At 42.3% G+C, this 245801-nt stretch overlaps 7 protein-coding genes across 23 annotated transcripts; 4 read left to right on the top strand and 3 right to left on the bottom strand.

The window, feature by feature from the left end:
- Positions 1–2941: 2941 nt before the first annotated feature.
- Positions 2942–10876, bottom strand: dhps (deoxyhypusine synthase). Of its 2 annotated transcripts, none has more exons than XM_072693462.1 (10): positions 10858–10876; positions 9684–9887; positions 8246–8407; positions 7994–8115; positions 6836–6932; positions 5917–6003; positions 5712–5817; positions 5513–5616; positions 5267–5392; positions 2942–3590 (listed from the first exon to the last, which is right to left on the bottom strand). In XM_072693462.1, the coding sequence occupies exons 2-10, from the start codon at positions 9876–9878 to the stop codon at positions 3495–3497; spliced, it is 1095 nt and encodes a 364-aa protein (XP_072549563.1). In that variant the 5' UTR covers positions 9879–9887; positions 10858–10876; the 3' UTR covers positions 2942–3494. The 2 variants fall into 2 exon arrangements, with proteins under 2 accessions (XP_072549563.1, XP_072549562.1); XM_072693461.1 differs by having other exon boundaries at positions 10781–10865.
- A 2191-nt stretch (positions 10877–13067) lies between these two features.
- Positions 13068–14334, top strand: gng14 (G protein subunit gamma 14). The gene is made up of 2 exons (XM_072693817.1): positions 13068–13163; positions 14209–14334. Exons 1-2 carry the CDS (start codon positions 13068–13070, stop codon positions 14332–14334), a joined length of 222 nt encoding a protein of 73 aa, XP_072549918.1.
- A 1475-nt stretch (positions 14335–15809) lies between these two features.
- Positions 15810–27300, bottom strand: fbxw9 (F-box and WD repeat domain containing 9). The gene is made up of 9 exons (XM_072693997.1): positions 26890–27300; positions 26433–26562; positions 26041–26176; positions 24138–24663; positions 21241–21696; positions 20382–20530; positions 18682–18885; positions 18142–18207; positions 15810–16775 (listed from the first exon to the last, which is right to left on the bottom strand). The coding sequence occupies exons 2-9, from the start codon at positions 26552–26554 to the stop codon at positions 16701–16703; spliced, it is 1734 nt and encodes a 577-aa protein (XP_072550098.1). The 5' UTR covers positions 26555–26562; positions 26890–27300; the 3' UTR covers positions 15810–16700.
- antkmt (adenine nucleotide translocase lysine methyltransferase) lies at positions 26435–31457 on the top strand. Of its 3 annotated transcripts, none has more exons than XM_072694017.1 (6): positions 26435–26588; positions 29044–29207; positions 29314–29418; positions 29928–30068; positions 30163–30213; positions 30823–31457. In XM_072694017.1, exons 2-6 carry the CDS (start codon positions 29046–29048, stop codon positions 31018–31020), a joined length of 657 nt encoding a protein of 218 aa, XP_072550118.1. In that variant the 5' UTR covers positions 26435–26588; positions 29044–29045; the 3' UTR covers positions 31021–31457. The 3 variants fall into 3 exon arrangements, with proteins under 3 accessions (XP_072550118.1, XP_072550119.1, XP_072550120.1); XM_072694018.1 differs by lacking the exon at positions 26435–26588 and adding an exon at positions 27527–27585; XM_072694019.1 differs by lacking the exon at positions 26435–26588 and adding an exon at positions 28448–28744.
- A 2175-nt stretch (positions 31458–33632) lies between these two features.
- Positions 33633–55505, top strand: xpo6 (exportin 6). Its single transcript, XM_072693994.1, has 25 exons — positions 33633–34210; positions 35758–35848; positions 38062–38174; positions 38313–38510; positions 38832–38991; positions 39098–39175; positions 40189–40669; positions 40820–40946; positions 41054–41163; positions 43114–43222; positions 43368–43460; positions 43880–43949; positions 44922–45081; positions 46220–46312; positions 46471–46618; positions 47893–48039; positions 48139–48310; positions 49638–49793; positions 50114–50228; positions 51128–51206; positions 51310–51402; positions 51911–52072; positions 52728–52826; positions 52986–53216; positions 54699–55505. Exons 1-25 carry the CDS (start codon positions 34208–34210, stop codon positions 54798–54800), a joined length of 3390 nt encoding a protein of 1129 aa, XP_072550095.1. The 5' UTR covers positions 33633–34207; the 3' UTR covers positions 54801–55505.
- A 3937-nt stretch (positions 55506–59442) lies between these two features.
- On the top strand, positions 59443–66851 carry nme4 (NME/NM23 nucleoside diphosphate kinase 4). 2 transcript variants are annotated; one of them, XM_072694020.1, is made up of 5 exons: positions 59443–59560; positions 63541–63671; positions 63828–63929; positions 65742–65854; positions 66647–66851. In XM_072694020.1, the coding sequence occupies exons 1-5, from the start codon at positions 59443–59445 to the stop codon at positions 66765–66767; spliced, it is 585 nt and encodes a 194-aa protein (XP_072550121.1). In that variant the 3' UTR covers positions 66768–66851. The 2 variants fall into 2 exon arrangements, with proteins under 2 accessions (XP_072550121.1, XP_072550123.1); XM_072694022.1 differs by lacking the exon at positions 59443–59560 and adding an exon at positions 60735–60749 and having other exon boundaries at positions 63561–63671.
- A 3968-nt stretch (positions 66852–70819) lies between these two features.
- On the bottom strand, positions 70820–224513 carry nfixb (nuclear factor I/Xb). 13 transcript variants are annotated; one of them, XM_072694000.1, is made up of 14 exons: positions 223538–224513; positions 215468–215551; positions 178216–178747; positions 99171–99233; positions 96367–96441; positions 95546–95657; positions 95172–95207; positions 93136–93263; positions 89649–89723; positions 84395–84523; positions 81475–81650; positions 79705–79852; positions 77638–77729; positions 70820–75779 (listed from the first exon to the last, which is right to left on the bottom strand). In XM_072694000.1, the coding sequence occupies exons 1-14, from the start codon at positions 223538–223540 to the stop codon at positions 75765–75767; spliced, it is 1668 nt and encodes a 555-aa protein (XP_072550101.1). In that variant the 5' UTR covers positions 223541–224513; the 3' UTR covers positions 70820–75764. The 13 variants fall into 13 exon arrangements, with proteins under 13 accessions (XP_072550101.1, XP_072550106.1, XP_072550102.1 ...); XM_072694005.1 differs by lacking the exon at positions 215468–215551; XM_072694001.1 differs by lacking the exon at positions 95172–95207.
- Between the last annotated feature and the right edge of the window lie 21288 nt (positions 224514–245801).

The following is a 245801-nucleotide window of genomic DNA, read 5'->3' on the forward strand; positions in this document are numbered from 1 at the left end:
TCATGGGCACCTGATGTGATCCATCAAGGCCCCATCTCACAACTTACAGGACCTGCAGGATCTGCTGATCACTTCTAGGGCCAGATACCACAGGACACCTTCAGAGGCCTTGTGAAGTCCAAGCTTCGAATGGTCAGATCTGTGGTGGCGGCACAAGCGGGACCTACTCAGTATTAGGCTGATCAGTATGTGTATTTTTCAAATGATTTAATTGTGATTCGTTAGTACAGCACAATGTAACATGCTTCCTACACAACCTTTCAAGCTGATTCAGTTGTAGTGTGTTGTGCTGGATAACAGCTGCAATGGTGGTAGTAGTAGCCTAACACCCCTCAAAAAGTCCCTTGGATGATCTAATAGTTCATACCAGGTTCCTTAAAGCACCTATTTCTGATCATGCTGGATAAAAAACAGCCCCTTGGGCTCCTGGGGGCTCCCTACAGTACAGGCTTCCGCCAGGGTGGCAAGCTAAGGAACTGAAGGCACTCTCATATGGTACTCTCACAGCAGCCACCTGACCTGGCCTCCTGGACATGCTCCACGCTTACATTCCAGACAGAGTGCGAAAACACACACACACTTTCTCCCTCTCCTTCTGCTGTCAACAGCTTTTTTCTCATATTATCTACTAAGACACACACAAGCACTCCCTTTCTATTTTCTGCATATCTCTTGAGAAACACACACACACACACACACAGGCCCACACACTGCCAGAAAGCTGGAATAATGGGAGAACTGATGCCATCTCTGTCAGATTAATCATTTAAATCGAGCACATCCAGTCAGGTTTACGGAAAATAAACACGTAAGAGGCAGAAGCGCGAATCCTTAACAACGATGACATGCTTCTGCTCCCAAACAGCAGGGGAGATAAGGAACTTCCCCACAAATATATTCAGCAGCTTTGTGGATTCTTGTGTATACTGTCCAAAACTATTCGGACAGCACTTCTTATTAACTAGTTCAGCTACTTTAAGTTGTGCACACTGCTGACACAGGCGTTCAACTGCACACACACACATGCAGAATGTATAATCTCCATTAGAAACGCGCTGACGGCAGAATAGACATAGTCTCAGGTGAGTCTCAGGTGAGTCTCAGGTGAGTAAGGAAGTCGAGAGAGGCCTGTACCGTTATATTGTGGTCACAACTCATTCACAGCGTATTGCATTCAGCTACTTGAAGAGCAGATAAACAGGAACCTATTAGCACCATGCCTAATGCCACGCGTGGACTAGGGGGATACAAAGCCTCCCCATCACTGGAAAGATGGTGCTCCATTTAGTACATCTAGGATGAGTTCGGGAGTTGTTGATGAGGTGGTCTGGTGGTCTCAGGTGATCATCCAACATTCTGAACTCGCTCTAATCGCTGAATGCAATCAAATCCTCACTGCAACGTTCCAAAATCCAGCAGAACGCCTGAGATCTTGAGTCGCTCTGGGTTTTTTTTAATACCCTCGATTTCAGAAGAAACAAATAACTCAATGTCCCAATACTTTTGTCCATATAGCGTTTCCTTGACAAAACAACGTATCTCGAAATGATGAGATAAACAAGTAAAAGTCTCGAGAGAAAAAATAAATAAATAAATAAATATATATATATATATATATATATACATATATATATATATATATAAATATATATATATATATATATATATAATATAAAATATAGATGATAAAAAATATGTAATTATGAAATATCATTAAAATATCATTTCTGGACCTCTCGTGGGTGACAGCAGGAAGACACGCCCCTACGCCAGCTCAGAACCCTCCCCCCGCTCACGGGACATGCGCAGCATTCGGCGTCATTTCTAGGCAACCAGCTGAGCTGCGCGCGGTACTTCTGACATCTGGACCTCAGATATTAGAGAGCAGTGAGAGCTTTCACTATCCCTCTCTCTCCCTCACTCTCTCTCTCCCTCACACACTCGCTGTCCTCGGCTAATGAAATACACTGTGTATTCACTCAAAGCCAAGTCCAATAAATCACAAGCAACATGTAGGCAGTGACTGTACAGCCGAGCCAGTCCGAAGTTCCCAACAGGCCACTGTACGATGGCAGCGCCATGCGTAATACAAGAGCGCCACCTAGTGCCACAAGACTGTATCTGCAGGAACAACGTGTCAAAAATCCAAATGTTTGTGGACACCCCTTCTAATGAACGCATTCAGGTGAATAGGTGAATAGGACTCTCTAGAGCAGATAAACATGAACCTTTTGGCACCATGCCTAATGCCTGGCGTGGGCTAGAGGAGTATAAAGACCCTCAGCATCGAGCTGTGGAGCAGTGGATCTGTGTTATCGGGAATGATCTCTGGTGCTCCATCCAATACTTCTAGGATGAGTTGGGGAGTTGGGGGATGATGTGGGGAGGTGATCACATCCCCCCCGGGACAGTAGAGACAGTTACTTCAACAAAAGCAGAATCAACTCTTTTCAAATACCCTTGATGTCAGAAGAAACAATGAATGAGCTCATGTCTCAATACTTTTGTCCACATAACGTTTATAGAGTTGAGAGTGATGACCATTCCCAAACCAGTTCCTGCCCACTAACTTTTCATTACAGCACTCTGCGTGACAGTGACTATACAGTCATCTATGCAGCCTACAGCTGTTCAGCCCCACACATGTGGAGCATTTCAGACCAGACTGCTTTTTGAGAAAGCCAAAATTTAAAACAAATGGCAGCCAATGAGAACACACACACACATATATACATACATTTTAAAGGATAAAGGAAGGTGAAAAAAGCTCAACCGTTGAACTGAATGTAAAGCTGTGCTGCTTCAGGGTCATTAAACTACACAAAGGCCAGGAGAATGGACCTTGGAACAAATGAACGGGATATGGGCCCTTTAAGCCATAAGGAATCCGACTGACTGATAATAATGACACACCGTATGTAAGGTAGTAGAGAAATGAGAGTTGTGCTCATTAGATGCTTTCTTTATTCTTTTTCTTGCTTCTCTTAATACAGAGATCATTTAAAGAATAAGAGACATCACTGGGTGAGGTAAGTGTGGGTTAAGATTTGAAGTTTTTACAGCAAAAAAAGCAAGAAATAAAAATACATCGCTTGTGTTTCTCTGAAGTTTCTTTCTTATAAGGCTATACAAGCATACAAAACCATTCTGAGGTTTCTTTTACAGTCTTTGGCCAAAGTATTCCTTTTATTTCCACCATGCTTCCTGATGTCCAAACTAAGAAAGTAAAGAAAAAACAACAACAAAAAAAAAAACTAATTCATTTGATGCTAAAACACGATTTGCACAACAAACGTGCAGTACTAAGAACAATAGGAGCGAAGGTAGAACTACTTACACAAATAGAACTTCAATAAGTCTTAAATAATTATACACATATATATATATAATACTAATAATGGGTAAGCAGTAAACAAGATAAAATCAGATGGGAGAATAGTGTGCATAAAAGGTACAAAGAAAAATGAGAGAGAGTGAGAGGAGTGCAGGCACAGTTAGTCGCTCTTTTCATCCTCAGTCAGTCTGCTGGCATGGTGTGCGAAGGTCTCAGCCACTAGCAGAGGGAAAACTATAGAGGCATCTGCGTAAACCTGAATCAAGCACAGACAACCACTGGGTTACTGCAGACTCATAGTCAACCATAGTCTTTAACAGCCCAGTTTCAGCAAAAAGATTTCATCTTATAAATGTATTAAATCAATAATTCACATAATAATAATAATTTACATCTTGTTTTTATATAAGGTATAAATCTTACTCATTACAGGAGAACAATAATACTGGAATTCTAAGAGTATTGGCAGATAACTGCCTAACAGAAATGTATGAAATGATCGGTATGGCACAGATGTGACCAGATTTTTTGAATATTTTTCAAATATTTCAAAATGTGTTTATTAAACTGCGAAATAGCAATTTTTTTAGGTTTAGGTGGTGCTGAACTACTGCTTTGAAATATCTGCAGATTATTCAATTTACTGCATTTGTAACCCAAGAGACAAAAAAAGCAGTATTTCTCTGATGTGTCGATCCAGATACAAACAAATACGAAAACAATGTCATCATTGGCTCAGAATTCCCATATGGCTATACTGATAGTAAATATGTAAATACAAAATGACATTAAAACACTACAGCGCAAAGAAAATACCTTCAACATATTAGAAATTTCATACATTATCAGTGGACCTAAAATGCACATGAATTGGAAATTCCCATAATGTAACAGAGAGGGTCTCTGAGATGAAAGAAAGGAAAATGAAATATAATATTTTTGGTTATTATAATTTTTCTCTAACTCTTTTGGTGCATGGTAACAATCATAAAATCAGATGACATTTTAGAGGCTGGCAAAGGTCATCATATTTCCAAAACTACAGATTGTTTGGCCTTGTAAATGATCTTGCATGATGAGTTGTGCTTAAAATGAACTGAACTGAGACAATAACTAACTAGGTAAAAGGGAGGGGTGCGAGCTAATCCAATCTCAGTCCAATACTGGGCAAAGTCACTGGATTGGACATTGGAAATGAGGAATAAGGAATCCAAGCCTTGGTTTAAGCCCATATGCTGGGATTCTACAAGACTTTGTACAGGACATCCAGACATGATACACACATCATAAACAGCAAGACTTATCCTATCTAACCATAACAGGATATTCCTTTTTTATTTTATTTGGACTATTGTCAAGTATTATGAAGAAACTTATAGTAAATATCCATGTCATCTTCAATAATACAAAATTTATCAGCCTAAAAACACTTTCTGAGCTGTGAATCGTCTTTATATAGACTTTACAGACAAAAAGTTCAACGTGGTCAAATGTTAAATTTTTTTTTTTTTTGTTAAAACATGAATCAGAATAATTCGAGTATCTAAATTATGTTAATGTACATAATAAATTAAGATAATACTTAATAGTCTTCAAGTCATTAAAATCATTAGTAAAATGATTTAAAATAATAATAATAACAATAATAAAAATACATTAAAAAAACACAAACTCAAAATTGGTCTGGAGTCCAAGACATAAAAAAAGATAGGACTGGTATCAGTATTGTCAGATACTCAAAAGTTTGCAGTTAGCAGTGTTGGTATTGGACATTAAAAAATGGTATCGTGCCCCTAGTGAAAAAGGATCACTTTTGGATTTGAAATCAATCAACAATACACTAAACTTAGTGGAACAGCTAGTGTTACTGTATGTAATGGTTACTGGGGTTAGTGTAGTCCAGCGTTAAAGACCACCAAAGTCAAATGGTACCTTAACAGGTCTGGCATCCATGCGGATCTTTCCCCATGACACCGCCTCGTCTGGTCTGGCTCCGGAGTCTGAGCCATCAAACTCCTGCCCCGTGTTGACAAACACTGCATAGTCAGCACCGTTTCTCTAGGAGAGTACAAGAGACAGTGGTATTGTAATGACCATGCATCACTGGTATACCATGAGACCACTGAGAAGTAACATTATTAGACAGAGCAGCTCATTCGCGTGCAGTTGTGTACACACCATAAGATTAGCATTGGCAATATGGTGCTTGACGAGGCCTCCTCCCAGTATGATCATGCCAGTGCTCTTGGCGAACACAGCTTTACTGTTCAACCTCCGTATGTCTACAATATGGTAAGTGTGACAACAAGTAACTGTCAGTGTGAGAAAATGCTTGAGGTTAACAGCATCAGTACATTCCCCTGTAGAAACAGCATACCCTCCACGATGTCTAGCACCAATCCAGGATTCTTGTAGGAATGGAAATAGATCATATCACCCAATGAGCCATCGGTGAGGGCGGGACTAAACACAGGGATGTCATTCTGAAAAGCAGAGACGGTGGTCAGTTACTGCCAACCTGTAGTGTGTTCGGTTCTTAAAGTGTTTGACAGAAAGTGAAAGTGTGTTAATCAGCATTCTACCTTGTAGGCCCAGTAGTAGACAGAGTCTGGGTTGTTGATTTCTTTGCCCAGCCTGTGGATCATTTTTGAGGGAGTCCAGTGTGTGCCCTGAGTAACACACATGGCACATATTTACACTCACATATACACATTATACAATTGGACAATTTTTCTAACATGACTCCAATTAAAAAAAAAAAAATCAGTGAATCAACAATCACAACTACTACCAAAGATTAAGGTTGCAGCCATAACATTAACCCCCCATCTAATATTGTGTAGGTCTCCCTCGTGCCACCAAAACAGCTCTGACCCGTCAAGGCATGGACGTTCTGTGGCATCTGGCACCGATACGTTAGCAGCAGATCCTTTAAGTCTTGTACGTTGCGAGTTAAAGCTTCCATAGATCTGACCTTTATGTCCAATGCATCCTACAGATGCTCCCTTGAATTGACATCTGGAAGGTATGACAATTTGGAGGGTAAATTTTGGTAGGTGTTAATCACTGCATACTGATAACACCCCACAAGAGCTGCCATCTTGGAGGTTCTGACGCATTTGTCTAGCTGCAACAGTTCGGCCCTTGACAACATTTGCCCGGTTTCTCTGCATCCAACTATACTGATCTTATAGAAGGCCACAATATGCAAATACGCTTCTAACCCAGGGGTGGGGAGCCGAGGGCTCAGTTTGCTGATGTCAAAGTAAGCAGTGCTTATACAGGCTAAGTGGTGTTTAATGCTTAATCCAGAATGCACAGCGTTCCAAAGATTTACAGAAAAGACAGCAATATATGTACATTTTGCTCAGCAGCAATATCCTGAGCATAATCAAAGAAAATAACAGAGTTGATAGGCTAGCTATCACAAGTGCGTTTAACAAGAGTGGGTTCAGAACAGCTTGATACGACCACATTCAAGACAACAGTAGCGAAACTGACCTCTGTTTTCTGTTCCAGTACCATCTGGTCCAGTATTGGCATCAACCAGTCCTCAAACTTGCAGTAGTTATCATTGGGGACAAGCAGGTTGCCAATCCTAAAAGAGAAAAGCCCTACTGAAACAAATATGACACTCCATATGCACATACTGCTTCTAGGAATACATGGGTTAGGTTTTTAATTTAGTTCTGCATTATTAATCCTACAATAGGCATTGTAACCGCAAAGTGAACCTTTATTTGCAATCACACACTAATAAAAATCATCTTCAGCTGTTTGGCCTTATTCCCCTCATTAAACAGAGTGTGTAAAGCTGATCATATCTACTGGATGGCATTGTCATTAAATTATCTAATTTTCTGAAAAAAATTGAAGTGTATTGGCGTGATGTGGCCTTTCCAGACATACACAGCAAGCTACATGGAAAGTTTGGGTAAGAAATAAATGATTGAATTTCATGTTCTGCATCTTCTAACAATTCTATTTGTCCTTGAATGGCAGAAACGTGACAATAAACGTATGTCTATGTTACCCTTAACAGTGTGTGTGTGTGTTGCCCAATTAGGATACACAGAATTGGAAGCTAACATTGGCCCAGCAGAAGATCACATCACAATTTCCTCGGTAGACTGAATTTGATGTGTTTTCACCACACAATATGACTTTGTTGACAACTAGTAGTACTCGTTACTTCTGCCATAGCCATAATAGGTGAGCCTTATTTAAGAGTGCTGTGCTTTGACTAGCTATAGCTACAACCATGTAGACAGGCATGTGGCTATAAACATTACATTTTACTCAATCAAGTATATTAGGCTAAAATTGAAGGGATGGACATATTTGCCCATGTTTTATTTAGCACAACCTTGATTTCAATCCGTTCTATATGTTTGAATGTATATTATATTCTACCTCTATTTTAGTTCTATTATATCTCCATGGCTTAAAAAAAAAACTTTATACATGTTGTTACTAGATGCATTTAAGCATTTTTTGATTATATTTAAGTTCTATTCTAGTTTGACTGTAATAGAGTGGCTGTTCTGTAATGCTTGTTAGTTCATGCCAAGAATTACCCTAACTGGGCAAGTCAACCGGCAGGTATATCTATTCAATAGGTGTGCAGTGTTCTCTGAGAAGAGACGAAGAATGCCCCACCTGTTGATTCCTCTCTGTCGGAGTTCTTTGCCCGGAAGGCTGAACTCGCCCAGGTAGGTGGGCGCCAAGCACTTAATGAAGTCTTCCTCAACTCCACCTGCTGTCGTCACAATCACATCCACCTGCATTCACAGGGCAAGGAGCCAGATGTAATGGAGTTACACAATATGCTGTTCTTCTTTAGCACAATGCTGGATTTTGATATCTGTTTGCTGACAAACAGGAACGAACGGAAGTCATACTGGCACGTACCATCTTGTGCTGGGCGAGGTAGCGAATGGTCTCGCGGACGCCTGAGCTGATGAGGTTGGAGGTGTAACCCAAGAAGATGGTACAACCTGAACGACCCTGCTGAGAGTCACCTGCGTCCTGCTGCTCATCCTGGTCCTCCGCTGCCTCCAGACGCTTCTCAATCTACAGAGAGAACACGCATTACAGGTAATTTGTGTGTCTGTTCCATTACTAATGGCCTTAATTTAGATCCCAACATAAACCAGATCTTCTAGCAGAGTGAATATCTTATATCTGGAGGTTTAATCTAAACAGTTATTTGTGCAGAAATGCAGAAAAGGGGTTATTTTGTATAATAATGATGAGCACACCTTAAGATAAACCCTCACTAGTAAACAAATAAATGCAGGTTTGTATTGTTTGATGAAAACAGAGACTCTTAACATCTACATCTATCGCAGTTTAAGGAATAAAACCTTACTTAATCTCAAGTTCTTTATGACTGACTGACAATTTGCCTCCCCAATTTAAGAAAGTCAATTACCCAACCCAATCGGTAGTACTCTACCCCATCACATGTAATGCTTCCAACACCCGGAGGGTGAGGACTGACACATGCCTCCTTCAACACATGCCACCGCAATCTGCCGCCGATGCAGCGTCACTGGGCAACCAGCATGCTCAGGGTACCCGGGAACCCGCCTCTGATGCATCTCAGCCATCATCACACTGAAGCAGTGCTGGCAGTGCTGGAAAAAGCGTCCAGGCTTTTTTCTGTCCTGGCATCAAAGTGGTGGAACGAGCTGCCCCTGGGTGTCCGAACGGCAGAGTCGCTCGCTGTCTTCAAACGCAAACTGAAGACCCACCTCTTCAGAGAATACTTGGACAAATAGTTCTATGGTCGCCTTATTGTATTGTGTTTAGCAATGTCTAAAGCTTAGAGGTATCTTTGAATTATTAGTCTATTCTAACTAGCTAAGGCTTTTCTTGGGTAAATAGCAAAGCACTTTGTAAGTCGCTCTGGATAAGAGCGTCTGCTAAATGCCGTAAATGTAAATGTAAGCAATGTGGGGAGCACCATCTACCCACCCAGAGACAGAAGGCCAATTGTGCTCTCTCTGGCTCCGGCTGCTGATGGTGGGCAGCATGGCAAGTAGCATTGCTTGGTTACTGTTACCGGTAGCAGCTTGTGCTTTGGGAATGATATGTCTGGGAAGACTCACATTTTAAACAGGCAGATTATGCAGCCCTGATATGCTTCTAGAAGAAGAGGAATCTAGACCATATCTAGCATGTCTGGCATCTGGTGGTGGATCTTGACATGAACGATTTATGACCATATGCCTGTCAAAACAGACATAGTAACCACTGTGAAAGACACTGTGAAAATCTTGTGTAATCAGACCCCAGCATAAAAGGATCACCATGGGAAAACCCGTGAGCCACTCATTGACCTCACCATCTTATTGATCTCTTGCACGGCCAGGGCGAAGCTGCTGGCCTGAAAGCCTGTGGTGAGGTACGAGTGCAGCAATGCTCTGTGATCCACCCCCTGGTTGAAGTCATAGCCTCGGATCTGCGGCACATCCTCCGGCAGAGCGGCACTCTCCTTCAGGACTGCGTCCCTGGCCACGGACGGCACACTGTCTGCCATTTGTAGATTCTGCAAGGTAGAGTCATACTAAAGTAAAAAAGGTATGTCACTGTACAAATATGCATTTGACCATCCGTAGTGGTGAACACACACACACTAGTGAACTAGGGGCAGTGAACACACACACACACACACACACACACACACACACACACACATTGAGCGGTGGACAGCCAACTCCAGCACCCTGGGAGCAGAGATGGTGAAGGGCCTTGCTCAAGTGCCCAACAGTGGCAGCTTGCCGAGCCCGGGTATCGGACCCACAACCCTGTCATCAATAGCCCGGAGCTCTAACCGCTGAGCCACCACTACCCCACATATGGTCACCAATACCTACCTTAAGGAGCTCAAGAAGGAGGTTGAACTTATAATAGCTAATATTATCAGCCCATTTAATTTTATACAGCAAATAAATCAGAGACTTTTCTGACTAATTCGACTGTCAGTTGTCAAGTGTCAAAAGTCTCAAAATCAGAAGAAACTCACCTGACAAGTCTTAAATAGTGTTAAAAAAATTGGTATATTGTAGGGTGTTTTCTGTTATAGGATGTTCACTAGTGGTCCCACTATCTATCTCTCTTCCACCTTAAAAGGAGCAGCAGTTCCACTCTGGCTGACAGTGATGAGCTCTGCTGCATCATTTAAGGTGGATCGGATCGGATCATGGATTTGACCTGGAACCATGGCTAATACCAGCAATAACACACCACTCTTACAAATGATCTTCATACTGTTTAATTTAATAGCAGTAGTCCTAAAACCGCGGCGCTACATCTGAGGCTAAAGCTAACGGCGTTGTAGCGGCTTTGTTTTAACGTCAAAAACAGTCTCAGAATAAAATCCTTCACCAAACAGCGAAATTTCCCATAACCGTCTTTTAACGCGTGGTTAAAGGCACTTACTCTACTGAACTGTGGCTGAAATGTCTGGTTTTAGGAGCAGATGCAGCTACATCGCAAGTTACTGAGTGACAGCTTACCCACGTTGTTGCTACAATGTACGGCGGCCTCGCAGGGACAAACAGTGGCGGGAGGAGGTTCAAGCGCTGAAACGATTTTGAATAAAAATCCTACTGTAAATTCAAATGGATAAAAGAGATACTGAGAAATAACACATATAAGCAGCTAATTTACTGATATTTTGAATAGACTGTGCCTGCCTGCCATGTTATGTTCATACATTGTTTATATAGCTGTATCTAAAATTACCTAAAAATGAACCCAAAAACATGTTAAAACCATCATAGATTTAATCTAGCTTTAGTCTCGATTATTTTAAATATCAGGAAATGAATAATAATAAGAAAATAGAGAAAAAAAGAGTCAAACACAGATTTTCGCATAAATAAATAAATAAATAAATAAATAAATAAATAAAGATTTACTTGAATTCAAATTGAATTCGCTGAAATAAAAATGGTCCATTTGATTAAAATAAACAGGTAAAGAAAGAACTGTTGAGAATTGAATTCTCATATGTTAAAATCATCGTTGCCATAATTCTTATTTATGCTCGTAAATGCCTCAGCCAGCTCTCTCAAAGGGGATCCTCATTCAGCGTAGCTGAGTTTCACAGGGGGAATGAAAACAGTCCAAATTGAAAAGACCACAAAGAAAATAAAAACATTAATAAACAACTACTAAAACAAGATGGGATAACACAATAAACACCAACCAAAATAAAACAACAAAATCAATGATTACAGCATTTACTAAAATAAATCTAAACCTAAATCTATTAAACCAATGATGAACAGAGCTAAAATAACAAAGTAAAACAGTGAGAAAGTCTCTGTATATACACATATAAATAATTACACAGCAATTCACTTTATGATGTATTATTATTATTATTATTATTATTATTGTTGTTGTTGTTGTTGTTGTTGTTATTTTTAAGTGACAGAAAAGGGCTTCCATAGATAAAGATGACTTTCCAACTCTAAATATAATAAAACGGTGGTCTGTGTTTAATGGATTTCCTGTATTGAATGGTACAGAGCTTGAGAAGGGTTAGCTGAGTGGTTTCATATAGTACACCCCATCATCAAAAACACACACGAAAGGTGTCTCATTATCTTCTCTCTGCTGTGCTGAGAGCAAGCTTTATATGTGTAGAAAAGCTAGGTTTTGTCCCAGTTCAGACATACGTTTACTGGTGTGACATTAAAAAGTAGCTCTCTCATCTAGCCAGATGTCAAAGTACTAACATGTCACAGTTCATCCTACACTCTTTAAAATAGGTTCTTCAGGGCTTCTGTAGTAAAGCCAGTAGTTCTTTTATATTAAATAGCATTACTGCAACTCAAAGAACCACTCGCCTGGTTAAATGATGAAGAACAGAAGAAGAACAGGGTTCTGTCCTGTTTTTGTTTTTTACTTGTTGTAATAGTGGAACCCTTTTTGGTGTATCATGGGACCATTGATGAAATGGTACCATTACCTTTACTAAAGAACTCTCTGAAGAACCTGTTTTTAGGGTGCACTTGTATATATACGCTGCTGTCCAGTGAAAACCATGCATCTCCATTTTTATCCGTTTTTAGTTTCCTCCATGGTTTGACCCCTGTAGCTGCTTCTGTACACTTTGTAAATCATTCTGACCAATAGAAATGCTCTGAATTATTTGGACTAAACTCTTCCTTTACATTGACTTCCATTCAAAGTTAGGACCACCTTTGCTTTCTTCTGTAAAGCTGTAAAGTCACCATTTTGGAGATACATGTTTTTCAAAAGCTGAATGGCTTGACATACACACACAGTCAGCTCTTTATTTCCCCCTCCAGGGATGCTTTTCTGACAGTGTGTGATGTCGGCCTGACATTTCTACCCCTGCCCGTGTGACCTTTCAACTCAGCCACATCACAGAAGCGGTCACTTTGAAGTGGTCTTCAGAGTGACCGCGGGTGCACAGGGGGGTTTGGGGGAGAGCGCAGGTTAAATAACCACACAGGACCACACAGCTCCTTCACACTCTTCTCCATATCTGAGCTGAAACCTTGATGACCTTATGAACTGCAGCAACTACTCCGAACCATACAGGTGAACTCGTACAGGTGAAGCACCTAAATCACTATCATTGAGCAGATAAGAGGCATTTGAGGTCCACAGCAGCGCTGAATAGTGCCCAGAGAACCAGACCCTCAGGCACTCAGCAGGAACATGACAGTCTGAAGGCCGTAGCTGAAGGATGGAGGCTGGAAAGGTGTACAGCAGCAACACCGTCCTCCAGGCCAGGAAAGCAGTGGAACAACTGAGACTGGAGGCCGGCCTGGAGAGGATCAAGGTAAGCGAGGATCATCTGACTTACTTACAATGCTGCTTCTCTCCGTTTAGACCAATGGAACTGCTCTAAGCTAACTGTAATAAACTCTTATTTTACATTGACTTCCATGCACAGTTAAGAGCATTTTTGCCTTGTCCTTTAGTAAGTCCCTGTTTTCGAGATACATGGTTTTCAATGGACAGTGCTGATAAATAAACAAGTTACTTTTGAAGACTAAGAGCTGGATTGCTTTAAGCATGGTTTGAGCCAGTTATTACGCTAGAGCTACAGTTCTTTATAAATGATGCATTTTTATAGTGAGAAAACTACATTAAGTTTTTTACAGTAACAGATTACATTATTATTTTTATAAGGTCGTTCGACACTTATATTCTGTGTTCTACACAAATTTGGAAACACTGCAGAAGAGAAAAGGCTTTCATGCAAGCCCAAGAAATGTTCCATTAATTATACTTGAAGGCCTAATAATAATAATAATAATAATAATAATGATGATGTTGGTATATCATATGGGTGCAAGCACTACTAAGCAAGCACATGCTTCCTTCAAGTCACATGAACCCAGACAACCACTGAAGACGCATGGAGGAGAACGCAAACTGCCCATCCTGACAGAGCAAGGGGCTCTGGGACTTCTCTGTCCACAGATGGCTGTAGCATCCTCGAACTGAAGATCTTTAGATTATATTTATTATTGTACTTGAGATATTAGCTAATTTAGGGCCAATTTAGCTTAGATAGACAGCTGTACCACTCAGAAGTGTCAGAATTGTGGAAAATACTGTGATATAAATTTGAGTTCATATCCCACCCTCCTAAAAAAGATTCCCATGCTCACTTTACAGTTCGAGTGTTTCGCACAGGTTCATTTTGGGTAGAGCAAAACCACTTATTTTCTTCTAAGCCCCTAAAGCAGTGGTTCTCAAACCATTCCTCAGGACCCCCCAGAAGGTCAATATTTTTGCTTGATCATGGTTCACATTGGAGGGAGCATGAATGGCTGAACAGAGTCAAAATGCTGATGGCGATGGCGTGTTTGTTGCAGATTTCGGCTGCAGCTGCTCAGCTTGTGCAGTACTGCCAGGAGCACCGACGCGGAGATCCACTGCTGACCGGCATCGCTGCCTCATCGAACCCTTTCAAAGACAAGAAATCCTGTGTGCTACTGTGAGAGCACACCCAGCCACGAAACCACGGAAAGGAAATTGTTATATTCAAATACACAGATCAGCCAAAACATTAAAACCCCCTGCCTAATACTGTGTAAGTGCTGCCATAATAGCTCGATGCATGGATTCCACAAAACCTGTGAAGGTGTCCTGTGGAATCTGCCGTTAGCAGCAGATCCTTTAAGTCCTGTAAGCTGCAAGATGTTCAGCACATCTTACACATCAGATTAAGCTCTGTAAAATTTGAGGCCAGATTTTGGTAGGTACTGACACACTGCATACAGGGAACAGCCCACACAACCTGACCCAGTTAACTAGCCATCACAACTGGGCTCATACAACTTTCATTTTGCATTACATTGCTAATTTTATATACCCTGCCCTTTTAACAGGTGCCATTGTAAATAAGAGAATCAGTGTTATTCACTTTACCGGTCATTATATACCAGTCCTAATGTTCTGGCTGATCGGTTTTGAGAGGTTTTTGAGAGAAGTTAGTATTAAGTAGTGATTTCAAAGGCTCTTCTCAGCATTGACTGTACATGTAAATGTCCTGCGTTACGGATTTCACATCATTGACCCATATTAGTGTCTGGAGGAAATACTACAGTACCGCAGAACCTGTTCTGATTGGTCTAAAGTTTTGTATATTTATACACTGGGTGACCATCTTGAATGATTTAACCAGCAAATCATACTTTTAGTCTCATTTTGACCATCGCAAGCTTTGTTGAACACCAGTAACTGTCTCATGTAAACAAAAGACTGAATGTGATTAACTCACTTTTAAGCTCTTCAAGAGCTTATAGAAACTGGATGTATTGAAAAATGTCACATATGGATATTAATGGGTTATGTTGGATGGCTATTTCAGAAGTGAGAGTCAGATTAATAAAACAAAAATCACACTCAGATCATCCACTTTAAAGGAGCAGCTATGTGGAGTTTATTTGTGTGACTAAAGAAAGCTACATTGTGTTCTAAACAACACCGAATTCCACAAATTAAGGTCAGGATGTTTCAGAGACGTTTTGGGGCAGGTATTTACGAAGATGAGATTGGTGACAGTCGAAGTTCAGTGTTTGTTAGCAAAATTAGCTTAGCAAAAAAAAAAAAGAAACTAGCTAACTTCAGTTATCAGTGATCAGATGCATCCAGGGTAAACGATGATGAATCTTGTTAATCCGATTTTTTGCTAAGGTAAAGGTAAAAAGGTAAAGGTGCACGTATTTGTCACTGTACAGTGTGCAGGGAGCAGAGAGGGTAAAGGGCCTTGCTCTAGGGCCCAACAGTGGCAGCTTGCCGAGCCCAGAAATCGAACCCACAACCTTGTTATCGATAGCCCGGCGCTCTAACCGCTGAGCCACCACTGCCCCTATTAAAAAAGAAAATATTAAAACCGAGCTAACATCATGCTCCTTGTCATTTAATTTCTTAATCCACTGGAATTTTACTCAAACACTCAAACACAACCCAGTTTGATGTGAATGGTTATTATATATTTATTTCTATAGTTGTTGTTTTTTTCTCCAAAAAAAAAAGAAATCACACCTTATATGGTCAAAAAGACAAATTAAAAGAAGTTCACAAACAGTGCAGCTTGGTTGTCTTTCAGTTCCTCAGCCTCACAAGCCTCACAGCCTTGCAAATGCATGTAAGTGTACTAGAGCTACAGATCGACACTGATACTTGGGGATTCACACTAAGGGAAATACTTGAGAGACTCGACTCACAAATCAGGATTACGCATTCAGTCTACACATAGTGTGAAAAGCGCTCCGGTGCAGTGTTGGACTTTTTCAAGTTTTCAAGCAGTGAAATGACAAAAATGACACAACGTACCGACTTGGCAGAGGAAAGCCTTAAGAGATTTAAGACGTCTGTTGTACTTCTGTGAAGTTGTGCCATGTGCGCTGTCGGAGTAGCACGCCTCACAGAGCGAGTGAAGCTGGAATGCTTATGAAGGAACGTGACGCTTTTAGACACCCCTTACCCTCTAAGAGCACTTTTTTCAGACGAACTTTGGCGTGTGTTACACTTGCCAGGTCAGTTTTTAAAATCCCTACTAGTTTAAAACAACTACGATTCAGCAACAACTTTGTCATTCCATCTACGCGTATGTGCAGTTAAGTCAAGGTACGATAAATACTTCATGAGAACTTTCACACACATATACTTTGTTTTGTTTGACATGTGAAGGTGAACGGACCACTGTAGTGCCTTTGGCAGATTATCTGATACAGAATCACAAGATACCACACTGAATGGATCATCCCTCCGGTGGCTCGGAGAGCTCTGGACAGACAGCTCTCCAGACAGAAGACGGGTGTCGTCTGCAGTGCAAGAAGAATCTCTTTGTAGCGAGCCGTCACTGCCTGGGCCTCCACACCTCCACGTTCATATCTCCTGAGGCTATAGCCAACACGCCCGCTTCCACACTTAACTAGAGACACAGAGAGAGAGAGAGAGAGAGAGAGAGAGAGAGAGAGAGAGAGAGAGAGAGAGAGAGAGAGAGAGAGAGAGAGAGAGAGAGAGAGAGAGAGAGAGAGAACTCTGACCCTTTACTAAAGGATTGTTTATGAAAGGGGTGTGCAAGTTAAATAATCAATCATTCGTGTCACTGATCTCTGGAACAAGCCCTTTGTTTAGAGTCTAGACCTTTGTGCTCGGCCCTTCTGACTCTGACTCTGAAATCTAATGGGACACCTGCTCATTAAGTTTCCTCTGAAATCAAGGGTATTCAAAAAGTGCTGATCCTGCTTTTGTTGGAGTAACGCTCTCTCTTTCTACAAGATTTTGGAGCATTGCTATGAGCATTTGACTACATTCAATAACAAGAGCGTTAGAGAGGTCAGGATGTTGGATGATTACCACCCATCCCATCCCAAAAAGTCCTAGATGGAGGACCATCCTTCCAGAGAACACAGTTCCACCTCTCCACAGCTCAATGCTGGGGGGCTGTATACCCCTCCAGCCCACATCGTGGCATGTTTTCAAGAGAGTCCTATTCTACTGACAGTACTTCTCTGCAGGGACTAGGCATGAACATTTGCACATCTGTGTCAGCAATGGGTGCAACTTAAAGTAGCTAAATCCATTCATTAGAAGGGATGTCCACAAACATTTGGACATGTAGTGTATTTACAAGTAAAAGAGAGTCTTGTGGAGGGTTTCGGAGCTACCTGAGCATTTTCTTTTCATAATAGATGGGGGTGGTAGGAGTGGGTGGTGAAACATGATACAAACGCCCAATATTATGTTTCCCTGCCTGCTGGTGCACAATAAATCACACAATGTTAATGTAGTTCTGTGAACTGAAGAGTTGAACCCCTTGCCAATATACTCTATTTCTCACTTATAGTCGGGTCCATAGATATTTAGAAGTAACACACTTTGCTTTTTTTGTTAATATTTGGTCCTTTTTTACCTTTGTTCAGTAGCACAACAGATCTGAAATGACGTTCAGCTTTAATTCAGGATATTTTACAAAAAAGCACATGGAATTGATTCCATGTGCTGCATTTGCATTTGGTAGCTGCTCATGGGAACTCTCTTAATATGTGATCCAAAGAAGTGTCTATACAAGTGAAGGAGGCCACCATTAGCCTGGAAAACAAACCAGCCTACAAACTGTGTGTGCATCATGTGTATGCCTGTGTCAGGAATGGGTGCACTGCCTATTGCCCTAATAAGAAAGGGTGTCCACAAACCTTTGGACATATAATGTAATGATCAAATTAGTAAACGGAGCACATCCAGTGAAAAAGGGAAACTATGTTCACGAATGATTAAAAAGAGACTACACCTACCCCGTTTACTCCTGCTTGATGATGCACCGTACACAAAGTCTTTGGGGGTGCACAGGGGAGGTGAACCTATATCAAGTCAGAGTCACAGACGTTGGTTACAAATTCTAAATGCAAAATCGAATATACTGAGCTTTATATAATAAACATCTGACCACTGATCTAACAACCTGAAATTGAGTGCTGTAAGCTCAGCACCTAATAAAGGTAAGTGCTAAGCTTATGAGATTTCCACATGAGATTTATCTCCCTCAGTTTTTGAAAATGCTTGCCCTGTGTGGTGAGTACCTCATAAAGAGAGACATCAAAACACCACAAGGAAGGGCGAAAACAGAGGTTTGATCCCGAATGATACACTACTGCCTATGCAGTGTACCATGCAAGTTACGAAATGACTGATCTAAATAGATTGTTATATATTAGTAATAGAACAGTATATACAGTATTGACTTAATAGTGAATAAGGAGGCAAAAAAATATCAGGATGTGTTTTTAAAAATATCAGGATGTGTGTGGATGGGGCCTACATCTCTATGAATGTACCTTAATGGTGCGATCAGAGGAGCATGTGTAGAGGGTGCCAGGTGAGTGATGAACGCCGGTCACCAGTGAACTGTGGCCCACATTGAACTGGGCAACAGATTTGAATGAGCCTTCATTCATGGAAAAGGTATGGACAAGTCCGTGATTATCTCCTGCCCACACCTCTCGTCCACTGTATGACATGGACAGCAAGTAGGACTTCAGCTGAAGAGACAAAACAAGAAAGACTAGTTCTCATATTGTCAACGTCACACAAAAACCTTTTGCAATTTTTGACACTATTGTATGTCCTACCCATCCACTGTTGTACGTCCTACCCATCCACTGTTGTACGTCCTACCCATCCACTGTTGTACGTCCTACCCATCCACTGTTGTACGTCCTACCCATCCACTGTTGTACGTCCTACCCATCCACTGTTGTACGTCCTACCCATCCACTATTGTATGTCCTACCCATCCACTATTGTATGTCCTACCCATCCACTACTGTATGTCCCACTCATCCACTATTGTTCGTCCTACTCACACACTGCTGTACGTCCTACCCATCCACTATTGTATTTCCTACACATGCACCATTTTAGGTCCTACCTATCCACTATTGTAGGCCCTACCAATTCTGCACCAGACACTTAGCCTAACACACTTCACAGAAAAAAAACACACAGCTAATATCATGTCACACACTAAGAGAGTGTGTGCTGTTCTACACTAGGTCTGTTACAGGATTGGATAGGATTATATAGATTATATACGTTTCTTATATAAACTTTATACAGATAGTTTTTTCTTCCCTCTGACATCCAATTCAGTATTTAAATCTGATATCAGCCCCATACCAATCCACATTAATTCCAATATGGCATCTTCATCTGATGTCACATTGTTATCTTCAGAACTGTAAAGTATAAATACCAAACTATAAATGTGTCCCCTACCTCAAACTACAGTACTGTACAGTACTGTAGGCAGCTAAGGACATTACTCACAACCACTTATCTCAGCAATAAGGGGGTTTACGCTTGTAAAACACCATACCACTTCAGAACGAATGCAGGTAAACATAAATGCAGTAAAACATAATAGGCAAAGTAGATGAGATCTTGTGAGCCAAGCTTCTCTAGTTTAAAGAATAAAGCTTGGTTCTAGACTCCTCCAGGACGCCCCTCAGCCAGCATGTGGATCTTTTCAATTCAATTATCAACTCACATGATTTAATATCCTTAAGCACTGATTCACCAAACCAGGTGTTGCATAACAACTCTACTTGTCTAGTGTAATTATTGTGTGTTATATTTGCACATTGAAGCCAACATGTGAGAACGCTACCTGTTGTATGAATGTTGTTAGTATTAATTCTAATATCAGTGTTTTACTGAGTAAATAAAAACTTACTGCCCAGGTAAAGGCAGACAATCAGAAAACTGATAACAGACTTAATTATGTGCTTTCTGACATTGTATGACACACTATTGTCTATGAAATTGGACAAATGACAAATTAGACATCATTCAGGAAGATTGCTTCTACTGTTTTGATCAACGTGACTATTGGTTTGGCCGTCATTATGATGTGCTTCCGTCACCCGTCCCCTGTATAAACCTTGTACCTTCAAAAGCAAACCTCTTGACATGTGACATGTCTTGGCAGATTGATTTCATTGCTGTTCACTGCAACCCTGCGCCTGTGTATGTGTACCTGGATTTTCTGCAGAAGCCGCCCGGCTCTACGGTCATACACTGCCACCGTGTTGTCTTTGCTGCCAGACAGAATGTACTGCTCATCCGAGGCCAGGCACAGTACAGCGTCACCATGGAGACAGAGTTTCTTGACCAGGGGCTCGGCAGCTGCAAAACAGAGATGAAGGACATCGTGACAGAAGACATCATCAGAGATGACCTTGAGTACAGACATTACAGGAAATCACATAACTGACATCTGGGTTGGAGCATCACAAAAGGCAAACACTCATGATGGATACTGTAAAGACGCCCCTCCTGTGGTGTGTCAACACAAGTTCAGCAAGAAATCCCAACGGAGTACTGAGTTATTTTTTCCTTAAAATGGAAAAAATACAAGCGCAAATCTGCTTGTTGTACAGCAGTTATTACTGGTGTTTGCGTTGAACATGGAGGAGTTTTGGTTGTTGAATGCACTCTGGAGGGACGGATGCGTTTACACTACAATAGCATGTGGATCGGATTTGCATTTGTGGCCTGCGTTTACACTTCACGCAGAGTGCTTTATGTGGCTTGGCCTTACCCAGATATAATCCTGATACTCCTGAGATGAATAAAGTGACCAGGGATAAACTGGGTCTGAGAGGACAGCACTAAAAACTGAGCTCTGAAGAGCTGTGAATGTGCTCAGACCAGCAGCACACTAAACAGCTGTACCAACATCAAATAAAGCTTAATGTGGTATAATAACCATCTTACTTCTACCTAAAGATAATTAGCAACTCCCATTTGAAGGCCAAGAAAGCTCCAAGTAAGAAACAAGTCACAGGTTTAGATACTATGTACTAAAATGCACTTAGATTTTATGAACCACTGACCTCTGGTGTCATAAATGCAGATTTTCTGGTCATGTGACCCAGCAAACAACATGTCCCCCTGACAGGAGAGGCAGAGCACGGCGGCTCGGCCACGGATCAGACCCCTCTCGACCCCTCCGGCATCCAGGTCCCACAAGCGCACCGTGCTGTCGAAGGAGCCGGAGGCCAGAAGGGACCCGCTGGCTGCCAAAGACCACACCCAACCCCGGTGTGTGCTGAAGAGGCCCCGGCCGCCCAGCGTGCGCAGCAGCTCCCCCCTGGGGCCCCGCCGCAAGTCCCACAGGTTGACATTGCGATCCCTGGAGCCAGAGGCACACACTGCGCCCTCGCCGCCCACCAGCAGGACGGAGTTGACATCTGCAATGTGACCTGATGGAAGGGTGATGTGCTCCAGAGCAGAGGGAGGGCTGGGTGGTCGGCCAGGTTGAGGATCAGGTGCTTCAGCTTCATCTAAGCCTGGGTGAATAAAATGATAATCATCATTACGATCAACTATGTTTCGGTTATTTATAATAAGCCATTTTGAGATGCTTCTTTGTGCCTTAATCCCCCTACTTCAGCAGCGGGCCGATGTGTGCGTTTCATTGACAGGAACGGTGGACGAATCTAGCCACTCACTTCTAACAGCAATATCAGTCACTGGCTGTGTCTGGATATGCTCACTAGTTCCATATATGGTAAATGGGCACATAGGGAATAGAAATTTGGGGACTTTGTATTCCCAAATTTGGACACTCATGACTGAGTGTGAAATATATTTGTGACAAAGATGCCAAGACAGCATGCAGTCTAACACCAGGTCACCCATGATGTTGTGTTTGGCCATTCTAGTCATCCATGTACAGCTCACTTTAGGACCACCATGGGAACAAACTTTTACCAGGAGAGCCTTATTGGTTTTGAACTTTAAACACCATATCCCCTCATGGTCTCAATGAAGAACTTGATATTAGGTTCATCGAGGTGCATGTTGAATTTTATTATTAAATAACCTTGCGGGTGTGATGGCGTTCACTGAGATTTCTGAATGGGAATATTAATATGTAGCTTGCGTTACAAGTTCCACAGGATAGGTAGGCAGTTTATTCATGATTTCACAACCGGACCTAAATATACCGCTGTTGTCCCTTCACTCGGCTATCTGCCTGATGAAGACCCTGGAGGTTGAAACCTTGCAACAATAATAAAATAGGGGAGCTTTTTGTTAACCCTCTGGCGTCATATTTTGTAAGTTGGCCTTTAAAGACACTTGCATATTAGATAATACCCACATGTTTTATTTCAAAATGCTCAGCTCTCAATATAATGAGACCCCACATAACCAAGAGTACTGTGTGAAGAGGTAAACCTGAAAGTCTGATTTTAGAAATTCTTAATATTGCCTGATAAAACATACTTTTATTCACATGGACGAACTGTTTTGGTGTTTGGATTGTACCAGATTCTTAGCTTTACAAAAGTAGTCGGATGTATGAATAAAGTAGTTTATGATCAGAGAAAGGCAGAAGATGACTTTCTGTTTTTTTCTGACTTTTTTTCCTCTCATCTTTTCATTTGAACAGAACTTTGTAATGCTGCCTGAATAATTGCTAATTTATGTAAATCACTTTTGATTTTGATGTTCTTTTCTTTTCTGTAAATATATTTTTCAGCTCTTTATTACCTTTATTACCTTTAGTACTTTCTACTTTTTTTAATTTATCCCCTACCCTATTTATTGTTTAGTGTAATTTTCCTTTAGTTTAAGACTGTGTTCTGTGTTTCTTTGTTACTTGTCATACGTGTTGCTCTCACCAAGACAAATTCCTTGTATGGGTAACATACTTGGTGAAATAAAGAGATTCTGATTCTGATTCTTCTGATTCTGATTCTGATTTTGAGTTTGTCAGTTTTATGTTCAAGTCAAGCTCATAGTGCAAATAATCATTTAATGGCTGCATGTAGTTACAGAAGCACAGAAGGAGTTTTAGTGATTCTTTCATGACTGACTAAGTAAGCACAGAAAGATGAAACTCTCTGAGACTCTTCTATGGAGACAATTAGGGAACTTATAAAACAAGCTATTGTTCGATTTGAAATCAGGGACAGTTAATGACCACTCTGCTTGCACAGTCATTTGAGGAAAACATCAAAATGTGTGACCAAGAGACCAAGGGCTGTGACCAAAACGTGTTGGCAGTGGTGGCTCAGCAGTTAGAGCACCAGGCTTTTAATGACAGGGTTCGATACCCGGGCTCGATAACCCTGTTGGAGCAAAGCCCTTTCACCCTCTCTGCTCCCCGGGTGCTGCAACGATGCTCCGGGCACATGTGCTCACTGTTCACTGTGTGTGTTTGATCACTAGTGTGTGTGTGTGTTCACTACACGGATGGGTTAAAGGCATCTGTGTCCAACACTAATGGTGAATTTGGTTGTCTTGTCTTGTCTGGATGGCTCTCTAATTACATTTTAGACACTAATGAGTATGTCAGCCATTTTTCTCTGAGGGATAATCATTTAATGGCTGCATGTAGTTACAGAGGTACTGTGTGAGTTGTAGTGATTCTTTCATGACTGACTAAGTAAGCACAGAAAGATGAAACTCTCTTCTATGGAGACAATTAGGGAACTTAAAAAAAAAACAAGCTATTGTTAGATTTGAAATCAGGGACAGTTTGTGACCACTCTGCAAACCCAGTAATATGAGGAAAACACCAAGAGGAACAAGAGGTGATTGTCTCAAAAAAAGTCACGTCCTCTGCAGCACGGAATGGCTTTGATTGTTTTTTTTTTTGCAGATACAGTAACACAGAGCAATGAGCAAATAGTCTTTTGTACAAGACTAATAATTACTTTTACTACTTATCGCATTAAATATTATGCTATGAAAGATGTCTGTCCTTATTGCCCAACCCTACCTTCATCCATCATATCCTCAAGGGGGCTATTGCTTTGCCTTCTGTCCCCACCTGGTACGTCTTGACGGTTTTGACCACCCTCAGCCATGCCATTCTCTCTTCCTTGGTCTCTCATCATTGGAGCTGCGTCGCTGTCCCTTTGTTCTTCTTCTATACGTCTCTCGGTTTGGGCCCCGGCTGGCCTCATTTCCTCTTCAGCAGCATCTCCAGGCTCTCTTGCAGCTTCACGAGCTGCTCCATTCCCCACAGCAGCTGCATCTCCATCTTCTCCATCAGACCCATGCAGGCCCTCTCTCATCTCCTGGTCCCTCTCTGGCTCATGCTGTTGCAGTGCCCGCTGCCTTGCGGCCCACTCCTCCTGCCCCGCCCAGTGCTCAATCAGTTGCTCCAGCTCCAGACAGGCTGTGGGCCAATCAAACTGGTCCCTTGGCCCAACAGGGAAGGAGGCTTTGGGGCCTGTGAGGCGATGGGCCCGGAGCTGCCAGGATGAAGTGTCCTCGCCCACCTCGCCCAAAGCCCGGCACACCTGAGGGGAAAGAGGGAGGGAGGGAGGGAGAGAGTGAGTGAGAGAGAGAGAGAAAGTGTTTGTATTAGATTTTATACAATTAAACTGTTTTCAGTTTTAATTACGCCACTTTTTCAAACTGCCACAGATCACAACATCACCAGGCAGCCAACGCGCTCAGAGGAAAGCGCAAGGTCCCGTATGTCCGCCCACTTTAGTTCTGCTGGCCAACATGGGATCAAAATGTGTGACCAAAAGACCAAGGGCTGTGACCAAAATGTGTGGGCAGTGGTGGCTCAGCAGTTAGAGCACAGGGCTATTAATGGGCAAGCTGTCCTTGAGCAAGGCCCTTCATCCTCTCTGCTATCTTCTAATCTACGCTATCTGTGTCCAACACTAATGGTGAATATGGTTGTTTTGTCTTGTTCAGGGCACTAATGAGTATATCGGACAGCGGAACAAACTGGAGTCAGCTGTGTTCATACAAGCACCAGTTACAAGCTTTCACTACCCAATACAAGCCACTAAATGATGCCGTAAATTTCATACTTTACTATGTTGTTTGTTAATGGTGGGCTTATGTTTCTAAGCAACATAACAGCAAAAGATTATTCAATGAACAACACAACGCTTTTAGGTTTGTTTACATGTCAGGTGTTACACCGAAAACTGTGATCGCCAATTTGTGTGACCATAGAGGGCGCTGTTTCACATCGCACAGCTTGATTTAGGGAGCGTCAGTGTGTCTTTGCTATCGTAACGATGGGAAAAGTACGAAAATTCTAGTCTTAATTAATTATGGGGGTGTTTTGAGCGTAACGTGTAATAAATCAGCGTGTCACTTACCATTCCCTTTAAGAACCAGGTGCGGTCAGATTGCTTTTTCAATAGTGTATCGTGCACAGTCTAGGAAGGCGTGCTAAAGCAGTGGAGCGCCTCGCCTCTAGAAAAATGTTATTTTATTTTTGTATTCTTTTTATTGTTGATGTAAAAGTCTGCATAGCTGCCAACTGGCACTCACTGCTGCGTGTCCATGTGTGCGGAACAGATGGGGGTGGTACGTGCCGGTGTTGACAATTCACTGCCAATAGCAATGAACATCTTAATAACTGATATCACAGATTTCGGTGTAACACCTGTTCTACTCTAAATCCACTTCATGCAATATAATTATTTTATTATTATTTTTTATGTCCATCGATATTAAAGTGAGAGGTCTGTCTTGAACGATACGCAACGATTAAATGTGCTGTTTCACTCCTGGTCACTATATAATAAGTGTTGAGATTGATAACTAACAATAGGCTTATGGTCAATGAGTAATCTGACTAATGAACGTCTGTCTGACTCTGACTGCAGGAGCCCTGTGTAAATGTATTTGAAGAAATGCTACATTACCTTAGGCAGAACATTGATAATGCACTGGGCCGGCAGGTGTGAGGCAATGCTGGCAACCACTTCCCATGGCAGGGACAGTAATCCTGAAGGAGAGGGGCTCGTCTCTGGGGTGTCAAGAGGCGGCCCCAGGTTTAATCTGTGGAGACAGTTAGCTAGCTTTAAAGCAGACGCAAAACACAGGGCTACACTACATTCGCCTGCCATGAGATCATGAGACAGGGAGCAGTGGAAGGTATAAAGAGTTAGTAAACAAGCCTTTCAACAAGGTATTAACAAGGTTAGGCGTATGGTTTCTGGAGTGTTTCAGTGATCATTGCAAAAAAAAAAAAAAAAAAAAAAGAAAAGAAAAACAACAACATTTGAGCAGGTGGGTCTGATGACAGGCAGTGTACCCAAGCTGGCTGGACAGAGGGGACTCATTGTTTAGACTGGGCGACTCCCCTAAAACGGCATCGCTTCCTCTCCTGCTTTGCTCCTTCTCCTCTTCCTCCAGTGTGACCCGCGGCATCGACATCCACCCCACTACAAAGCAGTAGAAATATCAGAGAGTGAGTAACTTATATTTATTAATATTTAGCTAACATATTTAGCTAAATATTCCCTTTACAGGCAGGCAGATGAACAAACGTGGACTAGCTATAGCTAGCTACCGTTACTCGTCACTGCTGTTAGCGCTATAATAGAGCTAGCTATGATCAACCGTCAACTTAGCTAGACCTTAACTCCCCAGCTACAAATTACACTAGCTAGCTTAATCAAACTATAAATGATCAAACTGACAAATGAAAAAATCCTCCACGTTGTTGAAAACCGTTGATCGAATAAGGTCAGATGACTCAAAATGCCTACCAGACAATTCCCGATCTCCGGACAGACTGGACAGCTCATTGACGATGACCCACAATTACCTCATGTTAGTCGTTTATTACAAACCCTCACGTTTAAGCGATAAAGCTGTCAGTTCAGTTATAGCTAGCCTGCTAGTTTCTGTCCGACTCCTTCCACTGAACTGCACCGCTGTGGTCGTCGCTGCTGCTCGGTGGTAGATATCTAGCTAACGTTAGCTAGCTAGCTTACTTTAGGTGAACGATAGCTAGCTAGCTCGCTGTACAGCTGTCAGTAACACAAGACTTCACCAACGAACAAACGGATTGAAGGTTTTTTTTTTTTTTTAACTTTGTCAAGGAGAAATGTGCACTTGTTAGCTGGTAGATTGTGGTGTTTTGTCCTGGCTCAGCAGCCGTGTGTCTCCATGTAAACACTGCATTCTGTTTTGGTTCCGGAGGATTTCTCGTCCGCCCTGGGATGATAGCTACAATAAAAGTCTCTGCAAAAAGTGTAATATTTAAAAATGTTAAATATGCCACGACAAAGACAAAAAACATAATAAATATAGGTGAATATTTTTAATGAATTAACTACCCTGTTCTCGTTTTTATATACCCCAGTATATCCAGTGGCTCTATTTTGAAAGGCTAGGTGTGAGTGTCCATCTTGACAAAACTAATTTCACAACAGTTGCTGGATTCACGGCGTGACCCTCAGGTTAGCTTTCTGTTTCGATCCCTGTTATTGTTAGTTAGCTAGATATTTTATGAACTGTATTTCATCTCAGGGTCTGTTTCTTCAGCGTTTAGCTAGCTAGCTATGTCGGCTGTTTGAGATGTGGTCTGATTATTATTACTAGAGACGAATGATTTGGGAGGAGGAGGTAAAGGTCACGTTCACTAGTATAGAAAAGTAGAGCTAGCGCAGGCAGGTGTGTTTAAACGTTGGATCTGAGATATGTTTCTACTCAGAATCCGTGCAGTATTGCAGTATTTAATGTAGCTAATATCATGGTGTTTTATGGTGCTACGCTAGGCTAAATCTGGAAGGGTTCAATCTCTTATTCACAGCAGGGATTCGTCCAGTGGCAGCTGCCATTCTGCCATTTAGGCAGTACGACCTTTTGGTTGCTGTCAGCTTCCTGTCAGCCACTGGTAGCTGTCAATCAGGACTGTTGTACTTGCCAGTAACCAGTAACCAAGCAAGTGACCGGTGGCAATCAAACGCATTCTTTGGGCATTTGAAAAGCAGAGGTTGATCAGCAACGATCCTCCAATAGAGCTCCAATAGGCTGTAGAATTGATTGATTAGTTGCTCAAAATGTGCCATGAAAACATTCCCCATACCCTTACACCACCTTCCCTATTCTGGACAGGTGACACAAGGCAGTTTACGGCCATGAATTAAAGCTGTTGGTGACCTAATTCATCAGATCATACATTTTCCAGTCTTTAACTGTCCAGTATTGGTGACCCTGTGCCCACTGCAGCCTCAGCTTTGTGTTCTTGGCTGACAGAAGTGGAACCGGACGTGCTGTTGTGCTGCTGTAGGCCATCCGCCTTCAGGTTTGACATGTTGAGCATTCTGAAATGCTTTCCTACCTGTCGCAATTTTTTATGATTGCCCTTATGTCAGTTCTGTCAGAACCAGTATGGCCATTCTCTGATGTCCTCTCTCTCATCAACACGGCGTTTCCGTCTGCAGAACTGACACCAACATTTACGTTACACTCCTAATCACTGAGATAACATTTTTCTCCAGGTTTGATGGTTGATGTGGACGTTACCTGAAGCTGTTGGCATGTACAAGCATGAATCTGCAAGCCACTGCTTAGCTAATTGCATGAAGCAGTTGGTGTACATATCTACCTAATGGGGTATGTGTTGAGTGTAAATTAGGAGCCTGATTTGTAGACTCAGATTAACATAATCTCTGACAATAAGGGATTTTCAAGGTCCAAGAGCTGGCTTAATGGGGGCTATGCCTGAAGGAACCGTCTAAAAAGGGATTTAGAGTTAGAAAATCAATTAGACAGTCAGAGATTCGTTTTGCACATTTTAAAAGACTCCAATTGTTCTTGTTAAAGACAAGAACAAGTAGATCGCAGTAGATTTCTTTTAATGTGAGCGTGTAGTTGTGGTACTTGACACAGGTTACTTTCTTGTTTTGAAATAGGCATGGAGGATGACGCACAGGACGAGATGCTTGTGCAATTCAAAGAAAAGCGCCTGGGAGGATGGGGCATCCTGCAGCTGACAGCAGGGACAGGACTGGCCGTCTACGCCATGTGGGCCGGAGTTTTGATGCCAGGCTTTCGCAGAGTGCCTCTTAAACTGCAGGTTCGCTCAGGGAGAATGGGCACACTCACAGTTCAGTGTGGAGTCATCATAGGTCAATGTTGAGTCTGATATTTTGTGTGTGTGTTTGTCTGTGTGTTCATTTTAGGTGCCATATATGCCAGCTAGTAAAAAACAAGTGGGAAATGTAATGTCTCTGCTAAAGGGCCGCTCTGGAGGTTTTGCTGACTTGGGATCAGGTGATGGTAGGATTGTAAGTGATTATGGTTTCTTTTTTTTCTTTTTTCTTTTTTAAATATGAACATTTTTGTATGATTGTGTAGGTAGTGAATGATGTTGAGTGGTGTTTCCATGACTGCTGCATCTGTAAATGAAGGTTTATTAAATGTAAAATCCAGATTAAAACAAGTTCTCTTGAGCTCTCACTACAATACCCAGCATGCATCACACAAATACTTTTTACAGTCCCGGCAGCACTAATCCTGAATAGCCTAGTCACTGAATTACAGGCCAATGAAGTAGCATTAACGTCTTTCTAACCTTAGTCATACTTCTGCATTAGCTAGGGGAAAAAACCCCACCCCGAAACATCCATCTTAAGCCGTTGTATTTTTTTTTTTTAAACTCTTGTTCTAGAGACTACTGTGACACCTCTGCTTGAAACCAGTTGACTACAGCTATACTATTGGTTACATTTTCATCCTGGCCAGAGTGTCCTTTAACTGCATAGTGATTTTTGTGTGTGTGTGTTTGTGTAAATAGGTTTTAGAGGCAAGCCGGCAAGGCTTCTCTCCTGCTGTAGGCTATGAGTTGAACCCCTGGCTCCTCCGGCTTTCACGTTTTTATGCGTGGAAAGCCGGCTACTATGGAAGCGTCTCCTACCGGAGGGAGGACCTATGGAAGGTGGGCCAGTTGACCGTAGCTGAAGAGGCCACATTGAGTTCAGTGCTGTTGCCAAAAATGGGGTAGAAATGATCGCCTTCATTTGTGTTGACAGGTTGATCTTTCCGGATATAGGAATATCTCTGTGTTCTTGGCACCAAGCGTGGTGAGTGTACCAGTGATTCTCGCAAACACCTGGTGGTATAAACTATAGAAAGTACAGCATATTACTATCCTAGTGTAACTTTTAGATGCTCCTCTTAAAGCAGCAGCATGTAACATTTCTACCTTGAAATAACAGCTTCAAAATCATAGTGGTGCTCCACTGACCAGTAATAGGGAAAATAGCACCTCTATTGGTGGTACTCCAGGCTCGGTACGCTGCTAACTGCACTGGACAAACTTGTAAATACAGTATATTACACTGTGTAACCCAAGTCATGAATGTGTGTAACGTCCTATAATATTTCTCTACCCTGTCAGTCCAAATCATTTTTTTTTTACTTCCAGTGATTGTTCTGTATCTCCCAGCTTATCCAGAAATGCAGGTGTAGGGGGAGCCCATGAGCAAGATATGGCAATTGTCACATAAAGCTGCTTTAAGTGAAGTGCTTCAATGAAAAATTACTCATTTATAAAGAAGTAAAATTTCAGATTGCTATCTGCCGATAAACAAAAGTTCAGTATCTGTGCCGGGATGGAAAAAGTGGTATTGTGTTGTCTCTGACAGAAAGAATTCATTCGTGTTTTTTTTTTTTCTTCTTTTGTCCATTAGCTTACACTTTTACAAGAGAAGTTGCTGGTCGAGCTCCCTGAAGATGCTTTGATCATTACTGGACGCTTCCCCTTCCCTGACTGGAAGCCTTGCAGGATAGAGGGTCAGGGCGTGGACAGAGCCTGGGCGTATTCCATAGAAGCAGTCAGAAAACAGAACCAATCCAAGGACATCAAATCAACTGAGCAGAGCAGCTGATACAGGAGAAACAGATGTCATCTATTTTAAAACCATTTTAAAGGAAAGGAAGAGATTTTGCACATTTTATTCTTTTAGAATATGTGTATTTATTGGTTTTATTTGTCTTTTTGATGTAAACGTGGTGCGTGAGTTACTTTTGCTTTCGTTCACAAGATTCAGATTCAGTGAACGTACAGCTCCCATCAAGAGCTACTTCACTACAAGTGCCCACACAGTGCAAGCGTGATCACCAGAACTTAACATACAGGGAACGCACTGCTTCCATCCAGATCAGCGTTGGCTAGTTTTTTAACTCTGATTTTACTCTGTGATACTTTTATTGTTTTTTTTTCTTCTTAATCTCGAATGATTTATGTCAACGTCAGAACGTCAGAGAGCATGGAATCTTTTTCTCATAATGTTATTGCAAAAATAAACTTTTTTTTGTTAGATAACGACATAATTTGAGAAATCAACTCTGAGTCTGAGATGCAAGGCCATTACACTTATACATACGGATGCTCCGACCACGGTTTACCAGTGTGAGACCTGGTCTCTGCAATTGTGAATAGAAATCCGATGGCTTTTCACTCTCAGAACAAAAACACTTGCTTGACAGACAGCTGCATGCTATAGTGTGATCACGGCAAACACAGGGCTCAGCTGCTTACTGCCCCACCAATACCACTGACTGACACAGCCACTCCAGTGGGGCAGTGGTGGCTCAGCGGTTAGAGCTCCGGGCTGTCGATAACAGGGTTGTGGGTTCGATTCCAGCTGCCGCTGTTGGGCCCTTGAGCAAGGCCCTTTACCCTCTCTGCTCCCCGGGCGCTGGAGTTGGCTGCCCACCGCTCTGGGTGTGTGTGTGTACTCACTGCCCCTAACACATGTGTGTGTGTGAGTGTGTTCACTACCAGATGGGTTAAATGCGGAGGACACATTTCGCTGTACACTGTACAGTGACAAATACGTGCACCTTTATCTTTACCCTGTTAAACCAGACATACTATATATAAATGCACTCCTGAAACAGACTCCAAGCAGGAGCACCCAGAGGATAACCGAGAAACACACAGAGAAACACAAATACACCCCAAAATATACGACTTTTCAGTTTGTGCTGGATTGCAGTATTAGGGGTGGGGGACAAGCTTAAGACCAAAAGCCTGTACGTGCCCAGTACGCTATAGAAACAGCTGATATACACACACTGGTTTGTTTCCTCAAGGTTGCTGGAAATTTTTTTTTCCTATTATCTTGAGAAAACATTTATGCCATAATAACAATATAAATGACTGGAGATCTTGAGAAAACTCATTGGCATAAATAAAAACAAAGAAAATCAATATACAAACCCACGGCCCTTTGGGGCTTCCTTAGTATTTTAGTCAAACTTGCTGCTACTGTTTTTTATACCGGAAACATAATGTGTAGATCACAGGATAAGCCCAGTATCTGCCGTTCTCTCAGTGTTCTCTCAGTGTTTGTGGGTTCTTTTTGAAGTCTTGGAACGTTCTGGTCACTTCCTGCTTCTCTACATGACCTAGTTAACCTAGCACATATGCTCAGACTCCTCACTACAGTGACATGAATCTGAAGGAGAACCACAAAAATAAACTCATTTATCGTTTGTTCATTTATAGGTGTCGTCTCCATCACTTCCTTTCTATCAGGGACAAGAGCTGTAGATATATTTGGTGAGCCTTTTTTTAAATGCCACAACTGTGCAGAAGGTCTACTGGTCTACTGGTGACATATCGGCTGTAATGCAAAGATGACCGAGCAACATGCTAATTCCAGGTGGGGGTCAACAGCTCCAGTCTTAGGCCCTGATAGTGGGCAGCTTCAGTCCTAGTGCTCATGTCTGTCAGAAATGAGAAATGAAAACATGGGGGTTTCCTAATTTCTGCAGGTCAGTCTGATAATGTGTTGATTGTTCTCAATGTGTCAGACCAATCTCTAGTCTGAATGTCACCCCTCAGGGAGGCTGATCCTTCACATGATCACATGATCCTTCTTCTGTTCTACAGAGACTGCAACACATTTATAAGCAAGATGGAGGCAAAGAGAAAGCACGCAAGCAAACTAGCGTTGCAAGCAGATGTGGTCAACACCATCTTATACAGAAGAGATAGTAAACTCATAGATGCAGCAAATAGCATTATATATAGCATCATTTATGGCAAAAAATATCATAAAATCATGAAATAAAGTGAACTTCTTAGACATGTTCACCTCAAGATTGAAAGATCACTGAAGATTGAAAGTACCAACACTGATAGATCCATTGATAAGCAGGCAGATCTGAGTCAGTGATGACACCATAAAAGTTAAAGAAGTTATTTTTAACAGGTTTATATTTTCTATATAGCTTGTAGACAGATAGAAAGCTAGACAGATACATAGAGAGATGTGTAGGTAGTAAATAAAGTGAGTTGATCAGCGCAGGTCGTCAGGCTAATATGCCAGTAAACCACACACGTGTATAAACATAATGATATGTGAATATACATGGAGGTGCGAGCTGGTCATATTTAGGCCTGTTTTTTTTTTTTTTTTTTTTGCCATAAACTGTAGAACTGCAGCAGTTGGACTGTGCTATAGGCTCATTTTGGTGTGGCAGTGTGTGTGTTGTGGAGTAAGCTGTTGCTCGATTTTGCCACACTTCTTGTTGCGGCCGGTTTCATCCGGCCCAAGATTAAGATTTCACATCCGGCGGGGAGGGGCGCTGGTAAGGGAGAGAGAGGAAGCTGCGAGGCCTGGACGAGAAAAGAGCCAGCGGCTGTGTAAAAACCTTACAGGGGTGGCTGTATCATGCTGCATTGAGCTCAGAAAAAACCTGCCAGAACGCGTCTGTGGCCGTTTCGTTGACCAGGGGCGAGGCGTTTGACCCAGGGACGCCGTTAACGCCTGTTAGCGGCGCGTGACACGAGCTCAGTCCGCCCCCTCTGCACCACCTCACCGGCCTCCACCATAACAAGTGTCGGCGGCGCTTTCCCCAGAAACGAAACGAGGCCCTGAGGGGCTGAGGTGACCGCCATGCCGTGTTTCGTCGCTTTCAGACGGTGAGGGAGAAACAACACCAAAAAAAATCAAACAAACCGGCCGTGGCAGCGATGAGGAGACGGGTAGAGTCTCTGCTCCTCAGACTGTAGCCGCAGACAGACACGCCGCAGCCCGGAGAGAAGACAACAGCACACCGGCCATGGTGAGTCGACTGGATTTAGCTATACACACATGCAGACTACACGCCTTTTTCTTTCGAGTCATGCTGGTTAAAGCGAGCTGACTGCGTTAATAAACCCACTCATCGTGTCCCTTAGCGTCTTAGCTTTGTGTGAGGGCCGGGGCTTCGGGACCGTGTTTGAGAGCGGTCTGTGTTTGTGGCGATACATGGAGTCTTCTCTCGTGATTTCGTGCTAAATCTGCACCGCTTTAAAACTCGGCATTTTGTATTTAACCCCCAATGAGAGCGGAGAGGAGAGGAGAGGAGAGGAGAGACCACGTTAGGCTCCGTCATGTCGGTGTGAAGGCAGAGCAAACTGTTAAACCCCGTTTCTACATCAAGTATCAGATAGTAACGATGCTCTGTCCACCCTGGTCCCACATAACGGTCTAGATTAAGCGAGTTCTCGGTGGTTCCTCTCGCCTCCGCCCCGCTGGAGGTATGTCGAGACGTGTCGAGACTCATACGAAGAATTCAGAGAGCAGAAACACCACACACACTCACACACACACACACTCACACACACATCTCTTCCTCTAATTCTCTTCCTCCTTTTCACTTTCACACACAGACGCACATACGTATGCAAATGGCGTGTGAACTTGGTGTACGAGAGGGGTTAGGAGGAAACTGGCGACCGAGTGTCAGAGCAATGGCCAGCAGTTTTATCACTGACACATTTTGGCATCCCTCTCTCCCTCTCTCTCCCATCTACTCTCATTCTACCTCCTCTCTCTGTCCTTTTTACTGTCTCTATACTCTTTACCTGACTCTCTCTGCATGTCTCTCGCTCATTTTCTGCCCCCCCTGTTCTCTTTCTCTCTCTCTCTCTCTTTCTCTCTCTCGCTCTCTCTCTCTCTCTCTCTCTCTCTCTCTCCCATCTACTCTTTCTACCTCCTCTCTCTGTCCTTTTTACTGTCTCTATACTCTTTACCTGACTCTCTCTGCATGTCTCTCGCTCATTTTCTGCCCCCCCTGTTCTCTTTCTCTCTCTCTCTCTCTCTCTCTCTCTCTCTCTCTCTCTCTCTCTCTCTCTCCCATCTACTCTCATTCTACCTCCTCTCTCTGTCCTTTTTACTGTCTCTATACTCTTTACCTGACTCTCTCTGCATGTCTCTCGCTCATTTTCTGCCCCCCCTGTTCTCTCGCTCTCTCTCTCTCTCTCTCTCTCCCATCTACTCTTTCTACCTCCTCTCTCTGTCCTTTTTACTGTCTCTATACTCTTTACCTGACTCTCTCTGCATGTCTCTCGCTCATTTTCTGCCCCCCCTGTTCTCTTTCTCTATCTTTCTCTCTCTCTCTCTCTCTCTCTCCCTCTCTCTCCCATCTACTCTTTCTACCTCCTCTCTCTGTCCTTTTTACTGTCTCTGTACTCTTTACCTGACTCTCTCTGCATGTCTCTCGCTCATTTTCTGCCCCCCTGTTCTCTTTCTCTCTCTCTCTCTCTCTCTCTCTCTCTCTCTCTCTCTCTCTCTCTCCTCCTTTCTGATTTATTTTCTGCCTCTGCTCTCTCTCCCTTTCATATACAGGCGTCGGAGGAGGCTTCCCTGCGTGCTCTCGAAAGTCTGATGACTGAGTTTTTCCACAGCTGCACGACCAATGACCGCAAGAGAGAGATTGGTGAGTCTAACCATGTCTGACCCCATCCTTTGCCCCTTTGTACAGTTTGGCACTTGTCACCCTCCCACCACCCACCAAGGATTGTGGATTTCTGCTTTTGAGATGAATATGATTTCCTAGTTATTATAAATGAAGGCCCCACTTGGCCTTGGCTGACCATATGTAAACACTGTCAGCCTCTCTCCCTGTCCCTCATTGCTGATTTTGTGTTCAGCTCATTGGAGTGTCTTAGTAGTGCAGGTGTATGTCTGTATGAGCAAAGTAGCAGAGGCAGAGCACAGCTTAATGGATGTGCTGAGAGCAATATGGCCATTTATTGACCTGTAGCAGTGAGGACGTTCCTGCAGGGGTCTTGGGCCGTTCACATTTTTTTTCACATCTAGATAATTTAGACCCCCCCCTTGTTAAAAGGTCGAAGAGCAGTTTAGTCCAAGCATGAATAAGATGCCGCATAGCTCAACATTCACAAACTCTTAGTTGCCAGTAAAGATGCTAGTGTAGGTTTTAATGTGGGTTCTGAAGGGATTTTTAATGTGTGGGGTCATAGATAATGTAACCGCATTTGCACTGCTGCTTAAAAAAACCTGTTTTTACATTGTTGCAAATGTTGCATCGTTTATCCTCTAATTCTTGTTCACACGTTCCTCTTGCCGCAATGACAAGATCACTTCTGTCCGAAAAGGATGACTCTGAACACATGAGTTTCTTTTCATTTGAACCTGCTCTTTCTTGGTGGGCGTATGTTTCAGCTAAAGATCATGAGGACTGGGATGTTGGTCTTTTGGTAATTTTTTGCTGGTTAGTCCCAGTGTTTTATCATGTTTGTTGAACCAGACACACAACTTTGGACCTATGCATTCTACAGTCATCCTGGAATGTGGGAGGGTTGTGTTCTGTTTGGACCTGCAGTAGGACGTTAGTAGAAGAGTGGGCATCAATTGACAAGATCTCAAAAGACTAGAGCAGTCCTACCTGACAGAAGTGACACTGCCATGAAGTCGAGGGGACGCGAAAACAAATGTTAGAAAATATGCAGGTAGCTGATTTGCAATAAACACTAGGGGTGCACAATAACATAACATTTTTGTTTTGAACATGTGCTGTATTTTGGAGTCAAATGTATTTTATACTTTTAACTAGGGGTGGGAATCTCTAGCTACCTTGTAAATCGAATTAGTGGTTCAGTGGCTGTAATGCAATTCTAAAGCAATTATCGATTCATCCTTATGCATCTTTTTTCTCTATACAAGAGTTTTCCTACTGTTTCTTACTGTGTGACTATTTTTTACTTTCAAAGCAAACTAGTTGGAATGATCCATAATGAATTTACTTCCAATATCTATCATTAATAAAATAAATGGAAGCGAATGGAAGGTTTTGCAGTGGGGCTGTGGTAGAAAAGCTTCTTGACAGCGTGCAACTTGAGCGCTTGCTGAGAGGCCAGATTTAGAGTGTGGGCATAGCATTTCAGATTGAGGAATTCACTCAGTTCAGCAGCACCATGTTGGAGCATAATCAGTAGCTAAAACTAAATATTTCTTGATCTGCCGTTCCTCTGCTCCATCCTTCTACAGCTCGGCCATATTTGCACCCGTGTATCTCTTGTTTGGAGTATATGACTAGCTGAGACAAGATTTTGTGGCTGTGGATGTCCACATATCTCATGTTGCAGCTATTTTATCCATTTTCTTTAGTGATTATGTAAAATGTCTTTGAGATGGGGAGCTGCTGTATCTTGGCGTGAATGTGCGTAACATGGCACAAAAGCCCTGGTTCTCAACAGCTGAATATGGACTCGAGACACTTTTTGAGCATACACTAGCTTTCCTCAGATTTCTCATTCATCTGTCTTGTCTTTTACGAGTCTTATGTCCACAGACTGTCAGTATACTGCACTTTGGAGTTCCACCTTTTGCGCTCTGTCAACATTACGTTATCGGTTAACATTTAGAAAATTGATTTGACATTTGTGAATCTATCCCCCGAATTTATCAATGCAAACATGGTTATGCTGGTTATACAGTTGGTGGTATGATGTAGGCCAAACCACATTCAGCTGTTTATTCCATTTACTGCATGTGCATATCATGCGAAAGTCATCACCGAATGACCTGTTTGTGGAGAACTTTTCTTTTTTCAATGATCTGAACTGAAAAACTGTAATATGTGTCTTTTCTCTGCCGTTAATGATTGTGTTGTGCTGTTCTGTGTAGAGGAGCTACTGAATAGTTTTGCTGGGCAGCCTGGTTCCTGGAGGCACTGTCTCTACTTCCTCTCCAATAGCAGAAATGAGTACGTCATGATGTATAGCCTTACAGTGTTTGAGGTAAGAATACATACAACTACACTCTTGTGTGCGCATCATCGAATTGTAGAGATATGTGATTTGTTACCATATAATGAGATTGGATACCCACACTATGTATGCAGTATGTTCTAACCCCCAATATTGGTTCTTTTTTAGAACTTGGTCAACAAAATGTGGGTTGGTGTTGCCAGTGAGGATAAGGCGGAGCTTCGTAGCTGCTTGCCAAAGTTGTTGCTGTCTCAGCACGCTCTGCTGCCCTTCTTCATCAGGAACAAACTTTGTAAAGTCATTGTGGACATCGGACGTCAGGATTGGCCAATGTTCTACCATGACTTCTTTAGCAACACGTTACAGGTACTTGTAACACAATATAAAGCATGGTTTCATCTTCAAGATGCATAAATTGCCCATTATAAAACAAACAAACAAGTACATCTTTAAAAATATTAATAGCCTGGTTGTGAAGGAGCTTTTATCATAGTGGTACCTGACAGTCTATTGAACGTTAAAGTTAACTGTGCTGGTGGACTGTCTAACCATTTTGCCACATTATTTGACAAAGGCACTGGAGTATGGTGCAGAAAATGTTTTTTAAAGACATATATAAAAAATGGATTTTGTAAGATTTATTTATGTTTTTTTTTTTTTGTTTTTGTTTTTTTTTTCTTGTGGTAGTTGGTGCAGTCCCGTTCTCTAGCTCCACTGGGTTTGGTTCTCCTTAAGATGACATCAGAGGAGCTGGTGTGTCCAAGGGAAGATTTAAGCGTTGCTAGGAAAGAAGAGCTGAAAAAACTTCTTCTGGAGCAAATACCTACCGTATTAAACCTACTCACAGGTGAGATGCATGCACACTGTGTTCTGTTCAGCTAATTGTTATTATCTTAATAGATGGTTTAACAGTGTGAGCTGTGGATTGTTGAACACTTTGTTCTGGTTCTCAGGTATTTTGGAAACGGTTTGGGATAAGCACAGTGTCACAGTTACAACTCCTCCTCCGTCACCCACGTCGAGAGAGACGGGTAAATACTCTTTTCTCTTCTGTCTGGTTCTGTATTCGCATTTCCAAGAGTCTCACCGTGTGTATTAGATGTTCAAGTAGTTCTTTCCAAGAGCATATATAAAGGTCCATTTTGCAGCATGCATCTTGAATGATGCTTCAGTGGGATGCAGTGGGTTTAAAGGAATAGTACAGAAGAAAAGTCACCACGAACATGATTTATTGCTTACCCTGGATGTTACCTGGATGCACTTGATCAGCCAAGGCATGATTTGACAGCTAATTAATTTTTTCTTTTCTTCAATTTAGTTTAGTGTTCTTGGCTTAGAAGGTTCTAAGCTAATGTTGCTCAAAAACACTGCATATGGCCTGGCATCTTTCTCATCCCCACAAATTCATGCCCGAAAGGTCTCTGAATTTGACCAAAACACATCCAAGATCTTAATTTGTTTCACGCATGATCATTCAAGTGGTTTAGAACACAGTTTACTAATTGTCATGTTGCAGAATGGTGGCAGACATTTGGGGTAACCAGAACCACTTTTACCTTCGCCTAATTAGTGGCGTCATTTTGTGAAGTGACATTTTTGATGTACTACACCCTCTTTTTAGCCCTGTTTGAAAGTAGAGTGCTACTACAGCGCAAAATGTTACTCAGATTACAGAGCTTGTTTACATAGCTTTTGGTAACATTTAAGCAGGTAAATTATCCATATGGTGTGTCTGTTAGCAATGTTTGCCTAGCTTCTCCTATTCCTGAAGCAAGCTTCAGATCCGAAATGTGTGTTTGCTGATTGACTGCATGTAGGGAGTGTGATGATTCTTGTTAATTAGGCCTGGACGAATAGAATACTTTGGAACAAGGAGATTGTGTCCATAATAATCTAATTGTTTATCCGGTTTCAAAATACTACTTGACAAAAAATTGAGCGTTAGGAAATGCATATAGTTGGTGGTGATGATCCATATGGCGAGAAATGGAAAAAACATATTGTGATCATGAGATGACACTGTTGATGCATCTGGCTCTGATAGGTGTGCTAGTGGGCGATAGCACTCCGGTGGGTCTGGAGTCGGAGAGCGGAACACTGTGCCTGTTGGCCCTGGAATGCCTGGCTCATCTCTTCAGCTGGATCCCCCTGTCCTCCTCCATCACACCAGCTCTGCTGGCTTCCATCTTCCACTTTGCTCGCTTCGGCTGCCAGCTGCCGGTCAAGACCAAGCCTCCACCCACCTCCAATGGGGACTCCTCCCCTGGCAACCTCCTGGCTAATGGGAGCGAGGGGCAGGGAAGGACTGGGCAGATGGTTGGCCATGCTGACCGGGCTCGGCTGGGCGTCATGGCAATGAGCTGCATTAACGAGCTGATGTGTAAAAACTGTGTTCCACTGGACTTTGAGGAGTTTCTGCTTCGCATGTTTCAGCAGACATTTTACCTGCTGCAAAGACTCACAAACTCACACTCTCACACCAACACCCACAGTGTCAAAAACAGACTTCAGGAGTTAGATGAAAGGTAAGATTGCAGGAAAAATGAAAATGCGCCCTTGCATATACAAGCTAATCATAACCAAAGAGCCCGAAGATGCAGAAGTCTTGTAATAATGATGTTCTGCTTTTTTTTACTTGCTTTTTCTTTCGCTTTCACAACTCCCGTCTCTCACAGTTATGTGGAGAAGTTCACAGATTTCCTGCGACTCTTTGTTAGTGTTCATCTAAGGAGGATCGAATCCAACAGTCAGTTTCCTCTAGTGGAGTTTCTGGCTCTGCTGTTTAAGTACACCTTCAACCAGGTAAACACATTATTTGGGATAATCAGCATCCCAAACCTGTAATTTCCTTTCAAACATCACTTTCTGAAATTCGTGTCTAAATGCTATGCTTTGATGCTTATTTATAGCCAACGCATGAGGGCTATCTGGCTTGCTTGGACATCTGGAGTATATTCTTGGACTACCTGACCACCAAAATCAGGAGCCGACTGGCTGACCGAGATAGTGTCTTAAACAGGTGCGTGGGTGTTTGTATGTATAACCCTCAATTTGTTTAATAGGCAGTGCTCAGCTTATAGTGTACAACCATGTGTAGAGTGGGAAATGATGGACAGTTGTAAATATCTCAGTCCAAAATGGTATTGACCATATTTTTCTTTTCTTACACTATCCTAATCTGGTCTGCTGTTGAGAATCAATTGAACTGTGTTTGTTTTATGACTGTGGAACATTTTGTAGTTTTAGACTTTTCTAGATATTTAGCTTATTAACCTTCTGTCAAAAACTTTGAAATTGTCAGTTGAGTTTACCCTAAAGCAGTGATTATCAATTTCAAATATTCTTACTAAATATTTATACCCGTTTGTATATGGGTTACAAGGCCCAAAGATATATCAATAGTGTTTAGGTTATTTCCTTTATACTCTACAAGGGTGTATTGGCAAGAACCTGACAATACAATATGTATCACATTTACATTTAAGGCATGCTTTTATCCAGAACGACTTACAGAAGTGCTTTGCTATTCATTTAAGGGTAACCTCAGCTAGTTTAAATAGGCAAATAAAATCAAAGATACCTTTAAGTTTAGACATTACTAAACACAAGTTAATAAGTTGACCCCTCTACTATTCGCCCAAGTACTCTCGAAAGAGGTGGGTCTTCGGTCTGCGTTTGAAGACAGCGAGCGACTCTGCCGTTCGGACGCCCAGGGGAAGTTCGTTCCATCACTTTGGGGCCAGGACAGAAAAAAGCCTGGACGCTTGTCTTCCGTGGCTCAAAGGGCTCTTGGTGCGGATCGGCTTTTGTCCATCGCCATCAAGTACGGAGGGGCTGCTCCATTCTGGGCTTTGTAGGCCAGCGTCTAGGGTTTTGAATCTGATGCGAGCAGCAGCTACAGGAAGCCAGTGAAGAGAACGCAGCAGTGGAGTGACATGGCTGAATTTAGAAACACTGAAGATGACCCATGCCGCTGCATTCTGGGTAAGTTGCAGGGGCCTGATTGTGCACAGACGGCGACCAGCCAGAAGAGTTTCAATAGTCAAGTCTGGAAGTATCGAGAGACTGAACGAGCACCTGGTTGGCCTCTCTAGAGAGGAAGGGTCGAATTCTCCGGATGTTGTACAGGAGAAATCTGCACGACCGAGTTACCTTTGCAACATGACTCGCAAACAATAACTGCTCATCCCTGACTACACCAAGGCTTCGAGCTTCTGTAGATGGAGTGACCAGTGAGTTCTCAAAGGAGATGGCAAGATCGTTTTGAAGTCCAGCAGTTCCCGGGATGTACAGCAGCTCTGTCTTGCTGGGGTTAAGTTTGAGGCAGTGAGCCACCATCCAAGAAGAGACATCAGTGAGGCATGCTGATATCACAATACAGGGGTTACGGTTTAATATACTGTGATACTATTAGCAAGACTAAAAATAAATTGATGTATATTTACATAATTTAATTTTCAAATTTTCCCCAATGGGAAACTGTCATAGTATAAACAGTTCAATCATATGTATAAAATCTGAGTAAAAGAGTTGTTTACTTTTTGTCCAGTCCAGAACAGTGGCATCTAAACACTGCCACCAGTCTGTGCATGTAAACTACTACTGATGACCATCAACACAGAATTGACACAGTAACACATGTTTTCTAACACTCCTAGCTACTTGACAATTTGCTGCCATGGTGGTAGCAACTTTACAGTGCATTTTCAACCAACAGCGCTGCATGTTTTCAGATTGACAAGCTATTTGTGGCTCAGTTGGGAACGTTGTGGACAAGTGCTGTAATCTGTCCTGTAACCTGCGAATGTGGCGCTGGTTGAGCCGCGCTAAAAAAAATGTTTTATTAAATCCTGCTCCTTTAGGAAAACCAGGACAAATTTGTGACATTGTTTCAGCTGTTGATTCTGCATTGATGCTTGTGTGATTACGTGACCAGGAACATTGATTATTTAATTGTGGTTGTTCACAGGTATAAGGATGCTTTAGTGCTTCTACTGAGAGAGGTTTTGAACCGAATTCAGTTCAGATTGAACCAGAGTCAGCTGGAGGAGCTGGACGACGAGACCCTTGACGATGACGTAAGATACATGCGTGCTGTGTGATAGCCTGTATTCATGTTTCAGTGTCATTGTAATGCCCTCATGTTTATGCCTGCGTCTGAGGACTGCAGTCGGTGGGCAGTATTTTTGGACTGAACTTTCTCTTGCTCTCTGGTTGCTATAGCAACAGACAGAGTGGCAGCGGTACTTGCGTCAGAGTTTGGAGGTGGTTGCCAGGGTGATGGAGCTGCTCCCATCTCAGACCTTTTCCATTCTGGTAAGTGTGTGTGTGTGTGGAGCCACACATTTATGATGTCTTATTAGGTATTTAAAAAGCCTAGTTAAAATACAGTAAGTCACACTGATGCAGGTTATTGCTGCCCGTGTGACCTAATACGTGTTCCGTGTGCCGCTACTGCTAAAACACAGTTGTTCGTCTACGTCCTTTACATGTATATTGTCGCTGTCCAATAAAAACATGAATCTCTAAAATTACAACTTTTACAGGAGAAGAACAAAATCCTTTATAACTTTCAGTTGAAAAATAATTTTTGGAGCATTTATATAGGATCACTCATCTAGCATTATTCACAGCATGTACATGGCAGCTTCAGGTTTTACAAAATGGAGAAAACTAAAAATGGAAATAATATTCGCCACTAAATATTCAATACAGGCATATGCGTTTTGTTTCAGTTCCCTGTGCTTCAGGAGGACTTGGACATTTACCTTGGACTCCAGCAGTTCATTGTTACCACAAGAACAAGTGAGTCCTGTTCATCTCTTAAGTAACACTTTGGACTGGGCAATGTTTGACTACACACACAGTGTTTTTAAGGGCAATGGATTAAAAAATATATATTTTATCAGAATTAAAAATGGGCAAGGTCATGTCATTATCATTTGGTTTTGATTTATTTCCTATTAATCACCCAGCTGTAATCTAGGCCTTTCAGAGATTAATTGCATTGAGTATTTTAGCTGTGATTTTAGAACTGACATGTCTGCTTAGACCGCACAGTCCCCATTTTGCTTGTTAAGCGAAAATGTAGTATCAGTAGCCTGTAGTTCTGCAGTGCATTTAGCTTGCTCCCTTATTTTCTGAATTTGCAGTTTGTCAGTTAAGCAAAACTGTGACTGTTCACATACACATATGACTAACTAGCCACTTGCTAAACCTTTCGTTGCTTAGCAGACCATTCTTTGTGGTCCACAGCGTAACTCTTGATGTGGTTAAAGAACCGTTGCTTCACATCCTGCTAAAAGTATACTGATTTAAGCTTACAATTACTTGGCAATCTATTAAATGACTTTTGGTACACCAAGTAAAGCTGTTGGAACATGCGTATTTTAAGCAGGGGTGGTTATAGCACTATGCAAAAGTAGGCAGTTGCTGCTTCTTATTTTCAGTTTTGTCAGTATGGCTCCTTATTACAGTCATGGTAATTAATTGCGTTTCATGTTCTGTGATGACACCACTGTGTACACCGAGCAGAGAACACAAGATACTTAAAGCAATAAACTGGAAAGGAAATTTCTGTGAGCACAAATCAGAGGAGACCTATTGTGCATTGGTGGTTCTCTTTGTGTAATCATTGTTTGGAGATTTGTCAGCTTCTGTATGTGTAATCTGTTACATAATGTTAATGTAGTGAGATTTGGTCATTTGTATTTGCCCCTCTATGTATGTTATTCTTGTGTGCTTCTCTTTTTAACTGTATATGGTTTTTATGTGTAGATCGCAGGTTGAACATTACTGCGGAGGCTGACTGCAGGAAGCTGCACTGCGCGCTGAGAGATCTCAGCTCTCTGCTGCAGGCTGTGGGACGTCTAGCTGAGTTTTTCACTGGAGACGTTTTCACTGCTCGCTTTAACGATGCCCTGGCTATTGTGCAGAGGTCAGTTACTATTTTTCATATCAGCAACGATGTTCTTCAATAAGGCACAAAGTAATGAAGGCAATAAAAGCAGTGCACTGAACTGGACAAAGTAAATAATGTGATATTAATCAGTATGTTTTGCACCCCTGCTCCCTGGTAATTAGTATTCTGTACATTTCTTAACTGTAACGGTATAATTTAATTCTAGTATTTTATCCTTCTGAACTCCTATAAATGTATAATCTAGGGCACTAACTCAAACATCTTACACTTTATCCTCGACCTTGCCTAATCCCTATAAATAATCTCTTTTATTTATAATCCTGGGACTGTATACTCTTTCTTAGCAATCAGAAATCTTGGTTTTGAAAGACTGATTCAGTGCAGGCTGAAGTTCTGCTGCAGACCTGAATCTTGTTCTGAGAGTCCTTACTTTGGCATGAAGCATGGTTTTGTTCATGTTCAGACTGAGGCTCTGCTGGTTAAAATGTAATGAAAAGAAAACCCGTAGGCACAGTGGCTTTTGAAATATTCTCTTAATTCTGGAGTCTCTCGCAAAGCAAGTCTGTTGCTAGCTAACTTAGTTGGCGTAGTTTGATCTTACCCTGGGTTTTCTGCTCTAGGGCAGGTTAGGTGCAGAATTTCAGTGAACAGCTCTTGAAGCAATCAGAGCTGTATGTGTGGGTTTTTTAATGAGGATGCGGCATCCTCTATCCTTTTTTAGGGCACTTTTTAATTTGTTAATTTAGGACCAGTCCTGTGACACGCATATTGATTTTTGAAAGAAACCGGGAGAAAAATAATCATGTTGGTCTAATACACTACATGCATTCAACAAATACATTTGAATCAAACAAGCAATAATATAGAATTAGCGGTAAGGGTGTGGCTCTTATATTTCTAAATATTTTCCTTTCTAGCTATGTAAGTAGTGTACTTTTTGTCTTACTGTTGTACTTGGTTATTGATCCAAAATCATGCTTTTATGTGTGCACACAAGGAAGGATTAATCATAGCTTGTTAGTTTTTTTTTTTTGTTTTGTTTTTTTAGACAGGTCTATGTTCCAGCTGTTTAAATACATAAAAAAATAATTTGTTTCTCATTTCATCCTGGTTATTGATCTATTTTGCATGTTTGTGTGTTCTTCCCTGGTAGGCTAGTGGAGGTCACTTGTTATGGCTCTCAGATCAGTTTGTATGATGTGGAAATGGCTGTGCCTTCAGTTCTTAAACCAGACCTTATAGACGTGTAAGTATACATACCTACGCAAACATGTTTAGCTAGTAGTAGCAGTATTCAGTTCCAATATACATATAGATGGAGATGTTTGAACTTGCGGTTGTTTTGACAACTGATGGAAATGAGAATTATTTTATTTATTTATTTATTTTTATTATTATTTAAAGACATGCCCAGTCACTGGCTGCTCTGCAGGCGTATTCTCATTGGCTGGCTCAGTTCTGCAGCGAGGTACAGCGACAGCAGGATCAAACACAGTTTGTTGACCTCATCACCTCCGGCATGGCTGCCACTACGCCCCTTATTAATGCCAAGGTAACAACATCATTTAAGATTACTTTTTTATTATTATTATTATTATTATTATTATTATTATTTATTTTTTTTATTTTTTTTGAGTCTGCTTGAAAGAACCATTAGGAGAAGCGTAAATTGTGGTCATATAGGAATGCACATGTTCAGCGACAATACTCCAATACAAAAACCATTTGATATGAACGGGCCAAAGTGTGCCAAGAATCCGTTCTCTACACCATAACACCTGCCTGGACAGTCTTTACACAAGGCAGGTTGGGTCCCTGGATTCATGTTGGCGCCATATTGTGACTGACCATCTCTGTGCCTCAGCAGACATTGAGATTTATCAGACCAGGACACCCTTTTCTAGTTTTGAACTGTCCTATATTGGTGAGCCTTAATACAGCCTTAGCTTTATGAGCGAATGACCGAATTAGAACTGGTAGTCGTTTTATGCTGTTGTAGCTCACCCAGAGGTTATGAGTAGTTGGCTTTGCCTTTCTGTCAGCTCAACCTGGTCTAGCAATTCTCTTTTCACCTTTCTCATCATCTTTCCGTCTGCAGGACGTCCATTCGTTGGATGGACTGTTGTGCTAAAATCCCTAGACATCATCAGTTTAAGAATTGCTCAAACTAGCATACCTGCCACTAGTAATCATGTCACACTCTGCGTGCTCAAACCCCCCCCCCCCGTTGATGGGAACGTTACCTGAAGCTGTTGGCTTGCATGCCTTTATGCATTACACTACTGTCGCATGATTGGCTGATTAGACAATTGCATGAATGAGTGGATGTACTGGTCTTCCAAATGAGGTAAAGGTAAAGGTGCACGTGTTTGTCACTGTACAGCCAAATGTGTCCTCTGCGTTTAACCCATCTGGTAGTGAACACACACTCACACGCACACATGTGTTAGGGGCAGTGAGTACACACACACCCAGAGCGGTGGGCAGCCAAATCCAGCGCCCGGGGAGCAGAGAGGGTAAAGGGCCTTGCCACTGTTGTATAGTGTGAGTTGATGTATTTATCTTCCCGTCTATCTACCCCGTGTTAATGTCTTTCAAACACAGAGGCACCAAAACTGAGTGTTTTGTTTGGTTTCATTCAAAGTGTGATCCAGACTCAATCACTCCTTAGTACTGTGGGTAGGACTTTTGAGCTTCGAAAGCTTCCAGTTTCAGTCTTGATACCTTAGACAGGGTATCCGAAAGGTTTTTTGTGGGGGGTTAATTCCTGTTTAACCACTTATTCTGCCCTTTGCAGTGAATTGCGCTTGTGCTTCTCACTTATAGGTTCCAGAGAAATTACTTTTGTCTGCGTGCCATCTCCTGGTCTCCATGGCAACAACAGTACGACCTGTGTTCCTGGTGTCGTTGTCAGCAGTCCAAAACGTCTTCAATTTGATCACAGAAAACCACAATCACAGGCTCCCTCAAGAGGTGTGTGCGCACATGCGCTAAAGTGTTATTAGGTTTCGCTAGCTCTTGTGTCCAGTGTGGGTCGTATTGTTTGTTTTGACATGTATGTGTGTTTTACAGGCTCATGTGCTGGTGTGCAGGGCGCTGTCCAACATGCTGCTGTTGCCGTGGCCCAGCTTGCCTGAGGCAGAGCAACAGTGGCCAAGCCGATCAAACAATCACACGCGCCTCATCAGCACCCTCACGCATCAGTATCGTCTATTACCTCGCCCACCAGATCACCACCCCACCAGTGAGTGCAGCTAATCTGCATATAATGCCTTTATGTATTTCAGACAAAGCAAAGATAAAGCAGATTTTGGATAAAGCAGATGTATTTTTTTTTTTTTTTTTTTTTTTTTGCTCCTGGTCTCCCCCTAGAGTTGGAAAGCGTACTTCACACTTTGAGCCACCCCTATAGGATCAGATTAACACGTGCGTTTCTGGAGAAGTGAAACAGTCATGTGGACTGAGGCGGTAATATTATAGGGTTGTACACAAATATGAAATTATACAGCATTGTCCTGAGCTTTGCCTACATAAGATACAGTTAGTAGCTTGCCCATGTCCTGGAGAAGCAATGGCAGTGACTGTTGTCTTTATTGCAAGTCAGTGTAAAAAGAGAAAACAGTGCTATATAATATTGCTTTAACCCAAACACTTTCTCTTTCTCATGTGGCCGTTTTGGTGGCCGGGAGATTCAAAGCATTTTGTGTTTTGTACAGTTTAATGTAAGCAGAATGTGTCGGAATAACAACAAAAATGCTGTAAACTTTTGAAACAAATCAAGCAGGTTGTACAAGTCTTTGGCAAATGTGGAAAACCTCCAAACACCGTCAAAGGCAAAGATAGTGCTGCCTAATAGAGCCGCTGACAGCTGTATTGAGAGTTCAGTACACTTAGGAAAAATAAGATGCTTAAGTTAAACATGGCCTTAACGGTCAAAATCACTGTTTCTCTGATGTCACAAGAACCAACTTATGCTCTGCCTATTCATATTGTAGTTCCCAGGAGTGTTTTAGCTCTGAGTACTCTGAATCGGAACAGAGCTCCTCTTGTATCCATCTTAAAGGCACAGTATAAATCAGTCAGTTTTAAATCTAAGGGATCAAGAGAAAGTGTTTTGTAAAAGTATGTGTGTGTATGTGTGTGTATGTATGTGTGTGTATGTGTGTGTATGTATGTGTGTGTATGTGTGTGTATGTATGTGTATGTGTGTGTATGTGTGTGTATGTGTGTGTGTGTGTGTGTGTGTGTGTGAGAGAAGCATGTCATTTTAAAACTATTTTTTAAAGATTGCGCTGTAATTTGAGCACTAGAGGGCAGCACAGGGTTTCGGATTTAAAGTGTTATAGTAAAACTTGACCAGTTGTGCAGCTGGCTCTGTGTTGCACTTTTATTGCGGTAATTAATTATTTTTCATGCAGCCAAAGCATGGTCAGTTAAAGGTGGCCAGAAATGCCCCCGGCTATTTTACATTTGTGTTCAGTGGTTACTCTGCAACCCCTTTATCACCTTCGCTGGCTCCCTTTTTTTCCCCTCCCCCTTTCTCACTTTGTCTGGCTATTTTCTTTTCTCAGGTAAAGTGGTGCTGCAGCAGACCTTATGTGTACTGAAGGATATAGTGGACAGCATATCAGGAGAAGCCACCAAATCTCGTCAGATCTGTTACCAGAGCTTGCAAGAGTCAGTTCAGGTCACACTGGCCCTGTTTCCTCTGTACATCCAGCAGCCTGGTAAGCACCGCAGCAAGCCACTGTCAGGCAGTAGTGTCTTTGGTTAGTGCTGGCTGTATTCCTAAGTACTCTTCTTTCACTGTGGCTGTACCTCTAATGCTGTTCCTTAGTCTTCTAACTAATTCATTGTAACATCTAGTACTGTGATTGTATTTACCTCCACTGCTGGTGTCCTTATTCACATTGCTAGTGCGACTGCTAACTTTGTCTCCAAGGTCAGGGCATTGTAAATTTGTTGCCATGTTCATCTGCTCATACTGTTACTACTACTGTTTTATTTTCTCTCTCTCTTTCGTGCTGTGTGTCTTTCTCTCTCTTAGATGTGACAGATGAGATGCTGAGTTTCTTCCTCACACTGTTCCAGGCTCTGCGGGTGCAGATGGGAGTAGCCTTCACTGAGCAAATCATTCAGACCTTCCTCAGCATGTTCACCAGGTAAGTTTGCCAGGCCCACCTACAAAAGAACGCTGACACTGAGATGAAGCACGCATTACTGCCGCTCTGTGCACTCAGTGTGTATTGATTGCTGAAATTCAGTGTTTAAGAATGAGCTTCCTTAATTACTTGGCTTTTAAAAACATTTGCTGAATTATCATGATTATCTCCAAATTAATTTAAGAACCACATGTGAGCATTACAGAACTGTTCCTAATAGCTTACACATTCCATGATGATATACTTGCAGTGTAATTACAAACTAGTCTGGCTTCTAATGTACACCTCGTTTAAAGAGCACCAGTTTTGTAGTATTTAGATTTGTCAACCTAAACGAATGTGGTTGCAAGTTGTCTGTGCAAGATACAAATCAGTAATACTACTAGTTTGTTGACGCATCTCAGGGCATCCATGTTAGCATGCCAAGCTGCTTCTGGTATGTAGTGGAAGAAAGGGAGTGTCAAATCAGTTGTCTGACACAAATGAACATTATGGTGCTTTGTAAAACAGTATATGTGTATTGTATAACATAAAACAAATTGGAACAAGCCTGTCCGTTTTACTTATTTGGCGAGCAGATCACGTGGTTGAGGTTGTTTTTTTGTTTGTTTTTTTTTTTTTACTTTCATTTGCACGTATCCCAGCATTCTTTGCCACTTCCTTGCTAGTTACTGTGATTGTCTGAGAATTACTTACAAAATACTTACAAAACTTTGCTATAAAAGGCAACACTCTGGCTAACTTGATCAATGACTGCATGAGAGTTCTGAATAGGTTTACAACAGAGGACATAACATAGCTGTAACCAGCATCACGAGGCACAGCTCTCTTGGGGCAGTTAGTGAAGGTCACACGGAGCTTTGTGTTTCTCATTGGCCTTGTTATGTCATGTGTCTCAGGGAACAGCTGGCAGTCAGCATCTTACAAGAGGGCAGTTCTGGTTCAAAAGTCGTGGAGAAATTTCTCAAGATTCTACAGGTAACCGAATACAAAAACCCCTACAGACTGTTTTGGCTTGTTCTGTTTTTTTTCCACACCTACTTTATTTGTTTATTTTATAACTCGTGTGTTTGGTTTACAGGTGGTGGTTCAGGAGCCTGGTCAAACCTTTAAGCCCATGTTACCCAGCATCCTCAGTCTTTGCATGGAACAGGTGTACCCTATAGTGGCAGAGGTAGGAGCCTGTCAAGAGATATATATATATATATACTTGTATTTAGGGATGTTCCCATCCGATGAAGTGACTCCAGATCTGCTTTTAAAGCTTGATCTACCAAGATCCTTGGTTGTTGCGGAGCACCCGCTGGCATCCTCTAGGTGGATTTATTATAAATTAGCTTTATTTGGACAAATAAGTGCAGAAATATTACGAGATGTCCTCTTGCTCAAACTTTCTCTTCCACCTTAAATGATGCAGCGGATACGTTCTGCTGTTGAAATGTACACAATGTAACTGAGGCACTAGGTGAGGTGGAATGGGGAAAGCTAACTTTACCTTTTTGTTTTGTTTAACCATTTGATCTCCTACTAGGAGAAAGATAATTTATGTAATAAATCATCTGCCAATGTGCTTTTAACATGGGTTTTCTCAGAACATTGAACAACTACATTTATTTTAGAAAAATAATTGTTTGCTAGCATTTAGCATTCAGTCTTAGGCTGTCATGTTTCTGTTATTGCAGCGCTCCTGTCCAGACGTTAAAGCAGAGATGTTTGAACTGCTCTTCCAAATCCTTCATCAGAATTGGAGGTTCTTCTTTAAAACCTCAGTACTAAGCAGTGTTCAAAGAACAGGCGCAGAAGAGCACATGGAGAACCAGGCACAGTTTATTGCAGCCATGCAGGTAAAAACTGAGACATGAGCTTTACTGGAACTTGTACCAGAACTTGCTAGCTGAACTTTACTGCTGTACAATATGTTAGTGTAGCGTGTTGGTCATATCTTGAATTAAAATACCATACAGACTTGATAGCGTTGATGGTATTATTCATTTGTTCCATTTTAAAATACAATTCTGATTTCACTCCTCTACCACATTTAGTAGAAGAATGGGTTGGTTAGTGAATTCTTATGATCAGTACTTTTTAATGTGCCAGACAGTTTACCAACAAAAAATCAAAATTGCCAATTTGTGGTAAAAATTAGGAAGCAGCTAACTTTGGATAATGACCTGTAATCATGCTGTAGGTGTTGCATCAGCATTTAATTGCAGTACAAATAAGCTCACCTGGCTCACATTATTGAAGTTGTAACATTGCAACCCAGTTGCACCCTATTAGAACAATAAATAGCCAACAGTGTTCAGAGCAAAGGTATGCCAATTTCAGATATATTTCATTAATATTACATTTCACAGAAATGTTTTTTTTTTTTGTGAAACACTTGCTATGTGCTTGGATAAAATGGACAATATCTTCTTGGGTAGTGTACTATTGGATATCTGTCTTTATGCAGTGTTTGTGCTTGTGTGATTAACTGTGTATGGTTCTGATTGACAGGCATTTGGGCAGTCCTTCTTACAGCCAGATATTCACATCTTCAAGCAGAACCTGAGCTACCTAGAGATACTCAATAGCAAACACAAACTGTACCACAGGGTGAGACGCTCATTTAACACTATCCAGCAAGTGTCTGATGCCTCAAAATCTGAACCTCTTCAGAATATTCTTTATCTTTCTTAAGCTTAATCCTTCAGCTGGTCTGTGGTGTTTTCACTTCGCTTACCTTGACATGTGTGTGTTTGTTTGTGTTTCCAGAAACTGTTCCGGAGCTCCATGCTTTTCCACTTTATTAACGTGCTGCTGCAAGTTCTCCTGCACAAGAGCCATGACCTCCTTCAGGATGACATCACCGTGGCCCTCTACAACATGGCCGCTGTAGATTTCCAAGCTTTCTATTCCTCCTTCCTACCGGAGTTCCTCAATGGCTGCCAAGGCCTCGACCCACACCAACGCACAACTCTCGCCCGCAACTTCACACCAGAGAGGGTCAGTGTTTTCACTCGCACGCACTGATGTTACGATATTTAAGAGAACGTAGGAGTATCAGTTAAAGACCTTTCCAGTTGTGCAAAAAAACCTTCTCATTCTTAATGTGATGTATTTTTAATATTTGATCATACTTTTAACCAGAATGTGTACAATAAATCTAGAGATGCACCATTATGAGAATTGTGGGTAGATGCCAGTTCCTGACATTTTTCATGTGCATGTCTGCTGATTCATAAATATTTATAAAGTGAAGAAATTGGGAGAACATCCAGCTGAATCAGCACTGCTATCCTCCTTATTTCACATTAAACAAGGGGGGTGTTATATGGGGTGTTATAACTTAGATGTTGTAAAGGATGTAAACAATAACTGGAAGAAGGGGGGGAATTTTGCTTGAACAACAGAGTTATGAACACAAAACAAACCGTTAGGAGTGTTGTGAGGCACCAAAAAAGAGGATCTGCATTTGTGGTTGAAAGCACTAAATTTAAAATTGCCAATCCAAATGTCTATGCTACTCTTATCATTTTGTTGTGTGGGAAGCCACCAGAACATCTTGCCCCAGAGAAATGGCTCGTTTATGGAGCTCTGGTAAAGCATGCATGTTGGGTACTTTTGAGGCTCTCAGCAAGCTAGCTGAGGTCGAGATTGATGTCTTACTTGATGGCCTCACAAGGACCCCATGCATCCATCTTCACTGAAGCTTCATTACAGAGTTTCTCCTCCACAAAATGTTAGGAGCAGACATGTGGATGTTTTAAATGCAACTCCTTTAATCATAGACACAGGTCCTCTTTTTTGGGATATGGTGCCTCACAGTGTTGACCTGGTCAGCAATGTTCTAAATAATGCAAAATAACCCTTTGAAATGTTGAGTTAGCACAGCTAGCTACTTTCTGATCAGTGTACACAGCAGTAGCCAACTTCAGACTGCATTCACTTTCAATGTGATACGACCACAATCCATACAAAATGAGCAGAAATTACACAAAGGCAGAGGAAACTAACTTGAAAGTGGGCGTGGACGGGGCAAATTATTTAACCATTCTGTGCCTCCAGATAATAAGTAACATTTAATGTCTTCAAATTGGAATTGTCTGCTGGTGCAGGTATTGATATTGTGCTTCACTGATTGAAGTTAGAGTAAGCATGCACATTTTAAAATAATTTTCATGTATCCACATACTCAACTAACTTTAGTTAGTAATATTAGTATTAGATGGGGAAGAAAGAAAAAAGTACTTTGGCCAAAATAAATGTAGGAATGGAGGCTCAGTTTTTAAGGTCATAGCACTGGTGTTGGGAGGTTTTACAGAGCATGCAAAACTTGTTTGTTTAATATTTTTCTTAATTACTTATTATTATTATTATTATTAATTATTATTTATTATTAAGTACCTATTATTAGAGCAGAATTTTGAGCACCAGTCCAAGAACAACTTTAGCTTGTTACATCACTTCCTTTCTCTCTCTTTCTAGGACCTGCCATCATTTTCTCAGGGAGTGTACAGACTGGTGAATGACCTGCGTTTCTATAGACTGTGCAATGGAAGCTTGCCACCGGGGACCCTGAAACTATAGCAACACGCTCTACTCACCGCACAGCCAAACACGGCCTGTCCGTGCAAGGATGCCGATCACTTGCACTGTAGTGATCAAGCCACACCCTTTGCCAGGGCCCAGCCTATGATCTCTCTGTAGGGGCGTGTCATAAGAGCCACACCCCCATTTTCTGCGGGGTTTGTTAGTCAGCTTATGTTTTATTTCAGCGAAATTTCACACGTTGCCAATGATCATGAGGCCAAAGTGTACGTTCCACTGCTGCAACAGGGACTGTTGATAAAAGCGACTGAAAGCACCCTGATGGAGTTTGAGAATGATCAGCTTCCCTGCTGCGCTTCTACAGAAGCCCTCCTGTGGGGTGAACTTGGAGCAGTGTCTTGAATCTGTTTTTTTTTTTTTTGGTTTTTTTTTAAGGAATGGTGCTGGTGAAAGCACTTGGATGCGGTTTGTCATGAGTTTTAAGAGGCTTAAAACGGTTTGATATGGACTGTTGACTGGGTTGATGGTGAGTGAAATGGAGTGAGAACGGTTTTAAAGTGGACTGCTGCGATTCAGAGCGCCCAATTAGTGGTGGGTTTTTTTGTTTTTTTTTTCCTCTCTCAAATGTCTTGATTTTAGCGCCTTCTCTTCATCTCCGTGGAGACGGACTCTCACTCCTCCTTTCATATCATTCCATCCTGATCCAGGAGACACAAACCTTCAATAAAATTTTGTAATGAAGCATCAGTGTGTTTTGCTGCTTTGTGATTTGATTGCTCCTTCAAGTCAAAGGGGCCTGTCTTTCACCCTGCGCACGGCATGTTGCTCATTGCTTTCTTACACCCTGTCAAAACAGTCTACTTTTATACTTTTCATCTGCATCGCTTCAATAGCAACAGTGCTTGTGAATATATCTACGCTGATGGGCGTAGTGGTCTCAGAATGAGGTGTGTTCAGGTAAATTTCTGTTATTGCTATCTTGGCAACAGAAAACACGGAGCCCCACTGACTGAAAACAACCTAGGCAGATGTCAACAGTAGACGTTTATTGCTATATTGGCAGTGAATTGCGTGCCCGACATCCCGCTTGTTCCACACACATGGACGAGCAGCAGTGCACAAACCCATAGCGTGCCCATAACTATGCAAACTTTTACATCAACAATAAACAGACTACAAAATAAAACATTCTAGAGACGAGGCCTCCACTGCTTCAGCACCTCTTTCTAGACTGTTGAAAAAGCAATCCACCAAAGTCAGACCACACCTGGCTCACTCATAATTAATATAGGGACTTAGTACATGCCTTTTGCTTACTTTTCGTTATTGTTACGCCAGCAAAGACACCCTGACACACACTAAATCAAGCTGCGCTGCGCTATGTTGATTGCTAAAATAGGGACCATAGATTTTCTTATACTGATTAGGGGGTTTCAGTTATTATAGGGGAAATAAAATGACATTTAGATAAATTACATTTTCCTAGTGCTTAAAATTCTTAATTCAAAGGACTGGACCGGCAGGGCTGCTTGTTTCATTTTTGCCCTATGTGAAACATCTTTGTCTTCCACATTAACAGATGGTATGAGATGACCTCAGAATTTCAGCTTTTGTGTCCTGATGTTTACATTTAGATATGCTAAACAACTTAGAATATGGTGCCTTGATGGCAGACTGTGAGAAGAAATATTGGACAGAATGGTCTTAAAGCAAAATCAAGGCAATAACACTTCAAAATACCTGACCACTGTGCATCCTCTGTCTCTCTAGGCCTTTACAGCAGCTTCTTTCACATAATTTACACTGTGGGTTTTTCTCCCTTCACTGAAGGGAGTCTCTGAAGATGAACTGCTCAATTGTGCCAAGGTCTGGTGACCGACTTGGGTAGTCGTCCGTGTTGTGCTTTTGGTCTTTGTCTTTCTGCATGATTGATTGACTGCATTTCTCTAAACTGACAGACCTGTTCCCATAGACCTCAGAATTCACTCTGCTGCTGCCATCATTGGTTATATCACACCACCACGGCTTCACCAATGAGCTCGTATGTTCTGAATCCTGAGCAGATCTTTCCTTTCTCCACACTTTGACCGTTCCAGCACTGTGGTAGGGAATGATCATGGTGTGTTTAAGGGGAGACGTTGTTGTGCACGTGATGATGTTGCAGTTTTATTTATGGCATGATTCCTGCTCCAACTTGATCACTCCCTCACACATACACTATCCACTTGTTCCATGATCAAGGGTAATGTTTGTTTTGTGAGCTTAGGGCAGCCTAAACATCGATTTGTGTGTGTGTGTTTTTTGTGTGGATTTGCTTGGAGACCTAATTTTCATGTTCTGGCCATTCCAGAATCTAAACAGGAAAAAGCGTCATTTAAGTAATTATGTTTTGCGAACAGTGAGAACAGGAGCATCTCTGACTCGGGTGGTCTATACATAAGACACTGCAAGTTCCTTCTGTCACAGTCTTTAATTAGCCTCCCCTTCAGAAATGTACTTTATTACTACCACGCTCATCCTGTAGCTCCTCCTTTTAGTCACAGTTACTACTTGAATGCAGGAAAGGCTGTGGCTGTTTCTTATTAGAGTGAGTTTAACGTCCTTTCCTGTCTGCTTTCCTTGCTTGTTTCTGATCTGTAGCTCAAGGCCTCAGGAACGATATCTGCAGAGTGATCAGCGTGTGAATTCACATCACCACCAGATCAGGCAAAATCGAGGAAAGCAAACAGCAGATCTCAGCCTACAGATCTACAGCCTCTCAGAAGATGATCTCCAAAAGACAAAAAAATAGAAAGGAACACTGTGTAAAAAAATTGCGCTCTCATAACTTTTAGCAAGGCTTCAGACCTTAATGAACTTTTTAAGGCTATGGCCTGCTCAGTCATCATTAGGAAAGAGCAGATGATACAAAACTTTATACACTTAGACTCATTGTGCTGAAAAACACTGCAGCCATTGGCTCCTATTAATAGTAACCCCAGCACTATTTGATACCCACAAAGCAGAAGAAGGTAATGTGAAGATGGTATTAGTATTTTTAGGTAAATTTAAGTAATTTTTGTTATAATTGAATTAATAAATGTCAAGTAAAGTAAGTAACAAGAAAAATAAGGTCGCTTGTAGGATTTGCTACAAAAGCTAATTAAAACCCCCTTTTTTTTGACTGCAAATGACTTTGTGAAGATTTTGCAAACTCCAGAGTGATGGTGCAGCAGAAGACAACATCCCCCACCACCAAAATTCTGCATCAGCAAGGAACATCTAGACATCTAGCCTAAAATTTCAGCGCCTCATAAAAACTCTGACTCCTCCTCATGCTAAAGAAATGAAAGCAGGCAGCCCAGCAGTACCTGGTGCCCACAAAGCAGAAGAAGGCAACAAGAGTCCTGTGGACTGATGGACTTTTGATGTATCACCTTCTGGCCCCAGTGGGCAAAGAGAGAAAAAAGGTGCAGAATTTCATGTAAAGAACACCTCGCCAACTGTTAAGCATGAGGTAGGGGCCTGTGGTTCGGGCTTGTGTTGCAGCCAGTGGCACACGAACCATTTTTTACTGACGGAGGCAAGAATGGATTTAATTAAGTAGGCTACTAGCAAATTCTGGAAGCAATCATCACATAGTGTGTATCAAAAGAAACAACAACTGAAGATGGATGAAGATGAACTAAAGAGGATGGTTTCACAGCAGGATAAGCATTCTCAGACTACAACTGGGGTGTTACTACTGGCCTACGTCTTTTAGACATTAGTTAAACCTTCTTACTTCGCTATTCACAGTAACGGATCTGTCAGTGTTACACAGCACCATTTGTAACACCCTTGCTAACTCCCCTTGCTAATTTGTAACTCCCCTATTTTGTGGTTTATATTTACATTTATGGCATTTCACTGATGCTCTTATCCAGAGCGACTTACAAGGTCACTCGTATTACAGAGAAGAACCAGTGCAGTATTCGAGTGTTCGTCTTGCCCAAGGACTCTTATTGGTGTAGAACAGCATGGTCACCCAGACCAGGAACTGGACCCCAGTCTCAGCGGTTTTCTCCGTTGCACCACACCAACCTCACTAATGATTCAGTTCACATGTGTAATGGTCAGTAATTGTGTTTGGATTGTTCCTGACGGGCTGATACCACACTGTCCAGGTTTAACATGTGATGCCATTAGGAAGCAAAACCAGCAGGCCCTAAAGGTCATGTTTTTCTGCCATTACAGAGTTTTGAGGACTGGGTGAGTGTTGGATGTGCTGGATATGATAGAACAGCCGTCGATTCCAAATGAGTGCAAAGTGAATGGAAAACCCCACAAATACAGGAAAACTAACCTGTGTCCCAGGTCAGTCAGTCAGTCAGTCTGTCAGTCAGTCTGTCAGTCAGTCATTACTCTCTGATTACAAACGTGAGTTTGACCCATCAGGTGAATGACCGGCTGTGTGTGTGTGTGCGTGTGTGTGTGTGTGTGTGTGTGTGCAGTCACTCAGTGACCAGCCTCTGTGGCTCTTTCAGGGGTTTAAAAGTAAGAGCTACGGGTCGCAGACAGAGACACGACTCGACGTCTGTGTGAGAAGTAAACATTTGGACTTTTCTGGCGATGAACTGCGCCTTTAAAGAGAGTCAGACTGTCGGTCTTCCTCCTCTTCATGTACTTTTCCCTTCTCTTCTTTCCTCCAGTTGACGTGAGCATGGCGGTGGTCCCGCAGTGTCTGGTGAGCCGGTTTCTCCTCCACGGTGTGCGGCCAGTTTCACACGTCCAGCTGACTTGGTTAAGTGGAGACGCGCCGAGCCGCGGTACTACCTCAGGTGTGTGTGTGTGTGTGTGGAGAGTGAGAGAAAGAGAGTATTTGGGCTGGAAGCCATCCTGAAGTAAGTTCCGTTACTTGAATGAAAGTAGCCTCGGTTCCGCTCCTAGAGGAGAAAACCTCAGTGTAAACATCCCAGAGCTGAGACCTGCAGGGGAAACACACCGAGAGTCGGCCATGATGAGCCAGGCTCGGTTCTTCAGGTTCCCTGACCTCCGTAATCGATTATTAAGCTGGAAAGTGGGAGATGAGGGCAGCAGTGGCTCTTCTCAGAGGCTCAGCAGGACAGAGTGCAGGAGAGACCGAGTAAAACTCTGAGTCTGAGGTAAAGTCGAGTTTAATAAAGTTTAAACAGGGTTGTCTCTGTTCCACCTTAATCGTGGATGTTTTGCTATAACGGCGTCTCGACAAAGCTGCTGCCCTGTGAGGTGGGATTGAGACTGGAGTAGGAAGAAGCCAACTTCAGCTCCATGTAGGGAATTTAGGAAAGTCTGTTTTTTTCAGTAATGTGAGCAAAACTAGCTCCTGTAGTCGATTAAACACAGGCAGATTGGGATCGTTTGTGAAATGATTTCATTTTAAACTTTAGGCTGAATTTCAGCCATTTGACCAGTCTCTGTGTGCTGTTTGCTCACAGCGCCCCCGCGCGGCCTGCTGTTAGATGGCTAGCTAATTGCCTGACGCTGGTTTTCACGTGTTTTTAATTGACCGAGCTCAGTCCAGGCGTTTAGTGTCGATTAGGTAATGATGGGGGGAGGACAGTGCACTCCGTGGACAGTGGAGTCTGAAATCCTGTCCGTTTTTAGTGTGCTGTAAAATACTGAATGTGGTAAATGCAGCTGTAGTAAAATGTCTAGTGTAAGTACAGTAGCTGTTAGCATAGGATCCTGACAGATACACAACAATGGGGTGGGTACAATGTCCAATTATTTTAGTCAAATCTGTACAGACTTCAAGTACACTTCTGTTATTAGCATTATGCTTTTATTGTGATTATCGTTGTATGTGTAATTGGGTGGTTCTGGTGTTGTGTGTTTTAAAATCAGGTGTTATTTGAGTGTGGTTGGTGTAAACAGTTGGGGCAGGGGGGTGTTGAGGGTCCTGATGTAGGAAGGAGGGGAGAAAGATCTCGGTAATTCAGATGTTGGGATGTAAACAAATTCATATATTCAATAATGAATAATTGCCAAGCAATTCTTGTAAAACAGTGTCTCTGGGATCAGGCAGTGTACAGATAACACCACTACCTGCCACTGAGCTATTATACCATGTGAGAGACTGGGGTTCGATTCCCAGTCGGGGTGACTATGCTGTGCTACACCAATAAGAGTCCTTGGGCAAGACTCCTAACACTACATTGGCCCTCCTCTGTAATACGAGTTACCTTGTAAGTCGCTCTGGATAAGAGCGTCAGCTAAATGCCGTAAATGTAAATGACTGTGGAGTTTCCCCTTTAAGACTCTTAGTCTTAATGTTTTCTATGAAGAAGAACACATGCAGTGTATCGGCTGTTTTAATGACCATTATAGAGAGGTGAAAACTCTGTCACTCAAACTGTAGGACTCTAGTCTGCTCCTGAACTCAACACTTCCTTCCTAATCTATACCAAATATTTATCTGTCCTCAGGGCAGCTCTCCTGTTAGAACAACTTGTCAGCAACCTTAAATGCACTGCTCCTGTCCACTGCTTACAGTGCTGGATGATTGGTCTGCTGAACAGCCAACCAGAGCCTTTCTCTCCCACTGTGTGTGTGTGTGTGTGTGTGTGTGTGTGTGTGTATGTTTTGGACTGTGTGTGTGTGTGGATTGCTCTTAATTTAATCACGCCATCGGAACTGACTGCAGAAATCACATGCCCGTCACGTTCAGCAGAATTCTTCTTAAATCAAGTGTGAGAGAGAGTGAGAGAGAGAGAGAGAGTGAGAGAGAGAGAGTAAAGTGAGTCCAGCAGTTTAAAGTACAGCTGGCTGGCTGCCCTTTTTTAACATTAAGTGGGGAGTAACGACATTGGGGGAAGCATCAGTGTTTTGCCTCATTACTATATCTATACTATATCTGAGGAAATGAATACACTTTGTAAAGAGTTCTTCAGGAGTTCTTGAGTTGGGGAGGGGTTCTGTGTATCAGTTCTGTGAATCATAATGATCCAAAGAGTTAACCGTTTTTACTATATAGAGTAGGGCAGTGGTTTGGCAAAAACCTAGCCATATGATGAGCATCACAATACAGGGGTAATGATTCTGTATATTGCCATACTGTTAGCACAGTGATATGAGTTTTGTAATAACATTGTGGGAAACTTAAAAATCTGAGTAAAAGAAACGTTATCTCGATATAGTACTAAAACAGTTACATGGAACCATGTTTAACAGGCTTTCCATTATAGAAAAGAAGCATTTCAGCATTCAGATGACTCTTTGGATCATTATGATTCACAGAACTGATACACAGAACCCCTCCCCAACTCTTTTTAAGAGTGTATTCATTTCCTCAGATATAGTTCATCCTAATGAGGCAAAACACTGATGCTTTCCTTAATGTTGTTAACTTTTTCAGCAATCAGAACAGTGGGATCTTAAGACACTGCTATCTGGAGGTCAGGGTTATCCACTGTCTGCCACCAGTCTTTACATTTAAACTATAAATTAAAAACCAACACTGTTTTTATGAATAGCAGCACTCCCCCCCCCCCCCCCCCAAATATAGAACCTGTTTATCTTATAATCCGTCCTCACTGATGATAACACCACCTCAACCTTCAGAACAGCTCTACAGTAGTGGCTTTTAATTTTAAAGCTCGTTCAAGTCACAAAGGTTTTAGAGCATTTGGAATAATGTTGGAACATTTCTGGTCTGAACATTGGAAAAAAAGGTTTTGTTATGATGGCGGCAATATCTGGAAGTAGTGTGTTTATGAAGACACGAGAAAAGGTAGAGGTGATTGATTTAAAGGAAGTTAGATTGGGCGGAGGGGCTTCAGGCAGTTCCTCCTCCCAAGTGATGGACTGGTGTCCCAACCCATTTTACTGAATTCCCTGCTCTAACACAACATTTAGCAGGTTTGTCTGGTGTTATAAAAAAAAAAAAAGAAGGTACCATTAACCCACCCGTTAACCCACCATAGCTACCTCTAGCACTGTTCCAGATGCTAGGAGGGTAAGGACTTAACACATGTCTCCTCCGATACAAAGCTCCCCGGGTCCCCAGCTCTGCCACAACAGCTAACAGACCTCTGTGCCGGCCAGCATCACCAGTTGTGCTCTTTCGGACTCTTGCCTCTGATGGCAAAGCGGCACCCCTGGACCATAGTGGAGGCGCAATGGGCCGCTGAGCCACTCAGAGCCTAATTCAGGTGTGTTTCAGCAGGGTAATAACCAAGCTGTGCTGATCACTGGCCCTCGGAGTACGTAGTGAAAGCACAATTTTACATCCTTATATCACTGTAGTGTTGATATTTATGTGTGTTTCGGTGCTGCTGTCCAGTCATGCTATAGAGTTAGTATTTTCAGATTTGATTTTGAGTGATTTGATGAGTGGTATGGTGGTCCTTCCAGTAACTTCTCTCTGCCTGTATGATATGAATCTGCATGTTGAATGCAGCCAGCAGCCCTGTCCGTCTCATTCCTCTCTGCAAAGCAAGGTTGTTTTATTTATGAAGGTGTGTTCACCCTTCATCACATCCATGTTCAGCAGTATTAATAGATGTAGACGTAGTGTACATCATCTAATAGTTTTTAGATGACGTACTCGTTGTGTTATCATAATTTGACAGGAGAGGGCGCAGTTGTCCACTGCTTTTAGATCTCAGCGTTTTAAGTGTCCCTACTGGCCTACTGTGTAACATTTCACATGCATGGATAAGTGTCTTTGATCTTTTCTTTTGTGTGTGTGTGTGTGTGTGTGTGTGTGTGTGTGTGTGTGTGTGTGTGTGTGTGTGTGTGTGTGTGTGTGTGTGTGTGTGTGTGTGTGTCATTGCTGTAGATATTCCTGGTGTAAAAGAGCGGACTCTGGTTGCCATAAAGCCAGATGGGGTCCAGAGACGTCTGATTGGTCAGATCATTAAACGCTTCGAGCAGCGAGGATTCCAGTTGGTGGGTCTGAAGATGCTGCAGGTAAGTGCTCTGCTCATGCATTCTCTCAGTGTGTGAGTGTGTGTATGTGTAGCCACTTTGCTAATAGTCCCAAAAGCAGTGAAAGTTGTCCTGACTGTGTGCATGATCTTTTTTGAGCAGTGGTGTTTTCTTATATGCCTTTCTTATACGTTGCAGGTGTCTGAGGAGTTACTGGCCCAGCATTATTCGTCTCTCCATAGAAAGCCCTTCTACCCCAGTCTGCTGCGCTACATGACCTCAGGCCCTGTGGTTGCCATGGTGAGGGTCAAACTAAAGTCTCTCTACTCGTTACTAAAACAACCCCACCCAACACTTCTAACTGCCGTCCTCCGCCCTCCGCCCTCATTTCCTCTGTCCCTCGTGTCCATTATAGATAAGCACTGCACAGATGACGGCACAGTCCCCTATCTGGCCTGTTATACAATATTCGTTCTATGTATATATGTATATATGTACATATATACATATATATATATATATATATATATATATATATATATATATATATATATATACATACACACACACACACACACACACACACACAGTCATGCCCGAAAGTATTCATACCCCTGGCAAAGTTTGACTTAAATTTACTTTTATTTAACCAGAAATTATATTTTTGCCTTGAAACGACACAGGCATCTCCCAGGAGATAACACGATGATGTACAAGAGGCATCATTGTGGGAAAAAGTATTTCTCAGCTTTTATACACATTTGAACAAAAAGTGTCATGTCCAAAACTGCTAACCTTAAAGATTTTTTTTTTAATAGTTTACAACAAAACTGTTCATTTAAACACAGAATTAATTGCGTCACATCATGTTTTGTAGACATTTGTTGGTTGTTGCCACTGCGGTAGCTAATTGGATAGTATGATGACCATGGTAGTCCCCCTGCCAAGTTGATCCCCCTTATGTCATAGATGCTTTTCCATTGACTCAAAGTTAGGTAGGATGGTGTTACACCTAAAAGTTACCACTGCTGTATACAAACAGTACTTAATAACTAATAATAATCTAGATCCTTAATTACATGGCGTCAGGGTGGAGCAGATTGGTGATATTTGCTCTGGTTCGCGTGCCACCAAAACAGCCCACTCTACAACACCTTTATCTAGCATCAAGACATTAACAGCAGATATTTTAAGTGCTGTAAGTCAATGGCTAAAAACATGGACGCAGTGGTTTCATGCTATAGAAATGAAGCCAAAATTGAAACCATTGTCTTTGCAGGACATAGAGGTGGAGCCAGACTCCTACTGAACTGGTAGAACCGCCCTTTCTTCCAGACCAAGCGTCTTAGGCTGCCTACTTAGGCTTTACAGCGCAACCTAAAGGACAAGAAGCAGTAGTAGATTTTTTCACTGGATACCCAGTTTGTTCTGCCAGTGTAATGTTTCAGCAGTAAAAGTTTATAATAATTGTTAATGTATTTTCTCATGAAACAATTTTAAAGCTCCTCTATAGCTATTTGCTGCCGAGATCAACCGAAGCTACTACAGTCCTGTTTCACCCCTCTTATTGCTGCTGCAAGGAGTCATCACGCGCTGGTGACGATTAAAAGAAAAAAAAAAGTAATAGTATTTGTACTCGAACTCATACCAGAAAATACAATTGGCAAGAGCGCTGGCCAGCATGTTAACTACACTAATGCTAGCTGGCTAGCTAACAGCTAATAAGATCACACTGTCCATTTTGCGCTAAAATCAGGCTTACAGAAAGAACTGCAATGAACTGTTAACAGAGTGTCTGTTAATGCAAACCAACAGCACAACATGACATGATGATCTGATTTACTAGCTAGTTGCCTGACCTCTCAGCTACTCCATGTAATAAACAGAGGCCACAATACAGGTCCTGCAGACAGTCTCTTCCAGCCAAGGCTGTCAGTCTCTTAATTCCATGCTCTTCTACAGTCATTTCTGTAGAAGGATTCAGATTCAGGACTCTCAGTCTGTCAGTCTTGCAACTGCTCTCTTCTTGTTCAGGGCAAGCTTGCAAAAGCGATAGAGGCTTTAAATGTTTTTCCTCCAAGTTAAAAGTAGCCATGATTTTTTTTTTCTCAGGTGTGGGAAGGACACAATGTAGTAAAGTCAACACGAATGTTAGTAGGAAACACAAACCCAGCTGAAGCTGCTACTGGAACTCTGAGAGGAGACTTCAGTATTCATATTAGCAGGTACTCACACCTGTGTACACACACACACGCATGTCAAAAAATTACATCCAGTAAATGCATGCCAACATATGCTAGTCAAAAGTTTGAAAACACTGAAAACTAGTAAACTTTAATTACTATTTACAGTGTTTTAGATAGGGTGACCATACATCCTCTTTTCCCAGACATGTCCTATTTTAAGAATCTAATAACCAAGGTGACCAACAGCACTGAGTTTCAAATAAATACAGACGGTTGACTCACCAGAAGGGTTTAAAACCGTCTAATAAAAGTGTTTTTTTTTTTATTGATTTGTTTTTATTATTTGCAATACAAATAAAAGTATGGAAATGGTGGTAATTGTTTTTGCTATTTTTCTTCTTCATAAGAACAGAGATTATTTGGCTGCATAGACTTTTAAGACTTTTATTAAGTCTTTATTGAGTCTTTGTCTATAAGTAAATGTTCATGTATTAATGTTTGTTAATACAAGTGCATGGTTTGATGAATTTAACTCCCTCCCATCCTCCCGCACACATTGTCATGGTCCTACAACTTGGGGCCTAATTGAAGCGCCCCGAGTGAACCATCCGTATCAGGACGGACTGTGTGTGTTTCTCTCCCAGTGTCCCTTTTTTTGAAAATCAAAAACATGGTCACCCTATTTTATATAATGGATATGAATCTGTAAGAGTTTTTAAAATCTAATAACTGTCTCTAATTATTATTATTTTTATTATATTATAATTCTTTCTATTTCTTTTGGATGATGATTTAATTAAAAAAAATCTGTTTGTTGTATTAATGTTGCAGGAACATTGTGCATGCCTCAGACTCTGCCGAGGTGGCACAAAAAGAGATCTCGCTATGGTTTCAGCGCTCTGAGCTGATTGATTGGGAGTGCTGTGACCATGGCAACATCTACCATCCATAAGAGACTGGCCTGCGGAAGTGCAGGCGCCATGAGTTCGCACCCATGCTGTATGTGGGAGTTTTGAATGCTGGAGCATTTAAAGTAAACACACCGTGGTTTCCTCAGTTCATTGTCTGCTAGTAGTTTTCAAAGAAAATTAGCTTGGAAAACTATTTTGAAAGTTTGTTAATTATTAATACTATTATTGCAACCAAAACATGCTGAATCGAGATCCTTTCTAGGATTTCATCAGTCCTTTCTTGTAATTATTTATATGTATATAATTATTCTACAAGAGCATGAGTTGTTTTTTCACATATGTAAAAAAGCAAAACTATCTCAATTCACTGTAGAAACACAGATTTGGGGACTAAGGATGTTAAAAGATATGTTTTTATGTTTAAACTTAGCAGCTACTTTTTAGACAGATGTAACTCAGTGTGAACTGTCCTAATTGGCTGTAATGCCAGTAATGGCAGCTGTGAAACTTTGTCTTCTGCTGTTTTTGTAATGGTTAATCATTCAGAAAACTGTGGGGTGAAACTGACTGCCTGGATCAGCATGATGGATGTTTCGTCAGCTCTACATTGAAGGGCATTTAATAAAAAACCCAAACCCTGTCATTTTTTTATATGATTTTTAGTTGCGAAAATGGTTTAAAAGGCATCACTGTTTGCCAACTTGTGCTTAAAAGGGCTGTTCAGGACATTAGTGGTCAGATGATTTGTTGACTTTAGAATAAGTATGATAGATAATAATAGGCTGTGGTGCTCTAAACTGGGACTTCACTGTGCAAAATCAAAGAGATTTGCATGGATTGGTCCAATAAATGTTAAAAAGAATGAATTGCTGTGTTTATTAAACATGTTATTGGGAAGTTTTTTTAAAGATTCACTCCTTGAATTTATGTCAGTAATTGATCTGCAATATATTTCAAGTCTTTTAGTTTCTTTTTTCTGACTGCAACTGGTGGTTTAAGAACACAGTCACTGAAAGACAAGCCCTGTTAAAGCTGCTTATAGCCATATTGAATGCTTATACCATTTGAAGAGACTTGAAGACTGACCTGTTAAGAGATCATTTTGATGGTCCTACACACTCTTGGTATTTTACATTTTAAGATTTTCTAGATATCTGTGTTTTTAATACTGGTGATGTATGTAGTTGCATAATTCCCAAAAAATAACATGTCCTTATACATTATTTTAGAATTATCATTGTAATTAGAAATGTGATGCGGAGTGTAAAAGACTAAATGATTGTAAAATCTGAATTAAAGTAGTTCTGCAAAGTAGATTTGGTTTAGAGTATAAATAACCAAGACTTGCTGCTAAGGCTCGGTGGCATTTTGCTGTGTTCCACTGTATGGTTAAAGTCATCTGACCTTTTCTCAGTTCTGTCCTGTTTTAAAGATTCAGTTTTCTAATTCTAACTGAAATCAGAAAAAAAAAATCAACCAACACCTGAAGCTAAACATCCAGCATTGCATTTATTAGAATGTGTTTGTTAATATAAATGTGAATGCACCAACCTTTTCTGTGGTTTCCTTTTGTATTGTTTCTATAATCAAAATGCTAAAGGACAGTGTTTGTGTTTGACAGGGCTTCTATTACCTTTACGTTTCTCATTACACTATTACATGGTCAGTTCAGATTTTATAGTTAATGGATAACTTTAATATTATCAAATCATATTTACATGATTCAAATGTGTAAATCTTTGCTACTTAAAGCATAATAAACAAAATGACAAATTGTTGATATAAATCGGTGCTACTTTTAAATAAATAAATGAAAATTCAAAACACCAGTTTTTTCCACATGGACCAATTTGAACTATTTGTCTTTAGTCCGTGTCTACCACTGTGTCTTCGTCAAGTTCTTAAACAAAATAAAGGGAATGCAGTTAAACAAATGGTGTCGAACATACAAACCTCCTCCTTCCTCCCGTGTTTCCAGAACATGCAATTGAGTCTTTTATCAAATTCTGGTCCTTAGAAAAGCCTATTAGACCAGGAAAAGTCATTTCTAAAGAGTAGGTCCTCCACCAGTGAGGACACTCAGCACCACATTACTCAAAAATATAACAAAAATTCCCCAAGGATGCTACAAATAATATTATGGGAAGTTAACCCAACCCCCTAACGTTATGGTGCCCTGAACTGAGGGGTCTGGAATGTGAACTTGTGATTGGTTAGATGTGGAGATAGAGGGGCATATCAAGAAATAATGTGTTACCTTGATATGCAAAATAAATAAATTAAAAAAATGGTATGGTATGGAAGGCACCGTATGTACGGTATGTATGGTTTGTGAATGTTGGTTGGCCTATTTTACGTGTATGGAGAAAGCTAAAGCATGGGTGACTTCCAAAAGGACCATATCGATCCCAATCGTGCCTCAACATCCACCAAGGCAGGGGGAGGATTCTGGAGTGGTCGCCGCAGTTGCCTGACTTGAACCACAAAGAAAATCTTTGGTGGGATTTGAAGGTGGTTGTAGCACACAAACCCAAGAATATTGATTAACTGGGGGTCACTACATTTGAGGAATGGGCTTCGATTCCCCAGAAGCTGGTGTCTGGCTATGCTTCACGTTTGCAGTAGGTCATAACAGCAAAAGGGTGCTCTATTAAGTACTAGACATGCTTGTCATGAAGGGGTTTAAATAATTCATTTTGTGTTATATTTTGGAGAGTGCGCTTGTCATTAGTTGTGTTGAGTTTAACATTTTTATTGTTTGGATTACTACAGAAAACTGAAGGTTTATAAATGTTACTAAGCTAATTTGCAATGAGTGTTGAATCATTTTGATTGAAACTGTATATTGAGTGCATGAATAATATGAGAATAACAGAAAAGCACAGACATCCATCCTGATCACTGAGGCCTACTCTACAGCATCACTGGTTCAACTGAAGACAACTGCATTTGCTGAACTGTCCCACAATATCAAGCAATTGGTGTATAGCTGATGGCAGCTGTACCTGTTGACAGTTCTTCAATAACTATGTTTTTGAGGTCTGTGGTAAAGTAACTGAGAACTACAGCATGGCTACAAGACTGAACTACTTATTTGAGGCCCTGTCATAGCAGCTTTGTTAGGCCTAGTCAGAGGCAGGACTTTCCCTCTCCAGAACATTCAATGTGTTTCTTTTTAGCTTCTCAGATATGAATCCACTGTTCTGGTTTGGGTTATTGTCTTGCTGTAACAAGCTGTCCAGGTCCAGAGTCGTCTCCACACTGTAAAACTACCACCACCATGTGTGAGGGTTGGCCTAGTGATGGCTTTACACCAGCTGTAAGCAGACTTGTCCAAAAGGTTACACTTCTATAGTCTGGCCATAGAATATTTTTCCAAAGGTTCAGATACTGTCCAGGTGCTCTTCTGCAACTGTGAGCCGGGAATTGGTATTTCTTTTGGTCAGCAGTGTCTTCTGCTTTGCTGCTGACCAATGAATGCCACCTTTACCCAGTCCCCTTCTTACTCACCTTACACTGAACGCTGACCTTACCTGAGGATAGAGAGACTTGCAGTTCACTGAATAATCCCCTGGAACCTTTGGTGATTTGTCATGACGGCCTTTTTTTGGAGATGCTTTGGCAGGCTGACCACTCACCAGTGTTCCTGGGGTTTCTCAATGGCTCTCACTGTGATTCAGTGATGTCCTACAACAGCGTAAGTGGTTTTTAATTGCTTCCAGACTGAACTGTTTTAACAGTTTTTCCCTCACCACCTCTGGATTTTTATTTGACCTTAGCCTCATGTGCTTGTTAAAAGTAACTACATTACTCTCATAGTAGACTTCAGCATGAGTGAGTTTTACATTCAGCAGGGCTAGCTGCATTAAAGCGTGGCGGAGTTCAATCAGCTGAATCAAAATGAAATTAATTGAATTAATCTGTTGCTTGAGTAACAAAGGTGGCAAATAGTGAAACCAGTAAAATAATCTGAAATAGTAGCATAAAAAAGCTTTGTTGTATTTGATTTGATTGAATTTTTAAAAACGTAAGTTAGGAACAGCACTGTAGTAACACAAAAACATCAAATAAAAAATAATGTTCCACACAAGGATTTTTACAGTCAAGAACATCCTTTTATTCAATCAGTTAAAGGTTTTGCTCTTTTCAAACTGTTTTTCTTATTATGGAAAAGAAATTGTAATTAACACATGCATTTCACCATGAGCTCTGGAGGGAGTGTCTAGAAAGAGGGCAGCTTCTTTTAGGGTTAGTGAGGAAGCTATGGGGCTGGGGTAAAGGCTGCTGGGGAATCAGTCTACTCTAAATGCATCCCAATGCCCTACACACTTTAAAAAACAAACAAACCCAAAAGATAATAGAAAAGAAAAGAAAAAAAAAAGAAAGAAAGATTTTAAACACGGATGGTCAGTGCCAGGGAGGGACAGGGCTCTGCGAGCGTTCTTTCTTCAACACTATGGCTTTCACATGCTCCCATCTCTCTCATAATCATGGCTGATGCTGCTGCTGGCTTCATGTACTTCAGGAAAAGTAAAAGTTTGCATATTTCTGTGGGAAAACGAGCAGGCTGAAAAGCTGAAGCCTGAGTGTGCTTTTGCTGGTGGAGTTTCAAGGCGTTTTGAATTGTCACTACAGTCCAGGTTCTGTGGCGTGCAGCATTTAGGACCACATCACTTTGGTCTGAGGGCTTGGCTCATAATCGTAGATGACACTGGGATTTTGGTCAGGATTTCCGTATTTGTTTACCATCGAGTCCGTGTCTCGCCTTGGCGGAACCATTCCGTTATAAGGTGCTTAGTCAGGTTTACAACCCCCCCTCCCTCCCCCTCAAGCGTTTAAATAGCTGGTCTCGTACAACCACTAAAAGGTGCATCATCCATGTAAATTCTCAATGCGGCATCTTTGCAGCCTAAATACGCAATATTGACAAAGTTTAAAAAACGACACCAAATTTGGTAAAAAAATGAAAATAAATAGAATCAAAACAAGAGTTATAAACCTAACCTATCCCAGCAGCCGGATTTGTTTCCACCGCCCCGTTCCTATGTCAACCAGTTTCTCCCTCGCTCCGTTATGTGCCGTTAACCGATGGAACCATTTCTCCCTCGTCCACCCTTTCACTGGACATCCCGCCAGAGCCCACTGGCGTAACTTGTTCACTTACATTAACTGTTCAATGGAGAAGCTGAAGAGATCGGTATGGTATACAATGTGAAGCATACAGACAAGAATAACATGTGAGCTAACTGCATTCTGCTCAGACAAAAGTTTTTGCATTTTTTTTTAAAAACCCCTCCATTCAGTGAAAATGGGGTGGGGGGGAAGGAGATGGTTATGCGACTACAGACTACTCCAGTGTCCAAGAGAGGCAGAAGAGTACAGAGGAAGGAAAAGCAAGACAGAAAGGACTTTTTTTTTTGTCTTTTTTTAAATTTTCTTAATTATCAACAATAAAAAGAGGAACTAAGTCACACCAATTTCCTTTAGTACTATATATACTGCTTCGAAGAAGGAGAGAATATAAGAGCGGGTTGAAGGAGGGGGGCTTTTCTGAGACGGGCACTCAGGATTACAAGATGGAGTCTGTGAACAAAAGGCACTTTTTAGGGACAACCTTTAAGATGCTCTGAGTCTAACACTACGTCACGAAACAAATATTTAGAGTAATTTACAGTGGGGACTGGAAAGTTGGGGGGGAAGGGACTGGGTGGGTGTTGCTTGGGGAGAGGGGGTGGGGTTCACTTTGTAGCTCAAAACATTTTTAGCTATCAACATATTGTTTAGATTGGTTTCCACCAGAGCTTGGCGTGAGATGGGAGTCTACTAATCAACTATAGCTACCATTAAAGAATTCACATCACGTCTCCACATTCTCACACGTTTATTCACGCTTATTTCTGCTGGTTTCGAGGGCATTCGAGCTGTTTCGCAGCATCTCCCAAGAAAAAGGGAAGATCTTGTCGTTGAGTTTGAATATGTTTTACAAATTCTATATACAAAAGCCAACAAAGCACTTAGCTTTGAGCGGGATACTGTCTTCAACAGAAGTGACTACGTACTGTCATGGTTTGGGATTCGTGTGACACTGGGACACCTGAACCGAAGGCGGCTGCTAAAGCGTGCTATTCTGCCGTTTCAGAACTGCACTGGAAGCAACGGATTGATTGATTTAAAACAGAGGATTTCAAATCCCCCACGCTTTTGCATTCATTTCTTAGACGCTGTAGATTGTATCCACCCTCGATGAGAAAAATGCCTTTTGTCACAACCTTGACTAAAATGAACCCCTCCCCCTTTAGTAAATACAAAACAAAAAATAGAGTAATGCATGTTTCTTCCTAAAATTTGCTTTATGATAACACTTGTTTTTCTTATTTATGTATTATAGAGTCTGAATGTACTTTATTCCATAAAAAGCACCAGTTTCATTTGTGATATATATTTCAATGTGTTGCAAAACTGTTTCTTCAGCCCTCCCAAGTTTTGAGAACAAATCATTACAAATAAACATAAAAAAAAAAAGAAAAAAAGAAAAAAAGGAAAGATTAAAAAACAATTCCCAAAACTTACAAAGACTTTTTTTTCTCTCCGCCCTGTAGTTTAGAGTCCCGGACCTCTTGGACTTGAAACGATAATAGAAGGTTTTTTTTTTCCTCCCCTCTTCTTTTTACACCCTCTAACAATCTAACAGACAAACACATTTTTCTACCAAGGCATTGCACATGGCTCAATCAACATACAATATGTTTTTCAATTACAAATACTTCCCATCCAAACACAAAAGAAATCAAAAGCCGTATCTTTCTCCTCAACACTACTGCTACTGTTTCCTATAGAAAAGCGATTCTATAGCCTTTTTTTTTCCCCATGGACTTTTCTCATTGGACTTTTCTTGCGGTGAGTGTAGAACTGGGTACTGGGACTGGTACTTCTGAACAAATGACTAATTGGTTTAGATGATTCATGACTCTGCCAAACTTCAGAAAATAACTAGACTGCCACTGAGCTTATACGCAAAACAAAAGAAATGTATATATAAATATATATGGATATCTCCTGTATATATAAAGATGTCTGTGATTCGTGAGACTTGAGTCACTTGTTTCGCTCCAGACATAGAAATTTCTCCCTCCTCTATAGCTTATATGTGAGAAAATAACCTGAATTCATGTCGAACAAATTGCATAATGGGAATACAGAGGCACTTCCATTGATTAGAAAAGAAAAAGACCATCGCCATCATAATTCTCATTTAGCAATGCTAGTTCCTCTACCAAGCTGATGACATGGCCACCTTCCGGCAACAATGCTTCCCTGCAGTGAGATACGTGGTCAGGCAGTCCAGTTATTTTGTGAGGTCGCTGATTCGAGTTGCGCTGTGAATGAAACCGATGCTTTTAATTAATGGCAATTTCAGAACGAGTATCAAAAGGCTGATTACGATTGCCCTATTGAAAAACCAAGGCTTCCCTTTATAGTCAATCAGCGGAAGGTATTCTGTGCGTTAGCGTGTCTATGTGTTTCTGAGGCCTTGCTCTGAGCTGTCAGCCTTTCTGAAATTGTTGCTGAATTTCTAAAGTGGATAACCACGGGGTTCAAATGCATCGCATATTAAGCAATGTCCAATCAAAATCTCCACCAGATTCCCCGCTCCCCCTGTGCATAACTACGATATGTCTGATATTCTTTTGCTCCACAGCACAGCCCTGCGTTCTTGGAACACAGCCATCTGGGAGTGTAAACAGTGAAGTAAACTCAAGATCGAGAGGAAGGGGTGTCTCTGGGCTGTCTCTACCAGCTGTTACAAGTTTCTTAGGGGCCTTCAAGATGCCTCATTATAACAATAACATAAGAAGCTTCATACAAACTATCCTAGAATATCTCAGGGGACATTAAGGCATAGTAAGGTTTCTGATTTGAAAATGTCACTTAAAATAATTCTTTTGAATTCTTTTGGACAATTTGAAAGCAGCAGCTCAGAGACATGGCAGTGAATGCGAGAGTATGTGTGTCTGTGTGTTGGGATTGGCATTCACCCAATAGGAGTTGGTCTACAGTTGATGTTTAGTTGGCACTAGGGGCGAATGGAAGGCCTGAATTTGACTCTTTTTGATTGGACTGATTCCATAGGTAGTTTTTTTGTCCAGATCATAGCATGGGGCAACTATGCGTATGTTTCCCTACACCGACCTATAAAGAGAATGCCCTTCATGAATGTGGACTCGCGTCTGGATAGCTTTTAGTGTTTGACGTCCACTTTCCTGTTTTACCGCAATAGATGATGTGCAAATTTTTATTTTCTCCACCTATCCTATTTTCAATAGTGCACAAAAGTAGTGTTTTATTTTCCGCCTTTTTGTAGTGCAATACTTGACTTGGTTGTATTTTGATTAGTAATTGTTGTTAGGTTGGGTGTTGGGCAAACAGAGACCAGTTTCTCTACTGTATTCCGACTAGAGATGCTGTCAGAACGAGGAGTATTATCTACCTTTAGCTTCAACTCTGCGCTGGAAGTCAGTATGTTTAGCGTCTCAATAATTTGACGTCCCGTTAGTTTCTAAAACCATACTTTTTGTGTTTTTTTGTTTTTGTTAATTTTTTTTGTTTGTTTGTTTTTTGTTTTTGTTTTTTTACTAAAATCTCACCATTGTTGATGTCCCCAGCCATTGCACAATATATCCTTGTTCCTAAGTAACAGATTTTTTGTCCTCTTCAGGTTGCTCTTTCGTGTTGCTGTTGTTTTTGTTGTTGTTGTTTCCATGGATGACTGCATGTCCTCCTTCATTTTGTTGTATGATCCTCTTGTTTTGTCTTTTTTCTTTTTCTCAGAAAGGAGGGAGGGGGTCATCGTTGTAAAGGCTGACTACACAAGATTGGAAGATTCCAAATAATTTCAAGACTTTCCTGGTTTCCTTTGTTGTTCTTTTGGGGCAAGAGGGTCGGAGGGCATTTTCAGATGGAACTTCTTTTTTGTCGCTGTTTTACGATTCCAGATTGTAGTAATGGGGATTTAATTGCTTGTTGGCAGGAAGGTTTTGTCAGAGGAACCAAGACTGTCAAAAGAAAATGAGAAATGTCAGAGTCAGAGAAACACAGGAGTCAGGAGTCAGCCATTGGAAGAACACACTCAATTCAGTGGTAAACTCATCAGCTTGTCCACTAGATGTCACACTTGTCTTGCTGGCCGGCTTGGCCTCTCTCTTTCCCCACCCTGACCCTGTCCTCCTATAGGGGTCTGTAGAGTTTGCGACGTCTCGCCCTTCAGCAGACTCTTATGAGACTGAGAATATCCAAACGTCAAGGGATTCAATAATCATATTGACTATATGATGGGTACAGTTATTAACAGTAGAAAAAACCCTGGTATCCAAAGTGACGGTATCCACCGGGACGGTACTTTTGCACCAGTGCAGTGTGGCTCTTACAGCCTGTGTGTGTGTTGAGGCTGGCAGTCTTTGGCAGCGTCAGTGAGAGGTAGCTGGCGTGCTCTGCCTGAAGATTGGGTTTCTCTAGCCCAGCGTGTAAAAGCGAGCAGAAGTGGGTTGCCGCCTCTGATCTGAGCTTGAGAGAACATTCTGGAAGTCAAGTCTTGGAAACACTTCGCCTCCGGGGGAGCGGCTTTTGTTTTGGTTGACTCTCGCAGGTCAACCAAACACTCCCCCCACCCCAAACACCCTCCCTCCTAGGCCCAGTAACTTCCCCCCCCATGCTCCACTCCTCCTTCTCTTGACTCTATCGCTCCGTGTGTAATCCTTGGCAGTAGTGAGCACCCTCTTTCTTGGCCTACCCCCCTCCCCAACCTCGACCCCCCCACTCCCCCTCTGCTCAAGTTCAAGTTCAACTGGCTATGACATCATGTCTGGTTGCTTCGGGCAACCAGACAGTCAGGACGTGACTTCTCAGTTTGCGGGCCTGTGCTGAAACTCTCACCCTCTGTCCTCTTTTGCATTCCCTTCTTCCTTGTCTATCCTGGGACGGGGAGGTGCAAACCTCTCGCTTGGCCACCAGGGAGCTCTTCTCACTCACTTTTCAGCTCTTACATAGAGGTGCACTACCTAGAAGTTACCTCAGGACGGCTTTTATTCTGGACTTTTGAGTATGAGTATGGTTGGACATTAATGTTTTTTTTGGGGGGTGGGGGGTGGGGGCGTGGTGGGCTGGGGGTGTATGGGGTGAAGGGGAAAAAAAAACTGGGAGCAATGCACATGTGTGATGAGGTTAAGACCCCAAAGGGAGGGTTAAACATACCCCAGATGAAGGGAATATTGTAGAAAGGCATAATGGGTTAGAATGAAAAGTCAAATGGAGGTTAAGCAACTGAGTGAGAGAGAGAGAGCGAGCGAAAGTGTTGAAGCTAGAGCTGGAGCTGAAAACAGCAACGGCACCTCGCTGTAGAGCTTCAGATGGCTGCCATGTGTTGTGGAGCAGGCTGGCTGGGAGCAGGCCCGGGGCGGGTGTGGTTTGCACAGTAATGAGTAAAGTGCAGCGGGTAATGGAGGAGGCCCAGTGTGGTGGCTGCCCACTCACAACGCTCAAATCAACCTCCACTGCCCCACTCCCACCGAGAACGCCTTAGCCCTCTCGGGCCTGCTCCAGATGGGACAGATAAACATACTGTAATGCTTAATGTACGCAGGAGAGGAAGTGAGAGAAAGAGTAAGTGAGTGAGTGAGTGAGCGAGAGATGCAATAGAGAGACCACATTGGAGCACAAATTAGGGAAAAGAAATGTCAGGAGAGTTTTAAAAACATTGTTTCTGGAATGTGCGGTGAGTTACACAGCGGCACTCTGCTGAATAAATCTGACTTCCAAACTACTACCGATCACAACTGTTGATTAGAGTATACCAGAGGACATTTTCCACAAATGATTTTTTTTCTCATGAGAAAAGAACGGTATTACTGTACTCACCTGTGTCTGCTGGGGGATGTTTAGAAAGTTGTTGTCCCGTGATCCGATGCTGACAAACCTGTTGGGAGCTGTGGGGCCTGGCGTGGAGTATGCTAGAGAAAGAGAGAGAGACAGAGAGAGAGAGAGAGAGAGAGAGAGACAAAATGAATCAGTAACTTAACAGTACATCTCGGCAAAGTTTAACACAAGAAACAAATTCACTTTACAAAAACACAGTTCATATTTATCATAAAGCTAATGCGCTCAGGTCACCACTGCATTAACAAACAGCATCAGCTGTTGCCTTCTACATACTAAAGGTAGAGTTTCTTGGGATTTCATTAAAGGTTTTAGAGGTTATCTGCTTCCCTGCTCTGCTTTTGATTGTGTTCCTGTGCCTGACTGTCATCACCGCGAATGATTTCACACTGTTGTGGTTTTTACATTAAAGCAGAAAGAGAAAATGTGTTTTAGGTAGGAAGGAGGTTTCAGTAAGCAAGTGCTGAAGGTCAAGTTTAGGGCAGTTTGAAGTTTATGGACTCTAACAGAATGGCTAATTAACACGCAAGTTCTCAAATAACTGGAAGAGGCACATATTCCCCAGAGACTGGGTAAGATCCACAGTGATTAGCCTGCTAACCTGTGTGCTAAGCCTTCACTTATTGTCCAAAAGACTTGATTATGTATTTTGTTTGAGGTAAACCATGTCACTCATCAATATTAAGATCCAACTTGGCAACCTTGGACAGAGTAAGAAGATTTGCCTCACAGAACTAATGTTTTCTACAAGTTCTGAAAGTTATTCATCGGCACAGTCCATTGGATGTCCCAACACTAGAAGTCTGATGAGTAGTAGAGAACTGGGGACAGTCTTTATAAATGGATCAATGGAATTCACATCTGGTCCGTTTACCCTCAGCAAAGTAAAATCTGGAGTAAATAAGTCAAAAGTGAGGTGCACAGGAAGATACTGAGTGGGATGCACCTTGGACTGCAACAAGGTTTGAGGATAATAGCAGGACTGCATGTATGTAGCTACATGTTTGTGAGCAAGTCTTCAGCAAATTTAAGGGTCAGTTAGACAGATGAAAGACTTTAAGACACTGACAACAACAAAACTAGAATTGAAATTAAATGAACAAAGATAGGAAACACAAAACAAAACATAAAAAAGACAAAAGTGCTCCGTCCAGTGCCCCCTCTGTGGTGGGTTATAAACTTGATGATGCCAGTACCATCATGCCTCATACGCCTCCTCCCTTTTTAACAGCCCCACAGGACTGATCAAAGACCAGTTGTTTACAAGCATCATAGCTCTAAGTATATCGCCACTGATCTTGGATCAGCACTGGAGTCGGCCGATCGCATCTCCACATTCCCAACACAGCAAGCTAACCCTGGCCCAGCTAAAACTAAATCAAACGGAACTGAAAGCAAGCCAACGTAAAAGTCAAAAGTACAATACATGGGTTTCAATGGTTTCAGCAGTCTCATCGTTGTTTGATATGGGAGTGTGAAGGCAAACAGAGAATGTGATCAGAGTCCACACTGACTGCCCTAAATTTGTACCCTTCATTGAAAATACTTGTGGCTGTTCACCACGGTAAGTAAATTGGCTGCAGTGACTGTGGTTAGCTGCTTTTGTTCAATAGAAGAGGTGCCCAAAGGGCACTGGTGTTACTACACAGAGAAATAAATGGGATCTAAAGACAGAATCGGTAGAATAGCTTCGTCCGTTGGGTCTGCACTAATTCTGGACACTGGGGACGCCTTTGCTGCACATGTAACAGGACCTAGAGCAGGGGGTGCAGATTTTCATTTCCAAACCCCAGCCGCCAGCAACTCTGAGCTAATTATAACCCTTGGGGAAGGCTCAAGCATGAAATGCTAGTTTAAAAGATGTCAGCTAGATGGGATGGGCCGTAGGAAGATTTGTTCTAAACAAAGAGGCATTGCTTGGGGCGACCTTCAGGCTTTTGACTGCACAGGTGAGGCACAGTTGTGGCCAGCAGGGGTCATTGATTGGATGGTCAAAGACCAGTTTGGTCTTTGGGTTTGGTGAGATGGGCGGGGAGGGGGGTCACTTACACGGAGATGCGGGCGAGGTGAGTCCGCCATCGAGGGGCGTGCTGCTGGGTTTAGAGTCGGGCATGGGGAGGGGCACTGGACGCGCCACAGGGGGGGGCGGAGGCAGTAAGAAGGAGCCGGGCATTTTGCTCTGGCCACTCCCGTTAGGCTGCAGACGACACAGACAGGGTCAGGAGTGCGGACGCCACCCGACACCCCAGCAAACGGCAAGACGACATTGGCTCGCTCCAAAAAACAAAATGTGGGAAGTGGGGGGAGGCGTGGCTGAAAGTGGTGGGGTGTTGAAAAGGGGAAACAACCAAAAAGATGGCGAATGTGCGTTGGCTTTGGTTATGGAGGCTTGTGTTTATGTGTGTGTGTGTGTGTTTGTGTGTGTGTGTGTGTGTGTGTGTGTGTGTGTGTGTGTGTGTGTGTGTGTGTTTGTTTGTGTGTGCATGTAAGTGTGAGTGTGTATGCATGTATGTGTCCAAATCATAGATTCACCACAGGCACAGAGACTGGAGCTGTGAGAGAGCTGGACAAAATCAAGATGGAGGGCTTTTAAACGATGGTGGAACACAAAACAGAGGGGCACACGAATGGTCCGTAGTAATGAAGTCAACTGAAAAAGGCGGAAACAAAAGCAGCCAAGTCCACAACATCAAAACCGATGGCAAAAGCAGAACAGAAGGAAGAACGTGTACTGCACGGAAAATGCGTGAAGGCTGCTGCTGGTTGAGGTGCAGATGAGGTTTTATTGAAGAGGTGGGCAGAGAAGCAAGAGAAGGGGGGAACAAAAACTTCAAAGTGCTGATAAGAGCACATGGTAGATAACGACAGAATAGTCAGTCTTAAACACAAAGGCTGGTCTTTTCATCTCAGCTTGCACTTACTCCAGACAAAAAAAACCCTACACACTTATTAAGCGCTCACGAGAAGACAAGAAGGAAACCTCTTGATTCGTTAATAAAAGACTGACCTTGTCATTTCTCAACAGTGAAATGGCCTTTCATCAGGCATAAACACCCTGTAAATGAAGGAAGCTCTGAAAAGAGGCCTGAGGTATTCAAATTTGCCACCTTTTGAAATCACTACTATTAAGATAAAGCTGATATTTCAATAAGGAGAAAACATCCTGATGATAATCAACAAGAAACAAAGGCTAGTTATAGAATGTATGCAGAAAAGGAGTGGGGAATGTGCATTCCGATATAGGTTTATGAAAGAAATACAAGTTGAACCACAACAAAAAAGACCTGCTGAAAAATCACTGCATTACAGGAATGCATGCATTTGCCAATTTATATCGGAGTGCAGGCACCTGGCTCTTCTGATGGTGCTTTTAAGTACATAAAGTCATTTGTAAACTTGCTTTCTGTTTGCAAACTTCTTTGCTGATTTTAGTAGTTAATTAACTATTAACTAAATTAAAATAACTAAATTAACTTGTCTACAATGGCCATCTATGAACAGTTGCCTTTTAGTATGCGTATAACAAACTGCAGCTTTCTGCCTAAATGTTCTACTCTATTAAATTCTAACTTCTTTTTGTTCTTCTGCTCATCACTTAACAATCAAGCCCTTCCTGAGATGAATCGAGAACTTACAAATAGAAAACTGGAACCTGTGGAGCCGAGGCTGTTTGCGGACAGGCTGCAATGCAGCCATGTCCTGTCAATTCTCTCGTGTCTGAAACTCTAATAATCCTCATCCTCATGCTTTTACTTTAGCTTTAAACTGTAGCAGAACACAGCAGGGCTGCCCTCATGGTCTCACGTTACCGGGGCTTACCTGGCCGCCAGCCTGGCCTGATCCGTCAGCGCACACGAACTGCACAAACTCCTTGAGCGGGTCCTGCCCCGGGTGGTGGTGGTAGCGGATGGTGGGGTGGGTGAAGTATGGGCTGGACTGCTGAATGATGGAGGGAGAGGGGAAGTGCAGAGAGGAGGCTGAGGCACGGGGGCTTCCTGTAGCGAGAGAGAGAAGGACAGACAGAACGATTAGCATTATTCACACATGTATATGCAGTATAGCTGAAATGGAAGTGGGAAGGCCTCTCTGCACAATTAACTAGCTTAACTTAACCATTTCTTAGTGAGTGAAAATAAAAGGATACATTAAGGGCTTCTGTGTGTGTGTGTGAATTTATGTATAAGCAATATGAGCTAGAGTAGCATGAGTGATATCAGTGAGATGAACCCAAAAGAACTGTTACTATACGTCCACACACACACGTACATACATGAACAGACATATAGGTCACCAGTGTGACACTGAGACTGATATTGGACCTCCCTAGATCGTTTCAATATAAATATATGTTAAGAAGTTATGTTTTTACCATGGGTGACTACCAGCGCTACTTTATTCTGAAGGTCCAATAAAGATTATCTATCTACAGATGCTGCAAATATTTCCAAACTGCTGAAACATGCCAGGTTACGGTTAGTTATTAGGGTTAGGTGAATGCTAGTTATATATTAACTGTATCATCTATAATCACTATAATCATCTACAATGCATCCAGGAAGCACTACCAAAATGAAGCGCAACTCCTATTTTTTTTTTATTTGGGTATAAGAGCATAAGACTAGGTAGCCCATCAGTCACACAGACATTTTCCTTAAGTACTAATGATCCCAAAATCCAAGACCATAAAATGGATTCAAGGAGCTGAAATCCCTTTTTCCCTGTACCCCAAAAGTAGTTAATGAGCCAAGATATGTCCAATATTCAGGCATCAGCAAGGCTGTATCTGCTGTTTTGTGACTGTATGTTTTCTATTAAATGAACAGTGTCATAAGCCACATAGCAATATACTGTATTTGAGCTTACTTAAAAACTCATCACAGTTTAAGGCAAGTGTGCATTTTGGCAGGTATAACCTTGTATCACTTCTTCGCTACATTTAGGTGCATTATAGCTCCTCTGCAAACTAAAAGACAGAAACGGCAGATGCTAAACATGTCCACACTGATTACATACATTTGGGGGGTAACAGGAAAATTGTGTAAATATGATTTTCATATCTGTTCTTTGAATAGCATTTAATTCCTTATAGGTGAACCCATGCTAGTCCTTTCTTTACTCTAACAGTGGGTCTCCCTTCATCTTGACTGGTATGAGGTGGGGGTGAACCCTTGCCCTCATCTCCTGGCGTGCCAGGCTCCTTTCCCCCGGCCCAGCAGGCCCTCCAGCTGCCCGGGCAAGGCTGCCAAGCGCCCCCGCTCACCCAGACGAGGGCACCCCGCTCACAGCCAAAGCCTCGCACCCTCCCCGGCTCCCCCGCACAACAGTCTGCTCCTCTTCCCTTCTCTCACCCGCCTTTCTTTCTCCATCTTTTTAATCCCATTAGGGACTGGGCAGAGGCCAGGCGCGCTGGTGAGGGCGCAGAGGCGCCACACGCTGCAGACCCTCCGGAGCGGGGCAACAATAGCCCCAAACACAATCAGGGAACACAAAAACAACGCGTGGCTGCGGTACAAAGAGGGAACGCAACATAAGGCCCGAACCGGATCCAGCCACGTTACGTGGCAAGTGGGGAAATGAACCGGATCGGAGGCCATGGTGAGATGAACACTGCCAGAGTGAAAAAGCCACTTAGTTTTGGGTTGGTGAGGCAGGCTGAGAATGGATACGTATGCAGGTTCTAAAAAATATTTGCTGCCTTTTCTGGTATGCCAGTCCTGTTGGTAAGGATGATGGGGGGAAGTTGCTGCTTCCATGGCTAAGCTGTTGGTAACTGAAAGAAAAAATGTATTAACTATTCTTGCACAAATATACCACACTTCTTATGTCTAATAATGATGCATTGGATAACCATGATAAAGAGATTAACACAAAATGTGGTTTTGATAGCAATGGCAAAAGTCCTAGTATGCTGTATGTAGTGGAACCTGGGCACCAATGAGCATTTTTCATGCCTTACGAATCATCCAGATCTTCTACAGTAAATCTTCCTATTGCCTGTGTCTTTTAGTGTAGCTCTACGATGGTCCACGTATTTGGTTGGTGTTTGTTGGAGTAGGTCTTCAGCTTTCCAGAAAAAAAAAAATCCTAAAGCAACTGCCAAATCAAGATGTTGATTTAAAGGCTTGAAGTTGTTTGAAACACACCAGTATTCCAGATTGGCTCGCGGAATCTTTTCTGTATGCGCTACAAAAGAATTCAGACTCCCCATGGAGGGCATCATATCACTCGGAGTGATATAAATAAAAAAAATAACAAAGACTTTTAAATCCTTAACAAAGCTTTTTTTTGTTGTTTCTTTTTCGAAGACCTCAAAAGCAGTTTGCACACAAAGAGACCTGAATGAGTCCAAAAGTGTACAGTTGCACCCCGCAGACCAGAGAGAAACGCAGTCCATCGCCAAGAGCGGAAAGCACCCGACCACAGACAGACCCACAGACAGACAGACAGACCAGTCTTTCGTAAAATAAATAAATAAATAAATAGATAAATAAATGAAAATAAATAAATAAATAACAGGGACAAGAGGAGGGTGAGGGAAGAACCCAAAAGTAGATGAGGTAGAAGAGATCCCAAAACACTGGAGCCCGAACCCAAACGGCAAGCGCAAAAGATGGCCTCAACCTCTTCCACCAAGCAAATGGCGACCCAGCACTTTGTGTGAGGGTGTTCTTTTTTTGTTTCTCTCTTTAAGGGTGGGTAGGGGTGGGGGGGGTGTGTGTGGGGGGCTCTGAGCTCTCACCTGGTCTCACTCCTGCCAGCATGGGCAGTGGGTGGTGGGTGAACGGCATGCGGGCAGACCTCGTCTGGCCGGACAGAGCGCTGAAATCGAATTTCCCCGGCTTCTTAAGAGAACCAGGCGACGAGAGTCCTGGCAAAAATGGGATCAACAGAATGGCAGAACAGAGATAGGAGGTTTTAATGAAACAGGCTCTGCGTTCGGATCTCGGCTTCATCTGTATTTTTTAGGAGAACAAAAAAAAAAATCACCTCAGTTGAAGCAGGGAAAGGATGGAAAAGGGAGGGAAGGGCTCTCTAGGCAGCGGGAAAAAATAGCTGGGGTTGGGATTGTGGGAGGGGAGGCCGTGAAAAAAGGTCCCGTAAGACCCCCTTTAGATTCATCTGTCTGTCTGTATGTCTGCCTGTCTCGCTACTCCACAATGACACACACATACACAGCAAATGCATACACAGAGGCTCCTCTGAACGACTGAATAGGACGCACACATATGACTATGGATATGAGGGGACGTTATTTGCATCTGACTTGCATCTACAGCAACTTCTTTGACCTGAGGCCACTGAAGCCAGTTGTGTAGAGATTACTTGAAAAAGAAACAAACAAAGAAAGTAGGGCACTGCAAAGGTGAGGTATTTGTACTGAAATTATCTCATTCTAATCCCTTTTTAAGCCACTAAGAGGATCCAGCTAGCCTACATAAAGAGCCACAGTTTTGTGTCCACTGGACCTCATTGGTTCGAAAAATTCAAAGTTCAAAAACAAGCTTAAAAAGTATGCTGGCACTTTTGGATGGCAAGCCAGCGGTATGTGACCCACAGGCAAACAACTGTACAGTTCAACAGTGTTCACCAGATCCATAAACACCACAAAACATTTGCAGTCAACCTGAAGTCAGCGTGTGTGTTTTGTGCCACGTCAGCGTTAAGGCGAAGACCAAACTGCTGCCTGATATAACACACATGCAGAAACTCCTTATATCCCTCTAGAACGAAATCGGACCCTTTTATAGGTCTTCACAGACTCAAGACGTGGAACGAGCTGTTCTCCGAGAGTGGCCCGAGCGCAGCTCGGCGCCAGACGAAGAGGAGGACAGGAGGGGAGCGAGGGATGTGTGAATAACGAGGGAGGAAGTGCGAGAAATGGAGGGAGAGAGCGGGCGACGGCATGTGCCCCTCGTATATAACGGCGCATTAAAGTGTCCTCCCGCTTCTATAAACGTCGGCCCCCGAAAGCCGCAGGGCCCGGGCTTCGGGCTGGTGAGCTGTTCCAAAGTTTGGCAAAAACAAGCGGGCTAAGTATACACTGGGCTTACCAAGTGACCCAGAAACGCGGCCAAATGTGTCAGGGCCGAGGAAATAAAAAAAAAAGGAGCCTGTTTTATGATCAAGCCTTTTTGTGGCTGGTTTTGAGGGAAATTATTGTGATATACGGTAATCCAAACACGCAATTTAAGGTTCTGGGGCTTGTGGCACGGCCAAAATGCCGGGCAGTTTGTTCTTAGACCTATGTGACTAAGTCACATTACATTACTGTGAAGTCTAATGACAGCCTTGGCTGTCCTTTCTCTCTCTCTCGTACTCTCTCTCTCTTGCTCTTCATGTATAAGCCACAGGAGGCTGGGAGGAAGCACAAGGACGATCCCAGAAGAACCACAACGCTGAGGCTGACAGTCAGACCTGCTGACAAAATGTGATGACCCCTTAATGTCTACATCACTGTTTTCTTAGGCCAGCATTGAAACGATTTTTATGTGAAGAGACAGGAATAAAATCATCAGCTCACAACTCATTAAGGTGTGTCGAGAACTGGAAGCGTTCAGAAGAGAGAGAGTACAAGGACACGTATGTGAGAGCGAGAGAGCGAGAGAGAGAGTATGACATTATGTGTTATGGGATTAATGCACTAAAATAGACGCACAGTCAGACTCAGAGAGACACACACACACATATCCAGTCACACACAAGGTCACGCTCCATTAGTGCATTTTAAATTAAGAGGATTTGGGATTTTCAGATGTTAAAAGCCATAAAGCTGGCTGAAAAAGTTCAAGTTCAGCAATGACATGGACCGTCATATTTACACATGAGCTTCTGACTCCTAGTACGCATTTCCGTCTACTTAGCTGACCCGCTCAACCTTTGTGAAGCGTGCTCCCTATGGACAGAGAATCATGTACAATAAAAGCAATGTGAGCGTGAATCGTGTCTACGAATCTTATTTCCAGACACAGCAAATAATATTTAATTAAATAGCCTCCATACAATTAGAAATTAGAGACTGTTGCCACGATGGTGATTTAATTAATCCTTTAACATATGCGTCTCCGTCAGTGGCCGGAAACAGACGCCAAAATAAAAGCCTTTGGAGTTAAAGCTGACAGAAGTTCCTATGATCTCCCTCTTCCTGTCTACACATATGCGTGTGTGCGCGTGCGAGTGTGTGCGTGTCATTTGTTATTTCTCTTTCTCTGTCCAGTTTCTGGCACAATGCTGCAGCAGACTGGCAGCCAATCAAATGCTCCTCTGACCCTCCAGTCTCGCCACGCTAACAAGCTGGCCGGCACACAAACCTCGAGCTGTCGCGCTACGGCACACGCAACGCTGAGGACGCCCATACGACGCTGCGTTTCGGTCTTAAAACCACACGTACACAAACACACACACACACTCACACTACAGGGAAACGCTTTCCGGAAGAAAAAAAAAAAGTCAAATATGCACAGACATTAAAGCTTAGTACAGTTCTACACTGCCTTGTCCCCTGGCCCTCACACACATTCAGTCACAGACTGTGTTCCCCTGTCATTCCAATTCATTGGCTGTGGGACTGTACTGTTAACTAAATGAATACTAATATGAATACTAATGCTCATACTACTACTAATAATAGTAACAATAAAAACAGAATATATAAATGGCAATTTTAGAATCTCAATTTCCATGTTTTCATATGGTTATAAATCCCCCAAATACAATCTTGTTACATTAACCTCACATTGAAAGTGTTTTCTGCTTCACCTGTAAAGTTACATAAATATATAACTTTTATTATTGGTATTATAACTTTTTTAATACACAGAATTCTATTGGTCATTATTCATCATTATGATTAAGATACAATACAAGGACAGCAAATATATATATGTATGTATCAGAAATAGGTGTAATATTAACCTAATAGTATAATAACAGTTTTTTTTTTTTTTTTACTTTTTTTTTAATCATTTTTGTCAATTTTGTAGATACAAAGTTTTTGTGCGAGAGCACAACATATACATAAACATATACAGTCTTGTGCAAAGGTTTAGTCAAATTACGTGGTTTGGATTTCTAAGTGAAAATAAGCTCACAAACTCAACAGAAAATATACATCTGCACTTTCTAAAGCATAATTATTGTTATTGCTAGTTAACAAACAAAAATAAAAAAAAATAAAAATACAAATAAAAGTCATGTGCAAAAGTAATGGCACATTATATATATGTTAAATTTCAGAAATAAATGAAAACATCTAAAATATACAATGTTACATTTAAATTATTTGTTTATTTTTACTTAAAAAATTTACACAATTTTGTTATTAATGTAATATTTGAATGACTTCTAAGTTTAAAGGACTTTTTAAAACATTGACTACTATTGAACCCATACAGAACTGTACTTGAATTTAAAGATCTGATCCTCCATACAGTAAATTATGTCTAGGCTATGTATTATAATGATGCCGCAAGTTTTGCACCACCTAGCGTGAAGAACCGGAACGCTCCACTCAGACAGGAAAAGGTTAAGTCAAAGCGAAGGAGAGGAGGCAGAAGGAACATCAGAGAGAGAAAAGAAAGAACGTGTTGAATGTTAAGGGGCTTCGCGCTGCCGCACAAAGAGCCAGGCTTAATGATGAATGACTTCGCCAAACGCTTCATTCAGGTACTGAATCACCTTTGGAGCGTAGCACAGTGTCACTCTTTCTTTCTCTCTTGCTCTCTCTCTCTCTCTCCTCACACACACTCATACACACTTATCTGACAAACTCCCCCCACCCCACCTCACCCCACTCCACACACACACATACACACCACAATCACCACCACTACCATCATCATCGCGGTAACAGATGTCTTCTGTAACCCAGTAGCTCCCATAGCTGTCGACACATGGAGGTACCATCTGGACCGGAGCTTCGCTTCACTCCAGATTGTGTGTGCGTGCGCGTGTGTGCGCGTGTGTGTGTGCGTGTGGCATATTTTGAAGACATAAGGCCTGTGGCAATACAGGCAGCGCACCTGAGTGTGTTTGCATTTGTTTGTTTGGGTTGTTGTGTGTGTGTGTGTGAGCGAGTGTGCGCTTAGTCGTGCCTTTGCCAGGTGGGACGTCTCAAGGCAGAGACTGCATCAGTAACCCACAAGCTAAAGTATTGCTCAGCTAAACACACACACACACACAAACACACACACAGAGTCAGACAACAGGGACCGCCGGTGTAGTACTGTGTTATGGCAATTAATTAGTATTAATAATAAGTGTGGTGTAAATGTGAACATAAGTAAATATCAGCAGCTGTTGGGGTAAGCTGATTTGCTCATTTGCTCATTTAAACACAAAACCTACCAAAGGCAGTAATAGCAGAGCAGCCAGAGAGACTGAATACACTTCACTATATACTTACTGTACACTTCACCTGGTTCCCAAACCAGTCCTTAGGGCCCTCCAAAAATGCTAACCATCTGGGTGGCACTATGGGCCGATTTAAGAACCACTGCTTTACCCAATGTTCAGTACATTCAACAGTGGAATCAGTGGAAGTTCAGTCCAGTCAGAACCAAAACAAGAATGGGGTTCCCCTACCCAAGCACCAACAACGGGTCTCTGATGATTTCAACAACATGACAACAAGCGCTGGAAAAAAAAACACAACTACCAACTCAGAAGAGACACAGAGAAGGAGGAGGACGACGGGCATGGTGCAGTGGGAGGGAAGCACAGGAAGAGAATGAGAGAGAGAGAGAAAGTAAGAGACAGAGAGAGGTGTAGAGAAATAAATGAGCAGATAAGTAAGGTAAGGCAGATAAGAGACAGAATTAAAGGTGCAGAGGATGTGAGATAGGTAGAGAGAGCAGAGAGAAACAGGTGGAGGTAAAGAGAGAAGAGGGGGGGCAGAAACACTTGAGACAGAGGGGCAGACACAGTCACATTGGTGATGCAGGTTGTGTGTGAGCGGTGTAGAGTAGGTAGTAAAGATGAGGGTAATGTGGTCTAACCATGGTAAGGAAACTGCACGCCATCGCTCTCATGTTTAATCTTCCTCTCCTGCATACTGGCCAAATGGTGCTGCACTGAAAAACCCAAACAGGGGAGAAGGGCAGAGTTAACAATATGAGAGAGAGAGAGAGAGAGAGAGAGAGAGAGAGAGAGAGATTTTGAAGACACAGAGAGACAAAGAGGAAGAGAAAGACAGACAGAAGGAGGCTTTGCATGTGTTGGTACGGAGAGAATCAGGGAGCAGTGTTAAATCATTTCACATCAAATCTACAAACTCTTCACTAAGTCATACATATTTACACACACATACATATATATATATATGCATATACGCATATCTATATTTACACACATATGTACTACTGTACTCCACACTGTATGTCTATGTTCTATTTTGTAACTTTGCTAACAAATGCTGACAACAATGCTAACAAAGGCAGAGAAAGTCAAGTCACACTATAAGCAATAGTACAGATGGAATCCATCCCTGCCAGCTCTCCATTAGTTTGTAAGAGAGAGAGAGCGAGAGAGAGCAGGGAGTAGAAAGAAACATCTGGGGAATAGAGGGACAGGAAGTCATCACAGGGATTTCACATGAGCAGAAGGTGCGTGGGTTTCAGAGCTGGGGTCTTGCGCTTCTTTAAATGTAGGCGACAACGTATATATATATATATATATATATATATATATATATATATATATATATATATATATATATGGTGGTTGTGTTTGGATGAATGGAATGCATGAGGGTTCATATGGATGCAGAGGATTGTTGGATCCGTACATGTGTTGTGATCGTGAAGCTTCTGTTACAGGTGGCATGAAGCCTGCTGTGCTAGAAGATCCGCTTATGGAAAAAACACTGGAGTGTGTCCAGAAGAAGGGGTTGCGTGTATGGAGGGGGATTAGAGAACGAAAGAGAGAGCGAGAGAGAGATGTAGAAACTGGGGTCAAAAGAGTGCATAATGAGGTTATGCTATGCAATGCAATGTCTAACCCTCCTGGCCTTATAGGGGTGAAAAAGCTTTTCATGCATTTAGAAGTAGGTTTTCTTAGTAGCTTTGCAGCTTCTTTCCACAGGACCCTTGTAGTCAATCTGTAAGTCAAACGGAAATCCTGGATGAATTTCTGCCGCTATAGGAGCTAGGACTTGTGCATGTTCACGGTGCACATACTGAAATAGATCAACATGCAGAATCTCTGACAGCTACCATGTTTTTATTGCTGTATTAAACAGTAATTAAGTATTTGATCTGGTTGGATGCGCTATGTTTTTCCAGAGCGGAGAGCAAGTTCTTTTGAAGTGCAGTTCAGCTGGATGGATGCATATTATTGTTTTTTGGGGTCCAAATCAGACATGTGTCTCATACTGACCAGCCATAAAACCTGCCACCTGCTTAATAATATGGTCTAGATTGCCTTCGTCCTGCCAATACAGTTGTGATCCGTCAAGGAACGGACTCCTCAAGATCTCTGAAGGTTTACTGTGGCATCTGGCACCAAGACTTCCTTGAAATCCTGTACGTTTGGTAATACTAATAGATCACATCAGTAAGTCTTGGTTGCCCTACCTTGGGCCACTTTGGTAGGTACTGACCACTGCATACCAGAAACACCCTACAAGACCTGCAGTTTTGGAGATGCTCTGAGGCTCTCGGCCATCTAGCCATCCCAATTTGGCCCTGCTTGTTTTTCCTGCTTCCAACACTTCACTTTCAAGATGTGACTCTTCACTTGCTGCCTTATAGATCCCACATCCTGACAGGTGTCATTGCAATTAGAAAATCAATGTTATTGAATTTACCTGTCAGTAGTTTTAATGTTATGGCTGCTCAGTGTATATTCTTAATCATGTGTTTGCTTGTTTAAAATAAATATCTATGAATGTTCCACTTATTACATGTCAAGTAAATTTAACAGCAACATCAGGGAGTCTCAGCGAGACGATCGTCATCATGGAAAGCAGATTAAATGGCAGAAATGGTGGCCACCCAGGGTACTGCGGAAAGAGGTTAATCTGCTCTAATCTGGGAAACCGGTAATATTGTAATACATTTATATATAGATGCTACAAGAAATGCCCTTCCACTAAACTAACGGCAAAAAAGAGTGTGCCAGAAAACAAAAAATCTTGTATCTCCAAAATAGTAATCTTTCAATAGCTTCTTAACTTTTAATGTAATTTTGGATATTCATGTACAAGACAGGTACTGCTCTCAAATGATGTAAAAACATGAAAAATGCCAAAAATGAAGATACAAGCATTTGCCCTGACAGAAACAATATGCTGCTGATTTAAAAAAAACAAAACAAAACAAAAAACCCACCATACACTCAAATGCACGGCTTCTGTGTGCACACTAAATGGCTAAAAGAGCCATGGACCTGCCACTACTGCTGACAGCAAAATCACAGGCCTGAGGAGAGATGAACACTGACCACTAAACACACTCACACATACGCACATACACACACACACACTAAGTATTGCATCATTATCTGTCTACAGATGTCGACAACTTCTCCTAAACTGCCCAGCGCAGATGTGTAGATGTAAACATGTCATGTGAAAATAAAAAACAGTCTCTGTGGTTTTTGCTATTTTAAACTCTGTGGGGCCACATTTGGATCCACAGTTCAACTGCTTACCCTCACAACTACACAGCATTCATATTCATTTTATAGTAGGTATAGAATCCTTGGCAGTAGATCAATAAAAATGAGTAGTTGCTTAAAATGAATGACTGATAAATAAGCGTATGGTTTGAGCAGTGAAAGTCAATACTGCTGTACTGCATGTCTTGTCGACTGTGAAGGCCAGATTTGGGGCTGTATAACCATTGAAAAAAATCTAGCATTCTTCTCCATGTTGAGAGATTGAAAATGTCGCTAATAAAGACCTTCAGTAAACAACCTGCAGTATTTGAAGCACTGACAATGCACTCCTCCAGCACACTGTTCTCAACTCTACTCTGAAAAGCAGAGAAAATGCAGAGTATTGCATTTGTTTGTCCCTGGCCCTGTCTGCTCTGGGGGGGGGGGGGGGGGGGCTTAGAAGAATAAAAGGATGCAGGAGAGAAAGAAAGAGAGATAGAGAGGGGCGGGTGGATGGGTAGGTGAGTGAGTGAGAGAGTGGTTGGGTAGGTGGAAGAAGGAGGTGTAAAGAAAAGGTTTCTCTTCACACAGTCGCTCTGCCAGCCTGGATTAAAGCCAACAGTGACAAGCTACCTGATTGGTCTGACTGGTGCAGCGACTAGTCAGTACTAGTGTGGATAAACTAGAAAGGCCGGTCAAAATTTGATAGTGTAATCAAAAATGTGTTGCACATGCGGTTGGTGTTTGTGAGCTATTTGCCTGGCTGCTGGCTGGCTGGCGGTCTGATGTTCTGAATTCTGTGGTCAGCAGCGCCTGTTAACGCTGACTGTGTGAAGAGACTGAGGGCGGAGGCGTTGTTTGTGTGTGTGTGCGAGTGTCTGTGTGTACCTGCGTCCACGTCATTGGGCCAGCCACTGGGCTGTGAGCCGCCTGGCGCGGGGGAACGGCCCGAGTAGAAAACGTCATCCACTGGGCTCTCCATCTCACTGTCATCAATGGACTTGCGCTTGTTTGAGCTGAGAGAGGAAAGGCAGGGAGAGGCAGAGGGAAGCTAATGAATACACATATAACAAAAACGACTCTCTACACAGGCATTACTGATGTCCTAATATGAAGTCAACTTTAGGAAACAGGGGTGCTCTTAGCATGAGGGAGGAGTATAATGCACATGGTCTGCTGGTGTTATGAAAACATTTGGACAATATACTGTCCCAGAAATAACTGTGCTAAACAATATAATTGTCATTTTAGCAGTGTTTTATGCTACGTTTTGAAAGATTACATAACAGCATAATAATGCTATCAAACCCTTTTAATAATTAAGAATATCCGACATACTTCGCTGGTTCTGCTGTGTTCTGATACTCACTAAACTGAGCTGAGTGAACCACCAGTGTGTATCTGGTTAGCGATGTTAAAAAAAAGTATTTTTTTACTCTGTTCCCCCTAGAGGCAAGTTAATTATACAGTGCTGCACATTCTGTAGTAGCTATAGCTTTGAGTTTGAGTCAGATATGGTAGTATCGCAGTTCGCTCTATGTGTATGGAGGTGCGATTGCTGATGTATTGGACACTGCTTGCACTGCACTCTTTGCCTACAGGATAGATATTGCTGTCTGCTCGCAGACTTGTCCTCGCCTCTGATAGAACAGAGCCAGACATCTACATATCTGCTAAAATACAGACAAGTACACACAGTGGGTGCAATGGGTTGAGGTTAGCAAATACCACTGAGGTCATGTCAATATGCTGTACGATAAGTTGATGACATAGCTATCCTGACAGGCCTAGAGCAAAGCATTTTTAATTTATTTAAGGAGGTTAACATTTCAATTCCTTACTTCCTCAATATATATATATATATATATATTTCTATAATGGCACTCAATAAATCTCTTTATGTATCAGTTTGTCTTATACACCTGTAACCTAGCAGCGACCACTACAATTAGGAGTAAGAAGCCTGTTGTAAAGAACTAACATGCGACACCATGTGCTGACAGCAAGCGTTGTGAGTGAAGGACAACGATCCCTAACGATTCTAATGAACAAAGCTGTCACAAGCAGCAGAGCGAGTTTTTGATGGGATAATTTATGAATTTGATACGGCACACTGATATTCCACCTTAACAAAAACACTGCAGTCAAAGCAGTCAACTTTTATTACATTAACTAAACTAGAAAAGTCGTTGATAAATAAAGAGAAACTAATCCATGAAGTACAAACAGAGAGAGCTATATAGAGATAGGATTAAGCTAGAAATACCAACTGTTTTTAAAGTATTTATAGTCTGCAGATATTAGCTGACAGGTCTGTAGTTTGCTTAGGTTTTGACTTAACAAGCAGGCTTAGTGTTTTCAGTTTAGACTTTCTGAACGTGCAGTGTTTTATTTACCATGTGCACTTTGAATATAGATTGAAGCTATTTATCTTTACAGAGTGTAAAGAAACTTTGTTGTAGTTCAGTTTTTGCTTTTCATTATCTCAAAACTGGTGATATTTTCCAATAACTCACGGTACATCACAACCTCGACTCAATTCCTGTGTAAATACGTATTATAAGAAATAATTACCTCCCCAGCCTTCGGGATTTTAGGGATATAAATAATAAAGCCCTAGAGTGTCTGTTATTAAGTACTGTATTGCACGGCTGGGCGGCTGTGGTCTTGCACAGTACACACTGCACAGTGTTCTTGGACTCATTATCAAGACTGTATAGAGCTGAATCAGATGTGTTCGAGCACTGTGGCCTTCTAAGCCTGCGGCCTACCATATACTGAAGAGCATTTGGAATTAATGAGAAGGTGTTCATGTCTAAGTCTCATTCTGATTTGAGTAAGGGAGAGGGAGAGAAAGACAAAGACAGATCGAGCAGCACGAGGACAGTGAGAGTTAGTACAGGGCACAGAGGAGTGGGGAATACCTCCGTGGCAGACTGCCATACAGCTCCATTTCAGTCCTGCAGCGGCCGAGGGAAAAGATGGAGAGAGAGAGAGAGAGAGAGAGAGAGAGAGAGAGAGAGAGAGAGGAAGAGCAAACAGTGAAAAAATAGAGCAGAAAAAAAGAGGCACAGAGACAGTCAGAAAGAGACAGCAGGAAGAATAGAGAGAGCAGGAGAAGAGAAGAGAAGGCGGCGGGAACAGAGAGGAGAGAAAGGTTCCATCACACACTGTAGAAAAGAGGAAAGCCTCGGCCAAGCATGCTTTTCTCACACACATGCACAACACTAGTGTAAGTACAGTGCACAAGTAAGAAAACCAAGAAACCCTCTTTCTGTGCATGTGTGTGTGTGTTTACCTGGTTGATGGAGTTGATGTGATGGAACGACGGCCCAGGTTGATGTTGTAATATCCAGGACTGTCCAGGTCGGCCAGGGAGAAGTTGGGGCCTGTAGCCGTGGCAACTGGAGCTAATGGTGAAAGAAAGAGAGAGAGAGAGAATAGGAGTAGAGTCAAATGCAGAAATGGTCTCAGTCACATAATCCAAGATCACTGTGCCTATTTAACGACCAATCTTTCAAATGATTTTACTGTCTGACCCAATTCAAGATTTGGGGTCAAATTCCTAAATCAGATTTATTTATTTCCTCCTGAGAGTCGAAAAAGCCTTAACAGAGTTTACTCTTCACTATTTACTAAAGCTCACCAGCGACTCACACGCATAAATCAACACACAGTTTTATCCCGAGCTCCTTTTAAACAGCTGCTCGCAGTGTCACTGAGAGGACGACTATGAATCATTCCACCATCCCAAATACTACAGTGAGGATGAGACAGTGTAAGAGAGTGAGACAGAGAGAGACAAAAAGAGATACAGTGAGAGACAGTGTGAGAAAAAGAGAGCGAGAGACAGAGTGAGTCAGAGGATGACAGAGTTAGAAAGACAGAGAGACAGATAAGGAGAAAAGACAGAATGAGAGAGAGACAAAGTGAGAGAGAGACAGAGTGAGAGAGGGGATGAAAGAATATGGATGAACAACATTTACATTCATAGCATTCAGTAGATGCTCTTGTCCAGAGCGACTTGTAGAGGGGCTTAGTTGTCCACTCAAAAACATCCCTAGCCAGGAAGATGTGTGTGTGTGTGTGTGTGTGTGTATGTTCGTGTGTGTGACTCACTCTGTGACACGCGGACCAGCTCAGCCACGTTCCACACTCCTGAAGTCACAAAACAGTCCTGGAAACTCAAGTGCCCTGGAGACAAATACAGAGAGAGACAAAGAGAGAGAGAGAGAGAGAGAGAGAATGATACACATGTATGCACACACACATACACACACATACGCACACACACATACTAAAACCTTGCCTAACCACATGGGCCGCATTGTTAAATTCATCCCTCGATTATATGATGTGCTCTTTCACAGTGCGACAATAACAGGCTGGCTGCTTTTGGTTAGCTCTGGAATGGAGGGCTCCCCTGACCGAGGCTCTCGGAGACACGCTGAAACTTAACAGGGATGCTGAGTGCGCTGTGTGTCCACTGACTGAAGGAGTGTGCGGCAATCACATGCAAATATTGTCTAGGTTGACTGCTGGTGCTTTTCTATGCAATTGATGAGCATTCCATTATTATGCACTTTTGACATTGGTTACAAAGTTATGTCACTGAATATTCAAACAGTTTCAAATCAGAGTACATTAAGACATCCGATATGCAAATTAGATTCTCTCTAATGTTACATGTTCTCACATTACAGAACCTTACAATGTCTGACCTCTACACTCTTGCGTCTTAGTTGCGTTTTAGTTTTGGTCACGTTTCTTATCTGTTTAGTTCAAAGAAGGAAGCACAGATAGACTACTGCAGCTAAATAAAGCCCCAAGACTAAAGGGCCTCTGCTATTGCACAAATGAATCACAGGAAAAGGCAGATAAACAAGAAGCTCCAGTTTATTTAACCCCTTAATACAGCCTATGGACCGCCTGTGGGATGAAAGTGTCATTACAAACTTCTATTACAAAAGAATATCACCACCAGTTTGTACAGACGTCCCTGTGGTAACGGAATAATACACCTTAGTGTGTAATAAACCTTTCTGCATGAAGGGGTTAACACTCTGAATACTCAGATTTTAATGCAATAAAACTTTCAACACTGTTTAGAGAATAGCATTTAGCATTATTTACCAACTCTTCACAAAGGTGCTGTTTTCAGCTATATTAAGGTGTTAGATGGAATACAATGGCACAAAGCTAGTAGGGCGTTATTAGGACTTTTGGGGGGTCTTTACAAACCTGAATATACCTGAATATAAAATGTGACTGAAATAGTTCAAGTGGAGTGCTCTCAACTGACAGATTGATGTTTGAGGAGTAAATGCCATTGAAAATGTGTGTATATACTGCATCATTGCCATCAGACTAGAACCTTGTATCTCCAAAATAAACTGTACAAGAGAAGGAAAAAACCTTCATAACTTTCAATGGACGTCAATGTAATAAGGTTTTACTCCGTAAACTGAAGTCGTACTGAAGTCCATTCATTATGAAATTTGGGCAGCATGTAGAGAACAGTATGCCACATTATGCCAAAAAGTCAAAATCAGCTAAAATGGAGATACAAGGGTTTGCAGGACAGTGACAATATACTCTATCAGGGATGTTCGCCTACCTGTCACATGACACATGCTCTCTCTCTCTCTCTCTCTCTCTATATATATATATATATATATATATATAGAGAGAGAGAGAGATCATGTGTCATATATATCATTACTGTCTTGCACAAAATCTTGTTTTTGAATTTTGACTTATTTTCTTCCCACTTTTTGACATGATTAAAAACGGGCAAAGTTCCTTGTGAATGGACCAACAGAAATGCTCTTTTTCCCCTCCTGTGAAGTTACCATTTTGGAGATACAAGCCAGAAAATCAATCCCTAAATTGCCACTGTGAGGACTGTGTTGTTAGTGTATGTGTACCAAACCTTAACAGTACAATGATTTCCACTGTACTGCTACTACAACTGTAAGCTAGATTTGCATGGTATTGTGGGAACTGTAGTGTATTTAGGAGTATTGCTATGGTAACTGTAGTCTCACTATGTTACACCAACCGCCTACTAATACATGTATGGTACACCGATACACATGAACTAAGAAAACTTGAAAAACTAAGAATAATTGAAAAGTGTGTGTGTGTGTTTGTACAGTTATGTGCAAAACTGTGTGCATATACTTAATTGTGCACAGTGCAGTAATCCATACAGTCCTTTAAAGTTGAATGCATGCACGGTGTGCATGAGTGATTATGTTGCACACGGGTGACACGGTTATGGCTCCACACCCATCTGCAGCGCTGCCTGAGGTTACTGTGTATGTGTGTGTGTGATCGTGAGCGTTGGTTAACCGCAGCGATGCCGGCGCATGAGCTCAGTGCTGCCCATGTGGTTCCCATCAACCAATCACGTCAGAGTGATTTATGAGTGTTCCGCCACACTCGCTCGCAGCCAGCCTAGCAACGCCTTACTATAATAAACTCAAACGGGAATCACTTTGTGTGTGCAAATGTGCAAGCGCATGTAGCGAGTAGCATACGTGCAAGAAAACGTTCCCCAGTCGTGGAAATGACGCCGCTTACCGAATTCATTCAGATTCCTTCGCATGCACGCGCACGTGTCGTCACAGCAAAGAGACTGGCTCCGAGGAAAGTCCTAAATTTGTTACACACTTTGCTCCTGCCAAGCTCGCTGGATGGAAAAGTGTGGCACGGTTCGAGTGAACGTGTGGCGAGTGCGATTTTCGTAGAATGAGAAAAGGCAGACGGAATTACGGTCTCTGTTTGTGTTCAAAATTGTCAAAGTGTCGAACAAAAATAGAGGCACTGGATTAAGTGTGCTTGTTAAAGTGCAGTGACAATCTGCACACTTTTGTGTGTGTGTGTGTGTGTACATGTGTGTGTGTACATTCTTAACTCACCATTGGGCGGTGGCTTGACGTCTGCATCTCCTTGCTGGTTGGAGTTGTCTGATTGTCCGGATTCTGGGAAGAAAGGAGGGGGAGGCAATTAGGAATAGTCCAAGACATATTGACTGGGCCAAGACTGAGGAGACTGAACCAATTACATGTACAAGAACACTTTGCTACAACACATTTAAAGTGTGACGACGGAAAACAGACAGTACGGAACGTTCAGAGCACACTGAAAAAAGCCAGATTGTTGACATTTTGTTTTTGGTGCCAACTGCCTTTAAAATCTGACACAACAGAGTCTAACACAGACATGTCTGACTGCACACAGCAGGGACAGGTATTTCACTATTCGGATGGGGCAAACTCTTTGTTGAACGGGTCCTGTGAAGGGACCTATGCTACTGCTACACTACTGCTTACGACTGCTTAAGGGTGAGCTTGGATATGAGAATATTTCTCAGGTCACCTTCCTTACTCAAATGAAAAACGGAAATCCACCTTCTACAAGTTTACGTTTACGGCATTTAGCAGACGCTCTTATCCAGAGCGACTTACACAAGTGCTTTGATGTCCATTATGGGAATAAATTCGAGCCAGAACAAAACAGGTTAGAGTCCAAACTACCCTTAAACTCAGACATTGCCAGAAACAAAAGCCACTGCTGCTACCTAGAGAGACAGATACACACATCATGCCTAAAGAAATTAAACACACATCATAAGTGCAACACTCTAATGCACACTTTAATAAATATTTAAGTGCTCATTTAAGTGCAATATAAAAAGATGAGTCTTCAGTCTGCGTTTGAAGACCGTGTGGGACCATGCGGTGCAGACAGAAGTTCGTTCCACCAGGTGCCAGGACAAAAAAGAGCCTCGATGCATGTCTACCATGATTCCTGAAGGAAGGCGGGTCAAGACAGGCTGTATGTGAAGCTTGAAGGGTTCGAGGTACAGACCCAGTTCTGACCATAGCCATGTCACGTACTAGCTTGAGTATTGTTCATCTCTACATACGAATATATATAGAATTAATTAAATATATTTAATGACATATTTAGTACAACACAGTAACTTACTACCTAGTACGAAAAAAAACCAAAAAAACATTCATGCTGGTATTACAATCATATCGACAGGCTGCAAGTCCAACTTTTTTCTCTTTATTTCACTGTAAAAATGTGACCAGAAACTTGGTAAAACTTGTGTAAAGGGTCTATATGTCAAGAAAACAGGACTCAATACACAATAATAATAATAATAATAATAATAATAATAAAATCGCTGCTGTCACGCAAAAACACTGCATCTTAATTTTTGCCAAACTTGACAATTTGAATTTGCCAGCTGGCTCTTATCTTGAGTCAAAAAATATTATGAATGGACCAATAGCAATGCTCCAGAGTACCTTGGAATAAAATCTTGCTACAATCACTACCTGTCAAGTTGCCAATTTAAACATAGAAGGGTTTTATGTGACGGCGCTAAAATATTCCCTTTCCTACTCAGAAACATCAATGTGGTATCAATTGAAAGCTGAGAATCCATACTTTAGGAATTCTTTACTGATACAGGGGACATACATTGAGATTAATGAGTCATGAAAAATGTATAAAAGACACATTTTTGTCATTGCCATGTGCCTTTGTGATAACTGCAACTTCTAGAAAGTTCTAAAAAGAACAAGACAAGGCCTCAAACTGCACTTAGCTTCTTAGAGTCACTTAACATCTTGAGTAGTGACTGAACTCAAAGGGTAAAATCAGTTTTTCAAAAGCAATGAGTACAAGTGCAGCGGTGGGAACTGCAATGCTGTGATTTAAGGCCTTTATAACAGTGGTCTCACTGCAAAGTAAGATAGCAACAAGCGAAACCCGACTCTCACTAATGGGCCATATAAGACGTGGACTGAACTTTGTGCGTAGCCACACTGAGGTTTGGATAATGTCTCCATAGGCTCTTCATCTAGGCAAGTGAACTGATCTTGGAGACAGACCAGACCCCCCCTGGATGTTGTACTTGGCCCTGATTCGCTGACATTCTTTCTACCCTGTAGAGTCTTTTAGTAACAGTATGTTTATGGGGGATATTTTTAAGACTTTGTGTCTAATGCTAGCTCACCGACAGAGCCTTATCCAGGCTTTTCCCACTGTAGCCCACAACAAGAAAATCAGAAGCGGCAGCAGCTATTGCTGCCATCTCGAGTGCTACTACTGCAGCCGCAACAGCGCCGACAGGCCCAAATGAAGAAAAACTGATATAAAAAGAAGAGACATTGACCAAATGGGAACGTGGAAGAAAACCAAAAGCCCCCTTTTTTTTCCTCTTCTCTCGCTTGCTCCTTGTCTCTCTCACTCGCACACACTCGCTGCTGTCGCTCTGTGGAATCCTGGCAGCCATCTTAGCGCTTGGCAGCCATCTTAGCACTGGCGGTGTCGGAGCATTCCTGCTAGCTTACAGAGCACCCACACAATTGCGAACACCCTCTCTAACACAGAGACCCACTGATCTTAAAGACAGAAAATACATCTTCTAACACAGTATGTATATATAGAAATAGGCGTTTGCGTATATATGAATAGCCTCTGTCTGGTAAGATTAAGGAACCCCAACGGATCTGAGTCTCTAAGGCTACGCTCACATAGCAGGCAAAAGCTATGTGGACCAAACCCCATCATTTTCTTTAAACGTGAGACGGATTTGTTACTTGGACAGCAGTGTAAACAGCAAAAACACAACTGAATGTGACATCTGTAATTCCGATTTGGGCCACTTTCATATGCAATACTGAGAATCTGATGCATATCCGATCGGCCGGTCTGAACAGCCGGATCGGAATTCATTCAACATTTATGACAATGCAGCTTAATCATAACTTTATGCAACACCTTACGGCAACTCCATCAAAATGCCTGTTACTAAAGTTAGATTCTGCGTCTTTCGTTTGGCAGGACGAGCGAGAAAGTGCTAGGAAAAGGAGGAAGTAAAGAAGTCTCTTTATCTTAGCTTGTGTGCATCTGCTAGCTTTCTTCACAGCAGGTAAACAAAAGAAATGGAGGATCTGTTCTCTGTTTGATCGTCCTCCACAGTTAAACAGAGAACACCCACAGTATTACTCTTTCCTGCAAGCTGAATTTAGCAAAGTGATTTTAGTTCTTAAGTAAGTAAGTTTTAAAGCAACACTAGCGGTTCTATTAATCTTAAAAAGAAGGAAAGACAAAGGTTGAATGAATGCGCTAAGTGGAAAGAAGGGCAAGGTCAGCGGTGTGATCTGACCAAACCAAACAAACGGTTGTACTTTTCCTGCCACAGAAATCCATAGCTGGTGTGATGGGATACTGTGGTGAACACTCGGTTACACCACTAAATGCATCATTTGTGGAAAGCCTGACTGAAAATAAGTGTAGCCACCGCCACCTAGTGGAGTGGAGAACGGACTGTGGTTCGGGGGGAAGTGGAGGGTTTTGGGTCTCGAACGACCCCCAATCCAATTACATGGCACATTAACGGGGTCTCACTATGCCGAGCTGGACTGGAGTGAATGGAAGAGCTCAGGCTATTGGACAGAGACAAAAGGGAGACGAGCAGGGGGCAGATAATCAACCCCGCGCTCACAATGGAGAGTCTGTCCATTATTAGAGCAGAGGCGACCAGCCCTATGGAGTCCAATCACCACTGTTATCAGTAAACCGCCACACACAAACACACACACAACAAACATGCACCCTAATGCGTTCAACGGTGCTCATCCTCGTCCTTATCTGCGCAGCACACTCACCCAGAAGACCCCTGAACATGGCATATGCCAAAAAGAATGAGCCGCACAAGCCTAAATACACACTCGTGTGGATGTACTAACATACATACATGGGTTTAAAGTAAGAACCAGTGATATATCAAGGTAGACTAAATGTGCTGTAAAGCCTTTTAAAGGCAGTGTTGGACCACACGTTACGTTGTCCAACAGCTAAAAAGACCAAACCTAATCGACTCATTTACAATGCGCATATTCATACAATTGTGCTTGCCTGGGTTTGTTTTTATTTATTATTTATTTGTCCCACCTATTTGCCAGCTAGCTCAGAGTGTTGGTTTATGGTCTGCAGATTAATAGAGGGCAAATGGGGAGGATTAATCTAACACAGACTTGCTGTAAGAACTGAAATAAAAAACACTGTGAAATAAAGCAACTACGCAATATATGCCCCAGCTATGTTTAGATATGTGTTGCCCTGGTCCCTCATTATTGCATGACAAATATAGGAGAATAAAGATCTGGAGTTGATGCACAGTGCTGAATTTACACAAAATTACACAAAACCCCTTCACAAGATCTAGTCAAGTCATGAACACTCTTGAGGAGGTAGGCGTACATAATCAAGTGACACCTAAATACCTAAACGTAAATACGAATCATCACAATATACAAACCCTATTATACCCCTATATAACAATATATTATAACTGTTAAGAACAGAAATGCCAGCTTCGACAGGTAGAAAACATCTAAAAAAGGCCCGTCCAGTTCAGGAAAAAGAATCTTTAGACAATTGAGTGTGAATTGTTCATGAACTAAAGCACATCATCTGTCAAACATGGTGGAGGCACTGTTATGGCAAGGGCATGTACTGTTCTTAGCAGAACTGGATCACTGGTGTGTATTGATGATGTGAGTGCTGACAGAAGTAGCAGGGCGAAGTGTACAGTTATACTTTCTGCTCAGATTCAGTCACTTTCCAAATGGATAGTGACCCACAACATGCAATAAAGTGCAATAAAGACCTGTCAAAGCATCTCAAGGAAGGAAACACAGCAGTTGGTGATGGTCATTCTGTGAGTCAACTCTAGTGTGGAAATTACTGCTGCTTGTAGGGCTCTCCTTATGTTAGTGTTCCTCTGACATTTTGTATCTTATGTTGGTTTTATGACTGTGAGGCTGACCATAGAACTAGGAGACCCTGGTCTGAACCCTAACCGCCAAAAAACCCCGCCATTTTTCTCACAGACCCTGTCTTACCCGCAGCAGCAGCTCACCACTCACAGTTAATCTGGCCATGAACCGCATATCCTCCTTCGTTCGACCAATTCTTACTCTACACGTACACTCTCCTGTGGATTAAATGGCTATTGACCTCTGCATCTGTGTCTTACACTGTCTCCCACTCAGTACGTATGTCATTCACACACAAGCAAGACAAAACTTCCCAGATTAAATCGCTCTTGTGCACACAATCACACACACACACACACACACACAGCTCGTCACATATGGACAGCTGTCCAATTTGAATGTTTTTTTAAACTTCCTGTGCCCCATCTGGCCTCTCGTTTGTAACTGTGTGCGAGCATTTGTCTTGTTTATCTGTGATATGCATAAAAAAGGTTCAAGCATGACCAACAGTGTATTGGCCAGAGATGTGTGTTTGTGTGTGTGTGTGTGCTAAACTTGGACGACTGTTCCAGTCTGACCACTGGAATTAGCTTCAGTACATTAACTCTAGCTAACATCTGCACAGGCACACCACACAATCAGACACAGCATCAGCACTGTGTGGATCCCTTGTTCTGTTCAATGTGCACAAAACCGCTGGCAAAGGTGAGGGGTTGCTTCTCCTGGCTAAAACCACCTGTGCCACAGCTATACTAAACCAGTATGTGTGCCTTCAAATGTGTTTTAGAACAACCACCTGATCACCTGCGTACACTACGACCAAATGCAACAAATGTCTTCAAGTGTAATGAGGGCAAAAAAACATGGAAAATATATACAGTGTGAAAATGCCTAATGCATTTGACTGACAAAACCCAGTTAACGCCTCCACACCACAGACACACATGCTCACAGTCACACACACACACACACACACCCCTTCACCACGACACAGAATAAAGAGGCAGCACAGCCTCCCCAATTGGGTTTTGCTTAAGAGGTTTATCGGTATGTTGCTAAACATTCTGACCTTTTTTTTTAATCCTTAATGCGCTTAAAATGTTCCAAACCCTTCTAATCCCCCAGGCTATCCCACACAGATGTTCTCTGAGCTCTTTTATTGGACTTTATTTGAGTATCCCCCCCTCCCCCTCCCTCAGCTTTGCACTTTATTCATTTCCTATCTTATAAAACCACACTTCATTCTGCCTGCGCCCCCTCACCTGAGGCTTTGCGGCAGGCGCTCTTTGTGGACGCCCCTGCGGGGGCCTTCAGTGGAGCAGCTTCTCAGTCAGGGGCTGAAGGGGGCCTACCTGCTCTAACCCCCCCCAACCCCACCACCCCCAAACCCCTCCATTCAACAACCCTCCCCTCCATGAGTGTTTGAGTGTGTATTTCTGTGTGCTTCCTGATTAGCGTATGCAGAGGCATACATGAGATTTAATAAGTACAGAAATGAACTTGATGCGTATGTGTGTGTGTGTGTGTGTGTGTGTGTGCAGTTTTAGTGTATGCTAAGGCATTCATGAATCTTTATAAGTGCAAATATGAAATATGTGCCTTTTTCCTGATCAGTGCATGCAGAAGCATACATAAGTGCATGCACAGAACTTGTGTGTGTGTGTGCATGTGTATGTACATGTGTACTTGAGAGCGTAAGTCCTTTATGCATGTGCATGGACGGGTGTGCGTGGGTGAGAGCATGGAGCATCTGTACAAGTAAGTAAGGGTGTAGGTGAAACTATGGATATGAAGGACCTATTCACAGTATCTGTACTGATCCTTGGAATTGAACAATTATTAATGTTTATTAGTTGCCTAGGCGCTCAAAAACTCAATTACTCATTGTAACCATAGTGGAAAAAATAAGTGACTACTTTGGCCATCAGAGACAGGTACTCTGTTAGTAGCTTGTTAATAGGGGCTAATAGTGGCTGTTAGGAGGTCTGCGCTGTAGCAAGACTCTAAAGATGCTAAAATCAAGCTTTCAAAATCATGCTTTTTACTACGATTTTAAACTCTTTAACTGGCTCTGGCTATGTCCCATGCATCACTTTTATGTCTGATGGACACATTCGACTGTTTAACAAGCTGGATACTAGTAGTTAGCGATGGTAATTTCCTTCCTAAAAATAAAGACTTGTTTTTAAAAGTTATTCCTGAATGTCGGAAGAAGTTCTTGATATGTCAGTAAGACATCTCGACGTTTATTACCTTGTTTAACACAAGTCTGTTTAAGCTGCGGACTCACTGTGCCAAGCAATCTGTGATTAGCCTAGTCTTGCATGTTATTCAAATACGCCTGCCCTACCAAACTCTGGTGTTTCAGTGGATTTGGTTTTATGTGTTTTATTTGTGTATTATTTCCACATTAATGATGTACTTTGTCGTTTGTGTTTACCAAAAGAATCAATTATTGGTTTATTTGTTATTACCACATTACTTGATATACAACTATTTGAGGATTGTCCTCAGCCTCAATTATTGGATTTATCAGTTGACTAGTTCATTAGTCTCATTACTGCTAATTGATAATGACATGGTATGATGGCATGGTAGTGTGTGTGGTAGCGTCTGTAGCACTGTTGGTTGAGAGTGGTTCGCCACCAAGAAGTGTCTCTGTGGCCAGAAACTGACCACTGGCAAATCTAACACTGAATCACTGAAGATCCACTGAATTCATGGTTTATGAAAATATATATTTTTAAACATGGCAGTTCTGGCTCTTTTCTGTCTTTTCTACAATGATCAAACTCAGGAAAAACTAATTATGCATTTCAGAATCAGAATCACAATCAGAAATACTTTATTGATCCCAGGAGGGAAATTGCAATATGCTGTACCAGGCTGCATGCATGGCTCGCGCATGTGCATGTGTGTCATATGTCATATCTATGATGTTATATGATATGATATCATGTAATCATATATAATGTCATATGATGTTTCATATCTATAAATACTGCAATTTTATGTTTGTTTTTTTCTATGTGGTGTGGTGCTATTTAGGCTTTATGGGTAGCAGCCATGTTTAAAGTAATGTTTACACTTACTGGCGACTTTATTAGATACACCTACCTGTATAGATGTGACGGTCACATAAAATTTTTTATAATAATATAATTATTATGTAATAAAATAAAATTATATATTATATTATAATTATTTTTTTACTATTAGATTTTCAGCTTCATCTTCAGCTCTGTTTAACTAATTTCTTAAAGTTTGATGTATTTATGTATTTATGCTTTATTTATTATTGTATTTTACAGCTTTTACAATACATTTGTAGTCATATCAACTTCTATATTACAAAATACTGCCTCAGTTAAGCTGTTGGTTATGTGTATATCTTCATGACTGTAACGATGCACTACACTAAAGATTTACACTACAATAAAATAGTGTGTGTGTCTGTGTGTGTGATGACGAAATATTGTACATCAGACTCATTCTGTATATATAATATTGTGTCGGGGTATGAGAATGAAAGATTTTGGCCAGCGGCACATATTCTACCTCTGCCTTTGCGCATGTGTGTGTGTATAAACATGAGTGTGACTATGCGTCTGTGTACATATAAATGTGAGTATGAGTGTGCGTCTGTGTGTGTGTGTGTTTGGCCTGGGTCGTGCCAGAGAGGAGCAGGTGTGCCGGGATCTGCCCCGCATTGCCCGCTGCCCATCTGTGTGCCCGTCTGTGCCCGCTCCCTGCCAACTATACGCCCAGTGCACGGAGACAGAGACACAGAGAGAAAGAGGGAGAGAGCTATAGGGCTTCACTTAAGGGAGAAAGAGAGGAAGAAAGAGCAGGAAAAAAAAGGAGTGTGAGAGAAAGAACAGGACCAATAGGATTTGTATTAATGAGAGCAACATGATGAGCACAAAAAGGCACAGTACAATGCGTTCTGTGTCAATAGAGACCGTTACCAGATACAGCAGGGCCTCTCTCAGAACCTAAGAATAAGGGCTGCTGGATGATGTCTAAAAGTAATTCCCACAGTATTCTCTTGGTAAAGAAATCATTACTGATTATCACCACTAATATAACAATCTGAAGCATCTGGACCGCCAGGGGGAAGCCTCCATTGTGGGCTAATGGCTTTTTTATGCTGTGTAAATCTAATGGTGAGTAACATGGAAAAGCGCTTCCTATTATTTAGCATGAATTATAGCCTGGTAATTATCAACATTGGCATACTTGGTCAAGTGGTCAGTCATCACCAATATCTCATTACGTGAGCACTGACCAGCTGCATGTTTCTTTGCAAAGAGTGTACTTAGTCCCGTTTAAGGATGGAGTGAATAAAAACTGTACTAAGTATGGGATAAAATGTGGAACCCAGTTTCTTTGTCTTAGTCTCAAAATATTGAGATAAACATTGATTATCGAGAATGCTCATATCATATCGTTCACCCCTACTTCACACTCCCAAACACATGCTGCTCTAGGGAACCAAAAGCAGTTCTTGTATGGCATCGCTCCAAGAACTCTTTGTGGTGCCTTTGGCAAATGCAGTCTTACTTAAAACTGCTTTAGAAATCTAAAATTCTAGCACAAAACATTATTGATAATTAAATCGAGACATCATTCATTAAGCCCATACAATAATCCTAATCTGACCAAGAGTACAGCCATATTGTGTCCAGCTTGTGCAGAAGCAGGGTTGATTTGAGGATGGAGAAATGAACGCAGATTAAAAGAGGCATAAAAAGTTGAGCAGGGAGAATGACGGCGTGAGAAAAAGACAAAAAGCCTTAGTAAAGGATGGAGCAGAGGTGTCCCCGAGTCGACGGGGACGGAGGAGAGAGCAGGGACGAGGAAAAAGATAGAAAGAAAGAGATGGAGAGAGAATAAAAGAGTGGGGAAAAGCGGGGGGAAGGGGGTGAAGGGAACTGGCAGGATGCCCATCTCTTTCATGTTCTATCCGCACGTCTTCTGCTTAGAGAGATGTACGGGCATATGTAAAGAGCCGGCTGGCACACACAGACCGTCGCTCTCTCCGCGGATAATAGTGCACCTCTAATCTATACATTCACTGTGCACACAGAGCCGGCGACACACACGCGCACACATTTTGTTTAATCCACACACAAGCGACGGAGCCTACTGGAGAGAGATATCATCCGTACTACTCTGCATATGCTGCGAGGGGTCTTAATCAGTGGCATGTGATTGGATTCCACGATGCTTGGGAGCTTATAGCGCCGCTGCAATGTGGCCCTGATTTATCAATTAAAAGCTGCCGTCTGGACGTGCACTAATGTAGCACAGGCTACCGCTCGCTCTCACACTGCTGGCCACGGTGCTGTTACTTTGCTATATAACACAGAGATGTATCCAGAGGCTAAGAGTACCGAGTGATTAATGCTGATCTGATTCATGCCAGATGTGGATAAGGCGAACAGCGGGTGTAGGAATCTGATGCTGCCACCAGGGGGCGTAGGACAAAGGCCTGAGGGAGAGGGGGAGCCGGAGACTGGTAGTATAGTCCTAGTATAGGATGCATGGCTTATATGTCACATTAACACCAATCCTAAGTGATGTGATCACAAGTGGACAGTGAGGCGTACAGCTGTTTACACCTGGCATTTCATTGTGTTTCAAAGGTGGGTCCACTGGCAACAGATCAAATGCCTAGACGAAGGATGCCACGCCCATTTACCACATCAGTCTCTCGCTTTGTTTGCTATTGGACGCTTTTAGAACCAGATTACCCAAGATACATATTAACGCTAGGGTTTGAAACAGGACCAAAGAGTGGAGTCATGATGCAAGTAGGACAATGATAAAAAGTTAAGGCCTATTCACACCTGATTTTTAAGGACGATAATTAATTCATATTACCATTAAAATCAGGCTGACCAATCAGAGCTCTGTTGTCATGGCTGCAGACCAAACAAATGAGCTTCAAAACAATGCTTATGTGACGAGCAATACAATGATTATAAAAATGTGGAGGTTAAAGAAACTATATGGTGGCGCAGAGCTGAAATGTGGAATGACTGCGAGTACTTTACAGCCACTTTATGTGGCTGATTTTTTAGGCTTGTCTTCCCTCGCTAATAAGCACCCATGTCTTTATGTCTTTTTTTTTTTTGGAGGGGAGTTTTTTGTAGTTGAAAAAGATGGTGAAACCTGTGACACTTATTTAGAAAGAAGAGGGCAAAGAGAGCAAAAGAGAGGGAGCAGAGAAAAACAAAGAGTGAACATTTATGAGAGCTATAGAGTTTCTGTTAGAGCCCTGTTTACAAGAATTGCGTCCGACTTGGTGTGAAGATCCACTTTGTTAAAAATCGCATCATGTTTAGTGTGAATAGGCTTTTACAGTGGTACTTGTGGGCTACACGGAGGAAAGATGCTTGAGATGAGGTGGACCAGGTGGGCTACTGACCTGAATAGAATACCTCTGAAGTTCAAGAAGTTCATGAAAAACTCTCTTTCCATTCTTCTTTATCTTTCAGAAATCACCTTTATTCAGAGAGCTTGTCTGTATTTTATCACCAGGCACCCAAGCTACGCCCCACTTTAGCCCACAGCTGATTCTATGCTACTTTTCTGTATAATGTTGTGTCTACATATCAGACTTTTTAGCAGTGGACAGCCCGTAAGATAGGACCTGCTGGACGGTTATCTTCTGAGAGATGTTCACAGTTGGAGAAGTGAAGTGATAAAAATGAAGAGCAGAATGTGGGTGACCTCGAACTTACACTGCACAATAAACTCATTATAACAGATAGTGGAGCAGGGCGATGTACTGCGTTTTCTAGAAAATCAAGGGGAACATATGAGGTGCTGGGCAGCACTGTGTATAGAAAAAGTGTTTTGTGTGTGTGTGTGTGTGTGAGAGAGAGAGAGAGAGAGGGAGAGAGATTCGGGAGTGTGGATCATGTGATAGTACCATGTGCCAAAAAGAGAGATTGAAAGTGAGTTGGTGAGAAAAAAAAGAGAGGGAGAGAGAGTGGGGGTGTGGGGGATGGGTAAAGCTGTGGGAACGGCAGGACTTGCCAAGAAAGACGAGCACAGGGAGAATAAAAGGAATGGAGAACGAAAGAGAGACTTGTTGGCAAAGAGTGAAGGAGGCGAGAGACAAAGTGAGAAAGAGAGAGAGAGTTCAAATGGGAGTGAAAAGATGGACAGATAGGCAGGTGTGGTGAGGAAGAGGAGAGAACGAGAGAATTGTGGGGCTGAGAAGAAGGATGAGAATCTGACTGAAAAAGATGTTAAGTCTAGATCTAGATTAACCCCTTAGACCCTGTTTCTAAGCCCACACTTCAGTTCTTCACTCTGAAAACTACATGACTATTAAAATTAACATCAATTTCATAGGCCTGTGGGACTCCACAAGGTACGCTAAAGCAAATGGTTGCCAGATAATTCTCAATAGTTTCTTCATTGGGGTTATTCACTGAATAATGCACCTAAGGTTCAATGGGTTAAGAGCTTGCAAACTACGGACTAATCTGCTCATATGCAAGAAGCCATGCAAGCCTTTCCAATTCAATGTAAAAAGTGAGAAATGGCCAAAACGAAGGCAGGAGGTTTTTGTGCAACTGTGGCGAAATACTTACATTTCTCAGACAACCTTATCCTGAGCAAATTCACAGGGTTGGGCAAATTACCTGTGGGCTTGACTTGCCTCATGAAGTGCCTGGAGGGTAGTGGTGTTGTCCAGGACACTTCACTACACTGCAACTCACCAACTAAAACTTTAGCTCAAATTAAATATTGAGAAAGAAGCAGGAGATCAGTGAACCTCCTAGTTCTCCCACAAGGCCCTGGGTTACCTAGCTACATGTTGCCATTCATTAGTGCTGTTTATGTGAGATCAAGCGATTGATTGACAATCTAGTGCCCCCCTCCCCCCCCACACACACACACTTTGCAGGAAAAATCATTCTTTCATACAGTACACAACAGTCACGATGGATCATAAAAGGCACTTGGTGAGGTACACATCCATCACGTAGCATTCAAACAAGCTGTGTTCAAGCCCATTCATTAGACACTGTGTAAACATACAATAAATCAAGCCACAATCACACACATATGCACACACAGCCTCGGGCACGCATGTACACAACCGAGCACTGAATGCTCAAGGAATGACTTTAAACATACTGTACACAGCAGACAATTTATCACCTTAATTTAAACAAAGTGCAGTGACCAATAATTAGAAAATACACATGCAGTAATGAGCCAAATCAATCAACAAATTTGCAGTGTCAAAGCCTATCAGCTCACTTTTTACCTCAAATCATTTACATCGCCACACCACAAATCATTTACTACAGTGCTGATAAAATACACTGATTAAACTCCAACCACTTCATCTTAGTCTACTACTTCTTACTCAACTTAGTGGCGAAACAGAACTGTTCTTTGAACAGAATGAGTGTATTTCTTAAGCAAGATTTTTTTTTTCTGTGATCAGAGCGGGGTCAGAATTACACATTAAAAGTCATAAATATACAAACATCTACTTAAATTATTTTTTCGATGGTGCTGAAAGTTCCAAATGTCTTTTATCTTGCTTAACGTCCTGTTAGTGATCATGATGGACTACCACTGGCAGCTTCTCTGTGCCCACAGAAAAAGGCTTTGTTCGACATCACTTATTGGATTGACCTTGATCATGACCTTGGTACAATGTGAATGTCCAAGGAGCTTTGAGAAGGATGGTTGTACACCTTGTACACCAACTGTTAAGCATGGTGGTGGCAGCCTTATGCTCTTGTAGAACTGGTACATTGTGGACTACAAAGTGGATGGAATAACGAAGAAGGGGGACTACCATAGAATTCTTCAGCATAACCTCAAACCACAACTGGTTGCTCCAACAGGACGATGACCCCAAACGCACATCAAAAGTGGTTGTGGGAATGGATAAAGCAGGACCACATTAAAGGATCTCTTAAAGGCCTGATCCCACATTCGAGCGACCAATTGTTAATCACGAGGCTGTGATGTAGCATTCTCACATTTATGCAAATGAATTATAACGTGATGAAGCAACAAACTGGCTCCAACTAAATACCTGGACCAATTGTACACCCAGCCTCCACTCTCTGAGCTTCCTGTGAAGGTATGGTAAGGATTTTCTACTTTCCCAGAACAACACAACTCACTCAACAGTGTGTATCTGTTGCACCTTGCAGGTGCAACCGGTCAAAGTTACTGGCAGTCTAAAGACTCTGCTGAAGGTCATTCCATTTGTCAGGAATTCCCAACTGCAAAATTGATGGACGACACAACTGCAAGGCAAGAACCTAAAGGGAATGTACCAATAACACAGAAGAGTCACTGTCCACTTTATCAGAAATACCTACTTTCTACTTACTAACTGACTACTTCATGAGGTCCACCTACACTACAGGTCACTGTATGGGTGTAGCCCATCTGTTGTAATGCACGATTCAGCCAGGCTCCACAACTAATGACACTGGCTGATCTTGACTTGATATTATTGGTAATACATTTGTGTGTGTGGTGCTTGTATGAAATATATCAAGCTCAGCAGCATTACTGCTACGTACTACGTTTTAATGCTTCTCAGTGTCACTGCTAGTTTGAGAGTGGTCCACCCCAAAAATATCCGGACAAGAGTGGCTTTGAGTTGAGCTTTGTGTTTCAGAAACAAACAATTTATGAAGGGCTAGAGGATGGCAGAAACTGTGCATGACAACAGATGGGCTACAGTCTCTAGATGTACACCAAGGTATGTGTTTCTAATAAAGTGGCCAGAAACTGTCTAACCATTATACCCCCTACAGCCTATCACAGCAGCATGAGGCAAAGCACCACAGTCACAAAGTGCACAGCCTCCAGCTAGAGCTTCATCGAGTTGGGAAGCCCACTTTCGCTCTTCGTGGGGGAGGGATGGGAGGGGGGGGCTCTCCCTCCAGCTTAGCCAATTCCAATGAAGCTACAAGATGGCCGCTGGCCAGGCTTTCTTTTGGCCTGTAAACTATGCAAATAAATACGTGGATAATCGCTCCGGACTGGGAGGACGTGTTTTACAAGTGCCGTAAAACTTCACACAAACATGTAAGTGGTGCCCGTTAAAACAGCGGTGATTGCCACAGCGAGCGCTCGTTTTAGCTAATGAATGGTTCAAGGGAAAAGGCTGAGTACTGTACATTAATTTGTTGCAGTGCGGCAGCAGGGGATGTTGGAAAGAATTGAATAATATAGAAAAAAAAAGAGAAATTATTTGTTCAATCTATTTCAACTGTATGGATTTTAAAACTGATTACTGATTACAATAATAACCAATAACCAATAACCTGCACTCATTTGGTGTCCAAAATAAAAATGTGTGTGAAACGTGTTATTTTTGTTTGTCCATATTCCACGATTATCTCAACTGTTTCTCAAACTCAATTTGGGCATTAAGTATATTAGTTAAATTCACTTTGAATCATGGTGAAATCTAATTGAATCAGATTATGGCTAAGTGTAAATATAGTTCTACAATAAATAATTTCTAATGCCCGAAATTATTTCTTGTAGAACTGTGACTGTTTACACTTTTATAAAACAACACAAAACAGAATACTAGACTAGAGTAGAACAGAGTACAATAGAATAGAGTAAAGTACAGAGTAGCGAGTGTGGAGTAGAATACAATAAACTAGAAAGGAATATAATAGAACAGAACTAGTACTAATACTAGAGGAGCCCAGCTTAGAACAAACTACAACAGAGTAGGATAGAGTATACTAGAATAACAAAAGAGTTAAATATAGAATAAAAGAATATAGAACTATAGAAGAAAAGAACAGACAAGAATAGAACAGTAGAACTTAATAGAGTAAAATACAATAAAGTAAAACAGAATAGAAAAGAATAGAACCGATAGGATTGAAATAGATTAGAGTAGAATAGAACAAAATAGACTTGAATTTAAGAGACTATAACAAAATAAAGTAGAAGTTAATAGACTAAAATAGAGTTAGATAGAACCTAATAGACTACAATAGAGTAGAATAGAAAAGAATAACATAGAATAGACTAGAATATAATAACGTGGACTAGAACAGAATTGCCCAGAATAGAATGGCATTCAGTAGAACATACTAGAATAGAAACGAGTAGAATAGAATGGAATTTAGTAGAGTAGAGAAGAATATAACAACATATACTAGAATAGTGTTAAGTAGATCATAAAAGTGTTAAGTAGATCATAGGAAAAAAAAAAGAATAGTTAAGCAGAACAGAATAGACCAGAATAGAAAAAAGTACAATAGAATGGAGCTTAGCAAAATATAGTAGAACATAACAGACCAGACTAGAATAGAGCAGAGTGGAATAGAATAGAATAGACTGGAATAAAGTTAACCATATAGACTAGAAAAGAACAGACCAGACTAGAAACAGAAAAGAGTAGAATAGAATGGAGTTCAGTGGAACAGAAAAGAATAAAGCAGAATAAAGCAGAATATAGTAGAATATAGTTAAGCAGAACAGAACAGACTACAATAGGAATAGAACTGAGTAGATTGGAAAAGAACAGAGTCGAATAGAATGGAGTTGAGCAGAACATAATAGAAAAGAGTAGAATGGAGTAGACTTGACTAGACTAGATGAGAGGGGTCAGCTCTCCCCTGTCGCAGAGACCTCCCTCCCACCCAGAGAGAGAGGGTGCAAGACAAGGAAAGACAGAGAGATTTCCCCTGACAGTCAGCTGTCTCTGAGCCACAGGCTAAAGTCATCTGATCCAATAAAACCTGCTTGTGAGTGTGTGTATTTGTGTGTGTGTGTGTATTTGTATGTGGCGATACTGTATTTTGTGTGGATAAATGAAGTGAATGACTACCTTGTAGGTCATCCAGACACACGCACACACACACACACACACACACACACACTCTTCCTTGTTCCATCCCTGATAAATCTTCATGAATATCAGGAAAGCAAGAAACACTTTAATCTAGAGTGACTCTCTCTCTCTCTCTCTCTCTCTCTCTCTTTTTCTTTTTCTCTTTATCTCTCTCCCTCATGCTGCTATAGTAAGGGACGCAGTATGGTGGTACTGCAAGTGAGGCTGCATGGCAGAATTCAAGCACCAGGGCATCGCCTTTACAGACAGGATTGATCATATCCACATGTTGCTCAGAGGCCAGGTGAGGCCAGCTGAGTCTGTGTGTGTGTGTCTGTGTGTACACATGTATGTGTGCATGTTTCCATAAGAAGATAAGTCACACACGCACTTGGCTTAAGCTTGTGGCTTATGATCAGTCTCGACGCGCTCCACATTATAGCTAATAATCAGAGCTTTAACCCATCATCTATCAATCCATTTATTAACCGGCCTCGTACGCGTTTAATCCCCACCATGCATTAACCTATCAGTGCCGAGTTAAGCTGTTGTTCCATCCGTCTCTGCAGCTATCCGAGTGGATAAGACCTTAATGCCGACCAGCTCATCTGTCAGGAGCACACCTCTGAGATAAGAGCATGGTAAATGGGACGCTGTGCGAGCAGGGCGCGCATCAGCCTCTGCCTTATCGCGAAGCTCGCGCATCTATCTCTCGCACGTCTCTTAGGAATGAGGGGAGCGAGGGACGGGGCCAGATGGAGAAAAGAAGAGAAGCGGGAGTAGAAGAGGGAGACAGTGGAGGCTCAAAAGGAGGCCTTTTGCACCAAGCTGCACTGCAAGGATAGAGAGTTCCACAAGACAACAGAACTGTTTAAAAGACACCGTTCCATAAAGAACCGTGTTTGAAACAGATATGTGTGGGTGTGAGGAACCCTTTAAAGGTTCAAAGAACCTTTACTTGATAAAATTATGTTTCCCAAACAAAATGATGTTCTACAGGCCAATATGCGTCCACGACCAGTAGCGCACCTGCTCTGGCTGCACCTATCTCTGAAGAGGCAGCCCATCAGAGGAAAGGCTAATGTTAGCAGTGTTATGACCGTTTCTTGACCACTGGCTCTAATTAAACAAATAAAAGAGGTCAACTGCACGCACAGTCAGTCAGGGGACTATGTTTTGCACAGCAATGTGCTCTCGCCAATATCGAGTTATCAAATACAATTAACAAATTAGGAAATGTTAGCATGCTAACTGCGCCAAACAGGAGGGCTTTCAGTGACCAAGTTTCCAATGCAGCCCCAGTCCATGCCCATTTCGCAAGGTGACACAAACTGTAAATGTCTGATGTGACCGCAGCTTATGACCGCAACCTTTAGGGTTCTATGTAGTAGTGAAAAAGAGTTATTTGACTCATAAGAACAGTGGAACCCTTTTTGGTCCTATATGAAAGAATTCTTTAAAACGTTCTATAAATAAATACATTTCTTGTATCTGAAGAACCATTTAACCAGGCAAAGAACCACTGAAGCAAATTGTTTTGATTTGACATCCCAGGCAAAAAGCTCATGTTGGGTTCATATGGATGAAACATGGGCTAGGTGGGTTCCAGGTGAGTATTGGTTCTGATGGGGTTTGTACAAGTATTATTACTGGGGCCCAGTTGGGCATCCATTCTAACAGCCCACCTCTAGGCTCCATCTGCAGTGTACAACCCAGATGGAGCCCACGATTAACCCCTCCTGGACCCATCATTCATCCTACTGGGAGTCTGGTGGTCATTCAAATGTGGCACCAACACGAAACCCATAGACAAAACTTTCTGGTTTCTAAGTTGGGCTACCCATATAGGCCACACCTGGGCCTAAACCATGTTATCTGGGATATAAAACCATTGCTTTTTGGCTGCCGCATTAACCTTTCCAGGCAAACTTTGTAATGCATCATTGTACAGGGCTTCTGTAATATTCTGTGCATTGTCTCTCAAGATGAAGTGTACTTTACTTTTTGGAATCAAACACATTATGAATGGTGTTGAGAGCCTGTAAATTCCAATGCAGAACTGCACTGTGGAGCTCAAACTGTTATAAGTGGCGTTTGCTAGCTCTGCTGTTACTCACTGTACTGGGCTGAGGAAAGGACTCTCCAGAAGGGTATCTGGTTAGTGCTGTTAAATGACTTTATTCTGATACCTCCACACGATACGGTAGTTTTCAAATTCTACAGATATTTTAGTTTGAGTCAGATACGGTAAAATCGACAGACTGGGCCTGCACATTAATGTGAGGTCCGTATTGCCATCTAGCGGTGGAATGAGGAACTGCAGGGTGCTGTGACTTAGAGACCCTGCCCAACTTATGGATAGTGCAATCTGACCAGCTCTCAGGATCAGCTAGAAATATCAGCCCAGCGGTGAATGCATATTTGGCCTGAAAATCATCCGATCGATCCTTCCATCTCTAATAAAGAACCTCTTTTGTAAGAGTGTACAGTAATTAATATGCAATCAAATGAATAAAAGGCAGAAAGTAGTCCTGTGTTTTTTTAATCCTAATTGTTTTCAACAAATAAATCTGTTGAAATTCACTTTTTTTTAAGCAGCTATCCATATCATCATCCAGGCCTAGTTTTAGACAAGTGGTTGATGGCGCTCATGTCTGGGTTTGTTTATTTCATTTAGGGATTTTTCAACAAAGCACTACTTTAAACTCTAGCAATGGCCAAGCGTGGCACTGTTTTGCCAGTTGGATCTTCAAAAGCACACTAAAAGAATTGCTAACAGCTAGCCACTAATGAAACCTGGAGGACCCTGCATCTGTTTGGCAGGCCATCCACTCCAGTCTAGTGTTTCACACTGCGCCTCTGGGAGCCGCCGCTCCAGCCCAGGCCTGCTTTTATGAAAAACAGCTTTATATGAACGCAGAGAGAAAAAGAGAGGGAGAGAGCATGCGCAAGAGAGAGGGAGAGTGGGTGGGGGGGGTGGTGGTGGAGGACAGGGGAGTGGGGAGAGGCGATGAAGAGCTGGAAAGTGTAAAAGATGTGGTGACACCGTGGTGGATGGAGAGCGGAGGAAAGGAACGAGTCAGTGGGAGGGAAGCTGTCACGAAAGACAAAAACACAGGGGGGGGAAGAGCGAAGGCATGGAGACGGAGGGAGGTGGAGCAGAGCACGATAGAGTGTGAGAGAGAGAGAGCTCCATGGATGACACAGATGAATAGCAGGGAATGAGGAATTACAAACTGCACCAGCCCTAAATACAAGGCACCCTGTGGAGGCCTTCACCGCACACAAACTGCAGCTCAGTCGCTCTGCGAACTGTGGAGGATGGAACTCTTCTAACCAAGTCCTTGAACTTGAACTTATAGAATTAGCTCTGTGAATGATCATTTTTACACAGCTTTGATGATCACAAAACACTGGCTAGGAGTCTGAAGTCTAGTGTAGCAAACTAGTGAAGGAAGCTTAGCATCAACACTTGCCTCAAACATCAAGTTACGCATTACTACATATATCTGAAGCTCTGGCTGACAAACTTTAAACCTTCAAGTTTCGATCAATAAACAAGCTTCCCGCATCTGAATGCTGATCAGTACCAGGTTGGATTTTGGTACCAGGCTGATTTAGGTTTGTAAGAGGCTGATCAAAACGTAGTCTGGCGCAGCAGTGAAAGTGCTTGTGTGTGTATGTGTGGGAAGGAGCTGGCTTGCTTCTCCTTCGCAGAGTTATCTCATGCGAAAGAATGCGCACATTAAACACAGCCAGCCAGCTCTCCGTCCCTGAGTGCTCTCAGCTTGAGCTGAAGCAAGGCTTGACGGCGTGTGTGTGTGTGTGTGTGTGTGTGTGTGTGTGTGGTGAAACCGGTGCTCCACAACACAGAGAGGGGCCTCATGGCTTCAAGATGCGTCTGCCGGAAAACTCAACAAACACTGGCAGGCAAAAGTTTGCTCAGACGCACGTGGACAAACCGCTCTCAGACTGGCAGAAGTAGAAGAGGGGGGAGAGAGAGAGAGCGACAGAAGGAGCGACAGAGAGAGAGAGAGAGTGAGTTAGTGAGTTAGGGAGGGATCTTTTTAGATTGCTTATACAGTCTAATCAGGAGCAGAAAGACTACTCTGGAAATACCATGACGAAAAGCAAAGTTTACATGAGCTAATAGCTGAACTGATAAAGAGCGAGCGAGTGAGGGACAAACAAACAGAAACGAGTGGAAAGTAGTGACTAGCTCTTTCAGTCCTGGAGCAACCTCTGAGCAGTGAGAGCGAGAGAGAGAGAGAGGGAGAGAGGGAGAGAGAGGGGGAGAAGGGGAGTTAAAAATGGAAGGTATATATTTTAAACTCGGAATGGAAATAACGGATAATAACGTGGTACTTCTGTCGTGATTCAATTCCCACTACTTTCCTCTTTTTCTTTTCTTCATGCTCTCTCTCTCTCCCTCTCTTTTTTTCTCTTACTCTCTTTTCCCAACGTGTGCCCGCAGGCTAATGAAGGGCCCGTTAAAACACAAGAACTGCAAAAAAAAAAATTAACCTAAATACACAAACCACCCAGAGAATCGGGAAGCGACTGGACCGCAGAGGAGAAACGAAGGAAACCAAAAGAGAGACTTGCACATACATGTGTGTGTGTGTGTGCGTGTGTTATTCTCTGTGCTGCGCTGCTTGAGTCGTACTGAGAATGAAAACAGACTGAAATAAAATCAGCAGACTGAAAGTGTTCATTTGAGCACATTTGGAGCCCTTTATCGTCCAGCTGAGGGTCAGGAAAGAGGCAGCACAGCCACTTCTTTCAGACCTTCAAACTAGTGGTGGGCAATAAGACAATATTTTATCGTATTGTAATAAAATGTTGTTGACGTGACACATAATATACTTTTCCCAGCATATCAAGGATATGGTCAGTTCTTGGAGAACACTGGTTAACTGCATGTTTCATTACAAACAGTGTGATTAGTCTGGTTTAATTGGATGAAGTGCAGCATCAATTTGAATAAAAATTAAAAAGTAAAAAAAATAAAATAAATAAGCACAGGGAACAGTAACGCTGTCTGTAAAATCCGGTGAACTGATAGCACAATGCCATTACCGGTAAAAGCACAAGAACCACAGATACTACATTTATGTTTACAAACTCTGAACTGTTTGGTTGTTAGCTAACGTTACCATCTGAGAAGTTCCTCACTGCGGGAGGCAACATCTGAGAATAACGGTCTATTAACGCTGCCTAGAGGACGCCAGAGGGCGCTCTGCTACAACACGACTAAGGATCAGCACTGGATCGGGCTTCAACAGATGATACCTGGTCCATTAAAAAAATACCTTGGTCATGCCTGATTCCGATCCACTGTATTGGATCGAGACATCCCTACCAGTGTATCGTCAACCCTACTTGCAAATATTTGAGATGTGATGTGACCTTTGGATTAGTTTGTTAGAGTGATGTCTGTAAATAGTTAGAATAGTCTAAAAAAAGAACTCGAATGTTGTGACATCTGCCTGGAAAAAAATCATGGAGATGTGTATCCGTACGGGGTCTAAAATGATCAGACATGGTTTGGTAGGTAATTTTCACAGAGGAAGAGGGAGAAACACAGATACGGCCAATTCGACCAGCAATACAATCACAGAGGAGTTCCTGTGAAAGAGGAAATTACCCCAGGACCCCATGTACATGTTAATTTTGTCCAAATAGGGCTTTAAATGGGTCAAAAAACACATGGTACAGCTGTGGTAGGAATAAGGCGGAAGTGGGACCTCACTTACTGCCTTAAAGCAGCGTGCTGTTCTAATGACCAAAGCAGTGGCCTAAGAGCTAAGGAGGCCTTCTTTTCTTGAAGCTAATCTCCAAATTCATCTTGCCGTTGCGTGAGCTGTAAGATCAAACATTTCTCTCTCGCTCTCTCTCTCTAAAGCCCTGTGTTGACCGTCTTGAGACCCCTCTGACCGGGTCAACAGCCAGAGCCACTCATTCCCTTCCTCGTTCATCCGTCTCTCCATCTTCTTTTTACAGACCTAATCCCACAGCTTTACTTCCCCCGGACTCAGGATTTTAGACTACTGAGAAATTAAAAAGTAAGGCGACTCTGAGAAGGGACAAAAAACAGCAGCATGTTGACCTAAGTCACAGAACAACTTGGACTTCTGTAAATATCGCGCCATAAAAATCGTGTATTCCATCCATCCATGGCTCCTTTCTGTGCTGGCCCGACCACTCTCCCATGCAGGTGTCCCTCCATCCCTGCTCCCCGGTTCTTGGCCGAGGCTGGCGTTCATTAGGTGAAATTTACAGCCTGAGCGCGCTGGCCCGGCTCGAGATCGGATGCTGGCTGGGTGGACAGGGGAATGACGGCTGGCTTTGCTTTGGACTGGCAGAAGCCACCCAACCTGACTTGCATTAAGTCTTTGCAAATCAACTCGAATGAATCAAAAAGCCAGCAGGTGGCCAAGAGGTAACTGCCAATGCTTGAACATGAATAGCACACACATTTCGCAAAAGTTGCCCCTATTTGCCAAAGAACTTTAAAAACTTTTACCCCAAGATTTAAAAGTTATTTGTATGGTGCAAACACAATGAATATTGCACGAAAGCCACAGTTTCTACAGTTTGATGGACGTTTAGAAAAGGACTTGCTGTTCAAACAAACTGAGCTGTATGAAATGCCTACAGTAGGTGTCACTGCCAGCAGCATGGAGGCTGCGGTTTGACCCAGCATAATGCTTGCTGGTGTATCATGGCTACCAAAGCCCCTGCTATCCTCCTGCTCCACAGGCCCTTCGGGGGATTTGAGCCATTTGAGCTTTATTTATTTATTACATTTTTTTTAGTACCGACCCTGTTAGCTCAGAGGCTCAGCTTTGACTAAATCCATTGGGTTATGTAAGGTAAAACCCTAAATCTCACTACGCCTGATGTTACATATTACTGTAATTGCAAATGGAAAAAAAAAAGATGTCCAGAGAGGGTCGGAGGGGTGGGGGGGTAGGTGAATTTTGACATGAGAGAGGGAGGGGAGGAGTGAGATATAGAGGGGGTGGGCGGAGAGAGGAGTCAGCTGCTAATGCAACAGGTCTCGCTGAGAGTTTGCTGCTCAGCTTAAGGCCTGTCTGTGTGCTGAAAGTAGGTCACCTACAGTTCCAGAGAGAAGGAGAAAGAGCAATAGTTCATGAGGTAAAGATTTGTGTTTTGCCTGGAATGAAGCATCTATACTGAAGTAAAGCTGTGTGTGTGTGTGTGTGTGTGAGAGAGAGAGAGAGAGCAGGCTGCACAGAGATGAGGGCCAAAGGACTCAATCACACAACAAAAGCTTTACATTCCGTCTGGTAGTTTTAGCTGCATACCGTTCTGTTGCGAGCTAGATAGAGAATGTATGGCTTAATCTTCAGCATGCAAAACATTAGAAGCAAATAAAAGAAAAGAAATCATCTGAAAAATTGCATATTTAAAAAAAAAACTGCCTGGAATGATCAAAACAACAAATACAGGCTGACTTTAAAATGCCATGAGGTTCATTAGAGTGGAGATTTTGTTCAAGTTATAGATCATGAGAAGGGCATTTCTCTTCCAACATAGTGGTGCTTAGCAGAATTTATGTGATTTGGACAGTTTTGGTTTGGGAATCAAGTTCTGGCACCCACCCATATTTATATGACACTGGTTTAAAAAACGAGCACCCAGCTGGAGTGGCTGATTCGTACAGCCTGGATACAAGTAAATATATACTCTTTAAAATAAAGGTTCTTTAATGGTTCTTGACTTTTAGGTGCCTAAAAACTGGTGTGAGAACTTTCACATTATGTAAAGCCTATTTAAACTTTACTGTAAACTAAAAACTTGTAACTGTGAGACAATGGGCCGCATATATACAGATCAAGCATAACTTAAATGTGTTAAAATGACATCAAGTCCTAATTTCTTCATGAAGTTCTAATATGAAATCACTGATAGATGCCAAGGTTGCTTCAGTGTTCCATTAAATATATTTTTGTAGCATATGACATATTTTATTTATTCTATTCTGTCCATGATACAAAGAACTGTACTAGGTGTACTATCACTTTCAGATATTCTGATCAACTCTTTCACTAATATTGTGCTGCTGGATGCTGGATGTTACCACTGCAAAGCAGTGTTGCTTTATTTACACTGTATAATCTGTTAGATTAGCTCATGTCCAGACAGCATGACTGATTTAACCACTGCTCCATTACAAGCATTTCCTTCTAACAGCTACTAGCTTGCAAGCTTCAGATAACACTGTAGTTCTTTTGTAATATCTAACGCTAAGGTAGATTTGACACAACCACAGCACACTTATTGTGGAGTTTGTGAAAATCAGGTCAAGCAAGAGGCCAAGGTGACCTGGCAGAACCTACATGTTTGAAGATTTCTGGACTATTATGTATATATGTACCTGTTTGCATTTGCAAAAATAGTTCTCTAAAGAATGAAATGTTCAGTGGTTTGGAGCATTGGTTCTCAAACTAGTCCTCAGGAATCCCCAGATAGCTCACATTGTTATGTATGTATGTAGAGCTCACACACTTCTCACAGCCATAAACACATGTTGTGTATGCTGATGTATGCTGTGCTGTGAACTACAGTTTTATTGAGGCACAAAGTATCAAATGTGTTTAAGGGACTCTGGTAGATGAAGTGAGCACTCACTAAATTTGTGAAAGTCTAATCTCCTGCACGATGTTATAATACCACTCAGGTTATCAGACTTACAATGGAACGTTGGCAAAAGTGCTGCTCTGTGAAAAAGCCCAAACAGCAGAATTTGGCTCTGTACTCTGTTCATATCTGGCACTAACAGAAACCTGGTGCCCCATCATCCACACCTTGGACACTTGACGAAAGCAAAACGTGACTCCTTTTTCTACACAAAGATAAGACCATCATCCGATGATGAAAAGTGTGTTAGTGATTCAGTTAGTAATGAATGTGTCTCACTTTGTAAGAAACAGCTAGCCCTCATCCATCACAGATCGCCCTCTTATACACTGTATAAGGACGGGCATTGTTTGAAATGTTAATATCAATCTTTTAAATTCCATTCTGATATATATATTATGCGTTTTTAAAGAGAATCACTGCCATTTTTAGCAGTGCATAGTCTATCTACTGAGACTTAAACATTTTCTCTAAAAGCTGGTCTTCAGAACATTTCAAGGATATTCACTGATATAAGGGGTTCTGGGAGTCATTTTCGCTTGGTAAGGTGAAGAGAAATGTGTAGCATCTACTAAAAGAGTTGAATTTCTCATGCAGTAAAATAATCCTGCAGATTCCTGAAGCAAGTTAATCATAATACTGTACGTCAATTAATTCATTTCTGAGGTCTTTCTGCAACATCTGACACTTGTAGGTGTGTTGAATCTATATTTTTTGCGTTATGTCATTGTTTTGGCTTTTAAAATATCACTTAATACACTTAGTAGTATCGCTAAAATTCGGTCAGTATGTTTTGGGAATCTTGAAAATGTGGCACTGGGTCAAACCTAAGGAGTACCCCTTTGGAGAGGTTGGTTCATGCCTCTTGGACACTAGTAAATGAAACGCTCTAAGCGCTTGCAGATTGATCATGTGACCGTGACTGCTGGAACAAACAAAGTCATTTTATTGCTCTTACTGGCCATGAGACAAGAGGAGGCGGTCGTGGATGAAGGCAAGAAATGCACCATAGTGGCTGATTGTGCTGGGATGAAGAGCAAATCCAATCAGCAGATTCATTAGAGGAACCAGAGATCTTCATCATCATTACAGCCTCCTTTACCAGCCTCTCTGTCTTTCTCTATGGGATAATTCACCATGTGATTTCACTTACAGCGGATTACAGTTCACATCAAAATGGAAAGAAGATCCAGCAGCGGACTGCCTGAGCATTCATTTCTCTCTCTTTTTTTTCTCCAGCTTTCTATTTCTCTTGTTCTGCTTTGTGGGAGCACTTGGGATGAAAACAAACCCTCCTGTATATTTTGCCTCCGTTTCAAATTCCACCGCTCCAAACTGCAGATGTGGGCTGTTGGCCACGTCTACCCTCTAAACTGCAGGCCTAAAGCAGGAGGGGAAAAAAATGGTGGTGGGGGGGGGGGGGGGGGGTTCTCTGCATTGAGCCACTTTCCATCTCATGTAAACACAGGATGAGTTCCAGCCATCTCGAGCCTAAAGGACAGATTAATAAAGAAGGACAAAGGAAAAGGAGAGGGAAAAAAAGAAAACAAAAAGAAAGAACTAAGAAAAGGTGAGACGATCAGCTCTTACCGCTGACCATAATTAGCAAAATGAGACGAGTGATGAACCTCAAAAATGTCTATAAGAGCTCCACCAATTCATCAGGGATCTATAGAGGTAAAACGGAATCTCGTCATAACTGTACAGACACTCCATTCATAGACATTCACAGGCACGTCTGAGTTTAGGGGTTCATATAACACCTTGAGGGACCCTTAAGCAGTGCGCTTGATTACAAAAACTCACTGCTTTGCACTGTGGAGAACACCTGGAGCTTCTCGTAGACGTGTCTATTTATTCAATTGTAGACACAGATCTTTGATTAATGCAACTTTCTGCATTCTGACCAGCGGCAGCCTCAAATGTATTTGAATCGTACTGCTCTGAGCTGGTTTCCAGAGCCTGCGCACTGGAAACCATCTACAGCTAAATAAGGACGGAATGAGACCTGTACGGACTTCTTCAATTGACTTCCTCACTTGTGCCATAGATCTCCTGCTCCTGCCTTAGAATTCCTCCAGCATCTGTGCAAAGCAACTGGATGGAAAAAAAACCCAGTGATACCTGGACCATTCATCAGGGATGGTCAACAGGTCACCATGGTTCCAACCAGGAGGTGTGCAGATGAATAAAGGATGCTCAACAGAAGAACACAGGCAAAACCATCCATTAATAAATGATGAAACCCGCCTCAGTGCTGCATATCAAAGACATTCTTAGAAAATCCCTTTGCGACCCATGCTGAAATGGTTCCAGAAAGACGACCATTCTCTGTTCAGAACTTGAACAGGAACATCTCCATTGACGTCAGTTTCTGCACACTGCGGTGAACAAAGGAACCCGTCATTGCTCAAAGCACGAGGAGGTTGCTAGCTGACACCACCTCCACAGCACACATCTCTTTCAGGTCGGAGATGGTTACAGGGAGTAAAACGTGGGCAGAGTGGGCAGATTTCCCTGCTCTATCTGTCTCCTTTCGTTTTATTAGACAGGAAATGGTACAGAACACAAGAGCCTCAGATCTCAGAACACTACTCGTGGATCAGCACGGCTTCAAATGCTCTGAGACGGTTGGCGAGTGCAGGTCCAGGACGGAGGTTGAGTTTCTCTCTCTGCTGGCCTGTTGCTGTCGGGCTGGGCGCCTGCTCTGGTTCACAGCTCCCCGGGCAGAGAGTGAGAACGGTGCAGGAAAGACTTACAGCAGGAAATACCTCACCGAGTCACCCCACTGGGATCGTAAGACAAACGAAAGAGAGAGAGAGAGAGAAAAAAAAGAAACGAGACTGAGGGAAGGAGCATTGGCAAGATAGAGATGGAGAGTGAGACTGAAGAGAGAGAAAGACAGTGGGGAAACGGGACAGCAGAGATGGGCAGAAAGAAAGAGGGAGAAATGGATAGAAAGAGAGACACAGATATACAGAGGGGGAGGAGAATGAAGAAGGTCTGGAAATGGTTTCTGCAGAAACAGCCCTGAATGGCTCTTTAATTGGGGTTATATGAGACGTTGGATGGAGGCTCTTTCCACACAGGCTGTTCCCTTGTGCTTGTTTCTCTGGTCACTAGATTGGCAAACCATCGAGAAAAAAAACCCTTCATGTCCTCCTGGCTCAAAGAACACTGAGATTCCATGAGCCACATAAAAGCTAAAGGGTAACTGTCCCTGGGGATAGCTGCAGAAGGTTAATGGAAACGTGTAAAATTGTCCTTCGCTTAGGGCTTGAAACGCAGGCTCAGTGCTGCCTTCAGGAATGAAATATGGGGAATTAAACAATAATTATCCCGCTCAACGTTTACAGGTTTCAAATTCTCACCACAAAAATCGTGAGGGGCGCTTTAAAGGCTCAATTAAAGAATGTGTACGGACGCCAACTACAGGGGTGGTAATGCCAATAACAGCCAAGGCCAAGTCCAACTCAGGCTGAAATGGAAGTGAGGGGAAAAGAAACCGATGGCTATATCACATGTCCTTGGTGTAGTCTGGGTACGTTCCCAAGCCTGAGTCGGAGTGAGGGTTTTCAGAATTACAAATTCTTCATTTCTTCATTGATTAACCGAGGTCTTTCTGAAGGAATGCTCTCAAATATACAAAAAGTAATCTGGAATAAAGGTCGACAAGGCAAGGCTTTCGCTCTTTCCCTGGCAAGAGGTGCTAGAGATGGATACTGACGGAAGCTCCTTGTGGGTTAGCGTCCATAATACCTGTGGCTTTGCAGCTTAATTTCTCTGATCAGTGAGATATAATGCTTTAATACCCCTCTCAGCAGCTTACTAATCGATCGGGACAGATCCTGGGACCAGTCCAAACCCATGTGGGAGAGTGCGATCAGAGAACAGGGTGCTTTCAGGATAGAAGAGCACGCTTGAACAGATGGGGTGCGTGATTCTGCGTTCATGTTGCTAGCGTAACTCTACAGAGCAGATCTGGTGTGGGCTCAACGATTCTGCTAAACACACGGAACACATGGAATCTTATGTGAAGCTTGAGTGATCAGCTCAAGAGGCTCCACGTTCACCAGAGAGGATCACGGGCTGTTGGATCAAGCAGCTGCGCTGACCTCCACCAAACCCACGCTAAACTCTCAATCAGAAAAGCACAACAGCAGCTGTAATCCCCCCTGATATAATCACTCTCTCTCAGCCCAGCATTACGGAGGGACAAGCCGTCCAGTCCCAATGTATCGCTACAAATGAATTTCGACTGATTAAATCATTAAGAGGCTTGTTGCTTGTTTTTTTTATTTATTTATTTATTTTTTTACATCCACCACTAAAGCCCTGCTGTAAGATGTGTGTGTGTGTGTTTGTGGGAATGCCATGTGGTGGTAGAGAGAGGATTATGGTGTTTGGGCTGTGCACTGCAATTCAACTGCTAAGCACTCATACACACAAACACACACATACACACCCACAAATGATGGAGTCCCAGCTCGAATCCATCAGGGGAAATATGTTACAGTATGTTAAATGTGAGATTAAACCCTCAATCCATTTATGCTACTTCAGACTTTAAGCAGCAGTTTTATCTTTGAAATATAAGGAAAGGTAATTGTGAAACTTCATGTGAGGCTACACTCGTATCACACTGACTGTAGATATTGACAGTATGCTAGTAGTAGAGTCGTCGTCACCTAACTCCCTATACTTGACACTGATTGGTTTGTAGAAGTGTGTGTTGCCTTTCTCAGGAAAAATGAACAAAAATGGTTGCCAATGCACTGTTAATATTATAGCATTACTACGAACAGCACCAACCTCAAGCTCAGTACTTGAAAATTTCAAATTTGTTAAATGAACATGTTTGTCATGCAAAAAGACATAAATGCCCCTATATACAAATGCAGCTCATCTTCATTGAGTGATGATAGCCTGCCTCAACTTCCTGTCAAAAGTCTGAACCATCACACTGTAAATTAACTAAAAGGAACCCTGGTTCAGTCCAATTCAGACCAAAACCACCTCTTTGGTCCGCAGTCCGAGGCACTTTTCACATCAAACTGAAAGGTCTGAAGGTCTGGAGCAAGCAAGGTAGGTGTAAAAGCACAAGTTTAAATGACATCAAATGAACTGACAGGCTGAGAACAGCAAATTCAATCTCAATTAGCTTTCCTAACAATTAAATAATTACAGACCCAATAACACAAACAATAGCAAGTAATATTCTGACAGATGGTATCATGTGTAGCGAATAACTAGGAGATAAAGCTCATCACTCAGGTCATCGGAGGGGGAATAACATGATAACTTTCTGGATTTCATTGAGAAATGAACTAATGTGAGCATCAATAGTAATATATTTACTAATATTTAATAATACATAATTGAAATAATTAAAGAATGAATTAAATCCTTCACACTTTTCCATCCATATGAGTCATCATTTGATACAACATCCTACTTGTTTACTTCTCACACACATTAGGCCTAGTGTTAATTTGTAGGCATTTAGTTAATCCTCCTCCTTATAAACACATCTGCTCAGTAAGTAAGGCAACATCACACTTCAACATTCTGCAAGCAGCTGACGCCGTGCTAGTCTAGGCTAAGGCCATGTGGCTAGCTTGATAACTTCTGTATTGCTCCTCCAGGACATTTTTTCTGATATCTGTAAGCCAAAAATGATTCATTCTGCTACTATAAATATTTGTGAACTACTTCATCATTATTTTGTCTTTTGAAATGGATGTTGTCAACACTATTTCATTGAATATATAATATATAATTATATAATACATACATTCTTAGGCATGTCCCAATTCATTAATAAAGGTAATAAAGGTAAAAAGTGCTTATAACACTAATAAACAGTATTAATACTAAAACAAAGTTACTGTTTTTAGTGTGTTTAATATCTTATATGGTCTGACTGACCACTCAGATACTTTAAAATGCAGCAGTGGAATCACTTCATGTGTGATGTATGTGTGTAGTGGTACACACTTGTTTTTTGTCGACTGCTGATGTGTAATAACTGTTATAGTGTCGTGAACGCACAATGATTTGGTTTTCTATAACACTGTGTGCATTAGCCTACTCCTTTCGGTTCCGAACATAATGCATTTTTAATAGTGATTGTTTAAAACTAAAGAACCAGTGCTAAGTACTAGTTTCCACCTTAGTTTCATCCCTAATCAGCCATAATTCAAACATAAGAAGTGGTGGGAGTGTGTTTGCCCACATGGTTTAGGCAGCATGTACAAAAAAATGACAGAAAATAGACGTCCGGAACGTAAAATAAAAACGTCTGGAAGTACGGTACCTTAAATGCCATTAAATCACTATGATCATAGACATTCTGTCACCTTTTTATTGTTGTATTTTTTGCTCTGATAAACTTTTGTTAGAATTAAGGCAGTGCTGATATATGACTTACATATGTAAATGACCTCTGGCCTCTGTTCTGACTGACTGCCCTGTAGTGTACAACACTCAACAAAGCAGTTAACTTCAGTAAAACAGCATATCTTCAGTACAACAGTACATCTTCAGGGAAAGTGACCTGAGCCTACTGCTGTAGGCTGAATAGATGCATATATGTAAGTGTGTTGGTTCTTCTAAAGCTTTAACAATGTTTAAAAAACAGTCAGAAACAGTAGGTCCTTCTGTGTCAGTCATTGTCATTGTCTGGTCACCTTGAAAGCCCTGAAACACCTAGTTAGTCATTCTCTCCCCCTACTCACCATGACCATCCTTTCAAGAGAGGAAGGAGGACAGACCAGTCCGCTTCCCTACTTTTGTGGCTTTCACGTGTCAACTCGAAGACAAATTAATAACCACACATTCTTCGTTTTCACGTCCTTCCTCCTAAGTCCACCTTTCCCAGGGTGCTGAGGGAGGGAGGAAAGGAAGGGGGAGTTCCTTTGGCATTTTGGGGAAGGTGGTGGGCTAGAGGGAGAAGATGGATCTCCCTGCACTGACATGTTCATAGGCCAAAACCACATAATGCTGACTACACACATCCAGCTGGCCCCTCTGCTCCAAGTCACACACTCCAACCACACACAAACACACACACACACAAACACATTCGTATACACAGAATCCACACACATGCCTTTCTCACACTTCCTCACCCGGCCCGGCTTCCCAGAGCCCGCCAGCTCCCAGAGCCACGCTGCCCTTCGCAGAGGAGTGTGTGTGTATGTGTGTGTGGGAACGATTAGCCTGGCTGACAACAACAAACAAATGGGCAGAATGTGCCGAGGAGCGCTCAAACAGTCCAGTATGACTTGGCCATTTATTTGTAGTGTGAGTTGCAGGCAGAGTGACTCAGCGAGGTGCCACTAGAAGCTGGGGCCTGCCATATTGTCACAGCTGAGACTTCTGGCGGTTCATGTGTTATTACTCTCTATTACAACTTTATGATGCTGCTGTTTGACACATCATCACAATAGTTACAAGACTAAATACACTTGGGGAGAAAATGTGTTTTTACTCTTATCATTGGAATTTCTTGGTCCTGGGCTCCCCCTACAGTCGGGAAGTGTAATTCGCGCTTTGAGACGCCCCTTAAGGATATGCTGTACACATGCATTTCTGGACAAGCTGAGAGATACATAGCTGAAAGTACATCACTGAAATTTAAAGAATCATGTGGACTGAGGCAGTACAGTAATATTAAAGGATTTTACACAAAATGACTCGGGTTATACAGCTGTTGTCCGGCCGGCTTTACTAAAGTTATTTAGTGCAGTTAGCAGCGTGCCGAACCCAGAATAGCAACAATCGATTACAGAAATGCATCAACATCATCGTATAGATGTTATTTTAAGGTAGAAATGCTACATATTGTTGCGTTTACTCTGCCTTCAAAGTAGTTGCAAAGCGTGCATGTGTACAATTTACAATTATATGGAATTGCTTTTTGGTCTGTCTTTATTGCTGGATGCACGGCAGTAAGGGTGCGCACACATTTAGAACAGCATTCAGATCATTAATCTTACTTATTTTTCAGTTGTTTCATCAGACTAACTAAGGAAAGATGACTGAAGTATGAAGTACATTCTTAGCCATATGTTAGCTTGTTTAAAAATGTGACTTTAAGACTTAAACAATAGTTAAGAAATCAAATCATCAGCGTAAAGAGTCTGACAAAAGGCAGAAATGGCTGCTTTTTAGGCACGGGATTGAAGAGGTTTCGATAGATATAAGCTATTTGTCATCTCTACAGCAATACTGAATTTACCACAAAAGTCTTTTTGTAGATGGAGAGAGAAAGAGACACAGAGAGAAAGAGAACAGGAGGGGGGAAACAGTTCTGTGGTGTCTGTTTTCCCACTGGCTGGCGAAGCTCTGCTACAGCCAGCATAAACACATGCCTTCATGGTTCATACATTTCCTGCTCCCCTCCACATCCCAATGTAGGGCCACACAGGCACAGGACAGAGGAGAGAAGAGAAAAAGAGCGGGAAAGACATTTTGTGTTGTGTGTATTTATGCAAGATGAAGGGAAGAAAGGAAGTCAATGACAACTTTGTGGCCCTCTTCTTATGGTAGATGCTCAAAAATCTTAACAGTTAACAGAGCAGACAGTTAAGGCAGAACTTTAAAAAAAGCAAGAGTATGGGACTTCAAACAAGTACCCACTAGCTGTTCTGTACTTTTTACAGTCAGTGCCAAACTGTTTCCAATTCCGTCCATTAGGATTCATTGTGAAATCACTTCTAGGGTTCACCTTATGAGATTCTCTTAGATCTTAAATACTTCAAAAAAAAATAATGAAAAAGAAAAAAAAGAAGCCCCCCCTGAAGCTCCTCTGTCCCAGACTACAAAGATAGAGTGCTGCAAGACTGTCCTCAAATGCCATCTGTTTAAGATCTGGGATCTGTCTTAGCGCTTTTCTCAGAGCTCTCTCCAAACACTAAATGTCATTTTCAAAGCAAAATCACACTTAATATCTAGGAAACCTCTAAATGGGGAGCGAAAATATTTCCGCACCCGTTTCCCTGGCACAAACGGCAAATTTGCAATGTGTAGTTTAGCACCCTGTGCCTGCTGCTTCTAAATAACGAAAAAAGAAAAAGGTCCAAATACGGAGCCTTGAGGAACGCCAACTGCACAGCACGCCTCGTATCTATCTCTGTATCTTTCCCTGCCATGTTTGCAACCTAGCAATAACCAGAGGGTGTCTTCAAATGAAAATTTCTGTCAGTTCCATATCAATTGCAGTTTACATGTTGGTGTGTGTGTGTGTTTTTTTTTATAATCCGGAACTTAATTTTAATGTCTGGGATAGGCAAAAAAAAAAAAAAAAAAAAACATTGTGGGGGGATGCTGGATAAGAGAGCAAGACCTTGACTCATCTTAAGAGAAGAAGATGGATACTTTGTCATATCTTATGCTCACATGTGTAAAAATACTCCTTTATTCCATTCAGTCTTCCCTATGGCAGCTCACCCTGTTCCACTCCCACGTGTGAGTTATCAAAGCCTCAGCCAAATGCTGCTTATTCTCTCCTGTTTGAGTGAGGAGAGAGAGATTTAAGCCTGACACACACACAGACAAACACACACACACACACACACACACAAACACTGGCTTTGCCTGTTCTATTCAACTTCAGAACATGCCTCCCCCTATCTCCTAACATGCTAAATCAAGCAGAAAGAGAATTAAAACACTAATGCCTATTAAATCTAAGAGCGAAACATGAAGGATGTGTTTGGCATTTTAAGAGTTCTCAACTATTAAAAAAAAACAAACAAAAAAAAACAGATGACAGTATCATGTTCATGGTTATTGAGGTCAGCACCTATCCACAGGCAGTGTGAACCATACAAAAAACAGCAACGCAAAAACACAACAACTTTGTTATGGGTGTTTTGTGATTAGAGATACTAAACATTACACAGGTTTAATTTGGGATGTCTGGGTAATCCTTTGTACCACAGAGTGCAATCTGTGTTTGCTGGTCTTAGGAGGAGTGATTCACACTCCATTTACCTTGAAAGAATAGATAAGCTCCGCTGTGTTTGTGTTGGGGAGCATGGATGAAGAAGTGGTTCACAGTCTTTCTTCCATGCTTTCCCACCTTCTCTTCCACCATCCAGGCTTTTCCTGCCTGCAACTATTTTTTGAAGCTGCACCTCACCTCCGCAACTGAATATCCTTTCGCTAAAGAGCGCTTTAAATTCCTCTGCAGTTTGACTGCAGTTTGATCTGGGCTGGGCTTCCCGAAAGCATCTTGGCGCAAAGACGAATGGTAAAAAGTAAATAAACGGTAGCGCGAGTAGCACACGAAACACTGTCTCTAGCAGTAACATGACCTTAACATTAAGATGCTTTTGGGAAAATGGGCCCAGAACATTTTGGAGAAGGTTGTGGAACTCGTAGAACTCCTTTCCAGTAATTCACTGCTTATTTTGTATCAGTTCACCGGTATTGCTCAGAAGTAAACCGTTTTCTTAAACTTGGAAGATCGCAACAATATGTGACAAACCACTAATTACTAGTGGAAATATCAGTCATACTAATAAATGTGTAGGACATTGGTGATTAATTGGTCAGCTCCTACTTTTCATCCACTGTCCTCGCTTTCTCTTTTGACGCTCGAGCACAGAGAGGCATATCTGCTTTTCATTCAGGCCACAGGTCTTAATGACTTAAGTGAAGTCACTCTTTGGAGAATACACTAAATGACCCTCCTCTCCCCTCCCCTTTCCCTATTCTCTCCCTGTCTGTTGGGCTTCCCTGGGCCTTCCAGCACAGATGAGCGATGCTGTGGAAACTCTTCACTGTGGTCTCAATTCAATAAGGCGGAGCAGCTACACATATGCTACCATTCTGCATAAATACAGCTCATCAGTGGAGCGCACAGCGTGATGTGAAATTCCCCCTGAAAGATCCGTGCCAAACTCAGGCACATTAGCCTGTTCCTTTGTGTGCGAGAGTGTGTGTGTGTGTGCGTGAGCATGCCCTCACGCACTCTACCAAGCAATGTGCAAACAGCAATTAAAAACTTTACAGTATTTGCCCAACTCTTCGGCGAAGCTAAAACTGTTTGGTGTGGCTGGCCTTCACTGCTCTGGCTTCCCCAACAGAAACAGTGAGAATATCTCTGCCAGACCACCAGGGGGCCCTGTGTGCCAAGCCAGAGGGAGAAAAGCCCCCCTCTTCTAAGGTAGGCTGTGACTGAAAAAGTTTCCCTAACTGAGTTAAGAACTGTTATATTATTTTTGACAAAGGTGGGGGGTGGGTGGATGGGGGGCATTATGCCATTAGCTTGGCATTGACTCTCAAAAATAAAATCTTCAGCCTCATTAGCTGACCATCATTACTGTGTAGTCTTCTGCGGGCATGCAACCCTGCCATACAGATGGGGGGGACGAGTGACCAATCTCATTAGGGAATGATTACTGCAAACATCTGTTTACAGTTCAGGCCTATCATCTTGTCTGTGTGTGTGTGTGTGTGTGTGTGTGTGTGTGTGTGTGTGTGTGTTTGTGTGTGTGCGAGCCCATATGTAGGGAGAACAAACTTATGACAGAAAATCACGACTGCTGAATCACGCACTGGAGTACCTCAGAGGTTAGTGCACAAAATGATGTGAGATAGAACAGAGAAAAAGAGTGAGAAGATGTAAAGAGCGAGAAGAGTGAGGAGACACATTTAAAGTTTTTTCGTTGAACTTAACTCAATAAACTCAGCAAATCCTACAGTACATTTACTCTGTCTTTCATAGCACTGAAATAAAATATATAAAAAATCCAAAATGTGGTTTGCAGAAAGGTTTGAACACTCTCAGCATTGCAAAGCCTAAGGTTCATCAGCAAATCATATGTGAGGCATGTCACAAGTTGTAATTAGGAACTATCTACTAAATTCAATTTCTAAGCTTTATAAATCATCTGACCTTTCCAACCTTGTACTTACATTCCTCTAAGCAACTGTCTAAAGATCTGAAAGTGAAGGTAACTGATGCCCGCAAGGCTCAGACAGAACTGCCTGTATGCTGGTAAAAGAGGCAAATCAAACCCTCTCATATGACTGCCAACAACCTCCATTAGAGTTTTGCTGAGTCAAGGGCGTGCTGCACTGTTCAACTGCGGCAGCGTTGCTTTGCTACATATATAATCTTGATGGAAGAGTCATAATTCCTTGTGACCTCATCACTGCATTTCATGAAAAGAATGCCTTGCCAACTGCAAAGCATGGGGGGTGGATTTATTATGCTTTGGGGTTGTGCTGTTGCCAGTGGCATTGGCAGTGTAGCATGGGTGGAGGGAAAAATGGATTCCACAAAATACCAGCAAATCTTGGATGCAAATGTCAATCCATCTGTGAAAAGGCTGCAGCTAAAAAGGGTGGCTTCTACAACAGGATAAGGATTCGAAACATACCTCAAAATCTACCATTTACTGATCCTAATATCATAGAAAGCTTAGAAATCACAGCCTTAAACAATTAAAAAAAACTAAAGAGAATGAGAAAGAAAGAAAACAGAGACTGAACAGAAAGTGAGAGAAAAGGAGAATGGAGAAAGAAAGAGATTAAAAGAGAGAGAGAGAGAGTGAGAGAGAGGTTTGGGGTGGGGGGCGTATGTGAAAGACAGACGATCCGTGGCAGAGCAAAGAGAGAGAGCAGTAGAGGGAGGGCGGCGGTAGGAAACACGTGAGGGGGTTAAAAGTAACAGAGGGTTTATTGTTTATGACTCTTCGGGGATGGGAGGAGGGAGACACTAGCCTGGCACAGAGCGCAGGGCTCAGGCCAATCCGGGATGCTCTCCAGCCTCTACCCTATGCGCACCCATACACACACACACACACAGCCTGCAGGATAGTACAGTCCCACTGTATAAATACAACAACAAATACAGGCAAAAACACACACGAGCAGACATACTTGTCGTCTATTAAAGCGACAGATGGGTGAAATTGACCGTTTTCTCCTTACCCGACATTACTTCTTACCAGTACAGTCAATCATTGAACCAGTACAGTCACATGTGAAGTTTGATTTTTTGGTTTTGCACTGGAGATACTACATAAAGCTAACAAAAGCTAACAAAGCTCATTAAGCTAGAAAGCCCAGAGATCACTAATAGACAGACTGCAGACCGATTTAAGAGGGACTTACTCTTACGCTGTGTGTACACTTGAATGTGTGAGTGCAGGAGTCATTAGGGGTCTTGCCCAAGAACACTTGTCTGGGCTGAGATCTCGTACCCCAGTCTGTTGTCTGGAAGGCAGCAGTGTTATCCACTATGCTGTAACATTCATTACTTACAGACCATACTGGTCAGCTTGCCAATCAAAGAATTCATGTCTTTGCTGCCATCAAAAGTCAAAATGCAGAGAAAAGAGAACCTGCATTACTGAAGAGACAGGAGCAGACGATTGAGATATGTAAGGCCTTGGCATTCAGGCTGTATGTATGCCCTTTCTCCCTCTTTAACTCACACTCTCTCTCTTTCTCTCTAACTCTCTCTCTCTCTCCCTCCCTGACAGATTTTAACCAAATAGCAGCAAACAAGCAATTATTTCTGGCAGCCGGAGCCCATGGTTCCTTTCCAAGAAAGCGAAAGAGCAGAGGGAGTGGGGGTGGATGAAGTCACCCTCGCAGATGGGATTTAAATCAATATTACATTATATGTCCTTATTTATTAAAAAAAAGAAACAGGAAACCAACCCAAAAAGGGCCTGAAAACGTTTAACACTGCTCCACGGTGATGGAGTAATTGCTTTTAATATATACGTCCCCCCCCCACTCCATCACTATTTTAATTTCCTCTCACCCCTCCCCCCTCACGTGTCCTATTTAGTTCCTTGAAGTCACAGCAATCTTTGCTGTATAAAATAATACCTAAAGGAAAAAAAAATACAGCTGTCAAGCGTTGAGTCCTAACAGAAACCATCTGGAACAGAGTTTAGATAAAACACTCTCTGAGTTATGCTGACAGAGAGGAAGAGGAGGGAGATGAAGAGTGCAGGGAAAAGAGCAGCAGATGCACTGATAGAGAACGTTAAGTGACTTATGAGTAATGCTTAAAAGCGGTATGGCTTTAGTTAATATTCAGACTATTTGCTCATTTTAGGGGTAAAACAACTGTTACCTACCGGGCTAATAAGCCTGGGGTAGCGTGATTAAACAGCAAGATTTAATAATCAAATACCGTGCCAGTAAATATTTGGTCTAAAAGTTACTTCAGCTTTGGACTGCACTGTCGTAACAAATCTAGATGGACATTTCAGGCCGTACTTACTAAAACTAACTGATTCACACCCATCACTCCTGCTTTTTCCTCTTAGACTGGACTTCTTCACATTTCCAAATTGAACTCCAAATGGTCTTTCTTCTCATTGTTTAACAACAAGTCTACAAATTCTGATGACTTTAGCAATGTTTAAATACTACATCAGACAGCACGTTTGTATGATATAAGCCTGGAGGTCTGGCTGGCTGGTTGGTTCTGAGGGGTACAGGGAATGTAATTATGGAAACAAGATAAGAGAAGCTGTGTTATTATTATCAGTAGAAGTAACAGTAGTTGTAGTAATAGTAGTTGTAGTTGTAGTAGTAATAGTAGTAGTGTCAGTAATAGTAGTAGAAGTAGTAAAGACAGTAGTAGTAGTGTCAGTAGTAGTAGAAGTAGTAATAGAAGTAGTAGTTGTAGTAGTAATAGTAGTAGTGTCAGTAATAGTAGTAGTAATAGTAGTATTAGCAGCAGTAGTAATGTCAGTAGTAGTAGTAGTAGTTGTTGTAGTAGTAATAGTAGTAGTGTCAGTAATAGTAGTAGTAATAGTAGTAGTGTCAGTAGTAGTAGTAGTAGTAGTGTCAGTAATAGTAGTAGTGTCAGTAGTAGTAGTGTCAGTAGTAGTAGTAGTAGTTGTTGTAGTAGTAATAGTAGTAGTGTCAGTAATAGTAGTAGTAATAGTAGTAGTGTCAGTAGTAGTAGTAGTAGTAGTGTCAGTAATAGTAGTAGTGTCAGTAGTTGTTGTAGTAGTAATAGTAGTAGTGTCAGTAATAGTAGTAGTAATAGTAGTAGTGTCAGTAGTAGTAGTAGTGTCAGTAATAGTAGTAGTGTCAGTAGTTGTTGTAGTAGTAATAGTAGTAGTGTCAGTAATAGTAGTAGTAATAGTAGTAGTGTCAGTAGTAGTAATAGTAGTAGTGTCAGTAATAGTAGTAGTAATAGTAGTAGTGTCAGTAGTAGTAGTAGTAGTAGTGTCAGTAATAGTAGTAGTGTCAGTAGTTGTTGTAGTAGTAATAGTAGTAGTGTCAGTAATAGTAGTAGTAATAGTAGTAGTGTCAGTAGTAGTAGTAGTAGTTGTTGTAGTAGTAATAGTAGTAGTGTCAGTAACAGTAGTAGTAATAGTAGTATTAGCAGCAGTAGTAGTGTCAGTAGTAGTAGTAGTTGTTGTAGTAGTAATAGTAGTAGTGTCAGTAGTAGTAGTGTCAGTAGTAGTAGTAGTTGTTGTAGTAGTAATAGTAGTAGTGGCAGTAGTAGTAGTAGTAGTTGTGGTGTCAGTAGTAGTAGTAGTAGTTGTTGTAGCAGCAGTAGTAACAGTATCAGTAGCAAGAATAGTACTGGTATCAGTAGTAGTAGTGTCAATAGTAGTAGCAGTATTAATAGTAATAGTATTATCAGTAGTAGTACCGGTATCAGTAGTAGTAATAGTAGCAGTACCAGCAGTGGTACCAGAATCAGTAGTAGTAATAGCAGTGTCAGTAGTAGTATCAGTAGTGGCAGTGTTAGGATCTAGCTTATGAAAAATATACTGGGTGGATTGGGTCAAATGCAACATCCATGACATTAGTAGACAGTAGGAGCTTGTACATTTACATACAGGCTGTGCTTACATTACAGTGACTGTGTGGGATATTTGAGGCTGAAAGATTAAATTCTTCACAGATCTTCATGGGCATGTCCATAAAAAAGGTCTTTATCACATGACAGAAAAGCACGAAATAACTGAAATAATGTGTGTTTACTACGAAGACCACAAGGTCGTAGTTTGGTTTCACCCGCTCAGCAGTGATGTTATTTTGCAGGAATTCGGGCCTCAATAATGGTCCGTTTAATTCATGTACTAATAACTGGTGCAGAGCAGGCTGGATAAAATCAAGGCCGGGCGCGGCCTTCAGGTTCTCGTGGAACACATGGGCGCTGTGTCAGTTGTGATTAGGCTGGTCCGTACTGACCCGCTCTGCAGCGAATCTATGCCGCTGAACCCAGAAGCGTCATATGTTTCTGCTAACCGAGTACGGTCCTGGAGCTGACATATAACCACAGAAACTGTGCAGGCAGGCCTCCGGTTTCTATGGTGACTTATGGCAGTGTGGCAGGCAGTGTAAGGGCAAAAACAGCATCTGCTCCAGGCTGCACTGAGTGTTATTTACCTGCTTCCCTCCTCCAGTGTTTTCATTCATGACCCTAATGACCCATAAATTGTTTAGAGCTCTAATGTCTGACTTTTTACAGTCAGTTGTTGCTTTACAGGAACCATGAGCAACATTTCATTTTTTTAATTGTCTCAGAAGTCCACTTATGATGCTTCTGTGAGTTTTTGATTTTTGATGACCACTCTCCAAACTTTTTTGTTGCTGTTCCTTTAAGAGTGAAGATATGTAAATGAAAATGTAAATGACCTGTGTTCTGACTGGCTGTCGTCTGAAAAGTGGTTCGAGAGCAGGCCAAAACCTTGTTTATAACTGCAGAGTGAGTGGGTGGAGCTAACCTGGTGTAGACTAAGACTAAGTTTGTGTCCATGTGTCCATGTTTGGACTGTAATTAAGTTGACTGTATCCTTTGAAACTTTAGCAGTTGTAAATTCAGTTTTCCATGAAATGGGCTCTTTAAAGAAGAGCTCTGGTTGGTACTGTGGTGAATGAAGGGCATTTTCTCTTTATATCCCCACTGGCAGGATTATGTTCCTCTAGATATAACACACACTTTCTGTAGACAGACATGCAACAACCTGATATCACATGAAATATCCGCTAATATAATAAAGGCACAAAGACAGACTCAGAAATATGCTCAGACAGATACACAAAGACACACACACACACAGGGTGTCTCTTACCTGTGGTTGAGTTGAAGGAGGGAGCAAAGTCCAGCAGCACATGGAAGGTGAAGAGAAAAGAGACAGTATGGTAAGAGTCATGATTGCAACGTGGCTACTTTTCTTGGTGAGCTGTGGAATACTTTAGGCTCGCGCTGGGCTTTAAGCGGCGCTGGTGTGGAAAATGAAAGGGCCGGCCGCCGGCGCTCGGAGGCGGTGGGTGAGAGAAACGCTCCAGTACGTGTGTAAGTGTGATAGTGTTTCTGCGGCGGCGAGAGTCTGTGTGTGAGCTACAAATCTTAATTGGGTCTTTTGTTTTTTGCTCCATCTGTGGCTTATCAATGCCGGGAAAATGCAAAGTGTTGAGGAACATAAATCGTTTTTGCTCAGTTACGAGCTGTTTTGCTCAGAAGTACCGTGGTTGGAGGGAAAAGAGAGCTTACACTGTCTCACAGTTTCATACAAATACACACACACATATACACACACTCTGTCTCGCACAAATACTCCATAGCCTTAAGTAAACTCTAAGATGTTCTTGGGTGTTCGTTTAATCAGAATCACAAATAAGAGAACAGAAGAGACGGGAGTTACGCTAAATACACAACGTGTATGTGTGTGTGTGGTGGCATGATGCTGATTTCTTCAATTTACTAAAGACATTTTAAGTCCTTCAACTGCCCAAATCTGAGGGCTGTTCAATGACAGTCACTTTTAACAATTTAATATAGAGTGAAGAAAGGAAAAAAAAATAAACACATTTTTTATTACTGGTTTTACTTGGTAATGCTGTAGGTAATCTTAACTTCAACTCAAAATGTAAACTGAATCATCCTAAATCTAACACTGGCCCTAATCCTAACTCTATTCTTAACCTCAACTCAAAACCTAAACCAACTCTCACCCTGGTCCTAAATCTAACACTGGCCCTAATCCTACCTCTAATCCTAACCTCTACCCAATATCTAAACCTAACCTTCACCCTGGTCCTAACTTCCACTCTTGCCCTAATCCTACCTCTAATCCTAACCTCAACCCAAGACCAAAACCTAACCTTTACCTTGATCCTAATTTCCACTCTTGCCCTAATCCTACCTCTAATCTTATCCTTAACCCAAGACCTAAACCTAATCTTTACCCTGACCTTAATTCTATCAACCCAGGACCGTATACTAATTCTAACCATAACCTTCCCTAATCTTAAATCCAACTTCAATCCAGAAAACTAAACCTAAGCCTCACCCAAGTCCTAAATCTAACCCTGGTCCTCATCCTAATTGCGACCTTAACCTCAACCTAAGACTTTCCATCATCTTGGTTCTAACTCTAACCCTAACCTTAATCTCGATCCAAACTTCTGGCTCTAATTCCAACTCTAATCTTAATCTCAACTCAACAACCTAAATCAAGCCTAAACCTGGTCATCTAACCCTGGTACTAGTCCTAACCTAGTCCTAACACCACTGCGAATCAATCAATCAATCAAGTTTTGCCAGGCATTTTATTTTATTACATTTTTTAAAATATCCATAGATGATCTGGAAGGGGGCTGTCTAAATAGGGGGCTGTCCAAATAGAAAATTATGAATTCAGTAAGTTATATGTAGTATTCTCGCACTGGGTGAGGGGGTGGGTCAATTTCTGCTAGGCCGAAACTGCTGGCCCGCAGGCCACTTTTTGCACAGCACTGATTTAGAGTAGGCACATTACTCGGGTATAAATCTTAAGACTTATTAACTACTATTTCAATTCGTTTGTGCGTTATGTAGTTATGAGTGTGACGGACTGAAGTGCGGGCCCACGCTGCCATCTGTAAGACGGAGAGAAAGAAAACACTATTTCATCCTCTGCTTGTGCTCAGGCCCCTCCTGCCTTAGAGTCTGGAAGCGATCGAGAGCGGTGACACAGAGCAGAAGTTGAGAGCCGTGGAGGAGGAGGTGGAAGAGGAGGAGGAGGAGGAGGAGGAGGAGGAGGAGGGGAGAGGAGAAAGTGAGAGGGGGAGAGGGAAGCATGGTTGTTTTAACCTCTGACCCCGGCACACTTCACACAAACCACTTCAAACCCACCCCACCAGCCAGAGGAAGGAGGGGTGGCAGTTCAGCTGCCACCGAGACGCTGCCCGAGTCCCTCCCTTTCAGCTGCTTAAGCTCCAAGATTTACAAAGCTAACAAACATTAAAATAAAAAAACGATCGTTTCCTTTTTCCTTGTAAATATTACATGGCATAACTCTGACTTTAATGGCACACAATGCTCACATGTGTACTCTCCAGGCGGTGTGTAAAGCCTTTTGTTGTTGTTTTTGTTGCTGTTCATTTTTAACTGACCCTGACTGAGCGCACTCATAAGCTAAAACATGTATTTAGGGGTCCAAGCTTTGTTTGTTATGGTTTACAGACACTGAAATGATTAAATGTTTAGGGTATCAAATTTAGTTCTCCATGGCACTGATTTCCCCAGCAGGCGCTAAAAAAAAGGCACCTCCAAGCTACATATGAGGAGAGGGAGTGTTTCCTGTATTTTGTCCTGTCGTTAACAAATTCTCTTATTCATTTTATTACAGCAGTGACTAATTTGCCATTTGCCGTAGAGGAAATGGATATGACTGAAAGGCTAATTTTATTACACACTGCAGTCGGCCCAGTGGTCTTGCAGTATGTGAGTGTGTCTGTGTGTGTGTGTGTGTGTGTTTCTATCCGGTCCATTATTTGAGGTAGGGCTCTGTTTAGCCCTGTTTAACTGAGAAGAGCGAGCTGTAGAAATATGATCTGATTCTGCAGAGAGCAAACCCATACAGCGCTCTGCTATTCTTTGTCTGCTGTAAATATGTCCGATCCCTCACATACACACACATTCATGCGAAATCACACACTGTTTGTACATTCATATGCGCAGAGATACATTCATATACAGATACTCGCGCACATGCACAGTCAAACAAAAAACAGATGCGCACAGACTAAACACTGGCACACAAAATGATGACAGCCTTGGACGCGTGCCACCAACAATAAACCCTCGAGTAAACACGTTAAACTATAATCAGTACGTTAAAGGAATGTATATATTTTCCGCCTTTTCACCTCGTCATGCGCATTACCTTTTAAGGACATTCACTTCTAGGGGTGTGAGCCCTAGGATGTTCCGATAAATCGTGCAATGTTGATTTGGAAGAAAGACATTCGATATTTGTCAATTTGTCAAAAGGGAATGTTTATGTCTGTACTTTCCAATCAGTTCAAATCAAACAAAAATATTGTCACTGTTACACAAAAAACTCTTTGATTTTTGCTGTTTGTGTACTTTTTGATATCATTTGAATTAAATTTGGCAGTTTTGTTCTTCATAATAGAACACAGCAGACCAATACAAATTTTACATTGGTTTAAAGATGAAAGTATTTTTCATGACAGTAACATCCTACACTAGGTTCTAATATATACTCTATACCATTCTATTGCTTTTCAGGTCAGGCAATAGCTTTAGCAATGTTTGCATGTGCATTATAGTCATAATGTAAATTACCAATTACCAAACAGCTTAGTTTGAAATCCTGTGTTCTATGTCCAGAACTAGGCACCTTGATGGCCTTTTTAATTTCTTACATATTAACAACATAAAAACTAGAGCCTAAAATGTATTCAAAAAATCATTATTAAATAATTAATTAAATTATATTATTAAATAAGATCTTAAGATCTTAACTTAAAATGATAAGGTCTTACACTGTAGCATACACTGTAAAACTCAAACATGCGATCTCAAAAATAAAACCCAAACATAAGAGTCTTTACATTAAAACTAAATCATAAGATTTTAAAATTAATACGCAAACTGGTATTAAAAATTAAAATTCGAACTTACAACAACATCTCAAACATAAGCCTAGGATTCAATAGGATAATAGTAATTTATGCAATTTACTGGATGCTTCAAATTGTTTGAAAAGTATTTGTGAACCATTTAAAATCTATACAAATCCATAAAACCCTTTCTGGAGAAGTGCTTATCTATCTGGTGCTCATTAACAACACTGTAGCGTTCGCCTTTATGAAAGAACTGTCCATTCACAACAAGCAACACTAACTCAATATCATTAGGCATACTCAAAACTAATTTAGACTGACATTTCCAGTTCAGTTCCCAGCTTTGACTTCACTAAAGTCATGCTGAACTTGAGATTAGCCCTGCTCAAATATGATCCAACAAAAGAATGAGGAAATGGACAAAAAATAAATAGACGTTTTGTAATTATGGATCTATACATACATCAATTTATATACATACACCGTACAGGCCGAATCAAATCACAGCCATCAGAACAGATGCTCGGATCAGAATGGACGTACTGGTACACCCCTATTAAAAAAATCTCCCATCACAGACTTCCATTTACTGACACACTGTGTGTATAATTTGCACACCGAGTATGAAAACACTATTCGCATTAGCTGTCATTAAGCTATAAAGAACGAAATAATTGCAGTTTTAATAAAACCTCGCGCAGACAGAGCCAATAGCCAAATGTTTCCTCTTGACTGGCACCCAGAGAACCCTGAAGCGAGCCAAGGCAGTGGGCAGTGGTGAGATTTCCTTTGGTCTAGCGGATTGCGGCAAGCTTGGAAAGGCAGAGAGAGAGGGCCAAAGGCTGTTTACAACTAGCACATAATTGATCTTATCTGCTGATGAGGAATGGCTAGTGTACTGAGAGACTACTGTAAACACAGAGAGCAAGAGAGAGAGAGAGAGTGAGAGAGCGAGAGAATGAGAAGGAGAGAGACACGAGACTGAAAAGGACTGAGAGGGACATAGGATAGTAAAAAAGAGAGACAGAGAGAGCAAGAGTGACTGATAGCTGTGGTGTATATGTCGTTGCTGTAAGCTGTAGTAGATGTTCTGACATCCAAGCCTAACTTTAAAGAAGAGTCTGGCAAAAATCTAATTTGGACCACAGAACTGAGCAAATTCTGGCTGCTAGTATTGTTTTTAGCTAGGCAACATATTTTTGTCCCTTTTTATATAAATAACAGGGTATCAGTGTCAGAAAACGCATATGCACATAAGTCTTTTTTTTATTATTATTTAACACTCCGCATTGTTCGTGGCAAGCGTATGATGATGTAGACGTGCTGCCTGCATGATGGTAACTGGTGAGATAGGCAGTACGACTTCAAAGTATTAAAAGTGCAAGAATTCTTTAACACTGCAACTGGGCAAATATATCCAATACCAGCTCACTTTCAGTCATTTCCATCTTTTACATATTGTCATTGTCAAATAAAAAATGTATGTATGTGGTTGGTGTGGCGCAACAGATAACACCACTACCTGCCAGTGAGCTACCACACCATGTGGGAGACTGGGGTTCAATTCCTGGTCTGGGTGACCTGGTCTGGGTGTGCTACACCAATAAGAGTCCTTGGGCAAGACTCCTAACACTACGTTGGCCCACCTCTGTAATACGATTAATCTTGTAAGTTGCTCTGGATAAGAGCGTCAGCTAAATGCCGTAAATGTAAAATGGTGACTTTACAGGAGGAGGTAAAAATGTAACTTTGAATGGAAGTCAATGTAAAATAAGAGCTCCTTCCAAATACTTTTGATCATTTCTATTAGTCTATCCATCCAGAATTACTGACACAGTGTACAGAGCAGCTACAGGGTTCACAGACAAAAAATGGACATGGTTCCCTGGACAGCAAAAATATAGCCCAGATGCAGTTTTCTAAGTCCATTAAGAACTCTATTTTTCTTCTTAGGCTCATTAATAATTTGAGGAGCTCTGATTGGATCATACAGGATAAACTAGCAGCAATGTTAGCATAGTTCCAACTGTATTTTTTGCACTGTGATGAAAACATTGTAATAATATTTTTGGAACTATTATAACTCTTACCGGATAGCGCTGCTCTCCTGCAATCCATCCCTGATCTGGAATATCGCTAGGCTAGGGTTAGCTTTTAGCCTAGCGCGGACACATTCTGAAAAAGTGGCTGCTGTGTGTTACCGTGCCAGCATCTTGGACTATGGCAAGAATGCTGGTGTGTGTAAATGTTAGGGGCATTACTCAAATATTATTGAGCCAAGACTGTTACATAACACTCTTGGAGTTTTGGAATTGGCCTTTTTACACCAGTCTTTTGTTTATGCCGGATTTACATTTGGATAAAGAGACAACATTGTTTGGGGTTCACGGCATGTGAATTCTATTCTATTCCTTTCATCTGCAGAAATATGAATATTTCAATCAATTATGATTGTTTTTATTATTTTTTTTGTATTGTTCGGCAGCAACACTATGCTTAGTATCAATATCCGAATTACATTCTGGTACAGTGACAACCCTACCTCGGAGAGCACACATTAAAGGGTGTATCAAGTGTGTATTTCCTCCTGAAGTACTCCCCTAAATGGGAAAACTTACAGGGAAATAAGACGAGGGGGAGGTGGGCCATAGTGCACGTATACAGTAATTCTCAGAAAAGAACTGAAATTGTAAACAGATCAGAGGCACAGCGAAACGGCAAGGCAGTCAAGGTCACTGAGAACGAGCGTGCGAGGGAGAAATGTGTAGAAAGAGCTGGTAATGACTGATGGAAAAGCCGGGGGTTGAAAATGACGGCTAAGCTGTGTGCGCGTAAGTCCGAACGGTTTGGAGTTGAGGGATCATCTGAGAATGTTCCTGGTGAACGTTCGTTTAAACTCCATTTAGTTGCAGTCTAATGTGCTGTAAGTGCAGCATTACTGTAATTAAGCTCTCAAAAGCCTGTGATAATTGAGATTACCTTTGGCATTACTGCTGGAATACATCACGCCTTAAAAGAGGAATGCTTAAATGCATGAGTGTGTTCACATATTTCACATATACCAAAGCTAGCACACACACTGACTATTCCACACACACACACACACACATGTACACACAAAGCACAATAAACACAGCTGGACTGTTGGTATAAAAAAAGACAAAAAGAAAAAGTAAAGCCTTCCTTCAGCCTGATTCTACTAATAATCCGTCGCTCCAGCCAGCCCAGCTCTTCCTCTACAGTTTCCACTCTCGCAGGCCTGGCCAAGGGCAGCTCTGTGTTAGAGCGTGAAATATTTGTCCAAACACTCGGCTTCGGGCATCATTTCTCAAATATTTGTTGGGTTCGGGGCGGATTCAGATTTCACGTTCGGGTTTCTCATAGTCCTTTAACAGACGTTGACCCGCATTTACCCCGCTTTAGTTTCCCCTCTACTGTATTCATTCTCTCTGCCTTTATAACCTAAAAACAGGGATGGCAAACTCATTTGAAGTAACGGACCACATTACATTACTGAAACTGCCGACACCGCATCCACTTCTTTTGAAAAGAGGTTTAAGAAGTTCTTAGTTTGCTTACTATACTGTATCATTAGCACACTTTGGCTGAAGTGTATTAGCAGAGCTAGACTCAGTAACTCAATGACAAATGACAACATCCTCTGACTAAATTAAACTAACGTCTCAGCTCTACATCCAACCTCCAAGAACATCAGGTCTTCTCTTAGCATTTTTTTGGTTGTAAAAATGACTGTAACTGGCATTTACGGCATTTCTCATGGTGAGAAACACAAACTGTGAGCTAAATATAAATATTAGTTTGGGCAGTAAAAAACATTTATTAGCTTATATAAGTTTACTGTGGCAGGTCTTTCTCTGAATCAGAACTCCCACTGGTTTCACAGTTTCTGGAAATTGTCTGCCCCTGCCCGAAATGGAGATTCTTATTGGATCTTCCTCTAAAGTTGACTGTATGTTGTCCTGCCCCCTAGCTGCAGAAAGAAAGATTTTGATTGGTCCTTCCACCGAGTTTGACTGTCTGTTGTCCCACCTCCAACATGAAATGGACATTTTGATTGGCTCTGCCTCAAAATTTCACTGCATGTTGTCCTTAAACAGTTTTTAATCTGGCATACTGGTGTCAGATGAGTGGCGGCGAGGTCCACAAGACCTGCGTTCTGAATTGCAGTTTAAAAAAAAACAAAAACTGAGGCGTTGCTGTTGGGCTGATGAATACAATTATTAGAGTGGAATTAAAAAGATAGAGAAATCTGATGAACAGGCTGTTTATTCTTTTCATCTTGTTTACTGCAGGGCTGCAACTAACAACTACGTCAATTGGTTAACTGGTGTTTCTAGTGAGAAACAAATCGTGCACATCAAATCTTGCTTGATCCACAAAATACTTTTATATAAGGTATTTCTGAGGTTTAATAAGATGGAACTTGAGATGGGGAAAAACTGCACCAATAGTGGCACATTTAAAACCTACATAAAAAAATACATAACTCTACAGTACGTTTACAGTGTCACATATGGAACTGTACGTAAAGTCTCTGGGAACACATTTTGATATAATGGATTTTTGTACAATACTAAACTTGAGTGTTAAGTGACGACTGAAAGCAAAATCACCACAATGCACTCATCAGACCTCTCTGAGGATGGTTTGGGCGTGGTTGTAATATTCTACTAAACATGCGTGACTGACAGTGCGGTATCGTTAGCGGACAAAATTTTGTTTATAATGCAATGGCAACGCACACAGACTTGAGACTAAGAAGTTGCGTTTTTTTTAGCTTTTGCTTCGAATTGCGGTTGTGATGTACAGAGGTTGTGGTATCGAGTAACCGTTTACAGATACACAACAGCATGAAGCTCACTTCAAGCATCTAATGTAATGTTGTGCTGCTGTGAAACGCCCACTGACATTTGTGGATCTGGCTTTTATAAGTTCATATCAAGCGATTTTTGTACAAATCATCTCACAACTTTTTATTTGTGACTATGTTGACTCCTCCTTGCAGAGGTAGCTTACTGATGAGCTGATGATGGCTGTCACTGTCAACTTAAGATTGTTGCTAACGTAACTTGACAGGTACTGCTATTAAGAATATTGATTTTACGTGGGTCTCTAGTTGCTTGTGGTCAGATCTGGAACTCAGAACTGTATCAGGCTACGGTCGGCTATGGATTCATCATGGTGAATGTTTCTGGACTAGATCCAGGTTCAAAATAAAATTCCAGGCCTGATAAAAGCTCTCCTCTGTGTCAACTTGCGAGTCAGAATGGCTAGCGTGTCCGAGTCAGGGGGTGTGTGCGAACGCTGCAGTCGAGTTTGAGGTCGACACTGAGGCCAGTGGCGTAATGAAGATAATGAATGTGGTTTTGCTGGTAAGTGATCACACACGCAGACCGCACTGAGAGACAGCCGCCGCCCACGCATGCTGGAGGGAGCTGCGGCCGACAGAGCACAGGCTACACACACACAAGCTCATGCATACTCAAATGCACGGTATGAGACCGTACACTGTATGTGCTTCAAAAGACAGCCAACTGGAGAATTGTTATCTACAGCTATATAGGCATACATTCCTATACACAAGTAGTGATTTGCACAGTATATGGTGAGATCCTGCCCTTATACACACACACACACACACACATAGAGCGAAAGCTATTCAACTGTGAATGGTTTAGTTTCCTTACACCCTCCCGCCCACTGACTCCTACACCCTTCCTTTCTGCCCAGTTCAAATCTAAACAAAAGAAACATCTGGTCTCTCTCTTTCTTTCAGCCTGCCTCCATCTTTCTCCCCTAGTCTCTCTCTCTCTCTCTCTTCCTCTCTCTCCCTCTCTCCTTCCACACCCTCTCCTCCTCCTTGCTGGGGTGGCGGGTCAGAGATGAAGATACAGTACAAGATGAACTTGCCTGCTTCATAAAACTGCTACAGACAGCTGTGTGTTCACGGTACACAAACTCACATAAGCGTACAGATTTTGAGTTTTAAATATTTCCACATCTAACTGTATCATAAAGGTGGGCAACATAGCAAAACTATACAATACATAATACATATGCACAAATAGTGCCATATCTAAAAACTGCCTTTACAAAAAAGCATGAATTCACAGCATGTTTATGGTAGTTAAGTTATTAAGAAGTATAAAAAGTTTTGTATAATATAAAAAGTTTTGGGAGATCTCAATTAACCACTAATAACTCCTCCTCCATCACACTATATACTCTGTGACGTACAACTTCGCACCCACCTCCCCCCTGTCACCTCCCTCTCGTCTCATCGCGCACCTAAGCTACAGGGATAGCCATGCCTCATGGACCCTCCTCCTGCTACCCTGACCTCCATTCCAAAAACCATTGAGTTCGTCCCCTTGGGCGTGGTCACTAGCAAAATCTAATTAAACACATTAAACACTAATTATGCCCTCTCTGTAATGAAACATGCAGTTGGTCAGCGTTTTGACTAGGGCTTTAAAATGTGTCTAAGAAGTTAGCAAACATAAAAACATAAAAGTTTACAAAATGCAGTCCTGTGTTTGACTTATGCCAGGATGTATGATCTCACCTATGACCGTAATGTAGCTTGCCATGGTCAGCGTAGGCCAGTGGTTGGTCAGAGTGATGGTAATGACTGATAATAGTTAGATTTTTTTTCTACCAGTGATTCTTACCAGACCCCTATCTGTGTCCTCTCTGCATCTTGCGGTGCCCTGTTAGCTTTTATTCAACTACGCTAAGGTAAACAATGTTGTATTCTAGGACAACTGGGCCTCTTGCAGCTACTAATAGTGCCTCTAGTGGGACAAGATTGAAGAAGCTCCTGAGCTCCCAATGTGATGATCAGCAGAGATGTGCCTACCCTTGGCAACACAGTTGGGTGATGGCTTTTTTAGATAGAACATTCTAAAAAAGCAGAATATATTTCAGAACAGCACCCTGTCGACTTTCTCAGCTGCGCTGCCTTGTGTAGGACTTAAAATCATGACAAAAAGCAGAAGCACAGAAATGACAGTTAATCGCGTAATCTTTGACACTAGTACTGGCCGACAGTCTTTTGTGATATAATTTACCACGATAACAATAAAATAACAGCACATTTTCCATCCTTACTGCAGCATCTTCCCCCAAGTTGAGCTAAGGTTCAAATGTGTCCTCAGAACCAGATGACTGTCAATATGCGCTCAATATAAAACAGTTAAAAGCAATGCAAACGGTTAGTCAAACCCAAAGTCTGTTCAGAGCAAAGCAAATAGAATAAACGATAGTTCTAAAAGTAAATAACACCCCAGTAAATATAGCCCTCTGGTATGTATTCTGTTCTTTTACTTTGCTCCCGGGATTGCAAAGCACAGCCATGTTGATGGGAATGCTATCCTCCCCCCCCACACACACACAGTGTAGGATCCCACCTGGGACACTTGGAGGAAACATGTCAAATTAAAGTCAGAAAATATTCACTGGCTTTTCATGAACACCGAGACCCAAAGCCACAGGAAAGCTGATGGGAATCCTACTGACACACACTTGGAAAGACCAGTCAAGAGTATTTGGCCTCAAGGAGTGTATGGGACAGAGTGTGTGTTTGTGTGTGTGTGTGCGGTTGCTGGCTTAAGACTGCTGGGCTTAAAAGTGGGCATGACAGTGGCTGTATTTGTCTGAATGGCAAAGACAATCTGGTCTTGTGACTGTATATATACATATATGTATGTGTGTGTGTGTATGTGTGTTTGTGTGTGTGCTTGCAGGTGGGGAATGGCTTTAAAAACAGGTCAGCCTGAGGTCAGGCCCTCTTCTCACTCTTAGCCATGCACATCTGGAGCTGAACTGCTATTATTATACGCGACTATCTCCCTCTCGCCTCGTTCTCTCAATTCCCTGCTTTTTTGCAACCCTCTCTCAGCCCTCCCTCACCCCCCCCTCCCTTCAATCCATCCAGTCTTTTTTCCTCTTTGATATAAAAACATTCCTCATCTCCAGTACTGCTCTAGAGAAACCTGCTGCTTACTGTCAGTGCCCTAAATTGATAGCAAATGTGCGGACAGATCTCTTTCTCCTTCTTTCTCTTCCTCTCTCTCTCTTTCTCCCTCTCTCTCTCTTCTCTCTGGCATTAGGGTTCGAGAATACGTGGAACATTTTCTTGGCTCCGCTGCACTCTGTTTTTATGTTTCGGAAGGTGTTTTCTTTTAAATTTAAGCCCCATGTGTTTTTGCAGAATTCATAGGGAAAAAAAAACGCTGATCCGCAGTCTTAGAGTCTCCTTTGGTGTAAGTATGAGTCATACACTTTCTTTATTTGAAATAAAAGCAAAGTATCCATCCATAAACACACACACACACACACACTCACTCACACATATTGTATAGGGGACCCGTTCCAAACCTGGTTATCCTCAGCTGCCTGTGTCCATAAATCACAACCCATTTTCCATATTATGGGCCATCACGACTTGCCTTAGCACCTCCTGTGCCAAGCTATACACTGAATTCCTTTAGGCTCAATATAGAATCCTTCATCATCTTCTAAAGAGGAGGAGCATTTCGGGGTGGACGGATAAGTTTTCGTCTCTTAACCGATCTAAATATACTGAATGAAATGAAATCCTCGCTTGAGACGATGACACAGGCTGAAGATCTGACACTGTCAAGCTGGGTAGTAACAACATATGGCAGTTTTTCACAGTGGACGGTCTAATGGATCATCCAGAACTTCATTAAATGCCCATATTAGTCTCTATTTAAATGGGTCATGGCACCAAACCTGGTGCATAAGCTGACGCTTTCAGCGCAGTCTTCATGTGGGTTGAGAGTGGGTTCCCGCTAGCCCTGAGGCTCCACGTTGGAGCGCTGGTCCTGCGAGGCTGGTGGACCGGGCCTGTGTGTTTGTATTGGCCGCCGCGCAGCATTCCACATGTCTTTGTGAGCTCTACAGCTCTGACCTCAAGAGACCCACCGAGGCGGCAGCAGAGCAGATGGGCCTGAGTCGCCCGTCTCTGATTGGTCTGGAGATGTGCAAGGTACTGCCTATTGGTTGGGAGACTTTTTTTGGGGAGCAGGGTGGACTGTTTCTGATTGGCGCATGCAGCTGTCAAGGTCTGGCCATCATTATAGATGTTTTTTGTTTTTTTTGGCTATGCCAACTTTGTGTTTAAAATGATTTTCAAATCAGATGTAGCAGAAATGCAGAACTCTGTGTGTTTACACAGAGAAAAAAGCCTTCGGCATGTCACAGTATGAAATGCCGCACAGAGATTGGATATATGATGCATGCTTGAGGCCTGCCTCTGGTTACATACAGATTTGCATATTTTTTTACTGCATGAACCCAAATCCAAAGATCCAAACTGCAAGGGCTGGTTCATTTGCATTCTACCCAGTTGCATTTTAACCCTTAGAAGTTGTCTCTATCAGCAACTAAACCAAATACAGAGTATAATTTTAAATTAACCATTTCTTACTGATAGCTCATAAATACAAAATTCTAGCGAAATTCTGCAAAAGTAGAAATGGAGATTAGCATACACTAAGCATGGACATTAAAGTCAAGGTAGTACTGGGCTTTCAACTGTTCCTTTTTTCTGGGGCAGAATGAGTGAATGAGATACAGTGGGGAAAAAAAGTATTTAGTCAGTCACCAATTGTGCAAGTTCTCCCACTTAAAAAAATTAGAGAGGCCTGTAATTGACATCATAGGTAGACTCAACTATGAGAGACAAAATGAGAAAACAAAAATTCTGAAAATCACATTGTCTGATTTTTAAAGATTTATTTGCAAATAATGGTGGAAAATAAGTATTTGGTCAACTACAAACAAGCAGGATTTCTGGCTGTCACAGACCTGTAACTTCTTCTTTAAGAGGCTTCTCTGTCCTCCACTCATTACCTGTATTAATAGCACCTGTTTGAACTTGTTAACAGTATAAAAGACACCTGCCCACAACCTCAAACAGTCACACTCCAAACTCCACTATGGTGAAGACCAAAGAGCTGTCGAAGGACACCAGAAACAATATTGTAGACCTGCACCAGGCTGGGAAGACTGAATCTGCAATAGACAAGCAGCTTGGTGTGAAGAAATCTACTGTGGGAGCAATAATCAGAAAATGGGAGACCTACAAGACCACTGCTAATCTCCCTCGATCAGGGGCTCCACGCAAGATCTCAGCCCGTGGGGTCAAAATGATCACAAGAACGGTAAGCAAAAATCCCAGAACCACACGGGGGGCCTAGTGAATGACCTGCAGAAAGCTGGGACCAACGTTACAATGTAACCAGAGGCAACGTTACCGTCAGTAACACACTACACCGCCAGGGACTCAGATCTTGCAGTGCCAGACGTGTTCCCCTGCTTAAGCCAGTACATATCCGGGCACGTCTGAAAAAGCATTGGGATGTTCCGGAAGAGTATTGGGAGAATGTCTTATGGTCAGATGAAACTAAAGTAGAACTGTTTGGTACAAACACAACTCTTTGTGTTTGGAGGAGAGTGAATGCTGAGTTGCATCCAAAGAACACCATACCAACTGTGAAGCATGGGGGTGGCTCTTTGGGGCTGTTTCTCTGCAAAGGGACTAGGACGACTGGTCCGTGTACGTGAAAGAATGAATGGGGCCATGTATTGTGAGATTTTGAGTGCAAACCTCCTTCCATCAGCAAGGACATTAAAGATGAAACATGGCTGGGTCTTTCAGCATGACAATGATCCCAAGCACACTGCCAGGGCAACAAAGGAGTGGCTTCGTAAGATCCGTGTTGCCTGCCGACAGCCCCAAAACATCACTGCTCTAGAGGAGATCTGCATGGAGGAATGGGCCAACATACCAGCAACGGTGTGCGCCAACCTTGTGAAGGCTTAAAGAAAACGTTTGACCTCAGTCATTGCCAACAAAGGATATATAACAAAGTATTGAGATGAACTTTTGTTATTGACCAAATACTTATTTTCCACCATTATTTGCAAATAAATTCTTTAAAAATCAGACAAAGTGATTTTCTGATTATTTTTTTTCTCATTTTGTTTCTCATAGTTAAGGTCTACCTATGTTGTCAATTACAGGCCTCTCTCATCTTTTTAAGTGGGAGAACTCGCACAATTGGTGACTGACTAAATACTTTTTCCCCCACTGTACATATTTAACAGAATGAAAACCAAGTATGTAATGCACAAATTTTGGAGGTAATTCTGAAATCAACACAGGGTCAAAATTATACATACAGGGTGAAAAATGTACATACACCCTCTACAACCCCAAGAACACTGTGCCAACTGTTAATTAAAGGTGGCTGTGCAATCGGTAAACCAGGCTCACATGAAGATTTTGGAATAGCTCTCCCAAAGTCCCAAGTTCCCCAACTATGTGGATTGTGCTTTAAAGTGAGGTCTGTATCAGAAAAGCATGTTTATTTGAACTGTACCAGTTCTGCCAAGAAAAGTGCACAAATATATAACCAGAATTCTGTCAGAAGCTTGTTAATGGTTCCCAAAATCATCTGGTCAGGGTACAACTTGCTAAGGATCAGTATATGCTGTGTGTACAATTCTGACCAAATTCTTGACTGCATGCTGTCACTCATTCTACTCCAGCAAAACATCAAAAGCCCAGTGTGTGTAAACTTCCAACCATAACTGTAACTATTAATATGTTTATATATTTAAAAAAGATTCAATCAAATCTCCGGTGTCAGTTATTACAGCTACTAAGCATTAAAGAAACGGTAGCCAATGGCAGGAGAGTATTACAACATGTGGTTGCTGGTCAAACGTATTTTCTCAGTAATTTAGAGTATTTGATGGATGGGCTTATGTATTTAAAGTTTCAATAACAGATCAGATTTAATCTCTGGGACTTTCCAAAGGACTTGACCGGCCATGATCGCAATTAGCAATCAGGAAGCATAGAGCTCATTACAGACGTAAGAAAAACTCCAGGCTTAAAAAAAAAGAAATAAAGAAAAGAAAATAAAACAGGAATTTAGAAACACAATGTACTGCATGAATGGTGGGCCGGTTCATTTGCTGAGTCACACACGGGGGATCCATCAAAAATTCAATTAGGGGCTAACAAAGTTAGCTACAGTAAGCACGGCCTCATGCTAGCAGTTCTGAGATGGAGAAAGTGCCGCGAGGGACTCCTAGGCTGCGTCCGAGTTGCTGAATAAAGCGCCCATAGCTGTCTGCGTTCTCTGATTTTGCCTAATCTGGTAGCCTTATGGAGCCACATGCTGGTCACCTTTGCTAATTTATGATGTATCTCAAGGCAAACAGAGGCAAACTCAGGCAATCAGGTTGCAAAGTAACATTTGTTCATCTACTGATGTAGATGCAGCCCTTCTGCAAAACATTCGGCCCAAGTGCGCAGCTCTACGACAGGCGGATCCAGCCCCTAAATTCGTTTCTCCACCACTAGCCACCACCAACAGCTCTGAATACTGACGGGTCTCCGTTAAGCTCTGCCAATGTGCAGAACACATCTGAGTCAATACCCCATTTGTTTATGAGTTTATCTACATCATCCAAAGTACACAGTGATATAATTTTGGCAACTCGGAAAAGCATATTGCGTAGTCTCAGGATGAAAAACCAGTTCCAGTACAGCTTTAAAAGATGTTTAGCTTTTCATGTATATTCAGTCTTCTGAGGACAAATGCAAAAGACATGGTAAAGTCAGTGTGGGGAGGCAGAGGCAAGGCTGAAAAACTAAAAAAAAGAAAAGGATGTAAATGCCGAACCGTGCAGAAGCAAAGCGACTCTGAAATGTATAACAGATGTGATCAGAAGAGAGAATGAGAAAGCGAGGGAGAGATACAAAGAGAGATCAAGCAGAGATTCTTTATACAGTTAGTCATGAAATCCTCCAAAAGCCCCCATCAATCAAACCCGCCCTGCCCGTGGCTCATCTTTTCTGACCCTGAGCTCACCTATGTGAGGACACACCCCATACTTCAAACTCATATACACACACACACACACACAGACGCAGGAAAAGGGGGATCTTTACCTTGATCCACCCAACCTGAGAGGGGAAAAAGAAAGGGGGAGGTGCTCTATGAGAAAGCTACAGAACTTTCAGTCAGAGAACAGTAAGGGCCCAAGGGCTGCGCGCACCAAACTGGATTTACCTGCCCCGTGTCCTTAGCTGAACCAACCTGCTCTGAATCAGGTGACACCCTATCTCTCTTGCTCGCTCTTTGTCTCTCTTTCACTCTCTCTCTCTCTCTCTCTCTCTGTCTCAAACGGCCGCTGTTTAGCTTTTCTGTCATTTGCCTACCGTCTTCATTTCTACCACCAATCAGTGCAGGAGAACAATACACCCACTGTTGAACTGTTCAAAAAAAAAAAAAAAAAAAAAGAAAAAGAAAATTCAAGGGGGAAGGTGGGCTCAAAAGACTTGGGGGATGAAAAAGCAGGGTTAAGTAGCTCTACATGTTTTTTTTTGTTGTTTTTTTTTGTGCAGACAAAAAGCCTTTTCATATATCTCTCATCTTAAGCTGTGATTAGATTGCCTAGACTGCAATCAGATTTTATTTGATATGATAATATTAGAAGCTTACTTAATACAATATTGTTAGCCGTTATTAACTGTAACTGACTCTAAATCCAAACAGAACTCTTTCAGTACATTTTGTACATCCAAGGCAACTCAGTGTTTCAATGGAAAATATGGAGGGAATTAAATTATTGATAACAGACATCTTATGTCACGTAACAACATCAATCCAAAGGGGGATGGGAAAGGCGGGGCACTATCCCTCCGACTGCGGCCTGTGTCTCATCCTCCTGCCTCCTCACACCTATTCTTCTCCTCTTCTCCACCTCTCCACTTCGTTCTCTACCGTCCCAGCGCAGACTGGGATGAGTCTCAGTGGTGAATTCCGGCGTTTAATAAACACAATCCAAAAGTCGTAAATCACGTAAGCTGAGGTCGGGCCTCTGTTTTTTATTTTTTATTTTTTGCTTTCCCCCCATGCAGGACTCTTCAGCTGCAGACACCGGCGGTGTCTTTATTTATGTATGGCACGACAGAAGCTTAAGCCTGAGTATACAATTCAGTAGGGCAGCGGGTCATACGGGCACATCATCGCTGGAAAGCAAACATAATAAGTGCTGGCAGGCCGTCGCCGGCGCGGAACAATACGCCCGCCGCTCTCATATTTCTCACTCCGAGACAGAATCGTCTGCCCTTTCGCCAGAACACTTCAGACGGGGGTGTGTGTGAGTGTGTATTTGTGTGTATGTGTAACAGCAAGGCTGTTTCCCCGAACTTAAAATAACAAATATCCTCCCATGTCAGCAGCCTGATGGAGGGGTAGGACTGAAAAAGGACGAAGGAGAAAGTGAGAGAGGGAGAGAGAGATGTCCCCAAGCACTAAGGCACAGATAGACATAGAAAGCAAGAGGGGGCAGAACCAAGAAAGAGTGAAAGTGGCTATAAAACAGCAATAATGAGAGGCTTCAGTGCCACCCACTGACCACATCAAGGCTGTAGTAATGACAGGGCTGCAGACATGCTCGGTGGAGAGAGAGAGCGTGTTGCTGGTGTGAGTGTTTGAGAGCAGTTACTGAGTGGGTACACATGTTAGCACATGTGTCACTGTGCTTCAGTGTAGGCATGTGTACGACTGTGTATACAAGAGTGTGTGTCTGTATATGTGCGTATCCTTTTGCAATTAACGAATGCTGCTTCTGGAACACCAGGGCAGTACAACAACTGTCATACCCACTGTGCATCCACTTTGACCATTACAGTGCCTCAGCTAGGTAAAATACATACATTTAGCATTATGCAATCCACAAAGTATAGGGGAGTATGTGTGAGTGTGAGAGCGAGAGTTAGTAGTTAGAGGGAAACTGGGACAGTATTACTAAAACAGGCTAAAACAGGGCTTTGCATCACCATATACAGTGTGTTCCTAATTGCCATTTGCAATACTGATATTATAGAAGCATTAAATATTCAAATGAGCATCTAACGATTCATAATGTTTTTCTAACACCTTAAATGGCCAATGGCCCACTGGTAGGCCAAAGGTTTATTACACTTTTCTATTACCAAAGATTACTTACATTTGAATCATGTTACGGAAGGAAGGTGAATGTAGTGTTATGAGTCTTATTGGTGTAGTGTGAAGTGCTGGTCCAACCAGGGAATAAAACACTAGTCCGCCATGTGGAAGGTGGTGGTGTTAACAAACGACTGCAAGGGCTGGGTGGCACCAAATATGTGAATTTGACAGATTCTGGTGGCTTTACGGTATATCACAGCATTCCTATTATTCTGGGTTTTTCTGCTCCACAGCTCAATGCCAGGAGGCTTTATACCCCTCTAGCCTATGCCTGACATTAGGCATGGTGCCAATAGGTTCATGTTTATCTTCTCCAGAGTCCTATTCTATTAAAAAGAGTTCTCTTTCGGTAGCTAATTGCATTTATTGGAAGGGGTTCCCGCAAACATTTGAACATACCGTATATGTGCTCACAGAGGGAGTTTTTACATAAAGCTCCTCTTGCATTCGTCAGGGATGTGGCTGAAAGTGTCTCACTGACCGGGTGGGTGATAATATCGCCTCTACTGAGTTAGCATACAGTAGCGGTGGGTTAAACTTCTACTCCATAATTTTGAGTTAGCAAGAGTAGAAAACTGGTTTACTTTAAAACAGGCGGACACGAAAAAACTGACTGGGGGTCTGTTTGGAGTGAGCAACACATCAGTACTAAACATGGTGTCTGTAAAGCATCTTAATTATGCAGAATTACACTATTGTTGTTATTGCATAACTGTATTACAGCATGTATGAAACGCAGAACATAGCACGCATTTTAAAAGGTATACAGAATGAACCGGCGCTAAACTAGCGCTAATGGCTGCTAAAGTAACAAAGACTGCTAATATGGTTAATACTGCCAACAGACAATGACTAGGGCCATCCTACCCACCCAGAGAGAGCGAGGCTAGTTATACTCTCTGTGGCTCCCAGCCATGGATGGTTGTGATCTCACTGGATATAGAACCTTTAATCTCCAGATGATGGAGCCAACACTTGCAACAACTGCACCATTCAGGAACCCTAAATATATTAGGTCAGTATTGATATCAGCTGATGCTCAACATCAATATTAGTATTAAAAAGGAAAGTTGGAGTTCTGATCTGGAATTTTTACACAATACAGCATTCTGTCTGCACTCTGCAGCCCTAATGTGAACGTACGCAAATGCTGCAGGTGCAACACTAGTCTGTGTGTATGTGTGTGTGTGTGTACGTGTTCTACTCTGTCCCTAGCGTGTTTTTGTGGAACCAGGACAACAAACAGCATGTTAAGAGAGTGTGTGTATGTGTGTGTTCGCATGTGTGTGTGTGCGTGTTTGTGTGTGAGCAGCTTACAGAGGACACAGACTGGGCCCATGAGCAGATGTCCTCCTCTGAAATGTCACAGACGCCACAGCCGCATTCACTACAGCTGGCCTCTAAACGTGTGCTTGTATGCATGTGTGTGTGTGTGTGTGTGTGTGTGTGTGAGAGAGAGAGAGAGAGAGAGAGAGAGAGAGAGAGAAAGAGAGACAGAGAAACAGAGGGACTTTAAGGGCATCAGACTAGGGCCCGGGCGGTCAAGCCATGCCAGAAAAGCAAATTCCACGCCAAGCACCCCAACCTAAGCAAAAGCCTCTGTGTGTGTGTGTGTGTGTGTGTGTGTGTGTGTGTATGGCTCTGTGGCTTTGTCCCACTGTGATAAACTGTGTGTGCAGGACTTGAGTGTTTACTAAGCAAACCAGAAAAGCAGAGAGAGAGAGAGCAAGAGTGAGAGAGAGAGAGAGAGAGAGAGAGAGAGAGACAGAGAGAGAGAGAGAGAGAGACAGAGAGAGAGAATGCTGCATGGCCTCAAAGACTGAAAGGACGAGAGCAATCCTGCTCTTTTTCACAAACACCTTGTGAAAGAAAAAGCAACCACAAAGACCCTCTGTGTTAAAGAGAAATTCAACTGGAGGTCTAGCCAGGACAGCTCCTCTGAGACGAAGGAGAGAGAGAGAGAGAGAGAGAGAGAGAAAGAGGGAGAGAGAGGAGGGGAATGATCTAAAGTTGGGAAACATCTACAGTGACTCAACGTGGGGGAAAAAGTGTGCAATAAGTCTTGCATCAGGCTATCAAACATTACAAAATAGAACTAAAAGGAGACAGAGAGAGAGAGAGCGAGAGAAAGGGAAAAAGCGAGAGAGAGGGAGAGAGAGAGCTGATAGTGGGCTTTGCTCCAGTTACCTTTTTGGTCAGATTTGCCTACTTGCAAATAATGAGGAAATTAGAGGCTCAACATATCTTAAGCTTGCCCATGAAAGCGCTGAGGACCTTGTTCTTTATTTTGTTTGGCACTGGTGCGAGCACTAACAGTAAAGGTTGCTGCCATAAAATATGAAACCTGTCCTACCACAACAGTGAAGTAAAGGCAAAATAATGATGTCACTTGTTCTAAGAACGACTTCGGAGGCTCAGCGGAGCGACTCGGCGCAGCTATAGAGATATCACATATTCCTCTGTGAGTCCTGAGGGTAAAAAAAATAGTCGAATATGTCAAATTACACTGGCAATGGGTTTGTGCGACATAATGGAGTCGTGCTGCTCGTAACGTAGTGGAAACATATTCGCTCAGCAGCTGTACAGTTTAGTCAGTGGCGCCAAGCGGCTAAAAACAAGAAAAGACTTGGTCTCATGATAGTATGCAAGAATTGGCATTTCCTGCTCTTGCTCCCTACAGTCGGGAGGTGGTTCAGCGGGCTAATGCGTTACCACTATGGGCCGAGAGTCACGAGTTTGAATCCCGAGCCCCTGCTTTGCCATCAGCGGTCAGAGTCTGAGAGAGCACAATTGCCCGTGCTCTCCCCGGGTTGGTAGATGGCGCTCTCTCCTATCATCACTCTTAAGCGATGTTGGCTGGCACAAGAGACCCCGGGGTCACCCTGGGGGTTGAGCAGGGGACCCAACGCTTTCCTCCAAGCCTGCCAGCAGTTCTAAATGAGGCGGTGGCTGGCTTTGCATTTATCAATATCATACAAAGCCTGTGCCTGTGCCTAGTGTCAGGAGTTGGGTGGGTTAACCCGCAGTAGTAAAAATATATAAAAAAATATATACATAAAAAGAATAACACACTTGCATGCATTTCTGGACAAATCGAGAGAGACAGAACAGTCACCGAAAGAGAAAGAAGCATGTGGACTGTCGCAGTAGATTTTACCTGAATATAACTTGCAATTATAGAGGTGTGTTGACACGATGGTGGTAGAAAGAGAGCATATAGTGTGATGCTCACATTTTGGAGCCAAGGTGATTGCTTTCAAGACACACAGCACTGACAAATTTACTAAAAGAGCCTATTTATGTTTTTTACACGTTTTTTACAAATGTAATAAGAAAATGAATAAACACTAAATTGTATCAAAACTACTTGTATCCTACTGAACTCATTACCCAACATGTTCTCATATCTAACATCCTACATGCTGTCATTAAGCCCTTTTTGAGGAAGACATGTACACCTACACAGTCATGCAATATTCTAATCAGTCAATCATATGGCAGCAGGGCAATGCTTAACATCATGCAAAAACGGGCCAGCAGCACCAGGTAATGTTCACGTCAACCATCAGAATGGGGAAAAACTGTTATTTCATTTTGAGCATGTTGGTTCCAGATGGGCTAGTTTAGGTATTTCAGCATAACAGTCTTCAGTTCACTCAGAATAAAAGAAAAAGAAAACACATGCAGTGAAAAGCAGTTCTATGGATGGACACATCTTATTGATGAGAGAGGTCAAAAGAGGCAGCAGTGGGCACAGGCTCATCTAAACTGCACAGGTGAAGACCTAAATATGTAGCCTTTCTGCTTAAACACACACAGACAGCAGGAACCGAATTTGGCACCTATATCATGAATCTATGGACCCAATCAGTCAACACTGGAATGCCTCCCTCAATTGGGGTTTTGCTGCTGACCATATGTATCCCTTCATGACCACACTTTACAATTTTTAATCTTCACACGGATGATGGTCTATTGAACACGACAGTGAGTTCTCCAGTGGCCTTCCAAGTCACTTCCAAGACAGATTTGGGATATAGTCGAAGCGTAGAACTGGGGATTTGCAGCATGAAAGTGTTTCTGAAAGATATACAGGAATTGCCGAATGCAATTATGTCAACAAGGAATCTTTCCAAGATATTGTGGAATCCATGCCACAAAGAACTATGTTGGGAGCAATGGGATGCTCTATCCAATATTAGTACAGTATTTCTAATAGAGTGCTGGGTAAGTGCATGTCACACACAATCAGTATCCACCAACGCCAGATCTTTTTCTATTAATGGTTGTCTGACTGACCTGAAACATTAACACTGGCTTATCTCACAGATCTCCAGTCTGTATGAGCTGAGCACCTCTGCTAAATCTCATATCCAAACTTGTACAGCTTGTATGTCACACATCAGTGTGGGACAGAAGACCCTGGATTCCCTTATTGATCCATGCTTTCTGATGCTGAAACTTCTTTGGGAGCTTTTCTCCTCACCTCCTGCCACATTGATCATGATAGGTCGAGGTCTAAATGCCCGTAAAGCTGCTTTGGGAGCTCTGTTGTAAAAAAGCACTGTAGAAATCAAATATACCTTATGCACCAAAGTGGGGGAAGATTTGTAGAAGCTTTAGTAATTTGTTCAGACTGTAGCTGTGGTATAATGTAGACCATCGAGTGTCATACATGAGCCCTGGCTATAAAGGGATATGGTGGTGTTTGCTTAGCTGGGAGCTCCATCTTGCTTGAAAGTTGAGACTGACATGCTTGGCTACATTTCAGTGTAATTGGACATGGCCAAATAATTTAGTGACAGTTGAATATCAACTTCCAGCATATGCAAATGGCGTAACCATAACCCCACCTTTTAAGGCTTTTCTGATAGATAAGCCTTTAGGGATCTACAGAATACCTCGTCGGTGATTCATTTTCTATCTGCTTCCTCCTTTCGTCAGTTGGCTCAGATCCGTAGTCTCGCCAAAACTACATTCTCTGTAAGCGTGGTATATATATATATATATATATATATATACATCTATACGTTCCTATATGATATGGGTAATCACTCACTAAAGTTTTTAGCTGCAAGCGACATGCATGGTCACATTCAAAGTTGCGTCTGGGTGCGGGTTTGCTCAAATATGTGTGCAGCAGGATGGAAATCTTCTTTTGCAGATAGCTTAATATACAGCCTTGGGGAAGCTCTCAAGTATCTTAAAAAGCACATTTTCAGATGTTCTCGGCAAATCAACACCCACACAAATGACAGTCAAATACAGGACCCAAGGAGTAATAAATTCAACTTCTGCAAATAATGCAAGCACAATAAAAGTAACCGAGGCCCGGGTAGGTGGTGGCAGAGTCGGTTCTAAGGCCTCATCTGAGCCAAAACCGCAGATAAAAATCTAACCACAAAACAGGCCAGCTCTGTGTGATAGAGAGAGAAAAGGAGAAAGACAGAGAAAGCACCTCCATGCTTTATTCCCCCTACGAGCCTCTATTTTATGTTCGCCTCTTCGGGTCCGTAGATATAAACACAGCCACTCGGATTACGGCCTAAATCTTCAGCAAGGACTGAACAACAGCAGGAACTCCCTCTCTGTGCTCAGGTTAACTCAGTTGAACGTCCTAACACTGAACAGACGCCGCTTGGAGAACGAACCTCCTCAGGTCCTGTATACACTGCATACATATGTCCTTTTCTGGAGTATGTTACACAGAGCAGCGAGGCCATAAGAAAGCCCTGCTGTTGTGGCTCTTTTGGTATAATGACAGAAGGCACTGCTCTACAAGACATTTTGGGCTGTATTTGTAAATTTTCCCTTATAAGTAATATTTTTAATGTTGCTATACATTCAGTTTGCATTACGTACTTATTTAATATGTAGCTCATAGTTACATTTGGTTCAGAGCACTTTAACTGACCTAACTGAACTTCATAACTACTTTTTGTGTCACCTTTTGCAGCAACAACAGCAACCAAGTGCTTCTTGGAGACTGGAAGTTAGTCTGGCAAATCGCTGTGGAAGATCTTTGGAAACTTCAGGGCTTTTGAGCATAAACTCTCAGTTTGCTGTCCTGCCACGGCATCACGGCAGCATCTCAAGATGTTAACTATGCCACTCCAAAACTTTCATTTTGCTTCTTAGAGCCATTCAAGACTTGTTCTTGCACTTTTGTTGGATCGCTGTCTTGCTTTCCAACAAAAACGAAAGCTTCTGCGAAAGTACTACCAAGAGATTCTAACACTACATCATCTTTACCTTGACCAATCACCAACTTCCACCTGTCTTTAAAGACCTCCACTAACATGCCTATTTTGCTGCTTTCAGACTGACAGACAGATGCTGACGTTTCGTCTTTCAAATGGACATTATCTATTCAGCTTTGGACATTTTTTTGTCAAGTTTAAAGTTTTCTTTTTGCTTGACTCTGGAGTCCTCTGGTAGAACTGTACAGACCTGACCTTCTCCCGCAGGACTTTCTTGTAGACAGCAGAATTCATGGTTCTGTCTATTACTCCCTGGGTCCTGAAGCATCAGGGCATTCCTACAGCATCATACTTAGCACCACCATGTTTGATGATCTTATTGTGGAATGCTGTTTTAGCCAAATGGTAGATGTAACAGGACCTCTGTCTTCTAAAAAACATTCCAAAAAGGCTTGGGGGTCATCAGGAAGGTGTGAGACACACACAGGGTCACACTGGCGGTATAATTTCTATTTCAATAAGTGAAATGACTGTTTCTTATTCTACTTTGTTTGGAGATCTTAAACAATAAAATGTGACAAATACGCACAAACAGAAGGAATCAGACTTTTTTTCACACCACTGTAATTAAACTAAGCGTAAGAAGCAGCTTTTCAGGGCGTGCCTGCGAAGGAGGAAATAACAAAGAATTACACAAAGAGCTGTCAGTGTGTGAATTCATCTCTTCCCTACCCTTGGTGCTTTGTTGTTGCTAGACGTTTACAGTGTTTGTTTGAACTTTCGCAGAACTTGCACATTAAGTGGCAGCAGATGGACAGGTTGAGTAGTGCTCAATCTGGCACCAGTGAAAAGAGCAAGTCAAACCCAGTGGCACCCACTGCCTGGACCCAGCGCTGCCTCACTCTGAGCAGTCAGTGACGGTCAGAAGAGCCCCTGGTGTAGGGCCCACGCTGGACTCCGGAGAATGCTGGAGCCCATCTGTGTGCGTGGGTGAGTGCGGGGAGTAAACAGACCCCCAGCATCAGGTGTGAAATGGGGTTCAGGTGCAGTGGAGTGTGTGTGAGTGTTTGCGAGCGTATTTGTGTATGTGTGCAATGTGTGTTGTGTATGGGAAAGAAAGGAGATGTGTGTGTGTGGGGGGTGGGGGGGGTCCTGTGGCGGTTTGGCTCACATATGCTACTTTGCAGATGCCGTTTGTTGTGGCCTAGTCTTGCGCTGTGGCACACATGTGCACAAACATATACGTGGACACACACACACTTAGATGAGCCTCAGCACACCATACTTTCTCATAGCTCCAGTCATCCCAGTCGCTGGGGATGTTGGGACTTTGAAGAGAAAAACAGATTGAGATTGAAAAAAAAATGAAAGGGAAAAAGTAGTCCTGTATTTATGAGGGAGGGTGAGCATGTTTAGCTGCTTGGCGCTCTCTGGGGGAAACCCTCAGAGGAACGAGGTCTATCGCCATGAGCTACAATTCATCTGCCGTTCCCTTCAAATCAAGCTGGGGAAAAAAAAAATCCTGAAAGGGACTCCTGTAAATCATTCAGCAAAAGACAAAACTGATATGTAAACCAGTATCAGCAGTTTATATTGTGCTTGATGACATACAGGACTTGTTGGCGAGCATTAAAAAGCATTATGGCTAAATTAGCTTCATCCGGTGTCTGTTTGCGATCATGGCAGCTAAGCTTCAAAAGTACACAGTAAAGTGTTGGATGAGTGTGAAATTATAGGGGTGTATGTACGTGTTGACAGCCACATAGTTGTAATGAGAGTGTTACAATCTCAAATGATGCCTGAGACAACAGGAGAGCTCGGGAGAGCTAGAGAGAGGGAGGGCTCTAATAGCATTAAAATATCTGGAAAATGGAAATTGTGTGTGGAAGTGAACCAGAAAGAAAAACAGGGAAGGAGAGAAGGTGTGTGTGTGTGTGATTTCTGAGTCTCACTAAGCTTGATAGAGGGAAACACACGCTGTAATTAAAGCTACTGCATAAAATCAGACCAAAAAAGAGAGCAAGCATCCGCAATAAATCTACTCTAATCACTGCACCTGCCCCGGCCGACCAAACAACCTTGCCTTGGCTTGTGTGTGAGCGAGTGTGTGAGGGAGAGAGGCCGAGCCAGATTCACAGAGAGAGAGAGAGAGAGAGTAGGGTGTTTGTGTATGTGTGTGTGTGTGTGTGTGTGTGCATGTGTAGGTGTGAGACAGCGCAGCATGGCCAGCGGGTGGTGCCGGGTGGTGTAGAGGGAGAGAGTGGAGCTCAGGCCTGCTGGCAGAGAGAAGCTTCAGAGACCCAGCACACACACACACACACATACAAACAGCAGCAAGCAGCCACACAGATGTTCAACCACTGGAGACCCGCCACCCCACACAACCCTGGGGCTCCATATGAGCGTGTGCGTGTGTGTGTGACGGAGTGTGTGACAGAGACAAAAAGAGCAGATATGTAAATACAGAAATACACACACTAGCATTGCTCTGGGCTTAGTTTAATACAAGCGACACAGTTTTGAACACAGTCTGCCCCATTAGAAGATGTAAGCTATCTATTATTGATGCAACAATACGTATCAAATGTACCTCATTGTGTCGCAGCGTATCATACTGTATCACTGTCGCAGTGTATTAAATTCTGTATTGTTGAGTATTGTCAATTGTCTATTGTCTATTGTATGGTTGTATCATGACTAGTATATCAACCTGGGGCTAACATATTAGCTTGTGTGTAGGACATTAGATGTCTATCAGACTAGACTACAAACACAGCTTTTGTTTCAAGTACTGTACTTCTACAGTCACATTTGCTTCAGCCGGCCACACCAGCAGTGCTGTCTTATTGGAACGGTCAATATCACACTGTGAGGCCACACTTTGTACAGTTACAACGTGCCAGTCAGGAAAAGATATGTTCAAAATTGTAATGTTTGAAGAACGCCGCCCTAAATTTATGGACGTGTAGAAGCATCACTGTGAACACGTCTCCGAATACATAGCCTTTTCTCTGCATTTTGGCCTCCCAAACAAATTTTGCCCTGCTCACTCTCACTCTCCTACATGTGGAAATCCAGATCCCTATTATAGGGAACAGAATTCGACAAAGTCGCGAACGATTCCGGATACATGGTTATACTATTATGGGCATTTCATCTCTATTTAGTGTACATCCGTTCGTTATATGACAGGGCATGCGAAAAACGTGCAAAACGCAGTGTTTTTGAAACCGCAGACATCACAATGTGACCTCGCACAGGTTTGTTGCTGACTAAGGACTATATATACTTGGCTTGGCAAACGCAAAATAAGAACCCTATGGCAGACCCCTATTTTCTTTCTTTCACCCCCCCCCCCCCCCGTATACATTAAAAAATGTTTTTATCCATTGCTAGAAAATATGCTTTAGCTAAAAAAATTACATTTTATTTATGTCTGTTTAGCCTGTTACTCTGCTTCTTGAGGAGTTTACAGAATCTCACAGAAAATGTTAGTGTCCCCTGCTGGTCTGGCATGATCACATAATAAAAAAATAAAATAATAAAAAGAGAGAGACACTGCTAAAGTGTTACAGACAAAAATCTGTGTTTCCAAAAATATCTAGGGAGCTGTGAATAAATGTCAATGTTGCACCTGTGTTGCTTTGCTTTTCTGAGGGAAAATAAGTAATAATAGTGATGTTCCATAGCAAAGAAACAAATTTCACAACTGCACAATTTCCATTTATTTGCTATATTTCACACACACGCACAAAACACTTGTATGTTACATTTAGCAAACAGGAGAGGATGTGTGACTTATTTTGATTGGAGGAGATGAGTGTTGGCATTAAGCTGCATAATGCTGAATGGTCTAAAAATTTTAAATGTAAACATACATTTAAACTACACAAATCCACTGCAGCAGTTATTAAGACATATAGTAGAAATGACTACATTTATAAATAAATAAATTCTTTCAATTCTAAAAAACCTCACTGAGTAGTCAACTGCTTTAGAGAGGGTGAAATAGATTATTTTTTCCCCTCAAACATTTGTCATCAAAGTCTGGCCTACTAGGTCATGGCTGCTATAATGGGAGAGGTTAACAACCTCTTGTTTGTGTCTCTTTATTTTTCTTCCCTCTTCTCCTCTCTCTCTCTCTCTCTTTCTCTCTCTCTCTCTTTAGGTATCTCTCTCTCTCTCTCTCTCTCTCTCTCTCTCCGCAGATGCACTCTGCTCGAGTTGCTCAGCTGCTCGGAGACGTGGCAGCTTAATTTATTTATTCCATTCCCATTAATTAGAACGTTTGCGCTGACAAAACAGGCAAAAGGATGCATTAGCACCTAGTTTACACCCGAGTCCCCAAGCTACCACGACAAGCATGCTCTCATAAACACACACACACACATACACACACACATACACACACATACAGGAACTGTTACATCCCACATACTCAAAGGAGACACATGTAAGGTGCACTATTTTTAGCATGTAAGTTTTGTAGCAACATAACAAGTTGAAAATACGGTTATAACCACAGTACTGCTGTTAAATATATGCAAAAGGCTGTGATTTAGAGTACATTACTCCATCACTAAATATTCAATCAATCAATCAATCGATAATAAATTAACAAAATTTTGTTTTTTAAAATTTTATAAAATTATTAAAGATTACTTTCTAACTAAACTTCAAGGCAATTTAAAGAAACTTAAGAAAGGTTCAAATTAAATATACAATTATTACTTATTATTCAAGCCTCCGTTATAATACATTATTTACTAAGTTCAGCCCTTTATTATACTAATCCACTTTATTCAACCCTACATTATACTAAACTAACTACTTTATGTAATACTACATGAAATGACCTGCTTTGTTCAGTCCTACATTATACTAAATTATTACTTTATTCAATCTTGCATTATATTACATTACCTACTTTATTTAATTCTACACTACACTAAATTAACTATTTTATTCAAACCTACATTACACAAAATTAATTCTACTTTTTTCAATCCTACATTAATCTAAATGACCAAATTTCTTAAATCCTGCTTTATACAACATGAACTACTTTATTCAATTCTAAAGTATACTAAATAAACTACTTTATTCAATCCACAGTACACTATATTACCTAATTTATTCAATCCTGCATTATACTACATTCAATGTTCAAATCTAAAGTATACTAAATTAACTACTACAATGTATTCTACATTACACTCCATAAACTACTTTTTATAAGTCCTACATTCAATTAAATAACCTGCTTTATTCAAACCTACATTCTACTAAATAAACTACTTTATTCAATCATGCATTATACTTTTTTATTACATTATAATAATCCATTCACTATTTTATGCAAACCTAAATTATACTGCATGAACTACCTTATTCCGTCCTACATCAGACCACATACACTCCTTTATTCATTTCTACATTACACTGCATTCACTACTGTCTTCGTTCCTACATTATATCTTATCGTCACGCTGCAGGGATTGACTGCTGGTACTGTGCTTGGCGAACTGTTGCACGGATTTAGCCACATGAAGATCAAACATGGCTCTTGTAAGACATTAACCCTACTACGCCTTCTCACCTCAATAAAATACTGGCTCTGTAGAAACACCGCCAGTCTCTCTCTCCCTCTCTCTCTTTCTCTCTCTTTCTGTCTGTCTCTCTCTCACTCTCTCTCTGTGACGGAACAAAAGGCCGCCTCTGGGAGCTGCGGGAAGACCCCTGTAGAGAAGAAAGGCAGGGTGCTCCTGAGCCGAACTGAATGGGCTCTTTTCACGCGAGCCGAGTGCTGTTTACCCTAGCGCAATAATGCTCCTCATTTTCCAATCATTATTTCCCTCACTTGGACTGCCGCTATTAGCCTGTCCACCACATCAGTCCCACTGCCTGCCCCTGACTGACACACACACACACACACACACACACACACACACTCATACCCATGTGTGGAGATTAACGATACACTAATGTAAACACACACACTCGATCTGACAGCCAGTCCAGGACACATTCATACATCCAGGCACTGACACTAATAAGGTATAATTTGTGTGTGTGTGTGTGTGTGTGTGAGAGAGAGAGAGAGAGAGAAAGTGTATGTTTTCAGCCAGACTTGTCAGAGTGCCTGACTCTATCCTACTACACATTACAAAATGGAAAAAGGCCACGCTAAAACTTTCACTCTACTGGCACAAGAAGCGCGTGCTCCTCAGACGATCTGGAGGGAAAACTGCTTTGCTTTTGTAAAAAGGAGCGTTTAGTCTAAAAATAAATCGTCGTACGTGACCACATCTTATATATATAAGGCATTAATAGCCAGATAATAAATAATATATCTCGAGTTGTGCCTCAGCTCGCTCCCCACGCTCGCCTCACTACAGGCTACATGAGCCCAGACTCAGCGCTGCCAAAGCCTCCATTTTGATTTGGAACATGGACACCATCATGGGGGATCATCTGCTGCAGCCAACACATGAATTTCGAAAAAACCCACAGGTCTGTATGAGGAAAAAAAAAAAAAGCTCTGAATCGTAAGAGAACCTTCTCAGATGGAAAACGAAGAAACGGGATTTTTGGGCAGAAAAAAAAGCACTGGTGCGGAGGCTTGTTTTCTCCTCCCGTCTGCGCTTTCGAAAGAGGTGTCAAAAACGGCGAGGAGACTTTCTCTTTTTTGTTTTCTGCAAGAGAGACAGAAGAGGGGGAGAGGAACGTTCATCGAGAACGCAGAGGACAGGCAGGAGGAGAAGCAGGACTCAAAAAAAAAAAAAAAAAACATGCGTGAGGGAAAAGAAAGGAGGAGAAGGAGGGCCGTTGGCAGAGGGAGCAGGGGCGGTTTGAAAAGCTGGCATCCTCCATACAGGGCTGCCAGGCAGCCACACCAGCCTGAGTTCCCTCTGCAGACCGCCTTTTGTCTCCATCTTGGCATTTCACACTGTCTTTATTCTAGGCTTAGTCTGCTACTTCGTACTCTTGTTTCCCAAATACAATCATTATTAGTACTGCCGTTACCATCACTGACGTGGGATCGGCTTGGAGAACAGCTCTGCAGAGTCATATTCAGTCGGCTGCAAGGTGTCGGGGCTGAAACGGTAAAATGTTAGTGGTGGTGTTCTTATAAGGGCATTTCCCAAACTCTGCAGCCGCTTTCGCCGGTTCTGTTTCGTGGGAAAGCCGTCTAAATTAAAGAGCAGTGTTCTGCGCCGTACTGCTTCTTTGAATGGAGAGAGAGAGAGAGAGAAAGAGTGAGAGAGAGAAAGAGAGTGAGAGGCATGCAGAGAGCACCAGAATTTGGTGGAGCATCAGAGGAACCGCTTCTTTCTTCCCTCCTGCATATCTCTTCTCGTCCTAACATTTCTGTCCCATCTCGGACTCCTGACCTCTGAGTGTGTCCTCCCACAACTGGAACGGGACTACTGTTTTAATAGGTGATAATTGCTAACACTGCTAACTCTCTTTGTCTCTCTTCACACACATACACATACACACACACACATACATTATATATATTTACATATATAAAATTGTTAATGTAACCCACACACACACACACACACATATATATATATATATATATATATATATATATATATATATATATATATATATATATCGGCCTATTCACAATGTGAAGATACATAATATAAAAAAAAGGGAAACACGGCCACACCAACCTGAGTTATATCTTTATATATATATATATATATATATATATATATATATATATATATATATATATATATATATTTACATGTAGGTGTGTGGGTTACATTAAATTCTGGTGCTCTCTGCATGCCTCTCACTCTCTTTCTCTCTCTCACTTTTTCTCTTTCTCTCTCTCTCCATTCAAAGAAGCAGTACAGTGCAGAACACACACACACACACACACACACACACACATATATATATATATATATATATATATATATATCTTTTGCCACTATTTGAATCTGGCAGTTGTTCACCATATTGTTCCAAAAATTTTGAAAAATGATTTTGTTCACACTTCTGTTTTAGACAGAAAAAAAAAGGCTTCAAGTTCCGTATGTAAATCCCACTCTGCATGTTGTTTTTTAAAATCCCAACTGGCATGGAATAATCTATTTACCAGCAACTGTGAGCAGAGGTCGCTTTCTCTTTCGCTCGGCCTCTCCTTTCCTTTCTCTTTCACCCACAGACGCATACAAAGAGGAGCTGGGAAACCAGCTTTCTGAACAGAGTCCAAGAACCACCATTTGTGGTCGGAACGGCGAACCCCCCGTTTCATATGATGCAAACGTGCGGCCATCAACAAGCCACTCCGCACCGTTTACATCTCTGGAAGAACGAGTTCAATCAAATCTTCAGGGGTCACGTGACAGTTTAAAATATTACCATTCAGAAGACAGAGTGTCATTTATTTTACCCCTCAAACTCTGCAGACACAGCGGTGGGTCTCCTGACTGCGTTACTGAAGCAGAAGTTTCATGGTGGTGGATGAATAATTCATTGCAGAGGCTGGAGAATAAGTCTTAGGGGTAATAACTGAATAACAAAAGTGAATGTCGCGGTTACGCTGGGTCTGGTCCCAGGCCCAGGCCGGAGCACTCGAACAGTGGGGGAGCCGCCCGCTTTCCAAAATGCGCCGCTTTGGACTTGTTTACCAGCCAAGAAGGAGTGCAAGCACTTTCATCTAGCTCAAAGGCTCGACCTTATCTCTGTCATTGTTTCGCGCCGTGTCTGAGGGACAAAAACGCTCTTGGCCCGAAGTTTGTTGCTCGTAGACTTGGAAGAGCATGCGGCTGCGGCGGCTCCCGGCACTTCCGGCCTTGTAACTACATGAGCTGGAAGAATGAAAAAGGTACAAGCGTTACAGAACGCAGATGACCTATTTCTCAAACTCACACCATGCGAGGATGCTTGGGCGCTTTCTTTTTTTTTTTTTAGGCTCTCCCGCTTGTCTCCCTGTAGGATTGCAACACCTCTCTCGGCTGTCTTTAACACCTCTGAAGAGATGGTGAAATTGTTCCGAGATTATTCCGATTGCTGTGAAACATGGATTTCATGCATGACAGCACTCTAAAAGTGTCGTTTCTGCCATTGCTGTCTCCTTCTCTCTGGAGAAGAAAAAAAAACGCACAACACCTTTAGCGGTGCTCTTTACGTTGGACAAACTCTTTCAGACTCTCATTCCCTTTCTCTGCTTTCACTTTGTTTAGCCTGCAGTCTGTAGATTTGCCATCGGGCTGACCGTCACCCTGTCCAGTCTTTGAACTGGCTGTGACTCGATTAGGGATGCGAGAGGACACATGCTTCCAACATGACTATGCGAGAGTACGAGCTTTAGGAGGCTCAGCCCAAATATGACTAACGCTGGACACACCATCCATCACTCCAACACACACACACATAGTTGAGTTCAAGTTCCGAACGAAACCAAAACGAGGATTTTCCCCAGCAAGCGTGAGGGCTGCCATGTCTGACTACCATTCTGTTAATCTGATAGTGGGTTAGGGGGCTTCTGTCGATACAGTTCGAAACAGAATTGACCCTTCATGGCAATTTGTTTAATAGCAAATAAACAAATTTAGAGTGCAAATTATTCCCAAACTTCATGTTGAACCTTTGAAGCAAATACATGTCATCTAAAATGCTGGCCTTTTGGATTAGGAAACACATAATGCTAAATTGGACACAAAAGGTAATTCAACCAGAACTAATCTTTAGGGTCAGCGCATTAAGCCCCCCCCCCCCTTAAACACCATGGACAGACACATTTTTCATCTTACTTTCATATGAGTTCCTGCAGAATTCTTAATGGTTACCGAATAATAACAATATAATTTTACTATGATTAAGGGTTAACTCAGCGGAAGGAAAAGGAATTCTCTCGTATAGCGGGATACGTCCCTTCTGCTAAAAATAGAGACATCGCAGCCCGCGAGCTGCTGGTGCGATGATTGCTCGGACAGGTTAAAAGGCCTCCGATTAAGGGCCCGGGGCAGCAGGAGATAAGCCGAGAGGTGGCATGTTGTGAAACAGGAAAAGCGCGGCACAACGGAGCGGCTAACGGACACCCGCCACTGAAAGGAGCTCGGCATGGGGCGTGAAATCTCCTTTCTGCCCCGTGCCAAAGACACGCATTACGGCCAAACATCCACACAATGCAGGAAACAATTGGAAAATTCAGCCGCACGATGAAGGAGGGGAAGGCCCAAGGCCTGTGTAAAGGTGTGCTACGCTGAGGAAGAGCAGCATAAAACGCCACATAATTATAAGTCTAAGAATATAAAATATAAAAATTGAGGAGCAAAAATTACAAGATCAGAAGCATTCAAATTGCCTCTATAGAAATTGGGTCTATGTGAATATGTTTACACAAAATTAGCTAAGCTAAAAATAATAAATGATAAATTATTTCTACTACTGAAACGTGCCTGCTGTTTATTCCAATACTTATCCTTATCCTCCTGAATTTATTATTTTTAATATTACTAATTTTGCTAAATCCTAAATTCACAGAATGTGAGGATGTTAACCATAATATTACTAGCATTTTTCTTTATATAATTTTAATATTATTTGAATTTTTAAAGCAAATTAGTCACGATACTCAATAAGATGACTAAAACACTGATTAAGCAATTATTTAATCACATTCAATGAATATGACAAACAAAACAGCCTGTTGGTCTATGTGTTACTACGAACCATAGAGAGGGGTCTTAGTCTGTGTGTGTGTGTGTGTGTGTGTGTGTGTGTGTTAGTTACTGGGGTGGAAAAGCTGTGTATTTGTGTGTTTCGAGACTACGTGACAAGAGGCCTGTGTGTGTGCATGTGTGTGTCGCTGGGCTCAAGTGCAGACGGGCAGTTCTCCTCAAATAAGCTGGGAGAAGGCCAGCTGTCAATACACCACCAATACCACAGTACATGCTCAAATTAACACATACACACACACTTACACATACACTGTCCTGCAAACAGGAGATTAGGAGCTGTTATGTGGTACTACATTTTGGGAAGATGTGCAAACACACTCACAGTCATCAGCATATCCAGAATTAATTGGAAAAAAAAAAAGTAAGGAATTGCAGTGTTTTTTTTCAAGTTTAGGCACAAGCCCACTGGAATGATATTCGTCAAATGAATAAAGGTATTAAATTGAAAATCAACACAAAAATAACATAAATAACACAAAGACAAATACAGTCACATCTGATCTGAAACCATAAAACCAGCACTTCTTCCTATCAAGTGTGTTTATGCGAATGTGTGTTTGCTCAAGTAAATCTGTACCCGACTGTGTAATTATTTGCCACTAGAAGTGCCTCAGCACTTGTGGGCGTGTATTTATTTGCCTTTAAAAGTATGAATATGTGTGTACCGCCTGTGTGTGTGTATTGTCCCTGAGCATGTGTGCATCAGAGTATAGTTATGCGCCATTTAAAGTAACCTGTGCATGTGTGCACATTTGTGTGTGTGTGTGCCCCACTGACCTGGCGAGTGGACGAAGTAGGCCAGGTACAGGTCCAGCTCTTTGACGGACACCCCGATGTGGTGCGGCTGCACGCACAGGCCGTGGTTGGTGCACTGCGGCGACTTGACGAGCCGTTCGCCGTCCGTGCTCTCCAGCGGGCTGCCCTTGAACAGGATGACCATCACCAGGTCCAGTCGCCACACCTTGTCGGCCTGCCGGAGGCAGTCGATGCGCCGGATCTTGCCCTTCTGGTCCGGGTTGGACAGCACGCAGCACGGCGGCTTCTTGCCCGTGATGGTGAGCACAAAGTCCTCGCGGAACTCGGGCCGGATGTCCTTGCGCAGTTTGGCCAGCAGGCGCGACGCCCACTTCTGCTTGATCTCGGGCTTCTCGCCCAGCAGCTCGTCTTTGACTGCGCGCTCCTCGTCCTTGGACATGCGCTTCTCGTGCTTCTTGAAGTACTTGCGTTTGCGGGCCTGCAGGTTGAACCAGGTGTAGGAGAAGGCGCGCACATGCGGCAGCAGCGCCTCGATGAAGGGATGGAACTCATCCTGGAGGGCGGAAAGGAAGGGAGGGAAAAGGAGGGAGGGAGTGCGGTGAGTTTTACCCAAACACAAATGGCACTGCAGAGAACGACAGAGCATGGCTAATTCTAAAAGTGGAAAAAAAAAACAAATACAGTATAGATGCAATACAAATGACACTACAAATAGAAGATCCTTGAGTGCAAAGGATATATTGAAATATGTAAAAAATATGTAAAATATTCCAGCATATTAAATACATAATTTTAATTCCAAGCAAAACAACAACAGCAACCTTATAAGTTGGGCACTGAAAACGAACTGCTCAAAATTGAAATGCAATCAGAAGCTGTTTCAAAAATAGTTTAACTGGTTTGGGAGCGAAGAGCGCGTAACGGAATTCCAGAATTCCGCGATTAAAGTACGAGCAGTCCCACTCTAGTCAGGTCAGGCCAAGACAAGCTTGGCGATCCCCGGCGGCAACAGAAGCCCCATTCAGCTCTCCAATAATACCTTCAGCACACAGCGCTCAGTGACAAAGCCTAAACCACGCCACGGCGCCCCAGTGCCAGGGCCGCCGTGCCCCAGCCCCTCGCCACCGCCAAGCCTGGCCACCACCAGACCGCGGTCAAAGCGCGCCGCTTCAACACCTGCCATCGCAAGCGCTCTCCGGGCGGCCAGCGGGCAACAGAAGTCCAGGCATGTTCAGCTCGGTACGACCAAGAAAAGGCAGGCAGGCAGGCAGGCAGGCAGGCAGACAGGCAGGCAAGCACCATCAAACTCACACTGCAGCAGAAAAAGAGAGGTAGAAGGAGAAAGAGGCTGATAGTTACCATGTTGCACTCTCATCATAAATTTGGCACGATGTTCAGAATGGGGAGGGGAAAAAAAAAAATCCGCCCGCACCAGTCCTTTTGCCGCTCACTGCCGAAGCAACTGCTGGTTTGGCAGCGATCAAAAAATTTGGCGCAAAGTGAAAAAAGAAAAAAGAAAAAAACGGAAGAAGGCGGAAGTTCCAGATATGGAAAGAAATATTTATATATTTTTGTAAGTTTCAAAAATTGCAAACAATAATTTTTTGTTGTTGTTTTTTTTAAAAATCCAAGTGAAGAAAAAAATAAGTTACCGATGCTAAAAAAAAAAATGAAATAAGGAAATAAAATTTTTACAAAAAAAAAAAAAATCTAATTTCAGGTGGTACAATTCAGGAAAAAAAAGCGGAACAACTGGAAAAGTCAAACTCAAAATAAACACTGCTTTCGTGCTTTCCAAAAAAAAAAAAAAAAAAGAGAGAGAGAGAGAAAAGTAAATGAAGCCAGACAAAAAATCCTTGGCAGAGCGTAATTGGTAGTGGTGTTTGCTTAGATCTTTGAGTCCAGCAGAAGACTCAGAAAGAGAGAGCCACACACACACCAAAAACACACACACACGTATGTGCACACACACGCGCGCGCGCACGCTCTCCCTCTCTCTCTTTTTCTCTCTCGCACATACATACACACTCCAGCAAAGAAGGGGGGAGCTGGCGAGAGCGAAGCGCAGAATATGGGGAGGAAAAAAAAAACAGAGAGAGGCGAATCAATGTTGGACGAGCTCGTACGACCGCTGGCAAACCCAAGTGCTGCTTCTTTTTTTCCCCCCTCTCTCTCTCTCTCTCTCTCTCTTTTGCTCGCTTGCTCTCTCTCTCTCTCTCTCTCGTCCTCTCTGCGTTCTTTCCCTAACCATTGCCTGAGTCTTTGCCAACACGAGTAGGGCCCACCTATTTGGCAACAAGATGTCTGTAGCCCAGCCAATGCGTTAGCTTCAAGAGCTGAAAGGGAGGGAAAAAGAGAAGGGGGTGGGGGGCTGGGGGTGGCTGAAAGAGAGAGGGAGAGAGAGGGATAGGCAGCAAGAATGAGAGAGAGAGAGAGATTGAGGGAGGGTGAAAGAGAGGGAGGGCGAGCGAGAGTACGCAGTCCAGTTCGGTGGCGCACAAATTGCCAATCGGACAAGTTCCTATCTGCCATTGAGGCAAAGTTCAGACGACATGCTGCCCTCCTCACACACCAATCCCGTTCCTGCCGCTGCGGTTCGCTGTCCTGTCGCGAAATCACGTCCACCGCCCCCCCTCCTATCCCTCTCTTTCTCTTTGGCTGAGTCCCAAATGGCTCCCTAACTGGACTTATAGCGCACAGTTTGGGTACAGAAGCCACCGTTTCATGTCCTATGTAGTGCACTATGTAGGGTATAGAGAGTCATTTGAGAACCAGCCTCTTTCTCTCTCTCTCTCTCTGTCTCACTCTCTCACGGTTTGCGTAATGCCACCTTGGCACAGGGCGATGGGAGAAGGCGCAGAGCTCCCAAAAACGTCCCAGCAGACCCCACAGCCGGCAGCTGCTCCTGGAATTAGCGCCCCGAAACAAAGCCGTGGGAGAGTGCCGCGCCCCCTCTAACAACCCCCTCCACCTCTACCCTCCCTCCACCACCCCCACAAACAACGCCGGTGCGCTCCTCTCTGATTCACAAACAAACATATGCCACGCTCGACCATCTCACCGCCCGACACAGTGGGCTTTATTAGACGGGCTCGAAGAAGACCTCCTTAGTCACCTATCGGCCCGCCGGCGAAGATGCGATGAGCAGCACAAGCTGATTTCAGGAATGCCATGTAATTCAGCCGTTACAGAATTTGTACTGATTTGTGCTTTTGTGTATGCTTGGCAGACAGGGACTGGGTACTTTCTCCACGTCTGGATTATCTGATCTATCTGAAAGCTGCCTAGCTGTGGAAGGCAGAAGAGGGGGGAAGAAAAGAAGGAGAAAGGGTTTCCAACATGGACATTCTCAATATGTCTGAACCAATAACAGAACTCTGAGAAGCTCCACCTACGACATCAATTCATAAGGCTTCAGAGCACTTCAGTCAAAACTGAACCGACAACTAAGTAAACTAAATGGATGTACGTTTGTTGGCATGGTTTGTACATCCCAGCATTTAACATACGCCCGCTGACTGACAAACCTTTTGTCATTTCAGAGAATCAACAACAATCTATTTCTGAAGCATCAAACAGCGAGAGCTGTTTACTCTTGTCTACAGAAGCAGTAATATGACCAAATTTGGCCAGACATCATTTGCTGCCTTAGAACGGAATAAATCTCATATTCAAGGCAGGCGTAAAAACGTCTCTAGATGTTTGCTATTGCGGCTCCTCATCAGACTCAATATGAAGTCTATGTTGTTTTTATTTGATAAACACTGCCTCTAGCATGAAAACCTAAATCACAGTGGCCCGATTCAGACATGGCAGATGAACTGCTCTGTCAAAACGCCCAACAGATGACACAAACCATATGCTTTCTTCCTTCCCGAATTCACAGGCAGTGCTGCTACCGAGCGACTCCGATGCAAAACGGCAACGCCACGGTTCTTCTGCATAAGTGTTGCAAGCAGTTGCAACTGGAGATCTAGCACAGCTGCTTTAAAGGCGGACAGATCTAGGGCTGGACATTGATATGCATCACTGTTTCTGGACATTTGGTGACCTTGGGGTACCGGTTCGGCCTGCGGACCCACGCGATCCTAAACTGACCTGCTCTTGAAATACCAGGCTGTCATACACATGCAAATCTCCCTTAAATCAAACGGGCCGTCCGCAGCAGTGGCTGAAGTGCGTTCCCATAATAGCAGCTATACAAATCCACCTGTCACAACGCAAACATCCCCCCCTCCTCCGCCTTATTTACCTTAAACCTCTTCATTACTGGGATCTCTTTCAAACGGGATTCAATGTGTCAAAACCAGCACCTGCTTAAGGTCTTTTGTAGGATGCTAATTGAAGCCCAACCTGAGGCGAGGAGCATTTGTTTATGAATGCACTTGGTTCAGATACTGGCAGCGTCCATATGTAAGACAAACAGTCTGCTTTTTTATTTCCTCCCTGCATGAGATACGGCCATTGAGGGCTCCTGTTAGATCACTACAGCTGAGCAGAATGTGCACTTGAAGGTTTCTGTTGTGGTTTCAGCAGCAGCGGTTGCTTCTGGAGTGGTGCATACAGCACTGGTAACGTTCACATTGCACATTTTATGGGTTTCTATATAACGTTCAGGTCTCAGTTGCGAGTGTTAAGCTGTGGGTTTACGACAGACATAAACACCAAATGTGGCTACGATATAGAGCTGGGAAATATGACAGTATTTATCATTATCATGATAAAATATGTCAAATATGCTTGAAATTCATTGCATTCAAAGCCTTTTATGTCCGAGCAATCTTTAAATGAGCCGCCGCTGGTTCTGTTTCGCCCTGATGGGATTTTTTAAATAAAAAAAGATTGTGATTAATGATGTATTGTAAAAATGACTCTACTAATCCCTACTATGCTTTAGATTGAAAAAGGATAAAGAATTTGATTTTAAAGTGTTTTGGGGATTTGAATTGATGTAAAATATCAATTTTGTTCATCTAACCAATTTATTTTGCTATTCGTCGTCTCCTTTAAAGAATTTATTGTTATTTGAGCTGAATAAAGTCAGTTAACCCCACATAACAGGTAGACCCCTTTTGGCTGAACAGACAAACCCGGGACAAAAAACAACAACAACAACAAAAACATATTAACAATTTCAATTATAACTGATCACAATTTTAATTCAAATGAGCTTTTAGGAGCCGTTAAGGCCCTTTTAATATATATTAACAAATAAATATTATATAAATAACCAGTATATACTACTCTACTAAAAGCCATCTCAGTTTCTCTCAGTGGAGAGAGTGAGTGTGTTGCTGAGCGCGATGCTCTGTCGACCATTTCCATTTAAGAGTCCTGCGGGAAACTCAGACCACAACGGTAGACACACAATCCCCCGGAAAAAGCACAGAAAACTCCAAACACTGATAATTAAACTCTGAGCTAAAACAGCTGTGAGCGTCTCTCCCCTCGCGCAGCTCAGCTCAGCGCAGCGCAGCTCAGCGCCACTCTGCAGCCTGCGCCGTTTCTAGTCGTTTCTGAGGCATTAGCGGACTTAGCGCGTGCGTGCCTGTGTGTGAGGGTGAGCTGAATGGCGGGAAGAGCCGCGGTCCACCAGCGACTCGCCGCTGTTTTTTAGGACAAGTCTGTGAAAGGTGGTGTGAGGGGGAGTAACAGCGAGGGGGTCGCTCGGACTTTCTAAGGGGTGGGTTTGCGCTCCTCCAGGGAGAAACCGCTCTACTCACAATGAACACACTCTCCTAATGAACACACTTAATAAAGTCTCTGTGAACAAGCTGACAGACCCCGACCTGCCCGTGATGTTGTAGAGCATCACTGAAAATCTGAACACTGTGAAACCTTTCATCACTACAGCGGAATAAGAAAAAAACATATATAATAATTATATAAATTATTATAGAATATTAATTATTATTATATAAATATTATTTATATTTAATTTCAACTTCAATGAGAGCATTTCGGTTAGAGGGTGTTAGCAAGGCCTTCATTTGGATCATATTAAAAATATATATTTTAAATGAGAAAAGAAGAAAAGGTATGGCAGGTGGACGTTAGAATATGGGTCTATATATATACATATATAATGGGCCATCTTTAATATATGTTTAATTTTGAGCTTTTATTGCATAAAGTGCTCTCCTATAAATAGGAGAAAATCGATTTAAACTTAAACAAACGAGCAAATTTGATTGTCAAATTTCTGACTTTGAACAATGTTAGTTATTAAAACAGACCAACAGAATTTATGGGCGTATGATTTTACATCATGCCCGTCTGTACTGCTGTGCTGAGGGCTAAGTGTAGGAAAGCTGGTTTACGCTTTTACCAGTAGCCGACACTTAACAAACCCTGCTGAAGAAATGTGTTTACAAGCCCACCAGACAGATCGGGGAGGATGAGTTCATAGCCCGCCTGTCCTCCATTAGCAGTGCGACAGTGTGAGCAGGAGGTCCAGCCCGGTTCCTCCCCGCTCTCAGGGCTGCTGTGGAAGGAGAGCGGGCAGCTTGGCGCTGCGCTACGACCGACCATTTGGGTTTAGTTGGTCACAGTCCGGAAAATCCGCCTCCAATTAATAACAACACTAATCCACCCAAACACCTACAGCACAAATGCAGCTAAATGGCGATTTGGCCGGAAGAGAAATGTAAAAAAAAAAATTAAAAATAAATATAAAAAAGCCTTCAACTCCCAAGCATGAACTATTTTGAATAATGTATACGATGTGAGTAATTTCACAGCCTGCTTTATGAAAAAAAAAAGAAAAAAAAAAACCTCTCGCGTGGCCAAACTCATTAGCTAATATATTTTCCTGGCATAAAATGCTCCAGATCCATATGCACGGAGAGAAATCAGGCTTTTGTTGAAATGGAAAGGATGTGGCCTGCGTTCATCCCTGATTAGCTCACAAGAGACACCAGTGTTTTTACACAGCCTACATACAGGACTTTTAAAAGTCTAGAAAACAGGAGCACACAGCCACATTAAATGTATATTCACTCAGCATTAGCACTGTGGACCGCCTTCATGAAATATTCACACAATAAGTCTGGATGTTCCTTTTAACCAATTCCTCCATAGTGCTTCTAACATATTAAAATGGTTAGGATAATCATATATAATATATAATAATAAAATAACTCTTATTCTTCAGAAAATAAAAACGAAATAAACTAAACGGAACGTGTTTAATAAGCCGCTTCTGGGCGCGCTTGAGGAGAACACAGCCGCTATGCTAAGCTTAATGAGTTCATATGCGCCATCTGAAGGAAGTGTGTACGAGTCTATGAGTGCAAAAAAAAAAAAGGTGTGTGTGGCTATGATCGGTCCTTACCGAGTTTTCGAGGGTCTCTGATGAAGGGTCACAGCCCAGAGTCAGACACCCGGCCTACAGCTACACCTTAAAACAGCGCTGTGTTAGCTTAGATTTACTAGCCTTTCTGTTTTTAAAACTGAAACTTAAAAGCAGAAAATCACTTTTTAAAACTGAAGAGCGTAAAAAGCACTCAAAAAAATTGTGTACTTTTATTTCAGTCTTAAACGAAGCTCTCTGTCTGTGTCGCTTTGTCTCCATTCTGGGCTCGTAGGCCTGAACTCAGCTCAGCACACTTCTGCCAAGCAGCAAATGATGATCCCTTTAAGAGGGGAGGGGGGGGGGTTAGAGGCACAGACAACATGTCAAAGTTGATGCTTTCTATGTTTTCTGCCACATGGGAGTGAACTTTATGTGTTAAAAAAACAACAACAAAAAAAACTAGCACTTGTAAGCTGACACAACCTGGAAATATTTTGTCCTTCAACCAACATCTAGTTCATCTTAAAGCACTTAGCACTGTGAAGCACTTGTCCTTTCAGCAAAGCCGTTTGTTCGTACAGGGTTACAGACTCGCCAGCCAGACACGTAAGGAAAAAAGGCAATTTGCTCTACGAGTTAAAATGCGTTTTAAGAAAGATGATTTGTCCAAATAAAGAAATTATAATGAGAACTATCTTTGTGAGCCTGTATTTCAGGGGTGTCCAAACTTTTTGTTCTGGAGGGGCGGAGGGCCACAAAGAAACACTGAAACACAATATAATACCCTTAAAAAAAGGGAAGGGGGGTCTTGAAGGGTTCTTTACTAAATACAGCAGCTCTATATAGAACCACGGCAATTCAAGGAACCGTCTGAATGTTTATTCAAAAGGTTACTTGTTTAAAAATGGTTCCATATGACACTGAAAAGGGTTCCACTATTTCTATGAGCCAAACAACCTCTTTCAGCCTTACACATAAGCCTTTCTGGTGTAGAAAGGTTTGTAATTGACTTTTTTTAAATATATATATATAATATAATAACATTACACTAAAGTTAGGTAAGTTAGGTAGGTTCCATTTGGTGTTCAATAAATTAGTACTTAGATGATGGGTTGGAGTTAGGGTAACTTTCTGCTGGGCCAAATGAAACTTCCCCACAGGCCACTCTTTATTTACTTCCCACTGTTTTCCTTAAGTTTTATCTACTTCCATTAACATTTTTATTTGGCAGAAGCTGCTCTGTTTAACTGTCCTATTGAAATTCAAACGAGATGAACGGAGCCTTTTCCAAAGGCATAAACAGGCCAGGTTGGCATGTTAGGCTCCGGCTCACTCTGCGGAGCGCTCCACTTGAAATACTGATTTTTGACATTCAGAAACAGGCATGTGTTGTTTATTTAAAGGACGCGTCGAAGACGGTGCCGGTCGAGCTTAAGGACGCAGCCACTGGCCAGTCCACTTGGGCACTATCTCCATTATCTTTAACATGTCACTCAGACACACTGAAATGGATCTGCCTGGGGGGAAACCTCTGCACTGGTGTGATGGCGAAGAGAGGATCCTCTTCAGGGCTAAAATATTTAGATGAGATGAGCATGATAATCTCAAAAAGGCAATTTATCAAAAAGAGCTTAATGGCAGGAGCCTACGGCGACATTCACAACAAAATACGACAACAGGAGAATATCTAGACCCAGGCTGATTTCTCCCTAAAACTCACAGTGAAAGGAAAAAAAAGAAATGTTCAAATGTTTTCCACATTTCCATGTGGAAGTAGTTTCTTTTCACAGTGACTGTTTGTCTTAGGCCTGTAAAAGCAAAATTCATTAACTTACTGCATTTTAAATGAACACAGAACAGTCTCAACGTCTATCTGGTCAAAATACTGAGCTAATGACAAAGTACTGAGCAATTAATTTGGGTTTTCAGAATCAGATCCTTCCTCATATCGTAGGCTAATTGGACACAGCCTAGCGCTCCACCCAAACCCGAGAGACTTGTGGGTTAGGTTCATGGAAAAGCTGCTGAAGCAGAGCTTAAATTTGTCCTGCTTGGAAAGCCAATGGAAATGCTACAAAAAAAAGTTGGCAGCCATGAAACCAAATATATACATATATATATATATATATATATATATATAAATATATATATATGCATTCACATTTATTAAGCACGTCATTAATAATGACAACACAGAAGCTGTGCTGCATCCAGATTTACTAGCGTGGACCTAGTCAGACTGCACAGACAAAACGGAAGGCGTCTTTATTTATAAAGGAGAAACGACTCCCGAGTCTCCCTCTGCCACGATGTGCGACCCAAGTAGGTCCAAATGGAAAGTGATTCCGTGTCTGTGAGGATGTCTGGATCATCTGAGCTGCATGAGGCCTTAATTAGAGAGATTTGGGTTGGGGGCGGCCCGCTGTGCGTCCCTGACCCTGCCAGGGGGTGACCATGACCCAGACACCCTACGGGGAGGAGAAGACTGGGCCGAGCCGACTGACTTCGCCCTCTGACACCGCCATCACGCCCCAGCCAGAGAGAGAGAGAGAACGGGAGAGAGAGAGAGAGAGAGAGAAATAGAGCGAAAGAGGTGGCTTAAGTAGAAAAAGCGAAGGAAACGCAGATGAAAGAGCAGGATGCGTTTGCTCAGAAAATAAAACAAGAAGGAAATAATCACTGTAATCAAAATTAGGAATGTTCACTGACATCGCAGTCAAATAGTGTCGAAGATAATCGCTTAAAATATATATCGGCATCAGACAGATTTTGTCATTCTAGAAAAGTCTAATTGCATAATGTTAGAAATCCTTATATATCTGTATCACTTCGGCCTTAATTCCAATATCCCTATTTGAAACACCAGCTCCACTTCATACTATGTAAACACTTTTAGATGAATGAATCAGTAGACATTTCTAAATAAAAGCTTTTCTTTTGTCCTGAAGTAACATTAACAGATGTAAAGTGAACCTCTTAAGCTTCTCTTTATGTCCACATCCTAAGGTTTATTATTCATTAAATACCTGAACAACAATGCAAACTATAGAGTTACTATTAAGTCATTAGAGTGACAAATGGAATTCCAGACCTGCAGACAAACCCATGAACGTCCACTGGTTCATAGATTTTTTTTTTTTTTACTTTGTATTTTTACGATTTTTTTCCCCCCAACAAAGAACAGAAAGACCGGACGGTCGTATGTCGAGAGTGTGAGACGGTGTAAAAGTGAGAAGTAGTGAGGCAGCAGACAGAGAGAGCAGGGTGTGAGCGGGAGAGTCGTGTGTGCTCATGGTGGCGTGGGGATGCCAGCCCAGACACGCCGGCGTGCCAGCACCGAAAACACTCTGCTACACACAGACAGCAGACCCTCACCGCGTACGGTCATCTCCTCTCTCTCCAATAGTTTGTTAGACTGGAACATGCCTCTGTCAATACACGCACCCCCCCCACACACACACACATACACTACGCACGCATACACACACCCACAACCCCTTTCACATCCCGAGACAGAGATTGTCTGTGATTATGATTATGCAGAGGTGTGAGGCAGGGAGCAGGTGTGTGTGCGTGTGTGTGCGAGTGTGTGTTGGCACAGGTAATACGCAGCAGGCATGTCTGCGCCTCCTCTAACGTTCTGCTGCACGTCTGTTTTGCTTTCTCCACGGAGAGCGAGTCAGGCACTCAGGTGAGTCAGGAACCATGAAACAAAAGGGCCAAGGCAGATGCACTGTAACCGCAGCGTGACGTCACGCTCTCTCTCTCTCTCTCTCACACACATGCGCGCACACACACACACACACACTAAAAAAGGAAAGTATTGAACTGACTGTACGATTTTTGCATTAAGTTGATTTAACGACTTTGTTTGAGTTGTACAAACCACCTTGAACATACATTCAGAGGTCTCCTGCAATGACATCATGGTCGTCAATCCACACACACCCGCACTAACAGCAGAGACTCGCTTTCAGTCTTATCAGTCTATCTATTACAGCACAGTATCTTCCTTTGTGAGCAAACAATCTGTCCAAGTATCAATTCAACTCCAAATACCTAAGTGTCAGTTCTGGGGAATCTGGATATCAGATAAAAACAAATTGTTTCCCACATCCATCTGTGTGCAAAGAAGGCTGGGAAACACTCCTTTTCTTCTGTCTCCTGGGGTCTGTTTCTCTTACCTTTGGTCCACACCCTTTACCCAATCTTTTCTCTCTCTTTCTCACTCTCTCCTTCTCCTCTTCTAAGAGTGTGGCAAAAAATATAACATCACTGTATTTACATTTATATTATATTTAAGGCATTTAGCCGATGTTCCTATCCAGAGCCACTTACAAAAGTGCTTCACTGTTTACACACCTACTCTGTATAGGCTAGGGATCCAAAAGATACCTCTAAGCTTAGGTACTATTAAATACAAAAGTCAGTATGGAGACCATACACTTTGCCCAAGTAGTCTTGGAGGAGGTGGATCTTCAGTCTGCGTTTGAAGACAGCGAGCAACTCAGCGAGCTGTTCAGACACCCAGGGAAAGTTCGTTTCACCACTACGGTGCCAAGACAGGAAAAAGGTCTGGATGCTTGTCTTCCGTGGATCTTAAAGAATGGATCAGATCGTTTTTCACGATATGCAATATGTGTCACTAAACCGAAATTGACATTTACATTTACATTTAAGGCATTTAGCAGACGCTCTTATCCAGAGCGACTTACAAAAGTGCTTTGCTATTTACTCAAGAAAAACAATAGCTAGTTTGAATGGACTAATAGTTCAAAGATACCTTCTAAGCTTTAGACATTACTAAGCACAAGTCAATAAGGTGACCATAATACTCTGCTATTCATCCAAGTATCCTCGGAAGAGGTGGGTCTTCAGTCTGCGTTTGAAGACAGCGAGTGACTCTGCTGTTCGGACACCCAGGGGCAGCTCGTTCCACCACTTTGGTGCCAGGACAGAAAAAAGCATGGATGCTTGTCTTCCGCGGATTTTGAGGGATGGCGGGTCGAGCCGAGCCGTACTTGAAGCTCGAAGGGCTCTTGGTGCAGACCGGCTTTTGAACATTGCCATCAAGTATGGAGTGGCTGGTCCGTTCTTGGCTTTGTAGGCCAGCGTCAGGGTTTTGAATCTGATGCGGGCAGCTACAGGAAGAAACTGCTCTAGCAAAATAGCAATGCCATAAAAAAATGGCATATATTTTATGATACATATGCTAAAACAAACAACGGGTAAAGAATAAAGAGGTAAAACTACATTGAAAATTTACTGAAAATAATAAACTGGCGTCCAATCTGTGACTTGTGTTGTTACTATACACTGGTTGCTGTTTACAGGCTCTCTAAAGTCTACCCAACCTTCCATAAAGTCTGACGATACCTACGATAAACTGTAAAAAAAAACATAAATCATCACAATAACGATAGCGGTCTTCGTATTACCCACCCCTACCATCTTCATCTAGACTAGAGCAGCCTTGTGAATGTCCCTCTGGTAATCAGTCTAATCACTACCCTTAACCCAGCTCGTTATTTAAGCCCACACCAGGAATAATAAAGTAAGCCCAAGAAGTTCACCAGGACGAACACACACACATACACTGATCGTGGGTGAGAGCCAGTGATGCAGAAAGATCTTTGAAGCGGCGCTTGGCGTTGTTTGTAATTACCCCAGTTTACAAACCGGCGCGTTACTATGTGTGAAAAATCTGCAAGCAATTTGTGGCCGTGGAGGGAGCAGAGGCTCAGCGCAGCATCGTGCCGTGTCCCAGCGGACCCCGAGAGGTGCTGGGGCTCCAGAGCCTTCAGGCACGTAACGGCACATTCCAAGCCCACTGCCGGCACTCCCCCGGCGACTCCAGAGACCCTCCACCAGCAGATCGCACCTGAGCTATGCTGTGCTGTATTTACTGTTTAGCACGCCTGGGTACAGCTTTAATACCAGAGAGTCAACCACTCTTAAACAAACATTGCTCCATAATTAGCTAGCTCTTGTCTTGCCGTGAAAATGCTGATCTAAGATCAGCTCATCTCTGGTAACCCCTTACACCCTGAAGGCCTGTGTGTGGGCACATATTTAAATTCTTCACTCTCAAAGCTGACTACACACCGTTTATGGTAGACCTATTTTAAATTTATAGTTTAACTCAATGAGGTAAGCTGGTCTGGGTAATACGGCAATGTTTGTCGTTATTGTGATACATAGTACCGCCAGTGCATAAAACGCACGTTCTACAAAACAAGAGCAAAATAATTAGTCCTGTTTGATTAGAAGTACAGTTACAGTATGTGAAACATAAAAATCACTGTAATTCATTTTTTTAATTCAAAACTGAGTATTGTTTTGAAAAGTGTAATATTATTTACGCTTACCTTTAAGATGAAAAACTATCGAAACAATACGCCTTTCAAGAAGTTAATCTATTACTAGGGCCCATATCATGAAAAACCTAACTTCCAGATTTTTTTCTTTTTTAAATCAGTTTGATGTAGCTGTAAATTCTGAACTGAGTTCACTGCTCAGTCCATACACTGCACCATTCAGAATCCAGTGCTGCTGTCACCAACATTCAAACCAACACGTTTACACATATCCGTCCTTTTTAGCTTACATCGGTTTAGCTCAACGATTTAGCTCAACCCCTTGTGTTTCAGCCCACACTGCTTTTTACATCATTTACACATATATCTGCATAAAAGGCACACTGACAAAAACAGTATATAATAAATTTCTAATAGCTAAAGCGAGGTTCAATAACACAAATGTAAAGTGGAACTACAAGAAAATAAATAGGGCTTTTAGGAATTTGGCCTGTGCAAAAGAACTATAGGAGCTGAACCATGAGGCCCTGCAATGATCAACAGCTACCATCACATCTATGTTATTCTGTAGAACATTACTTTGATATCAAGCATGCCTGCGCTCTTTCCTCCTCATCTTATCTAACAGGATGTGCGCAAAGGTTACAACTCAGTTGTACAACTCAGTGTAAACACAGCTATAGCTTGCAGAGAAGTTGATTTCTAAAACAAAATAAAACATTAAAAACCCCAAATCTTTACTTGTTGGGTTTGTGAGATGCGCAAAGATGCCATCCATAATTCTGTGTTTGATTAAGGCCAATTCGGCTGTGACTGCTAAATTTTTATTTCGTGAAAAGACTTTATAACCTTAGGGTACGTCCAACTGCCTGGAATTAAAACTCTGATGCCAATTAAACGTCCCGCTCTACCTTACTGCTGGCTACGAATTACGGGCCGCCTCCCTGTGTGCACGAGGTGTGAGACTGAAGTTTTTTGTGCGTGTGCGCCGGCGGCTGGCTGTGCCGTGGCAGGCAGACGACGCTCTAAACAGGCCTGTTTGTTTGCTGGGTGAAGCTCCGTGGCCCTGGGTCACGCCATCAAGCTAAAATATTCACCACGGCACTTCGGCCCGCTACAGGGGCCGCAACAATACCACTTATTCAGCACAGAGAAGCAGATAAAGGGGGGGAGACTTGCGACGTAAACGGCCAAAAACAGAAGAGGGGATGCGCAGATATTTAAAGAGGGCAACAAATAAAAGATTTAGATGAGTGTGGATCTTTATGGAAATGTCCTGGCAATCTTTTTTGCTTCATTTCATTTGTTCAATATCAGTTTTTCTCCTAATGCAAGCTGCTCGCTGTGTCTCCAACAGCCACTGGTGAAATCTTTTGTACCATGATGAGTCGCAGACCACAGTTAAATCTGAACAAAAAGAGAAGAAAAAAAAACCTCCAGTGGTAGAATTTATTGGCTGTTTATTATTCCCCTTCTGGCCAAGTTGCTTTGATGTGCCGATAGCATTGTTATTGCAGCATTATCGGAAATCTCGAGCCTACTTAACTTGGGTCTGATTTCGACATACCACAAAGTTATCTGCATGGGCCGATGCGCGCGGCTGGCACTGCTCTGATTTTCATGTTCATTGAGATTCAAGCCGGGGCTTAGCATTGTCAGGCCTGCAGAGGACGGCGGCGAGGAGAGAAAACCTTTGAAAGAGCAATTAGCGGCACATATCTTGGGCTTGAATTCACGCGTGGACATGCAACTTTGACATGCCTCGAAAAATACAACGATTAAAAAGTTAGCAATACTTGAATGCAAACAAAGGACCCTTTGTTTTAAAAGCTGGATTCATAAGATGATTAAAAAAAAAAAGAAGCAGCCGCAATGCTTGAGGGTGGGGGAGTGTGGGGGGGGGGCAAACAAAGTGTGGCATCAAGCGTCTAGGGTCGGCTACACTGCCACACTGACCATCTCTGTTCTTTTCAGTCAGCAGAGCTCTGACATCATCGAACTACGCCAGCCTTGCTACGCGCTGCCTTTCAATGGACAAAGGACGGTCCACATCGTGTATAAACTGTTCCCAGACGTTCTACCCTAAACCAATCATAACCTCTGTTTAACCCCAGCTCTTGTGCCTTAAAACGTAACCAACCTTACTCTGCACTTCACACTGTGGTGTGACGTAGAAGAACATCCAGACTGCCCTTTGTGGTCATTTCACACTTCATTGTTCTGAAAAAAGTCACAATGCTGGGGTGGGCGCTCACCACGACCAGAGCTTTTTTTTTTCTTTATTGGCCGTCGAAGAGAAGCTTCTGGCAAACCGACTGGCCACTGTCCAAAACGTGCCCATGACATCAAAGAAAGCAGCAGTGGATGAGCCCACATAGAGCTTCATCACACACCGCAGTTTGGGTATACGGTATCACTCTGACCACTGAATATCCAAACAGTGGGAGAAGGCGATGATACGGTGGAAAGCAGGAGGGAGATGTGGGCGGAAAGCATAAACACAGCAGGGGGTTAAAACCCGCTCTATTGCAAGTTTGGTGTTTGAGGTGGTGTGGACGAGATGCCGGAGAGGAGTGTTTTATAAGGGTGTAAAAGTGCATCAACAATGGGTAGGTGGTTGGATTAAACTGCATAGATTTTGTAACATTAGAACCAAATTGCCCCTGATTGTTATAATATACAGTATAAACTCATTTTTTTGGAGGGGAAACATGACAACTGAAATTGGTTGGGTTTATTTAAATATAACACTCCCTGTAAACAACTATGCTGAGAACATAAGACTTATGTCAAATGTTTATTGGATATACTACACCATGGGCCCACCGATATGTTGGTTGGCCATTTATACTGACTGATCCTGGCAACCTGTGATTTTCCCAGAGTGGACCAGGATTCGCACTCATGATTTTCCAATACTGGGACAACCCTTGGGAAGTTGTGCCACTGGGGAATTATAGGACAGCAACTGAAGGTTATCTAGCCTAATAAAACATAATCATGGACAATGTATCTAAACCTCACTATAAGCTTCAAAATAAAAATGTTTATGAAGAGAACTTCATAAAAAATATTCTGACAATCATATCAGTCAGTGTAACTACTTCTAAAACATAGATATAAAGTGAGATTTGCTGACGTTAGCAGTTATCCAATATTATGGTTTTATACCAGCCTAATATCAGTACAGGTAGGGCTGGGCATTATAACGACATTTGATCATCACAATATGATACACAGCATATCGAGGATATTGTCAGTGCTTATAGGACACTGACCAAGTGCACGTTTTAAGAATCTGTCACTACTGATTATATTTTGTCTGCAATTACGCGAATCGCAAATATTGTGAACATAAAAAATTTCTTTAAATACGTGATATAATATTTTTACCATATCGCCCACCCCTAAGTACAGGTATCGTGCACTAAGTTTAAACTCAATCTGCTTCAAAATAATCGAGTCAAATGATGAAATCTGCAATTTCATAACACACTGAGTTGTTTCCTAAAGAATAGACTATTGCGAGGTCAGACATTTACACCCCTGCTGTACCGCATGACACAGTGTCGGAGCGCGGCTCTCTGACCACGCGGATTCTCACCCGGCTCGCTCGCGGATTCACACAGACTGTACAGTTGCCGAGAGTTGAACGCTCCGCAATCAAAGAAATAAAGGGGCAATCTAGCACACAAACAAGAGATTTCCCCATCGTCGCTGCCAACACAGCCGGGCCCTCCTCTCGCAGAACAAGGGATGCACTATTGACTAAATCCCCCCTCCCTCCCCTCCTCCCCCCCTCCCTCTCTGTCTTTCTCCCGCTCTACTATTTTTCTCTCTTCAGTCTCCCCCTCTGCCAGTCTGCGAGGCGCGGTGCCAACCCTTTCCACCGCCGGGCACTCTGCCCTGCCCTTTATGCAAATGCTTCAGCGCCGGCCCCAACTCACAACCCTTACTGTCTCCTCTTTGCTGTGCCTGCTCTGCTCTCTCTCTCTCTTTTCTTTTTTCTTTCTTGTTTTTCTTACACTCTTTCATTGTCACTCTTTATCACCATCTTCAAGAACTCACAACCCTTACTGATCCTCTCTGCCATGCCTGGGCTCTCTCTGATTCCCTCTTGCTTGGCTTGCACCTTTTCGTCGCCACGTTCTTCCATTTTATATCTTAGTATCTTCGGTTAGCAAAGGTGTGTGTAAATCAGAAGCAATGTGGACGTGTGTAACTGCGTGAACTTTGGCTGCATGGTTCTGGAAGACGCATTTGTAACCCGGGGTGGGGGATATGGGGGGCTCAGGTCCTCCCGGTTAGGTGTGTCAACAATGGGCCCGATAAAGCATGTGGCTCGTCTTTCAGAGAAAGGAGTCTGTGTGCATATTAGTGGGCATATCTGATGTGTATAGCACTCTGTTAACTGCACTGAGAGCATATTTTGGTTAGATAAGAGAGTGAGAAAGTGAAGCAGAGAAAGAGAGAGTGGGAGTGTGTGTGGGAGGGAGGAAGGGACACACAGAGAGAGAGAGACAGACAGAAACAAAGACAGACAGAAACAGAGACAAACAGTCAAGAGGAGTTTCCTTTGTAGCCGCCATGGCCCAGACGGAAGGGGGCTGGTGTCACCTCTGGGCCTAGGATTGCACACACACACATACACATACATACGTACAATCTTACACACACAAACACACACACACATAGAGTCATGCACAGGAAAAAGGACTGATACACAGACATGTCTGTGCCTGAATTGTTAACACAGACCTGCAGATTCAAACCTACACAGCAAAAGCTAGGCAGTGTGAACCTACACAGCAAAGTGCTTAGCTTAACACCCATAAAAGCCATATTTTACCACCAACTGGTTATTTAGATCAGGTTTAGCCAGCACCTTAAACCCTTAGGTCCAGTTTGTAGGTCTGCAATTCAAAACTGCATACGTTCGATGGAATAGTTTGTTGAAAAGTCAACCTGACATGATTTCTCATTTAACCCAGATGCAGTCGATAAGTCATGCTTGGTATTTACTGGCTTAACAAGAACTGAGACTAATAACTCATCAACAACCCAAAAGTGCGAGGGGTTAACAACGGAAATATGGTCTGAAGAATGAAAAATGCAGACCATTACAGAGGAGTCTGTAACTTGACACAAGACGGTGCCTTCCGTTAACATACAGCGTCCTCAGCTTCTTTACGAGAAGCACTGGAAAAGCTGCCCTGCCTGTAACTGCTGTGTGAGGGACAGAGCGAGGGTGTTTTGAGGTGAGCGGTGCTCTTGAACACCCTTTTCCTATCGGTAAATATGACTGCCCACATCCCTTTCCCCTCTTCCTGAGCAAACTTCCTCACGCCGAATTAATAAAGATGCCGCAACCTTGCAGCACCAGGAAACCAGCAAGCCGACGACAGACAGCAGCAGGAGGGGTAAATAAAACAAAGCCACGGCCAATCCAGGGCCTAAACAATCCCCATGGCAATGCTTGAAGAGACCCACGGCCAAAGGGGGGCACAGAAAGCGAATGGGATGCCTTAAAACTGAGAGGTTTCATTGGTCGAAGAAAAAAAACCCACAAGACGCACCCCTTTCCCAACTGGCCTGAGTTGGCACTCCCGGGCCCCCAACTGCAGGTTCTTATTTTACACACGCCAAAAAAAAAGAAAGGAAAAAAAAAGTTAATAAATGGAAAAGCACACAAAGAATTACAGCTCCAAATGCCACTGCCACACCACTCCTTGCACTTCAACCTGCAATTCCAATCAGGTGCCTCTATATTTCCAGAACATCTGAGCATTAGTGTTTTCGGCCAGCCAATTGCGAACCGGAGCGGGCCTGTGCCGTAAAGCACAGGTTTTGGCGGGCAGAGTTGCAGGAGGGAAATGAATAAGGTCTTTTTCTTTAAGCTCCCAGATCAGGATTGTTAACTATGGGATTTGGTAGCGGACTCTCTCTCGCTCTCACTCTCTCTCTCTTTCCCTCTGGAGGGGAGTAATTGGGTTATGGAGCACAACCGCATCATTGTTTTAACAGTGGAAGGATTGTACCGGCCAAAGTCCCACCAGCGACATGCCTCGCTCACGTCAAATGTATTTTAAGGAGGAAGGCATCTCTTCTTTTTTTTCTGGCCTTAAGATGCTGCTGTGCCTCTTTCTTGTTTTGACTCAATGGCTGTGGGTCTCCACACGGCCTAGGTATTCACGCTGCCCTGGTCTTGGCACAGCGAATGATTCCTAACCGGAGTAATATGGCTATGATACATTCACATTTTTTTTCCAGCCCTGGGGGAAATATAATATGGCTGTATCGGCTGTTTTAATCACATGCTGCTTCCAGGGCAAAGAAAGAGGAGAATACAAATAGCCTTGTACAAAAACCAGGTCTGTTGTTCCTTATCCACATGGAGCCCCTTAAAATATGTGGCATGTTGGTCTATGAGGAGAACAAATTATGTCCTCTTAGAAGGTAAGGAAACCACTTCTGTGGCAAAAAAAAAGAATGTTTCTAAGTTCCAGAAGTTTCTGTTTTCTTTTTGAGAAAAACAGTTCTCTGCTGGTCACTTTAGACAGAATAAGCTCGCCACGACATCTGAACGTAGAGCAGCTGTAACAAAGGAGACTTCCTTTCCATCTTTAACTTAACAAATAATTACGGAACCTACACCGTCAAGTGTCTTTAAGCACAAGCCTTGGCGAAAAGGCTAGATTTTAAGGCAGACGTCGCTGCACTTGCTCTCCTGGTCGAGGCCTGAAAGTGGCTTTCTGAAAGCCCGCTTGTTTCGGTGCTGTGTGCGTTTTCCCAGCTCACATATGGCTTCTATTCCAGACGTATTCATCAGAGCTACGTCAGGCGCTCTGCAGCTGGACCGAAAACAACTTGGAGAGAGGGAGAGAGAGAGAAAGAGATTGATTGAGAGGGCAGAGGAAGACAGAGCAGAGGAAGGCAGAGAAAGACGGCGACAAGAAAGACTGAGAAATGAGGCGAGCGGAGAGAGAGAGAGAGAATTATATGATCCAACCAATAACAAATCTGCACAAACAAATCCATGGCCCTATTTAATCACCGGCGGCTGTATTCTCATCTGCTCAATGAGCTGTAAGAAATCCACTCTGTCACAAAATTCGCCGTCAACACCAGAGAGGGGGAGCCTGGAGGAGTCTTAAATTAGCATTACTGTCCTGGCATGTAAACATAAGGACAAACACACACACCCAGCTGCTTCCTGCAGCCACCTCATTTTCTGCGCTTTACGTGAGTCCAAGTCAATACATGGGATATGACTTGAACTTCGAAAAGCTCCCATTCATGTGGAGCAGAAATCCCACTTTGGTTCTATATGTTATTCGCTCCTTCGTTTTTTGGGGTGTTTTTTGAGGGGGGTCGAAGGACAAGCGGTAAAGACCTCAGTCAGACTCAGTGAGCCACAAGTTTTGAGGTTTTTTTTTAGAGAACAAACCAGGAATAAATAAATAAATAAAAAAAGCATGTGCAAGAGTATAGAGCTGTTTTTCTGTTCGTTTCGCAGAGACTAGTCTTCTCTTTGTTTGGACTTTCCTGCGCACATGGTTAATGTCACTCTGAGTTACCCCGCTGAAGCGATTGTGTGTTTGGGCTCCTCAATGTTATTCTTGAAACGCTTCAAGTCTGTGGAGAGTACTGAAATAGTTTAAACCTACGGGAGGTTACTGCTTTCTCTTCGTTTCTCTTTCTCCAACGTATCCATTCACCTTTCATTAAGGTCTTTAAAAAAGAGGAGGAGGGGGCATGAAATATTGCAGCACGTCAGGAAGAAGATGGTTTAAGAAGAACTTAAAGATGGCACAGGCCGCCCATTTGTAGTGCTGGGCTTTTCTTTGTGAAGTGAGCCAAGGGTATCTTAACACACGGGCCCACTCTCAAGAAGCCTGCACTCAGCGTGGGCCTGGTCGTAGTCTGTAAGCTGATTTGTAAAAATGAGCTTCAACCAAATGTCTCCAAGAACTAGGTCTACATTAGGTGTACCATAAAGCAGCATGTGAAGAACCTTCTAAAAGTGTAAGGAAACATCCCTTGAGGTATTGCTTCTAGTCCTTATGCTTAGGCTTGGCAGTTTTGGTGAACTTTAGTGCATTTACGACATGCAAACTTCAGTTACTGCAACCGTACTTGACTTTTTAAGTTTCTCAAACTCTGAACAGAACGTTTGGGACAGCTGCTGCTCTGTGGTGGAGTGTTCACTGCAGAAGTGTCTGTTGAACAGACAGAAACCGATCCCTGTCCTCCCATGCGCTACACTACACTGGGCCTGTCTCAAAAAGGCCTACAGCCTGTGGCCTGCAACCACAGCCAGCAAACGCTCACAGGAATCTCTCTCTCACTCTCACAAACACACACACACACACACACCCTCCCTCGCTCCCTCTCTCTGTTTGCTCACAGCTGCCGAGTCTCCGCTGGGTTCATGTGAGGTAAAGATATGCTATATTATGCAACCGCGTATAGATTTTCCACCGCTGGCCCCAGGCCAACTTCCTGCTTGCACGGAGAGAGCGCGAAAGGGGGGAGAAGACGAGAGCAGCCCGTGCCTTTGTTCCCGCCAACGGCAGGCAGCGTTAACGGGCGGATTGGTGGCATACAACGCCATGCTACACTGCCATGACGTGTTGCTTGTCTCACTTTGGCGACCTTTGCTGCGGTTCTGCTTTCAGAACACTCTAATGAAAACAGCCCCTCAACCCAACAACAAAAAAAATCCTCATCTCTCCCTTGCACCCTCCCAGCAAGCCCCAAGACAGGAAAACTCTCTTCCCGCTATGCGGTTAACTCCTAAGATACTCAACAAGACTTCCCAAAAAACTGACTCACTCTTTCTTCATCTCGCTCGCTCTCTTCTTTTTTTTCGTTCTCTGTATCTGGACAAACACTTAAGGGTAAAGAATAAAAATATACGACTTCCTCACATGGTCATCAACTTAGTGATTTCTCTGGCTTAATAATGTGAACTGAGATCAGCCTATGGGAGCTTTAAACTCTCATTACAGCTTCTGGCTTCGCCCAAAGTCCTTTTAAAGATAGTCGCTAAAGTTACAGCGGCGCTTTAGAGCAGACAACGCTTACGCATAAATCACTGTTTACAAAACAAAGAAACAGTGGGATAACACACAATGAGCACACAACCCTTACTGCTGGACAGGCCTGCACCAGATCAGCACCGACCAATCAGGTTTCACGCCATCCGAGCAACAGCCAATCGTCTTCATTGCTGTTGCTAATGCTGAGTGCTGTTGTGTTGCTATGCCTTTGCACATACCTAATTATGGAGGCAGGCAGGTGCAGGAGAAAACGTGCTAATGCAATGCATTTGGACAGTCAGACAGTTTGCTGGGGTCGGAGCATGCTGCCATATGGGTTAAGAGTCAGCCGAGGCTCTGGCACATGTGGTACGCTGGCAGTGTTACAGGCCGCCATTCCCTTTCAGTCGAATTCTCTCACACATAGACATAGACACACACACACACACACTCTCCTTCGCACATGCACAGAGCTCTGTCAGTGCTGAGCGTGATATCTACAATCGCCACCAGATTGACACGGATGAGTCAAGAATGCACACCTGCGTCCCATGTGCTTAAGTGTGTGCAGGTGTGAGAGGTAGGAGTGTGTGTGTGTGTGTGTTCAAATACATTATGCATGAGGCTAGACAGTTCTAAATGAGTCTGTTTAAATGATGGAGAGGGAGGGGAGTGAGAAAGAGAAAGAGATACAGACAGACAGAGACAGACAGCGAGGGAGAGAGAGTTCTCAGATTTCACACTTGCCATGTGTCATTGACTGTGATGGAGAAGCTATATTGGGATCAGTCTGTATCAGATATGGGTCAGGCATTTACAGTGTACACCTCTATAACTGGCAACAAGGTCATACAGGACTATCTCTCTGGAACACCACCACAATGGCATGGGCCTGAACTCTCACTACAGCCCTTTGCTTTCGCTCTGATGAGTAACTTCTGTAAGGCATAGCGCTGAAGGATAACATTGATTCGTGCAAAGTTGGGTGTGACCTAAACATGACGTCTGAGGTTTGGCTATTGCCTCAGCCTACGCACTGGTAAACTCTGAAACACCAAATTGCAGGCACACTGATCTATTCGCCAAACACCTCCTGTGTGCCGTTTTAGCCGGGCAAGTGTGCTAATTGAAGACAAAGAGCGAGCCGACTGTCTCAGACAAAGATTGAACCGACAGAGCACAAAGCCAAAGCTGGAGAAACTGCCTAGCAACACAGCGAAGCTTCGCCAAACCAACGCCAAGCCTGGCAGAGCCCTCGACTGCAGCCATCCACACCCTCCAACCTCGAGAGCCATCTCTCTCGGCTGAGCAAACTGCCTAATATAGAGTCCTAACGGCGAGGGCGAGAAATGGAACCATGTGAAAAGGTCCTGGACTGTGTACATTGATGGCTAATCAGATGAACGCACGGTACGCAGGCCCGTCCCGTTTTACCGGCGGCCCTTCCCATTTATCAAACAGATGCAACGAGAGGCCATTTTGTCCGCGCTTTTACAAGAGGCCTTCTCCGTTTTCCCACAGATCTTAGGTCTGATCAGCAGTGATCATTTACTTGCCTCCCGTACTAAAAAAGAGGGAAAAAATATGTTTTGTGGCTTATGTATATGCAGGCTCAATTATGTAATTTGCGCTTGTGTTCGAGTGTGTGTTCCATAACCATGGCAACAGCACAACATATCAGCAACCGCAGAGCCGCAGTGGAGCTACGGGCACTGCCAGGGCTCTGCCAAGGCCTAATCCATGCCAGGAGTGACATGAGCGAAGGGGAAGGGAGGAGGATACACACACACACACACACTCGCACACACATACACACACTGGATATCCTCCTATTCTTCTTGGCTGGAGACTCCCATGGCAATAGCAGCAGGAATCCATTCTCCACGGATACTGGGACAGCTGTGCAGATAGCAAATGAGGAGCGATCGATTCGGGCTTTGCTGTATACGGCTCAAGATAAAAAACTACATGGTGTTTAATTCTAAGCTATATTCCCCTCTGCCAACTCGCATCCAATTCAGGCCGCCTTTGTTTCTGCCACCACCTAATACACTGATAGCAAAACAGCATAAGCTCTTCGGAGGATTTATTACCCAACTATGCACTGAAAACGTACTCTGGTAGCGCTCTGTCAAGCCAGGCGATGATGTGTCTGTTTTCAAGGGACAGTTAGCAGTTTTATTTTTTATTGTTAAGAGGAAATGAATCACTCACCTCTTTTTTTCTTTTTTTTTTTTTTACCATTCATTTAAATGAACATCCCAGATGACAAAGGGAACTGACTTTAACTTGGTCGCTTTGAGACTACAACAGCTTGTTGTTTTTTATTATTGTTGACTCTCTGGACAGAGTGAACAGGAACCGGAGTCGCTGGGTAGAGGAGACGATAGGGGCCCGGCAAAAATGAATAAGTAAAAGGTACACAGTGTCCCTTTGCGTGGCTCGCATTGTTACTGGGCCTGCGGCCCTGATACGGCTCTGTGAAACGAGCCCAACCCGGTACCACCGGATAACGCTCGAGACACTGACTCCAATTACAGTACCCGCCTTCCATTCACGTAAATGCATAAAGCAGTGACGTCTTGGCCTAGTGAAGTCAGACAAGACGTCCCTTCATTCTGTCCTAAAGATAAGAAGGGGAGCATTAGGATATTATGGATCATTTCCAAAATGCTTGAATAATCCCAAACTCATATACATCACCAATTCACTGCAACGTGTAATAAATATATATATTGTGCTATTAATAGGCTTCACATTTTATAATAAATTATTATAGTACATGATGTCATATAAAGCCAATTTTGCCTTATTCAAATTTAAGGCTGCCTTGTACTGCAGTTACTGTTCCAGCCAGCCAGTGGCTGCAGCTGTGCTCCTGAAAAAAACTGCTAAAATGTAACTGTCGTTCCAGCCTAAAAACTAAGATCCTGCAACACTGCCTAATCCAATGATAATGCCACATGGGCCTAATCTGCATTAAGGCACTGGTCTACTGCTTGCGATAGCACATGTGAGTGTGTGGTTAAAACAGTGAAGGTAAGTAAATCTCCAAGAAATAGAAAGATGAGTGAATCAGTGAGGCTGTGAGTGAGACCATAACGTAGCCCTATTTGCGAGTGAATGAATTTGTGAGTCAGTTGCAGTGAAAGTGTCCATGAGTGTGTGCGTGTGTGTGTGTGTGTGCATGTGCCTTTAATTCCAAAATGTCCAACAATTCTGTTTATTCAGACCGTGGTTCCATCAGATTTTAATCCCCTGAACAGCTGTTCCAACTCATTTTCCAGGCCTGGGGAGCGAGAGAGAGCACAAGCAGGGCTGCTGAAGATAGATTGAACATTCACCTCTCAAAATATGACTAAATGTAGTTTTCAGAGGAAGGTGAAGTATATAGTAGCTGGGTGACCTCAGCTGAGCGGTGATATCTGATGATAACACTGGGCTCGCCGGATTGTGCTCTCGCCAGAATCTCCAAGAGTATTTGGCTAAACCTTTGTGCAACTCTTTTCGCTAAGTTTTGTAAAAGTGAGCAATGACCAGCACAGGATAAAAAAAAATAAACCATGAACAATTACACCAAACATAAAACATTAAAAAGTCTTAAAGCACAGGCCATATGGTACACAAAGGCCTATGAGCATCAAAAGTGTCCACAGAACTTGTCTCTTATTTTTCATTCAGATCAACACTGTAATTAAGAAGTGTCCTTTCCTCTGAGTGATGACCTGACGTGGAACGGTGCCATGCTGAGAAACGTGCGCTAGCTCTAGTCAGGCTAATTAGCCTACAAAACTTTCTTTCGTGGGCAACGGTAGATCAGCTGCCTGAAGCCTAATAAAAAGCTAGAAAGCCTGTATATTACTGAAAAAACGTGGGTAATTGTAGCATAATGATTTCAAGCCCAAACAATTGTAAACGTTGTTTATGTAGAGCTATAGGAGAGCTGTGCCTGGAGCTCAGTCAGACTTGAAGCCGACACGGAGCCTCCTCAGAGTTCAAACGCAGCGTTTCTTCACAACAACTACGGAAAATGTTCTGAATAAAGCCTTTATGTAACGAGAGAAAGGGAAAGAAAATTCAAGGGGGAAAAAGGCCCGAACACCGTGAGGTAAACGGGGTCGTGGAGCAACGCAACGAGCGTGTAGCTCCGGAAACACGACGAAAATACACCTTACTTACACTTAAGGCTAATGGGAAAAATACATGCAGCTGCTAAAACTTTCTAAACTGAATAAACAGCATAGTTGTACACTTAAGCGACCGATCTGTCCGAATTTGACCAAAATTTAATACATATATATATTCTGCATTTAAATAATTTACAACAGCGGTAAACATGCTAACAGATGTAATGTAGCTCAGTGCTGTTGACGTAAGGCAGCAGTCTGTATGATTAGGCCTTAATTAAAGGAGCCTCCCGTAGACTAAACCCACACAGCTTTGAGACTAAGCAGAAACGTAGCGAGTGATTAGTCTAATGAGTTCTACATAAAACCACTATAAAACGAGTATAAGCGTATTGCAAAATTATTCCTTGCTAAATTTCAATCGTGTAATTAGTATTCAATTAATGGAGAACAAAACTAATCCCGCCATTTTTCACTGCTGTAGTAGTAAGGTCTACGCCAAAGACACGGGAGCGCGCATTTGGCTGACGTGATTTAGCAGATCATTATTTTTTTATTTTTCCCCTATTTTTTTTTTTTTAACAATAAGCTGAGCAGTTAGTGAGTGAGTGCAAATGCAGAACTTCTGCTCTAAACCGAAGGCAATCAGTGAGCATGGGTAAATGTATCATTTATGTGCATTAGGCTGTCCATGCAAATAAGCTGGTAACAAGAGCTAAATATCAGAGCAGAGCGTGGACATAAGATTAAAATGCTGGGAGAACCGAGTCTCTGTTTACCTCGACTAAAATTTGATTCAGTTGTCCTACCATGCCAACGATAGGAAGGTCCCCTCCTCTATAACCCCCTCAACTCTGCGGATTTCAATTTTGGCTTTCCTTCAACTCCATTCCGCACCGTCCCCCGCAACCCTAAACACACCACACCGCTCCATTCCAGGAAAGCTTTTATCAGTGTCAATTATTCATCTGATTGTTTACACTTGTTGTCATCCCTGACTTTGACGGTCCATTTTTTAATTATTAAGCGCAATTAAACCAACAAACAAAAATGATGTAAAACGCGTCCCCAGACACAAAAGCCCCCAGATTCCTGAGCGAAGCTGCGCGAGCGCCAAAGTCCTGCTACGCGTGGACGTTCGGTGTGGCGCGAGCGTTTTATTATTATTTATTTATTATATTCTAATTTCTTTTTTTTTTTACAAAACCTGCGCGTGAAAAACACGGCCTGCACGTACACGAGAAAAGTTTGCCCCGAAGCCCGCGCGTGCACGAGAAAAATGTCCCCGCGACCCGGTGCGCATGCATGAGAAATCCTTGTCACCCAGTGCGCGGGAAAAGTTGACCACGCACCCCGCCCGCGCACGAGAAACGCTTGCCACCCTCAAAACCACTCCTTGAACCCGCACGCATCACTCTTTTCAGTGTGCTGCACTAATATGCGCCACATTATACACGGCGCCATAACTACACATCACAGTCCACGATGCACAACATCCTCAACAGCCCTGCAAAAGCGCCTTTTGTCCTCTTCACAACTCCCCACCAAGGCTGCCTCACACCGCTGAACGACGCCTGAAACGCAACTCGCACATGCGTGCGCGCGCCACGTGCGCGTTTGGCCGCCGCGACTGTTATCAATTATTTTTTAATTAATGGAAAGAAACACGCGCTGTATGCGAGCTGCGTCGCTGCACTCCTCTAACTGCCGCATAACAACCCCAACACTTATTAATTCCAGAGGTCCTGCAAATATAGCTTTTTTATACTGTACTGAGAAAACCCAAAGGCTATAAAATGTTGAGGGAGAGAGAGGGAAGGAAAAAAAGAAAGCTTAAAAATGCCTGCAAAGCAGTTTTCTCTACATCCTTTATACAAAAAAAAATTATATATATATACAGCTTTGGCCAAGCCATGAGAGGCCGGGGGCCACATTCTGTAATATTATAATATTTGCTTTTTCCAGTTGCATTTCACTCACTAATGCTGCTTCATCTGGAACGGAGGTACGCAAGGGTTCAGCGCAACCTAAGCTGGTAAATATGTGGATTTCGGACGCAGGAGATAAATCTGGCCTGATCTGCTTACAGGAACACGACCCGGGCCTTCAAAATCCCCCCCACCCTCCAGCAAACTCACTAAAACGTGGCTGATAAATGTCCGGCCTGTAGACAGTCGGACAGTCAGCACAAAAAAAGTATGATGTTAGTTTCTCCCGTAATTCATCCCTGGACCCTCAGCATGCTGTACCTTTTAGGATTTGTGGTCAGGAGAAACGCGAGTGAAGGTCTGAAAAGGATCTGCAGTAACTACAAAGCTGTTCACTTTGAATGATCATCACTGTAAAAAACAATAACACTAAATTACACTGTTGTTCTCAATTACAGAATATGACTGTGGCCGGTGACTATTGTTCAAGTGTTCGGAATGGAAAACAGACCACAGGCCTGTAAAACCCAGAGGAAACACACACACACACACACACACACACACACACACACACACACACACACACACACTCCTTCTGCAGACCTGCTGCAGAGGCATGGGAGTGAAATTGTTTTAATAAAACCACTGTAAAATCGGGAATGAATTACACATCACAAGGACTCTGCCAGCTTTCTTGTCCGTCGTTGCCTAGGGATAAGCAGTTCCGCCGTCGCCCAGAACGACTGCCTGAACCCGTGCGGTGAAACTGCAGGAAACGGCCGTGCGTGTTTGTGTGTGTGTGTCCTGAAGGGTGGCTACTATTTGTCACTCACTTGCTGGGCAAGATAAATACTACCACTACTACTTCGATAATGTGTGTGCTGAGGAGCTACACTCTGGCACGACCAAAACAGAGGCACTGGAGGCAGGCAGGAAAAACACAAGAACGTAAACTGTGTTCTTGGCGGCGAGAGTCCTGACAGAGTGCATGAAAAGTGTGAGTTTAGAAAAGTTGATGAAGGGGAGAGCTTCTTTGTGCTAGACAGAAGCAAAAGGAAGACACGAGGAGGAGGCGTTTGGATAACTGCGGCGGTTCTCAGAAAAAACAGACAGTTTGTGGTCTGTCCGCGTGTAAACCTCTGCCGCGTTGCCTTCCCCACACACACACACAGACACTGCTCGGTCAAACTGAAGAACACTCCTGATTACTCTCGGAGTATTAGAAAAGCTACCATGCCATTCGCTGAAACAAAACCAAAAGCACACACAAATTGTGTGCGAGAGTTTGGAAAAAAAAACACGCAGGAGATTAGTTACACTTTTTTTTTTTGCCCTGATCAGAGTTCTTTTGTAGGAAACGGACATGACACTGTGCCAGGATTTGCAAAGAGAGGGATGTGTAAATGACAAATCTGACACATTAGTCTGCTGTAATAACAAACATATTCGCTATTCAACAGAAGTAAAAGAGCTGTGACGATTTAACGCACAAAAGCATGCCAGTCGAGTGCGAAGCGGACAACAACTCTATTAAACAAGTGGACCAAGACAATACAAACAATCCTTTTACTGAAACTGCATGAATGTATTAAGCGTGGCTGCGCCAATATCATTAAAAAGGCATGAATAAGGCAGAAAATAAGAGTAGTTCGTATTTAGAATATTCAATCTGTTGCATTAAATTTAATTAAAGCAAGAACTTGATATGAGCGCCTTAAAGTGAGAACACAATTGCGTGTATTGTCTGTTTTAACTGCAGTGTCAAAAGAGACAATCTGGGAAGGTAAAGAGCAACTGTGCCCTGCTTAAATGCATAATTAGCTGTGTGCAATGGAAACAGAATGAACACACTGCTATAATAAAAGTTTGGAAAATAAGCACCATGAAAAAAGTGTAACTGATAGTATGTGCAGAACACACACCTACAGGCAACTGCACTGAATGTTACATGAAAATAAAATGCATACTAGACTGTCTGGTGAGACAAGCTTAAGGAATGGAGCGACTGCATATCTGGCTTGCGTAATTTGAACTGAGCAGCATTTTCTGTTTCAAACGTATAACAGGTCTGACAGAAAAGGGACAGAACGGACACACTGCACACAGTACTAAGATGTGGATAATGTGCACGTTAAGCAAGCGGCTGCATTAATTATTATATCAAAATGAAAGAAATACGTCCAGTGGGATGAGCTTAAAAACTGTACATTTAAAGAAATATGTATAAAAATATACATTTAAATATATACATATATAAATCTAAAAATCTTTCAACAAAAAAAGTCAAGTATTTCTGTTCTATTCGCTTGTGTAGTAGCTTCTCTATATCCCCGCCACATTATAAAAAATGTGGATCATAAAAAAAGTTAGTTAATGCACACACTACACACCTACAGGCCACTGCATTGAAAGTTGTATAATAAGGTAAAATACGGCCTGTTCGGTGAGGCGAGCTTAAGTCACTGCGAGAGAGCATGTCTGTGTAAGTACATGAATCCAGAAATGTCATTTCTAGGGTAAAACAAGGGATAAGAATGGACATACCTTCATCACGGTATAAATAAATCTGTGGATAATAACAAAAAAAAAAAGCTTCAAATGCATTCAGTGTTAAATGCAAAACTGCGAGGCCCAGGTAAATGAACAGGGCAGTGTTTTCTATTCTAAGTATAAAACAGGCCTCGTGTAAAGGGGCCAGAAGGGAAGGACATACCTTTGGCATATGAAAAATGTGAGTCATAAAAAAGTTGAATTGTTAGTGATCTACACATTACACACCTTTTTTTTTTTTCTAGGACCACCCAGAATATGTACTTCTGCACGTATATGCGTCTGGACCCCCCCCCCCCCCGAACCCCCTAGAAAAGTCCCATTTCTGTAGTCAGTCAGTGCATTTACACACTGAGCTCCGAGTCCTTCATAACTCAGCCCGTAACTGCGGCGCTTCCAGATCAGATGAGCACTGGCCGAGTTCACATGCTCGTTAAGTGCCTCCGCCGCAGACCCAACACTGAACTTTCACTCTCTAATATAGAGGAAACGACGGGCCACGGTCGCCACAGTGGGGAAGACATTCGCTCAAGACGATAAATAAATGAATAAATGATGAAACACTTTCAGTTCTCAGTGTTTAAGAGAGCGGGCGCGCGCGCTAAACTGCCAGAGTTCACCGGTCGTTAAAAAGACGAGCTTGTTTAAAGTGTGAACTTTCCAGAACCAGTCTCTCTCTCTCTCTCTCTCTCTCTCTCTCTCTCTCTCTCTGTCTCTATGTCTCTCTCTCCGTGCAGTGGTTAAACAAACTGGTTAAAAGTTAAAAGTCAAAATGAAGTCGCAACTGCTAAAACTCAAGTCCAAAGTCTGTGTCCGCGCTCTGCCTCCTCCTCCTCCGCCTCCTCTCCCTCCTTTTATATCAAACAGATTCGAGCGAAGCGCCATTTTCCCCCTCTGAACCATGTGCAGCCGAGAAAGACGGAGAGGGGGAAAGTGAGCTGGGGGAGAGAAAGGTGGGGACAGTAGTAGTTGAGTTCCCGCTGAACCGGACAGCGGCAGAAGAGCGAAAACGAGCCACAAACACAAGTCGTTAAAAGTGCCAACCGGTGGCGAGCGAGCGAGTGTGTGAGTGTGTGTGTGTGTGTGAGCGAGCGAGTGTGTGTGTGAGTGTAGAAGCACGTAAGAAAAAAAAAAGCGCTGAAAGTTGTAAGTGTAACGGAAGCGGTGAAGGAACGGCTGGGTTTACCTGTGTCAAGCAGTACGGGGAGTACATGGTTACTGGTTTAGCTGGGAGGAGTGGAGAGCTTATTGGAGTTGGATGGAAGGTCGCTGTGGTGCTGCATTGCAGTCGCTCGCTGTTCTCGCTGTTCTCGGGCGCTCGCTCGCTTGCTCACTCGCTCACTCCCTCCATGCTCGCAGTGCTAACCCCGCCTAGCTCGAAGTGAAAGCTCCCACAAAAAAAGTTTTTGAGGAGGGAGGAGAGAAAGAGGGAAAAAAAAAAAAACTTTCTCTCCCTCCCTCCGCCACAGGCTCCACTGCTCTTCCTCTCTCTCGTCCCGGCTCTGAGGCTCAGGGGGAGCACGGAGAGCGCCTGTCTTAACGCTGCTGACCCTGAGGATGCTAAGCTATACACACACACACACACACACCGAAAGAAACACAAGTCCAGGTTGTCGAGAAGCAAAATAGTGAATGCTGGCCGAGCAGGCGTGTGTGTGTGTGTGAGAGAGAGAGAGATAGAAAATCACATTGAATAGAAGAGAAGGGGAAAAAATATTATATAGTATAGTTTATTTAACTTGTGGGCCAAAAATAGTAATATAATATAGTTCTTTAAAAAAAAGAAAAAAAAGAACCAAAGCTGAATCTCAGCTCTCAGCTGAACAGCTCAGCACAAACATGACTGCTGAGTGGCTGAGATGAGCTTAACACTAAAATGCTTTTGGAAAAATTGTGTCCTGAAAAAATGGTTCTGTATAAGCACTGGCATTTCCTAAAGAACCCCTGTGAAACCAATTTTTAAAGGGTGTGGTCTGTGCACAGCCTAAAGCATCCACATACAGATGTGACAGTGCATGTTTGGATCTGATGGACTGCTGGAACTGACAATTCACAGTTAGGGCTGGAAATCATGATGAATTCTGACCATTTCATTTCATTTTATGTGTTTATATGTATTGTATGTATTTAACTTTTATGTGCTAAAAAAATGTTGATAATCTACAGAGCTCTAATTTAACAGACAGGGCCCAGTTTCCCAAGAGTTTCCTACCATTAAGATCTAGTAGTAGAGAAAGTGTCTACATTTATAGACGGAACAAAACCAGCTCTAATTTGTACAGAAAAATAAAGAATTATGAAGTAGACATGTCCTCATGCAGAACTGTGATATTTATGAATCTCAACTAAACAATAAGCAGTTCAGAAACCTGAAAACCCTATTGAGCATGTTTCCATTTTTTACTTAAATATTAGGGTATGCATGCCAGAAAAGCATGTGTGTTCAATGGTACACTTAACTATACTAAGACTAATGGAGTCTTAACTATACAGAGTATAACCACAAAAGGCTTCAAATCAGAATTAACTGATGATTGACAGTGGACTCCACACATGAGACCCTCGGAAGCAACTGACGGGATGTATAAACAATTCAGTATTAGATTTAAATACACTGATTTTTTACACTGTTGACTCTTTTCAGATATTATGATACTGTTTTGTTCCTCTCATTAAATATGTGCAGGTCTCTTTTTTATAAGCCAGATAGACACTTGATATATGCACTCGATACAATACTCGACATATGCATGACACCACCCAGCTAAACCAGCACCTATGAAATTCTGTATTAATAATGCGAGCTATTAAATACTACTCTGCTGCTCAAGGATTATTATGTTACTTCCTGTTAATGGACTACATTGCTTAAAATAACAATTTATTGCAATTATTAATATTAATCAAATATAATTGTTTGTCAAACAACAGATTATTTCATCCTGTTGTATTTTCACACTTTTTGTCATGCCAAATGACAATTAAATGGCCAGGATACACCATGAGGTCCAGGTTCTATGACTCAAGAATAACAATAATAGTGTAGTTACTGAATAATAAGCATTAGGATGTAATACGCTTGGTTTTAAGGGGTTAAACATGGCCTCTCATGGCTTATTGCGTTAATATGGTACACATCAATGTAACATGCTGTAATGTATCGGTACAAGCTGTCTGTAATGGCAAATGGGATCATTTTACAAACACAGCCTGTGCTCGCACGACACATAATATGCGAAACAGTACTCCCAGTGTTTGAGAGGGGGGGTGGGGGGTGGGGGTGGGCGGGTAAAAAAAATCCCACTTTGCAGATAAGATTCAAGATTACAGTGAATACGTCTATGCAATAGGCAAGCTATTCAGGCACCGCAACAGATGACAGTCACAGAAGTTATTAAGTGATGACAAACATTTGTCAGACATCGACAGATAGAGCTGCTGTCTCGCTCTCACAAATACATACACGTACAGTCCTGCGAGTGCCGATTCCGAAAGGCACATCTTGAACGCTCACAGCAGGAATAGGAATTGTGTGTGTTGAAGCAAAAGCAGGCAGCAAAGAGAAAGAAAGCGAGGTTCTGGACTGTGTGTGAGCCTGGGTGGGAAGGCTTGGTGGGGGTGAAGTCATTGTGGGGAAGCAGAGCCGAAGTTTTGGAGCTGACACCCGAGGCCTCAGGATTTATGAGGCCTGCTGCCTGCACAGCACCACCGCAAGCCACTGCAGGGGAAACAAAGAGCGGAGACGGCACTGTGTGGCCAATTACCGCACACAGCCAAGGGAGAGAGGGAGTGAAGGAGGGAGCGCTCGGTCAGCGGCATCAGGGAGAGCAAGGAGTGCGTGCTCGCGTTTGTGTGTGTGTGTGTGTGTGTGCGCGTGTTTGTGTGGTGTGTGTCCGCGTGACAAGGGGTCAGGTCAAACCACACCATCTGCAGATACTGTAACTTAATGAGAGCCGCTTTTGGTGTGCGGTCACTGGCAGCCAGAGTGACCATGCATGACCCTTGAGATTGCATATATAAGTATCTCTAAATAGGGCATTTGTTTTAATCGTAGAGCACTGATCTCGAAGTTCTAAACACACTGCAGGACTGTGGGAGAATGTGTATGAAGGGATTTCCATCCTCCTCTTTTCTGCAGTTCTGGAATGGAAAAGGTGGAATTTCGAAACAATGGCTAAATACCACAAAATGAAGTTTGCAACACTTGGAGGAGGTGGAAAAGTTGGTTTATCAATAAAGGTGAAGCTGTTTGCGGTGGTGGAGTTTGCAGCAGTTTGCTGGACAACGACGAAGTGGGGCAGTCACTGCAGCCCTCGTTAAATGGGCCGCTGCACGCTCTGCCCGGCATCTCTGAACTGTTAGGACTACAGCCATGCACAGCTGACAGAGGCCTGTCAATACTGCTCTACTGAGAGCTAATAAAAGTCTGAATCCCCCCACTGCGTACGCTTAATTAATTTGCGCAGTAAACAGGAGTTGATGAAAGCGCTGATTAATTTGCACGTTTACCTCATTTTTACTTTAAAACATCACTTAAATATTCACAAAATGTTAAACTGGAAACCCTGCTATTTACTTTGCTGCCTCTAAAGTCCAATCTGCATTTTGTGGAAAAGGACTAAGCCAGGCTGTGGGTTTTACTAAGTGGTATTAAGGAAGGAAATTTCCCTGACACTCAGGAACAACTCTCACCCGACACTTTAGCGTAGCATCGTGTAGCATCACTCCTTAAATGAGCCCAGCATTTCGCGGTCGGAGTGGATGAAGCTAACACATGGCAGAACCATATGCCGGGGCTAGATTAGGAGCGGGCCACCATCTTTCTCACAGGGCTAAAATACACGTTTGCCGTGCACTAAAAGCTGTGATAGCTGGGCAGCCGCCCGCATATTGAGTTCGGCATCTGCAAGGCGTTAAGTTATTCTGAACTCTTCTGTATTACGGATGTGCAGCTTGGAGTTGGTTCACGCTATGGGCGCTAACGCATTAGCTACTAGGCTACAACTGCACCACAGTGACTCAGCGCCTGGCAGCTTAGAAAGCTTCTGCTAAACTGGGAACAATGAGCCAATCGTCCTGGGAGTTTTCATTAAAAGGAGCCACTAGATTGACAAAAGATTTGAGCACTGAATCAGGACTTCCTTAGTCTGAGCTTTTCAGTACATTACACCTGCGCAAAACTCCAGATATGGCCATTTCCCTTCCCTGCCCCTCTCTCCTACTTCCCCACCAATGGCACCTTCCCGTCTTCCCTCCGATTTCAGCTAGTCCCTGCACCCCGAGACACTCGATATGCTGGAGCAACCCAGATTTTCTCTGCGAAACTTGGCAAAAGCCGTGCGCTGGAAACAAAAAGAAACAAAGAGTAGAAAACCGGCTCCCAGCTCATTAACAAACCCATTTTCAGTCATCCACAGACTCCCAGCGCCATCCCTCCGTCCCTCCAACTCTCCAGCCCTACCTCCCTTCATCTCTTCATCCCGGCCTTCTGTTTTTATGGCCATTTTATTTTACTCCCATTGCTGTAAACCCAAATGAGCTTGCAGGGCGGAATTTTAAAAGCTGAGCACCTTTTTTTCCCCCCTTCTTCTTCTTCAACTGCATGTTAGTCTTCAAACCCTCACCTCTCCTTCCCTCTCTCGCTCTCTCCCTCCCTCTGTGTCTTTCTCATTTTATACAAGTGCGCTGCACATTATCGTTATAATTTTCCTTCCCACGAGAGAGAGAGCAGTGCTTCGGCAGAGTTGTGAGGTTTCTTTTTCTTTTCTTTTTTTTTTTCCTTTCCCCCAAAGTGTGTGTGTGTGTGTGTGTGTGCGTGGAAATAATGATGGTAATGGCTTGCAGCTGAGGAGAGAGAGTTGTGAATGACATTATGATTGTGGTGCAATTATCAAGAGCATGAAAGTGGACTATCCGCCGCTGTAATTACTGCCGACTCAAATAACAAATCAATAATAACAACAATAAGGATAATAACAATTGCAATAATAAGGATAATAGTAATAATGAGGCATACCCTGTAGGAATCAGACACTACAAAGCATTCTGGCATCCCAGGACCTCTGGACGGGTCTTCGTTCACCAGAAAGGTTTCGGTGGCCTGAAATGTAATATAAAAGTCAAACAGGTCCATCAATTCAACTTCTCTTAATCAGCAGTGCATCTAACATAAACATAAACAACACCATAGCGTCACTGTCGTGACAGAACCTCCTTTCTTGTCTTAAATAAGACAAGAATATATTAGCAATAAGGTAATGAGATTTCATTTGGGCCGTTTCTATTGGTCAACATGAAATGTGTGCAAAAATAAACCTAAACAAAGTAAAAAATGAAATGAACACAATGAAGAGGTTTTGCGACGACAGCAACAATATTTATATTTACTTGTCTGTCCATGAAAAATGCTTGTTAAAAAGCAGATGTTAACAGCATGGTTCTACTGTTATTATCCTGCAGTTAGCAACAAAGCCGTCTCCCTGCATTATTTCTCTACACGACGTGGTCGCGTGCTAGCCTTACTAAACAGCCAGGCCAAATAGAGCCACCCAGCTAACGAGACATCGCAGTGTAAGCAGGCTTTATGCTGTACGGCCCAGGTGCTGTGTGGGCTTCTGTGATCCGTCTCAGTGGGTTCCCCAATACCTCCTCAATACCACTCTGTGTGCCGCCCACAGCCAGACCAGAGATTCCGACTGGTCCTGGTCCGCACCTGCTGACTTTCCAGTATAGCCGTGACTTATTCGGCACCCAGCGCTCACACAGCAGGCCCTTTCTCCCCGCACGGCCGCCAAGGTAGTTTGTGTTTTGCCCGAGTGTCGACCCCATTCATGCCAGTTCATTTGTATGCCGAGGAAGAGCCTGGCTGGGGCCGAGGGGCTGAATGAGCTCCCCTTCCCACTTTTAGTCATTAGTGGAATAATGTTAAATCAGACAGCAAAGCAGGGAGTTTAAAGCCATGGCCATAAAGTGCATCTCAGGATACAAAAGAGTGGGAGCGCTGTTCCCAGACCAGTCTTTCTGACTTTCCTGCACAGAGTCACTGTTATATGATCAGAGTGTATAGAAGAAAAGCTTGTCCCAGGTTAGCAGCCTTCACTAAAACTGTCTCTGGGCACACACTCAGACATGTTTTATTACACAAGACCAAGAAACGAAACAACTCTCAGATTAAGCGAAGGCCGTAAAATCACTGTCAACTTAACCCATCAGATAATAGAGCACTTGATTCAAACTCGAGGATGCACGCCCATCTAAAAATGTTTAGCTCCCTGTCATACACACTTGTATAAAAATACACACAACATTAAAATAACAGACATGCGCACAGACATACACACACGCGCACGCAGCACTATAATAAGTCCCAGACACTGGCTAACCGAGCTGTCGCTGCAACACAAGCTATTCATATCCACAGCAATGAGCGGTTACATGGCCTTTCCCTTTCTCTCTTGCTAGCCCTTTACAGACCTCAGAATGTCTAAACAAGCCTTAGAAGGCTAAACTGATTAAACTGCACTGGTATATTATAACGTTGAAGTACTTCTCAGTTACACTAAAGTGTATCGCGGTGTTCTCCAGTCCAAGAAGCTAAGCCATTTGTGTACAAATGGCTGTTTTCATGGGGAAGCAGGGTGTTCTTTCCTATCTCAGCCATCAGAGTTTGACTTAGAGATCAGCAGCGAAAGCCCCAAGCTCAGCCGTTACTTCCTTCGGGTTAATTCCAGAGGTTTTCTGATGAGGCCCACAATCCTCCTTAAATTTGCGTCACATCTTACAGTGCGTAGCGCTGAAACAATCTGAAGAAAAATGCACAATATTCCAATGGCCTCAGCTGTGCTTAATTATCCAATAGGAGGTTGGAGTTCTTACACTGCTTATTTACTGTTGCACCAAAGTGCAAACTGCACATAGCTAAGAACTACTGACTAGCTAATTTTCAATCAATTAGCATGATGCAAACTGCATGCATAAATCATTATCCATGAACGTGTCTGTTTATGTACACTTATCAGCCATAACATTAACACCACTGACAGGCGCTGACAGGTCCACAGGTCCACTCAAGATTACCTTCATCTACAGTGGCGTCTGCCAAGGGGTGGCACATATTAAGCAGAACTGACAGTTCTTAAAGGTGAAGCAGAAAAGTAGTGAAATGTAAGGACTGTGAGCGAATTTGATAAGGGGTCAGAACATCTCCGAAACATCAGGCAGGTTTTGTGGGGTGTTCCCGGTATGCAGTGGATAGAACCTACCTTCAGGAAAAAGAACCACCTGTGAACCAGTCACAGGGCCATGTGCACCTAAGGCTCATTGATGCTACCCATAGAGCATCTCATAACTTAAAGGATCTGCGGCTAACGGCCCAATGCCACAGGACGTCATCAGAGGGCCTCAAAAGGACAGACCTGTTGAGGCGGCACAAGAGGGACCTACTCAATTTTAGGCAGACGGTATTAATGTTATGGCTGATCATTGTATTTGCAGTGTAAGTGCCACTGCAGGCACACCTATATTTTAATCCAGCTGCTGATTAACTACCTTGTATCTTTGTCATGGTATTGCCATCAAACTAGTAAAATCAAAATTACAAGAGGGACTAGCGCATTCAGAGAACACTGGCTCTGCACAAGACATTACAAGAAGTCACAATCTGAAGGTAAAATGTGTACAGTTATATGCAGATTATGAATGCTACCACCACTGCAAGTTTTAACTTCATTCTGGAAGATGAACGATATAAGCTACAGTGTCAATAATAACACCACGTCATTTTTGGCAGTCGCACAATGCTTTTGCAGTGTGTTTCCATAATGCTGATTAGATTCTGCTGCTTGAAGCAATGCTAATCAACTTTATTTGAGGTAAGTGGAACATTTCGGCAAACCGTTCGTTTAACAGAGCACGTTGTACACATGCTGCAAGATATCTATTGGTCATGCTGGCACATTGCTTCATTTTTCTGCACTTTCATTTAATTAACTCTTGAAATTGTTTATTAAAAAAAAACACACACATTTGGCTGGATTTAGTGGATTTAGATTCACATTATGATAAACCAGCCCGCTCTGAAGACCATCTTCCATAAGTGATAATGGACAGTCATAGAGTTAGATTAAAAGATTGTAAACAACTCTCTCTCTCTCTCTCTCTTTCTCTCTCTCTCTAATTTGCCTTCACACTTAAAAGGGGCATCATTTGTTTGAGTCTGCACTGATTGTTTGATGTAGCTCCCTGTAGCGCTGGCCTGCTTTTCCCTCTCGGTAGATTTTTGTGGAGCACGGTATCAATTATATATACCACCCTTTTCTACATATATGCAGCATATGCCCAATCCATATGGCCAGCCCTGAGCAAGAATGCCCTCCCTTAATTAACACATTAGAAGCAACAAAAGCGTATTCAAAGGCCCGGTGACCTAAATGAGTATTTAGAGAGCTCGATGATTAGGAGCGGCTGATGAAAATACTTAAGCCTGCTCCTCAGGTCTCAGGTTACACGACGCAATGGGAGTTGGAACAGCAATTGACGTAAGTTTATAGAATTGTTAGAGATGTGAGTGATCTTCTTCTTGGTTCAGCATGTTCACTCTCTTACATGCACTGATTCACATTAAACTGAATTTACGTCAATTTGCGGGGCGGCCACTAGGAACTTAGTCATGGCACTGGACAAATAACAACATGCACACACTTTGAAAAAGCACCCAACTAGTCGCGATTCCTTCACTAAACTGGTCCTGCCATATGACAACATCTGGGACCAACCAGCAAGCAATTCTTCACCTCCCTGACAACAATTTGCTATGTTTCTTGGGAATGTACTCTCATAACATCCTCAACTCCCCCATCAGCTTCTCCACAACCATCACCATCACCATTAGTGCAAAAAAATCAACGACCCGCTGCGTTCCCCTTGCCTTCTTTGCAGATAGCACATTTGCAGTGGGTGACTGGGAATTCATGAGATCTCTACATACCCATTAACTCTCTCCAAACCTGGCTAATATGGCAAACACATCAAAGACAAAGGGGGGAGACGGACTTGTTTGTTAAAAATGGCAGGGGGAAAAAATATATGAAAGGAGAAATGTACTCCGTGTGAACGTTTGCCAGGGCCACTTCAGGGAAAAACGCTGGAAAATGTGATATTTCATACCTGCATCTCTGGAGATGGGGGGAACGAATGAAGGGGGGATATAATAGCAAAAGAAAGGGGGAGGTGTAGGTAGGAGACTGCTTATTGTTTGTTGGCAAAGCTGTTGGAGCTGTAGATGCTGCTACAATTGCCTTCTTTATAGACATTGTGGCCTAACGTAACGGTAATTTCCTATCATGGGTTATTATGCAGGATAAATAAATGCCATTGGACGTGTAATAGCTTTTGTGGAACCAGATTTCATTTGTGTTCTGCTATTTGTTTATTTTGTTTGTTTTCCCTGGGGTAACTGCACCAGAAAGTACAAACAAATAATATAACGATGGCTTTTAAAGCACCTGATTATGACCTTAGGGCTTTAGGGTTAAGGACCAATAATGTTTCCTGCCCAGGAACACTGGGTCAGCTCTGAGGAGCGTGCTGTAATGCAGTACTGCACTATAGGGGGCGTTTACAGGTCTATAGTACTACTCCTTATGCTGTGACTGTCCTGCAACCACAGGTCCAACAAAAGGTAAGAGCAACACTCTAAACAAATGTAGTTCTTTGACTCGTAACAGTACCTCTTTTTGTTGTGGCATAGAATTACTTTTAAAAGGACTTATTTTTAAAAGAACCGTCTACAGGAGTTTTTTACTTGTATTTGAGGGACCTTTTAACCAGGTAAAGAACTATATGCCTAAATGTTTGCAGACTTTCTAATGAATGCATTCAGCTACTGTATGTTGCACGCATTGCTGAAACCAATGTGCAAATGTACACACACACAGCTTGTCAAGTGCTTGTACGGAAGTACTGCCAATATTATAGGACTCTCTGGAGCGATAAACATGAACATATTGTAACCATGCCTAATGCCAGGTGTGGGCTAGAGGTGTATGAAGTCCCCCAGCATTGAACTGTGGAGCAGCGGAGCTGTGTTCTCTGGAATACTTTTGGGATGAGGTGGGGTGGTAATCCTACATCCTGACCTCACTAACACTCTTGTCACTGAATGCAATCAAATTCTTACAGCAATGCTCCAAAACAATGCATGTAGCTGAAAGCCTTCATTTCACAGTAGAGACTGCTACTCAAACAAAAGCAGGATGAACTCTTTTTAATACCCTTGATTTCTGAAGAAACACTAAATGAGCAGGTGTCCCAATACTTTTTCATTGTATATACCACCACTGCTTTTATTGAAGGACATACATGTGTGGTTCTAGAGAAGAAAAAAAAACATCTAACTGATATGTAAACTCTCTACATTATGGTAGGTTCATAAGGTACATGGTTCTTTAAAGAAGCACCCACTGAAGGCTTCTATAGGGGGTTGAATGTAACTCTTCTACTTGTCATACTACCTTTATTTATACTTAGAGCAAAACGAAAAGTTTATTATAGTTCTTACAGATTTATGCTAAACTCCAAATACTGTAGAAATGTATCACTGCCACATTATGAATTGAACACATTTGATTCGTTTTACTCAGACTCTTAATTGCATTACAAAAGGAGGATCAAACAACTGATAACACTCCTGTGCTTCAAAATGGATATTCTTCTACTGCAAAGCAGCTCTGAAACACTGTTTTAGATGCAGATGGCAGCTTCACATTTCTGTAGCATCCACATATTAAAGTGAATAATAAGTAGACGCTATTCTCACACATTCAGAGGAGATACAAATCGAGAGCGAGGCTGTTTGATGACGGCATATACGGCCGTGCCAGCTCGAAGCTCAATCTGACACGCGTCCAATACTACAATAGCTGTCAGCTTTCAACGATCAAAAGTTTGTAGCTTCGATTGTTGTTTGGAAACAAGCAATTAAAGGCAGCTCAGTCCTCGCTTTTAAAGGGAAGACGTTAATCCCAAGCGGAGCCGAGCATCGAATGTATTCCCTCACTTCCTTTAAGAGTGGCCTATTTGGGCCAGTGCCATTTTAAAAAGCAAGTAAACAAATAATTATCCATATTAATGTGCGGATACACAGGCCCGCCTGGAAATCATCTGCAGCTTCAAGGTTAGATCTCATCAGCAAACCCAGTCGAATGTGGGCGATCCAATCAGTCCAGACAGATCAGGAGCCAAATGACACATTGTCAGTTCAAGGTCATTACGACTTAAAGGCAGGGAAGCGCTGGCATTTCCATTTGACATTTTGTATTAACTGGTAAAAGCATAATTCACTTGGTTGTAAATGAAAGAATTTTGTACAATCTCTGCTCAACTCTGACCTCCAAAATCTGGACGCCTCTTCAGATATTTCAACATGGAGGCCGCAATTAGTCCCAGGAGTCTTGGAAAGAGCAGAAATGCTCCTCCTCAGAGATACTCCTCTTGCGCAAAGGAACTTTTTAAAAGATGAGCGCAGACAAGATTTTTATCACTGTTTGCTCTGTATAAGAGACAAAAACATCTTGCATCAATAGAAACGGGCTTAAAGCTACAAACCAAAATCCCACATTTTAGGACTTTTCTCTTTAAATGGAAATGATTCCTGGGCATCATTCATTTGATTTTCCACACTACACAAACTACAGTGCGTGGAAATTAAATACTACTATAGAGTGCATCACTGGCATCAGATTTAACAAAAAAAAAAAGCAGTTATGCCAAGTGTGTGGTCATGTATTTCACTCGTTGCGAGGACTAAAAAGATGACTTGGAAACATTTACTGCTGACCACACATTTGGGTGGTCTTCATAAGTGAAAACTGATATTTTAACCAAATAACACATGCCTTCATTTATATTAAACTGAGAGACGATACATTTGTCTTTGATTGCATTATTTACCTACATAAATAAAGCAATGGAAAACGACTATGGCAATTACCCCACAAAAACAAGAATACAAACTTGTGTGTGTGTGTGTGTGTGTGTCTGTGTGGCCACAGCTCTCCATAAGTGTTTAAGAGCTAATAAATACCCTCAATAAAAAAAGATCAATGCAACCCAGCGTGTGACAGACATGCTGCAGAAACGTTGGGACTGACAGGTCTGAATACATGAATGGCACCCAGCGCCATTGTCCCTTTAATAAAAAGTCTCCAGCACACACAGCTTTGTTGCCTTTTGACAGAGCAGAGGTGGGCGGTCACTGGCACCCAGGGCCTTTCAGCTACGGCAGGCTCCATGTGCCACACTCCCAGTGCAAATAATGGCAAGTGCGTGAGGCACATTAGCCCAGAGGATAGTGCTGAGGATGAGGAGGCAGCAGTCAACACAGCAAGTGCACTAACGCGATATAAATCATAGTGGAAAACGAGCCTCTGGTTTAACGCTTGAGCGGATTAGTACGAACACACTTAAGCAAAAGGCAGGGGAGCTTTTTTTTTTGAGGGGGAAGGGGGCGGCTAACAGCTGCAACCAAATAATCTGGGATGATAACAGTTAGCTAGCTAACTCTGTGGACAAACTTAGTACAGGTAACCTAACCTCAGCCTCGGGAGGCAGTGACAGCGCTGAACTCTGAATTGACAGCCATCTGCCAGCACTGACACAAGAGCTGAAAACCCCAAGATACAAACAGGCTTCCTTCGCACCAGAAACAGGCTAACGTTAACCGACACCCAAATAAATAAACTGGAATCCCCGCATGCTAACGGCTAAACAGCATCAACCAGAAGCCGAACCTTTTTCGGGTTCAAGTGAAAAGCATTTTTCGTGATATTTACCTAAATCTGACAGAAAAAAATAGTTGTAAAAAATTCGTGGTGTTTTACACAGAGTTTGTGAGCAAGTAAAAGCCCGTTTTCGCCAAGAATTCGTGAAGGTTAACGTTAACATTAACGCAACGTAACGCACACTCAGCCGAGCGACAGTCTAACGGTCACATTAACGGTCTGGACTTCTTCTTGCTCGCGAACCTGTTTAAAACATGAAGGAAAATGGAAGGAAAATAACAAACTGTTGATTTACACACAGCACGTACCATTGTGGAGCGGGGAAGAGTGCCAACAGTCTCAAAGACCCATTTTCCTCCGTCAGAAAAAAAAGTTTACCCCCGGAAAAAAACAGAAGTGTAGGAGAGGGAGCGCGCTCACTTTCCTTCTTTCTTTCTTTCTTTCTTTCTTTCTTTCTTCGCCGCCGAGCAAAACCAGCTTTCTATCGAGAGAAGACGAGCATTTTCTTTAACAAAACAAAAACAAAAAAATATCTGAAAAAAAAAAAAAACGAAATATCGGTTTTAAATATCCGTACGAGAAGACTGCCGAGAAACTCTCTCCGAACCGGCGGGGCTGTTCGTTCGCGGTGCCCGTCTGTGTGTGTGTGAGTGAGTGAGTGAGTGTGTGTGTGAGAGAGGGAGCGTTTCAGGGTGTGCGTATGTACCGGCCCTGCTCGTCTCTCAGTCCAGTCTGAGGTAAGTGTTTCTCGGCCTGGGCTCTAGTCGCCGCCTGCGCGAGCCTGGAGACTCAACTTTTCTCCCTGCTTCTCGGCGTCTCTCTATCCTTCTCCCTCCCTCTCTCTCTCTCTCACTCTCTCTCTCTCGGGGACCCTTCAAGTGGTTCGGTGCTTCGTCTTCATCCCTCCTTCCTCTCCTTTGCCGGCTGGAAAAATTCAAAACGTGCTGAAAAGGAAAAAGTGCGGCGGGCTCGGCGACGCGCTGCCGCTGCGGAGCGGGTCTCACCGCGTCGAGAGAGAGAGAGCGAGCGAGCGAGCGAGCGAGCGAGGCCGGGATATAACAGACACGGAGAGAGAGAGAGAGAGCAGTGCGGAGCAAAGCCGCGCGAGCCGGTGAATTATTAATCAGCCCGAGCGGCTCGCGGTCTGTCGCGCGGAGTGCGGAGGCAGGAGGGCAGCTGGGGGGCTTTAGGGGGAATTAAAGACGGGCATGGAGTGGAGCACGGACGGCAGGGGGATTAACCATGCACCGGCAACAACATGGCACAGCGGCACAGAGAGAGAGAGAGAGGGAGCGAGAGGGAGAGAGAGAGAGGGAGGGTGACGAGAGAGCGAGGAGGAGGAGGAGGAGGAGGAGGAGGGGGGGGGGGTTGTGTATACAGTGTATGGCGTTTAGCCCATAATCAAGATATTAAACCGAACTGTAAGCGCCGATGTGAATTCATGAGGCTAGATGCAGGGTCTTTGTACGTGCACGTGGGCACTTTTCCCATTTACGAGATCCCAACGGGACCCCATTGAAGGGCACAATTACAGTGTAAAGAAATTACCAGGACTTGTTGTGGTGCTGTCCCGTCAAGTCGAGTCAGGTGGAGCCCGGATTTCACCACAAGTGCTCGGCTGTTTTTGGTTGTTGGTCGAAAGTCAAAGTTAATGTTTGTGTTTCAGTGGCACTGCGTCCACGTGACCCACTTTTTTTAAAAGTTACACAATGTGGCAATCTAGCCTGGTACCGAAGCAGTCAGGCTGGCCGGGGTGGCAGGTGGTCAGCTTTAAATGGTGGGCAGGAAGAGTGTTAAGTCTGAACTTGGAGAGGCAAGGGAGCTCAGAAATGCTCTGTTCATTGGTATTAAAGTTTTGCTGAACCAAATGCAAAGCTGCGATTGTTTTAGGCTAGATCTGGGAGTGTGTGTGTGTGTGTGTGTGTGTGTGTGTGTGGTTTTCTTTCTGGATTGTTCCTGGAGCTGCAGCTCCGTGAGGGTGTGGTGCTGACCAGAGCAAAATGACCAGCCTCTGCAGGACTGTGTTTAAGCTCATTCCAGCCAAATCAGTCAGACCTGACTGTTAAACGTGGAGTCCACACCGAGAGCCGGGCAGCAAGGTTGGCAGAGGCCAAAATATGCTCGGGTTTGATTTTAGGGGCAGTTATGGGACAGATTGGATGGATATTATTTAATATCATATTAAAATGTATTAATAGTGACTACAAAAATGTCCATCTGACTGGAGAAGAGATTACCTAAAAACTAGGATATTATTGGACGCAAAATAATTGATTATACCTTTATTTATTAACTAATTAATTGATTTGCTCATTTTCCTGTAACATGCTGCCAGTTTATGATTAATGTAAGACAGTCTAAAACGCGATTTTTCAATTTTCCATACACCAGCTTTGCGTCTCAATCCAAAAGATCTTACTCATCATTTTAAATGAATTTGAACTATTAAACCAATCTGAACTTTAATTTATTCACTAACATGTTAATAACAAAAATACTGCACAGCTCACTTTACAGTAAGGCAGTCTGTCCACGATGTTACAATCATCTCTCCCCAAATTTGAAATGAAATGATTATCTGGCCCTTCTAAAGGCCCCAGCTTTAATAAAGCATAAGTAAAAATAAAGCTCTATTACAGCTGAACAGGTAATAAAGTGTCTTCAGTCTGTCTAAACAGTATTAACAGTATTAATAATTGGCTTTACTCTTTTAATCAGGGTCAGAATTAGCTAAGGTTAAACGATAATGTAACATCACATCTAAACTTAATTTAAAGAGAAAATACAAATATTGGTCATTTAAAATATCAGTATTTAGGTTTATTTTGTCTTTTATTTCTTCTGCTTAATTATCTATGCACAGGACAAATAACAAAAAAAAGTTTCCATTAAATATTAATATTTATGTGAATATTTATGTCTGACATTTATGGGGACACTGGCATTAATAATCTATTTCGTTTTTGTTTTGTTTTGGCCTTTTCAATTAATAATTCATTTCAGTGTAAATAATAATTAAGAGAGGATTCATACAGACGGGCTGTTTATAATATGCGGTGTGTAATGGGAGTGTGTGTAATGTGGATATGACGGTGGAGTAAAGGTTATTATAGCAGGTGAGGGACCTGTAGCTCTTTTTTTTTAGAAAATGAAATTCAACTGTGTTTATGTAGTAATGTATTTATTAGTGCTTTAGTGGATTCATGTATTTATGAGTCTTCAAGTCAGAGCAAAACAATAAAAAGAGCACATAAAAACAATTAGATATAAATGTAGACTTTCTTTACTGTTACGTTTAATTTAGCAGAAAATTGTGACAGATGTTTTCAATTATTATTATTATTTTAAAATGTTTAGAATGGTTATTAAATAAAGTGCAGTAGATTAAGTGAGTGATGTTAGCCTGGTGTCAGATTTGTTTTCAAAGCCTTTACATGCTGTGGAATTGTGGTATTTTTTTATTTTTTAAAAATTATTATTTGGATCTGCCATTTTTGACTTTAGAGATTATCCAGCCACTGTTTTTACTAAATAATAATAATAATAATAATAATAATAATAATAAACTTTTTTGGAGATCTCAGTTAAAAAAATGTCTTTTCTATTTTACATTTCCATTCTTAGAAATTAAAACTCATTCAAAATAAAAACAAACAAAATAAAGCCAACCAAAATAAAAATGCATACTAGGTTTTTATTATAACTATTTTATTATAAATTATAAATGAATTAAATGATGGTTAATTATGAAAATAGCGAACACTCACACGGTGGTTTTATATCTTTTCATTTATAAATAGTTCATTTATTAATTATGCCATTTAAATAAATCGTTACGAGCAGGTGTGTAACGTGGTTATTTTGCTTTATTACAGGTGCATAAATGTCCATGTGCAAATGCGTTTTAGCTCAAATTATAATTAAACGATTTTATTAAATATGATTTCATTGATTCCCAACGAAAAAGTTTTAGTTTCTCCGTCACGTGACCTGGATATGACCATAACGTTCATACCTGAATTGATGATCAAACAGATTTACACAATTCGTAAAAAAATAAAATGTCTTAAATGCTGGGAGTCATAAATATAAAAAACACACACATGCAGGTTTGAAATTATTTGAGTTAAAAAACTACAGATCAAACCTCACAAATCAGTGAGCGTGGAGAAGCTGCTGGCGTCATTTCTCTTTCAACATTTATACTGATGTGTGTAGTGTGCCAGTGTGTGTGTGTGTGTGAGGCTGTTATTAGGTGTACAGTAAAATATTAATACACAGAATTTCACTCGTCTTGCATCATACTTATTAGTGTCGCCGCTTTGCTCGCCCTCTGAGCTAACTTTAATATTTGAGCACTTTTATCCTCGTTAAAATATTAGATTTAAAATTGGAGGACAAAGTCGCATATTCATACACGATTTCCCCTTTCTTTTTTAATAATGTGTGAGCTTTTTCTGTCTTTCTTTATTTTCGCTTTTTAAACTGTATTTTGGCACAGTCCGAAATGAGTGTGCGACCCCTGCCAGCAGCCACATTTCCTTTTTTAAAAGCCTTAAAGCTGAGCCTTCTTTAAGGTGCTGATGTCAGTGAAGGTGAGGCCTGCTGTCTTGAGTGGAGCTCTCCAGAGCAAGCTAGTCTGTACTTTATGTGAACACATTAAAACTTAGCCTGTTTCAAAAGCTCCTGGCAGGAAAGTCCTCCAACAGACAGTTCTTTGGCTTTTCCTCCAAACTTCTGTTTCTTAGCTCAGGCTCTCTAAACGCCTTTGTTTCTACAGTTTCTCCCGGACATACCTGTAAGGCCTCTTAACAAACGCTCGTGTGTCAGTCAGTCAGACAGACTCAATATGGTGGTCGTTAACTGTTTACTACACGACATGATCACCACTTAACACATATTAAACGGACCCTAAGTGTTTAACATGTTGCTAAATTACACTTAAAGAGCCTCTATAGGTTTTAATATACAGGTGTTGACAGGTTTTTTTAGGCCTTTCCGCCATCTTAGCTCTTAGCTCTTAGCTCCACCATTCAGCTCAGCTAATCAGACAACCCGGAAAACATCAACACGCTAAACAAGCTAACTGACTGACTAAAAAACGGCTCTAAAAAAACAACAAAACAGACAGTGAAGGCCTTTTATTCAGGGACACTGTGACTTTCCAGCACTCCCCGGTCTCACAGCACGATTCCCACATTTTAATATTGTAAATATAGCCTAAGTGTGGCTCTTTTTTCGTCTGGGGGCTGTTTCATTGAGGGTCTTGTAGTCCTTTCACGGAGGGCCTTGTTCGTGCGGCCCATACTGAATGTGCTACAGGCCTGCTGAGTTTCTTGGCTCTAGCCGCCCCTTGCCTGGCCCGTGTTTAGCTCAGCGGCTGTACTCTAAACAGCACTGAGCTGAAAAGAGGAGCGTGAAACCGGGACTCAGCTAAGCAACGAGTCGGCCAGGAATGCTGCCGACCGGGCAAGCGGCTCCAATCACGAAGCACACGGCCTCCTTCCCTAAACACTCCAGGAAAACGTGCTGCTTGACCTGAAGAACCTTGGAACAAGTGCATCCCTATAGGGCTGTTAGATTAAAGGGAAAGGTTTTACAAAATTTCCATATCATTAAATTAGGTTGATGGAAAATGCTTCGTTGTAGTCGTGATGTCTATAAATATTGTCTAAATGAAATATTTTTAATAATTCTGGATTTGCATGTATCGGAGGAGACGTGAGTCTGCAAATAAATCGAATTGCTCTGCAAAATGAAGAGTTAGCCTACAACTGGGACTGCGGAGTTCTCTATGGAGTACGGATAATGGCGGTAAATAGTCTGGGGACTATTTTGCCTCACAACACCCTGCATATGCATCTCCGCATAAATATATTAGGCCAAAGCCTTGTCCAAACAGTATGAAAAAAACCCCAAAGGGTATTTAATCATTTCTTTTTATATATATAATTTATAATATAACAGTTCATATTCCTACATATTATATCGTATAATATTGAACAATTATTATATTCCATTAATATACAGATTATCCTATAAGTATAGTATAGAAGTAGTTTTTAAAGGCATCACACGCTTCAGATGTCTGGCTCCTATCACTACCGTCGTGAACCGGCACATAAAGTGTCCCCATTAAAATACTCTGCATGCATTACACTGTTTATACCTTCAGTGGAGTTCTCCATTAAAGCTGATAGTAGCACAACACAACAGGGGCGGACTAGCTTAGCCAGGGAAGAAATCACCACTGCTCAGGAAGAAAGCCTAAGTCTTTAAACCGGGAAAGTCTGGGCTAATGGAATTTTTCAAAGAGTCTTTCATGTTAAAGGTGGGCTATAGCCGACATTCCGATTTCCCACGGGACTATAGGCTACAGTTCGTTTGGCAAACAACACAAGTGGGCTTTGAACGCGTGCTGAAAGAACCGTAGCCTAATCAAACTCAGCCCGATAAGACGAGGCGTCTGCTCGAGCTTTGCCGCGCTTAAGCCGCCCCTTTAATGATGTGGTTTTCTTGTAATGGTCTTCATAGCGCCTGGGATACACCTGGCCCTCTGTGAGGGAGTTAGCGGGCCTACTCGTGTCTGACATGGTCAGTCACTATGAGCTAACTCGGGGCTTAATCGGTGCGCGGCGTGGAGAAAGAGATATATGAGCAGAGAGCCGTGACAAAGACATAAGCCCCTCAGCCACGGCAGGTAGAGCGGCGGTGAGTTAAACATCGGCGAGGAGCGCTGCGATTGGTCGCTCACAGCGCAGCTCCATCAGGATTGGAGCAGAGAGAGCGGCCCTGCCCACCTTATCAGAGCCGCGCACAGCACTGCTGCAGGAGAGCGGTCTCCAGAGAGAAGGCCTGCGAGCACTCAGCTTATCTACCAGCAGCAAGAAGGGTCTGATTAAGTGTGTGTGTGTGTGTGTGTGTGTGTGTGTGTGAGAGAGAGAGAGAGAGAGAGAGAAAGTGAGAGGGAGAGAGATGGACAGAAAGGTGTGTGCATGAGTGAGAGACAGTGTGATTATAAAGGAGAGAGAGGCACATCTACAGTATTGTGTACAATACGTTCTGAGAACATGATTTGCAAGCTATTTTGCAGTTGTATTAAGAGTTTATTATTTGTTGACAATAATGTACTATAAAATAAACAACACCTCGTGGAAGATCAGTATTTCCAGTTACCATAAAACAACATACCTAGTTTATCCAATCAGTCCTTCATTAAAGTAAACCAGGTGAGCTGCAGGTGGAACTGAGCGAATCTGTACTAGGAAGGCACCAATCCTAATTTCTTTACAACCAAACTGGCTGACAAGTTCACACTAGCATATGTACAGTACTCTCTACAAGCCAAAGCCGCAACATAAACAGCAGTATTTCATTTTTAATGGGTCAAACTACAAAAAGAGGGTCTTCAAAGGTTGTTTAGTAAAGCCAGTGCTTAGATTTAGAACCACAACAACTCAACCATTTAAAAGGGCCTCTGCGTGGTTACCTAGTTCTTCAAACACAAGGAAAACTTCTACACAGTTCTTTACAGAACCCTCTTTCCTCTTTCCTCTCTCTCTCTCTCTCTCTCTCTCTCTCTCTCTCTTTTCTCTCAAAAAAAAAAATCTGTTGCCTAAAGGAAATCAAATAAATAGCTGCACTAAGAGTAAAAGGCAACAGCAACACAGACCTGCCAACATAATTATAATAAATTGGCTGGTTTTGGAGCAAAAATTGGCTGATTCTGATCTTGGCCGTTTCCTAAGCCTTATCCAGAGAGTGGCTGCAGTGCACAGACAAGTCAGGAACCAAACCTGCGCTCTTCTATCTGTGTTCTTCTAACCAGCACACCAATAACTAACTATTCTATTGTATTATTGTTTATTGTTATGATATAATGTGTGTTTTCAAGCAGAAACACCTTCATTGCAGGGCTGACCGGTTCTTGGGTGTCTAAGACTTTCACACAGGACTACATCTGCATATCGAACTGCCTTAAGGTGCTAAACCTTGAATGAACAGAGCACAGCTAACTGGAAAACACTGACATCCAGTACTTCGCCCACCGGCCAATTTCCACCTCTGCTCTTCCAGCTAGTGTAATACAACACTTACAAACGCAATTAGCACGTCTACTACACAGACAAAGACTCCAGAGTGCAACTTTAAAGCTTTTCTACATTTCTTTACTACATTCTTTACAAAAGAAAACTCAAAACCGACCAGTTAAATGCACGTCTCACTCGGACTCCTGATACATATGAAAAGAGAAGCAACTACGAAATTATGCATCACATGTCTGAAGTGGAGTTTTGAAATGCTGGGATGCCCTGTGTGTGAGAGAGTTCATGATTATGTGTGTGTGATGTTGCTGCAGCAGTGCTGGGTCTGGGCCAGATCCAGGCGGGTCTGGGGCTTTAAAGGCTGCGGTATCTGGGGGAGTTGGGGTTGTCCTCCCCTGGAGAGAGTGGAGAGAGAGTGAGAGAGTTATAAGAGAGAGGGGGAGTGAGGAGAGAGTGAAGAGAGAGGGAGAGTGAGGAGAGAGAGAGAGAGAGTGAGAGAGAGAGAGGAGGCCTGCTGTAATCTGCTTTTCTGGCTCTCTATGAAAGAGCGGAGAGGACACACCAGAGACCAGAGGCCGGCCTGTCAGATCCACTGCTCCTCCAACTCCAGCCATCCTCATCTGTTATCTCTCTTTACCTCTCTCTCTCTCTCTCTCTCTCTCTTTTCATCCACTCACCAACCCACCCACCCACCCATCTATCCAGCCATCCCCAATCATAAACCCAATTCATTGCACCCCATCTCATCCCTTTACTGTCGTTTTCCACTTCTGGTTCATGCAAGCACCCTCAATGTTGTCCCTCTGTCGCTCTTCCTCCATCTTCATCTACCCATCTATCCCTCATTCACTCTTCTTCTTTGGGGAGGATCCACTTTTAGTTCTCTGAAGAACCTTTCAATGAATGGATCTTTGAAGAGCCATTGTTCTGAATGGTATGTGCCAGTGAGAAGAACCTCCACATCAAGGCTTGAACCTACTGTACTTACACAAATAGTTATTTGATCTAGAACCATTACATTATATGTAAGTTCTCTGCATGATGGAATAGAGGAAGATCTTTTGGTTCTAAACCAATGTTCAGGAAACCTTAGACGTTCCACATTTCTCACGTATCTCTAAGTGTTGCGAGTTGGTTTGGAGCAAAACATCTGGACCACCTGGAAGTCCTAGCGAACCAGTTTGATAACCACTACCCAAAACAACCTTTCAATAGATGGTTCTTTAGAGAACCTTTTTTTGTGAAAGAGATTTGTGTGAGTGTGAACAGTCAATGAAGAATGTTGAAATTGTGGGGCTCTGAGTGGCTCAGCAGTCTAATGTGCTACCAATATGCACTCAGCATCCACAGTCTGAGAGAGCACAGTTGGCCATGCTTTCTCTGAGTGGGTAGATGGGGAGAGAGCGCTCTTTTCCAGCATCGCTCTGAAGTGATGCAGTGTCTGTTAGCTGGTGGGACAGAGCTGGGGACCAGGCGATTTCCTCAGAGCGTGTCGACGAAAAGACTGGCTGGCTGTGTTGGGAGCATTTTATGGCCCTGCAGTTAGAGCACCGAGCTACTGATGACAGGGTTGTGGGATCAATACCCAGGCTTGGCAAGTTGAAGGCATGTGTGCTCACTGTCACTGTGTGTATATGTGTGTTCGCTGCATGGATGGGTTAGGCCAAATTTTAGATGTGTACAACACAAATGGTGAATATGGTTGTCTACATTTGTCTGTTATCTCTCTCATGCTGGACTCTTTATCCATCCACCCCCAGAACACAGGCCAGACTCTACCTGTTGCCCCATTTCTCATTCTGCTTTGCACTTTTTTAAGGTTGGCAGGGGTCTTCAACTGCTGTTATGTCTCCTCAACAGCCACAGCAACATAGGAAGGGAGGTGTCTACCTGATAGAGCTTGTGGGTAAGTGGGTAACTAGAGAATTGAGAAAGGGGATGAGCTGGACCCTAAGGATTTTGTCATGTTCCAGAGATATTTTACTTCACAATCTCTGCTGAATCTGTAGCTCCCTGTTTGGAGACTAGGAATCCATCCCATACCAAAACCCTACAAACACCTGTCTACCTGTCTACTGCTTTGCAGATATCCACCAGTTGATATCTTTCATTCCTCTTCCACTCTCAAATGACTCCATCACTTCCACTACTGTCAGGACCATGGCACTCCAAGCAGTTGCATCCTCTCCCTTGTGTGTGAATGAGCACTTTTCCAGCGTCTAATCTGTGCCTCAAGCTCTGCTCATTGACGGACCATTTTATGTCAGTTAAATGTGAGAACCATAAATTGAATTAGTCCAAAAGCTGTCTCAGTGAATGAAGACTTTGGTTCCGATTCAGACATCTCGTGTCGCTTTGATGATCTTCCAAATATCGTTTTGCTGTGGAATAATCATGACACTTTATGGTACCATCTTTCTGTCTTTTTCTCTTGGCTTTGCCACTCTGTCGTTCTCTCTCTCTCACTCTCTCCCTCTTGGTTTCCTGCGCTCTTTCACACCTCGAAGATGAGAGTCTTGTTTGGTGGAATCAGGCCATAGAATCTGGTCTGCTTGCTCTATTCTCGCCCCTCCATCTCTCTCTCTCTCTCTCTCCCTACCACCCTGTTGAAGGGAGGGGCTTCCTTGGCAGTTCCAGGCTCTGTTTGGTAGACTGGGTCCAAGAGAACATGAATATTCATGAGCCAGCCCCCTCCCCTTCCCTAATGCCACGGCAACACTTGGTAGCAGCACATGGCAGGACAGCTGTTGCAGGCCAAGCCAGGCATCTGTGCACAGAAAGAGCAAGATAGAGAGCGCACACGTGTGCGCATGAGAGAGGGAGAGACATAGAGAGAGAGAGAGAGAGAGAGAGGCAGTGGTGTGGGCATCTGTGGGGAGATGGATAGATGGAGAGAGGAAAAGAGCGAGTGAGTGAGTGGGAGCAGGGCAGGTGAAGGGTAGCAGTAGCCTGTGAACAGTGAGGGCAGTGTTAAGGTGGCGCGAGTGACTCTGAGGTCAGAGAAGGATTAGAGGGTGCGGAGAAAGGAGGCAGTTAGAGAGCTCACGCTGGTAAAGAGAAAAACAAGGTCAAACTGAGTGGAGTGTTTACGGTTTATACAAACCTCATATACAGAACCTGTGCAAAAGGACTTAGGCATCCTCATAAATGACATGTAAAGCTATTCATCTGGGCCGTAAATGTTTATTTGTTCAGAAACCTTGAAATTTGAATGCAAATGCATGAACAATACACTGTGGTTTATGTGTGTGAATCTCTTCGAAGGAGGGTTAGTAGTGTATCTAAACTGGGGCTTGAGTGAATCAGGTAAGTTGCTGGTGGAACCTGTGCAACCAAGCCTGTGCTTTATCTTACACTCCTAAAAATAACCAGAAACCATTAAAGAAACCATTAAAAAGCCGTTTCTGGTTAAATAAAAATCCATGTTTGTAGCAAACAGTTAGTGTAAGAGTGTGAAGAACCTTTAAAGAAAAAAAAAAAAACTAATATGAACTTATTTAAACCTTTAAAAGGTTCTTCACGCATACAAATAAAATGGTTCTTCTATGGCATCACTCAAAGAACCCTTTGTAGAACTTTTATTTTTATGAGTTTATAAGGCCCTGTCCACGTGTATCTGGATTTTTTTTTAACGAATTTCCCTCCTTACCTATGTAGTAAACTATGCAAGTCACAGATCATTTCGGATTCTAAATCTAAATTCGGAAAATACAGATCCTAAATCTAAACAGGGAGCTCAATATTCATAATAAAACAGTATTTACATTAATTCATATGTGGAATGTCTAACATCCAGTGGTATCAGTGTGTAGACATTGCAGTTTTGTGACTTACATACACACAGCAATACTAAAAACAAGTTCTCAAAAATCTCCACCTTGGAGAGCATTTTTCATAGAAAAGCTCTATTTTCAGTGACCAAAAATGGCGTTTCTGTGTGTACAGGAGGCCAAATGCAGACTGGACAGGGCCTATATTGTTACATGTCAGTAGCTAATGAACTATTGAACTATTCATTCAAATGTCATGTAATGTTTTACAAGTTTTCATCTTGATTTAATAACCTAACAAAGATCAACTCTGTTCTGGTTGCTTCTAGATTAACATCACACTGCTTTCATATCAAACCCTCAAAACTCTTCTTTACACTGTCCTCTAGAGGACAGAGGTACATTCAGTTACGAATCATTTAACATACATACACACCATTCCCAACATACACTCTATAATGACAGCTGTCTATCATACAGAATTAAATTCACCCCCCTCCTTTTCCCCCATCTCCAACCTCAAAGGGGTCCAATTTTGGGTAGCACTTTCACACACACACACACTCACACACACACAAATACACAGGGATGGCTGCGTCTGTGCTGCCCTACATAGCCAGTAGTTCAGCATCCTCTGGGGGCTTGAAGCATGTCAGCTCCCCTGATAAGACCCTGCATACAGAGCCTGTTCTCAGATCCTCCATCTGAGGGCCAACTGGGTTTAGGGGCTGTCCCATGTACCTCTCCCCCTAATTAATTAGGCTTAATTGAAAAGAAATAGTGCAACAAAGAAGTGCCTGTGTTACACAGCGGATAAGTGACAAAGCGTTTCAAATTCTCAAGCTTCGCTCAGCTAATAGTTCAGAAGTTAAACGGCTACATTTGTGGTTAAAATTTAAATGTAAATGCGAAGTACATAAAGCGGAACATATTATGACCTCACAATGCAACTCGATTACAACAAAAACATAATAAGTAATTACTTTGAAGTTCTACAATACATCACAAAGATAAATGAATTATCTTTAATTAAAAAGCTGTAAGAGATTTTATTCAGTCTAACCCTGAATCTAACCTTTACTTCAACCCAAAACCTAAACCTACACTCAAAGTAGGTTTTATATACTACTGCAGAAGGGTTCTTTGACTCAACAACAGTGCAATTAAGGACATTTAATAAACCATTTCCGTCATAGAGAATAACCATTCGACCATTTTTTTGAGCTGTCATGGTTTCATATAGAACCCTCTGCTTTTACTGATGAGCACTTGTAGAGCCCCAATCTTAATGTAATCCCAAAACCATGGTGTAATCTTAGTCAACTAGATAATCAACTGCAGTTCACCAGAGAATGTGGTAATAGTTTGAGCTTCAGCATGTAACATATAGGGTACTCCCAAAACAAGGTGACCATAAAGCCTCTATTTAAATATGGCCTAGTCAGAAAAAGCAAAAATCAACGCTAACAACCAGTCTCGAATTTGCCTTTAAATACCCTATCCCCTGAAAGCATAATCACGATAAACTCTGAAAACATGTTACAATACCTTCAGAACTGAAAAACATTGGGCCTACGCATTGTATCTGACCAAGCGACCTAATATGACTATATTAAGCAGTGTCATAAACAAGGATATCTGTTTCAGCTCATCCTATTAATTGTGACCACATAAGCCAACACGACTTCCCCAAGCAACAGGGCAAGCAGGTCTCAACCTTCCAAATAACTTCCAAACACACATGCCCCTGCAGACGGGCAAATCAGAATGATAAAAGCGAGGGATAAAGGGAAAGAAAGGGAAAGAAGGAGACAGAGAGCGTGAAAGCGAAAGAGAGAGAGCGAGAGAGAGAGGGAGAGGGAGGAAGAGTGGTCATACCATCAGCCATGACCTGGCAGAGAAGTCGTAACACAGCTGCCACCTGAGCCCTGGGTCAGCCTGTCTGTCCACCGCCATTTCCCGCGCTTTCCCGCCAATGAAAAAAGAGAAGGAGAAGCAAAAAAAAAGCCCAAAGGCAACAACAAGAATCCTCTTCCTTGGATGGCAGAAAATTAATAAATAAAGGAAAAAATCGTGCAACGAGCACCAATCAGAAAGTGTACGCTAGTAGGTTGCAGGCAGTGTGCGTGCCTGTGTTTGCATGCGTGAGAGTGTGTTAGACGTGTGTATGGGTGTGTGTGTGGGGGGAAAGAGGGAGCGAGAGAGTGAGAGAGAGGCAGAGAGGGAAAGAGGACATTGACACAGAAAAATGCCAAGAAGCGCTATCCAAGCAGCTGCAGCCATACAGAGCTGCTCCAAGTTGCCTGCCATGTCGAGGCTTACAGACATACCAGTGCCCAAACAGCCAACCAACGCACGGCTCTCTGGGTGTGATGGGAGTTCTTTCTGCCGACAGCAAAATATTTACTTTGAGGGGTGCATTCGCAGTCGAGAATGAAATACTGCTGATGTGCTGATATATGAATGCCTTTGCGTATGTGTGAGGGTGTGTGTGTGTGTGTGAGTGAGTGAGTGAGTGTGGGTAACAGAGAAAGGCCTCCATACAGAGGAACGCTATTGTTGTGTTCCAACGCAATTTCCACACCTTTCCAAACACAGCGGGGGGGGAAAAATGGTGTGTTGAGTTTACTTGATTCTTGCAGGAATAAAGACGGCATGAATGAAACATAAAACATCGACACAAGTACAGCCTAAAGTACAGAAACCCGAAAGCCGATATTTTGCTGAAGTCGTAGTGTTATCAAAAAGCTGCAACTAATTTCAATCAAGTCTATTTAACACATCACCAAAAAAAGCAGTTTAGGGGCTTCGTATTTAGTTTAAATATAATAATATATATAATAGACTCTGTAATTAAGAAGCTCCCATCCTGCTTCTCTGTGTATGACTTCCGCTAGTTTGAAGCTGCACACCGATGCTCTTCCTAACTGTTTCCAAAGCCATTTCATATCATTACACATTTTGCATCTGTGTGTATTTACACTTCTTTTGCCAGTGCAGGCCAGACACAGCCAAAGGGTCAAAGGTGAACCGCACACTGCCTGCTTCTACGTCAAGCTGTGTCTGAAACTGTGCCCTAGTCACTACATAGTGCACCATATTGGGGTTCCGCCATTTTGTAGTGGAGTCCTAAACAGACATGGAATAGCCATAATCCACTGCGTTGACAGACGGTCCTGTTGTTCACTACCTTGTCGAATTCTGTTCCCTATAACAGTGCTTTATACAGTGATCTGGATTTAAGCATGTAGGAGATGGATGTGACAGTAAAATGCACCCATGTGCACCCATGCAACTTGAGCCATTCTCTAATTTGCTAACGTGATGTGGTGTCTTTCAAGTCCAGTTTCTGACCACCAGTTGTGACCAGCTGTCGTTTAATTTGGGAATGCATTTGACACATTTATTAACTGATTAAATATGTTTACTTTATTATGCACCTGCTTTACACTTACATCAGCCATGGCATTAAAACCCTGGGAAGTACAGCGAATAGCACTGGTTATCTGCTTACAGTGGCACCTGTCAAGATGTGAGGAAATACATATTAGGCAGCAAGTGAACCGTCGGTTCTTGAAGTTGATGAAGTGTTGAAAGCAGGAAAAATAGGCAGGTGTAGGAATCTGAGTGACTTTGACAAGAACCAAACTGTGACGGCTAGACGATTGGGTCAGAGCATCTCCAAAACATAAGGCACATCTTGTGCGGTAGTCTTTTTATGCCGTACCAAAACTGCATCTAGAAAGGACCACTGGTGAACCGGGGACACAGCCATGTGCTCCCAAAGCTCACTGATGCACATGGGGATCAAAGACCATATGGTCCGATCCCACAAAAGAGCTACTGTAGCACAAATTGTACATGGTATTGGGCGGTTGGTTTTAATGGTATGGCTGATCGGTGTGTCAGCATACAAAAACTGCATTCTGTATTTTTGATGTCATTGTTTTGGCCTTGTCTGGGTGGGACTGCAATTGGTTGGCTGGAGGGGTTGTGTATCTGCAATGCAATACAAACAGATAGAAAGGTAGGTAGGTAGGTAGATAGATATATAGATAGATAGAGAGACAGACAGTCAGGCATATAGATAGATAGATAGATAGATAGATAGATAAGAGTAATACTGTGGATCTTGGCTTCTGTCTCTCTCTCTCGCTGCGTGTGTGTGCGCTAGTGCTCGTGCTTTTACCAATAGATAAGAGAAGTATTAGAGTTTGTTCCCTTGTGGTTTAAATACCCTGTCACATTTTTTCTTTGAGCTGTTATGAGAATACACAGACCATCTACTTTTCTACACTGTAGAACCCCTCTCATTCCTCTAAACTGCTCACAGTCTCCCAGGGGCGGGACAGTTTTAATGAGAAACTATTGTTAACAGGAAAACGGAAATGATACATGTATTGGTGTTTTTTCACACTGGACAGTAAAATTGGATCTCATTTAGTTACACTGGGGATGCATTTTAATGACAAGAGTCAATACAATCCGGGCCTATTCAGATACTACCTGGAAACTAAATGCATGTTAGTGCCAGGTGTAAACAGGCTCTATGCGAAGGGTTTACACCACATACATAAGGGTTGTAGGTTCATTATACTCAGTTCAGTAAATAGGTTCTTCACATCTCCTGAAGAAGAATGCTCAAAAGCAGGTGACTATTTGCATCCGAGGTCATCCATTATGAGGCTGAAAAGTGTGCACACGGATATTAAACACATGTAAGAACTGGTAATGCCTGTCTAACTGAAGATAACTGCACAAGTACCCAGGTAATGCAGACTGTAACTGTCTGCGTCCTGATTCACTCATGGCTGTGTGTAAAAAGTTGTGCGCTCATGTGTGCGCAATGAACGAGTGTTCCCACGCAGGCCTGTAAAGAGATGTGGTCTATGGGGAGATGTAGAGAGGGACCCTGGGTGTCAGATGAGGGGTAATTATAAGCCTAGTTATGGTGTGATGGCTGTTGCTGGAGCCGCACTTGGCACGGCTCCCTAATTTGAGGGAATTAAAACGCGCTAGACGGGACCTCTTTGTGCACCCATCTCCCCCACCACCCTTCGACACACACGCACGCATACACACACACACACATCCCCGGTTGCGTTCAGAGCTGGCACTAAGCTGGCAAGGCCTCAGAGAGGGACCTTAACAGAGGGAAGCGCCTCAATGCCTAGATGACCCCGGGTAATATGGAAATCAGCGGGCGAGGGAGAGATACTGCAGAGTGAAGACTCTTCAGAATACCATTCAATCACAATCACAGACTCATACACACACACACACACACACACACACACACACACTCAGAAAATGTATTCCTACTGGTAGTTCATAAGTACTGCCCACTCATTGGCTATACTAGCCTGCTGTTAAAAACATTATTATAAAACCGTTCAAGGAAATTAATGGACTTCACATGTGCATTTCAGCTTATAGAGGAATTCCACCAACTTTCACATTTCTGCACAGTTAAATTATTAGTGTATAAACAAAGTCATTCAAAGTGGTTTGATTCTTTAAAAAGATACGTAACAGCATGCATTTGCCCCATTAATCCTTAAGACCTATTTAAAGGAAAAGCTTTCAGCCTTAAATTGGTATAAGTGAGGCAATACAGGGCACAACGTTTTTTCCGCGGACTATTGAATCATTTGCAACGTCACATACAATTCAGAAGAAGCACATTTTAGTCGGTAAACTTAAAAATGGCTCTATTTGTGTTGTAAACACTGTGACCCCTGTTTCTTAACACCACCAATGTGAAGAATCTGAGTGTGAAGAAAGAGTTGTTCAGTTTCTCTACATTACAACAGTTCTCAACCATTAAATGACGTACAAAGCACTGCTCCTACAGCAAGGCCTAAATATACTGAGTGAACTAAAGCTACAAGGCTAATATACTGTACATAGGCTAATATACTAATAAGTAGAGCTTACTAAACCAAAACAACACAACTACAGACAAAGTTCAGGCTTTAGGGTGGCTACTACTACTGTTTTTTTGCCATGTGACTTCTGTTTATTTTTATAGATACCAGTATATCATGCTGTGTCAGTAATCACATTAGCAGGTGTATCTGAGATCACGGTACAACAAAGTGTCAGTTTGGGTGAGCATGTGAGGTTTTAAGTATCCGATTCAGCTTCCATTACTTGTTAGCTACATTAGCTTTGTTTTTTCAAATCTAATGACAAACGCTGAACATCAAACAGGGGGCTTACTACATTTACACATTTAATAAAAATTTGACATTTCTTTCTTTACTGAAATATTCCTTAATAAATATTTTTGTTGACAGACAAAAAAAACTGTACCTCTATTTTTGCAGAGTTTTACTTTTAGATTTGATGTAAATCTGGCAGTTGTTTTTGCCATCGTGTCAGAATTGTATGACGTATTAACAAATATACAATGCTCCAAAATGACTCGGACTAAAATCTACAGTGTTTTCCACTGGAAGTTAAGAAGGTTAAAAAGGGTCATTTTAGAGTTTGGTAGGTTGTTTTGCATAGCAATAACGATGTACCGTCAGAGAAGATGAGAAAGACCGGGTATGCTTGTAATCAACACTGATCGAAGTGGTGGAAGAAGAAACAAAGTGAGGCCTAGCAGCCACACACGTGTTAGTAAAATGCTTTGTCTGATGATCTGATGTTCCCATTTTCTACTCTACTCTGTCCACTTTGTTCCTGAGGCCTATTCAAAACCAGGCTAGATCTGAGCATTGAAACACGCTACATTAAAATCCCTGACTCTCTCTGCCGGCCCCTAAAACTCTCCCCTGGCCTGTTTTGTGTACCCACTGGTTTCACTTATTAAGTTTCAAAGGTTTCTGGGCAACGTGGGTTAATCAAAAAAAAGAAGAGAGAGAAGTTACCAGGCATTTTTTTGGCACGGCACTGCTCGTTTCTTGCCCAGGACGAGAAGGTTACCATGGCATCGGTGGGCACCTCATAAAGCAAATCATTGTTGGGGGTTGGTGTGTGTATGTGTGTGTGTTCATGCCACACTAAATGCCCAAATGCCATGCTTGCATCCTCTAAATACTAAAGGGCACTTGCTGACGCCAGCCTGGTTTTCATCCACACCATCTCACGGCTTTTCTTTCTCACGCAAATTTTTCATCTGCCTGCCTATCGGCCAGCCGGCCTGCCAGCCTGTTTGTCTATCGGTCTTCTCCAAAAATGTCACTGGCTGCCCCTTTCACCTGCGATACTGGAGAGGCCCGTCATCAAGCTCAGTTGATCGAGCTCTTGCTATGCTATTAACAATATCAACATGTTTGCATATGCGAGAGAAATCAAGCAGAAAATGTAATCCTGGATTGGAGCTAGATAGAGAACCCTGCTGCACCGGCTGCATTTTGGGGTAAGGGGAAGACTATACAAACTATTCCTTTAACAAGCATTTTCCAAGCATTCTTTTAGTCCATTTTAAAAGCTCTAATCTACAGACAATGTTTCCATTGTATTCTTTTGTGATGACAAAAAGCCTGATGTATCATATATGATGGATTCAGATGCTTTAATTAATAAACCGTTTATAAAACAAGTTGTTAGTTGAGCAAAATAAGATAGAAAATATTATGCGAAACAAATTTGATCATATAATTATATTATACTTTTGTAACATTATTTTGTTTTTTGATTTATTCATAATAATTTGAAGGTGTCATTTACATTACGTTGAAATCTTAAGGTTGTAATAGAAATGCTCCAAAATGACTTATATTTATAAAATAAAAATCTGTTTACATTGACTTTTTTAATGGAAATTTAAGAAGGTTATTGTCTTCTCCTGTAAAGTTGATATTCTGAACAAGGTATTGACGAGACAGTAATAATATGTAGTAATAATAGTAACAATAACAATAACAATAGTGCAACAACAACAATAGTGCAACAACAACAATAATAATAACAATTATGTTTATTTTAATCCCAGCTTATTATGTTTTTTTTTACTAGAAATACATAACTTGTAATATTACACACCTTTCTGAATCTTGACACAACAATTTAAATATACTGCCAAAGTCTGGACAAATCCTTATTTCTCCATTCTATCACACAACATAATTTATTATTTTTCATAATTTTTAAATGATTTGAAACCCCCAGCTATCCATAACATTTTATGACGAATTAACTAATAAAACAATTGTCCAAAATTATTTGGAATAAAAACTTAAAAGTTTTCTCTCTCCTGTAAAGTTACCATTTTAAAGATACAAAGTTCTGTCATAACTTTGACAATAGCATGACTAAACCCATAAAAGCAATATGGAGTGAATCACCATCATTATACTCAAAGCACCACAATTATGTCTGTAACATCAGCATAAAGCTGCATTAAAATGTATTGTAACACATAATTTATCAGACATCTGAAAAATGCTTTTTTCAGAAACCCAGCATGTGGTTTAGGCTACTGACTACTAGTGAAAAATTAAAAACAGACTTTTCTCTGTTTCTATTTTTTTCATCTTTTCCATGTTCAGTTAACTGTGTATTGTTCAGTGTGTATTGTTTTTAGTGTTTATTACCACTCCCTATTTCTAATTAATGTTTCTACTAATGTTCAATCTCATCTGACTCAATAAAAAGCTGACCCAATTAAAAGAAATAGTCCTTTGTTGCGGTGCAGTCCATATGTAGGCCTACGACACCATGTACTCATCTACTTACAACATGAATAACACCGACTACACAGGCAGCCAATTCTGGTGAGGTTGTTAGTATTCGAGGAAGGCTTAAAGGCTCAAATGGCAAGATGTTTTAGTTTCTCAGCCGCTTTACTGAATTTCTCCAATGGCTTACGGAGGCCTGACCGAATTCAGGCCTCAGTTGTTGCAGTTATGTTTGGCTTAATGGTTCACAGTACCTGACAGTCTTGTCTGAATTCACCCCACTGTAACAAAAACAGAAGAAAACCAACCCACCAAATAGCTTGACCTGCGCAAATGCTTGTATCTCCTCCAGGTCGGTTTATTACCCTGAAAAACAGTGTATAAGCATTTTGTAACACTGTATTTAACTAATTAAAGTCCATATCTGATATTTAAGTAGCTTACTTGAGCACAAATCTGAAATAAATTTCAAATTTAAATCATTTAAACTACATGACTAAAAAAAAATAATCCTCTGATCATATTAAAATGGATTTTTGGTCATATGGTTGTAAACTAATGTTAAAAAAGAACACTGAAAGTGAGTTGTGATGAATGAAATATATATATATATATATATATATATATCAGTATGATATATATGTTGTTTATACACAAAAATACTGTTAGATGTAGCTGTTTTAAAGGATAACTTTTTATATATATTTTCACTTTAGACCAAATCAGAACCAGTTCAGTAGCATTTCCCATTCCCTTTAATAAATGTAGGCTAGATGTTGGACATGAATATGTTATAGGGCAAAAGACTCCTAGATGGGAGGACAAATACCAATAAAAATATATAGAATGTTTAGAAATACAGTGGAATTTGCTGTAAAAAGGCAAATAAGTTGGTTCTTGTATCCTGAAGAACTCTGAATAATAACCCAAAGGTAAAATAAAGCTGTTGTCCAATGAACAACATGTATCTCCAAAATAGTGACTTTAATTTTTTTAGAGAAAGAAAAAATACAGTCTTTAACTTTGAGTGGAAGTCAATATAAATTAATATAAATAATATAATATACTAATAATATAAAACTATTTGTTTTCCAGTAATTTGGAGCATTTCTATTGGTCAGCCATCCAGAATAACGGACACTGACAGTGTTCAGAAGACCAGAAAACCATGGAGAAAACCAAACACGGACAAAAGTGGAGATACATGGTTTTCACTGAACAGCAGCGAAAAGCGAGCGTTTAACTGATAAATTGTTCAGGGATTATTTATAGGCTTTATTAATTGACACACTCGTGGTTTGCTGTTGTGTGTTTAGTAACATATGCTAATATCCTGTGCCATTTTCCGCTCAGAGGAAACTGTAGTTCAGTCCATGAAAGTAAAAGTGCCTCTCCTCACAGGCCTGAAAAAACACATGGAAGGAAACGACATATTCTAAAAAACTAAAAACCCAACGAATTATGAATAAACAGCCACAAGCTTATCACGAATCTCAACCAAGCGGAGACCGAGTTAAAGCCACTTCGCGAGAACAGCACCCGGTTTGGGTTTACCGCTGACAGCCCCCCAGTCACGAGTTACTGTGTGTGAAAAACACTGAAGCAATTAGTGCTTCCCTCCCAACATCGAGACTGAGGGAGAGAGAAACTTACGATTCAGTGAATAAATACTGCAGTTAACAGGACACCGGGGCGCTGGACAGGTGTGAGTGTATCTGATGTCGTGTTTACTCGGTGAACGGTGGCGCGCGAACAACACTCGTTTCTTTTCCCACCTGTACTCCGCCAAACTCCGCCTCCCGCGCGAGGCTTGGCTATTAGTATTCAGAAGCCTGCGCTCTGATTGGCCGGTAGTTTTCACTAAGCCCAGTCTGCCAATAGCGGCTCTTGTCGCAATACGGGTGTGAAATAAAGGAGGGTCTCAGGTGTGAATCTGCTTAGGAAAGGAAGTGAATACTCTACCGCCCTCTGCTGGCGGCCTATTCGCAATTAAAGATTCATGCTGTGCGACTTTTCAGCCCTGGTCACTACAGTCCATCCCGTCAGACGGGTATAAATGTAATTAAAAGATATTTAGAAATCGCAGTCTTAACTTAAGCTTAAGCTTTTAAGTCTTATTTACCTTGT

The sequence above is a fragment of the Salminus brasiliensis genome, chromosome 12 (genome assembly GCF_030463535.1).
Source record: "Salminus brasiliensis chromosome 12, fSalBra1.hap2, whole genome shotgun sequence".
Classification (NCBI taxonomy): Eukaryota; Metazoa; Chordata; class Actinopteri; order Characiformes; family Bryconidae; genus Salminus; species Salminus brasiliensis.

Bases quoted from the DNA above. Each gene is read 5' to 3' on its own strand.
- dhps (XM_072693462.1), bottom strand. From the start codon at position 9,878: ATGGCAGACAGTGTGCCGTCCGTGGCCAGGGACGCAGTCCTGAAGGAG. The intron at 5,818-5,916 runs GTAGAATGCTGA...TCTGCTTTTCAG, and splicing joins TCTACTACTGGGCCTACAAG to AATGACATCCCTGTGTTTAG. The intron at 3,591-5,266 runs GTACCATTTGAC...TGCTTGATTCAG, and splicing joins TGGATGCCAGACCTGTTAAG to GTTTACGCAGATGCCTCTAT.
- gng14 (XM_072693817.1), top strand. From the start codon at position 13,068: ATGGAGGCTGGAAAGGTGTACAGCAGCAACACCGTCCTCCAGGCCAGG. The intron at 13,164-14,208 runs GTAAGCGAGGAT...TGTTTGTTGCAG, and splicing joins CCGGCCTGGAGAGGATCAAG to ATTTCGGCTGCAGCTGCTCA.
- fbxw9 (XM_072693997.1), bottom strand. From the start codon at position 26,554: ATGTCGATGCCGCGGGTCACACTGGAGGAAGAGGAGAAGGAGCAAAGC. The intron at 18,208-18,681 runs GTACATTCATAG...GACTTGATATAG, and splicing joins CCTCTGATCGCACCATTAAG to GTTCACCTCCCCTGTGCACC. The intron at 16,776-18,141 runs GTAGGTGTAGTC...CTGTGTCTCTAG, and splicing joins ATCAAGCAGGAGTAAACGGG to TTAAGTGTGGAAGCGGGCGT.
- antkmt (XM_072694017.1), top strand. From the start codon at position 29,046: ATGGAGGATGACGCACAGGACGAGATGCTTGTGCAATTCAAAGAAAAG. The intron at 29,419-29,927 runs GTAAGTGATTAT...TTGTGTAAATAG, and splicing joins GATCAGGTGATGGTAGGATT to GTTTTAGAGGCAAGCCGGCA. The intron at 30,214-30,822 runs GTGAGTGTACCA...TTTGTCCATTAG, and splicing joins TGTTCTTGGCACCAAGCGTG to CTTACACTTTTACAAGAGAA.
- xpo6 (XM_072693994.1), top strand. The intron at 41,164-43,113 runs GTGCGTGGGTGT...GGTTGTTCACAG, and splicing joins CGAGATAGTGTCTTAAACAG to GTATAAGGATGCTTTAGTGC. The intron at 53,217-54,698 runs GTCAGTGTTTTC...CTCTCTTTCTAG, and splicing joins GCAACTTCACACCAGAGAGG to GACCTGCCATCATTTTCTCA.
- nme4 (XM_072694020.1), top strand. From the start codon at position 59,443: ATGGCGGTGGTCCCGCAGTGTCTGGTGAGCCGGTTTCTCCTCCACGGT. The intron at 63,930-65,741 runs GTGAGGGTCAAA...TTTTTTTCTCAG, and splicing joins CAGGCCCTGTGGTTGCCATG to GTGTGGGAAGGACACAATGT. The intron at 65,855-66,646 runs GTACTCACACCT...TTAATGTTGCAG, and splicing joins TTCAGTATTCATATTAGCAG to GAACATTGTGCATGCCTCAG.
- nfixb (XM_072693998.1), bottom strand. From the start codon at position 179,377: ATGGCAGGTGTTGAAGCGGCGCGCTTTGACCGCGGTCTGGTGGTGGCC. The intron at 81,651-84,394 runs GTGAGAGCTCAG...CTCTCGCTACAG, and splicing joins GCTGGCAGGAGTGAGACCAG to GAAGCCCCCGTGCCTCAGCC. The intron at 77,730-79,704 runs GTAAGTGACCCC...CTCTTTCTCTAG, and splicing joins CACCTCGCCCGCATCTCCGT to CATACTCCACGCCAGGCCCC.